The 285,876-nt window shown below is 41.9% G+C and overlaps 1 protein-coding gene across 7 annotated transcripts; it reads right to left on the bottom strand.

Annotated features, from left to right (window-relative positions):
* Positions 1-5,577: 5,577 nt before the first annotated feature.
* RAPGEF6 (Rap guanine nucleotide exchange factor 6) lies at positions 5,578-235,924 on the bottom strand. Of its 7 annotated transcripts, XM_060240482.1 has the most exons (32): positions 235,252-235,924; positions 234,239-234,728; positions 179,733-179,803; positions 178,921-178,977; positions 172,939-173,022; positions 157,671-157,740; positions 141,163-141,306; positions 82,991-83,122; positions 70,948-71,128; positions 69,585-69,721; positions 69,012-69,170; positions 68,407-68,559; positions 67,793-67,957; positions 66,174-66,281; positions 65,672-65,875; positions 64,484-64,592; positions 62,281-62,524; positions 57,069-57,226; positions 53,588-53,602; positions 49,111-49,351; positions 47,845-48,228; positions 46,089-46,300; positions 43,029-43,152; positions 40,707-40,730; positions 34,078-34,298; positions 27,713-27,904; positions 25,433-25,567; positions 24,493-24,606; positions 19,875-20,100; positions 14,440-14,951; positions 8,723-9,034; positions 5,578-6,417 (listed from the first exon to the last, which is right to left on the bottom strand). In XM_060240482.1, the coding sequence occupies exons 2-32, from the start codon at positions 234,305-234,307 to the stop codon at positions 6,392-6,394; spliced, it is 4,983 nt and encodes a 1,660-aa protein (XP_060096465.1). In that variant the 5' UTR covers positions 234,308-234,728; positions 235,252-235,924; the 3' UTR covers positions 5,578-6,391. The 7 variants fall into 7 exon arrangements, with proteins under 7 accessions (XP_060096465.1, XP_060096467.1, XP_060096468.1 ...); XM_060240484.1 differs by lacking the exon at positions 53,588-53,602 and having other exon boundaries at positions 234,239-235,832; XM_060240485.1 differs by lacking the exon at positions 40,707-40,730 and having other exon boundaries at positions 234,239-235,832.
* Between the last annotated feature and the right edge of the window lie 49,952 nt (positions 235,925-285,876).

Genomic DNA, 285,876 nt, shown 5'->3' on the forward strand with positions numbered 1-285,876 from the left:
TTGCTTTCTGTAGCACCTGCATCTGTCCTACAGGGGACCTGGTTTGGACCCTCCCCAAATGTTGTAAGTGATGCCACCACTGTGGCAATCATTTTGTAGTGGCACCTATTTCTGTCTCAAAAATTTCAGAAGTCTCAAAATGATCCTAGCTGTAACCTCTGTATAATGCTGGCTTCATAAAAGTTGCCTTTCTCTCCCAGTCATTTCTATCTGCAAGACTCACCCTTGTTGCACACAATCTTCAGGTGAGGGCTGGAGATTACTCAGAATTACAACTGCTCCCTCTTACCTATTTAAGTGACCTCAGCCAGGGACTTTCAAGGCAAGTGAGAAGCTGACACCATTTTCCTCTGCAGATTCTTCCTTAGTGGTCTCTCTTCCAATTTCCAACACAACTTAGCTGCCAAGATCCTATGAGATCAGGCCCTATCATGCTGCCTCCCCCACCTCCCCTCTTATGAAGCACAAAATTGGCCTTTTATTTTATATTTGATCTTTCATACAAACAATGCTAGAAACACTTGTTACTCCATCTCACTACTGGGTGAGAAAAAGAGAAAACAACATACTTACAAAGTATCACTGAATGCAATGGTAGACTCATCTCGCATTTAAAGTGGCTGGGCTAAAAAATGATACATGAGAAACAAATACCCACTTTTAAAAAGGCACAAATACCCACTAAAAAAAGGCACCACATACAGCAATCTCATGTTAAGTAGGTTGTTTATTGGTTCTGACAACATTAGTAGATTGGATATTAAACGGTACTTTTAAACATTCTCTTAACCAAAAATATAACAAATATTTACACTCACTCAGTAAAAATACAAAAAAGCATACAGAGGCACTGTCTTTCTAAAAGACATAAGTGTAAGAGGTATCAAAAAATAGAAGACAAACATTGCTTGTTACAGAATACTTTACAATCACTGACTTGTGCAGTTACAATTGCTATCGGAATACCATTACAACTGTGCAGTTTTTGCCCATATGCTCACGTATGCAAAATGTCAATATCAAGCTTAACTGCATTCCATGTATATATAAACAAAAATTAGAACAAGACAATGACAAGCACAATGGGGCATGGAGTGGGGAACTGTATTTCCCTCCACTCCATTTTTAAATGGTTTGCATTAACTCAATAGAATATCCCTTTTGTTCTTAATCAATTTTTGAAGGCAGTTGGAAAGCAAATATTTAAGAAAATGCTGATTATGTTACTTGTGGTGTTGCCTACAAATAAATAATTAGAATGAAAAACTGAATAGACTGTTTCTTTGCTTTGAGTTTTACCTTCTCTGAAGAGTTAATGCAGAGATGCTGCCTTTCTGATGCTCCATGCCATTCTCAATCACCAGCTGCACAACAAGATCATGTCCTAAGAAGTGATTTCAAATGACTATGCAACAACCATCTCTATTACGGTCTGTACAAATTCTCCACTAGCACCAGGCTGACACTACAAGTATTCTTCAGGTGGGAACATGATATATTTTGTTATCTTAGATGATAAATGTGTGTCGGGATAAAATGTACACATGAACAAATGCATACCTTCCAGTCACTGCTTTGGAAACATTAGCACACCAAGAGCAACACTTTTTCTATACCAATGTTATGCACATTTTGCAACGTAATTCACTGACATCATAAGTCCAGCATCATCAACCATCTGGCAAGCTTGAGTGATGTACAGGCCACAGTTACATAATAAGAGACAGGGCTTTCTAGTTCATATAACTATATGGAGGCAAAAACTGAATATTAGTTACAGCTTAGTGCACATAAAGATATATCCTGTTTGATCTCCATTACCTCACAATATACTGCAAAAAAGAAGAGTGATGGATAGTTGATATGTACAAAGAGAGGAAGTGGTCATTTCAAATACATGATGGAAATGATATAAATGGGAAACATTGATGCTAATAACCAATTTCATTCGAGAATTAAATGTGCATAGAAGAGGATCAAACAGAATTTTTATATAATTTAGTTTTAAAAAGGGTATTCTGTCTCTTTGTACACACCCAAATCTCACTTCATTCTGGCTAGTGTCCCCTGATCAATGTGATCAGCTGATTTAAAAAGGTAAGCAAACACAGCAAGGTCAGAATAAGGACAGATTGAGGCAATTCACACTGTGCAAATCTGAAGCAGTCAAGAGAGCTCACTTATTTAAAGCACATTTATACTATATGGGCTTTTTATAAAGAAAACACGATTAGCAAGATGGGTGCCAATTTTGGAATCAACATTTTTTTTTAAAAAATGGAGACTTACTAATGCTATTGGTGTGGAAACTGCAAATGTAAGAGAACTGATGTCAAGTGACTGTTTCAATTGAGACTTTTAGATTTTTGGTCAGTGGCCTGAACGTCAAGAGCTCTGGGCTTATACAACAGAAAAAAGATCACTCTCAAGAGAGAAGGCTTTGATCCTTCAGTTTTGTTCCTAAAAGCGGAAATAAATATCTGAGGTCACTGAAATATTATAATACTTGGCCCAAATCAACATATTAGGTTTTCACTTAGTTCTACATCATTTAACCAAACATGCACACAAGAGTATTTGCTGGGAGCTAAGGCTTGGGGTTTACAAACTTGTTTTTTGGCAATTATAGCTACAATCTTAGAAAACCATAGCATATCCTAGGCTAGGGAGATACACATGTTCAATAGAGGTGCTGAATTTATTTGTTGGCTGAACAGGCAATCTGATGTTTTAAATGTGAGTAATTCATTCCATTTAGCTGAATGGTCAGCTGCAGCATGAACTTTCTCTCTACCTGGCTATGCATGTGCTCTCTGCCTCCACTATGGGCATCTAGGGTTGTGGCCAGTGCACACCATCAACCAGGAACTCAGGATACCCCAGCCACACCGAAATAAATGAGAGATGTGCTGTTAACAGAGGCGTCACTAGGGTGGGTTGCACCCTGGGGTGTAACTGATTCAAGTCACCCCCCCCCATTGGGCATCACCCCTTTTGGAGGGCTGCGTCACCCCCTCCGCACACAACCCCGCCCACTTCACATGGCCCCTCCCTCATCCACCCTCTGGTCACATGACCAGCCCCCGTAATCCAAGATACCAGTTTTGCAGCATTTAAGTTTCCCCCACTCACCCACACGCTTTTAGCTGAGCCGGCGGCAGCACGGCCCCAGTTTCAGAATCCCGGCCAGCCCACACACAGCAGCAGCGTTCTAGTCCCAGGGCCAGCCCCTTCCTGTTGGGGGGGGGGGCATGGGTCAGTGCCTGGGGCCAATGAGAATGCTCTGGGGGAGGGCCGATGGCCCCCTTGGCCCCGCCCTAGTGACGCCGCTGGCTGTTATGGAACTCCAATTGATTCCCAATGGGTTTTATGCAGGAAATACACTGCTGTTATATGGATGCCAACTTAACTCAAATGCTAATATTATTTCATTATGGCCCATACAAGATTATTGTTTGCATTAAGGCCTTGAAGAAAAAAGAAAGCAGACATTTGTCTCAGTTACTCATTCCTGAAATTCTTAAGGCTAGTAATGATCATTCATATATGATCAGCCAATGAAACTATGAATTAGGTAGCATCTCCGCTTTGTTTTTTTTCTTCATGGTTTGTGAACTCATGTTACAAGGCATCTAAATAAGGAGTACTCCAAGTGGCACACAGAAGCCCAAAAGGTGAAACAAGTTGATTGAATCATACCCTCTTGGTGAGCTAGCACCAAAGTCAATATGGGAAACAAATAGAAGGCTTTAGGATTTCAGCTTTATTTTTGGTGCTTTTGCTCGGATTCTGCTGGAATATGCTGCATTTATTCTGCTCTCAAAAGAAAACCTGAAACCTCTTTAGAACTCTATATAAAAAGTTACTCAGAGACACCTGTAAAACGGACAAGTGTCTTTCCCTGTCTCAGATTATAAACATTTATGACACTAACATTAAGAAGTTAACTTGAAAGATACACTGACACATTCATGTCCATTTATTATGTATGATTGGGCCACCATTATTTGCTTGAGGGGGGAAATGAAAATATCTCTGGTTTTTCCTCCATGTACTCTGGTTGGCTAAGTAAAGTTGCAACCACAACCCAGACTAAACCCAGAATAAAACATTTTTTTCCCATTTTTTTCCCATTTTCCTTTAGCACTGCAGTATTAATGTGCATGTAAACTTACACTCATATTTTTGGCCAAAGGTCCACAAATGTTGGTGGTTCTTGGTAGACAACCAACATTTGTAGACATTACTAATCCTGCTCCTCTCCCAATATAAGGGAGCTATAATCTTTCATCACTTGTTCTGGGCTCTAAAGGATCTGCAGGGATAAGTCACACCCCATCTTTCTTTTAGATTAGGGACTCATGCCTCCAGACACAAGGGACTTCGGAAGTACTCAAAAAAGCAGTGAGGCTTCTTGCTGCTTTCCAGTGCCCCCCAAACCCACCACAACTGCAGGGATGAGCTTCCTTGCCCATTTCTCACTTGGCAGTCACCACAAATAGGCTTATCATGTCCAATGACAGTGGCAAATGCATTTATGGGTCACTGTGCATAGCAATGCACAGCAGTACTAATTTCACAGGTGCTTTCTACAGCTGGCTTGTTTTAGTGTACAGACTTTATAGTTCAATATGTCCAGGAAAAAAAAAATCTAGAATCATCTAAAGACTGAAATATACATCCTGTAGTAAGAACATGAAAATAACATAAAATACTCTACAGTGCAAATACTCAAGAATACGAATATTCATGAATCTTGTGATGATCTGCAGTTCCTAAAGACTGAAGCCCTGACCCAGATAGCTCAGGCTAGCCAGCTCTTGTCAAATCTCAGAAGCTAAGCAAGTTTGGCCCTGGCTGGTATTTGAATGGGGGACCTCCAAGGAATACCAGGATCATGATGCAGAGGCAGCCAATAGCAAACCACCGCTGAATGTCTGTTGCCTTGAAAACCCTACAGGGTTGCCACAAGTCAGCTGTGACAATGGTAAAAACAACAAAAAAGACTAAAATAATGAACCTCACCTGTTTTAGTCCAAGTCTTACAGTTGCAGAGAAACTTTACAATTTAACAGCAATTAGAGCCAAGTTTCACTGGAATTTAGCCAAAACTTGTTTTCAAATGTAACAATTCCCTTTAGGATTATGTGAATCCATACTAACAGAATATGCGCAGGAGCAGATGCAGAACAAGCCCCTCTACCCAGCAACCACTAGCAGCCTCTACATCTGGATCAGAGGCAAAAGTTTGCAGGTCAGGGCATGTGACTTCCAGACAAACTGCAATTCTGGCAGCTGTCATCAGAAATCAAGCACTACTAATAAATTCTGAATACCTCAAGCTGGGTACACTGACATGACAGGTACTGCTCCAGTACAAGCTTTGGTTAGGTGGCAAGAGATTACAAATTCAGGGCACAATTCATACAGCAGCCATGTTCTCCTTTGTGCTTCTTTCCATTTGTTACCGTGAGACCTGCATGGGAGGGCTTCCCAGTGGATTGTGCTGTAAATACAGACAGACACCATGATTCGCTTTTGCTGGAGGATAAGAACAGGAAATTGGAAAAGAAACACAGGCAATTGGATAGTTAAAAGGATGGTCACGTGTACTTTGCCAGTTTTAAAATACAGGACCAATAGGTGGCAGCATTTCACTACTGTATGTACATCAATACACACTTTAAATATGCACCTCAAGGGGTTGGCATTTCACAAAAGAGGTTTAAGTTGCATTGTGTGTAAACCTCTAGCTGCACTCATGAACATCCAGTTCCTCCTCAGAAGTCAAAAGTGTTTTGCTAGCATAAGACATACTGTTAACACCAAGATAATTTGTTACCTTATTTTCTTTATAAAAGCATTCACATTAGCCAACCAGAGCATTCCAAATACATGTACAAACAAACAAAAACTTTATATAAACTCCAAATTAATAAATTACTCTTCAGATTGTTGCAGAAGTTCCCTTGGTTTTGCTGTAGCTTTGCAGTTTCTTCCATACGCACATAAAATAACATTCATCGACTGAGAGCAGTAATGGTATAGAAAATATCTGAGTGGTCTACCAAAAGATTCTAGGATTTTCTATCGAAGAAAGCTTCCAAGTGGCAGGTGGCCCCAACCATTAAAAGGTCTGTCTGCGATTCTGCTTTCTGCCATTACAGGGTCAGTATTCCTTGGAAATATCTGTCTCTTTTCCCCCGCATAAATAGGTTCTGATACCATAGAGAGGACCACTGTAGACTAAAAAGAGCCCATCATTTGTTTATTATAGAGGCAAATGCAACATTGAAGTCAATAGCAGCAAGCTGTCAGCTACAGCTAACAGGATTGTATGGATCCTTCCTTTTACTGTGACTTGAAGAAATTGTTGCAGGAAGCACAAAGGCTAGACTGCCGATACTTGTTCATCTTCTGTGAAATAAAAAAAGACACAGTAAACTGTCAATACAAAAGAGAAAGCATAAGCACAGTTCTTGTATTTACTAAATGCACGGACTATACCCAACTCTTCCCCTACAGCAATTCCATGTAAACCAAGCATCTCTGCACATGAGCTCTTTTGAACTTAATAAAACAATCAGTAAACATTTTCAGATCTTATATACCACCCCATGTGATTTTGATCATATAGATGGAAAGGCAATTGTCAAAATGAAACAGATCTTGCTTCATCAAAATATTGTGTCCTTTCTGACATGGTACTTTAAAATTGGAAATTGTGCACATGCCAGATCTGTGCCCCTGCCACTGACTATCAGAAACTGTTTTCTTTTGGCAACTTTTGTTCCCAAACCCATAAGCTTATAGTTGCTGTTGTGTTTATATCATCCTTGTATAAAATACCTAAATCTACCTTGAACAATACCTAAGTTTCACTGCTTCGATCTAAAGGCTAGAATTTAAGCTAAAGGGATGGGAAAATACTGACACACTTGATTGCCAAAGAACTGTTTCAATTGTCCATCATAATGAACAATTAATAGCAAAATGCTAATTAAAAGGCATCTGAAACTTTGGTTACTCATAGGCTTGTAATTATGTGCCAGAATTCCAAAAAAAAAAAAAAAATCACACTACTAGATTTGGATTTCTCCCAGTGCAGTCCTAAACAGAGTCATAATCTTCAAAGCCCATTGACCTCCCTGTAGTTACAACAATGTAACTCTTAAACTCTAGACTACCCCATGCCTAACTAAAAGACTTTCGAACTCAGTTTGTGATACTACATGGTGGTTCAAAGGAATGTGAAGCTACTTAAAAGCAGCTCTGTCGATGCCAGCTAGTCCGCCCAATTTAATTTCATATTGACACAGGGTTAAAAGTTTGGTCAGAGAATACATTCTAGTATGTTATTTTTTTGGAGCTTTTTAGCATCTGAGTCAGGAAGAGAGTCTTGCTGGTGGGTACAAAAAATAGCACCTCAGAGGTTTAGTAACCTCACAAAGGCATGCACAATGGGAATCCACTCTTATGCAAGATTAACAAGACAGTCATGCACAACTCTATGCACATCCATCCACACCCTATGATTACAGCACAACTGCAAACAAGGCAAACAAGACCGATGTTTTTAAAAGTCAAGGAAACATGTTACATCAACATTTTTTTCTGAAATAAAATCAGAAAACAAAATAATTGTGCCAAACGACTAAATTAATGGATAACAGAAGGCCAAATATGAAACAAATGAAATACAAAAAAAGGCCAACATTGCTGGAAGACTAGAGAAACAGAAAAATCAAATCTGGCTCTCTATAACCAACTGAGATTTATGCCCAGGAAGGTAAAATGATAAGGCATTAGTTCTGAATATGAATTACGCCTTTTACAACATGACTGGATGACTGGAATGGTGTAAACAGTTCAGAACATGGGTCAAGTAGAAAGTATCAGCACTATGCAATAAATGGGCCTCTGTGGGCTTGCTTCTGTCAGCCAACAAGTTTCATTAGGCTTGCTGCTCTGTTGTAAATAACTGAAGCAGCAACTTAAAACATTTTTATTCTGATGGCACTCTTATCAAAAATCTAAGGGTGGTCACAAGAGGGAAGAGAACATCTGTTTGCACATTCACTCTGATAACTTCAAGGTGATAAAATCAACTTACATGTACCTAGCTCTATTTATTCTGGCTACAAACAAGGTAAAATTTAATCGTTAGCAGCTGTGAGAGAATTTTCTTATGTTTGGGCCTCTGCTTCACACGTTGCAAACAACCACGTTTAGGAGTGAATTGGCCCTTTAACTTACCAGGGAAATTTCTGGTGGGCCAAAGTCTTGGATGCCTGTTGGCGGCAAGAGCAAGGTGAGCCAAACCCCCACACTGCTGGTAGTTCCAGAGGAGGCCTTCAGATCAGAGCTAGCTAGCAGCAAGGATGATGGGAGTCTGCTTAACTGCTAGCTTCCCCCACATTGCTGCAGGTTGGGCCAAAGCCAGGCAGCCTCTATGGATACTGCCAGTGCTGCAGGGCCCACTTGGCTTGACTTCCAGTCCAGCCCTGCCTGCATTGATCATTAACGGCAGGGACACGTTTGCTGATTTTTTAAAAAATCATTGTTCATTTCCACAACAGCATTTAAAAAGTGATGATTTATAAAACACAGACACACACACACAGACTCACATACAAGGTGATTTTTGTGAGATAAAACGGCCCATACATTTCCAATACAGAATTACACAGCAGTTGACTATCAAATTAGATCTTTAACATACCGTCCTCTTCACTATTTGCGTCAGTCATATCAGCTAGCTTAGGATGGGACGGCTGCCGGCTATGCCACTGAGGCATCTTCTTTGGAAAACAGGCCACTGGTTCACTACTCAGAGGAGCAGATGAGAGCCTAGAGAGCTTGCTATGCAGCATCTTTGACCTCTGTACCGCCACGCTATAGTCAGGAGGTTTTAAGTGTGGGTGGTGAGGTGATCCTTCTTTTAAGTCCGCTAAAGAAATGCCCATATATCCTGGCGGGGTGGGCGGTGGCTCCCTATACCTATTGTCCTCCTTAGATGAGGTGACACAGTACACTGGCACAAGAAATAAGCAATGGAAATGTTAATGAAAGAAACAAATGGAGGGGAAAAAGCATTTGGGAAAAAACAAGTGAAATGTTACAAATGGCTAACCAAAAAACTGAAAACAAAAGGTAAACTTAAAATCATTTGTTATAAAAGCTATTGTCAGGTTTTTTTAAATGTTAACGACTGAAAAAAAAATTCACAGTTCAGCAGCCAGATTACTAGATTCATAGAAAATGAAGCGGTGCTTAGCAAGTTCTCACCTCCTAAATGCTTGCAAATTTAAAGAGAGCAACAGGGATTGTTATAAATCTGCACTTCTACAACTCATTCTATGTCAAGGCCATAGGAACCCCTTCCCTCCAATTTTCAAGCAAGAATATTAAATTGTACTAGGAGGAAGAAAAGCTCTATTGTGAAAAAAATGAACAAGTAAAGAAAGAAAAAGAAAGGAAAGAAGGGAAACATAAAAAAAATAGGACTAGCAAATCAAAGAGATACCCAAAATTAGTTTTGCCAATGTGCTTGCTGGAAAACAAATTTGATAGCTACTTGTAGTATCTACATTACATATTTTATTTGGCTACAGGCATCCATATTGGTGCTCTGCTAAAGGTAGGAAGCCCAACCGCATTATGGCTGTCAGTGGAAAAACTGCTAAGAATCCTTTGCCTTCTACTAAGTGTACTTTGGGCTCATTATTTTAACCTCTTTAATATCAGCAATGTTGCTGCTAATTCACATTATTAAATAACCTAATTTAATTGTATCACTTGCCTTATCTAATTTAGCCTGCAATGTTGAAGTTTGATGGATTTCTTTGTTTCCTAAAGCTGCCTCATTTTAACCATCCACTTTATCATATTCCAAAAGTAGCTAAGTTAGCTAGAGAAATCACGTTAATATTGGATGCAGAGTTGGTCCCTAAATCAGATGCAATCCATGCAGAAGGCTATAAATATCAATTTGGTATCCTCTACGTTGGCCTTTAAATATTTATTGTATTTCATTGTGATTATTATGTAATTGCTAACCACCTTAGACACTACATTGGGAAAGCAGGGCAGCAACTTTTTAAAGAAAGGATTAGAATAAAGGGAAAACTAGGGTTCATAGTTTTAAACCAACTAAACTTCCATCAGTTGAGCTAGTGTGCTGATCATGAGTGCATGCCCAAGAAAAAGGTGCACAAAGCAAATAGGAAATTGTAAGAAATAATTAAAAAGGCATAGGAACAATAATATAGGATGTTTTGATGGCACAAGATATGTTGCATTTATACAGAAAGGGTGAGGCTACCCTAGCTCCAAAGCCTTTGAAGAAATTTCTTTTTCCTTAAGAGTAAGGCAGAAAAAGAATGTAAAGAAAGGCCTCCACCCTCTAGGGTGATGTGAGGGCAACAGTCTTCAGCAGCTGCCTTTTGATGAGCAAGTTATGACCCCCAGCAAACTGTTAATTAGCTTTCATTTGCACTGTATCTCCTGGCAGATGTCTTTAAATAAAGTGATCATTTATGAAAATCTTTATTTGTGGACTTTGGAAAATTCCTTCATATTGCAGTATCCTCTAATTATCTAATCTATATATCTAATTCTATATATACTTATTCCCACAAACAGAGGGTACACTCTCCCCAAATAGGTTCTTCTACAGACTCAGGGGACTCCGTGGGTCTGCAGAAAAATCCAAAAAAGTTTTTTTAAAAAAACAAAACAAAAACAAACCAACAAAAAACCTCAAGGAGGGGTGAATTTCTCCCTCCAACACCTTTTGAAATGCCCACCTTAGGAATCTACTCCAGGCCCTGCTGCATGGACAGTGAGAGAGAGACAGGTTGATAATAGCCAAAGAGAGAGAGAAGCAAAAGAAGGACTGGAGCTGGGATTGATGAGGATTCCTCCTGCAGTATGAATAACTAAACAGCAGCAGGATGTTTAAAAAAGATATTTGAGCTTCTTATCCCTACCTCTTTTGCTGTGAATTCCACTGTCCTCTTAAAACTTTCTCGGGTGGGGGGGGGGGGAGAGTGAGAGACTTCTTCCCCTCTACCACCTCAAGAAAGACTGACTTGCTGAGAGTGTGAGAGGGTGACAAAGAGGGAGGGAGGGGAAAGAGAGACAGACAGATAGAAACAGAGAGAGATAATGGGTGGGGGAAGATAGGAAGAAGCAAAAGCAGAACTGGAGCTGGGAATGAGGAAGATTCCTCACTGCCACTTGCCCAGCTCCAATGCTGTTTCTCCAGCAATATGAATGGCTAAATTTCAGGGGGAAGTTTTAAAAGGACTGCAAATGCAAATCCTTGCAAGTGGGAGAGAAGGATCATTTTCAACCCCAGTCTCTGTAGCTGTGGGCTCCACTGTCCTTTAAAAACATTATCTCCAACTTCTAACTGCTTCTACTCCACCCACCAGTTTCTTCCTGCTGCTGCTCTCTTTTGACTGACTAAAAGCCAGAGGGAAGTTCTAAACAGACAGCCAAGGAGTCATTAATGCATGGGTGGGCACATTGATTGAGAGGTGGAGGCAGGTGGAGAGGTGGGATTTCCTCCAACCAGTGTCACTTTGTACACACCAACCTTTTAAAATGTTCCTTAGCAATGTGGATAAAGGTAAGGGCAGTCCCCTGTGAAAGTACCAGTTGTTTCCAACTCTGGGGTGACATAGCATCACGTGGCAGACTTTTTTACAGGGTGGTTTGCCATTGCTTTCCCCAGTCATCAGTGGTGATGTGAAGTGACTTGGAGTTGCAGTGAGCAGGGGTAGAAGAAGGCTTAGAGGGGGAAGGGATCCCCCCTTGCGAGTAGGTACTGACTTTTTATAATCTAAATGGGTCAGCTGGTAACACAATGGTTTCCAGTTTGTGAATACTGACTGGAAAAGCTGCCCAACCCTCCTCTTTAAATATGTTCTGATCAATCAAATAGCTAAGATATGATAATTATTGTTCTTAAAAAGAAATAAGCTTAAAATGTGCTTTGAAGGCCCAACAATAAGAGTGCAAATGCACCTCTTCCTCATCTCTATGTTCACAAACAGGCTCCAGCAGCACAAGGGTGAAATGGTCAAAGGTGAACACCCTCCTCCACATAATCATCATCTTCATTGTAGGGCTTCCTGGAGGGCATTCAGTCACCCCCACAGTGAAAAATCTCAAAGAAAATTCATCCTTCCATATTCTTATATCTTATACCTGACATGGGATATTATTATGAAATCAGAAAAAAAGGACCTGGAAACCCTATTGCCATTGAAATTTGATATAACTAATACAGAACACTTTTAAAAGACTATCAGGATGTTTTTCTTTTTCAATGGTAATTGGGTTTCCAGGGTCGGGTCACCTCCCCCCCCCACCCCGATTTCATAAATTACACTGGAATATATTCTGACCTAGGATATTATTGAGCAGCAGCCCACAGCAGTGCATGGAAAGAGAAGGGGTTTGGTTTTGGCAGAAAGCAAAGCTGTGGGCAAGTAAAAAGACATTGGTTGATCTTCCTGAGAACAGCTGATAGAGGCACTGCTGGAGGGAGAAAATACAAAGCAACAAGTTCATCTGAGCAATTTAAGGCTGAAAAAGAATGATGCAGGTACAGCACCTAGCAGCGGACAGCATCAAGCATTGGGAAGTGCAGGCAGAAAGACAGGAGGCATTTAGGAACCTGGTACATCAATTTCTTTCTCTTCGGTGTTTGGATCAGCTAGCAACCCTGACTGATCACCACAGGAGAAGAATACAGAGGTAATCCTGAGTCTCACCTTTTGACTTTCCAGTACAGAGAATTCCTTCACTGAATCTACCCACACCAATACATCTGGATGATCACAAAAAGTTAGCTTCTCTCTCCCAGAAAGAATTTGGTCTTCTGAGGAAAATGCTATAGCAGCAGCATGGATCCCTGATACAGAGATGTTGCTCCCTTGAACCATCCCCTGGCAGTTTATGAACCAAATATTCAAGTCAGCATATCTAGTTGACCTCAGTTCCTCAACTTGTCATGAGGGTTTGGAGGTCTTGGCCTCAACATGTAGCCTGTCTGTCTCTCCTATACCCAAGGAAAGCTTCTGCAACAGATTTGGAAACGGAGATTAACCAAGCAATGCAGCTACCATAAATTTAACTGTGTTGGAAGTCTGTTCTTGCCCATCACCACCAAGCCATAACTTTCCTTTCCTTCCTCTGTGTCACTATTTAGAAAATATTGGGATATATGAGGGAGGAGATTGGTACAGAAAGCCAGGCAGAGGAAAGAGTTTCCCCTCCTTCTCTTCCTCTCTTCCCCACCTCCAAAGCACAGAGTCACAAGTAAGGTGTATATTCCTATTGCTGAACACATACCTCTTCTACTATTTTGCCTTGTGCGCTTTCAAATTTAGAACAAACATTTTCAAATGTTTTCAATTTGTATGCCTAAGGGGAATGAGGCAGTGGCAGCATATATTCATCACAAGTGACCCTCTGGGAAGTGGGGATTGTTCCAGATTTTTCATGCTGTTATCTCTAGCAGTGTGAACTAGACAATTGTTTGCAGACAGAGGAGTCTGGTGTGTGCACTGAAACATGTCTAACCACAGCAAGTTATTGGAGTGATACGTTTAGTTTGTTCAGAGTATAGAATTTAAAACTAGAATCTCCCCTATTTTGTGGGGGAAATGAATTATAAAAAAACCTCAAAGCACATTTGTGTTATGACTCTTGGAAGATCTTTACGCTACACAATCTTCACTTTGTGGTTCTCATATCAAAGAATAATTTTTACATCAAAAATTGGCATAGTTTACATCTTGTCTTCCATGTACAAGCAGTGCACAATTAAGCCTGCCTTTTCTAGTTTTCCAAATGTGAGTCTATTTTTGCTGTGGAATTTGGATCTTCTTGGCACAGATACCACCAATCTTTTTAGGGCATTCAGCATTTGGATGCCTACAGATTTGCTGGAAGTGCAAAATGACACCAGGAAGACTATTTCCTTTCTGTCTTGGAAACAAGAGAAATGGGCTGGCAGCACTGAACAGCTAAAGAGAATCTCTTTGCCTGGATTCACTCACTAGACACTTTCTGCTTCAGCATGGTGACTGCTCAAGAAACAAGAGCCCAAAGTCTTAATCAGAGGAAGAGCTGTAAGGAATCTGACAGAAAAAAAGTGGTCTGATGGAAGCTAGTTAAAACTAGCTCCCTTCCCTATAAAGCAGTAAGGAAATGTATTGTTCTCTAGTTTTAAATCCCACGTCCTGCACTCCCAAGGAGGTTTGGAAACATATCCTCTGAGGATTTATTTGATTGGAAACATGTGCACAAGCTAGATTTTAACAGGCAGTCCACCCCCTGTTCGGCTGATGTCATTTCTTAACAGCTTAATAACATAATGAGTAACAGATGTGAAAGCTTCCACAAGCCTTTGACTTGGCTTACCTATGAGGCCTCTCTCTGTACTTGAAGTGATAGTTTTGTAAGCCGCATCACTGCCTGATTTGGAGTCCAAAACTTCAGTCTGGTCTGCTGTTGGGCTGTCGAGTCCCCTTCGTTTTATTGTCCCATAGTTTGCTTCATAGGTGTCGGAGAGAGAACTCGAGGAAGCCCAGCTCTGCCGGGATTGGTCAAAGTCCATGCCAGCTTTTGACTGCCTGCTACTATTTGAATGGGCACTGGACTGCAAATGGGCCTCTTCAGGACAGCAGCTTGAAGGCTCTACTTCAGCAATGGCTCTTTCTAAATGAGTGTGACGGTAAGAGTTTAAGAGATCCCATCCCTTCTGGTTCTGGATGGTTTGGAAATTATCATGAGAACTACTGGAGCAAGAAGTCCAGCTTCCACGACCACTGTCTGCTGCTTCTATCATAATGTGCTCATGGGAGATCTCCTCAGTACTCATGGAAGATGAGACAGGCAGTCCTCGGATCACTGGAGGTCTGGACAGTGGCCAGCTGAATTTGAAGATAATGGAAATTAGGAAGAGAACAGTGTTTATTTAGAGAATATGCAAGCATTGCGAATGTCACCATAATCTAATATAAATGTTCACTTGCCTCTTCTCTTCAAGTAACAAGCATTTTAGATCTCAGCAGAACATTATGCAGACTTCTGAGCATGTCTGTGTGTAAATTAAGAGTACAATCCAGCAAGGTGGAAACTGTTTCTACAATTGCGTTTTAACCATTGCTTTCTTCTGAATCATGTCTGCACTAAAACCTTCTCTATTTTTCCATGTCTGTACTGTTGATTTCCGCTGCAAATAGTTGTCTTTTCCCAGACTCCTCCAACAAACTCTCCCAACAAAGACATATCAGTTTCTATCATTCTTCTGTCTCCCCCTCCCCAAATTATCTTGAGTACAGATCATATAATTACACACTCACATGCTATAACTGGACTCTCATAAATAAGATTTTTCAATACTATTTTGTTTTTCTATCTAAATGAAATTTCCTGTCTCAGACAGGCCTCTACTACTTAATTTGCACAAACTCATACACACTTTACTTCTGAACCAGAAGACAAGATAGGAGAAATGGAAAATAAATACTCAAAAGTTTCTCTGAATTAGAAACAATAAAATATCTGATTTGCATGATTAGTTCTTATTACATTTTTCTGTCAGTATTGGTCAACTTTACTGCTCTTGCATTTTAAGCATCTGGTCACTGCTCACAGATTTCCAATGCAGGAAACAAAAGTCAGCACTATCTAAATGCATCTCAAAGACAACACTAAGTAAAATCTCCATGGAGGCCAAACAGCAATGTACTTTGCATTTACATGACCAGCACAAGCTGCTTCTGAACAGTGCAATACTCAAAAACAAAAAGTAAAAAATGCCCCAATATTTTATTTTTACCAATTGATGAGCAAAAGAAGCGCTCATCTTTAACTATTTTTCTTCAAGTAGTCTTCTGAGCATTCATGCTGATACGCCTTGCTTCCACGCAAAACTTTGATTCAGAAGTTTCTAGAGCTATGTTTTAGACACAATAATCCTATACCCCCAAAGGACAATCTCAGTTGTACATGTCCAAGGGTGAGGAGTTGCCTCTTCTCACTCAAAGCAAGTTAAAAGTATCTGTTGCAGAAAAGGTGGGAAGGGCATGTGAATGCACAGATGACCATTCAAAGAACAACCGTTATAAGCAAGCAACTTGTTTTTATTTCTTTATGGTCTCTGTGCATCACATCGCTGGGCTAGCTTATCTACCTGGTAGTATCTCAGCTAGATCTAGAAAGCACTGAGGACAAGTGTTCTAGTTCTGAAGTAAAGGGCTAGTGCTTTGCCAAGGTGGCTCACTGTGGTTGGGTAGCAGCTCTGCAAAGTTCAATAATGGGGATCCTTTTGTTGACAGGAAGACTTGTGGAATAACTTCAGGAAGAGTCTTCTGGAACAGATCATAGCAGAACTTTACAGTAGATATTACCAAGTAACTTCATCTCTGGGGAGACACTCTTACTGGGTCTGGAAAAAACAGGTCAGGATGATTCCTGAAAGGAGCAGGGCTCCTTCTGCCTCTGAGGAAGGTTATTCTTTAAGTGAGGATCAGCAGGTCATAGGTGGTCAAGGACTCAAATGGCTTTTCCATGACCAGAGTGAGGATCAACTGTGACTCCCATCCAGGTTTAGGTGATGTCACTGGAGGATGAAACCTGATGAGGACTCTAATTTCTTAAGAAAGGACTGGACAAAGAGGGAGTGTCCCTATATTACCAGATGTAAACCCAGGATGGGTGTTAGATTGCCCTTGAGAGACAAGTATGTCAGTCCTAGGCAATGGAGGAGAACAAGGCATAGGAGCCAGCCAGGTGGCTCCATCTTATGTTAAGGCCACAAGTATTAAAGCACTTTAACTTATTCTCCACTTCCACAATTACAAGAACTATCTAGTAATTTCTGCCGTTCAGAAAAAGCTCCTTCAGAGTGTCTGAAGGTAGCAGTCCAGAATTATTCTCCAGGCCACTAGCAAGGAGTATTGGTCATGAGGGTTACTTGAGGAGAAGGTCATGTGAAGGGGACCTCTTGGCAGAGGAGTGAGCATTCACTATATAAGGCTTTGGAGCACCAGTGCTTTTAATGTGCATCAATTTATCCTACAAGTCCCCCAACAGTTGGAAGTTGTTATTTGACCAGCACTGCAGAGGTTTCATTCTCAGCCTGACAAACTATACATACTGTAGTAGATTGCTGTCTTGAGGCCCAGCAGTCTCTCAATGTGCTGGGCATTGCAAAGGCTGATAAATGGAGTTCCCATCAGCTAGGTTAGGGTCAGTATCTTCTCTGAAAGAAGAACAGCCTTTTCAAATATGAAATCAAGGGTAAGTCCTAGGATGGGTAACTCTGGAGTCCTTACGAAGTAATGCTCCCATTGCAGCGAGGGGGAATGATTACCATCAAAATTACCAAGGGTAAAAAACGAAGATTACCAAGGGTGCATTGCTGCCCATAGTAGGCCTATTTGTCAAGGAGTTTAAAAGAGAGAGATCTTCTCATTCTACACTGTCATTCTTTTGTTAACCTAAGGGTTTGGTCTGGATAGTATAAGTTGCATGGGGAAACAGCAAAAGGCAATAAACATGTCAGAATTGGAGAATGATGGTGAGAATGGCAGGAAATGTGGTGTCTGTTAATTGCTCTATTTCTCCTCGAGTGTGAGCTATGGCTACCTTTGCAATGTAGAAGCTCCCAGGCTCAGTTGCTGCCACATGCATTTGCCTGGGCTCTGCCCGAGAGGCAGCCCCAGACTGATTGGGGAGGGACGGTGGCTCAGTGGTAGAGCATCTGCTTGGGAAGCAAAAGGTCCCAGGTTCAATCCCTGGCATCTCCAAAAAAGGGTCCAGGCAAATAGGTGTGAGAAACCTCAGCTTGAGACCCTGGAGAGCCGCTGCCAGTCTGAGTAGACAATACTGACTTTGATGGACCAAAGGTCTGATTCACTATAAGGCAGCTTCATAATGATAAGACTTCTCCCCACGGACATGCACGCCTAGGGCAGCCAAGAGATGTAGAACAGTACACATGCACTCCTAAGAAAGTGAGCATGGAACAAACACGTCTTCTGAGTTGTTGAAGTATTGTGAGTAGAAGCTTCTATTGCCTCTTTCTGCGGAAGGTAATCCCTTTTAAGGAAGAGAGTTAAGGCTGGTTGGAGGGAACAAAGTAAACACTATTGAGTAACACAGTTTGATGATGGTGAAAACTGAAGTGTTGATGGTGGTTGCTTCCCACTTGGAAAATATCCCAACTGCCCTTTGTAGAATGACTCAACAAGTTATACATTAGAGATTAGTAGAGAGGATTTTTGGTGTTAGACTATCTTTGTTGATTTTGAGGATTGGCTCTCATGGTCCCACCATAGAGTCCTCCAAAACACAGGGAAAATATTTACCTCAGGAGCTGAGATCAGCAGTGAAGAAGATCTCCATTAACTTTCCCTGGGTTTATGTTTCTTTTTGTATTTTTTCCTTTGACTATGTAAGTAAAAGAACTGGTCTCTTCAGCTCTAGTTTTACTGTCTGCTGATCACTGGATTCTGAAGTGGTCAGTATCCACACAACTTTGAAAGCTTGAGCTGAAACAGCCAAAACCGGAACACACGTTTCTGTGCCATCAGTGCTGACTATCCTGTTGTTGTCTCAGAGGCAGAGAGAATTCTCCCACAGTGTTGCATGTAGAACAGTAGATTTTGTTGTGCCTTGCTTGCTTTGTAAATTTGAGGAAGTGGACACAAGTCTCTACTGTTTACTATTCCCCAAGGCACAGGAGACGCAGGTTGCAGCTAACACCTGAAAGTAGCTTTTCCCTTCACTGTTGACAGAGTTGTCCTCTGCACCATAGAGACAATGAAAGAAATATAGGAAAGTAGAAAAACTGATCAGAAAGAGAGAAAGTAGGAGGTGATGACTAAGTATATATATTTTTTGCTTTGAAGAAAACTAGTCTGCAGAAAAAGGAGCCTCTGAAGACGTATCCAAAACACTGCTCCTGTTACAGCAAAGCGAAAGGAACTGAGCAAGATGAGACTCACCCTTGGATGTGCACTGTCAAGAACGTCCCTCTCTGAAGGGACAGATTTTTTTTTCCTTAAAAGCTTACTCCAAAAGTTTCTGAATGGAAACTCTACACAGGTGTAAATCCCATCAGTGTGATGCATAGAGATCAGAAAGAAGTAGTGACTCATTACAAATCAATCAGTGTGGCTTGCTCAGTTATGTAGCCTAACATGGCTCATACGAAAGTTCGTACAAGCACTTCATGCCATGGAACCTTTAGTCATAACAGTCCTAGTCCAGCTCCTCACTGGCAGCAGCCATTTCGCTATAATAAAAGCAAACAGTTTCTGACAATATTCCTTAAGGCATAAGTAAATTTCCTACTTGCTAGAACAGCCATTAAAATACTATTGTGCTATACATTAAACAGGTAACCATTTAAAAAGTTTTAATGGAGTTTCCCAGGATGACATCTTTGAACATTCAGTACCTAGTGTAATACCAGAGGCAATTTATTCAAATTTCACTGCCTAAGTGGGCTTTTTCTTTCTTTCTTTCTTTCTCTTTCTTTCTTTCTTTCTTTCTTTCTTTCTTTCTTTCTTTCTTTCTTTCTTTCTTTCTTTCTTTCTTTCTTTCTTTCTTTCTCCTTCCTTCTTTTTTGCATTTTCTTTTTTTTATGACTTACAACTACAGGGGAAATTACTGTATGAAATTCCCTAAGCAGAGTGTACACCTCTCTCTTTTTAAGTACTGAATTCTGTTCAGCAGGCTAACATTACACATAAGAATGATTACAACCAAGGAAATAAATGGCATGAATGTAATGTGCCGTCATTAAAATCTTCTTTTATATGTCTCAGCGGAGTATCCCTTACCCAGTGCAAGGCTGGCTATATTCCAAGGAGGGTTGACGATGCTCTTTCCTTTCTGCTGTTCCTCCTAAATCTACCACAATGGCCTGAGGCAAGCATCTCTCATCCTGAAGGGCTGCAGACATCGAGTCAGCTGAACAGTTGCTTACAATGCTGGACCGTGAAGAGATCTCACTGTGACTAGAATCTGAGAAATTCTCAGATTTGGCAGACGGTATGAGGGCATAGCCTAAGTGTGGCAGGAGAAGAGAAGAACATTAAAGAATTCAGACAGATTTACTTATCACCCAGCTTAACACTCTTTCATAGACTAAATTCTTTTAACCAATTCATTCCCCCTCTTCACATGTTCAAGTAATGCTGCTCAAGTCTGTTTGAGAGGGGGAAAAAATCAAAGCAGAACAAAGCTTCATTAATTGCTTTGTGTATTTATGAGAGACAAACAAATAGCATATTTGTGAGATAATATAATTAAACCAGAAAAAAACCCCTTCAGTACAAGGGGTAGAGCTTCTTCAAAAGTCTGTTAGACCACCAAATTTCAAGACTCCTCGTCATTTTCAGAATATGAAGAAAAAGAAATATGGCAGCTATCAACTGAAACGTACGCTAAAATTCACCAATCCCCAATAACACCAAGTTACTGTTACCTCAAATGTGAAAAAGATTTTTACAAGTTAAAAAAAATACACACAGACATAACAAAAAACTATTCAGGAGCAAGCAGAAGGGAATAGGACAGTTTTCTTGTGTCAAACACTGCGAATTCAATGCGTTGTAACCTTCTAAACCAACCAAACCAAACAGCAGAAAATTCAAAAGGTGGGAAATGGATGTGCTAGATTCTCCTGCACCACAAGGTGCCAGTTTTACATTTTGAAAATGTTTATTGAAGTGTATTCCCTTTGCCTTTTTGAAAATAAATGCTTTATAGAATTCAGCATTTCTTTTGATGAGGGAAGGGTTAGCACAGCAACTCTCAGATTCAAGCAGGAAAGGAGCCGTGCAGGCAGTATTGAAAGGAGTTTCTTATGATGTGTCACTGTAAAGAGAATTTAGGCATGTAACCTTGTATTTCCATGCTGGTTGGACTTGCAAATTACTGTGGTTTGTATGACCCATTCTGAAATTCCTTTGGACCTTGTTTTTCTTTTCTGTTATGTCAATAAAGGTTATGTCTGTGTAACTAGGTGCACCAATAAAGACTAAAGACTATCTGAATAGAAATGGATAGGACTGGGAGTAGCGAGGAACAAGAGAAATAAGAAGCAGTAGTGTGCCGTGCAATAGGAATGTCTCTACAGATAGCATGGTTTAGCAAAATATACTTTTTACGCAGTAGTGTTATCTGCAAAAACTTGACTGTGTTAACATGAGATTGTAAAAGGAAGATTTTTCTATAAACTGAAAAAGGACCTGCTTAATCTATCAACTACTATTGTTATTCTAGAAGAAGATATGTCTAGTTCAACTAAAATCTATGCCAGTAATAGTTTTGGATGGAATCAGGAAAAAAAACTTGAACATGTTTAAGTAGAGTCCAATTAGTGGCAAGGCAACTGCTACTACAGGTGTGCATTTGGGTCTTTCTGAGCCTTAAATATACCCAAAAAATACTTTATACACTTTTGGGTATATGTTGCCATCCAAAAAGTATCTGGGATTTTTCAGGAAAATGGGAAAAAATCCTGAATATTTTTGAGAACCAGGAAGATCAGGGAAACAGCTGAGAGGCTAGAAAACTGCTCCCCACCTATCAGCTGTTTTCTCCCTCCTTTTTTTTCCTGTGGTCTACTTAAACTAGGCTGGTTTAAAGGAATTGTAGAAAAGATTGGGGAAACAGCTGACCAGTGGAGAAATCGCTCCCTGCTTATCAGCAGTCCTTTTTCTTTTACAGTCCATTTCAACCAAACTGGTTTAAAGAGACTGCAGAAAAGATCAGGGAGACAGCTGAGAGGCTGGGAAACTGCTTCTTGCCTATCAGCTGTCTCCACTTCCCTTTTACCTTCTGCAGTCCATTCAAACCAGGCTGGTTTAAACAGACTGAAGAAAAGATCAAGGACACAACTGAGCTCTCTTTTGAGCTTTTGCTGCTCCTGGGTTATTTTTGCCCTTCCACTTTTTTCCCCTCTTGGGTCTACTGGACTTGGAAAAAAATCAGGATTTCCAAAAAAAATCCTGGATCTGAATATTTTGCCAGTATCAGGATCCAAACTTTTTTGGAAATCCTCACAAAATTGGGTCCAATAGACTCTCACCAATAGGAAAAAACAACCTTGCATACCCATACTGGCTACATTACTCTGTTCTATATACTACCTTAAGACAGAGTAGTATGTGCTAGGGATCTTGTACTTTTGCTCCATCTTCTGATCTTCCTTTCTTGTTGTTAGTTTGTTTTGAGAGAGAGAGAAAGAGAGAGAGAAACAACAGCTGGCTACTTCCATGTGTGTGTATGTGCATGTGCTTAGTCTGCTTAATTCCACCAACCCACAGATGGAAATTGGTACTGGGGTCCAATGGTATAGTTACAGGGACCTGTGAGAAGATCCCATCGCTCTCATGAGTGGCTGCTTTTTTAATCCCCTCCCTCATGAAAGCACCTTACCCACGCATCACTGGACAGCAAGCTTTGTTACTAGCCAACATGCCAAAATTGCCCCCTCTCTCCCCACATCTCCATCTGCTCCCTAGCAGGGTACTTAGCCTTGTGGTTCCTTATGCTCCAGCCCCCCTTTCCTCTAGGGATGGGGTGGGCGTGCTATCAGCCAAGAGCAGCAGATAGAAGAGATGCTGCCAGACTGCACCTTCATTCTCTGTTTTAGCTGTTTTTCCATTCTCTGTTTTAGCAGTGGGTGCAAATGAAACCCCATCTTTGATATGAGAGAGCTGCTGAATGGCAAGCATCTGCTCCTTTCGATCTGAGCTGTGTCCCAGGACAAGCCTGTGTTCCCCACCCATTCCACAATGGGCCGACTTCTCAGACAGGCCACAGTAGGCTGCTTGAGAGCTGACTGGCTAAAAGCCAGTGCTGGGCTTAAATGCCCCAAACGTCCTTGCTTCCCTCCCACCTTCCATGCTGGCAGAAATGGTCCTCCCAACCCATGCCTAGGAGCCTGTTTTCTCATTTTGCTGATATGTCTGCATGTTAGCTGAGATTTCTAAACAAACTAAAACCAGCATCGTCATTTTATAAATATTTACTTGGAAGAAAGTTGTTCAGGTCTGCTGTGGAACTTCACATGCATAGGATCAGGCTGCATGGCCTAAGTCCTACATGCAAACAGTGCACTTGTTGCTTCTGTTAGACAAGTTGCTATACCAGTTAAGTTTTCTTTCACCCACACCAACACAAACAAAACCAAGGCTCACAGATTGGTCTATACCAGGGGTCCCCAATGTGGTGCCCATGGGTGCAATGGCACCTGCTGACACCTTTCCTGGTGCTCACCAAGTGCTTTTAGAAAGTGGGTGAGGCTAGGTGGAGCTTTTGCCCAGCAGGGCTTCTAATGGGCTGGGTAGATTAAAAGGCATCTGCTTGAAATGTTAAAGCATTTCTATTAGAGTTACATATAACCTCACTCCCTGACATTTTGCAGTCGGTGCTGCCTCCTGTGGCAGCCTTTTTGCAATTGTGATCAACTGCCTATTTAAGAATTCCAATGTTGTCCACAGACTCAAAAGGGTTGGGGACCTCTGGTCTATATGGGTGGCTATAACTGCCAGAATGGCATGAAGAAGTTGTTTTCACACAAGTGGCTCGTGACACTCAGTAATCTTCACCCAGCTGCATTTCAGGCACAAGGCACTTCTTATATAAATGAAGCAGGCACTGCATGCTATGGTGCATTGGCAGTGGAACACGAGAACGTGACGACAAACATATTTCACACCAGAGAAATATGGTGCATCATTAATAAGCAAGTAGTTCATCCACAACACAGAGCTTACGAAGCAGGATCACAGTCATGGAAAGTAGATCAAAATATGCTACTGAAGCTCCACTTCTAGAAAAGAAAAGGAGCAACCAGTCTCAGTTATCACCAGCAGCTGTGCTTGAAAGACTTCTAAGAGGCATCTAAAGTATGTATGACTTCCTATCTTCCAGTTTTAATATGCAAAATTACAAGTAAAATATTATACAAATTATACTATGTCTTTTCACATTTGGAAAAAAAAAATCCAGGTATAGCCACACACACACACACCAAAATACGAATGCACAGTTTAAATACATTTTTGAAGTCCAACATATGATGCACAATGCATCAGATAGTATTCCTTCTTTTGTGCCTCCACTGTGGACACATCCAGAATAGAGAAGTATTGTTTCCATGGCTACTGGCAGAATGTAACACATTACTGTCTGCATCCTTCTGATTTCCACTTCTATCCCTATCTTGCTTGCACTCCAGTTCCTTAACACAGATGACAGCTGGTCTTTCCCTGGAGATACTCCTTTCCCTGAATCTTCCAGAGAGGGACCTTGTTCTTTTCCTGAGCTTGTACATAAGTTCTGTCTTCATTCTAGCATCCTGACTCTCGCTCTTTTCAGTACAGACTGAACTTTCTGCTCTCCTGCTAGTCATCTGCTGGATTTTCTTTTGCAAATAAGCCCCACCTATTCCATAGCTGCGTTGTCCACTGTTCTTGTTGCTGGTTTCACTAGCAAGTGACGAAGAAGAGCCAGAGAGATTAATCTGGTTGCAGTTATCTGATCTCTGGGGGTTACTTGCTACAAAGAAAGAAACACAGAAAGCAAATAACACAGTGACAGCAAAATTAATGCTCCTAACATTGCATGCGGATCTAGTAGAAAAGGCAATATAACCTGCAGTTCAGTAAACCATGGCAAAGATGCGGATGTTTGATTAATCTGAAAACTACACATCTAATTTTAGCTCTGTAATGAGATGTTAACAAAGATAAAATAGGACAGAGGATACTTGTATCAAAATGAAGCTGTCCTTAAAAGGAAAAAAAAAGTCTGAAAGCATGGGAAACAAAATGAAATCAACGAAGACAGACAAACAAGTCTCATGGAATCAAATGAACGTTACAGATCACAGAATTCTGGATAATCACCACAGCAAGAGTATTTTTGGCTGCTACAGTGGAACAAGAATTGTCAAGTACCAAAGGAAGAGAGGAACATTCTTGCTTCTTCATTTATCTATTTAAAACACAGACCCCAACTATTTTAATATCTCAAATATATATCAGATATCTAATATATCAGTACCTCGTCCCCTGACAAGTGCCTTCTATTGAAAGTTTAAAAGTTTCTCCGGTTTGCTGTATCAGGCATCCATTACCACAAATTGCAACCTTTATCAAATCAAATCCAGAAATAAAATGTACATGTGGTGATTGAAAAGCAGCTCATATCAAAATCCTTTTTAAAAATAATTTTCTCCATAATGTTGACATTCCTTGCCCCAATGAACAGAATACATCCCATTATAATATCCAGTCTTTGTATTCTGACCTATGGAATTATCAAGAGCCTAAATGTTGCATTACTGATTAGCATGAAAGGTTTCTCCTAGGCACCCTCCTACCTTTGCGTGGAGAGCCCTGAGGAGAAGCAGGGAGACTGGAATGCAAAGACGACGCCATAGATACATTATCTTCTGCTTGTTTTTTATTGTTTACTTCTTCACATAAACTCATCGACTTCTGAGGAGATCCTGCACCTAAACCAGTAACAGAAAGGTTTTTTTTAAAAAAGTTCATAATGAAAATGCGTAGAATTTCTATCATAGAAACTGCAGTACCAAGGTTGAGTAAATGAAGTTTGCACATTGGAAGGGAACTATGCTATGCAGTGATGCACAGTTTTCCAGTTATTCACTCACACATTCCAAGTTCCCAACCAGATTCAAGTGTAGCTTACAATGAAACACCATAAGGCCACCAAGCATAGTCTGATATGGGTAAGATTGCACACTTCCTTACAGTTTCTCTCTAAAGCACTTTACTTAGGAATAAGCCTTCTCAGAGTAGAACTGACATAGGCTTAGTTGGGAATTGTGCACTCTCTATCCTTCCCCTTTTGGGAAGCCACAATACTCTGCACTACTCCCTCAACTAAACTTCCCCAGAATGGAGCCAGGTGTTGGTCTGATTTACAACTTTCTCCACTGCAGGTCTATGTGACGTAGCCTGTTTGACTTGTAGAAAAGACTAGGAACTTCAAAAGGACATTACAGAGAATGAACTGTATTTTCAATCACACTGGAGAAAGTTTGGTTTCATTAACTTGCTTGCCACTGCAATACAGTGGTACTGTGTAGTGAGCAGATATGATGTGCCAGTACTCAAACCCTATGCAAACTGGATGCCCAGGGAGAGAGGTTAGTCCTGGATTCATTCACAAAGGTTCACATAATTGGCAGACAACCTGACAAGTTTCAGAAGTGAGCTTAGTTTCATTTGACAGTTCGAAAAATAGCAAGATATGACACCATTCATTTACTGTCTCACACTGCTCAAAGATCATGGAAACAAAGTCATTCCCTTGTTTACATTCATTCAACAGTAGATGCAACATATCTAGAAAAAAACCCCAATCACTCTCTCTTGAATGCTGAGAGATGATGCAATCTGTCAAACAGTTAAGAGTTTCCTGTTTATTTTAGTATTTTTACCAAGCAAACAAATATAATTTCAGACAGAAATGCAGATTTCAGTACTGATGAGCAAATGCTGAATTTTTATTAGTCACGTTGCTCATTATAAAAATGCTTTTGATGTCTCTGCTTGAAATAACTGCAGAAAAAGCATAAACTGAAAAAAACAGATCCTGATGCTTTTGTAACTAATTTGGGACAGAAATCAGTAAATTATTGGCTAATGTCAGTTCCACATGATACCTGAGAGTGTCAAGCATGCATATTTCTGTGTACCATGATAGACCATAAGACAAAGAGCAGGACACTTCTCCCCCCCGCCCTTCTTCTTTTACAACCTAGGGCAAGTAATAAATCCGTCTGGCCCAAGGATGTTTAGGTTAGCCTTGCTATGAACGGTAGGATGTGCCTCTTCCCCAGATTCACACAGCCAGGTCTTATCTGCTCTCAGAGAAAGTATGAGAAAGGGAGATGTTCATAACAGCCTCATTCCTAAGTAGTAGAAGAGATACTATGTAGTAACCTTTGAACCCGTGACTCAAATTGCATCTTTATGTTATTCTTTGAAGTTATCCTATGAAGTATCTATGTGTGTCTGTATATGTCATTACTTCCAAGGATTCTGTCCTTCGCAAAGCTATGGAGTTTCTACAATAAAGCAACTTTTGATTGAATAACGAAGACTGATTATTGAGAAATAGCGATGCTTGACAGAGAGGCTTGTGTCCTTGAGATAGGACTGAATGGTTCTTATGAAAATACATAAGTTTTTTGCAAACAGCTTTTTGCAAACAGGCACTTAATGCATATTGGGGAAAGAAAATCATACGTAGTCTACATAGCACTGCATCTGTTAGAGCTGTTCATGGGGCAACTGGTATTCTGCATTGGTGATAAGGGATTTAGTGAATTCCAAGGGTGTTGACATCAGAATTTCTGCAGCAACTACTTTCCTGAAAATATTCCTTCTTCTATGCTGAAACTGTCATGCACAACAGTGTCTCCCAAGTGAAGGATTTTTACTATGAAAAATAAATATTAATTGATAAGATGGAAGTGATATTTTATAACGTAACACAAGAGATTGTTATGATTTTGTATGGCTATATGGCAGAAAGTTTGAGATAGTGGAGAAAACTCAAAATTAATGCTCCTGAAAAATTACTGCCAGTTTTACAGCAATGTGTATCTAAGTAACTAAATACTCACTGAAAGTAACATGATCCTTTGCAGGTCCTTTTTTTCTTATAGGGTACAAATTAACAGCTGGAACTTGAAGAACTTGACTCATTCTATTTTGTTGATGAAGGTGAGTTTTTGCAGTTTGACCAACAGATCTCAATGGTATTGGAGACATTTCTGAAACTTTTGCTCCTCGTCTTTCATTTATATTTTTTGTCACTGAGAAAGTGAAAAGGAGAAATTAAGATTTAATAAATCTAAGAATTTCAACTAACATACAATGACCATTGAGACAGCAGATTGCATACTATTATTAGCACTATTCCAAACACACAACTGGTTGTAATGTGAGGCTAATTTTGAGGAATACTAGATGGTTTCCAGTAGGTGGCATACTTGACACACTTTCACTTTTTTTCATTAAGAAGATGCCCATCCTAATTGAATCCTGAATCTGCTGTTATTCCTACATTCTATTGTTCCGTTGAAAGCAACAAACTTTGCATTCTATAAATAAACAAGCTGCTTACCTGTAACTGATGATCTTCAAGTGGCCATCTGTGCATTCAGACCTATGGGCCATAGTGTGCCTGTGCCAACCCCAGTTGGTACTTAACAAGGATTTTCACACCCAGATTCCAGTGGGCATGCACAGAAACCCCACCAGGCATGCTCCCTGAAATGGGCGCAGACATCCCACCAGTTCCTTCTGACCACTGTGTGACCCTAGATAAAGCCAAAGGTCCGACAGCAGTGGGGAAGGAGGGCGAGTGGTGTAAATGCATAGATGACCTCTTGAAGACCATCAGTTACAGGTAAGCAACCTGTTTCTTCTTCGTGGCCTCTGTGCAACACACCACTGGGAGATTAGGAAGCAAGGATTACATCTGGAGAAGGGTGCTGGAGGTCAACCAGGCACAGTAGATTGCAAGATCATACTTCCCATTTGGGAACACTGGAGTGGAGAAATGCCAAAGGCATAGTGTTAATAACAACATGCTGAGATGATCAGGTCATAGCCCCGCAAAACTCACGTAGTGGAACCCCTTGGAAGGTAGTAGATTTAGCTAAAGTCCTAGCAGAATGGTCTCAAATCAGGCCAGGAAACAGCTCTTTGACTAGGAGAGGGTAGTTAATGGTTTCCATTAGCCATTAGGAGCATCTCTGAAAAGAGATTTCATGGTCTAGCTTCAGAGAAGTGGAGGAGATGTACAGGTCAGGATATTTCCTGTGAGTGCTGACCTCTGGAAGAAAGGAAAAGGGGGAGTGGAGTCTCCCATCATTGTGGACATAGGAAAGAAGGCTATAAGAGAGATGTCTGAGTTAGGATGGAACTTAGACACTACTTCCAAGAGGAAACATATCTCAGAGAGAGCTGGAAAACCCACCAATGTCATGAAGCAAAAGGGCATCATAATATAGAGCCATGAGTTCAACTATCTGCTTGATAGGAGTGATGGCCATCAACAACACTGCTCCACGTGATTAGGAGCAAGGAAGACAGTTGGTGAAAGGTTGCCCCAAGGGATGAGAGCAACAGAGGCAGGCACAAGGTGGAACGGGCAGCACGACTGAAAGATACAGGCAGGAAGAAGTCTCATATGGGCTGCTGAACATCAGGGTGCAACAAGACAGGGTATTCACTGATGGGAGAGCCATGCACCTGGGTGGCCAGGGTAGATCCTAACAGAAGAGTAGTTGAGGCTGGAGCCTATGAGCAATAGTAAAAAGTAAGGGTAATAGTAAGTCCCACCATGGAGGGGTGCCTGGAAGACATTCCTGAAATATAGAAATCTGGGCCCTTTGGAAGTATATGATGTACTAGTGGAAAGTTTTCTACTATCCAGCAACATCTGCTGCACTCTGGTGAAGAAGAGCATGATAAGATCTTTCACATCATCCATATCAAAAGGGGCACCTCGAGGTGCAGTACCTAGCCTCCATGCATTAGGAGAAGATCCGAGACAGGCGAACGAGGTGAAAAGGCTTGTGAGCAGAAGAGGAAACTAGTGTTGACGAGGTCATCATGGTGTTATCAGAAAGCACTGAGGATATTTCCTCAAGAGGTTGTGGATTACCTTAGTGCTCTGAGGTAGACATGGAAACATGTAGAGAGGCTGGCCTCACCCAGAAGCTAGGAAGCTGTCTCTCAGAGAATTAGGCAACCAACAGAGACTTGCGAGAAAATGGAGCAGGGAACAAAGTACAAACCTGATACAAATGTTTATAAATATCCAAAATATAGAAACAAATCATATAAAGTTAAACTAATTATGAAATAGACAAAGACCACGTTCACACTCAAGTCCCTTGATAAGTGAATTAACTCCAAGAAGATGAGAAGAGTAGTCAAGTCATGGCAAAGGTAGGTTCTTCTAGGGAGTCCAGCGCTCCAAGACGTCTTCCTGGATTTTTATGATGAAATAATCCAGTGCAGCAGGGCACAAGCAACAGGGCCGTGCTTGATCCCCTGTTTCACTAACAAGCTTCTACAAGCTTTGGAAAACCATCATACATTTTACAATAGAGCAGAGCTTCAGAAATCTTAACAGTAATGGAAATTGGCATCCACTCCTGCTCTAGGGCAAATATACTGGCATTTCCGATCTTAAGCACTGACAATGGAGTCGACCAGAGAGTGACCCCATAGGTGGAATACAGAGTAGAGGGATGTCCAAATGATCCTCCATTTTAGGCGAGGGGGGATGCCACCACACAGCACAAGGTACCTGCCTGTATGTTTGGGTACTCAGGTGGGTGGCCGTCAGGAAGAATGGAGGTCCAAGCTATCTGCCCATATACCCATTACCAGGGCACAAGTGTCTGGTAACAACTGATGCAGATGCAGGTTGTGGCACTCAACACAAGGAGAGAGACAAATGTCACCGTAAGTGATGCCATAAAGAAGCTGAGAGCCTGTTCTACAAATGCCTAATAAAGGTTTCAGTATAGGCATTCCGCAGAACCCGGGTGGCTGTCCCTGCCTTTTGCTTAATTGGTGGGAGGCAACCATGTAGGGCAGTCTTGCTGAATTTGTGGTAGATGATAAATCCATTCAGTGCCTTGAGGTCCATGATGAAGTGGATGCCCTTGCCTTTTTTCAGTACCAAGAGGTACCAGAAATGGAGACTGGAGCCCCAGAAGGATGCAGGAACTGGATCCGTGACCCATTTGATGAGGGGTGTCTGTACATCTTCCAGAAGGACAGCCAAGGGGGGTGTTCTTATACACCTTACGCAAGTGGCAGTTGAAGAAACTGTAGAAGAAGAATAATTGCGGATTTATACTCCGCCCTTCTCTCTGAATCAGACCCAGAGTGGCTTACAATCTCTATCTTCTCCCTCCACAACAGACACCCTGTGAGGTGGGTGGGGCTGAGAGGGCTCTCACAGCAGCTGCCCTTTCAAGGACAACTCCTGTGATAAGCTATGGCTGACCCAAGGCTATTCCAGCAGCTGCAAGTGGAGGAGTGGGGAATCAAACCTGGTTATTCTAGACAAGAGTCCGCGCACTTAACCACTACACCAAACTGTACTCCTCCTCTATGGTGGGAAGGACCCATCTGTTGGAGGTGATGAGCCTCCAATTTGGTAAGTATGGGTACAGGCAAATGGGTAAATGGATAATAGAGAAAAGAAAGGTGTAATGAAGCCCTAACAACCCTGTTTCAGCGTTCTGGGGCCTTTGGGTTTGACAGCTAAAGAGGAAATGCTGAAATCATCAATTCAATGTAAGAGGGCTTGGTGGACACTGAGGAAGACCAAAGACCCCAGGAGTGTTCAGGTGATTGACACTAGAACTGCCATTTGTTCCAGGGCTTGTCTTAGGCGACACCACACCTGGAGAAAAAAATCCAGATTATGGGATGACTTGATATGTTTATTCAAGTCATGCAGAACAGTATCTGCATTAGAGCTGAAAAGGCTATCACCTTAAATGGGGAAAAAACTCAGTTTATGCTCAGACGCCAGGCTGAAAGACAGAGGAGCAAAGTCATGCATTGCATCCAAGAGTGACATCTGATGTGAGAATTTTGGTGGCAATGTCAACTGGGTGCTTAGATTAATTATTATGGTGTTGAATTCTACTTCATCTATTCCTGCTCTTCTTTTTTGTAATGCGGGGGGGGGGGGGGGATTTGGGTAGCTTTAGGTGAAGAAGAGATGACCTATGGATTTGTTTTTGGGCAAATGAACAGGAGCTCAGCCCCAGGTTTATGAACCCCATACATATGATTCAGTCGACGAGGAGGACTGGAGATAGGAACCGGCTTCGACCAGAAGTCTTTGGTGGCTTGTAGAACCAATGTTGAGAGAAGCAGAAGGGCTACTGCAGATGATGTAGCAGCTGAACAATGTTGATCACCGTGTTGGTGATTGTGGCTGAGGTCAACATGGAGAGTGCCAGGGTATAATCCATTTGTTTTATGAAGTCACCATGTAATTTAAGATCTTCTGATGGTGAAAGTGGAGATTGTGTGTGACACTTGGTTTAAGTGGATCGAAGCCTGCTCCACATCGAAGTGTCGAGGGACAGGGGAAAGTATTGATGCCTGGTGTCGATGGTGAAGCCTCATCAGTCAGCCCAGGAGATTGGTAAGGTCTAGAGTTGGAGCAGGCCTGGATGCTATTGCTTAGGGTTAGTACAGTGGGTGGTAAAGTACCCAAGAGGTTTCAAATTGCAAATCCAGTCAGAAGGACTTCAGAGAAGAAGCCACAGAGAGACTGTTGGATGGGGTGCAGATATTGCCCCTGTAGTTGGTCCCACGTGGAAAATGAAGGAGGCAGGGGTGGTTGGCAAAAAAGGGGGTTTCCATCCTTGCCACTAATAGCTGTCCATTCCTGAAGTCTAGTGCTGTATGGGAGGGTACTTCAGTGCCAGCATCACCGGATTGCAGTTGGGTAAGAAGCCAGCAGCACACAGGGACCATAAACAAGGTTTGGAGGCAACTCTGCGTTTGCACTTTGGCCTGGAGAGTGGAACCACTTAGGTCTCGAGCAGCTCTGGTGTTGGAGGGCTTAGTCGATGGATAGCGATGATAGACATTGAAGCAGTGAGTTGATGAGGATGGCTGTCAACTCCAACTCCTTTCAGAGCAGCAAGTGGCGTATGATGACTGTGGTCATATTTGCCACGCTTGTCCTCCAATCCCTTGCCCTCGCTGCAGTTTTCTGACAAGTATTGAGGACTTCGACTCAGATGCTGAGTTTGCTCATTTGGAAGAGCAATTGACATCAGAATGGGAAAAGAGCCATGAGAGTTTCTCTCACTCTCAGAGGGCTCAGACGCCAATGTCACTGGTTGGGCAAAGCTATGGGGAGCATAGGGAAAAGTCATATCAGCTCTTGGCTGAGAGTTGCAAGAGGGTGGCACCCAGTTCTCTCATGAGGAGCTTTTGTGCTTGCTCCAATTTTGCAGCACTGCCAATCTTCATTACACAACTGCCAGGCCACATAGCCTCCCTTGCCTAAGGGAGACTTGCCTAGTAAGTTCATGTTAGAGATGCATTTTAAGTCAGTTATTCCTTAAATTGTATCTCAGTCTCTTAGCTATCGTATTTTATTTACCCCACAACAATCTGTAATAGAACTGGAACACATTCTTCAAAATAGTCTAAATGCTGCCATCTCATTTGACTAGCCTTCAATTTATAAACAGTTTAATATTTTCTTCAATGTTTTGTTTCTTTGGGATCTAATATTTAGGTATTATTAGTAATATGTTATTCATTTCATTTATTAGCTTTTATGACCAAAGGTCTTAAGCTCACTCAGGATGTAACAATCATCAAAACATGCATTGGTATACAACAGAACTAATTATATTCACAGAATTCAAATGTTACGGTCTTCAAATCGTAAAATCTTCAAAATATTCAAATCTTAAAGTGAATAGTAATATGTAATGTTTGCAGTTCAGAAAATTGACTGAACTAAAATATGACATAGGTGAAAAAGGCCTGCTTTAGCATGGCTTTTGCAACATTGCTTTGAATCATTACACAGTAGAAATATCTGTCACTAATATGAGCAAGCTTCTTCCATCTTTAATGTCTCCACTATAATAATAAAATTCGTTTTTCTGTGCCCTTCTCTTGACCTCTATTCTTTTCATTTTCTTTGTCAGTCCTTAATTCTGTAAAGTGCAGATCCGGCAAAAAAACCAGATCTGATCTACCATAGGATTTTTTTGTCATGTGATTAACAACACTAGGTCAAAATGAGACCTATCATTTAAAGTTTCTGCAAACTCAGCCAAAACCCAAAGTCAAACACAAGGACACCAACTATGCATAATCTCTCTCTCTCTCTCAGAACTGTACAGACATCTTTCCAAGTTAAACAGCCTAAACCAAAGGTTTAGCTATGAAGCTAAAGACTTGTTTTACTTACAAGTGCTATATGCAGGTTCACACTGAAGTGACATTCCTTGGAACTTTTCTTCATCTGTTTCCACTTTCAAATTAGACAGGTATTGTTTAACCTTCCTGGCCATCTGAGCATCCTCATACAGCTTCTTGGCATTTAGAAGAGAGCTGCGCCGGGCACGTTTTTTGTGAGCGCCTCCTTGTACATCCAACATGTTTGAGTTTGTGCTGCCCTGGCTCAATGATCTGCAAAATAACACCGTCAAGCAGTTAAAGTTCACCTTCCCTTTAGCAGCAAGGAAGCAAAGCAGCAAATGTTGAAGGCCAGGTCACAAAAACCTTCTGTTAAAAGCGCATGCTGATGTCAAGTTAAAGAAAGATGAATAGTGGTAAATAACATTTGTCCTAAAAAAAATGGTAACAGGGTAAACAGAAGAAGTTTTAATGGAAGTCTGCAATGATCAAAAATGGGACAAGTTCCCCCTTCGCAATGCTAACTGAGCCCCTCAGGCTTCACTGAAACCCGTATTTCAAATTTGGGTTGGACACAAAAGATGGATTTCCTGGGTGTACTGAATTCAGTTCCATTTAAATAAATCTGTCTCAGAGTATAAAAGACAACTTGTCTTCTGAACTAAGCTCATTTCACTGTGTTGCCAAATGCCTTCTAGAGGGTCAAAAATCGTTGATAAAACAAAACTGTGTATTCTCCATATAAGAAGCATTTCACTGTGTTAATCAGTCCTCTGGGCCCATCTTCTGCATAACCAAAGTATATTTCATTATTTCATACTCATGAATATATCTGGACTAGTGCCACTGGAAAAATACAAACTCTTATCTGTGACAAGACTGCAATGTCTTCTATGAAATACAAAGATTATTTTAAGTCTTCCTGAGAAGCTGTTTTGATTTAACCCTTCCTCTTCTAGTGCAAGCAAGCAAGCTGGCTGTGATCAAGAGATTTGAGTCTGAAAGACCTGTACATGTGACTGAATGGTTTTGTTTACACTTTTACCCCTTCAGGTTAAAAACTGAATATGAATTACAGGTAATTTCATTGAACAGACTACCATAAAGACACTAGAAATCACCCAGCTGCATGCATTGGAGAGGCTTTTTGCACTGTGACCAATACTTGCAGAATGGGAGCATGATATTTGAAAGCTGATATAGAACACTTAACTCTAAAAAAGGCCTTTGGGTTCTAACCACATATAAACACCCTGACAAGACATCTATTACATAAGCATTACCTCTGGACAGAAACAAACTGTGATCTTACTAACATGTAGCTTATTCACTTAACTGGAAGATATCTGTTACCTTAAGACCTAACTAGATGCAAAATTAGGAGATCTCTCAAAAGACTTTTAAAACCTTGTGGTTTTTAAAGGGAAACAACAGCCACACTGGAACCTACTTCAGATCATGGTTTGAACCTTTTCCTCCTCATGATCTCTCCCTCCATAAAACTGCCTGTCCTTTTCTCCTTTCCCACTTGTGTGAATTTTGGGGTAAGATCAGTTTAGAAAAGAAGTCACAAAACCAAGAGTTAAACTCACTGCACCTTGCACTGCTGCAGTTTACCCCCAGGGGACACAAGCAGCTATTCAGTTTAAAAATGCTAGAGAGATCCATTTATACATTTCTAGAGTCATATCTAGTTTTGCTCTTTTACTTGGTCAAGTATCTTTAAAGGATTCATTTTAATAACAAGATAATTTTTAATAATCAGAGGATAATTACTTACAAAAACAAATTATTTAAGTGTTATTGTGAAACAGTGACACTGACATTTTAAAAATATATAATGAATTGGTTTGGTAAAGGTTTTTCTCTTTGGCTTTTATCCTAAGACACCATGATCTGCCACCATTTTAAACATTTTAAATAATAAAACAAATCAACAAAAAATAAAAGATAGCTTTTAAAAGCTAGTTATGATATAGCAGGAGGCAAGGAAGAGAAACTTTACTATTCTACTGCTCTTGATTGCCACTGAAAATACAAGCAGGTCCTGTTATATTTATTTACAGAATTTATATGCGTCATTTATTCCCCATCAGGACCACCAGGGTAGCTATAAATAAAAAAAACCCATTATAAAATTATAATAAACCATTTTGAACCCAAGAATAAAATACATAAATAAAAAACATACACCCAACAATTAAAAACATAGGTCAGGAGGGGGGGGTCATTGAGGGAATGCCAAACAAAATAAAATAAGTCTTCAGCTGCTGTAAAGGACAGAAGAATGTCTGTGGGGAGGGAGTTCCACCATTTTGGCTCTTTAAAGATCTTCTTTGTTTTGCCACCCATCTAACTCCAGAAGGCACAGGCACCCAAAGCAAGGTTTCAGAAGGTGTCTATCGATTCATAGGAGGTTCTTAAGGTATGCTGGTCCCCAACTATTTAGGGCTTTAAAGGTCAATACCAGCACCTAGACCAAAAGTGGAGTGGTATGATCAGCATAACCCACTCCAGCAATCATCCTGGTTGCAGCATTCTATATCAACTGAAGTTTCCAAGCACTTTACAAGGGCAGTCCCATATAAAGTGTATTGTAGTAAATTAATCTATATATTACCAAGGGCGCATCACAGTGGCCAGATCTTTTCTGCCAATGAAAGGCTGCAGCTGCCTAACTAGTGGAAGCTGGTAAAAGGCTTGTTAAGACTTCTTTTGGTCTTAACAAATGATACTGTGAATAAATTAAGGAACTTTCCTTTTATAAGGAAAGCTGCCACATGCACAATAGCAATCTTGCTAAGAGAGAATCCATGCTGGTCAATTTATAGTTGAGTGCTGGGGTTTGTGATCCTCTGGTTCTATCAGGCATCCCTGTGCTGTGCAGCAGGCTACTCTAAAATTCAGAGCAGCTTGACAAATGCTCTTTAATTTAAATCTGCATAAGGAACTATATGGCTGGAAAGATGGGAGATATGGGAGGCCCTAATTGTAGAGAGTGCCTAACACAAAAAATATAAAAGTAAGAGTCTGAAAAATGCACACTGATTTTATGCTACATATTCCATGATAGCCATGGAATGTTATATGCTTGAACCTTGTAGTCATGAAGTGCGGCAACATCAATCTGAAAGCGCTTTTGTCTTAAGATTCAATCCCAATATGATGTACAAACCAGTTTATGCTCTTGATAGGAACAGTCCTGATGACTGTTTCCCTCGTGAAGGGCACCAGTTGTTTTAATCTAATTCCAATTATTTGTGATGTCCCAACCTTGTAATAAAAAGAGGTCACTTTCTGTCCACGTTCTTAACCACAGTTAAAGCCCAATTCAGAATCCCAGTTTTCCCCACCCCCAAGAATTTTATGCATGAACTAAGATCAGTTTACTAAGATGCCTGCATTTGGACATTGCAACTAATTAGAATTAAGTTCTACTTCAATCTATGCGCCCTGCTCATGGAGAGGGAGAAAAGGCAAATGCAATTAACCAAGTTTATGCTGATCACATAACAAACATACACATTTGTTTGTAATGGTGGACAGAGCTGCATGTATAACAGTAAACATGTGGATAAAAGCAAGGGGAGATGACTGAAGAAGGGAGGTTCTGATAAATTTTCAGAGATCCAGATGCAAGAACGAATGGGGTTTCTGTCCCATGATGCAGTTGATATGAAGAGGGACATGGAAGCAACATGACAAATTTCAAAGAACTGAAGTGGGGAGCAGCTTTTTTAAAAGGGAGAGAGATAAGGACAGGGCGAGGCAGAAAAAACTCTCAGGGTGCTGAGTGACAGAAGTTGTGAAAGGCGTAGCTATATCCTAGGCTACACCCAAGATCTGGGAAAGCCCCTGACAAGAAAAGGCCTAGAAAGGAGCCCAGTACTTGCTTTTTCTAAAAGAAAGCAGGTAAAATTTCACATATACTTTAACACTTTGTGTATATTTTTATTGCCAATCATGAGGAATTCTGCAATCATTTGTTTTAAACCTTTGACTTTCTCAGTTTGCATAGAATGACAACACTATTATTTCAATTTATCAGCGAGTATGCAGGCCCCTGTAGAGAGTAAAGAGACTCTTTGCATTGTAATGTAAGAGTATGTGTGTTTATTCTGATGACTTTGCACTACAGCCATTCCATTATGCAAGAAGGTAGTTCTAGAATATTCTCAAAAACGCTGCACGCTTTTTAAAAAGACGGTACACCTACTTTTTATTAAGTTGATTTTCGAATGTAATAGCACGAACGAACCTAGTTCTGCAATCAAAGATCAAACGATATGTACTCTGAAGTACTGACATTTCACAACAAAAGGAGCAAGTTTTCAGAAGGCAGAAACCATACTTATTTGTAATGTGAAAAAGAAGTTTTGAGAGACCAAGGCTCGCATGCAGGTGAATACACAAAGAAGAACAACAGGTTTAGATAACACAGACTCACAACATTATGAAGATTGATTGCTCTGATTTGAGCAACAAGCTCAAGATGTTGCACAATGACAGATTTAACATGGGAAAGTTTCACAGACATAGACATCTATAAACTATACGACGCAAGAATAAACTGTATAACTGATAGCATTCTAGATTATAAAGCTACTAGACTAGTGGTAGCTTCAGCTATCAGATGTCAGAGATATTTTTATTTTTAATGTCTAGCCATCTAAAAACTCTAGGTATCCCTTCATTAAAAGACAGAAAGTTCAAAAACAACTGCTTAATAAACTTTCTTATATTATGGTACCACTTATCCTTTGCTTCGTTAAAAGACAGCATGGTGTAAGTTCAAGTCCCCTTAATTTTAACATTTAAAAAACAAGCTATATGAAAGGATAGCATTCTGAATGCAGGCAGTTTGGGGCAATCTCTGTTATAATATGTTGTTGAAGGCTTTCATGGCCAGAGTCCATTGGCTGTTGCAGATTTTCTGGGCTGTGTGGCCGTGGTCTTGGCACTGTGAGACCTGACGTTTCGCCAGCAACTGTGACCAGCATCCTCGGAGGTGAACTCCAGTTTTCTGGGTTACACCTCCGAGGATGCCAGTCACAGTTGCTGGCGAAACATCAGGTCTCACAATGCCCACAGCCACACAGCCCGGAAAACCTGCAACAGCCAATCTATGTTATTTTTCTTTTCCAATATAGGTATCTGAAATTCAAACTGATTTCTTCTAAAAAGCTGAATATGAAATATTAAGAGGAACAATTTCAAGTTTACTGTTTTGCAGGGTGCATATCTACATAATATGATCTCAGCTTGGTGTTAAGCATTCCTTTCTTTGGTATTGCCTAGGCAATGAAAATTGCTCTAAGCACAGGTATGTGCATCAGAAAACCACACAAACACACAGATGCAGGATTATGGCTGGGTACAACACACAACTCCCATTGTGTGTTGTAGCCATGCCCGTGGATTTTAATATAGGGAGCCTCTCAGCATGTATATTTCTTGTACAAAAATTCCATAATTCTAAAGCAGGTTATGCCAAATTTTGCCTTAATGAGAAGAAAAACACTTAAAAGTCTCCCCACATGTAATTCTGTTTCAGAACTGGAGCTAATGTCAGTAGGAAAGAACTACTGTGCCAAGGAAAATATTATATTAGGGTAACTAAAATACCATCAGATGAAGCTGTTAATGCAGAGACAAAAGTACATTCAGCAATCCATACTGCTGATTGTAATGCAGGAACACATAGGAAGTTAGCTTCTTTACCCTATCCTAGCCCCAAAAAACAGACAGTGGAGAGATCATCTTTCCTTGCAAATGTTTATATAGAGAGGACTCAAGAATCAACTGAGTACCATCAAAGTGAGAAGCAGGTTGCAGATGTTGACTTTCCATACAGATTTAAAGATGTATCTATGTGGTGGTGGGAGGGAATATGTATGTATCACCAAGTCCCCTTCTACTTGCCGACAACAGTTATGCAGGCCCCTAGCTGGGTCTTCATTAACCTCTCTAGTGCTATGGCAGGTATCACCATGCAAGGCTTCTGAATAGACTGTGGCCAGCACAGTAGAGAATGCTTCCTCTGTACTGTCAGACTGTCTTTCTTCAGTTGTGTTCTGTCCTTGTCACACAGGAAGCAGCCGACCCAGAGATGTCTAGGCACTGGCCAATGATACCTATCAGCCAGCAGTCTATTGTTACCTGCAAGAGAACATCAGGCCCTCACTCCTCCTTGTCTAGTTGCATGCAGTTGATTTCAAATAAATCCATTGCTTAGAATAAAATTCCTCTGGGTTTGTGGGAAGAGGAAGAACTTCAGCAGTTACTTGTAAATGTAGCATATCAATTTTTAAAGCAGCAACTGATGCTCAAGAGTTAGCTAACAGACAGACAACATAAAGCATTTAATTTAAATTTAACCCATGTTAATTTCACAATGTTTTTTATATCTTGCACATTATTTTGTTTTGATAAGGGTAATAAAAAAGCTTCTTTCTTAATATGGGCATCCCTCAGATTTGGCATGTTTAAGGTATAAGCATGACTGGAATTCACATTACCATCAAGGGCCGAGTTCCCTTAAATCTGGTTACAGTTAGAGCAATTACTTCAGGGTTAATAAAATGCATGCTTTGTTTCAGGTGCATGCACTAATGAGGATGCAGTAGGTTAAAAATTGCATATGTTTTTAAAAGTCTATGTTGCATTAATCTCTACACTTACCCCAAACTCCTCCACCTCTTCTTCCTGTAAGCAAGAGCCATATACAATGAAGCATGTATTTGAAAGGAAAAGCAAAGGGGGAAAAATCAGTTGAAAGTCAGAAAGAAAGATGCAGATAGGAAAGAAGAGAAATGAAAACTTTAATCTGGCAAAACTACTTCTCAAAACAGTGACACATGACTTTCAATGGAACTCAGACACAGAATTGGTTACAATGCACAGTGAATACACAGAACACACAACAAGAGGATGGGGGATTTTAAAGACCCTGTGTGAAAGGAGGGAACCCACCTTCCAATTAAATCTGTAACTGCTATTTTTTAAAAAATTGCTCTCGTCCTATCTTCAGCTATATGCAGTATTTGTCACAGACAGATATTTGGAATACACTTCAAGAGCAATGGAAATGAATTTATTGGCTATAACTCAACATTGAATTACAGCTGAATGTAAAACAGATAGTTCCATTTTAAATATACAAGTTGATGAATTACATTTTCAGTACCAAATATTAGACAGGCTGGTATAGTCTGTACTAACACCTTTTTGAACTCTCTACATTCACGGTCATACCAGTCATTTTTTGCTGTAGAAAATGTATTCTTGGGCCTATTATCTATAAAATTTGGCCTAAATTGCATGATGATTTCAGCAAAGGTTTTAATAGCGTCAGAGCTTTGCTGTGACAAAGTAATCTCAGAGAAACCATAGCTGGGCTTTTAAGGGTTAGAGATAAAACGTTGTATACATTTACGGACCATCTGAGTCTCCTAAGGCTAGATGCACTGCCTTCTACAGAGTCCTGAGCTGGGGTTAATAGAGCCTTAGGGTTGATGTAAAGTATGAGCAGCTGTGGGCAATGGTCACTTACAGACGAATCAACGACAGGCTGGTATAGTGGCCTGAGTATTAGATGAGGCCTGGGTATAACCAGAGTTCAAATCCCCACTCACCATGAAAATCACGGGATGACCTTGGGCCAGCAATTCTCTCTCAATCTTACTGGGGTGTTCCAATGACAAAAGTGTACAGCCCTGAGGTCCTGAAGGAATGGCAGGATAAAAATGTAAAGGAAAAGTTTTGTTAACTAACATGCATGGATAACTGGAGTTGCTAGTTAACCAAATATGCCAGTTAACAAATCTTTTACCAGCATCTATCTGAGTAAATTGGCCAACAAACCCATCAATTGAACTTTGTGGTGAACCAGGTGTAGGTTAACAAAGCTCTCACTGTAAGTAAATAAATAAATTACTGCTATGCTACTTTCTCTCCAAGATGTAGAATCCTAGTCTAAAGCATTATACATTCAGACATGTGGAATATAAACCTTTTCTTTTTAAAAAAAATACACAGCTGTACAAATTTTAGAAGAGTGTAGGAAGGGCATTCAGGAACATCTTTACAGCAGGTGAATGAGATTTGGACTGAGATTCCATTCTTCCTTTTTTCCAGTTACTTAGGCTAGATATGAATAGAAGGGTGAGAGCTAAAGATTGTAAGTGAGCCAGGCTGGCAGATCCAAGATTGGCCTGGGATGTGGTGTGCTATATTATTATTGTCTTTTTCTTGTTTGATTATTAAATTGTGGTTTTTATGCCTTTTTTTAACCTTTTGTTTTGTTATTAAATTGGATTTTGTAAGCTGAGCTGAGTCCCTTGGAAGTAAAGTGGAATATTAAATACTGAGATAATATTGCAGACAACACTAATAGGACTTCACATTTATTTATTTATTTATAAATTAAACTTTCAGACCACCCTCCCCTGCATGCACAAGGCTCCAGGTGGTGAACACCAATAAAACACATTCATAGCTTAATAAAACAATTCAGAATAGTAAAATAATACACAGTTAAGACATTTCCAGATGGCGCTAAGAACTTCAGATTGCATAACTGCCTTGTGGTGTGTGTGTGAAAAACAGGGCAGGGGAGTGTCAGGTGAGGTGGAACCTATTGCTGTCTTCAACCAAAAGCCTGGCAGAACATCTTTGCTTTGCAAGCCCTATGGAACTGTATTCAGTCACACAGGGCTCAGATATTATTTGGCAGAGAGTTCCACCATGTTAAGGACACCTGGATATCATTCGGGTTGGGGATCACCAGTAGGTTTTTCTCTGCAGAGTGTGGCGCTCTTTGGGGGGGGGGGTAGACCAGAGGAGGCAGTCTTGAAGATATGTGGGCCCCTGACCATTTAGGACCTTAAAGGTCAGTACCAGAACTTTCCCATGATAAATGTTAATGAATAATGAAACTGAAATAAAACATAACCATGTGGATGCACAAATGTTATAATTCATTTTACATTTTCAATACCATACCTTTGCCTGAACATTACAGCTGGATCCATGTTAGCAGAGGTCATTCTGATGACTTGACGAATCTCTTTGGCAATCATTCGGAGTTTCTCAAAATTTACCAAGCCATCCACCTTTGAATCATTTCCTGTACAATTAAAATATGTGCAAAAGAACCTTTAAGCGGTGCTCAATACATTTCTGTGACTGGCAGGAGATTTCTTTATATATCACAACTCTTTGTCAAATGCCAAGGGTCACAAACTCAAGCATCAGTCAAAACCACTAAAAGATGCCAGTAAGAATGCAGATGCAAGTCAAGCACAGTAAAAATGCTAATTCCACTCCTCCTGGAAGGTTATTTTGGTGGCAGCTGTCAGCAGGAGGAAATGTAACAATCTGACTATGTTTGATCTCCCAACAATAAAAGGATCATTAAATGGATAGCAAAAAGATTATCAACTCTGTTAAATAGGCAGTACTGGACCTTTATTATTTGGGGAAAATAGAATTTATTGTCACTGTAATACACTGTAGCAGAAGTCTAATCTTCAACTATTTGGGATCCAGAATTATGAACATGGTTCCTGTTAATCTGGTTCTCCTGAATCCAAATTAACGAAGTCCCTTTTCCATTTCTTACTTTGTACTTGTTTTAGAAGCTACCGCGACCAGATGAAAATGGGGATGGAATTCCTCTATTATAATATTTACATGAAGAGAAAATTTTGGCAGATGCAGCTTATTAATTGTGCAGCACAGGCTGAATCATCACCATAGTTAATTAGTAGCACAGAAGGTCCCCCCTCTTAAATTTAGTTGCTCTGGGCTGGATTACACCATGGTTTGGTGCTATGAAATCAATCCTCGACTTCTACACATGAACCCTCATGTCCATTTTCCTCAAAAGTTAGTTACAAACTACAGTATGCCACTACATACAAACTCCCAAATTATGGTTTGAGCTTGTTATGCAAACTAAATGGAAACAATTCCTTACACACACATTATAGAGAGTTGGGTTTTTAAAAATTGATTCATGTTCTGCTGAAGAGGCCAGAGTATCAAAGAGTGCCCAGATATTGCTGGCCCTTTTGGTACTGGAATATTCTGTATTATTTACCAATGGGAGAAACAAGAAAATAAATAAAAACTGAACATAGTGCCTATTTAACCCATACAAAAGTTGATGTGGTTATGTTGGCTTCCACAGTAAAGGCTGTCAAGGTAGCTGTGCAACTGAATTCAAGAACCAAATCCAAGGACAGTATATCTACTATGCTTTGTTTATTTGCTACATTTAAACAACGTGAAGCAGGAAACGGATTTTAATCAAAATAGAAAAAACCTACTGCATTCTAGAAATCAATTTAATTTGAAAGAGAATAAAGACTAAATATAGATTTTAATACAGCCTCAAAGATTATTAAACTCATCAGATGAAAAATGGAATACAATTAATTCGGCAGCAGGTTATTTTAAACATTTTAATTTCCTTGAGTACAAATACTTACAAAACCCAAGAGAAGCGATTGATCATATACTGTACTAGAAGAGGCATCCCTTACAGAAAAGGGATTTTAAAAATAAAGTATACTTTTGTCTTTCAGAGGTGTATATTTTTCATGCATAAATGCATGTATGTTGACTCAATGAATTAATCAGTTAATCAATCCAGCTGGTTCAAAATGCAGCCGCTCGGCTGTTAACTGCATGGGCAAGCATTTGGCTGCGCTGTACCAATTGCACTGGCTACCAGTTGAGTACCAGATCCACGTCAAGGTTCTGATTTTGACATTTAAAGCCTTACACAGCCTGGGACTGACATACCTATGGGACGGCCTCTCTCCATATGCGCCCCAGAGATCATTACAATCTGCTTCACATCTACTGATTATCCCTGGTCCAAAGGACGTCTGACTTGCCTCAATCAGGGCCAAGGGCCTGGCCTGGTGGAATCAGCTCCCCACAAAGATCCAGGCCCTCTCTGATTTACTACCATTTCACAGACCCTGTAAGACGGAGCTATTCCACCAGGCTTTTGGTTGAGGCAGCAGGCGTCCTATTCCATCTGTTTTAGCCTCCGTTGCTGTGATGCTATCCCATTATCACCATCCTATTGTATCCTTGGTCCATAGCTGTACTAATCTGCAGAATGTGCCCAACTGAAATTGCCATATATGGTGCATATTACTGTTTTGTGGTTTTATTGTATTGCTATATGGTTTTAATTTGTATGTTTTAATTGTGGCCTAATTTATGTTGCTATCCTCCCTGAGCCCACTTGCAGGAAAGGGTGGAATACAAGCCAACTAAAATAAATAAATAGATCAACTAAAAATCATGAGATGATGAATTAGATGTATGGATCACCCAATCCCTGTTCCTGCAGAGCTCTGAGTGATGTACAGTAAAAACTAGGTAATATTACTACCACAAATTTTAAAAAGGTCAGATGGCAAGTTCTGATTATTGCAGTTACAGACTGTTGGCCACTTCATGGGCAGGGAGGGGGAGAAGAGGGGTGAGGTGAATATAGAAAGCAGAAGATAGTAACCATTGCTGTCCTCAACCAAAAGCCTGGCAGAATATCCGCCTTACAGGCCCTATGGAATTGCATAAATTCCTGCAGGGTCCTGATGGTGTTCAGCAGACAGTTCCACCAAACTGGGGCCAGGAACAAAAAGGTCCTGGCCCTGGTCAAGAGCAGCCAGATATCTTTAGGGCTGAGGTCACCAGCAGGTTGCTGCCCATGGAGAATAATGCTCTTCTGGGGACATAATGGAGGACTAACTAACAGCACAACCCTAAACACATTTACTTGGAAGAAAATATTACTGATGTCAATGGGACTTACTTCCTTAGTAAGTGAGCTTATGACTGCAGCCTCAGATTTCTTCAAAGATTTTTTAAAATCTTAAATTTAACTCTTCTGTTACATACACAACACTGCATAATCAGAGGAAGCATGTATACTATTACATAGTATAACAATTGCTCCTTTTTGGCAGCAAATCACAGCATAGTACATACCAGTGAAGTACTAATATGCAGCTCATTAAATTGACTTGGTACTTGAGTTACCTTCATGCAGAAATGTAATATCTTTCTTGACAACAGGGAAGAGTGGAATAATTGGAGGCTGCATGCTCTGACTGCTAAGGATGTTGCGATACTTTGCCATGTTTCTTGAGGGATCAAAAAGATCTTGAAGGTCTCTAAGGTGCTTTTCATATTTGCTTGGTAACTTTTCCCATGTTCCTCTGAGTCGAGCAACTGGTGCCAGATTAAGACCACTGCAAAAGATAATATTCCCATTGTCAGCAATCTTATGGCTACTCTGCTTAATGTGAAACCATTTTTGGAATGGCATAATAGGATTATACTGCTGCATGTGCAGAAGATACTTATGCTTTTATGAAATGTAACATATTTTCCACATAATTAGAAGCAAACAGCCCTTCCCCACACCACAAAGATGATCCCTTGACTTTCTGAAAAACTTCTGCTCTTGCAAGCAAATATTGCTTAACCATGGTTAAGCAAATGTAAGCAGGCTACAACATTGTATGTTTCCTCTGCAACTCCTTTTATTTTGGAGCATAAATTTCCATCACCAACCTTAGCTGTAATTAGAGGTGAAATTAACTGTATTCGGGCACAACCAAAGTTTCCATTTAATTTAGGATACTGGGTTATGAATTATCCCCAAGTAGACTTAACATCATGGAACATTACTAGCAACTGGTATTTATCAGATTAAGGCATATGGTGAGAATTTGTGGTTCACAAAGGAAAGGAAGGTTGTATGGTCCGCTCTTGATTTGCTTAACCGTGTTTATCTATAGCATTATCCTTGCACCACCCACCCATTTATGTATGAACGTCAGCCAAAATGTAAGTTACAACTAATCATCTTGACTACTATTGCACATGTGTGACAAAAGTGTATCTATTGGAAAACGGAAAACAATTTCAATCTGGGCATCAAAATTAACTCCACAACCATGTTGTGTCAGTGATACCATACAAGGATTAATAGTGTGTTAAATATTAATGATGATTGAAAAAAAAAAACCAAAGCAAAATGCTGTAGATTAACAGCACAACCAGTATTTCAAAAGGGCGGAGTTGCAAATAGGAACTGTCCAGTTCATCCTTCTATTTAAGGGAGGTAGAAGTATCGGACTACAATAAATATCCTAACATGGTCTTTATAGCCCATAAGCAAAATACTGTGATCTGTGTGATATGAAAAAAACACTTGCTTAAGTGAATGGTTCAAACCAAACAGGGCAAAATGAAGACATATTGACGTAATACCCCATTACTACAAGTACAGGACTTTGTTTTTCTGTTTGTGTTTTGCAATATAACAAAGCGTATGAAGAGAACCATTGCATTACAAGGTCTATAAATAAAGCCAACATTTCTATCCTTTAATGTCAAAGGGCTGTTTCTATAATGCTTGATTTTTATTAAGTGTATCACAAGTAAACCAACTAACACTCAACTTTTGATAAAGCTACTATTCTCAAGTGACTGAAAATACTCTCATTAACATCATTAGGACCAATTTTGAACTAGACCTTTAATCTTGGTTTAGCCCTGTCACCAAACTGACATTCTACACTAGAATCAGAGAAACCAACTCTATGACTCTATGATTTTAGTGTAGAATGTCAGCTTAGGGTCAGGGCTAAACCAGGATTAAAGGTCTAGTGTGAAACTGGTCTAGAACTTTTCACTTCTCAGTCAATTTCAGAAACAAATTTCACCCAAATGCAAAAAGATCTAGTTGTCTGTTGTTCTATTACCTGTTAAAATGCAAATACTCTACCTTATAACAGCAAACATAGAGTTGAAGTTCTTGCACTCTCGACAATGGAGAGCAATTTTAATGAAATGTTTTACAATCTTCATCCTTTTGAGTTGGTTTGACTCTGATAAAATTTCTGTGGCAACCCAAAATGTCTCTTGATTAATCACATCCTCAAACTGTTTCAGGTTAGCATTTCCTGTTTTAGATTCAAGTTTAAATAGATCATCAATGTATTCAGTAGGCTCAATGTTCCGAAATAATTCAAAATCTCTCATTGATAACTGAGTAGCCACCTCAATGGTACTCAGTTGTAGAAGGGATATCTGGCTTTCTCGAAGCAGTTCTTGAGCATCTTCATCTGAGCACAGAGTCTCTGTCTCCATATTATTTTTCAGATAATATCTAAAAGCACAATTAGAAACAAACATTAAATGCCTTTTAGAATCCTTTCACAGAGGGGAAACTAGCTGGTTAACAGGAAACAGAATTCCGATTCAGCTGTACGTAAGACTAAAGCAGGGTTGTCAAACAGGTGGCCCCTGCAGGATGGATCCGGCCCCCTGCAGGCTCAGATCTGGCCCGCAACCCCCCCCCCCCCCCTGCACCTCTCAGAGTGCTCGAGAGGGATAGGTTCGCTGGGCTTCCTTCCTTCTTCTGCAGCCTGGGCAGACTGCAGAAGGAGGACAATCTCTTCCCCCTTCCCTGCGCCTCTCAGAGCACCAAAGAAGTGTGGGATAGTTTGTTTCGTTCCTCCTTCTGCAGCATACCCAGCTCTAACCACTCCCTGTGCCTCTCACAGTGCCCAAGAGATTCAAGAGGCATGGGCTGGCTGGGCCAGTTTGGTGTCGGAGAGCCAGTTTGGTGTAGTGGTTAAGTGGGTGGACTCTTATCTGGGAGAACCGGGTTTGATTCCCCACTCCTCCACTGGCACCTGCTGGAATGGCCTTGGGTCAGCCATAGCTCTGGCAGAGGTTGTCCTTGAAAGGGCAGCTGCTGTGAGAGCCCTCTCCAGCCCCACCCACCTCACAGGGTGTCTGTTGTGGAGGAGGAAGGTAAAGGAGATTGTGAGCCGCTCTGAGACTCTTCGGAGTGGAGAGCGGGATATAAATCCAATATCATCTTCTTCTTCTCTCCTCCTTCTGCAGCCTGTCAAGTGTTTCAGGTTTTGTGAATTTTAGATACTTTATTGCACTGGATGCAATACTGGTCTTTGTTATCTCATTAGAACCACTTAGCTTTTATTTCATTACTCTTTATTTTAAAATTATAACAAATCATACTTACCTCCCATTGAGTTGAATTCTGTCTGCTAACTTTGAGAACTGATCAGGAAGCCTTCTCTGCTTGATGACTCCTTCAGGACTCACAGAAACTTCACACAGAGAATAGGTGTCCGGCGCTCCTGACAGATTGAATTCCTGCACTGCATGTTTTACAACTTCTTTTGCTGTAGTGTCTTTGCTGATGATAATGTAGCAGCTCTGTTGATCTGCTTTGAAAACTCTTATAACCTGATCCGGAATATCTACATCAGAAAACACATTTTAAATCATAGGTAAAAATAATTGATAAAATCATATCAACTGCTTTGCATTATTAATACATATTGATTTTCTGTTGCTTATAGGCAAACAATTTATCACTATAAAAGAATGTTTCATACAACCTTCTATAATTCTTTGGCTGAAGCAAAGGTACTATATACCATTTCATTGTTTAAAGCATCTCTGACAACTCTCTTTTATATTCTATAGACCTCATTTCTAAAGGTTTTGATGTTTCTTATGCCACTAAGAGGCAACTCTTTGTTCTATACTTTCAATGATATTGTACAAAAAGTTAAGAAATAACTGCACTTGATGATTGATGTGGATGATGACCAAGAAATACATGCTTCATGAACCAATGGAGTTTTCAAGCTTCAAATGTAATTTTTGGCTTCATTTTTTATGAATACATTTTTTTTAGTGGTAATACTACATAGATTTTCCTAGTTTGGAAAATGTAATAGAGAACAGTCCCATACAGTTTAAACGACCATAGGCTTATTTCCTTCTTACAAAGAACCCTCTTCAATACCAACAAAATGAAGCAAAATACCAAAAATATAGAATTGCTTTTTCAGAAATCATGGATCTGTACGTGACTCCATTAGGGGTGTACGAAAAAACCCCTGGTATTTTTAGGGTTCATATATTGAATCCCCCAAATATCAATACTGCCTGATATTCCTGAATCCAAATACTTGGTATGGCATTCAGTTTTGGGAAATATTTGAGAAACCTGATTTTTTTTTTTGCTCCATTATACCCTATGGGGACCACAGAGAATTGAAAAGGCATTTAAAGGAATCACAGTCCTTTAAAATGCCTTTTCAAAGATGCAAGTCTCCACAGCTGGGAGAACTCTGAAGGTGTTTAAAGATCTCACAGTCTCTTTAAACACCTTCCAGGTGAACTCACCACAGCTCAGCTGGGAATGGTTCCTCTTGCAGCTTAATATAAGTGATATATATTGGTGTAAAGTGTAATATATTGGTGTAAACCAAGTTGCAAAAGGAGCCAGCTGAAGATCAGCCAGGTTGGCATGAGCTGAGAGCTCTGAGTCACCCTGGCCAATGCTGGGCTAGCTCCTATGAAGCTTGGTTTATATTGTGCTGCAAGAGGAGCTAGCCCCAGCCAAGCTACAGTGAGTTCACCCAAAGGCATTTAAAGGGACTGCAAGGCCTTTAAATGCCTTTAAGGTCATCTATCTGGTGGTTCCAGAAATCCCAAATATTTTGGGGATTTTCAGGGCTTGGCCATTTCAGATAGATGTCCAATATCCAAAGTGAATCAATAACTGAAAAATACCAATAAGGTATTTTCTGGGTATTTTTTCGGCTTGGATTCAGCCAACCACACACCCCTAGACTCCATGTAAAAAAAGATTTCCAGATACAGTATTCAAACATATAGTCAAAACTCACGGCATTTTCCTTTTCATCTGTTCTATTTAAGACTCATGTGTCTCTTTGATTCAGTAGATTTGCAAGAACAACAGTTCTCTTTACAAGAAAAAACATTGAAACAAGGTAATCCACATTTGCAATCTAAAGTGGCGCAGTCTGGGAACAACCCCGTGCTTTCTCCACATGTCTGAATCAAGTCTGAGTTAAAACAAGATTATTAGTTCTCAACCTCGGCATTCAAATCTAAAAAGAACCAGCCTTACAAATCCATTCTACTACCCCAATGAAGATGGAAGGGAAAAGATCAGCAAGATACTAAAAATTTATATCAGTCAACATATAAGCATTTTTTCTATCCTATTGTAACATAGCAAGTTCAGAAATGTCTCCTACTTAGCACCAAGGCTATGAACAACTAGAAACTTTGATTGTTATAATCTCAACATTCCTACCAGACAAAGAATAATCATGTATATTCTCAGATGGGGAGCCATGCTGGTCTGAAGCAACAGAACAAAATCTGAGTCCAGTGCCACATTTAAGACCGACAAAACTTTATTCTAGATATAACCTTTCATGCGCACACACAAACTTCTTCAGATACACTGAAATGGAAGTTTCCAGTCCACAGACATAGGTAGAAGGTAAACAGCAAATCAGCATACAACATAATGAAGATATTTAACAGATGCAAGGACCAAACAGGAATAATGTTTAATTTATATGGTCACCATTTGTTTGGATTTAATTTTGGGGGGCGGGGGGGGACATAGTGAAGCAAATAAACACATCAACATTGGAGATGGATGTTTAAATGTACCCTTCTTAATTGTGGGATGCTGAGAATAATTAACTGAGACCCTGTTGTTATACTCCATCAATTCCTATTTGGTCCCTTAATCTGTTAAACATCTTCATTATGTTGTATGCTAACTTGCTGTTCACCCTCTACCTATATGTATGAACTGGTAACTTCCATTTCAATCAGGTGGGCAATCATGTTGGTCTGAACCAATAGAACAAAGTCCAGTGGCACCTTTAAGACCAAAAAGTTTTATTCAAGGAATGAGCTTTTGTGTGCACGCACACTTCCTCAAATACATAGAAATGGAAGGTAGCAGTTGTCTTCCATTTCTATGTATCTGAGGAAGTGTGAGTGCAACACATGAAAGCTGATAGCTTGAATAAAACTTTATATATCTTAAAGGTGCCACTGGACTCTAACTTTGTTCTCTTCCATTTCAGTGTATCTGATGAAGTACATGTGCACATGAAAGCTTATACCTTGAATAAAACTTCATTGGTCTTAAAGGTGCCAAGTGGACTCAAATTTTGTTTATGTGTATTCTCATACACAAGAATGAATCCAAGGAGTTTTGAAATATGGCCCACAACCTCCTGTAAAATATATCACCTAGAATGCCAAACCCAACTGATGTGAGCCTCAGCAGCAAGGTAAATATGGCTAGCAATGGAGAACTTCATTAAAGTAAGCAGTCATGATCTTATGTTGTTGAAGGCTTTCAAGGCTGGAGTTCATTGGTTGTTGTAGATTTTCCAGGCTGTATGGCTGTGATCTTGGCATTGTGAGACCTGACATTTCACCAGCAACTGTGACTGGCATCCTCAGAGATATAACCCAGAAAACTGGAGTTCTCTCTGGGTCAAACTGAGAAGAAGATGGTAAGCTGGTAATTTATATCTACTCAGGAAGGTGGGGTAGGACTGAGTTATTATCTTGTAGGAGCTTCCCAGGCTGTGACATGCCAGGCGGGACCACACAATGTAGCATCCAGACAAGAATAAAAGTAAATGAAAGTCACTGCAGACTTGGCCAACCTGAAAAATCAGTAGTGGTTGAACATAGCCTAATTCAAACAGAACACAGTATCTTATTCCAAGATACTGTATTGCTGGACAACACATCCAATTACCATATCATATTACACAGGGAAGCCGTTGAGATTCATAAACATAAACACAGTTTCAACAGGAAGAGAGTTTAAAAATGAATAGGGCATGGTTTCCACTCCTGAAAAACACAAAATGCTTACAACAGCACTACAGATAAGATTAGAATTCCAATAGCCAATCCATAAATAAAAGAACCTCTTCAGGAAAGCTCCTCCAGTAGCATGTCACAGCCTGGAAAGCTCCTACAAGATAATAACTCAGCTCTACCCTACCTTCCTGAGTAGATATAAATTACCTGCCTACCATTTTCTTCTCACTTTGACCCAGAAAGAACTCCAGTTTTCTAGGTTATACCTCTGAGGATGCCAGTCACAACTGCTAGCAAAACGTCAGGTCTCACAATACCAAGACCACGGCCATACAGCCCGGAAAATCTACAATTAGTCATGATCTTTATTCTAACCTATTAGTTTTTCTTGCACACCTCTTTGTTCTATGCTAAATCACGCCCTCTTTGTTATATATGTATTGTAAAAAAGTGACTATAATGACTACTGGGTAAATATTTTATAGGTAAATGTCATTATTCATATTTAGAAATGAAGGAGGCAGTCATCTCTAACCCTCAAAAGAGCAATAATTTATTGAATATGTTAGTTTATACATTAAAAGCAACTAAAGAACTATTATAAAGTCTGACTCATTTAAAGTCTGATTCATTTAAACCAGACATTTGACTGAAAAATACTTTGATAAATGGGATCCATCTATTAAAGATTGAATATGAGGATGACATTAAATGCTTAAAACAGGTTTTTCAATTTTTTTAGTATGTCTGAAAACACAATACATGAAATATAATGAATACCAGGTTACACCAGTGATTGGAATACTTACAGTAAAAACCAACTGCTGCAGGATGACAAAGTGGAGAGGGAAAAAAAAGTCAGGATCCAGATGTTACATAGGCATATAGTAAAAAATTATGAAAAATACCTTTGATTTGTCTCATATTAAAAATAGTAAATAAGAATGCTTATTGCTTCTATTTGAAAGAAAGAAGTCAGTGAAAAGATATCTGAAAAGACATCTAAACTGAAACTGCTAAATAAGCTGTTGCATAAACATAACCTTATACTACAAGGTAGTAAACGAAATGAATAATTAAGCTACAATACAAACAAACCATACAATCACACAAGTCACTTTTATCATGTTTCTGGCCCGTTTGGCTTATTGGAAAGAGGAGAAACAATATGATGACACATTCTGAAAGTGTCAGGGGACTAATATAGTAATAAGGAGGGGTTGTTTAGGTTAAAGGTCACTGAGGATCAAGAACAAATGGCTGGATACAAATTAATCATTAGACAATTTAGATGGTAGTTCAGAAGGAAGTTACAAATATTTAGAAGAACAAAATTATGGAAGAGTTGCAAAAGTAGTCACAATTGCAGAAATCATTGGATATTTGTAAAGTAATTTTGACAGAAATAGTTGATGGGTGCTATTTAGTAGTACCTAACTAGTTTTTACAACAAATTTTCTCTCTATCCATATACCTGGAAAGTGTTATTAGAATAAACAGATCCGCAGATTTGATTTCAATAGGATTCAATACGCTTAGACTGGAGTACCTGCATATGATTGTACTGTAAATCATTTATACAGTACTTATAATACATAAAATAATTTATAATTTATTGCTGGTGGACCTTCCACACAAGGCAGTTAACAATGTGAATGTCTGGGGAGAGACTGCAGAAAGTTCAGTGGGCGGGGTGTCTCTGAAGGTTCTCTCCCTGCCCCATTTTTCTGATGGAAAAAATGGAAATGTTGTAGAACACAGAAGTGGGGGAGGGGGAGAAAGCCTATGAAATATTTTCTAAGATAAGGCTTTACTGACCCAGAATGTATAATGTGAAGATTTTAGTGAGAAAATCTACAGCAGGGGTCCCCAACCTTTTTTTAGCTGGTGGGCATTTTTGGATTTCTGATGCAGTGGCACAGAATGACTGTCATGGGAAGCTGAGCCAACCATAAAATGGCCACCTCAGGTGGTGGAGGGCAAGACTCTCTCTCACACACACACAGTTCAAATTAATGAATAAGAGGAGTAACTTAAAAAAAAAACACTAGACAAGACGCAATAGAATAAAACAATGTTATAGAGGCAGCTGCTGCTAAAACAATATTATTTTAATCTGCAAAGCCAATCAGAAGACCTGCTGAGCAAGAATTCCCACCCAGCCACATCCACTTGCTAAAAATATTTGACATAATTCAGAAAGGTGCTGGTAGGCACCATATTGGGGACTCCTGATCTACTGCCTATCTGGCTCCATTGCATGGATATTCAAATCTGCATGTCAGGGGCCAAGTCCAGCACTAGATATAATTACTGCATATGCTATAGACCTAGAGCTAAACGGACTAAACTGAGGCTGTCATGTTTTGTTCATATTATGAGAACACAAGAGCCACTGGAAAAGACAATAATGCTAGGAAAAGTGAAAACAGAAAAAAAAAGAGAAAGACCCAACACAAGATGAATTTACTCAATGCAAGCCCTCAGTTTGCAAGACTTAACAATAGGATGTTTTGGAAGTCATTAGTTCATAGGGTCACTGTAGGTTGGAAGCAATTTGACGGCACCTAACACACACATGCTCACACAATAGTGCTATAAACAATGGATGTTCTGATGTATTAAATTGTCATCTTAAATTGTCTAGAATGTTAACACTGTAAGATGTGTTAAGTGTTGTATTCAAGGAATAAAGAGGCATATAAATATGCTAAATATACAAATAGAACTGATAATTTGTTTGGGGAGGATTGCTGGTCTATCTAGGTTTTTGACAACAACTCACAAGATGGCTCAATTTATGGCCCACTTTCTCAGATCCAGGTGCTGGACAAAAGAGTCTTGATATTCAGCTTACCATTGAGGCATTGTGCCGATATAGCTGAGGTGTGGTGTTCCACTCAGTAGAATGATAGAGTGGCTTCCTGTTGCCTGTTCATATGGATTTTTGCCTTGGTGTTGTCAATTAGTGAGAAGACATGTCTGCCTTCTAACAGGTGTAAAAAGACAAGATTGGCTAGCTTTATTGCTTTGAGTTTCTGCAGTGTTGTGACTTGGACCTTGACCATTTGACTTGGGCTAGGAAGATGAGCCAAAGCCCTTCTCAACCCACTGGTTTGATATCTGTGATTATTTCAATTGGTTCTGGGCCCTCAATGGTCTGCCCACCAACAGGTTCCAGATTTAGAGCCACCAGTGAGGGGAGTGTCAGGTTTCCTGAAGTGTAGTACTACCTGGTTATACTATCCTGAAACTGAAGTAGGAATCACTGGAGAGCATGGGAGTGGGGGTGGGCCCGCCTATATAAGCAATCATGAGACTTTAGATCTTCACATGTCATCAGGTCTCCTGCATACTTTTTTAATAAATGTGGTTTCCTTGGTGAAAACTTAAAGCTCTTCTACACTAAGACACCATTGATCCATCAAGGTCAGTATTGCCAACTTTGATTGGCAGTACCTCTTCTGGGTCTTAGTTAGAAACCATTTGCATCACCTACTATATAACTGAAGGAAAGGCTGCTCACTGAGATCTCATGTGGTGCCAGATGCCTGCCAGATGGAGAGGCAGCTGTTGTGAATGAGCTAGAGCACCTAACTTGTGTAGTGTGGGCAGCAGAGTTCAGGGGTTGGCAAGAATGAAGACGGTAAATGTAAGCTCCACCTATGAAGGATGCCCCTTTCCTTGCATTCATAGGGCCTGCCCCCTCTGCTGTTTCTTGGGTAAGTCTTTGTGGGCGTCTCCATGATTTTACATCATTAATGGCTGAAAGGAGCCATGTGATGGGTGAAAGAATCTTCTTTTAATAGGCTTTTTTGTTAACATCCTTTTTGTTTTCCAAGTATGCGTTCGAAACGGTGACTGGGCAAATGGAGCTTTGCAAAGTGCTACTTCTGCAGATCAGTCAAGGCATGTACCTAGGATCCACCTTCCACTAGAAACAGAAACAGTCTACAAAGCCTTCCATCACAAATCCTGCCTTTGGAGTGGATGGGAGGACTAACCCACAAAAGGGTAGTCTCTTTCACTGATAAAAAGAAATAAGCTGTTACCTTTACAAGTCGTTAACCGTGCAGGTCACTTTACTGAACTTGTTGGCATGATTAAGTAAACATGCAACCATATTAAATTTCCAAAAGCACGCTGCAAAAGGGCAACGGTTTATACAGTATTTGTTTTATTAAAACAGCAACGACAGAGTCTTCAGAGAAAACAGGACATTTTTAAAGATATGAATTGGAGAAATATATATATGTATATCAAATATATATCAAAATATATATATTTTACCTGATGGATTAGAGAAATCCAACATGCTGGTTGTAGGCTGCAAGAGGTCTGGACTGCTGGATGACAGTGTGCCGGGAATAGGCATAATTGCCACACTGTGTCTGCACTGTCTGGTGCCTACAATACTGTCGTCCTGTGACTGGCTTACATTTCCATCACTGTAAAAGAAATTTCAAAAGTTCCTTGTATTTAGACAGTACAGAAATGCTGCTGCTATATGCACATCAGGGAAGGTAAGTGGCAACATTTACTAACATTAGAAACATTAAAATTTGAATATAGTTTATTTCTTTTCCTTTTGTTGCTTACATGCTGCTACGTCTGTGACCTTTTGGAGTAAAACGGTGCTTTGCTGACAACAGCTCCCTCTGCTTTGCTTTGGATGCTTATTTGATTAGTACACAGGCATTGAAGGTATTTAGAGCACCGTCTAGTTACTACTGTACCGATCAGACCAGTTTGTTTTCCTGAGAAATGTCAACAAAGACTTGAGGAGTGTACGTGCCAGATTCTGCACTTGGGCACTGAGCCCTTTAATTCATACAACTGTCAATACCTCTCTAATGGAAAGGATCTTTCAAAAACTATTGTTAAATACCTATGCAAGGACTCTTAATGAAATCTTTGAGGAGGGTTCTACCAGCATGCTGATACGCTACATTAAGCAGGTTTCTGTTTGTCACTGTCTCCATCATGAACCAGTGAACCAGCATGATGTAACAGTTAGTGTCAGACTAGAATCTAGGAGATTCAGGTTTGAATCCCCACAATGACATGGGAGGTTGTTGGGTAACCTTGGACCAGTCACACACATTCCGCCTAATCTGCCTCACAGGGTAGTTACGAAGATAAAACAGAGACAAGCAGAATGATCAAAGCCATTTTTGGTACCAACTGGAGAGAAAATGAAATGACATTGTGCACTGGTCAAAATGCTTTAGACCAGGGTGTCAAACATGGTCTAGGGGCTGAATCAGGCCCCCAGAGGGCTCCTATCAGGCCCCTGAGCACCTGGCTGTCATCTGATTCCTTCTCCCTTACTATTGCTTTCTTCTACATAATAGCTTCCTTTGCTAGGCTTGCTCAATTGCACCAGAGCTACAGAGCAAAACCTCTATTTTCTCCATTGGCTTAGGCTCCTCCTTTGGGGAGAAAGTGAGGGGCAGAGCTTGCTTTGCCAGGCTCTTTCAATCGCACAGCACAGCTACATCTCTTCCTTCTATTGGCTGAGGCTCCTCTCCCTCCTGGTCCCTTGGGGAAGGAAGGAAAGGGCCAGAGCTTCCTTTGCCCAGTTCCTTGGATCCCATGGGAGAAATACAAAGAAAGCACCTTTAAGACAGAGTGCTAATGTTTTAAGCATGTTTTAAATTTTAAAAAGCACTTTTATTGTGTTTGTGTCCTTTATAAAGTTTATATCTCTGCTACCTAATCTTAAATAGGTACACATATGGCCCAGCCCGACAAGGTCTCATTTATGTCAGATCTGATCCTCGTAACAAATGAGTTTGACACCCCTGCTTTAAAGAAATAAATAGAAACTGAAGTCAGATAAGATAAAGATGATGATGCTTAGAAAGGCTGCTGCATTAAATGGGATTGTCTTTCCTACCATTGATTAAGTTTAACTTCTACTGAAAGACTCTGCTAAGAGCTGACTGGCTGGATCTTGGCCTCCTCTGGCAGCAAAAATGTTTTTGTCAGCCTCATATATGTTACACAGGGGCTGTTCTTATAGATGATCCAGGAATAGGGGCATGCACTCAGTATAAACTGAGCCAAAAAATAACCAATAAATACCTTATCAGTGTTTATCAGGTCTTTTCTTGGCTGGATACCAAGTGGGCTACTGATTCAGCTATCTGAAAATGGTCGCCCTGAAAAATCTTGAAACTATTTGGGATTTTTCGGGACTGCTGGATAGCCACAGTTAAAGGACATTTAAAGGGCTCTCAGTACTGATCATGGGGACCCTGCGTGGTGGCGGCCACAAGTATAGCCACCTTCAAGAGGGGTTTAGATAAAAATATGGAGCACAGATCCATCAGTGGGTATTAGCCACAGTGTATGTGTGTATATAAAAAATTTTTTGCCACTGTGTGACACAGAGTGTTGGACTTGATGGGCCGTTGGCCTGATCCAACATGGCTTCTCTTATGTTCTTATGACATGCACCGCTGCATTCTAGAACATTTGAAGCTTCCTGGTCAGTCTCAAGGGTAGTCTAATTTGGAGGTGACGGTTGCATGGATTACTGACCTGGAGTATCTGGAAAAACACCAGCCTGGTTACATTTGTGATCTGGGCCTCCACTGATAAGGAGGCATCCAGAATCACACCCAGGCTCTTGACAGTGCCAGTGTTAAGGACACACTATCTGCAGCTGGGAGTTGGCACCCCAACCCCAAATCTCCCCGCCCAGCCACCTCCATTTTAGCTGGATTCAGTTTCAACCATCCCACCATGGCCTCCAGTCCCTCAGCCCAAACAGTTGGGGAGGTATCCAGTCGGCCACCCATCAACAGATTTAGCTGGGTGTCATCAGCATCATTTGTTAGAAAATAATGTGTACAAGGCCAGATGCATTTATGCACCACATTTTCAGATATGGTTGCTTAGATTTACTTATTTTAAACAAAATTACTGCAGGATACAGCATGACAAAAACTATGTCCTTCAATAACAGCTCTGGGAAACTACTGATCCCTAAGAAAAGGAGCCAAACCAGGGCTTTTTTTGAGCAGGAACACACAGGAAGGCAATTCCAGCAGGCTTGGTGCCAAGGGGTGTGGCTTAATATGCAAATGAGCTCCTGCTGAGTTTGTTCTACAAAAAAGCCCTGTGTGAAAAATGGTGATGTCAGGGGGTATAGCATAATATGCAAATGAGTTCCTGCTGGGCTTTTTCTTCAAGAAAAGCCCTGAACCAAACTTAGTGTAAATAATATAATGTGCTACGAGGAGAAAATACAAACAGAAAACCAGTTTCCAGTGCAAGATTTCCATGCAGTTTCCTTTCCTCCTTCCCATTCACTTAGCCATAATCCATAAGAAAGCAAAGGAAGCAACTGAAGTCACACAGAAACAACAAAGGCCAATCATTCTCAGACCTATGTGAAATAAGCTATAGGTACTACCATAATGAAAAAATGTAGTCTAAGTGTAGCTTTTGGAGCTGTGTGCACTCTCTCTCCATAATTTCTGCCAGTTGCCTAGTAGTACTTCTGCGCTGAACTGCATTGGTCCTATATAAAATTGAAGCATTTTTCTGTTAACAGGTATCATTATTAACCAGTCCTATATAAAATTGAAGCATTTTTCTGTTAACAGGTATCATTATTAACCAGTAATGATAATAAAGCATGTGACTGATAAAAACCAGATAGGTAAAAAAAACAAAACACTGGCGTAATACTGGTATATTTAATACTAGGCAGGGCTGCTCAGAATGATCATTAGGCAACCAAAATACAGCAAACTCCTCAATGCTACATAATGTGACAAAGTTAGGTCCAGCTATTCCAGGTATTGCTAGATTATTGATAGATTTAGCCGGGCACCATTCAGTCAACAAGAGGAAACATAAGATATGTTAGATATAAACCTTTGGACCTGAGTTAGAGGGAACAAGTAATGAAAATTGTTTGGATTAATGTTGGAAGAAAATGTTGGAAGAAAACAGGGCTAATGACATCCAGATAAATAGAAAGAGACTCTACAATAAACTAAATAAGAGAGTACTGTATATTAAAAAAGAGAAGGAGAACATGAAGATTATTTGGCAATATCAGCAAAAAAGCAATAATTGTTTTAAGGACAACTCCAAAAGTACTCTGATATATGCAAATGTATATTCTAGCTACAGTGCAGAAGAATGGAAAAGGTGTTTGTGGGGCTGTCCTTGAAATGAAAGGAGAAATCCTTTATCCTTCACGGATAAACTCTGGACTCACGGGAAACTCTGGACTGGGCTACATGCATTATGGTTCCAAACTGAATTATGAAGAACAATCCACTTTCATACTTGCAAAGTAAGATCATAAAGGAGAGGGCCAGCTCTTTGTTCTGCTCCAAAGTTCAGAAGGCACATGAGGCAGGGAACCCAGGTTTTGGAACACTGCGCTTCATACAGTGTCTTTCTTCTCAATCTGTATAACACTTTTTAGTCATTTATGCTACTGTTTTGTTTTATGCTGCTGATATTCTTCTTGTTGTGTTGTTTGTGTCTGTTCTTTTGTGTTTTTGTAGAGGGTTTTGTGTTTGTGTTTTTTAAAGTTTTTAAAACTGTGTTGCTATCATTTTAAAAATACAAGTTTATTTGAACATATACACATATGGACATATGGAGCTGCCTTATACTGAATCAGACCCTCGGTCCATCAAAGTCAGTATTGTCTACTCAGAGCGGCAATGGCTCTCCAAGGTCTCAAGCTGAGGTTTTTCACGCCTATTTGCTTGGACTCTCTTTAGTTGGAGATGCCAGGAATTGAACCTGGGACCTTCTGCTTACCAAGCAGATGCTCTACCATGAGCCACCATCCCTTCCCAATTTGGTATTATTATCCTAAATAAAATGTTTTAATAAAAGAACTGAAACACATGCTTCATGCCTTCCATGGTGTGTGAAGGTGCAAAAATTGTTTCGTATCAGACAGATGATTTTTTAATCTAGTTTAGTCTATAAGCTTTTTGAACTTAGTATTACATCATTCTGGAAGCAACCTCATAAATGTCATGATTATCTCAGAAAAATTACAGATAGTTACTCAGTGGAAACTAACAACTATATGATGGTAAGAGCCATGCAGAGATTACACTTAATTATAAATACCATATAAAAAGATTGAAAGGGAAGGGTCTTCCCACAGCAGTCTCATGTGATCTAAAAAAAGGAATTGTCAGAGGTCAAGGGACCGTCATGGACCAAAAGCCATAGAGAGGAATCAGGTGCAATTTGCCTGTCTTTTCCATATCTGTTAACAGGGTTTCTACAGATGGAAAGGCATTTTCACTCAGTTCTCTTCTTCACTGCAGCCTTCCTCGTTTCACATCTTTTTGTCCATGAGGTTCTTTTTGCAATGCTCGCACAAGGGGATGATATTGGAAAGAAGACCCACTTCTGAAAGTAGTCCAGGGTTTCCAACTCAACAAAAGTAGTCTAATACTCTAATTCAGATCTGATAAAAACCATGCAGCAGTCGAATACTACACCTTACCTGAATAATTTTGGAGGTAAGATACTGAATCGTGTCTTATCTAAAATTTTCTTGATTCTGTTTCTCCCACCGGACACAGTATTTGCTTTCATTTTCTTGCTTCCTTTCTCACGTGGAAACATCTGTTCTACATCCCCAGGAATATCTGGGATAGAATAGCGATTATTTTTCTTTTCTGCAATTTTGGGAATATGTGGGACTCCATTCTTCTCCTGGCCAATCCTGCTAAGCAGTTCTTTGAACACTGTAAAAAGAAAATCAGATTACTGAAAGTTCCAAAACTATTTTTAAAACCCTATAAACCTTAAAAGTAAATTTTAAATAAGTAGAATGTTATGACATCTTTGCTTTGAAGGATTTAAATTTGCAGCCAGTATGAAAATGTTTCACACTGTTACTTCAAGAAATGAGATTTTTACAGCAACAAAGGGCAAACAGCTGAGAGTACTAGTTATATTGGTGATGGTTTGGTATATAGGTTTCAGGTTTGGGCTGTCCACTGAGCTTGACTGCTTTGCTGCTCGCCATTGCTTGATCATCCGACTACTTTATAAAGGCAAGGCTGGTTTTGTGTGCACAACAATCTGCACAACCAAGTTCAATTTATTTTAGACACTGTTCAATATAATCTTAATCTAATATCTGTTCAAATCCATCACTTTCAATACTGTCTAGAATCCAAAGACATCTGTACACAAACAGTTGAGAATACTACCTTTCTTCATTCTGGAGACTGTTCCTTGTACCTCATGGACTCTAAAGCATTCTCAAAAAGCATTCTCTAAAGCATTTCGGGGATGGTGCATGGAAGATTACACACAGCCCTTTGGATTCCAACCCCTATGTCCAAATATTGGCTATAGTTGTGTGTAAAACAATAAAAGCAAACTCAGGAAACACTAAGCAACTTCAAACTTTCAAACTTTCCAAGTCTCTACAGCTGTACATATATCTATTTGTACATCTGTACTTGAGAGTCAACATGGTGTAGTGGTTAGAGTGTCAGTCTACGATTTGGGGGACCCAGGTTCAATCCTCAATCCATCATGGAAACTTGCTTGGTGACCTTGACCTAGTCACATATTCTCAACCTAACCTACATCACAGGGTTATTGCAAGGGGAGGGGAGGTGAACAATGTAAGCTGCTTTAGTCTCCACTGGAGAAAAAGATGGAGTCTAAATGAATAAATACATAAATTAAAACAGCATTTTAGTCTTATAATGTGTAAGACTTTGCTTTCCTCCTACTGTAACTACTATAAAAGAAGTGCTAATTACTCATATTTCTATCTCACCAACAAACCGCTCAATCTAGCCGCAAACTGCCAACCAAATTATACTGAATGACATATATGATACTTGCAGCTTTGTATTATATCTCTACATCTGCAAAGGTATTCAAATGAAATTAAAATATGGCTCAAAGGGCTGGATGGCATCTTTGATAATGCATCATAATCATCAGAATTTTTTAAAAATGAGATCAGCAAATAAAGTCCATTTCAAAACCTGGCAGATAAAATAGTTAAACTGTATAAATGGCAGATAAGATAAACACTTGAAGCAACAAAAAACAACCAACAGTGAACAACTTAAAAGTTTATCCACAAAGGTGTGCATATCTTCAAATATAAGCTTAAAGAGAGCCAACAACTGGTATAAGTGCTCTGTGTATCATTCAATGAATACTCAGTTACAATTCCATTTGAATTTTGCCTGTGCAACATTTGTTATGTGATGACATGGGTCTGTGACACTTTTTTGATACAAAAGATCTAAAAAAGCAATAAAAACACTAATATTCATTTCCTACAACAATCATAGCGATAACACCAGGCGCTCCTGCTTCACTGAGACTAGCTAATCTTTTATGTGTACTCATATAGATTTTATAGGTGGCCTACAGAATGAATCTCTAATGCAGTTTACCCTATGGTGTACAGCTTCCAGATAGCCTTATATTAGTCATCATTTAGTGTGCCACACTAAAGTAGACAAACGCCACAATACTGTTTAGATCTCTAGAGAACTGCCTAATTCTAAAGTATCATGTGATTTGTTCCCTGCATCCAAGCAGGGTTGTTTATCAAGTCCCATACCATATATGGCTCACTTTATCAGAAATAAGGGGTATTTAAAAATCAGCTTGTGCTGTGGAGTCTGCCAATTAAAGGATGAAATTAGGTATAGAACTTGGCTTACCAAAAATGTTTGTTTTTACAGTAATAGAAAGATGAGTATTGTTCTTCAGTATTTCCATAGCTTTTGCAAAAGTAATGTTCTCAAAGTTTTGCCCATTGACTTCCATTACCTTTGGGAAAAATAGAAAGAGATAAGCATTACAACAGTCCATTTTGAAATGTTTTGTAAATACCTTAGAAATTATCAAAATGATCTTTTAATGCAGCATCATAAAGCAATTCTTTCTTGCTTTTCTATGTTTGTACCGGACAGCTTTGGGGTTTTTCCTTTTTATGTTCAGTTTTTGACATCCTAATGGTCATCAGCCGTGATGAGCAAATGGAACCTTCTTGTTCATAAACAGCATAATTCTGAATACTAAAGGCTGGAGGGCAACAACCAGAGAGGTTCTGTCCTGCTTGCCAGTTTGCTAATTGACCACTGTAAAACAGAATGCTGACTAGAAGGAACATTGGTCTGATCCAACAGAGTTACTTTGGGCTACTTTTCTTGATAGAAATTTTCTTAAAGTATATGTACCAACTTTTTATCAGTGTTTTCAAACATAGGTCCTGTTCAGACACAGCCCAACTATACAAGAATACTGAGAAATGAGCTACAGGCTTATGTGTTCCTTACTTCTCATGCGTGCACCGATGCTCTCCGACAGTTCATGGCAACCACACTTTACCAGGATATGAAAGATGGGCAAACAATGATTAACAGTTTGCCTTCAAACAAGAATTATTACCAATAATTTGAAATCTGATTCTGATTTATGGTTTGGAAGCAAATTACACTCAAAGATAACTGTACTGACTTATTGAGAAAGCACTGCAAAGCCTTTTCACCACAAATCAGGAAGAAGATAAGGGAATTAAAACCAAGAGAGAGTTCAGCTATTGGCTGTGATATCTGATACAGCAAGTGACTCAAGTCAGTTTCTTCAACAGAATGGATCAGCTCCCATCTAGAAAGTCTTCACATGGAAGGGTGACTCCTCCCCTCACAAGCACCCAAAATGCTCCCTCAAACTGCTACTGGGTGACCAGGGAGCCCTAAGAGTAACATAAGGGTGTGGGCTGTCACAGGAGGGGAAAATTGATTAAATTCATTCCACCCATGGATCTTTTCAACTGGATTCAACTTATTATAGTTTACTTAACTTTGATAACTTTATTTAAGATCACAATTGAGGTTTTATTTTACCTGGTCACCGCGTTTAAGCCCAGCTTCTGCTGCTTTGCTTCCTGATTCCACTGTCTCTACAAAAATGCCAAAACCTTTATCGCTTCCTTCAAGCAGGCTGAAGAAAAGTGGAGAGTCTCTGGAAGGTTTCTGCAATGTAATCTGTCTCCATTTTGCCTTGGCAGCGCAGGCGATGTTTAGTAACCGAAGGTGCCCCTTCATTTTCTATAAATAGACAAACAAATAAAAAACTCCTCTTTAATTAAACGAGAATGTAGGGAAGAAACCATGAAAAGATGACAGTTTCACAGAACCATCTCAGGCCCTTCAAAGCCTTGTTCTTTCACAAAACTATGTCAGGAAACTGAATTATTTGCATCACTTCTGGGATACTTATTTTTGAATGGCATGCAGAAAGTAATATTCAATTATGATTGTTATATTTTAATTTGTGGTTTTAATACATTAAGTCAAAGAAAGGAAATAAAGAATACAGCACAACATCATTTATTGTGGGACTTACTGCATTTTCCAAGTTTTTTTCAAATTCTTCCAAAAAACGTGTCATTGCCGGATCTCCTTCAAAGTCATTAAAATGGTTGTTTACCCATAATAGTACAACTCGAGTAACCTAAGAAGTGGATACATAAAGATAACAAGGTGGCAAGTGATAAGATAACAAGGTGGTAAGAAGAAAATGTCATTTTTAACAAAATATAAGCACTGGAAACTAGCCGAACAACTCAAGTTTTGTTTCCCCTATAGCTAATTTTTCATTTAAAAGAAATGAAATCCACTCTGCTTTCATTAAGTAGAGAAGAGGTGTATTACATGAACTTATTTGGAGTGACAATTTTCTTCATGATCCCCGCAGGTGCTTATGCATCAGTATTTCAAAATTACAATCACAGTGAAAGTTGGTCATTTCACTAAGGGCTGCGATTTATACTTAAAACACAGGAGGAAAGAAATGTCTGTCTTCATTTTTTGACAACGTAGTAAATTGAGTTATAAAATTAGTGCTCTGCTTCACCAGAGGCAGACTCAACAGTCTTAAGAGACTATTCAATCCATATATTTAAAAATTAGTAAAACCTATGCCATTTCCCTATTCATATACAAAAAATGTTTCTTGTTCTGAGTAGCAATTTTTTGTTCTCCTACATCCAAGGAAAAGGTAAAGGTCTCCTGTGCAAGCACCGGTCGTTTCCAACTCTGGGGTGATGTTGCTTTCACAACATTTTCATGGCAGACTTTTTACAGGGTGGTTTACCATTGCCTTCCCCTGTCATCTACACTTTCCCCCCAGCAAGCTGGGTACTCATTTTACCGACCTCGGAAGGATGGAAGGCTGAGTCAACCTCGATCCGGCTACCTGAAAACCCAGCTTCTGCCAGGGATCAAACTCGGGTCGTGAGCAGAGCTTAGGACTGCAGTACTGCAGCTTTAACACTCTGTGCCACGGGGCCTACATCCAAAGTTACTGATATTTACATATTTTGTAAACCTCTGCAGCTGTACTAATAACTGTAGCCACACTTCCTCATTGCATATTTCTCATGCTCACAGTCATTAACATTTTGTTATGAAGGCAACTTTTAAAAGAATAAAATAGTCGAAGTTACCCCAAGCTTACACACACATGCTTCTTATTTCTTAACTGGAAAAAAAACCAGTGAATGGTTCACAAGCTTTAACAAAAGATCTTGTCTTAAAGATGAAAATCAGAGTTAAACAGAAATGCAAATGGGAATATGCAGAATGGAATTCTCTCTGGAGATTTTTTTTCTCAGTGGCTGATGTTGCTAGCTAACAGATGTTCAATAGTGGACTCACCACTATTCTATAGAGATTTTATTTAATTTGATTTTGCCAATGTGAGCTCCAAAGTCTTGGTGAACTCCAGAAAGACGACTTGAAGGAACCAGTTCAACAAAGAATAAAGTCCATGAATAAAATAAGCACAGTCTGCCTACAGATTTCATTTAGACAATATTTTATCAAATGATGTTTAGGCTCAGTATCCCCATTTATCATGTTCTGAGTACGTGTCAGGAAATTTAGATTAACTTCACAAACAAGAGTGATGGTTATTCAAAGCACACAAGAATAAGCAAGACCTACTTTAATTTACAAACCAACCTTGTCCCTGAGATTGTCTACTTGAAACCACTCTAAGAGTTTGCCTCCAACTTCTAGAGAGCTTGATAGAAATGTCCTGTATGTTAAGAGAAAATCTTCGATGTATGTTGGATCCACAATAGAGTGTTCTTCTATTAAATGCATGATGAGCCGTTCAGGTGTTGCCTTAAAAGCAAAACACATTTCAGTGCGTCTCAAAAGATTCAATGCCTCAAAACGATACTTCTTTTTTTGCAATATAATCAGCCAAGATAAAGAAAAATACACCCAGTTTCTTAGTACTTTCTTATTTTTAGAACACCTGAAAAACTGGTTTAGTTTATTATCTTTTAATGCATTAGAATGATCAAGGCTTCAGAAAGCTGAAACATTAAATGACTTCTAATCTCCCACGGACACATTAATTTCAAAGAAAATAATAATTTGAATAATTCAAGAAACTAGCAAAGTAATCCAATGCAGAGTTATTCCAGATAATTCCCTGGAGTAACTCTACATAGGAGTAGCTATAAATAATTTTCATTCAAGTCCCAGCATAAAAACAATTTACAAAAAGTGAATAAATAAGTGATCAATCCTTTGGAACATTTACACAGATATAGATCTAAAGTTACCTTAATGACTATGTGTCCTTTTCTGGTTCCACTACGGTCCAGCTCCCTGTGCTCCTTCACCATAACAATTTCTCCTTCTTCTTCAACTTTGTGCGTATTTTTTTCAACATGGTTTAGAATTCTCCAGTAGTCCTGCTGAGCTATACAGACAAACTGTCCCAGAATATAAAAGGACAATTAATACACTGACAATACTACAAAATCTCATCTGTTGGTTAAGCCTGGGCAGATGTAATTTAAAGCCAGCAAAATATCATTAGAAATAATTTTATTCTTATCTCATTCCAGTCTCTCCAGTTATTGGTCAGAGTTAAGCCCTGTGGACAGCAGTAAAATCTAGATGAAAAATTAAACTAAAGGACTAAAATTGTTCATTTTCTGTTTAACTGTACTGAATTCATTTCAGCCCTCTTTTCTAAACAAAAAAAATCCAATAGTTCCTGTTTCTAGAACAGCTGATATCAGCATAAAAACTACAAGAGCTTACAGTTAACTGAAGAGTCTATTCATTTATCCTATTTCTGAAATGACTATTTAACTAGGAGCAAATCCTACCTTTCATGAGAAGCTTCAAAGCAGAATATATCACTACTAAGTTATCTTACCTGGCAGTCATCTACTTTGGTCCTAACCACGCCATTCATGTATTGCTTTTCCAGTGAGGGGGTAATTCCAAAACTATTTCCCATACAGAGACTTTCTGTTTTTCCATCAGGATGGCTGATCTCCACTGTTCCATTTAAAATTACATACCAAGAATCAAGCTAGAAGAAAACACAAATATATAATTCTTTTCAGGAACTTACTAAAGGTCAAATGAGTCTCCCATTTACCTAGAGATAGGTCAGTATGTTTTTGCAACAATGGTATGTATTCAAAATAACAAATAGATGATTCATTGTATAGTGATAATTCCCCTTCCTCGTTGTGTTTGGCAGAATTAATGAACTGCATAAAAATTGCTTTGCATCATAATTTCTGGATTTTTAAAAAGGGATACAGGCTGTCTCATCACAATTAGAGTAGAAACCATTTAGAAGTTGAATGGAAGAAGATGAATCTGAGGCACAGAACCATGAAATGACTTCTGCTGGGTGAGTTCTATGGATTCATAAAAGGATCCATTGTATTTGTGCAGTCAAAAGTACAAAAAAACAACAGTGCTATCCACTACTTACTTCTTGCCCATCTTCAAGGATGATGGTTCCTGCTTGCTCTACTACTTCAAATATCATCACTGAGCAGAGTTCTCTTCTTACAGACATAGTCATGTTAGCAAATGCTGGAAGCTGATGCATAAATTCCAGTAGTTGTTCTAGCAAAATAAAAAACAAGGTTAGCAACAAAGAAAGAACTATCATGTATGATGCTAGGTATGGTGATTTTTAACAATCCTTATCTGTGAGTTTAGTTTATGCTACGTTCTAAGTGTGGCGAGAGTGTTAACAGTTCCCTATCTAAATATCTAACAGCCAACATGCAACTGCTGTATGGATACTTATTCTTTATCATGTGGAGGGTAAACAGATCTTTCTGCAAACCTGGAAGACTCCCCAGGTTTGCAGAAAAATATGAAACCTTTAAAAAAAATCTTTGTGTGGGGGGAGGGTTAAAATTAAAAAAGTAAATCAAAGTAAAATTTAAAAGTAATAAAAGTAAAAACTTCTGTCTACGCATGCACAGACAGCGGACCTACCTCCTCACGGTGGTCAGCCCCCCCATGGCTTCTGGATGCCTCAGAAGCCACTGCTGCTGGGTCTCTCCCACAGCCTCCAGGACATGCCATCACAACAGCAGTAGCAGCTGGGTCCCTCCTACAGCCAACAGGATACCCCAGAAGCCACCACTGCTGGGTTCCTGCTGTGGCCTCCTTGAGGCCAATAGGACACCCTGGGAGGCACTGCTCCCCTCACCCCCTCTTCCCACTGAAGCCTGCCAGCCTTTGCCTTGCCTAGCAAGGGAAGGGAGGAGACATCTCATCCCATCCCTTCACCTGAGGCAAAGAAGCGGCACTCCTCTGGCTCTCCTTGCTGCCAAGGGCTGAGATGCAGCCCTTGCTATCGCTGCTTGGCCTGGACCTGCTCTTCCAGGCTTTTGCCAGGGAGCAGCCACAGCACTATGACAGCAATGGCAAAGATACGTGTGGACAGGCTGGAAAGAGGGAACAGACGGGAGAGAAAAGGGAGCGATACAGAGCCTGCACAGACTCCTGAGGGGAGGAGGAAGCAAAGGTGGGAGAATGCCCCCTCTCTGCATAGGTCTTGCACTTGTTCCTATCTTAAAGACTCAGGGAGGGAAAAGGGTAAGAAATTATTATGTGCTGCTTCCCCAGCTGCATCACCTAGTTGTATTATTTTCCCAGTTATATAGTGTTCTCACTTTAAATAATTCTATGCAATCCAGAAGAAGGAATTCAAAAGCCATCATATCTAATTAGGTCATTCAATTTCTAACTACTTAACCTGCACAATATTACAGGTAACTTTAGCAGACCCCCTTTAAAACAGACCCATGCACAGAAAAGTCATTTTTACTTCTCACCAATATCATCATCTGTTTTGTCAGCTGGCTCTTTTTCAAGGCACTCCCGTACAACATCTCGACCTAGCAGTGGATCTGAAGTTCTGTCAATGTCTTCATCTTCTTCTTCTTCTTCTTCAGAATCCACTGGTGCCTCTGGGAGCCCAGTTAAGTCTACATCTCCCATTTCACTTTCAGTAGCCTGCAAATAATGTAGTGAGTGGCTTTTATAGTTACTGAAGATTAAGCATGCATTAAAAAGGTAAAGGTGCAAGCCTGTGCAACCCTGTGCAAGCACCAGCCGTTTCCAACTCTGAGGTGACGTCACATCACAATGTTTTCACGGCAGACTTTTTACGGGGTGGTTTGCCATTGCCTTCCCCAGTCATCTACACTTTCCCCCCAGCAAGCTGGATATTCATTTTACTGACCTCAGAAGGATGGAAGGCTGAGTCAACCTTGAGCCAGCTACCTGAACCCAGCTACCGCTGGGATCAAACTCAGGTCATGAACATAGAGCTTGGACTGCAGTACTGCAGCTTTACCACTCTGCACCACAGGGATCCCTTTAAGCATGCATACTAGGACATTATTTTAATTTAATAAAACATTTTTCATTCTGCCTTGTAATTAAAAATGCCCATGGAAGCTGACAAAAACCATTACAACATACATTCTATTAAAATAAAACAATAGCAGTGGTAAATTATAACGGAGCCTGGAAGTATTCAGGAGGAGGCTCAAAAGAGCTACATATTTCTATTTAATGCCTAAACAGAGCAAATTATGCTGTCAAAGGTCCCTCAGTCGGGAGCCTTGCTCTAAAAACATTCACTGCAACAGAAAAAACCTTTCAAGAGAATCAAAGTTCAAGAGCATCAACACAATTACACTCCCTCTGTCTAGGTATCAGAGCAACCAACCAGTTTCAGTGCCATGGCTTTATTATTATTATTATTATTATTATTATTATTATTATTATTATTATTATTATTATTATTCCCCATTCCCCTATGGTGGCTCAGAGCAGAGTACATCAAATATACAATAATAAAACAAACAATCAAAAAGGCTAAAATCATAATAAAATTAGTTACAGCATTGAGCTAAGAATCTAATCAGCACTTTACATACCATATATTATGATGTTACATAACCGACTGGTCCCCATCAGTAACAAACAGTCAGAATAATGATGAAATAACAATGCTATATTAATAGCATAATTTTTTCGACACTGATAATGGTATGACATGATGGTACTGCGGGGAAGCCAACCGATCTAACAAATCGACACCCGCTGCCTCATTCAAAAGCCTGGCGGAACAGCTCTCTTTTTACAGGCCCTACGAAAGACTTATAAGCATCTAAAATTGGACTGAAATGCATATGGATAATGTACTTCATCCAGAAACATCTGCTACTGAGCTGCTACTAACTGTGCAGACACTAACCTAAACAACAAACTGTTGCAACCAGTCAATATTTAGTAGAATTGACATAATTCAGGGAGAACTTTTCAGGTGCATCCTAGTAACTGTTTCCATTGACAAAGCTGGAAATATCTCCTTTCTCAGACACCAACTCCCCCCCCCCCCCCCCGATACATGTTGTTGTTGCTCTTTATTACATTTGATGAATCGCTCTATCCCGGCTAGCGTGCCAGGCTCAGGACAATGTACAACACATTAAAACACACATACACACACATATATAAAATCAGTTACATTAAAAAATTACAAACCCTGATGTAGTCATTACATCATATCAGGGGTGGGGGGATCCCCTCAAGAGAGGGTGGAGATAAAAAAAGGTGCCAGCACGGCAACCTTAGTTTTCCTTATACAAAGGCTTGGTGGAACATCTCTGTCTTACAGGCCCTGCAAAACTGTAAAAGATCCAGCAGGGCCCTGATGTCTTCTGGCAGAGCATTCCACCAAGTCAGGGCCAGGACTGAAAACGCCTTGTTGAGGACAGTCGGGCTTCTTTTGGGCCAGGGATCACCAGCAGATTTCAACCAGTGGAGCACAACGCCTTTCTAGGGACATAGTGGAGGAGGTGGTCCCGTAGATACATTGGTCCCAGACTGCTCAAGGCCTTAAAGGTCATAACCAAAACTTTGAATCTAACCTGGTACTCAACCGGCAACCAGTGTAGCTGGTGCAGAACTGATAGAATATGTGCCAACCATGGTGTTGTTGTCAGGACTCGCGCTGCCACATTCGGAACCCGTTAGAGCTTCCGGATCAGACTCAAGGGTAAACCAGCATAGAGCGAGTTACAGTACTCTAGTCTGGAGGTGACCGTCGCATGGATTACTGTGGCTAGGTCCGAGCGAGATAGGAGGGGAGCTAGCTGCCAGGCTTGATGAAAATGAAAAAACGCCACCTTGGCAATATGTGTGACCTGGGCCTCCATTGAAAGTGAGGTATCCAGTGTCACTCCTAAGCTCTAGGCACTGATGTTAGTAGCGCCCCGTCAAGATTCAACAGTCTACACTCCAGCTCCAACCCCATTCCCCCCAACCACAGAACCTCCGTCTTTGATGGGTTCAGCTTCAACCTGCTCTTCCTTAGCCAGCCTTCCACGGGATACAGTCCAAGAAAGCCAAAAGGTAGCCCTCGCCATCCTCATACCACAGTAGCAGTGAGGGCTCTACCACTTGGTTTAATTGGTTATAGAATGTATCAGGGTGGTGATGGTGCCTGAGAAAGGAGATATTTGTGAGTAGCCTGAGTGTCCAGCACTAAGGTTGACTATATAGAGGGAAGCCATACTCATTATGAAAGGTGTCTACATCTTAGTTCTATCTATATGTTCTATTTACATATAGATACACTTTAAAAACCATGTTCCCAAAGTCAAAAATAACACATAAGTATACAAATTGTCTATATGTAGAACATTACTTATTCTGCACCTCTGAACTAGTATGGAAGAAATTCACTGCTGACTTTGAACATAACAACATAAGAGAAGTCATGTTAGATCAAGCCAATGGCCCATTCAGTCCAACACTCTGTGTCATACAGTGGCCAAAAAACCCAAGTACCATTAGGAGGTCCACCAGTGGGGCCAGGACACTAGAAGCCCTCCCAATGTGCCCCCCAAATACCAAGAATACAGAGCATGATTGCCCCAGAGAGAGTGTTCCAACAATACACTGTGGCTAATAGCCATTGATGGACATCTGCTCCATATGCTTATCCAATCCCCTCTTGAAGCTGTCTATGCTTGTAGCCACCACCACCTCCTGTGGCAGTGAATTCCATGTGTTAGTCACCCTCTGGGTGAAGAAGTACTTCTTTTATCAATTCTAACCCGACTGCTCAGCAATTTCATTTAATGTCCACGAGTTCTCGTATTGTGCGAAAGGGGGAAAAGTACTTCTTTCTCTTTCTCATGCATAATCTTGTAAATCTCTATCATGTCACCCCTCAATTGACGTTTCTCCAAGCTAAAGATCCCTAAGCGTTTTAACCTTTTTTCATAGGGAAAGTGTTCCAAACTTTTAATTATTCTAGTTGCCGTTTTCTGGAATTTTTCCAATGCTATAATATCCTTTTTGAGGTGGGTGACCAGAATTGTACGCAGTATTCCAAATGAGACCACACCATCGATTTATACAGGGGCATTATGATACTGGCTGTTTTGTTTTCAGTTCCCTTCCTAATAATTCCCAGCATGGCGTTGGTCTTTTTTATTGCAATCGCACACTGTCTTGACATTTTTAGTGAATTATCTACCACAACCCCAAGATCTCTCTCTTGGTCAGTCTCTGCCAGTTCACACCCCATCAATTTGTATTTATAGTTAGGATTCTTGGCCCCAATGTGCATTACTTTGCACTAGGCCACAATGAATCTCATTTGCCACATTGACGCCCACTCGCCCAACCTCAACAGATCCTTTGGAGTGCCTCAGAATCCTCTCTGGTTCTCACCACCCTGAACAATTTAGTATCATCCACAAACTTAGCCACTTCACTGCTTACTCCCAACTCCAAATCATTAATTAACAAGTTAAAAAGCATCTGACCCAGTACTGAGCCTTGTGGTACCCCACTGCTTATTATCCTCCACTGTGAAAATTGCCCATTTATACTCACTCTCTGTTTCCTATTAATTAGCCAGTTTTTGATCCACAAGAGGACTTGTCCTTTTACCCCATGGCTCTCGAGCTTACTAAGGAGCCTTTGATGAGGAACTTTATCAAAAGCTTTCTGGAAGTCAAGGTAAACAACATCTATTGAGTCCCCTTTGTCCACATGTTTGTTCACCCTCTCAAAGAACTATAATAGGTTAGTGAGGCAAGATCTTCTCTTACAGAACCCATGCTGAGTATTCCTACTAATTCTCTCTTTGATAACAGTTTCCACCAACTTTCCCAGTATTGAAGTCAGACTGATTGGCCTGTAATTTCTCAGATCTCCTCTGGAACCTTTTTTAAAGATGGGGGTGACATTTATTACTTTCCAGTCCTCAGGAACAGAGGCAGATTTCAATTAAAGATTACATATTTTTGTCAGGAGATCCACAAGTTTACCTTTGAGTTCTTTCAGAACTTTTGGATGTATGCCATCTGGGCCTGGTGACTTATCAGTTTTTAATTTGTTTATCAGTTGTAGAACCTCCTCTCCCGTCACCTCAATCTGACTCAGGTTTTTCAACACCATTCCCCAAATTAGCGGTTCTGGAGTGGGCAAACACTTCTCATCTTCCACAGTGAAGACAGAGGCAAAAAATGCATTCTGCTTCTCAGCCATTTCCCTGTCCTTCTTCAGTAATCCTTTGACCCCTGGTTCATCCAACGGACCCACTGCCTCCCTGGCCTGTTTGCTGCTTCTAATATATTTGAAGAAATGTTTATTGTTGGTTCTTATGGTTTTTTGCAATATGCTCCTCATAGTTCCTTTTTGCCTGCCTGATCACAGTCTTGCATTTGATTTGTCACAGCCTGTGTTCCCTTTTATTAACCTCACTGGAATAGCATTCCACCACTTAAAGGAATCCTTCTTACCCTTTAAAGCTTCCATTACTTTGTTTGTTAACCATGCAGGCTTTTTAAAAATACTTATTTATGCCTTTCCTGATTTGTGGTATATATTTTATCTTCTAGGATTGTAGTTTTAAATAGCCTCCAAGTTTCCCCAAGGGTTTTGACCTTATTTACCTTTTCTTTCAGTTTCCTCTTCACATGCCTCCTCATCTCAGAGAATTTACCCCTTTTAAAGTTAAACATGGTTGTGCTGGTCTTTTGGGGCAACTCCCTATTTATACAAATGGTGAAATCAATAACATTATGGTCATTGCTTCCAAGAAGTGCAATCACTTTTACATCTCTTTTACATCTTTTTTACATCTATCTGAAAGTGTTTGTTCCTGAATAGTATATGAAAGCTCCTTTACAGGGCTGGCTTCAGGGTGCCTGGCATCCAAGGCAAGGCCCCACCCCACCACCTTCACCCTTCCTACCCCCACCCTCAACCCTGGTGAAGGTGAGCGCCATGGTGGTGGCTCGATGTGGCTCCTGCACCTCAGAGTGCGCATGCCACCCAGCCACCACTGCTCAGCCTCCCAGCTGCTTCCAAACCCAGGAGGCTGAATGATGACAGCTGGGCAGCGTGCGCACTCTGAGGCAAGGGTGGGTGGAAGGACCAAATTACCACCCTGGGCTGTGCCCAAGGCAGCCACCTAGGGCTGCCTAATGGACAGGCCAACACTGCTCTTTTAGCTCTATAACTCAAAACAGCTAAATACAGCCCATGTTCAGCAAGTGTGAAAGCACCTTTATCTTAATAAGATTTTTCTTTTCTCGAATAAAACACATTCTAACATGAATTCATCCCTCTAACAGGCAGAAACAAAACTAAACAAAGAAGTTTGATCTATTACTTCCCACGCTTAAGAGGAATAAAGTGGCAGGACAAAACTATGGATGTACGCACACACAAAAATTTTATTTTGGCATTGGTTGTACTGAATTAAAAAAAAACAGATTTCTCAATATTCCCAATCTCCAATATTGATATGATAGGCATACAGACCTGGTGGGACTCTCCTGTCTGGCGGTTTAAACTGCTCGGCAGAAGATGGCCTCAGATTCTGAATGTGGTGGGGAGCTCCCTCCCCACTGTACACAGACCTGGCTTGAGGAACCCACTTGTTGAGGCAGAATGGAGCTCTCTGCTCCTGCCACCTCAGCTGACCCTCTCTTTGGTATAGTTAACCCAATTAAAAGCCATATATATATTTAAAAGGTAAATCAAATGTCTTATCGTTATTTATAGAGTAATCTTAAGAAGAGTGATACCTTTCTCTTAAGTTAATGGGCTCTGAAGGGTGTAAATCAGAGAAAGTTGATACCTAAATATATGGGCAGCAAAGATCAATAAAGTTGTTTCAAAGGCCATCTGTTCTCATATAATTAAATTAGATTTAGAAAACTGGTCACACAGTTGAAGGAAACTTCAAAGTATGAAACAAGGAGTGAAAATAAGACTTTAAAAAACCCTCCTGGAGCTTTCCACTTTCTCCCACAGAAGCCAAGTAGTCAATTTTTCCTGATGTTGGGCTTTTGTCTTTCATCTCTTTAATCATTGAACCACTACAAATTATCCAGCCTTTGTGAATTAAAAATTATATGTGTGTGTGTATGTTTTGAAAAACTAATACATAAGACTCAATTTCCAACAAAATCTACTTTGCCTCTTATTTTAATACATTCTTCTTTGGGGATGGGGAAATGCTGCATTTCTTTTCAATATTTGTACCAGCCTTCCTCCTCTGATCTCAGCTTAGGAACCTTCTCCACCCAGGTTAAACTTAGATGGAACAGCTTCAGCTGCCCTAGCTCATCTTTTTTCTATTAGTCTGCCTGTTCAATATTACTCCACTTATGTACTGTCACAGCTGAGAACACATGTGTAGTTCACTCGATAAAGCCTAGATGAAGGAGGCAAATGCGTAAATAATATAGTTCAAGTTTCAATCCCAAAGCTCCTTGTATGTGAGCGTGTGTGTGTGTATGTGTGTACACACATACACACGCACCTAGCTTCATAAATGAGCAAAAGTTCCTATTGGATTCAGATAAGAGTTCAAAAAAGCATTATAAGAAAGCTTTGCTTTCAATTAGTTCAACAGGACAGACTCCTAAGAAGTTTCATGATTAATTTATACTTCAGCATGGAACTCATTTATGGGTCATATTGCAACATACAGTCCTTTCTGACTTCAGTATCAGTATAAGCTAAGCAAAATAATGTTGTAATTGTCCCACTAGCTCTTAACAGGGTCTGGCTGTCAATCTTTTTTTTAAAAAAAACCACATACCTGTAAGAGTGCCTTAATTGATCTACTGAGACCGACTAAATTTGGAAAGCAGTATTTGTGCCAAAAATCAATGCAATGTGATCCAGTTACATGAATATCAACTTTTGGAGTCAATGGAATGCAATAAAAATTCATTATTTACACACATTGATTCACCACAGGAAAGCTCTTTAAATCACTTAAATAGAACTCAAGAAGGTAATCCATGCTTTCAGGAGCTTGAAATGTCAATGTGTTAGTATTATTGGATTATTCATATGCAGTATTGATAATATTTACTTAAAAAAATGTGACTTTAGGATTTCGCTGATATACTCTCAGACTTAAATCTGGACTGGGATACAAAGTAATCCTAGTGGTAGGAGGAGGAGGAGGAGGAGATTGGATTTTTATCCCACGCTTCACTTGGAGTCACAGAGTGGCTTACAATATCCTTTCTCTTCTCCTCCCCACAACAGACACCCTGTGAGGTAGGTGGAATTGAGAGAGCCCTCTCTAGAACTGCCCTTGAGAGAACAGCTCTGAGAGAACTTGTGACTGGCTCAAGGTCACACCAGCAGGTGAATGTAGAGGAGTGGAGAATCAAACCCAGTTCTCCGAGATTAGAGTCCACACTCCTAACCACTACACCAAATTGGTTCTCATGTATATATACATACAAACATATGCCTATACTGTAATTGTTCTAGGATATGCTTACCTAAAAAATACAACTACATTATAAAATGTGATCGAAGACTTTTGACAAAAAGATGGTTTAGTTCTTCAAAATCTAGAATTCTACAGAATTAGTTATCAGCAGAAGATGAGGGCAATCTCCAGTTCTGAGACTGATTATAAAGAAAAAATGTATTTGTGCTTAGGGAAATGTTACAGTTTTCCACTAGCAGTTGTGCAAGGTGACGGGCCATCTGCTAACACCACAATGAGAAGACATTAACTATATGCATTAATACATCAAATATAAGAGTGTTAGTATTATAGTTTGTGTTCACAGATAAAATGTTTAATTACAAATAGAATTCTCTTAACAGGTTTTACAGATCATTGGATGGAATAAGTCTTTACTATTTTTTTTTTGCTATAAGGAAAGGGAACTTACTGTGCATTCACAGTACAGTAATCGTTCCACAAGATTTTTAGATGCCTTAAAATTGTGAAGTTCTTCCCACCTGTAACCTTCAAATATGTCTATGTGATGAAGTAATACATTTAAAGTATACCCTCCCAACTTGTTGCAACAAATGTAGGATTGCCAGGTCCTTACGAGTTGCCAGTGGGGGTAGGGAGGGAGCCTTTTAGGGGTCAGTGGGGTTCTGCCCCAAAACAGTGACATCACCAACACTATAGCATTTCCTAACCTGGAGCTGGCAACCCTATCTGCTACCCTTAATCTGCTCTTCTGACCATATCTCCTTCCCTTAATCTGCTTTCCATCACCTTTCCCCTCCCTGTAGCTTCTACATAGGAAAAGGACAGTCTTTCTCCACAGTGTGGGCAGGGGGACCAAAGCAGCTTACATCATTCTCCTCTCCCCCATTTCATCTGAATGACAACCCCGAAAGGCAGGTTAGGCTATAAGTCTGTGACTGGTCCAAAATCACCCAGTCAGTTTCCACAGCAAGAACCTGGGTCTGGCAGATCCCACTCTGAAGCCCTAACTCCTTTGCCCTCCTCAAACTCCACCACAGAATCTCCAGAGATTTCCCACTAACATGAAAAGGTATCATTAAAGGCCTCTGGGTAAGTGCCTCCCAACCCTTGCTGTCTTCCCACCCACCAAAGTGAAGGCGTTCATTCCCCTCCCCTCCCCCAACAAGGGGACCTGATCTCTGCCATCTGGACTCCAGACAACAGATCTGTCTCCCCATCCTGGAGAAAATAACTGCTTTGAAGGGTGGACTGTATGGCATTCCCTTCCCCTGAGGCCTCTCCCTTTCCTGAAAAGAGCAGCCTGGATTGTCTAGCAACTGGCTAGCACTTCCCAGGGGGCAGACATGGACTTTAAGGAAACACTTCCAGTGGGGCCTGGCCTCCCTGGCTATTTCTGTGGCCTTTGGAGACTGCATGTTCTAGGAGGTCTTTTGTGAGGCTGCAGCAGTTCTGCAGCCCTTTCTGAGGCTGATGGACAGAGAGGACACAGAGAAGAGTTGGAGATGTGGCTGTCCCTAAGATAAGACTGCTTTGGGCAATGTGTTCAACATTCCTGGGCCTGCAGTAGGCAGGGGAGTCAACCAATGGGAGGGCAGAGATGGTGACCAACATGTGATGGGACAATAGTGTGTTCCCGCAGTAACTGCCAGAACTAAGGTTGGTTGTGTTTTACTGACAGAATCAGCTTTGCTGGCTAGCAATACCCACTTGGGTGGGAGAGAGGAGCAGACCAATGACATGCAAGTACTCTTGATTGATAGTTTGACAGGCCAAAGGCTGATACCCCACAGTCCCAGCCAAACAGGATGGTCATATTTGCCACCACAACAGGAGGATTATTATTATTATTATTATAAAAGATTAGCAGTCCTGAATTGTGATTTTAAACCTTGGTTTTTATGTCTTAATGTGTTTTGTTTTATGGGTTTATCTATGCTATAAACCTCCTTAAGCTCCATAAGGAAGCAAGGTGGCTAATCAGTATTTTAAATAAAATGTATGTATACAAGTATTTGTAGGTAAGTTATAATGCATACAGCTACACTTAGATTTGTTATTCCAAGTTCTATCCTTGGAAAATAGCCTATTTAAATAACACAAGGGATACACATGTAAGAGCTGGCAATGTGTTACATGCCATCTTGAACAATTTGGCTATCTTCCACCCATCGCAGGAAATTAATTATTAAACAACATGAGGCTAAACCCCAGGTAGCTGATTGCTTAGAAATCATGAGGGTCATGTGACTGTCTGTAAAATTGTGTACTGATTTAGGCCTGTGTAAAGTTGTTTGATATATCAGGTGCTTCAGAAGAAGGTCCAAGACAATGGATTAACCATTAGTATTAGGGGAACAAACAGTGGAGTATTGGCTCAGCCTTGAAGACCATTTTGCCATTGAATTTAGCTATAATTGCCAAGCTCTAGATATATGAATAAAATGCCACTTACATGCATTCTGAATGTGCAAATCAAAATAGTTTTTACTGTCTATGACCCTACAACAGAGCTACATAATCACCAGTATCAAATATTATGCTTGCTCCCTACACCAGAAAACAGTTGCAAAGAGTAAATCATTTAATGATTCAATCCTCAATCACCACATTACAACAAATCTGCAAATTATCCCAGTACTGGAATAACACTTTGAGGAAAATGTTAGTTCTGACCATGCATTTGTTGAAAGCAATTTGGATACAGGTGATTCCCACAGCACTATGTTTGCACACTGCTGGTTACTACCCCTTATGAATGATGACTAACAGAGCAAACAGCCCACACTGGTGGTCATTCAATAGCAATGTGTCTCATTATCAATGGAGGCCCAGATAACAGCCACTGCCAAATCAGCCTTCTTCCACCTGAGGCGGGCGAGGCAGCTGGCCCCTTTCCTAGAGCGTCAGGACCTAGCAATGGTGATCCACGCGACGGTCACCTCAAGACTGGACTACTGTAACGCTCTCTACATGGGGCTGCCTCTGTACCGGACCCGGGAGCTGCAGCTAGTGCAGAACGCGGCGGCCAGGCTGTTACTCGGTCTCCCAAGATGGGAGCATATACGGCCGGGGCTGCGCGGACTGCACTGGCTGCCAATCGTATACCGGATCCAGTACAAAGTGCTGGTCATAACCTTTAAAGCCCTATATGGCCAAGGACCGACCTACCTGAGGGACCGTCTCTTCCCATATGAGCCCCAGAGAGCACTGAGGTCAGTGGGGAAAAGCAGACTGAATATCCCTGGGCCAAAAGAAGTTAAACTTCAAAGCACCCGCACTCGGGCCTTTTCCGTTGCGGCCCCACAACTCTGGAACCAACTCCCAGAGGAGGTGCGGGCCCTGCGGAACTTAGACCAGTTCCGCAGGGCCTGCAAGACCGCCCTCTTCAAACAGGCGTTCACCAATAACTGAATTAATGTTTACCGCCAGATTAATAACGTTTACCGCCAGTGTTGATTTAGGAATGTTTTACTTAATTATCGATTATTGACTGATTTTAATGTGAATTTTAATGTGAATTTAATGTTTTTATTACTGTATTGTTTACTTGAAGTGTTGTTAGCCGCCCTGAGCCTGCTTCGGCGGGGGAGGGCGGGATATAAATAAAATTTTACATTACATTTTACATTACATTAGTGATAGAACCAATTTTAATTTCTGCTGCCTCTGACAGATTTTCACCAATAAGGAGCAACATTAGTGCCGCTAATCATTCTCTGAATCCTAACCTATGCCATCAGAGACTGTTAATTATAACCTTAGCCAAAGTTCATAACTGTCTCGTAAAGTGGCATCATATGGAAAGAAGGTGTCTTTCATCCCTCATGGTCACCAGCCACCAAAATAGGTACAAGCACCCCTGCTTCAAGATTTCCTCTTCATGTTCTCTCATCATCTTACAGTCATCAGACTGCTGTTTGATAGGGAGGAACAAAGAATGTCCTTTGCCCACATCCCTTTCTGTTTCTTTCCTGGTCTTCCAGAAGGCCCAGAAACAAAAGTCAATTGTTGTGATTTTATAAATGTAAAGATATCCATTGACTATGAATCACAGATATTTTAATGAAAAACTGTACCTGGTAGATGTCAGATAAACTGCTGCTCCCAGAATCACTGGCAATGCTGCAGCCAGACTGGCTTGAAGGGACATGTGTGACTTGCGCATGTTGACCATCTGCTAGGTGCATTTTGGTAAGGTCTGCTGGAAGCTGGATGGAAAATAATGGAAGATATGGGTGTTAAATATGTTTTCAGCTACAACTGGCATAGAATATACAGTGGAAATCAGTAATATTCAAAAGTAAGCCTAATTAACAATTATGTATCAAACTAGAAGGAATTTGGAAATACGCATTAATCATAAAATTCTGATTAGCATCAGTATGTCACCTTGAATTCCATTGTGTATAAAAGGCAGGAGATAAAAATGATTTTATTTATTTATTTATTTTATATTTATGTGAAAATGGAACCTGAACTCCAAATATTACATACGTATCGGATTTCAATCCTAAACATGTCTTCAAGACTTAAAGATACAAGACAGGGATAAAGCACACTTAGTATTATGTAGAAGCAGACTTATTTGTAGCAATTGAACTAGTTTAATTACAGTAAATACAGGATCCTCTATTACTTTAACCGTCTACTACACTGAGAAAATACTGCCCTGAACCCATTCACATTCACCCCTTTGAATTTCTTACAATAAATTTACCAATAAAATTACCATTAAAATTAATCCATAAATTCCTAGGAAAAAATGACCACTTGTAATTAGCAATGAAGTCAAACAAGCCTGCAAGATTCTCTGCAGCAGGGTGAGTGCTGGGTGGGGAGGGGGGCTACTGACAACAGGTTATATGAAAAAGGAAACAATATAAGCCAGAACATTCTGTGGGGAGAAAGAAATCACTCCCAGCATCCTCAGTGCCTTTCCAACTGCCAAGCGCAGCAGTACTGATATCAGCTGACTCTTCCTCCTGCAGAAGATCCAGTGATGTCAGATCTGCTCTGCTGCATCTTTCTTAAATGAAACTATTTCTCCCAACTTCCTAAGTGAAACTATTTCTCCCAACTTTTTTTTCCTCTAAGGAAGAGAGCAGCTCTAGCCACACCATCTAGAGCAATGGGAAGAAAAACTGCATTCTTCTCCTTAGTGGCCTCTGCAACTGTCTTGCAGAATTGTAGAATTGTTTTTATTGTTTTTAATGATTTTATTGTAATGATTTAATTCCATGTTGTTTTAACTGTTGTGAGCCACCCTGAACCCGTCAGAAGAGGGCAGGATATAAATATAATAAAATAAAATAGTACCACATTGCCATCAACATCTACCCTCCTTACAGGAAGATGAACCCTTCCAGGGGATGGGGATTTGCCATGGGCTCTCTAAAGAAAAAAGCAATGATTCAGCAGCAATACCTGAAGAAAAGGACTGAATTTCACATACCTCTTGTAGTACCAACAACCACAACAATTTTGTGCTATTAATTATATATCATTTAAATTTGTTTTTATTTAAAACTGTATTGAGAACCTATTCTGCTGAAAGATGGTGCATAAATATAGTTGGTTAGTAAATATACTTGGTTAGTAAATATATAAAAGCATACAACTCACAGGATATGAAAAGCCTCCCACACGCTTAACTGTGTGATATTCCAACTCCAACCCCAGTTCTAGTGCTCCGAACCAGTGGAATCTTCTTGTTTCTATTCAAATATGATTTTGTTCATGCTGGAAGGGGACGTGAACAATCTGCCTAGTTTACACAGCTGGAGGCACTGAAGGCACTATGAGAAGGAACTACAGCTCAACATTCTTGTCTCAAGTGTATAGTTCAAAGTTATTTCCTGGCACTTTCGACTGAAAATATATTTGGTAAAAGTGATGAGGAAAATGTCTGCCTAAGGCCTTGTACAATCACTGCCAGTCAGTCTAGAGAATTCTGAGCGAGATGGACCAATGGAATAAGGCACTTCATGTGTTCATTGCCATCGCATCTAGATTTTGTTATTTTAAGTGTTTAAAATGGCAAGTGTGACAGGTCTGCATAAGAACAGGATGCCATTCTATACAGAGAAGGAAAATAGATGCTATTTTTGCTGCCTGAACAAAATTTAGATCAATCCTTCAGATGCCTCACAGAGAGAAAATAACAAAAATATTTCACAAACTACATAACAAAAGATTTCAATGCCTTTCTTTCCAACTGTATTCAATAATATATCTGTTTCCAGTGCTGGATTAAACCCTGTGGAGGCCCCTAGGCAGTTGAAATCTTGGGGGTCTTCCTTGCAAATTATCTCCTAATACATTTTTAATTTTACCAACCAACGATTTTAATAAACCAATGTTATTACACAAAACAAAGATTAACAACCGGGGAAAACTGGGAGGGAGGAGCCAGCCCGGGGCCCCTAAAGGCATGGAGGCCCATAGACCAGTGCCTACTTGGCCTATTTGTTAATCCAGCCCTGTCTGTTTCTAGGACATTATAATGTAATAATTATATTAATAATTTGTTTTGGATAATAAAAAGTCCTTAACACATCAAATTTAAGCGAGGGGGAATCTACTTCAAATGGCTCTCCAAATAAAATATTTATATCAGAAGGATGTCCTGCACTACTGCTATTTAGAGGCTACAGTTTCAGATGTGTCTTAGTGCCTCTGCTCGAAGAGATATATCATACAAGGCCTTCTTTCTTCAGTATAAAGTTTCACAGTATGCCTTGATTTAATTCCATTGTATATAATTTTGTAATAATTTTTATAAATCTGTTAATCTAAAAAAGGAAATTAACATTGTAAACAGAAGCGATGTGCCCATTTAAGAATCTGAATTCAGTATTTTCCTGGAAACTGAAGAGTAGCAGATGCAAATTAGTGAAATCGTTCCAAGGACATCAGGAAGTTTCCAAATTTGGATAGCAGCTTCAAAAGCCAATTTACAGCAGATTGGCCAGACTGTTAAATGGCTTGATTAAAAAAAAAAAAAAACCCAGCTGGAAGTTACGGTACTTTATTTTCTGTCACTACCTTAGATGAGGACCTTTTGTATATTTGTATAATCCCTTACATAACTATAAAGGTAAATCTGACCAGGCAGACTGAATATTGCAGAGTCTTCCATTTAGCGTGCACATGAAAACATCTCACTACTTATATCAGTGATTTGGCAATTTATGTTGGTACATCTGAATCACAAACAACTGCTCATTAGCTAACATCTTGGTAGATCCAACACAGTATTGTATGTCTAAATGAATATGCTACCTTGCAGTGTTAAAGATGGCTAATATAAAACTATAAATGACAATAAAAATACATTACACCACCACTACTGACTGAAAACTATTTACACATAAAACATCAGGTATAGTAATACAAACAGGTGCTGTGCCCCAACCAGTTTAGCTCACAGGCCTTCTGGAATATAATCCACAAATCTTGCAGAGATGACAGCACTCTCATTTCCAGAGGAAGCGAATTCTACAAGGACCTCCAGTTGGTCCTGACCAACCTCTCTTTAGGTAGTTATTCCTATAGGGGAGACTATCTCTGTGTGTCAAAGCTACAGCAGGCTGATAGGGGTGCATGAAATGCTTCAGGTACTCTGGATCTAAGCTGTTCAGGGGTGGGGGCTTCAAGAGCCACACAATATGTGTGAGAGAGTCACATGTGGCTCCTCAGCCACAGTTTAGCCACCCCTACGCCATAGCTTAGATATCTGGTATTTGCATCAAGAAAAAAACGAAGAGAATGCAGATGTATCTATGAATTCCTAGGGTGCAAAAAACAAAACCAGCGGGCAATATAATTGCTGTGTGAGAGGGAAGGAAGAATATACTCCCACAGACTTTCTGGCTGCCAGGTGCAGCATTTTATATTCATCTGAATCCAAATGCATCACAGATTTGTTCTTTTTACAAACCATGCTGGTCCATGTAGCACCGAATATATGCCTGTGTGAGTTTGCTAATGTAAATTTTTATCAGTAAGAAAACAGACTAATAAACATCCAAAGCTGTAAAGAGGAAAAAGCCCATATTTGAGATAAATAACCTCCATCACCAGTCAATTCTAATTTCTCATCCAAACAAATTTCAGCCTTTTCTACATGCCAAATATACTATCCAAACACACTTTTCATAGCTCACCATGCTGAAATATTCCAGTGTGATGGGTAAGTAACATAATGGTAGCAGCGGTAAAAATGAATTAAAGGACAAGGATTGAATCATATTGACCCAGCATAGCACATTTTATTTATTCAACTGTGATTATCTGAGAAGAGATACCGTACAAATCTAAGAGACACCTTCCAGGACCTTGCTAGCCCTCTCCAGGTCAGATCACTACTTGCCTTAAAAACTCTTCTTATAACAATTTCTCCAGCACACTATTACTTGTTCAGCTGCCTAAATAGTCACCGTTAGGCTGCATCTGTATATGTTGTATATGTTCTTTTCTTTGCCTTACTATTGGAAAATTTTGCAAATCCCACCATAGCTGTCCTGCTGTCCCTTGAAAGGTGCAACTGCTGCAGGCTGTGCATTGGTGCCAGGTACACAAAAGGTAAGGAAATAGCCCCTAGCTACAACCACAGGATATGCCTTACATATCTCTCTCCTTGACTATTCTATTTTTCTAGATTCCATTTTGTCCAAATCTACTTTACTTAACAAGTTTTCAAATAGGCTGCATTTTCACTACAACATATGTTGCTTAGACTTCAATTCAAGGAGATATTCTTCCACCTATTCTTATCTCCCTTTTCTGGCCTCAATCAGCATCTTCTTTACAAGAAACAAAGCCATGAAATTACTTAAGTCTGACATGCCCACTCTTACTTCTCTAAATTAGCTCTTCACTAGGCTACCTGCCAGGCAGTTTGGACAACATTCATTTTTGTTTTGTAGGCCTCGCTTTTCTTTAGTGAGGACAATTAAACTTGTCAAGAACATTTATTTTCCAAATCATTTTTATGCATAATCCTCCTAGTAATTGGGGGGTTTATGGGGGCAGTTGCTCGGTGATTATACCAGCTACTCACAACTATATCTGAAAGGGGGCAAAAGCTTCTCTCCTCTTCCACTACTCTCTTTTTCAATAACAGTGCAGCTGGGTAAATAGCACCACACTGAAGTTATAGCACAAGCCTCAACTGAGACATAGACCTACCAGGTAGCTTTTAGCAACATGCTATTGCAGTCCCACCACCTGGAGGAGGGAAGAGGGCAGCAAAGGCAAGGACCCCTTTACAACCGCCCACCAATAACACAATCACACAAATGTTTTGGAATAAAATGTGGAATAACATGGCCACAACTTTTATCGATTGTGGCTGCAATAAGCCTTGGCACAGCATGGATCCACTGCATCCTGGCATTGACTGTCCTGTCTGCCAGTTGACGTACCCTGCCCATCTGCTGGGGTAGGGAGAACCACAGATGACAGGCTACTGGATTCCACAAGGATGACTGCCATTAAGTGGTCTCCCCTTCCACTTGAGTGTGAGGGTAACCCACTGGCAGCCCCCAAACTGGGCATGTCCCTTTAAAGCCCTCACCCAAAAATCCTTTAAGGGGATGTCAATATGCTGAAAAAAACAGGAACACAGAGCAGTTTTCTTAAAACAGAAACTGTCCCAAACTGATACCGCCCTAAGGATGTCACAGATAAATGAAGCAGAAAAACATCGTGAACAGGAATGTAACCTGCACATCCGCATAATGTTAACCGCCCCAATGGGGCTACCCACAAACCTTCTTCCCCTCAAGCACTAACACATAGGGAGGGGTGGGTGGGCAAACAATCCCATCTGGCAGGTGAGCTGGCTAGATGGCATGTCATGCTTAGAATTATAGAATCATAGAGCTGGAAGCGATCTCCAGGGCCATCTAATCCAACTCCCTGCACAATGCAGGAAAATCACAAATACCTCCCACCCGCACTCAGAAGATGGCAAAGAAAAAACAAACCCTCCGGGATCCCTGGCCAAACTGGCAAACAGCATTTCCCTGGGCATGTAAGAAAGGGCCACAAGAACTAAATACTGATGCAACCCCTCCTGCACTCTTTCTCATGATATGCCTAAATTCACGGAATCAGCATTGCTGTGAGATGGTCATCTAGCTTCTGTTTAAAAACCTCCAAATAAGGAGAGCTCACCACATCCTAAGGAAACCTGTTCCACTGAGGAACTGCTCTGTCAGAAAATTCTTCCTAATGTGTAGTTGAAAACACTTCTGATTTAATTTCAACCCATTGGTTCTGGTCCAACCTTCTGGGATCACAGGAACTAACTGCACCATTCTTCTGACAGCCCTTCAAGTACTTAAAGATGGGGATCATATCACCTCTCAGTCCTCTCCTCTCCAGGCTCCTTCAGCTTTTCCTCGTAGGAGGAGGAGGAAGACGACCGTAGATTTATACCCTGCCCTTCTCTCTGAATCAGAGGCTCAGAGCAGCTTACAATCTCCTTTATTTTCTTCCCCCACAACAGACACCCCGTGAGATAGGTGGGGCTGAGAGAGCTCTCACAGAAGCTGCCCTTTCAATGACAACATAAGAGAAGCCATACTGGATCAGGCCAATGGCCCATCTGTGTCACACAGTGGCCAAAAAATCCAGATGCTATCAGGAGGTCCATCAGTGGGGCCAGAACACTAGAAGCTCTCCCACTGTGCCCCCCACAAGCACCAAGAATCACTGCCCCATAGCGAGAGCCATAGCTGACCCAAGGCCATTCCAGCAGCTGCAAATGGAAGAGTGGGGAAACAAACCCGGTTCTCCCAAATAAGATCCCACACACTTAACCACTACACCAAACTGGCTCTCTTGGGTCTCCAGACCCCTTACCATCTTTGTTGCCCTCCTCCGGACATGTTCCAGCTTGTCTATATCCTTTTTAAATTGTGGTGCCCAAAACTGAAGACAATACTGTAGATCAGGTCTAACCAGAGCATAACCTGGACACTACTGTTAATACAGACCAAAACTACATTTGCTTTTTAGCTACCAGATCACATTGCTGACTTGCATTCAATGTATGGTCCACTAAGACCCCTAGATCCTTTTCTCACATACTACTTCCAGGACGAGTCTCCCCCATCCTATAACGATGCAATTGATTTTGCCTACCTAAATGCAGAACTTTTACATTTATCCCCATTAAAATTCATTTTATTTGTTTTAGCCCAGTTTTCCAGCCTTTTCGCCCTGCTGGCTGCTCCCCTTCCCATAGCCCAGTTCAGGTCCCATTATAGGTCCACCTGGGAGGAGAAGGGCCAGGTTTCCTCACCATTGCTGCCACCCAGCCCCCAAGCTGCCCATTTAGCCCATCCTGGCTTGCAGGTTGTGGACAACCATGGCCGCCATTACACTTGCTAGCTCCTCCCATCATGTGGGACCACAAATGGGACCCACAGGTGAGTTGAGGCCCCCACATTTGGTCTTTTCTCTCCATTGCAGAAGGGTAGTATTATTGTTCTTTCTCACAGATTTGCTAAGAAAATGAATTTAATAAGGATTGCCAAGTAACTTTATACTGTAATAGCAATATAAAAAGAGTAAGACTATTACAAGATTCTGTTTCAATTTATAGCAGTAAATGTGCTACTATTGAACTCACCACTGCTTTTCACTTATGTATCCCAATTTATTAGGTATGCAGCTTTGTAGGTAGAATCTATTATGAATGGGAGTTGCTTTTATGCTAAAATATACAGGTTTATTTTCTGGAATGGGTAATCTGATCCCAGATGAGCTAAATGAAGGAAGACTGTCATGTTTAATGTAATGGACAACTTGGAAAAGACCAAAGCAGGTATTGAAACATCAGCCAAACCAAGAGCTTCCAATGTGATAACCTAAGTGGAACATTTATTGAAGTCATCATATGATCCCAGTTCTAATGTATTTTCATAATCCATCACATCATCAAATTTCAGTTAATTGTTAGAAATCATTTATGTTCCTGGCCACATCTTCTCTCACCAGGTCTTTAGGATGAATTGTCATTGTTACTACAAATAGTGCATATTAAAACTGGTTGGGTTTGTAAGAGAAGGGGTTGTCCTAGAGATGTTTTTCCCTTTTTTCTGTTGCATAACTGTTTAGACACCTGCAAAATTACGACGGGCACTGCTGGATGACAGTTCCTTAGCTAGTTCAATATGTATACTCAGTGGTCATTTTGTAGAAAAATAGGTGGTGAAGCTCATTAACATAACTCATTAGCATATGCCCCCCCAGCCAAAAGCAACCCAATGCAAGAAAGGAGAACCCCAGGTGAGCGAAGCCTGCTTGGGCTGGCTAGAAATCCAGCCAGTCCAAGCAGGCCTCACTCACCTGGGGCTCTCCTGGGCCACCCATCCCCTACAGTCAGAAGACCAGAAAGCCACTTGCTGCCCAAAATCACATAAGAAGTGGAGAAAGGGTGGTGTAGGCTTCTCCAGGGGTCAATGAGGGCTACTGGAGGCATGGCAAAGCCCCTGGTGGCTGGCTGGCTCCCCACTCTCGTAATCCAGGGATTGTTATGCAGCTACACCTACTATTCAATGGACAAGGAAGGTGGGGAGGAAGAGCAGGAAACCTCAGAAAGGTTCAGGAGCTGTGCTTGTGTGAGTTCCTGTTGAATCTGAGGCCTGTGTATACTTATTTTGTGTGTACACAAGAAAATATTTCGAACAATATGTTAATTTTAAAAGGAAGAACTTTTGCCTGAAATACTGAAGAGTAACTATTAGAGTTGAGCATAAGTTCACAGGCTAACATTCTGTGGTTGGCTCAACCTCCATGGCAGCCATTTTGTGATTGTTCACACCACCTTGTGTCAGAATTCCAAAGGTGCCTGCAGGCTGAAAAGGATTGAGAACTACTAAGCTAAACTGTCAGCTTCTTCTAATGGAAGATCTAGAGCAGAGGTGTTAAACCTACAGCCTGCAGGCCACACCCAGCCCACCCACAGCTTTAATCCAGCCCACAAGCAGGTAACCAGAGGAACAGAAGTGGAGGGAACAACCCCTTCGACTACCAAGTACTTTGGGGCTCCCTTTTCTCCCCACCTCATGAATGAAGTGGGGCCACTCCTGTCTTTTCCAATGCAAATACCACCCCCTCATTGCTCGGGTCTGCCTCCCCCTCACCTTGATTCCATGGGTGTGGTATGAAGCAAAGATTGAGCCCAGTGGCACAAAGTTTTATCCAAGGTATGAGCTTTCCTGTGCCTTGCTACAGTGTGTGTGTGTGTGTGTGTGTTTTGTTGGGCTCGTTATGCTGCAGCTCTCTTCTGTGCGACTGGGTAGACCCCCCCCTTCTGCCCTTGCCTTGCTACCACGCATCCCTGTGTGTACAAAGCAATGTTTGAGTCCAGTGGCATCTTAAAACCAACAAAGTTTTATTCAAGTTATGAGCTTTCCTGTGCCTTGCTACAGTGTCTGTCTGTCTGTCTGTCTGTGTGTCTGTCTGTCTGTCTGTCTGTCTCTCTCTCTCTCTCTCTCTGTGCTTTGCTGGGCTCATTACACTGTGGCTCTTCCAGGTACAACCGGGTCCAGCACCACCTCCCCTCCTTTTCCCCCTTGCCTTGTTACTGTGCATGCTTGTAGACTGCTAAACTAAGCAAAGGCTAGATCAGCATCTCCTCTCTAACACACACACCCAGCAAGGGTGGCTAGAAACTATTTCTTCTAGTGTTAAATTGGGAAAGCTTCACAACACGGAGTAAGTAGCATAAGTTGTGGCAGTACTTCTCTAGTTCTGATCCAGTTTGCACTGGAAGAGTCTAAACTGGTGGCTGTTTTCCTCAAAAATCCCATCTCTTGGGCAGCTCAGATTCCTAGACAAAGAAGGTAGGTATGAAGAAGTGAGTGGAATGCCTGAGCAGATAAGGCCCATAACAGAACCGACTTCATCAAATACTTGATGTGACCTGAAAGATGGGAGGTATACATTCATGTACTAAAGTACACTGACACAAAAATATGTGAAGTATGGGTTGGATCCAGCTTAAACTGGCAATTTCCAGCAATTCCACCTTCATGATACAGACCCCTCCCCATGTTGCTCCTTCATCCCCTGTGCTACCCAAATTTCACTGAGTCAATCAGATGTATTCAAGGGAGAAAGGAGGGAAATTCCATTTAGCTAGTGGAAAATTTAGTTTGAATCCAACCCTATATATTGAGCCACTGAAAATGCAGATTAGAAGCAGACAAAAAACAGTGGTCAGACAACAGATTTCCCAGACTGATCAAATTATTTCATTTCTATGCCTTATATCAGCATAACTGACTTCTACAGCAAGAGGAAATTAAAATACAAGAGACTATGAAAATGGGCTACTACACATTGTGACTACATGCACTGAGTCAAAAAATTCAGTGTTGCTTCCATAGCCACATCTCAATCTTGATGTAAAAAAAACCTGGCCTCACAAAGAAATAACAGCCTCAACTAAAGAATCTTTCGGTTGCTTTAACATCAGTTAAATTATTTCTTTTTATATTTGCTAAAGAATAACAACAATAAGAAATTCTTAGAAAGTCCTGCTGGCACGAGACCTCTGAATTTTCCACACCGATACAGAATAGAATACCAGCACCCTGAACAGCAGTCTGTCAGCAGTCTGCAAATTTGTTTTTCCGAGGGTAGCACATATGGCCCTTAGGAAAGAAAAGCTGTCATCTTCTCCCCTGCTCCAGGCAGACAGCTGAGCTCGAGGGGGATGAGAACAGCAGAACTTGCAGTACAAGAGGGGGAAAAGTCACATAAAGTGCCGAAACATTATTAATTACCTACAGGCAAGTAAAATTTTATATTATTGGAAACCAACACACACATATATACCTACCGACCATAGGAAAAGGATGACAAGTATTAAACGAATTCAAAACTGGTCATGGTATTGTGCTCATTGTGCCATCCCAAACATGTGAGTTTAAAAGAATAAGGATATGCTTATTCCCTCAAATAATTATCCCTATGCTTCTGGTCATTTATGCCATGTCTGTATTGGGGCATGGAAGGAAGTATGTTATATTCATATTAGCTCTTTAAAAACAAAAACTTTGTGCATTTCTCTCAAATTTTACATGTCTATTACATGAAAACTTACTTGTGACAAGTGCAGGATTCAGTTCTCCAACCATGTCTGCCCCTTGTTCATTTTCTATTTTCTGGCACTGGCAGCTAAAATATGAATTAATCTACAGAGGCTTTCCTCAGTGACTTTTTCATACCTAGCCACTCTACAATATTTATTAGTATAAATGGAGGGAGACAGATAAAGTCAGTGGAAAGATTTAACTGATTTTGAAAAATAATTACATTCCATAGGTCGAATGTACAAACTTTTTCTTCAATATGATACTGGAACTGAACAAGTCAAAATGTGTATGCTGAAATGGACTCAAAATCTTGGGCAAGAAATAACATTTCAACAATGCGAAAACTTAATGGATGATAGGTATAAAATTTTACTGTGAGTCATACACAGTTTGAGTATAGATATTCTTTCAATAGTACATTAACTCCTAAAGATATTAAAAATATGGACAAGGCCTATATTGGGTTTTGCCGGAAGTGTGAAGAGGCAGAAGGCACTTTCTACCATATGTGTTGGACTTGCAGAAAGGTCCAAGAACTACGTGCAGAGATTCATAAAGTTTTAAAAATTAATTTTGAAATGAAACCAGAGACTATGCTGGGAATTTTAGCAGATAAAATTGAAAGAATACTTAATGAATTGTTCAGATATAGGCTGACAGTGGCCAGAATAATATGAGGAACCAAATGGAAAACTGAGGAGTGTCCAAACAATGAAAATTGGAGAGATAAAATGGCAGGATATGCCATTATGGCCAAACTAACCAATTATATAAATAGAAAACCAGTCAAAGAATTTGGGTAATAATGGGGAAATTACCATGCTTACTATAAGATGAAAAATGTATTATTTGCATTGCTTTCTATTATTTCAATGATTATTATAAAGTTAGCATAAGCACTAATATAGGTGTATTAATATAAAAACAAATGGGGAAAGATGGAAACAGCAGAGTAGCCTCAAAATTTGCCAGCAAGTCTCCAGACTGCCTACACTCTCCACCAATTCTGAAAGAACAATCTATATCTGCCTGTTCTACCAAACTACTTGCTTTACGACTCTAAAATTCTCCTACTTACTAGTCATTAGATTTTTATCCAACTCTTTCTCTAAAGGAATACAAAGTGGCAGTATGTGTCATTCCCAGACCTTTTCAACCTAACACCCCAGTGATGCAGAATGGGCAGAAAGATATGTGACAGGCCCGGGCAGGGCATAAGAGGGTAGGGTTGCCATATCCAGGTTGGGAAACTCCTAGAGATTTGGGGATGCAGCCTGGGGAGGACAGGCACCTCACTGGGGTTCAGTGCCAGAGTCTACCCTCCAAAACATCCATTTTCTGCAGGGGAACTGCAATCCCCTGCCAATCCCGTTTGGGGCAGGGGATCCCCTGATTTGGAGGCCCTCCTCTGCTTTAGTGTTTTTAGAAAGCGGGGGGGGGGGGGGAATGTCTGCTAGGAACTCCATTATACCCTATGGAGACCAATTCCCATATGGTATAATGGAGAATTGATCTATGGGTATCTGGGGCCGGGGAGAGGGCTGGTTTTTGAGGTAGAGCACCAAATTTTCAGCATAGCATCTGATGCCTCTTCTCAAAACATCCACCAAGTTTCAAAAAGATTGGACCAGGGGATCCAATTCTATGAGCCCCAAAATAAGGTGCCCCTATCCTTCATTATTTTCAAATGGAGGAAAGGCATTCAAAAGGTGAGCAGTCCCTTTAAATGTGATGGCCAGAACTCCTTTTGGAGTTCAATTGTGCTTGTCACACCCTTGCTCCTGGCTCCACCCCCAAAGTCTCCTGTCTCCACCCCAAAGTCCCCAGATATTTCTTGTATACTTTGTAGTCTGGAGGTGAACTGTAATTCCAGGGGATTCCCAGGTGCCACCTGGAGGTTGGCATCCCTAAGCCCAGGGCTGCCCAGTTTCATGGCAGATTGTAACCCAGATAAATTCAGTCCTAGTCTGATATTCTAATCATACCACACCAGCTAACTAAATTGTACCCAATCCATTGTAAAAACTGCAGATTTTCCTGGGATACTGACCTGTAAAAATTATAATCATTTCACCAGTGTTTACTTTCTAACACTCCTGTGGATTCAGTAAGCAGCACCCAATGGGAGCTCTGTTGCTGGCAGCCCCTCATTCTCCTCATAACTAGCAATACATGAACAAACAAAATACATTCTCTGACTGACTGCATTCACCATAAATCAAATCTGTAAGGTTCTTCACCCAAACTGGATAGAATGGTGATATAAAAATTTATCAAATAAATAAATAAATAGATTACAGAGAGTAGGCCTCCATGAACAGCTGCTAGCTACTAGCAAAACTGATGTTTTGTTGAATTTTGTATTTGCATTTGCTATAAATTGTTGTATTTGCTATAAAGTAAGTCTTCTTTCTGAATTATTCATATCATCATATATTTCTATTCAGCCACAATTGTCAATGGAAAAAGCAAACATTTCTCACTTGTGAATACTTAAAATCCATTTTCAACAACCTAATTTTCTAGCATAATGTTTCAGTTTCCATATTTACAAGCAAACTTGCATGTCCATTAAAGTCTGAAAGAGATTCAAGGCTTCACGTTCATAGAAGCAGAAAGCAGGGTCTCCTCAGTGGTGGCTATAACATTTTCAAAGTCTGGGAATGCCTGCCTGAGATTCAGCCACTTTGCCTTAAAAAGTAATCAAAAGAGTTTTATTTCTCCAAAGCACTTAGTGAGTAATTGCTAACTTTGGGAAGTGAATGAGTCTATGGTTTGTACAATACTTCTCTCATAATGATCGTATTTTTTTCTTAATGTATTATTTGAATGCAGGCTACCTAGAGTGTCTTTTTAATTAGGAGAAATAATAACTGTAAGTATTCCTTAAAATAACTGATTTAGTATGGCAGCCCCACGCCTGCACTCACCTGCTCCAGAAGAAACTTCAGCAGGGAACAGCTTTGCCCGGGCAATCCAACAAGACATTGTGGAGAAAGAAGCAAAGGCAAGGCCATGCCTAGAAATGCTCCGGCAGCAGCCTCAGGTCTCAGACTGCAGACTGCACCTTGGAAGAGGCCAAAGGAGGAAGACAGCAGCAACTGGGGACTATGGGCAGGCACAGCAGCTTCTTGAAACCTCTGAGGAGGGTGGGGAAGGGGAGAGGAAGGCCCAGCAAGGGAAGTCAGTGGCCTAGATTCCCTTCAATCACCATGTGCCCACCCCTGAAGAGAGGGCATTTGGGGGAGTTCAAGGTCAGCCTACATCCACAGATTTCTTTATTAGGCCAGTCCAGGGAAAGTTAAGGGGGAAAGGTTGGACCTGTCCTAAATCAGTCAGGGAAAGGCTGCTAGCCAGAGGGGGCGGGGTCCATGGGTCCTTCTCTCTGACTTCTGAAACCATTCCTGAGGCATTACTGACAGAAAGAAGGACCTGGAGGGTACAGTAGCTCCTGATTCCACCACAGCAAGGAAGAACCAGACAGTATAGTAACTAAGAATATGACTTTCTCACATGTTGATGTTCTAAAATAGCTATTTCTTTTCTTATATCTGAAATGGTCTTATTTTTTTCTTTCTTGCAGGCTGAGGCTAAGAGGGAAGAAGCTGAATGGTGACAGGAGCCACCATAAGCCAGAAAAAAAGCTGAGTGAACAGCAAGTGAGCAGCAGCTGTAAGTAGCAGAGTTACCCTTTTCTTCCTTTTCTAGATGCCACCACTACCAGTGAGAGAAAATGGGCAAGCAGCTGCTGCTGGAAAGAAGCAATGGAGGTGGTGCTCCTGTCTCTTTCTCCTTTCCCAAATTCCAAAAAAAACCCTCCCCCGCAGTAGAGAAGGCTGGCAAGCTGCAGTGGCAGTAGTTGTGAAAAGTAGGATGTATTGCCGCTGAAGTATTGTCTTGTAACCCCGATTTCTTCTTTCTTCCTTGCCATCCACTGCCTAGTCTCTACCACAAGACAGAGATGGAAAAGAGAAAGGGGGAAGGAGGAGGAAGCTTTACCTTCTTTATGAATGGATAACAGAATGGAGATAGCTTCTCCTATCTGGGAGAACCGGGTTTGATTCCCCACTCCTCTACTTAGAGCTGCTGGAATGGCCTTGGGTCAGCCATAGCTATCACAGGAGCTGTCCTTGAAAGGGCAGCTGCTGTAAGAGCTCTCTCAGCCCCACCCACCTCACAGGGGTGTCTGTTGTGGGGGGAGAAGATATAGGAGATTGTAAGCCACTCTGATTCAGAGAGAAGGGCTTTGTCATTGCCGTCTTGTTTTGCATGCCAAATGCCAGGTTTTAAAATAAATCTAGAAAAATATTTCATTTGTGCTGATTATCACTTTAAACGTTTATCTCTATTTTTCACTGAATACATCTTTGAACTATATTGGAGGCCTTATAGTAATTAGCTTTCTGTTCAAGGGCATTGAGCAAATATCTTACTTAGAACATGAATATACTGATTACTAGTTTCCTACTGCGCTTTCAAGGCCTTTTCAAGAATAAGCTCTGCTAAATATGCAAAGGAGAAAGGTGAGGATGCTCTTCAGTAGTTTAAATGCACAGATTCTACTCAAAATGCAGATAGCACAAAATCAATATGCCTTATATAAAAATCATGTGTTCATTCACCTTGAATATGATTTTCAAACGCAAAACAGTTTATCTAGCTTTTATAAAATTCTACTGTTTCAAAGAGCCTGGTGAAAAACTGCTACTAATATATTTAATTTTCAGTTAAGAAGTGCAGTTCTATAATATATATATATATATATATATATATATATATATATATATATATATATATATATATATATATATATATATATATATATATATATATATATATATATATATATATATGTCCAAGGTTAAACAACTTATAATCACCAATGAAGTTACACAACTTTAAGTTCAGTGATGAAGAAACTGAAACTGCTAACAAGATTTCTATTCCTTGGCTCCATCGTTAACCAAAAGGGGGATTGCAACCAAGAAATCAGAAGAGACTGAGACTGGGAAGGGCAGCCAAGGAGGAGCTAGAAAAGATTCTTAAATGCAAGAATGTGTCACTTATTTATTTATTTGATTTATATCCCACCCTCCTCGCCAAAGCAGGCTTAGGGCGGCTCAAAACAATAAAATCACAATAACAAAATTTTATAACATTAATACATCATAATTTAAAATTCAAAAGTCAAAACAATATGGTGTTAAAATAGCTAAAACAACCAAGATCAAGGTTGTTCATGCCATAATATTTCCTGTTACTATGTATGGTTGTGAAAGTTGGACAATGAAGAAAGCTGACAGGAAGAAAGCTTATTCATTGGAAATGTGCTGGAGGGAGAGTTTTACAGAAACCATGGATGGCAAAAAAGACAAATAAGTGGATTCTCGATCAAATCAAGCCTGACCTCTCACAAGAAGTTAAAATGACTAAACTGATGCTATTGTATTTTGGCCATATTATGAGAGAAGACTTGTCCTCAGCTTGAAAGATCTGAGCAAGGCTGTTAACTATAGCATGATTTGGAGGTCATTAGTTCATTGGTTTGCCATTGGCCAGAAGCCACTTGACAGCACTTAACACACATGCATACGATCACCACCAAAAACGAATTCTGCTTCCACAAATTTAACCAACACTCAAGTATATATTATTCATTTAGTTCATTTATATCCCACCTTTCTCCTCAGTGGAGATTCACCAAAACAGCTCACATAGTTCTCTCCTCCACTTTATCCTCATAACAACCCTAAGGGTATGGGACTGGCCCAAAGTCATGCAGCAAGCTTCCGTGACATAATGGGGAACTGAACCTGGATCCCCCAAATCCTAGTCAAGCACTCTAACTTCAATCTTGACATAACTGCTATACCACTCTGGCAGTAATAATAGTGCTGTCCTAGTCACACCATTATATGTCAATGGATTTAGAAGGGTGTAACTTTGGTTGGGATGGCACAGTATGTGTCTGACATAATTTCCCTTTTATTCAAGCGTCTGACTTTAAAGTATCAATCAATATACTTAATTCCATTTGCAGTCAAATCTGTGGATACTTAAATATGAGGACTGCAGCTATCTTTGCAACAACAACAAAAATTAAAACCCTCAAAATGATAATAAAAATAAACCAGTAGGTTAACCTCCAAAAAACAGAGGCAGCACCTATGACTTGAAGAAATGCCCTGTGTGGTCATTGCTAGGCAACCACAATAATACTGACAATGTTCAAGTCTTGATTTTTGTTAGCAGAATGCAGGGAGAGTGAGTTGTTTTGTTCTTTGAGGGAGGATTAGGAATGGGCACAAACCAAAAAAAAAATGATCTACAGTTTGAGCACCAATTGAGCAGGTTCGTGGCTTGTTTCAAACTGGCTTGTTTGGTTGTGTCATGTCCGAACCAGAAAACAAAACACTTTTTTTCAGTGGTGGTTCATTTGGTTCTTTTTTGCGGTTCATTTTTCCAGAAAGCCTGGTGTTGATTCTATCAATTCCAAGGCAACACTGAGGGTAGACTTCTAGGAGCACTAGAAACACCCATAGCAGTTGTCCACAGCTTGATAGGCAGCTCTGGAAGCCAATCACAGAGCTCCCATTCTGCTCTATGGGAGCAAATACCCTGACTCAGCTGCTTTCACTTTGCAGCACAAAGAGAGAATACTTAGTTTTTGTGAGAGCTGAAGAAGCTTTCCTGGGGGCACCTGCTTTGGGGAGCTTATAACTCAGAAATTCCAAATCCAATCTTCACCAAACTTGGAGGGCGGATAGAGGAGAGCCTGCTGAAGACTTCCAGTAAGCTTGGTATCGCTAACTCATGAGGGGGCTGTTCTACACCTCCTGAACCAAATGAACCAAACAAACCACAAACTAGTTCAGGAAATCAAACAAATCACAAACCAACATGAACCACCAGTTTCCCAGTTCATGTCCGTCTCTAGGGAGAATTCATTGAGGACAGGCCTAGCAGCAACCAGAAAACAACTTGATACCATGTAACTTGCATGACTTATCAAGGATTGGCTGCTTGCTAACTTCTCAGAGAAGTTTCTTCTGATACTTTCATTGAAATTCAAATATTAGAGCCATTACATGTAGTTAAGAATCGATGTCCCAAGAACAGGCAAGTTAATTAACTATGTATCCAGCCATACTTGTGATTATAAACATATAAAGTCTAAATCAACAAATTTAATAATTCTATTATTTCATTTTTCAGAATCTCTTTACACAATGAAGCCTTTAAAGATTCAGTTTACACTGAGATTCTCTATACAAGTGCCATAAATGTGTCTGTTTGATAATGATAATATCTGTACATTCATGTTTGAACAACAGGGGAGTTAAAAGCTATAAGAATTGAGCTAACAATTTCTGTAAACCTATGGAATGATGAAATAGGCAAATCAACCAAGTTAACGATATTTTATTATCAAGCCATTAGAGATAAAAATGAAATGTACCATTAAAGATATAAGAGGAGAAAATATCCAAAGAGCATAAAAGCATCTGTGCAGCATTATTTACTAAGAGTTTTTACACCTGTCTTTGATTATTGAAATCTTTCTGTAAGAGCAGCGAAAATTTGTTCCAGTAAGTGGACAAGCACTTTAAACTCACAAAACACTTAAAATAATGCAAAAGTAAGAAAAACAGTGATTTATTTCAAGTCACTAAGCACTCAGTAAGGACTCTACTTCTCCAACTGCTGAGACTTCTAGACTACTGAGCAATGCAGATGGCTGGGTTACATACAGCGTCACTAGATTTTTGGCTGCCATTGTAGAAATACAGAAACATTCCAAAACAACCACATAAACTATTCATATTTTGCTAGGGAGATCCATTAGATTTCCATTCATTGCTTATATATAAACTCTCAGAGGCTGTTCAAGACCACTGGATCAAATGAACAGTATAAGAAAATAAAGATTTGAAAAAAATAAATCAGCTGGACTTGGAAATCTCTATTTATGATTCTCTGGGCATCAGTTGATCTTTTGAGGATTCGACAGTCAGTAGAAGTAAAAAAAAAAGGCAAAAAAGAACCACCTACATGTGTAAGTATCTGCTTCTTCTATCAAAAAACAGTTACTTCTTGAAGCATCCCACTGGGAGCAAAGGAGTGTGTTATTTTATCTAACAGTTGAAAAACCACACAACGGAACCAGCGTGTGTTGGGATATGGGTTTCTGCAAACTTAAGAGAACTGCAGGTTTGCAGTAAAATATGATTTTTTTTTAAAAAAAAATGGAGGATTAAACACTATTGAATCAAAACCAGTATCTGTGAATGTGCAGACATTCTCCTCCCGGCCCCTCAAAAAAAAGTGTAAGCAGCATATTGGGTTGCAGTAGCACTCCAAAATTCCAAGTGTAAACATGATGGCAAAGGTCACAAGGAGCAGGTGAAAAGGGGAAGACGGTACAGTAAGATCCGGTTTACTGCCCCTCACATTCCTTCATGGGCAGGCAGGAGCTAGGGCAGGACGGTGAATACGGAAGCAGAGCGAGAGAAGAAGGGACGAAGAACAGAACCAGGGGCTGACTGGGGGAAATGGGGTTCCCCTCCCCTTGTGAGCCTTGTGGATTTCTTCCTGTTAAATTCTAGTAAGAAAGAGTGAAGTGCTAATTAATGTTCAGATTAGAACAGTAAAGAAAATGTTTAAAAAGAAAAAGGCCGGAAGCCCATAATCATGCATTTCAAAACACGGAATCTTTGTTCAGCACCTTCCTATTGTAGAACATCTATCTAGCTGCCTCACACAGATCAATCACTGGGCAATTCAAAGTATAATACACAAATAGAGAATTGGCTCACTAAATAAAAAAATACTATTGGATGAGTTGTGTAAACCAGTCAAGCAGCAGTACTAATCAATTGCCTCTGCACAAATACCAAAAAGCTGTATTCAGGCACAACAAGCTGCAATTAAGCAGAGACTGTTCATGAACACAGCTTGTAGCCATGCTTTCAAATGCATCTCACTGCCTTCTTGCGTGGATGATGATTAAGGATTGTTAATTTGAAGCAAATTGTGGTTCCCCGCCATGTCCAAATGGAGAAGCCCAGGTGAAGTGAAATATGTTAACTCCCCACAAACTAAGATTTTAAACTTGGCGAAACCATGGTTTAAAAATACAGCTCGTTGTGAGCAAACAAACTCGGATTCATCTGCGTGCACACATTTGTATATAACTGGGATCCCAGCTATCCTTAATCAAAAGCAACCCCATGCCCCAAAAAACCATGCAGTGTTCATGCTCAGATTTCAGCTTAATTAAAACTTGTTGTAACATCTGAGAACAAGCTAAGAGCCTTCATTCTATGGTGTTCAATGCTCAATAGAAACAATACTTAAGCAACAATCTCCCAGTAAGCAGCAGAGAAGGGAAGAGTGCAACTTGCCACTTGACACCAGTTGTAGTTGCTGCAACCTTTCAGGCCCCACTGAAACCAGGTATGCTGACTAATATCCTGTTTGCGCGTAAAGTGCTGTCAAGTCACAGCCACCTTATGGCAACCCCGTAAGGTTTCCAGAGATGTGGAATACAGGGGTGGAAACTAGTTAAAGTAGGCTTCCCAACCCTCCCGCTCTTGCGGGGGACCCCAGGATTTCCACCCTCTTCCCTCGCTCCCCCAAAAAACGGAAGCGGGGGGAGGGGGGAAACAGCGGGCGCCCCTTCCCAGAGCGGCGACGCCGCCACCACGCCGCTGCCCCCCCCCCAGCTGCTCCTCCAGGAGCCCCGGTCTTGGGCTGCAAAAGCTCCCTTGGGAGGAAAGTTGTTCTAGCGGAGCCTCTGCCCGGGGCGCACGCGCTCTCCCTCTCGAGCCTGTGTGAAGCAGCAGCAGCAGCAACTCAGGGAGGGCTCCGTCCGTCGATCCCGGGCGCGATTCTGCTTTTTTTCCTCCCCCCTCTGCCCACCGCCTCCACCCGATTAGCCTCCTGGGGAGAACTAGCGTCGCTCCGCTGGCTGCCCAGTCGCCTGCCAAGCGGCCTCTGCCTGGCACTACTCGCAAACCAGGAGAAAAGAAAAGCAAACTTCTCCGTCGCAGGCCTTTCGCAACTTCCCAGCTAACACCCCCTCCCCCAGATTTTCTCGCAACGCCCCAGACGGGGGGGAGGGGAGGAGTCATGCAGCTCCACGTGACCCCCAATCCCAAAGTGGCGGTCTCGCTGCTTTAGTTCCCAACCGAGCGGACCCGAAGGCGCAAGAGGAGCGGGCGAGCCAATTTACAGCGGCAGCTTTGCGGGTTGACTGCGGGACTTGCGCCTCAGCTGATGCTAACTTGGCTGCTGCCCTTGATTGAAGCGGAGCGGATCGAAGAGAACAGGCGCTCCCAACCCCAAACACGCACAAGTAGGGTTGCCGGGTCTAATTCCAGAAATATCTGGGGACTTTGGGGGTGGAGCCAGGAGGCTTTGGGGGTGGAGCCAGGAGCAAGGTTGTGACTAGCATAATAATCGAACTCCAAAGGGAGTTCTGGCCGTCACATTTAAAGGGACCGCACACCTTTTAAATGCCTTCCCTCCATTGGAAATAATGAAGGGGCACCTTCTTTGAAGGATCATAGAATTAGACCCCCTAGCTCCACCCCAGTGTCTCCTGGCTCCACCCCCAAAGTCTCCTGGCTTCACCCCCAAAGTCCCCAGATATTTTTAAAATGGGACTTGGCAACCCTAAGTTAAAGGGTCAAAACTACTCATTTTAATCACCAAAATTCCAAAAAGAAAAAAAAAACTTGTCCAAAAACTGACAAAATACTGACAAATTACTGAACAATTTAATTTCAGTCCACTGATAAATTAAAGTAAAACTGGGACTTCATTTTTTAAAAAAATATTATTATCTGGCCCCCACCATCCCCATAGCTAGCCATTGTACAACTTTTTATTGGAAGTTTTAGGCTGGGGTGGCTATATCTGTTGATGGGTGGCTAGCCGGATTGGCTGAGGGATTGGAGATCGTGGTGGAAGGATTAAAGCGAAGCCAGCTGAGACTGAATCCTGCTAAAACAGAGGCTCTGTCGCTGTGGAGGAAGGATTCAGGGTTGGGGTGCCAACTCTCATTTCTTGATGGTATGTCCTTAACATCGACACCAACTGTCAAGAGACTGGGTGTGATTCTGGATGCTTCCTTATCAATGGAGGCCCAGATCACAAATGTTGCCACACTGGAGTTTTTCCAGCTACACCAGGTCAGGCAACTGGCCCCCTACCTGTTCCCCCTACCTAGCCATAGTAATACATGCAAAAGTCACTTCCAGATTGGACTACTGTAACTCACTCTACATGGGCCTACCCTTGAAAGTGACCCAGAAACTTAATCTGGTTCAGAATGCAGTGGTGTGGATCCTTATGGAAACCACTCAAACAGCACACATTCTACCTGTGCTGCATGAGCTGAAGTGGTTACCAGGTGAGCACCAGATCAGATTCAAGGTTTTAGTGCTTACCTTTAAGGCCCTTAATTGTTTGGGACCCACATATTTTTGGGACTGCCTCTCCTGGTATAACCCCTAAAGGGCATTACACTGCACCAATAAGAACTTGCTTGTGGTCCCCGCCTGAGAAATATCTAGCTGTCCTCAACCAGGACCAGGGCTTTTAGTGCCCTGGCCACAACCTGGTGGAACTCTCTGCCAAGTAACATCTGTCAAGGAGAGCCAGTTTGGTGTAGTGGTTAAGTGTACGGACTCTTATGTGGGAGAACCGGGTTTGATTCCCCACTCCTCCACTTGCACCTGCTAGCATGGCCTTGGGTCAGCCATAGCTCTGGCAGAGGTTGTCCTTGAAAGGGCATCTGCTGTGAGAGCCCTCTCCAGCCCCACCCACCTCACAGGGTGTCTGTTGTGGGGGAGGAAGGTAAAGGAGATTGTGAGCCGCTCTGAGACTCTTTGGAGTGGAGGGCGGGATATAAACCCAATATTTTCTTCTTCATCATCATCAATGCCCTGCGGGACTTGATACAGTTCCACAGGGCATGTAAGGCATTCAGTTGAGAACAGTGAGGGCACTCGTCTGGCTGACACTCCCCCGCCCCAGATGGTAGCATAATTGGAAATTTAGATTGCCATCTGAGCAAACTTAACTGATATGTTACTGTAATTGTAATGTTTTAACCCATATAATATGTTGTTTTGCTTATTGTTGTACACTGCTCTAAGCCCTGTTTACAGAAAATGGGCAGTATAAAAATCAAATTTAATAAATATTAAAATCATACACAAAATAATAATTATAAGAAGAAAACATAATTATTTTAGGGTAAGACTTGTCTTAGCTTTTACTTTATGTTTTTTTCCCCCTAAAAAAAGCAAAAGCAAAATGAACTCTTTCATTTTTCAACAGTTTTCTGCCCTGACCTGAATAGCCCAGACAAGCCCAACCTCATCAGAGCTCAGAAGCTAAGCTGGGTTGACTCTGGCAAATATTTGGATGGGAGACCTCCTTGGAATACAAGGAGTCGTGAGGCAGATGCAGGCTTTATTCAGACACCTCTCTAAATATCCTCCAGGCCTCAGTAGAGGTTGACGTGACTTCCAGGTACAGACTTCCAGGTACAGACATACACACACAAATACCAAATTACAAAATAACAAAGTTTTCTGCACTGCATCCACAAGCATTTTTCTTGCCCTCTTTTTTCCCAAAAATGAAGCAGTGAAAACAAAACAAAAAAGCCACAAAAAAATCACAAAATGCATTCACAAAAACAAAAAAATACTGACTTTACTGACCAATTTTTCTTTTAAAAACTGACAAATTAATACAATGAAAAAACCTGACTTTTACTGATTTTACCAACTGTTTTCCACCCCTGGGATGGTATAGTATAGCCTGATCTCATCAGAACTTGGAAGCTAAGCAGAGTTGGTACTTGAATGGGAGACCATCAAGGAAAACATTGCGGAGGAAGGAAATAGCAAACCACCTCTACTTAATCAGTTGCTATAGATTGCTTGTGACTTGATGGCACTTTACACACACACACATGGTTTCCAAGGCAAGTGATTAAGCAAAGGTAGTTTGCTATTGCCTTTCTATGCAAAAAATTTTTTGTTCTCTCCCATCAAAATACCAACTCAGGTTATACTATACCATTCCACATCCCACCAGTATCACAGGTTAAAATAATTACCACCATGCAACCTAATGGGATACAATGGCAATGCTTTTTTATTCTAAGCATCACTGACAAATCTAAATAAAGGCCTTAAAGACCACTAGTTATTCTCCATTTTATAAATTCAACCTTTCAGCAAGCTCATTTCACCCACCTTCCAGTGTACATGCCAGTGTCTGTCTTTCAGAGCCTAAGTGTTGCAAAATTTCAAACAGGCAGGACAAGGTAGGAGTGCACGTTTGGTATAAACTGACCCCAAAAAAATACCCAATACATACTAATAAGGTATTTTCTCAGCCAGTTATTGAGTGGGCTGATGATTTGGCTATATGAAAATGGTCGCCTGAAAAATCCTGAAAATAATTAGACTTTTTCAGGGCCACTGAATAGCTGGTGTTTAAAAGAATTGCCTTCCCTTTAAACACCTTCCAAGTGAACTCGCTGCTTCAAAGTTCACTCATGGTGTGGCTTTTTGCAGGCAACACCACAAGTGAAATCCAAGCAGCGAGTTCTCCATTATAACCTATGGTAACCATTATAATCAAAGGTCCCCATAGGCTATAATGGAGAATTGTGCTGGAAGTATTTGGGGCTTGGGGGGGGGGCAGTGTTTGAGGTAGAGGCATCAAATTTGCAGCATAGCTGCTGGTGCATCTCCTCAAAAAAGTTTTTAAAAGATTGGACTGGGGGTCCAATTCTGTGAGCCCCAGAAGGTGCCCCATCCTCCATAGTTTTCAGTGGAGACAAGAAAGGGCATTTAGAGGGAATGTGGTCTTTTTAAATGCTTTCTCCAAGCCGCAAGTGAACTCTGAAGTGGCAGAACAAAGTTTGAGACCAGTTCCACCTTTAAGACCAACAAAGTCATTGATGGCTTGGAGAAGAGCTCTTATGTTCTTATTCAGTTGATGCGACCAGGTCTTAATAGCATGCAGGTCTAAAGGACTTTCTAACTTTTATATGTCCCACAGGATACATATATGAATGAAAAAGACATATGGGACAATATATGGTACAGCAGCCTTGCTGAAGCTAAGAAATTCTGTTCAGCACCTAGATAAATACCACTCTGGAACCCTGTGTAGATGACCTCGTGTTCCATCTTGATCATGCTTCACAAATAGGGCTTGAGAACTGCAAAGCAGTTTGCCAGTTTGTACAAAACAGCAAAATATGTTTTAAAACCAGGAAGCATGGGAGGGTATAACAGTATGCAGGAACCATCACTCATTTTAAAATATTATAAATGTAAACTTTATCATAGTTGCACTAAATTTAGTTTCCTTTTAAAACTAGAGTCTTTAAACAAAATGATATCTCCTTTAATAAACATTTTAAAATCCCACTGGATTCAGGAGGATTATTTTCAAAAGTTTTAAATCTATTTTATCTACTTTGAACACCCCATCTCATAGATGCATTCTTGTAGATGTAGGAATGATGTAGGAACAAATTATTCCATCATAGGACTGAAAGAAACCCAACTACTGCAAAGAGAAGTTTATGTAATGACTTCAATGAAGTTTTATCCTGTACAATCTAAATACAGAATCACAGAACTAAAAAAAGGGGGCTAAAGAGCATCCAGTCCAACCCCTGCACCATGCAGGATGAAAGTATCCCAGTCTCCACTTAAACACCTCAAAGGAGGGAGAACCCACAACATCCCTGGCCAAACAATTCCACCACTGAACTACCCTCATAGTTAAAAAGTTTTTCCTAATATCCCACTGATATCTCCCCACCAATAATCTGAACCCATGAGTCCTGTCTTCAACCACCAATTAAAACACCACCTCCCTCTCCTCTAAATGACAGCCCTTCAAATACTTGGAAAGAGTAATCCCCTCTCCCAACTTCCTTCTCTCCAGACTGAATATCCCCAATTTTTGGGACCTTAAGATTAGTCTCAAACCTCCAATCATCCTCGTTCTCCTCAGCATCCACTCTAAAGTTTCTATGCCCTTCCTATAAAAAGGCTTGCAGACTTGAGTGGTGATGAATATTTAGCAGAGTAAATGAAGTGCAGCAGAACAATGCAGCACAGACACGTCTGTGTTTAACTTCTAAGAAAAGGTTTACTTCAAAATAAGGGAAAGGATTACATGGAAAGAAAACAATTTAACTAACTCATCTTCCCAGTTCTGATCTACTCCATCTTGTTTCTTTGTTTCCTCATAAGAATAAAACCTCCCTCTTTTTTGTGGGAAGCATCTACTCTACACCTAATATGTTCTATGCTAAACTTACTACTATTAGTTTACAGAAACTTCAGCTTAACCCTTTCATGACTGAAGGGATGGTACTGGCAAAACCCAACAAATGGAAACAATACTCCAAATTATGTTGTGACTCACCCTGAAGCCATCTGAGGGAGAGGGCAGGATTTAAATAAATAAGGTCTGACCAATGAAGTATACATGGGTACTACCACATCTTGTGTCCTAGGCACTACGCCTCTGTTAATATACTCTAAGAAGGTTTTGTTTAAGTCTTGTGTCCTCCTTGCCACTAGGTAGATCAGAATTGGGGAGATTTCATAGATGAATACGTCAGGTAAGTATTTATTTAAAATATTCATATCCCACCTTATTTCTTTAGACTCAAGGCAACTAACAAAGTGACAATAACTTGAGAATGCACAAAAACAATGCAACAACCTACAAACAAGATAAAAACCCAACCAGAACAGCCAAAGCCATTTAGGCTTCATCAGATACCCTCTGTATTCAGGAAGGGTTTATTTCAGAGTATCCAGACACTTCTGAATGACTGTTGTACTTATATACACCTACATATCCAAATCTTACACACCACAGGCTTCTATGCTCTTTCTGAGCGAAGACTGAGATAAAACAGTGCCTTTTCACCCAATAGTGGACCTATAATATCCTTCACCTTCTATTTACTCCTCACATAACTGGAAAAAAATTCTATCCAGGCCAATCCTAGCTCATTCTGAGCTTTGGCCTTCCTAGCAAACATCCAACACTGTTTAGCAATGTATAAGATCTGTTCATTGGTAACTCATCCTTTCTTCCATTTCCTAAAAATAATCATTTTTTTCCCAACTCATTGTAGAGCTCTCTATTCATCCACATCACATTCTTGATCTCCTATCATGTTTCCATCTTGCTGGAACAGAAATAACTTGTGTCCAAAACAACTCATATTTTAAAAAAAAAACTATCCTTCACTTGTCCCCTTTCCTTCCAAGACTTTTTCCCATGGAATCTTTCCCATCATCTGTCTAAATTTATCAAAGTCAACTCTAATTAATCCATCCATTAATTTGGGGGTACATAGAGTGGCTCAGTAGTAGAGCATCTGCTTGGTAAGCAGAAGGTCCCAGATTCAATTCCTGTCATCTCCACTAAAAAAGGCAAATAGGTGTGAAAAACCTCAGCTTGAGACACTGGAGAGTCACTGCCAGTCTGAGTAGACAATACTGACTTCGATGGACCAAGGGTCTGATTCAGTATAAGGCAGATCCATATGTTCACCATATGTGTTTGGATTACAAACAATATCCACAAAAGAGAGAATTCTGATAACATAATTGTTTCCCCATAATGTGCCTACCACTCTCATCTCATTTACCAGGTCTTCCCTACGAGTTAAAATAGAATCTGAAATAGTCAATACCCTAGTCAGCTCTGCTACATTTTGAAAGAAGTAGTTATCCTGCAAACAGAAAAACTGCATGACCCTGGGCACTTGGCAGAATAAATCTCCCAACATACATCAGGAAAATTAAAACCGCCCATAGCCACTAGAGCATGCTGTTTGGATACATTTGGCCACTTGTCCTAAAAGAGAGTATCCTCCTCTTCAGCCTGATCAGGTGATCTGTAACAAACTGCAAGCACAATACCATTGGTCCATACATTCCTTATTTTCACTCAGACCCATCCATGGGACCAATATTTCCTTACAATCATACCCTTTCCGTATGTACAAAACCACCCCTTCTCCTTTCTGACTGTTGTGTTTTTTTTTTTTAAAAAAAAACAATTTGTACCCTTCCACTGCTACACTCCCATCACTAGAATAATCCCACCAAGTCTTCATAATGCCTACTAAATCATATACTTCTATCTGAATTAGAAATTCAAGCAACTCCTGCTTATTCCTCATACTTCGACCATTAGTAAACAAACACTGTAAACCATGCAGTCCCAAATCTGGCATGCCCCCATATCTCATTGTTTTGGACTCTCTAAAAAGCATTATTTATTTATTTATTTATTTATTTGGGATTTGTAACCCGCCCTTCCCACAAGTGGCTCAGGGCGGCTTCCAACAACTAGTCAACATAAATTTAACAATTTTAAATATAAAACAATTAAATAATTAACATTTAAACATTAAAACCAGTAACATTAATTATTGGCGCATTAATTACTTCAAATAGACTACTGTTCCTTTAGGTCTTTATAATGCACTAATACCAGTAAAGAGCAGACAGAATTTATGTCAAACAAAATTTCTCTGAAATCAAATTAAAATGAACACCTGTACTCAGAATACTATTATTCTCAGGGCTTTTTTTTGTAGCAGGAACTCCTTTGCATATTAGGCTACACTTCCCTGATGTAGCCAATATTCCAAGAGCTTACAGTATGCCCTCTAAGAAGAGCCCTGTAAGCTCTTGGAGGATTAGTTACATTAGGGGGATATGCAAAGGAGTTCCTGCTACAGAAAAAGCCCTGATTATTCTCATCAACATTTCTCAACATCCAATATCTCTGCCAGTCATATTAACATTAATATTGTATCTCTGTTAGATCTATACAATTCCAAAAAGATTAATCTTCCAAATAAGGAAAATGCCTAAGGAATTGAAATTAGGGATGGGAACGAACCAAACCACAAATCATGATTCATCCTAAAAATGGTCAATTCGTGGTTCATTCCAAACTGGTTTGTCCGATCTTGCCACATCCAAACACAAAATGAACTGGCTTTTTTACTTGGCATGTCGTTTGTTTCATTTTTTTTTTCAGACAGCCTGACACTGGCATGTGCACTTCTGGTCAGTTTCCATTTAAACTGACTAGAAGTGGCAGCTCTGTTCTCCTCAGCAGCCTGCACTTCCAGTCAGTTTTCACTGAAACTGACTAAACACTGCAGCTCTGCTGTCCCCTGCGGCTCTTAGTCAGTTTCACAGGAAACTGAACAGAAGCATAGAGGCTGGGAGAGCAGAGCTGCAGCTTTTAGTCAGTTTCCAAGCTTCCTGAGGGTAAAACCAATTGGAACCTTCAGGGCAGCTTCCCTTTCTTTCCCCAGCTCCTAGGAGGGCACCTGCTTTGGGGGACTGCAGTTCGGCCTCCCCAAAATCCAATTTGCCCCAAACCTGGAAAGCAGGAAGAGGCGAGTCTGCTGAAAAGTTTGCCATAAGTTTGCATCTCTAAAACCACTCAGGGAATATTCTACACCTTCCCAAACTGAATGAACCAACAAACCACAAATTGTTTCAGAAATTGAAACAAAATGAACCACCAATTTGAACAACCCAACGAACCACAAAATGAAACAAACCACCTTCGCATTCCATGCCCATCCCTGATTGACATGTATATATAATAGTAGGATATCAAACTCTGAAATAACACAGATTAGTTGTGTTGGCAGAACCATCTCTCAATCCACAATTCAACCTCAACTTTATTTAAATATTCAAGGGATGGAATTAGAGGGTAGAGCAAGTTATGACTAGGATGGAACATGGATTCTTTTCATTACTTCTATTCAATGATAAAGTGACTATGAAAAGAATACTAGGGCTCTTAACCCAGACATACAGAGTTGGATGACATACAGTATTCCCTAATAAAAACAAACCACAGATTTCCCAGAAAATATTCTGCAGATGGGTCACGCTAGAATACCTTGAAAGAAAAACGTACATTTTGTAGGATCTATATCTACTTCTGGTGCTCTTTCTTAAGATTGTTTATCAAGTAACAGATGGGAAAGGGGGGGTTGTTTGTTAATTTTGTTTTGTTTTTGTGATGGCCCCAGTCCTATGGAATGGCTTACCAGAATCAGCATGAAGGGCCTTTATGCTCTGAAATAAACCCTTCCTGAATACAGAGAATATCTGATGGAGCCTAAATGGCTTTGGCTGTTCTGGGTGGGTTTTTATCTTGTTTATAGGCTGTTATGGTTTTTTTGTGCATTCCCAGGTTATTGTCACTTTGTTAGCTGTCTTGAGTCTAAAGAAATAAGGTGAGATATGAATATTTTAAATAAATACTTACCTGACATATTCATCTATGAAACCTCCCCAATATTGGTCTACTAGTGGCAAGGAGGACACAAGACCTAAACAAAACCTTCCCCCAAAAATGTATCCCATCAATTTTGGTAACAGAGAAGGAAAGGCTTGTAAAATAGGGCAAAAAAGTTCGCCCATCCATTGTGAAACTGCAATGCATTGCCCTCACTTGTAGTTGGGCTCATAACATCATGACATAGCCAAGCATGAGCAGCCGGCATCACCATTATTAAAATGGTCCCAAGCACTGCAAGGGGGACAGTGAACAAGAGTGAACTGATATGGGAAAAAATATGGTTCTGAGGTCTTCACTTCCCAAGCCCACAAAAAGCAAGCATTTCTGCTAAACACAAAAATTAGGCACAACTATTTTTTGCAATAACAAACTAATGCAAACTGAAGATAACACTGTTATAATGCTGTTGGAATACACATGGTAGTGCCATGACAGCAAAACCTGAAACACCATCATCCAGCCTTAAAGGAACAACACTCCTTACATTAAGAATCACAGCAAATAAGGTGGGTGTGAGGGGGTGCATAAGCACAAATATGTACTGCCTTAAGACAGCACTGTTTCACAGGCAGGAATATTAGAAAAGTTGTCATGACATTACTTCATTTTCCTGGACAGGGAAATGCAGCAACACTATGCTGACTGCATGCCTTCTCTCTTCTTTCTGGGCTTAATTCAACATGGAAGGAAAGGGGAACACACACAAGCATGCAGATTAATATTAACAGCTGCCGTAGCACCAGTTTCTTTCCTATTTGAGTGAATGCTAAATTGTGACAACCATGGCAGGGGGGACTCAGCTATAAGGAATATATGATGGGTAATGGTGAGTATAGAGCATCTAGGCTGGTAAATGTACAAGGCAGGGTGGATACATAAATCCCTAAACCACTTAACTGTAAGACTGGTATAACATATAGTTTCAAACTTGTGTATTCAGACATTCAGAATATCTATCAAGATACAGATACTTTCAAATACAGAGGTGCTGATCACCTCAAACAGTTACCAACTTTAAAACACTTGCTGTCCTATTTCTTTCAAAGAGCAAGAATGAAGAGTGATGTCTGCAACCTTGTAGCACACAGAACATGTAAAAACAAGGAGAGAATTAAACAAATTACAAATACTATACAATGTATTTCTGCTTTTTCATCTTCAAGAATTGATACATTTTATGTGATACACATGCACACAAACCTCATTAAAACATCACCCTATATGCAAAAAAAAGGAAAATGCTGGATATGCTTTTTACATCAATCTCTGTACACCTGCTGCAACAACACAGTAGTTACATGTCAACTCTAACAACTGAAAAAGTTCAAGAACACTAATAATTATTAACATAATTAAATATGCATAACTGCAAGGAAAGTGTCAAAATTATGGGAAAAAAATGAATCAAACTTATGTTTCTTTAGGGGCAATTGCTTTGTCTTATAACTGTATTTTCTGCTAGAAGAAAAAGTCATCGACTGTTATTCTTTCCTTTAAAGAGCATCAAAAGGCTATTACTTCAAAAGCATGATCAACTCCAAATTGTATTCAGAATGACAGAAGTATAACTACTATGGCTTCAAATAGTCTTTCTAGTAGGCCAAGACCCTTGCAATATGAATACACAAATCAGATTTATGGATTTTTCTTGCATCAGACTACTAACATCAAACTACCAACAAAGTATAGAAGAGATTCAGCACTAAAAACACAGAAACAGTGAGGAAATTTTGAAAAGTTCCTAAGAAAGAAAGGCTAAGTTTTGTGGGTGGTTTTTTTTTAAAGCTTAAAAAAACCTATAGACAATTTTGTACTTACTTTAGAGGCCCATGGCTGCAGACAATTGGCGTAACAACGAACAAGAAAAGCCATTTCCTGGGTTGAAGGGGAAAGTTTCCACTCACACAAAAAAGCCACAGAAATGAAATTAAGTAAGATTCCCAGAAGATACTCTTTATAAACCATAAACCAAATGCAATGGATCTCGAGGCACAAGATTAGGCAGACTTTGTTTCACAGTGATAAATTATAGCTCCTTCTGCATTTTAGTGGCTTTCGGTGTTGAAATAATTACTGCAAAAATAGTCTAAGGAATGCATAACTGCACAGTGAAAAATTTCCGTGCTGCTTCTTGTTTAAATATGAATATTAGTAGGCTCCCCCAGGCAAAATTGGAGCCTGAAATAGCAGAACTATAGTAAATTCTAGAAAGAGTTATAAGTTAAATACAACAGTCTATGAAAAGAAGAATCCTGAAGTCCTGTAAATATTTTTTCCATTTCAAGGCACAGTCATAGCTGGTTAGTCTTCCGATGCCCTTGTCCACATCTCTACATTTTAAAATGCAAGTATAGTTTTGCAAAGATTCGTAAGTAGATCTTGTGCGACGGAAGAATCCCTCATATCAAAGTTTCTTCTTTATACTCCTGTTCACCATGACTGCCAGACTGTATCCATGCACAGTTGGTATCTTCAGGCTATAGATCTATATTCTAACAGGTTTGCACTACAGAACTGTTCAAAGCCTCTGCAATCAAAACCATTTTCCTCCCCCATCTTCCAATGCAGAATTTAAAATGCTGCAGTATAGCTTAGAATTCTAATGCATGAGCCAAATACGAGGTTAATCCAAACCAGCCTTATCAATTAAAACAAGTCTAATGCAACATCCACAGCAAGACTGAATGCTCGAGTCCTAATTCCTACTATCTTTGCTCGTTTCTCAGCAGCTCCCTCAGGAGAAGCTCTCATCGATTGGATGCTCCGCAGCAAGATGAAATATCTAATAAGGAGGAGAGAGAGTGGGAGGGGAATAGAGCTAAAAGGATGACATCACCTGTATAGAAAGCCTTTAGAAACTGCATTAGATCAATTGGCTACTGTATCTGCAGATGCAGCCAGTGCATCTTTATTGACCTAGTATAAACACACCTCTGTACAACAATTCAGCAAAACATAGTCTGTTACATTTCATATCACTCTGATGATCTGACAGCACACACAATTCCTTTGAGCAGTTTTTTTTAATCACTTAATCTTGAAATGTGTGCATCTGTTTGCATTTCCTTCTAAGCAGTATCAAGGACAAAGCATTTTTTTATCATTGTGTTCAAATTTAACACAAGCTTATCATTCATTATTTAGCTCCTATTCAGTTTTAGCAGACTTTGCATCACCACATGGTCTCATAATAAGGAGACTAACTCCCCCTTCAATACATAATGTGAAAGGAGCACAGAAACATAATTTCGCTCTCAAGGTAAGGAGACTATATTATATTTTTAATAATGTTGAAACAGAGAAAATACATTCTGGGGGAAAGTCTATAAATTACCAAAGCTTTGATGATGGGCAGGGCTTTTTTAATTAAAAAGGCCCAGCAGGAACTCATTTGCATACTAGGCCATGCTCCCTGACATCACCACTGTTTCACACAGGGCTTTTTTGGTAGAAAAAGCCCATAAGGAGTTCGTTTGCATATTAGGCCACACCCCATGACACCAAGCCAGCCAGAACTGCATTTCTGTGCGTTCCTGCTCAAAAAAAGCCCTGATGGTGGGAATATTTTACACTGCTCCCTGTTCTTATGATAGCCAAAGTCTAGAAAGCTGCCCTTTAAAACAAAGGACCCAAGAGAGGTGCTGAAGTCTGAGATCACAGATGTATTGTGGTTACAAAATGGTTATGTACCCCTCATGCAATCCATATTACTATTATTACTTTCAACCATAGCAAAGTTCCCTGTCTTCTTCAAATATAGTTACCTCCTCCATAACCACTAATGGTGACTGCAAATTTGTCATCTATTTGTCACTTACTCAAACACTAAGGTTATCTTTGGAGCCCCTCATTCAGGTGCTTCCATCATCTGAGGTTAGACGGGTGGCAACCTGAGAACACACCTTGTCAGTTATGATGCCAAAATTGTGGACTCCATTTGTTACCTTCTATCACTATTTCTGTTTTGTTGGTGTTTCCTCTGTTACTCTCTTTCCTGTTTATGTGTATGTGACTATGCGCATGTGTACTGGTGAGCTGTTTTCAGAAGTTTTCTATAGATGCATTTTAAATTTATCATAATCCAGAATGAATTTAAATTCCTATGGATTTCACTCTCAAAGCAAAGTGCTACAACTCTGGTCCCACTGCACAGTATTTTGTTTTCATATTCATCTACTTAGGTTTCGCACCACAATCAAGGATGTTTCAAAACAATCCTCAAGTTAAATAAACCACATAAAATCATGAAACAAGGTTGTCCTTTTAATTATAGTCCACATAAACTAGGCCAACACTGCCAAAGCAGGGCACTCATGACTGATCCACAGATTCACTTCCGTCACTGGGTGGAATGTGTCTTCCGAAAACAAATTTGTCATTTTGAAGGGGTAGCTGTGTTAGTCTAGTGCCACTGTAAAGCGTGCTAGAATAAATCTGGTTAGACTTTAAGGTATCAATAGACTTCTTATATATTGGTAAGAAAGAAAAAAAGCCAATGACTCAATTTGGTTAATGATGTCTGTAACTATACTTTTGCATATGATCCATGCTATGGTCACCTCAAGAATAGATCACTGTAACGCTCTCTACATGGGGCTACCCTTGACACTAACCCGGAGACTACAGCTAGTGCAGAACGCTGCGGTGCGGCTGTTAATGAGACTCCCTCGATGGGAGCACATTCAGCCGGTGCTGAAAGAGCTGCATTGGCTTCCTGTTGTGTTCCGAGTCCGTTTCAAGGTGTTGGTGTTGACCTTTAAAGCCCTTTATGGTCAGGGACCTGTCTATCTGCGGGACCGCCTTTCTCCGCATATTCCCCAGAGAGCACTGCGTTCAGGGACGAAAAATCTATTGTCCATCCCTGGACCAAAAGAAGCCAGGTTGCGTACGACACGAGCCAGGGCTTTCTTGGTGGCAGCACCAGAACTCTGGAACGCTCTCCCGGAGGCCATAAGGACCCTGCGGGATTTGTCTACATTCCACAGGGCCTGTAAGACCGAATTGTTCCGACAGGCCTTCGACATTTAACCGAGAGAGAGCTGCCACTGGACATCATATAGAGCACCATGCAGAGTACCGATGGTAACCATCGAACTTTCAGAACCGCTATACTGTATTGTATTAATACAGCACCATGAAATGTTTTAAATAATTTAAATATGTAATTATGTTTTATTGGTTTTTAATGGAAGTAATGTGATGTTGTGAGCCGCCCTGAGTCTGCTTGCGGAGAGGGCGGGATATAAGCTTAACATAATAAATAATAAATAAATATAAATAAACTACTATCAGTGCTTTATTCAAGAGCAAAGGCATCAAATGGAAACAACTTTCAACACACTAGTGTTACAGATAGATTGCTGTTTATATGTAAACAGCATTATTCACAGTATTTCCATTACTATGAGATAAATTTTAAGGCATATTTATCATTGCTTGGTAACACAAAGAGAAACTAATCAGCATTTAAACTAATCTTGTGTTTTTGTTCCAACAAAGGTGGCAGATGAGCAGTCCAATGATGCAGCTGTGCTCCACCTTTTTAAATGATTCATGTGACACTGCTCCAAAGCATGCAAGTACAAACTCCAAGCAGGGGGATTGTATTTCTAAAGGCCTTCTCTTCAATGAAAATCGGGTGATGCATACTTATTTTGAGTGAAGTGACTTGTTTTAATATGGTGCCATTTTTTAAAAAATCAGCAAAATTAGGCTTTTCCCCTTGCCTGCACAAACACAGACTGTTGTTCTGCTAAACTAAAGAGCTATAATCTCACAGCTGCCTTTTAGAATTGCTGCATTGTACGTGACATTATACTCTACACATTTTTTGCACATTTACCATATTTTACAACTACTGTAAACACAAGCTCAGTAATGGGTGGAGGGAATTCAGCTGCTCCTGGTTTTGCCTTTAAGTGAAGATGACATCATCCTTTTTCTTTTCCTACAAATCAGACTGCAGCTCCAGCAACACCCTGGGGAATGTATCCAAGACCTTCAATGCAAGCAGGCAAGCATGCCAGCCTACATGCAGGAGAAAAGACTGACCTGATTTCAAACTGGCACCCATTCAGAAAATAACTTAATGTGACGCAAGTTCCTTAAAAAATTATCTGCTGAAGACAAGGCTCAAAATACTGCTAGAACAGAGGGAAATACATTTGACAGTTATCGCCATCAAAGTTTGATTATAAGGCTAACACAATCAAGCTGATCAAAAGATACATTTCATTTTTAAAGACTATAAATGACAGCATATGTTTTGTTTGCATTAAATATCACATTCAATAATCTAAAGAGAAGAGGAGGGAAAAACAGGGTTTGGTGGATTGGGTGAAAGAAATGGAATTTCAACAAGACTAAGCTGGTATCTTTTAAAATGAAGACTTGTGCTATTTTGTTAAGGGAGTTATTTTATATGAAGAATTATACCAATACATGTGATTGTTGCCACTGAAGAACTCCTAGCTCATTCCAAGGGCAGCCCCGGAAATGCCATTTGCCCCAATTCTTCAGTAACACATTGAAGACAACCATTTGATCAAGTGTTCCGATGTCCTCTACTTGGAAAATGAAGGAAGTGGGAAGAAAAATGCCAATATAATAACTAGCAAGTTGCTTCTGCTTCTATAAACCTCTGCACTCAGGAATGTGTTCAAGAAACCGAAAATACCTGGTGACTGGAAAGCAATACGCCATTCCAAAAGTGATGTAAAAATTATTTATATCCTTAAAAGTATAGTCTACTATCATTTAAGTGGGAAAGGGCATGAAGAGGTTAATACAACACACACAAGTGCTTGAAATGAATTCCAAAACAAAAAGGATTAATGATGAAGATTATTGGCAAATGAAGCAGAATCTGACAGTATCTCCATGTTGCACTAGCAAGCCTTATTTGATTTAGTGGGGAGAGAGAGGGGGGGGGGAGAGAGAAACCTTATTAAAATTAAATATAGTCCATGAATTATTGTATTTTCAATTACATTCATCATACTTTCGGTTCTAAATTTCTGTTCTGAGCATTTTTGCTACTACAGAGACAAAAGTATTGGGGGAAATCCCTATTAACTGTTTTCATTTCCTCCTTCATGGTTACATTATGTTTTAACACAGGCTGTTTAATGTATACTAGTTTCCAATGCATCTAAAACCATGCTATCATGCTATAGAAAAATTCTAAGGCCCCCCCCTCCCCAAAAGAAGAACACAAAGATTCTACAGCAATATGAAAATGTGAGCCATCCTAAGGGAGAAAGGAAAGGGGGGGAGAGAAAGAGAGAGAGAGAGGGAGGAGGGAAGGAAGGAGGGGAAGTGTAAGAGAGAGGCTGTCACTAGAACTAAAATGATGTAAGCTTCTAAAATTAGAATCAGCTATACAGAGGGAACAATAAAAAGGCACCACAGATTCAATTTCCTTTATAGCTGTTGTAGCCACTTTTTTCTCAGATAATATGCTATATATGAAAGGTCATCTGCCATTTAAAACATTTGACATTTCTAATTTGAAATGTATATTAACTGTTTCATTAATTACAGATCCATGGCTATTTCATGTGTTAACTGGATCCATGCATAGCATGCTCAGAGCAAAAACCATCTCTCACTCTGCAACAACAGAACATATATTGATATCCTGGCTTTCAATGAAAGTCACACTTCCTTTAATTCATAGGCATATCAAAATTAAAAATTATTCAGACCTAATTTGGAATATCCTCCTTAACAGAAAGAGAAATATTGCATATGACAGTGTTAGTAAAAATATGCATGTTATTCAGGAGGGGTAGACAAGGAGAGGTTTCTACATGCACCTGCCATCACATTTCATAATAGTTTCTTTGGATAGAGCACACAGGCTTAAAACACTCATAAATTCACTTCCAACACACTCAACTTTTTTGCCTCGGTTTAGACACTGGAGCTCAAGTGAGTCCAAGGACTAATGCACACATTACTTTTCTCATACATAGGCAACCACTGCCTCCTCAAAGTGTCTGCAATAATGCATTTATCACTGTACCCCCATGTTTGGTATAGACAGTTTGTGCTGTGCTACTGCTCCATTTCTGGAGGTTCCAACCAATGCGGAAGATAGCCACATGATGCATGTTACTCTGCTAGAATGGAGAACACACCATGCTTTTAGAAATCCTTGGAATTTCTGCAGGTAAGGCAGCCAAATGGCAATCATTGAGAGCAATCCAAATAGTACTGAGTCATATTGATGCAGTTTTTCATGAAATGTATACAGGAATCTCAACATAATCACAGAATTCTGTGACAGCAAATATTTTCTTTCATACAAATGCAGTGGATGGTGATGGCCCTCTTCATCTGGTGTTCCATGTACCAATTAGAGTCACAGAGAGACAAGAACTGAAGGACATGCCCATTAGATACAAGTTGCCATATAACACTGGATCGGTGCAGCCCTACACAAAAGTTATACCTTTCTTTTTCCATTGAATGGGCTTAGAGAAGGTAGGGTTGTCAGCTCTGGGTTGGGAAATATCTGAGGGTAGAGCCTGAGAAGGACAGGGACCTCAGCAGGACATAATGCCATAGAAACCATCCTCCAAAGCATCCATTTTCTCCAAAGAAACTGATCTTGGTCAACTGTAATAGCAGGAGATCTCCCAGAGATTGGCAACCATATCAGAAGGGTATAATTCTACTTGAGATTGCACTTAAATTAAAAGTCTGCATTAAATCTTTTGATCATGTGGAGCAGTGTGCAACCTATCATTCTTGAAGTGAATCTGCTGTCAAAACAGGACTTCCCACCATCCCACTCCTACTGCAGCCTATCAAGTCCCATCAAATTCTGCTCCTGAAGGGTAAACAAACCCTCTAAAAGTTTAGGGAGGACTGAGGAGAGTAAAGATCTAAAGTGGGAGGAGAAATCACCAGAAACTGCTCTTACCTCTTCTGCCAACAACAGTTTTATTTTGTCAATTGTAATTGCATATGTGATGGATTAGGTTTTATCTGTACCTAAAGACTGACCAATTAGTGAAAAGCCTCTCAAAAAACTGCAGTTAAGGAGAGTCAAAGACTTCAGTTAGGGAGTAGAGGATGAGTCTGGCTGAGTGAGTTGTGAGGAAGATCAGCTTAAAGCTGACTGAAAAAGAGAAACGGTTCCATTGATGAAAAACTTTGTAAATTCTACCTGACTTTCTTCAGTGTTAAATTCAAACCATAAATAAAAGTTAACTCCTTGTTTTTTAATCCTGCGGGTTCTTCTCTTTTTACCACAAACAGAATTCAAAAGTAAAAGATCAACAATTAAACACTAAGTCCTCACACTGAATATGTCAAAGGAGCATGTATTTTAGTTGAAGTAAACATGAGTCTTAGGGTAATTAATTTTCTAACACAGAGAAGGAAACAGCCATGTACTTCTGGAAGATTTAAAAGAAAGTTTTCCAGGAATTTAGCACATGGGGTTATAAATCAACAAATGTGTTGAAGTAGTTCATCCACTTAAATGTACAATTTTAGTTTCATCAGTGGAAATATAAGGAAAAAACAACTGAAAAAACAACTTCCAAAATACAAACAACTCAATATTTTATTCCTGTGTAACAATTGAGGGAAACAGCAAGCACAATCCTAAACATTGCTACTAAGAAAGAACATAAGAAGAATCCTACTGGATCAGATCAGAAGTCCATCTAGTCCAGCAACCTGTCTCACATATTGGTCAATCAGTTATCCTGGAAGACCATCAGTATTGGACCAATCAGAGTCTTCTCCTGATGTTGTCTCATAGCACTGGCATTCAGAAGTTGACCACCTATGAATGGGGAGGTTTTCTTTAATCCCCAATTTAAAACTCTTTATGCTTGTGGCCATCACTACATCCTCTGGCAGCAAATTTCCCATTTTAATCACTCCTGATTAAAATGTGAAAACTGCTGCCAGAGGATGTAGTGGTGGCTACAAGCATAAATAGTTTTAAAAGGGGATCAGACAGATTCACATAAAGAAGTATTTCCTTTAGTCCATCCTGAATCTACTGCTAATCACCTTCACCGGATGCCCTTAAGCATTTTGGGAGAGGGGAAAAAAGCTCTCTGTCCACTCGCTCTGTTCCATCCATAATTTTATAAACCTCTATGTCCCCATCCTCCTCATCATCTCTTTTCTAAACCAAAAAGCTCCAGACTCCTCAGCCTTTGCTCATAGGAAAGATGCTCCAACCCCCTAATAATTTTGGTTGCACTTTTTTGTACTGCTAGTCAATAATTCGTGACTTTTACCAAGCAGGACCAGAGCCCCATAGAGTAGTTCCAACAGAAACGGCAAACAGTGTTCCAAAATGAAACTCCCTGTACTAAGTATTGGTTCTGTGAAATTATGAAAGTTATGACTACACTAAGAAATAGTTAAGATGAATAACAGCATGAAATATCAACAATAAAAGGTTATACTCTGAATGCCATGGAAGAACAGTTACTTGGGAAGATGTTAAGGAAATGATTTGTAAACGGAGAGCCAATCAGCATTAGCTGCCCACTGCTGACAGTGCTGAATCTACTCTGTGCTGATTTCAAAGATGACTTACAGGGCATGAACTGGAGACCTCATACATGCTAAGCCAGACACTCAGTATGTTACTTCTCAGTATGTTACAGTCTTCCCTGCTCTGGTATACTGGGCTGGTTTCCACATCAGGTCCAGTGATGGATTCCAGAAGTCTAATGATATTTCAAAAGAGAGCCAGTTTGGTGTAGTGGTTAAGTGTGCGGACTCTTATCTGGGAGAACCAGGTTTGATTCCCCACTCCTCCACTTGCACCTGCTGGAATGGCCTTGGGTCAGCCATAGCTCTGGCAGAGGTTGTCCTTGAAAGGGCAGCTGCTGTGAGAGCCCTCTCCAGCCCCACCCACCTCACAGGGTGTCTGTTGTGGGGGAGGAAGGTAAAGGAGATTGTGAGCCGCTCTGAGACTCTTCGGAGTGGAGGGCGGGATATAAATCCAATATCTTCATCTTCTTCTTCTTCTTCAAAAGCCTCACGTGCTCCTCTGGGGATGTGCTTAGAGAAATGCCTTCTAGTATGAAGCGCAAGTTCTTTTCTTGCCTTTTCCTTGCTCCTAATAGTCTAATGCATTGTCTTATTCCCATCTTCTCCTTGGGCAGGATTTAAATCTAACCTGTCCAGTTTTTGGTTTTTTGTGCTTTCCCCCACTAGGCTATTGGGAAGATGGCAGGACTTCCTTCTAAGATCTCCTTTGCATGCTCTCATACTGTTCTAATGCATGCATTCCGCCTTGCCTTGTAAAAGGCACATACTAGGAAATCTGATGTGGAAGAGGCTGTGGCCTTTCCCTTATATTGGGGATCCCCAACATGGCAGCCACAGACTCCATGACACCCATAGGTGCTTCCCCAGGCATCCACCAAGAAAGTAGGTGTGGCTATTTTGGATGAATCAGCTGTCTTCATACAAATATAAGGACTTTTCACTAGGATCCTCCTGTCTGCTCTGAAGGAATCAGGATCCTTTAAAAGGAGTCGATCAATTGTGAGGTGATGAGGGCTAGGGATAACCAGAGCAGTGGAGCACCCCTAGTTGCCTTCTGTGTTTTATCCTCCCTTTCCCTGTTGGACATCTTCTGTATGTGATACCTGCCTTCAGGTTTCTTCCGTGTGTGTATTTCCCAACCCCCTTTCTCTTGTTTGTATATAGGTATGCCTGGCTTTGTTTTGTAGTAGTGCCCACAACCCTGCCTCAAAATTCCAAGCTCAAGAAGGTGGGGGATGTCTGTCTTATGTGCAAGAGGTTTCCCCAACCAAGTGAGCTGTGGAGGTGCCTGGGTGAAACAGGCTATGACTACTTCCTTGTGTGCCAGCTTATCAGTAGGAAATATAATTGCAGAGGGGATTTGAACCTGTGAAGCTTCCAGGAGTGTGGTAGGAGTATACACCAGACATGCCATAGTCCATCCCACAATGGAAGATAGTGCTTTATGTGTTTCTTCCCTTGCTGTGCTCCATTTGTGGCATTAAGAGGACATTACTTGCCTTTGTTGGGTTTTTTAGAGGGCTTGTTTACTTTGTTTGTTGTTGTTTTTCTATATTGGCTGACATTAGCGTGTCATCAACATGCTGCTCCATGATTGGTAGTATTAGCAAAAGACACTGATGGATGTGGACATTTTCTTCATTCTCCTTCCCCAAGCAGTTCTTTCTGATCCTAGTCATGTTGATTTCCAGAGCTATATGACCCATGTGGGCACACACAGGAGCATATTAAGCTGCCTTACAATGACTCCGTTCATTACTCATTTGACCAAGGTCAATATTGCTTTGTCTGACTGGCAGGAGCGCTCCACAGTTTCCAGCAGAGGCCCTTCACGTAACCAATTACTTTTAACTGGTGATGCCAAAACTGAATCTGGAATCTTCTATATGCAAAACAGAGGATCTATCACTGTGCCATACCCCTCCCTGAGAGACTATGGACCAAAGGGCCATACTAAGGAGAAAGAAGCAGGTGATTTCATTCACACCCTTCCATAATGCAGCCTCCCAAGCCACAAAGGCCTTACAACCCCAATAATCCAGTTTCCCAAGGACTGGTGGTGGTAGGGGAAGATCCACAAATTACTGGATCCAAGTCTTTGCATGTATGTCGTTTGTTTTAAATTAAAGGGCCCCTTAATATTGCATTTGCATTACTTAAAACTCTTATGGTACTTTAGTTTTTGGAAACTGTTCTATAAATGTACATTTACAGTATGCACACTCTACTATGCCATTACTATTTCAGGCTTTTAATTTGTACTTGAGCTATATACTGCACATGGGATATAAATCTTTAGAACAAACTAATATCCACTGAGATTACCTTGATAGATATCTCAAATCTTTTAAGATCTAGAAATTTGCTTTTGATGTAAAAGTAAAGCAGAAGGTTTCAAAAGTCTGTTGGGTGGCCAGGATACTGCAAGATAGCCATACAATAAATATTTAGTCCCTACCAATCACAAAAGCTAAACATGTGGGGGGAGGGTAATTATTTAAATTTCAAAGGATAGCCATGTTAGTCTGCAGTACAACAGCTAGATTTGAGTCCAGTAGCATCCTAGAGACCAACACAATTTTCAGAACATAAGCTTTCAAAAATCAACGCTCCCTTAGTCAGTATCTCCCTTCATCAGAGGCCCTAAAGAGGTCTGGCTAATTTCAACGAGGTCCAGGACTTTTTCAGTCCTGGACCTGACTTGGTGGAACACTCTGCCAGAAGGCCTCAGGGCCTTGCGGGATCTTTTACAGTTCCGCAGAGCCTGTAAAGCAGAGATATTCCACCAAGCCTTTGCTTAAGGACAGCGACGGTTGCCATGCTGGCACCTTCTTCTTCCCACCTCCGCTGGGGGGGAATCCCCCCACCTCCAATGTAATCTCTGGGAACTGAATAACAGCACTTTAAATGAAACACAATCAGGGTTTATAATTTCTTTTTAATGTAACAGGTTTTACTGATTTAAACGTATGTATTCTACATACATCGCCCAAAGCCTGGATGGGGCGATTGGGTGGTATCACTCAGGTATTCTGCAAGGAAGTTCCAGACATAACAGGGATAAGCCTACCTTGGCCTGGACTCAAGGGGCCTCATGCACACACTTCCAGACCCTCATAGTAACCAATCCTCTTGGCCACGGACCAATGTTCCCTCTAAGCTGCAGAGTCTTGTGAGCAAAAACTCTACTTTGTGAGCTACTGGCATTAAAGTTGTGAGCTACTGCATAAATTATTGCACTCTGGGGTCATTTTTCCTGAGCTAAGACAAAAATGTGCTAGCTGGAGGCTAAAAATATGTGAGCTAGCTCATGCTAACTCAGCTTAGAGGGAACACTGCCAGGGACCCTCTACGATAGTGTGTGATAGTGAATGATAATACACACCTTCAATAATTGGAAGCATTTTTCTCTCTTAGGCAACTTTGGATTTTAGTTCATATAGACAAGGATGTCAGAGGTAAATCAGACATTTCTCAAATATCAAAGCTGACAATACAGCTTATAATATATTTTAATACATAACAAAAATCTACAGGCATGACAGTGATTGTGAAGTCACTCAGGGGAGTTATTTTAAAAAGAAGCAATAAAGTTGCTAACCCTTTTTGTATTAAGAATACATAAACATTAAATCTAAGCAAATCTGGCCACATTCCAGGTTTAATACATAGTTTGGCCTAAGTCAAATAAATCTTCTGATTCAATTAGCTATAGAGTATTCTACTATCGCTGTGCAGTCATGGTATGGTTGCTGTTAAGTATCAGAATGATTTAGAAGTATTGATCACATTCTGGGAGTAGGCAATCACAGAATGGCACTTCCATCTCCCTTCCCATCATGAGTAAGATAGGCAGCTGGAGTCAATGTACTTCTAAAAGTAACTAACCACAACAATGCTATAAATCGAGAGTGCATAGCTTTGGAAGATTCTATTTAATTTTTTAAAATCAAAATAGAATTTGCTTAAATTCCATGATAAAGTTCCCAACAGCAAATGAATCTTGTTTTTCTGAATTCAGTTCTCGCTTAAATTTATGCCCAGGTGAATAAACATAAATAGAAAATGGTCTTCTATAAGATCAGAAAATCCTGGAAAATCCGGAAGATCATTAGCCCTAGAAGTCAAAGAAGTCTTTAATGATTAAATGTATTGCTTGTCTCTTCTGTTACACAAAGAAGGACTACCCAGGGCCAAGGTATATGTAGTCAAAAAATATTTAAAGTTTTAAAAATAAGTTTTTGGGTTAAATGCTCCCCCCCCCCCAAAAAAAAAAAAAAAGAATCTGCAGTATCTCCTTGTGTACAGATATTGCAAAGAGAAAAGAAAGCAGGTGGAGGGATAGGAAATTGGCCAAAGAAAGAAAGGAAATAGGAAAGGACATGGAAAAGGGAAAACAGAAAAGTTGCTTACCAAGCCAAAATGATGTCCATCTTTGGGAGCAACGTGAGTTGGGAAGACAAGACGGGGTATACGGAGAGTGTCCGTGAAAGCTGCAAGAAAGCAGAAAAACCAGGGGGCCTACAAGGGTGGCGATAATAGGGAAAGAGGCCAAAAGAAATTAGTTTGAAAGGAAAGCAAGACCAAAGGCAGGGCAGGGAAAGAGAAACTATAGCAATGTGGGGGAATGGTTGGGCTCATTACTGGAAAAGGAGATAGGGAGGCAGAAAGACCAAGAAGGTGAAAGACAGTGAAGGAAGGGGAAAATGTCAGGGGAGCAGAGTAAATGCACAATGAAGAGAAGGAGGGAATGGTCAATGGTGTGGGGGAATGGGATTTCAATTAAACAATGAATTAAAAAATATACGGCCTCAACAATAATATTTTAGAACAGAATTTCAGGTAGATAGCCATGCCAGTAAGGGAACAAAACTGAAATCCTGTGGCATCTAAAAGATCAGCCAGTCTTCCCAAGTATAAGCTTTCATGCATCAAAAGTCACTTTGTCGGATTAAAAAAAATTGTATCTGATGAAGTGAGCTTTGACTCACAAAAGCTTATGCCTTGGAAAAGTTTTGTTGGTCTTTTAGGTGCTACTGGACTCAAATTTTGTTCTAGAACTAAATGTCATGTTTAGCAATAGTGATGGGCACAAAAATGAACCACAGTTCAAGCACAAACTTGGCCAGTTTGCGGTTTGTTTTGAACTGGTTTGGACTTTAGTGGTTTGTTTGGTTCCCTTTTGTGGTTCATTTTTCCTGACAGCCTGGCGTAAATTCAATCAATTACTAGGCAATGCTGGGGGTGAACTTCTGGGAGCACTAAAATACCCACAGCCGTTGCCCATAGCTTGATTGACAGCTCTGGGAGCTAATCACGGAGCTCCCATTTTGCTCTATGGGAAAAGACACCCTGACTCAGCTGCTTTCACTTCACAGCAGGAAGAGAGAAGAGTTAGTTGTCATGGGAGCGGAAGCAGAGCTTTCCTGGGGGCACCTGCTTTGGGTGGGGCTATAACTTGGACATTCCAAATCCAATCTTCTCCGAACTTTGAGGGTGGGTGGAAGAGAGCCTGCTGAAGACTCCTGGTGAGTTTGGCATCTCTAACTTGCAAAGGGGCTGTTTTACACCTCCCAAACCAAATGAACCACAAACCAATTAGAGCAATCAAATGAACCACAAACCAGCATGAACCACCATTTTCCCAGTCCATGCCCATCTCTATTTAGCAATAAAAAGGAGAGGATGTTCAAAGGCTTTTCACTGACAGATTTATTATGACATAATACTCGCTTAAAAAAAAAAGCTAATCACAAGAGTACTTCATCAACATTAATTTGGTTATATTCACTTCCTTAAGAATAAACTAGGACCAGAAATGAGGAAAAACACTTCCCTAGAATCACAGAATTATAGAGTTGGAAGGGACCTCTAGGGACATCTAGTCCAACTCCCTGCACAATGCAGGAAATTCACAAACACTTCCCCCTAAATTCACAGGATCTTCATTGCTGTCAGATGGCCATCTAGCCTCTGTTTAAAAACCTCCAAGGAAGGAGAACCCACCACCTCCTGAGGAAGCCTGTTCCACTGAGGAATCGCTCTAACGATCAGGAAGTTCTTCCTAATGTTGAGCCGGAAACTCTTTTGATTTAATTTCAACCCACTGGTTCTGGTCCTACCTTCCGGGGCCACAGAAAACAATTCCACACCAACCTCTATATGACAGCCCTTCAAGTACTTGAAGATGGTGATCATATCTCCTCTCAGCCACCTCCTCTCCAGGCTAAACATCCCCAGCTCCTTCAACCTTTCCTCATAGTACTTGGTCTCCAGACCCCTCACCATCTTTGTCACCCTCCTCTGGACCCGTTCCAGCTTGTCTATATCCTTCTTAAAATGTGGTGCCCAAAACTGAACACAATACTCCAGGTGAGGTCTTACCAGAGCAAAGTAAAGCGATACCATCATATCACATGATCTGGACACTATACTTCTGTTGATACAGCCCAAAATTGAATTCGCCTTTTTAGCCACCGCATCACACTGACTCATGTTCAGCATATGATCCACTAAAACCCCTAGATCCTTTTCACACATACTACTGCTAAGACAAGTCTCCCCCATCCTATAACCATGCATTGGATTTTTCCTACCTAAATGCAGAACTTTACATTTATCCCCATTAAAATTCATTTTATTGGTTTTAATCCAGTTTTCCAGCCTGTCAAGGTCATCCTGTATCCTGTTTCTGTCTTCTTCTGTGTTTGCAATCCCTCCCCATTTAGTATCTTCTGCAAATTGAATAAGCATTCCCTCTATTCCTTCATCCAAATCATTGATAAAGATGTTGAACAAAACAGATTCCAGGATAGATCCTTGAAGTACTCCACTTGTCACTCTTCTCCAAGAGGATGAGGAACCATTCACAAGCACTCTTGGAGTGCGATCTGTCATCCAGTTACAGATCCGCCTAACAGTAACGGGATACAAACCACATTTTACCAACTTGTCAACAAGTATGTGGAACTTTATCAAAAGCCTTACTGAAATCAAGATAAACTATGTCTACAGCATTCCCCTGATCCAGCAAGGTAGTCACTTTCTCAAAAAAAGAGATCAGGTTAGTCTGACATGACTTGTTCTTGAGAAACCCATGTTGGCTCTTAGTAATCACATCCATTTTTTCTAAATGTTCCAGGACCGACTGTTTGATGATTTGTTCTAAAGCTTTTCCAGGTATAGACGTCAAGCTGACAGGTCGGTAGTTACCCGGATCATCTTTTTTCCCCTTCTTGAAGATGGGGACAACATTTGCCCACCTCCAATCTTCCGGCACCTCTCCTGTTCTCCAAGAATTCTCAAAAATAATAGCCAGAGGCTCAGAAATTACATCCGCAAGCTCTTTTAGAACCCTTGGATGCAATTCATCCGGCCCAGAGGACTTGTTTTCATTTAAAGAAACTAGGTGTTTATGTACTACCCCTATGCTGATCCTAGGTTGGAACTTCATACTCTCCTTATATGTTCTGTTTTTGCCATGTTGAGCACCATTTCCCTTAGAAGAGAAGACTGAGGAAAAGTAGGAATTGAGCAGTTCCACCCTCTCTTCATTACCTGTTACAGTTTCACTTTCTTGCCCTCGCAATGGGCCTACCGTGTCCTTGCTCTTTTTCTTACTCTGAACATAAGAAAAGAACCCTTTTTGTTGTTTTTAGCATCTTTGGCCAGCTTCATACTGAGCTTTAGCTTTTCTAACTTGTTCTCTACAAGCACTGGTGATTTGTTTCTATTCATCCTTGGTTATAAGGCCCTCCTTCCAATTCCTAAAATAGTCTTTTTTATTTCTCAAGTCTTTAGAGAGCTGTTTATGGAGCCACTTCGGCTTCTTTAGGCTTTTCCCATTTTTAATTCTTATAGGAATCGTCTATGATTGCACTTTCAGTATTTTGCTTTTAAGAAACTCCCACCCCTCCTGAGCCCCCTTCCTCCTAAGTATTTCTGACCATGGGGTTTTACCCAGCATTGTTCTAAGTTTGCCTTTCTGAAGTCCAACCTATAATAACTACATATACCGTTTCCCTTCCCTATGACTGTAAATTTTAAAATCACATGGTCACTACTGCCCAGGGTAACCACTATTTCTACTTCTTCAATCAATTCTTAATAATAATAATAATAATAATAATAAACTTTAATAATAAACTTTTATTTATATCCCGCCCTCCCCGCTGAGGCAGGCTCAGGGTGGCTCACAAAACATGGTGTTCCTTGTTGGTGAGAATCAAATCCAAATCCTGCCAACTTGCCAATGATCTTAAGCCTGCCTGGTTCTTCATGCTATTCTCTGGATGCCATTTTAAGCTGGTTTTGCTCCCTTTGAGTCAGCAACCTGGCAGTCAGCCAGAAAAGCAGCTTCCTGTAACAGTTGACAACATCAGTTAACAGCACTCTAGGACAGATATGACTATCACTCATCCATATATCTTCTAAGCCAGACTGCAACCCCCCAACATTTCTGGTAAGCAAAAGTTCAAGGGTTTTTTCAAAAGTTTATTCTGCCATAGAAGTTGCCACGGTCCTCTAAAATACACTGCCACTCTCCATATAATCCACAAACAAACATTTTCTTCCTCCAAACACTGAGCTAGCAAATGAAGCAGTAAACGAGGGGTTCTGAGACACCATGCAAAAGTAGCTTACCACTTCTAGACTACAGGAAATTAATTCACCGCAGTCATGGCTTCTTTCTGCTAACAAGGTTACAAATCATCTGACTGCTGCATGAATACAAACCACAAATAAAATATACTCAACAAATGAAACTCTTATTTGCTTAGTTTCATCACCAAAAAAAACAAAAGCTACGTCATCAAACTAAACAGTCTCCACTGAAATCTTTTCAGTTTGTGTTGACCCAGGTGAGTTTTTCAGCAAAAAGCATCAGAATAAAGAGAATAAGATGGATGAGAAGGCCTTTGAAGGGTAACAACGACATAAGAACTAGAGTTTTACTTATAAGTTTTCATTATTTGCAGATGCTAAGATACCTGCTCTATGCAGGAGGGGAAATGAAAACTATGAAAGATTGCTAAAAATAATTAGGAAGCTATCACTGGGTTACTAACAGTTGAAAGGCAAAGAAGAAACAAAAATGAAGATTTCGGAACTTTTACAAAGTGACAATGTTCTAATAAACATTAATGACTGGTCTAAACTGCTTTGGTGCTGTTAACAGCAAAACTCTCCTGCAGCATTTTCAGGAGAACACTTTGCAATAGAAGGGCTTGTGGTGGATTCTGATGGCAAATTCATACTGCATCAGTTAAAGTAGTAAGATCTGTTCTGATTACAGTTCCCACTAAACTGCACTAGGGTTGCTCACAGATTTCTGCTTCTACCCACAGATACTGCTTCAGCACATTGAAAGCAAAAGCGGACGGAGGCACATCCTTCTGGGGCCCACAAAATTGGATCTCCTATCCAGTCTCTTTGATCTGTTCTCCAGAGGACAGTTCAACCAATATAGTGGATAGGGATGGGTGAGATTTGACCTGATTCTGTTTTCTTTTATGTTTAAATTATTCTTAAAATAGACTTTAAATATAATTTAAAAGAATTTATTCTGAAATTTTTATAAGGTTATGAAACTAATCTAAAAAAACTAATTTATGTGATAATCAAATGTAGACTGGCTCACAACTTTAATGCTACTAGCTTTTTTCACTCATGAGATAGAATTTCTGCTCACAACACTGTGGGGCTTATAAGGAACATTGCTCCTGATCCCACACAAAATTTGAGCAAAAATATTTCCTTGGTCAGGAAGTCCACACTCCGTTAATTGTGTATAAGATGTCTGCACAATTGAGAGTTATTCTTCAGGTGGGCAGAAGCCTTTTTTCTACTACCACTGGAGTTCAAGCATCCCCATACAAAAGTGGAATAAAGCCATCTGGATTCTGTACAAAACTGCAAGGTTCCCCCACACATGCAAGGGAGCAGAATGAGGCCCATCAATACAAAAAGAGAACCACAGCTTTGATTACAACAATTAGCAGACTGATATCAAGAGCCAGTGTATAATAGCTGGATTGTTAGACGTGAGTAGGGACACCCAAATTCAAATTCCCTTTCAGCTATTAAAGTTCCTTCAGTAACATTAGCAAGGCACTATCAGAGTACCTGACTAATTTCACAGACCTGTTACAATAATCAAATTGAACAAACTGTCCTGTGCTCCTTTAAAGAAGGGCATGACACAAATTAAAGTATAGCCATGGGAAGCAATGTGATGCAGCTATTCCTAAATGTGTCGAGCTGTGAGAATGCAATCTATCATGAGTATTAGAGGATTTAAAAGGTAAAAGGCAGTCCCCTGTGCAAACAGCAGTTGCTTCTGACTCTGGGGTGACGTTGCTTTCACAACGTTTTCATGGGAGACTTTTTATTGGGTGGTTTGCCAGGATTACATTAGATAAATTATCAGACAATAAGAAAGTAATCACTCAACATGTGTAGTGAATTTCTTAAAGGAGTCTCTGACTTTCACAATGATCCTTGAAAGTAATGTAAGGATAGTAAAACTATCCCCAACACATATTAAGATTCCATGGTCTTAATCCCACCACCTGGGTACAAGTCAACATTAAGAGCTATTCACAATACATTTAATTTTAAGATATATATTTCTGGTTTTTCTTGTTGATACAGAAATGTTTTATATATTCAACTTTATTGTTGAATTACAATCTTTTGTATTATTATTCTTCATTATTATTATTCAGTATTATTCATTATGCTCATCTATTTTATGAATTACATTTTAAAATACTAGATTACTTTGGTGCTACCAAAGTAGCAACAAATTTTGTACAACAATTCATTAAGCTGTAAGTGGAATTGCTTATTGTAATTATTTCACCATTAACTTCAAACTATAGACTTCTAGAAACCACAGTCCGGAGCCTAAATTAATCATGTTTAATTGTAGCAAAATAAGCTAAAGGTAGGATTAGAATATAAAATACATGCTGCTTGATTAAAGAACTGACCTAACATGTTCAGTAATAATAAAACCAGAAAAAACGGAATTTCCTTAATGTATGTATGTATGTATGTATGTATGTATGTATGTATTTATTTATATATTTAGGCTTATATCCCGCCCTTCCCACCAAAGTGGCTCAGGGCGGCTTACAACATTTTAATTCACATAATTCAGCTTAAAAACATTTACATAACAAAGTACAAAATGTACTTAATGTACAAAACCATATCTGGGGAGAAAGTTTGCACCAGCTTTGACAGCTATTATTTTGAAGGCCTTAGTAAACAGTTCACTAAAACAAAAGATGCAGCAGATCCAAAGCAACATTTCTGCTACTTTTCTAGCACATATTTCCCTTTGATTACATTCTAATTTATTTACTTAATTTATGGCCTATTGAGACTCAAAGCAGACTCCATAACAAGAAAACAATGCAATAAACCAGTATAATACATACAATGAATGGAACAAAAACATTGTAGTAGTATATCTCATAAATAATGCAATACTTTAAAAAATCACAGAGAGTGGAACTAAAACCCTATTTCCTTTCTAAAAAAAATGCATGAAAGGATATACCATGGGTGTGCATAGACTTGTACCAACACTGAATGACTGCAACATAAATCAGATCTATAAGAATGTGTTATACTGGGTAGCAGCAATTAATATTTTCTCCATGGTTAAGTCTGCAAAATGCAGCCACAGACCTATTCCAGGTGTTGTACATGTGAGGACAATACATGTCTGTTGCAGCCATATCTATCCTGGCTAGTGAAAACCAAATGGGAATAGCTGGCTAGGTTTCCAGCTGGCCACAAATTATTTGAGGCATTAGATCCACCACCCCCAACTCAGCTATGGACCTACTGCTGCCCTGTCTTCAAACATCTCTTTATAAGAAAGGAAAATGAGTAAGTGGTTGCCCATATGCTTTCAAATACTTTCTTTTGTCTGACTTGAATATACTGCCAGCCAGTTTCACAGAATAACCCCAAGTTCTCGCATTATGGGAGAGAGAGAAACTTCTCTCTATCCACTTTCTCTGGATCAGGCTTAATTTTGTAGACCTCTATCATGTTACACTTTTCAGTTATATTTTTTTCTACATTTCAGAAGCCCCAGATGCTTTAGCTTTTCCTCACAGCCAATGTGTTTCAACACCATGAACATTTTAGTTGCCCTTTTCTACACTTTTTTCCCAGTTCTTCGGTACCTTTTTTGAAATGCTGTGATGAGAACTATATATAGTTTTCCAGATTTGGCAGCACCAGGTACTCGTAGAAGGGAAGCATCATAGTTGCAGTTTTATTCTCAATTCCTATTGTCATTATTGCTGCTGCTGCTGCCACAACTACTACTACTACTACTTGGCCACTCCTTCCTAAGAATAGGGCTCAAGGCAGCTTAGATCAGGGACATACACAATAAATAATAAGATTAAAACAACATTAAAATATTGAAAACATCAACAATAGGCCAATATAATATCCAGATGACAGAAGGGATTTCAGTATCCACCAGCCCCCTAGGTGATAGGAATGTAGAAGAATGGGGGGGGGGGGGAGGTATGAGCGTTTTAGACCATCGCTGTCCTCAACCAAATGCCCAGCGGAACATCTCCGCCTTGCAAGTCCTACAGAAAGGTATTAAATCCTGAAGGGCGCAGATGTTCTCAGGCAGAGAATTCCACCAGGCGGGGGTCAGGGCTGAAAAGGCCCTAGCCTGAGTTCTGAACAACTAGATCTCTCTTGGGCCAGGGACCACCAGAAGATTAGGATTGCTAGATTGTAACGCTCTTCCAGGGGCATACTGAGAGAGGCAGTGCTGAAGGTATGTGAGTCACTGCTAAGGGCCTTAAAGGTTAAAACCAAAACCCTGAACCAGATTTGGTACTCCTCTGGAAGCCGGTGCAGCTCATACAGCACAGGATGAATATGTGCAGTCTAAGGTTTCCCCATAAGGACCCGTGCAGCTGCATTCCGGATCAATTGGAGCTACTGTGTAAGGAAAAGCCCCCTACTTTTCATACACATGGACATCGTGATCACCAGTATGGTTGCCAGGGTGCCTGGAGTTTTGACCCGCACACATCTACTCTAAGAAGTGAACTTTGCCCATGGTTTCCAAGGCTTATGTGGATACTATCAGCCTCAGCTTTGCAGCAGCATTCTACATCTCTGGATGGGTGTTAGCCAGAACTACAGACGAGCTTTCAGCTGCTCCTTGTGTGCCCAGTCTTGGCCGCTGCAGTGGAAGTAGCCACACCACCATGAACTGTACAGGCAAACAGTTTCCAGCCTGTTTCCATGAACCAAAGGCTAACACCATCAGAATCCATCTTGTTTTCCTGACTCCATATCCAACAGCTGCTTCAACTTCTGCATAAGGCAATCAAGCATATCTTAGGCGTGGATCCTGCCAGACCACTCAAGCCTTTGTCCAACAGAACTCAGGACAAAGACTGGTGCCAGGAAGAAGACTAAAGAGGAAGACTATCTTCAGCCAGAGCCACGTTCCTTTGTACAAACTGGGTGTTACCTAGGCCACAATTTGACTCTCTATTGTCACCCTTTCAGATAAGTTCCCTAATCTTAAGTGTTCCCCACCCAGGAGTCACTTCTATTCTTCTTTCCAACTGTCACTTTGGAACCTCCCCTGGTCCGTTTCAACCTGAAAGTTCACTCAGGTATCCAGGATCCAGGCACGTCCATTGGTCAAGAGCAAGCACCCAATCAGGTGCCACCAAAGAACTTTCTATTGGTTGTCGCAGTAGTCCAGCCCTTATAGTCACTGCGAAACCTCCCCTTTTCATGAGGTCACGTACCAGCTGACCACCTGTCATCCACCCCTGTGTCTCCCATCCCCTAAGGGCTCAAGGTAGTCTTTATAACCTGTGACACAGCTCCCCACAGGTGTGCATCTAGCAGTACCCCAGTTCCGCTGTCTAGATCCATTCCCGATTCTGGCCACAGTTTTGGGTCCATTTCCCCCATCCTCTTACATCGCCATTGGAGCCTTCTTGAAGACTACGATAGGTAAATATCACCCTGTTTGTCTACCCATGTGTTCCCCTATCTCTCTATGTTTCCTAGGACTGAATCTGTGTTTTGATGAGTATTTTATCTTGTATGGAAGCCTATATTTTTCTTAATAAATTTTAATTGTTTTTACTTAATTAGAGTCCCAATATTCTTACGCATTACCTTTCTGGACGGTTAATCTTGTATACATAGGTAAAAGATCCCTAGTGAGCCAGGTACCCACCTGACAATTCCCCAACCTCGTTTTGAGGGCATTTTGGCTTACAACTGGGTCAGGCACAAGAGTAGGCCGGCATAGAGCAAATTACTGTGGTCTATCCTGGAGATGATCATTGTGTGGATTACCGTGGCTAGGTCAGGGTGAGACAGGTAGTGGGCCTGTTGCCTAACCTGGAGCAGTTGGGAGAAATGTCAGTTTGGAAACTTTCACGACCTGGGCCTCCATAAACAAAATGGCATCCAGGGTCATGCCTAGGCTCTTGACAGTAGGAGCTGGTGACAGGCACCATCAAGAGCTGGGAGTGGGCAGCTTAACCTCAATTCCCCCATTCACCCAGCCAGAGAACCTCCATCTTACCATCATTCAGTTTAAGCTGACTCTGCTTTAACCAAGGCTTTTTTTGAGCAGGAACACAGTTCCAGCTGGCTTGGCATCAGAGAATGTGGAATAATATGCAAATGAGTTCCCGCTGGGCTTTTCTGAAGTGTGAAACAATGGTGATGTCAGGGGTGTATGGCCTAATCTGCAAATAAGTTCCTGTTGGGCTTTTTCTACAAAAAAACACCCTGGCTTTAACTACCCAGCCATGGCTTCCAAACCCCTGGCTAAATTCCTGGGAATGGCATCCAGTCAGCCGTCCATCAATAGAAATAGCTGGGTGTCATTGGCATATTGATGACACCCTAGTCTGAAATTCCACACTAGCTGCGTGAGGGGGAGCATGTAGATGTTAAAAAAAATATCAGGGAGAGAAGTGATGATCTCTAGCAGGGCATTTGCTTTTTATTACTGCCACACAGTCATTTTCAAAAGCCATCCATCACAACCTCAAAACCCTTTTTCCACATGCCTGGCACAAGCCATTTAGATCCTATCAAAGTAAGTCCTATCAAAGAGTAAGGAATTTTTTTTGCCCTCAGTTACACTCAATTTCATCTGATGTTTCATTGTCCATTTACTCAGTTTCAGATGTCCTCACAACCTATTTGCATTTTTATCATCTTAAATAATCTTACACTATCCTTACACTAAGGAGCCCCTTGGCGCAGAGTAGTAAGCTGCAGTACTGCAGTCCAAGCTCTGCTCATGACCTGAGTCCGATCCCGGCAGAAGCTGGGTTCAGGTAGCCGGCTCAAGGCTGACTCAGCCTTCCATCCTTCTGAGGTTGGTAAAATGAGTATCCAGCTTGCTGGGAGTAAAGTGTAGATGACTGGGGAAGGCAATGGCAAACCACCCCATAAGTAGTCTGCCAAGAAAATGTCATGATGTGACGTCACTCCATGGGTTGGTAACGACTTGGTGCTTGCACAGAAGACTACCTTTACCTTAGCCTTATACTATCCTTATCTCATTGCTCCTCCTGCTTCAGATAGTTTATAGGTAAATTAACAGAACAGGTCCCAACAGATTCATGCAGAACCCTGCTTCTCACCAACTTCCACTGAGAAAATTATGAATTAATTCTTGTTCTTTGCTTCTTCTTTCATAACCAGCTACCAACCCATAAAGGAATCTCTTCTTGCCTCACGGATATTAAGTTTACTCAAAAGCCTCCATCCAGCAAGGCAACTTGTTGAACATTCCATGAAAGTCCAAATATTCAATATCCACTAAGTTCACTTACATTCTCAGTGAATTCTAAGAGTTTAGTGTGGGTGATGTTTTCTAAATTCATATTTAAAACTACAGTTTTCATCTCTGAGAAATGGAGACTAGCAACAAAAAAAATGGAGGAGAAAGAGTTTTTAAAACCTGCATAATATCAGGGAGGGAAAAAATGAAATACTGCACTTTGAAATCTCAACAAACTTTTTTTTAAGAGACTTGCTAAAGCTTAAATCAGAAAATTTTGCAGTATTCTAAAAACTTCCTCTTTGGGCAGCCTTTCAGTGTTCCGAGTTAAGGCAGGGGCACATAAAATTAAATTACACTTTATTTTCTGATCTTTCCTAGTATTTTGGAATGTGCAGGCCTATAAATCTAAAAATAAAGTAGGGTTACTTGTAGCTGAACAGGCGGGTTCATCATCCTGAACATCTGCTTTCTCACTGTTAGCTAGACTTCCATAAAATCCATCAGAAAATGGTTGAAATCACAGCTGTGATATCCCACATGTGAAACAACCTCCCCACAGCCATCTGCTTGGCAACTAATCTTTTGTAGTTTTGATAGCAGCTTTGAATGCCCAGGCATTTTGTAAACGATATTTTTCTATTTGCTGTGAACCACTATTTATTATCTACTGAAGAACATTTCTACCTTGCTGAGTTTCTCACAAAGCTGCATTATTATTATTATTCCTGAAGTTTTAATGCTGTGGTTAGCTGTTTATAATACTTGTGCTTTTCTTTTACTAAATTTATTTATTCTGTGCTTTTTTTTCCCCAAATGTCACATAGTTTCTATATTTTTATTAATTTAATAATGTTGCGTGAATTTATTGTAACAGTTTTTATCTTACAAGAGATGGCTCGAGCAGATACCTGAAGTGGCGTATACATTTCTTAAATAAACAGATCTGATTTTAAAAAGTCTCACTCTAGCTAAAAATGGTCTCAAAATGCTCTGGACAGGACAAGCCTCCACTAATCCATGCTCCTTGAAGTACATTAGCATAATTCTTTGAAAGTTACAGGCTTTAAGGTGCTATGCCTAAACAGCCATCTACTACTTCAAGTCTCACAAATTCAAATTTCAAAGTTCATCTTCAAACTTCTGTACAAACACTCACTGGGACTGTGCATAAGCGGGTCTGCCATGGAGAGATTTTTTTTCTAGCTTAAAACTCCACTAGGGAGGTTGTAAGTGTAACAACAGTTACAGACTAGTGCAACCCTGTTTTTTGTCCATCATTTCATCCAAGAACATACACACATGCAAAGCAGCAAAAGAGAAGGCAAACAGATCAGCTTATGGGAAGCACACTTACTGACAGGTAGCTGCTAACATCCACATTGTCTGTGATGGTCTGCCGTTCTCCCTTCAGGTTAATTTTCCTAAATCTCCGCCGAGATTGTCGGCGGGGCCCTTCCCGTTGCAAGATATTGTCCTCATTTTCTTTCGCATTCTCCACCTGGAACACATGGTCAGAGTCCTGGTTATACATCCAATTCTTCCATATCATCGAAAGTCTATGTAATCTTACTAGGTTCATGAGGACATAAGTTAGAAATGTCTGTGAGACTTTCAACATAAGTTAGAAATGTCTGTGAGACTTTGTTAGAAGACGTCTATGCAAGTTTCTTAAAATTGAGCTATACTTCTTCAGTTCTATTATTACAGTGAGTTGGGAGGCCACAATTTCCTTCCTGGAAACGGTGTTTAAGAAAAAAAAAAGAAAAAGAAAAGAAAAACAACCCGAACGAGGTCACCTAACTAACAATAAGAAGTGCTCATTCAATTTACACTCTGCATAAAAAAATAAAATCATTACACCCTCACAAGGTGCAGAGAGCCTGACGTGCACATTTGTATTTATCTCAGTTACAAAGCACTATATTCTCAAAGGCTGCTACTTCTGTGTTGTCATGCTAAAATTTAAGCAGGACCTACCAGACAAACTCCATTTAAAAGACTATTAGTAGATGTTAAGACTAACAATGTTTCTTAACCATGTCTAATACCCCAATTTATCAGGTTGCTGCCATTCATCTTGAGCTAATGGGTAACGCTAGTACTTTACAATGTTAAGCATATTTTAAAAGAAAAAGTTCCAGACTCAATCAAACTCCTAAAACTTTCGCTGTACCCAAGTTTGGAAGGTTATATTTTAGAAGGTTGAGTTGAGGGAGAAATGTATTACCCTCTTGTGTCCATTTATGCTATAAAAAGAGAGTCCTGTCTCCCCATTTCCTTTTGAAATCTCAGCAGGAAACAGCACAGACAGACTCATATATACAAACCACCAAGGAAAGAAACATCACATCCTCTATGTACTAATTAACTGAGTATGTTACACAAAAGCAAAAAGTTGCACCAAGGAAGACATTTCATTTCTTTAACTATATAAGAAGATAGGCAGATCAGCTAACACATCCTCAAGCAAAAGGTCTCACTAGCCTATGCTGTAGGAGGATAGCCAATACACAGTTTTCCTTTTTTTTTTTTGCAGTCACCATAGCAAATTAGTATTAAAACTATTAAAGCGAAAGTTTTTTTCATCAGAATGCTCAGTAAATCAGCACTGCCCAGAGGGGAAGCTACGTCCCTCAGCCACCATATCCCTGCATCTTGAGGCACCTGCACACACCATTCTCCCCCTCTCCAGCAGCCATCTCGATGCCTCTGACCATTGCTGGGCTTCTCACAGCCAGCGCTGACAACTGATGTCACTCTTGGGTCCCTCCTTCCCCCTCAGCCCACCTCAAGCTGTTGAAAACATGTTCTCCCAAAGCACTACCGGGCAGCTGGCCTACTTGCTTGCTTGCCTGCCAGCTGCACAGGATAGCTTCTTGTCTCTGACAAAGCAGCAACCAAACCCCCTCCTGTTGGGTATGCCTTGGGTGGGGAGAAGGACAGGGCAGCAAGACTGAATATTCAGCACATTCGACGAACCAACAGCCTCCATTCCCCGAAGTGCCAGATAACAAAAATGTTACTGTTTTCGGTCATTCACAAGGAGCAGTCCAGACTAGATTAACCTTCACATCCTACTGACTTCACAGGTCAAGTTAAACAAAATCATGAATATGTCCCATTGAAATAATATGGAATTAACATTGTTAAATTTTGGCTGGGTTATGTCTGAAACATGTTACGACAGCTACATAAGAAGCAAGAGGGAAAAACAGGTTTCCTACCTGTAACTGATGATCTTCGAGTGGTCATCTGTGCAGTCACACTGATGGGAGTAGGCGCCAGCGCCGATCTCAATCGGTAAACTTCAAAAGCTGCGGATTTCCGCGCCGACGTCCCAGTGCGCATGCCCGGAGCCCCCCCCCCCCCGCGCATGCTCACTGGGACAGGAGCGGACATCCCGCCAGTTCCTTCTGACCGCCACGTCAGCCCCTCAGGAGGGACCATCAGCAGCGGGGAAGGCCGGGCGGGTAGTGTGACTGCACAGATGACCACTCAAAGATCATCAGTTACAGGTAGGAAACCTGTTTATCTTCTTCGTGGTCTCTGTGCATCACACTGATGGGAGACTAGCAAGCTCAAGCCTACCTGGAGGCGGGTGCGACGGTCCATCACGAGGAGACGGACTGCAAGACAGCGTGGCCCACGGAGGAAGCTCGTCTCCGTCCCAGGTCCAACGCGTAGTGGGACACGAAGGTGTGAGCTGATGCCCAAGTGGCAGCCTTACAGATGTCCTGCAGGGGCACTCCCTTCATGAAGGCAGCCGAGGTTGCCATCGCTCGCGTGGAATGAACCCGCAGAGGGCCGGGCAGCGGCCTCTTGTGGAGCATGTAGCACAGGCGGATCGTCCCCGTGATCCATTTGGACAAACGTTGCGAGGAGATCCACAGGCCCATGGAGGGGCCAGCGTACGACACAAACAGTCTGGGGTCTCTCCGCGACTGACTTGTGCGGTGAAGATAGAAAGATAGCGCCCGCTTCACGTCCAGGGCATGAAGGCGCCGTTCTGAGTCATTAGCCGGTGACGGGAAATAAACCGGCAGAAAAATTTCTGAATTCAGGTGGAACGATGATACCACCTTTGGTAGAAACTTAATATCGGGGCGGAGCATCACCCCATCCGCTGAGAAATTGAGGTAAGGGGCATCACAGCGCAGCGCCGCCAGTTCCCCCACCCTCCTCGCCGAAGTGATGGCCACCAAGAAAGCTGTTTTCCAGGCCAACAAGTGAGGAGAGCAGGAGGCCATGGGCTCGAAGGGTCTCCCTGTTAGGGCCCTCAGGACCAGGGACAAGTCCCAGGCTGGGGCAGGGCTCCTGATTGCCGGGTACAGTCTCGCCATGCCCTTGAGGAACCGCTTTGTGTCCAGGTGCGTGAAGACCGACCGGCCCTCTATACGCTCATGCTGAGCCGAAATGGCCGCCAGGTAGACCTGCACGGACAATTGAGCGAGGCCCTTATCCAGCAACACAATCAGGAAGTCAAAAATCACGGGCAGCCCCGCTCTAGCGGAAGCCACAGAGCGACTGGCCGCGAACTCCGCGAACTTCGCCCACTTAGTTGCGTATGACTTCCTCGTGGACGACTTCCTCGAGTTCAGCATGACAAACTGCGCCCTGTCCGAGATCATAGGCGCCATGCCGTCAGCCGGAGATGCGGCACATCGTGATGGAGGATCCTGCCCTGATAGGAGAGGAGAAGGTCCGGGGCCTGGGGGAATCGGCGGTACCTCCCCTCGGCCAGTCGCAGGACCAGGGGGAACCAATGCTGCCTCGGCCACCATGGCGTCACCAGGATCCCCTGCGGGCACTCCCGCAGATGCTTCTGCACGACCTTGGTCAGCAACGGGATGGGCGGAAACAGGTACACCGTATGATGAGTCCAGGGGATTAGGAGACCGTCCCCCAGAGCCAGGGGGTCCACTCCCCCCCTGCAGCAGAACAGGTCGCACTTCGCATTGTGCCTTGTAGCAAACACATCCAGCTCCGGTGTCCCCCAGCTGTGGAAGACCGGATCCAGGAACTCTGAGTTCAGCTCCCACTCGTGAGACAGAGCTCCTCCGCGGCTGAGGAAATCTGCCTGCACATTCTTCACCCCTGGCAGGTGGGCTGCTTGCAGGGAAACCCCCAGTGATCTGCACAGCTCCCACAGCGAGATGGCCAGGTGGCAGAGGTTTCGGGATACCGTCCCCCCCTGCCTGTTGACGTACGCCACCGCCGTGGTGTTGTCGGTCATCACCGCTACTGCTTTTCCTTTCAGAAGGTTCTGGAAGGAGAAAATGGCGTGAAAGATGGCCAGGAGCTCCAGCAGGTTGATGTGCTGCTGACTGTATCGACTCGGCCACCTGTCCCCCACGCATATATCCCCCATGTGGGCACCCCAGCCCCACAGGGAGGCGTCCGTCGTGATCGTTAGTACTGGTACTGGTTTGTGGAAGGGGGCCCCTTCCACCAGGCACTGTTTCTGACCCCACCACCGCAGGGATTCCAGAACGTCCGGTGGCACCGTCAGGAGGCGGGAGTACGGTTCTAGGTTGCACTTGAAACTCCGCAAGAACCAGAGCTGCAGAGTCCGCATCCTCAGCCTCGCGAAAGGAAGCGCCGCCGTGGTGGCTGCCATGAGTCCTAATAGTCTCTGGACTTTCCGTGCTGAGACCACCGGATTCCGCCAGAACGCCTCTACCACTCGCACAATGGCGTCCGCGCGGTCTGGAGGAAGAAATGCCTTGCACTCCTGCGTAACCAGTATCGCCCCTATGAACTGTACGCGTTGTGCAGGCTGAAGATGGGACTTCTTCTGGTTTATCTGAAGTCCCAGTTCCTCCACCAGGGCAAGGGTGACTTCTATGTGCCTCAACAACGACTCCCTGGACTCCGCCACCAGGAGCCAGTCGTCGATGTACGGGAAGAGTGTTACCCCTTGCTGTCTCAGGTGAGCGGCAATCACCACCATCGCCTTGGTGAACACTCGCGGGGCCGTGCATAGTCCAAAGGGAAGAGCCCTGTATTGGAAGTGCTCCTCTCCCACCGTGAAGCGGAGAAACTGTCTGTGGAAGGGATGAATTGATATGTGAAAATATGCATCCTTTAGGTCGAGCGTGGCCATCCAATCCCCCTGTCCCAGCAACGGGAGGATGTACTGCAGGGTCGTCATCCTGAACTTGTCGCATCTCACGAACACGTTCAAGGCTCGTAGGTCCATAATTGGCCGAAGACCCCCGTCCCGTTTCGGGACTGCAAAGTATCGGGAGTAGAAGCCACGCCAGAGCTGGTGCGTAGGGACCCTTTCGATCGCGGCCTTGTCGAGGAGGGAACGTACCTCTTCCCGGAGGGTCTGCGAAGGAGGGGTGTAAACGAAGGTCGGGGTGGGTGGAGGGTTGGAGAACTCTATCCTGTAGCCCTGTTGAATAATTGACATCACCCAGCGATCCGACGTAATACGGGTCCAGGCAGGGAGGAAACGTGCCAACCGGATATTGTGCAAGTCCACAGGGCCATTCAAAGGTGGGGGGCAGTCAAAGGCCCTGCTTCTGTTTGGAGCCCTTCTACCTGGGAGCCTGAGTAGAGGGTGGCGAGTACTTGGGCTTCTGTTGGTACTGGGGCCGCGGAAAAGCTGGTTGCTTGGAGCGCCATTGCCGCTCTGGCGACTTCGAGTATGGCTTCTTGTGCCACGTCTTTGGCCACTGTCTCTTAGCTGGGGTGCGGGGACTTGTTACCCCCAGGTTCCGGGACGTCTTTATACTTTTGTCTAGCTCTTGTAGAACCGAGTCCGTGTTTGAGCTAAACAATCCCGAACCATCGAACGGTAAGTCCTCCACGTAGGCCTGCGTGTCGTGTTGCAGTGCCGTGGAACGGAGCCAAGAGTGTCTGCGGAGGGAGATGGCCGTGGTCAATGTTTTGGAACACGTGTCTCCCGAGTGCTTTGCTGAGTTCAGCTGTTGTTTTGCGAGGGCCATGCCCTCCTTTTGCAGCTTCCTCAGGGAGGTCTTAGCCTGTTCCGGGATGGACCCGAGAATGGTGGAGACTTGGTGCCATAGGGCATATTGATATCTGCCCATACAGGCCGCATAGTTTGCTATTTTGACTCCCAAGGAGCCTGAGGTATAAAGCTTCCTTCCTATTGCATCTAGTTTCCTACCCTCCTTATCAGGGGGCGTGGAGTGAGTCTTCTTCGCCTTCGACGAAGAGGACACTACCACAGAGTTCGGTCTCGGGTGCACATACAGGAACTCTGCTGATGACTCCTGAATCCTGTACATATGATCCAGCCTGCGGGAGGACACAGGCGTGGACGCCGGCTTGTCCCATGAGGACTTGGCAGTCTGCAACATAACGTTGGTCAGGGGCAGTGCCACAGCAGTGGAAGTGTCCTGTTGCACGATGTCGAAAACCGTATCGGTAACGACTGGTTGCGGCTGGACCGTCGGGAGCGAGAGGGTTTGAGCCATCCTCTTGACTAAGTCGCCATAGGACTTGAGGTCTTCCGACGGCGAGATTGGCTGCTCATCTGAAGTCTTTCCCGGTGGCGATGGTTCGTCCGGCGACGACGGTCCTCCGTCAGGAGACGAGCCTCCCGGCGACCTGGGAGACTCGTCCGGGGAGTCAGAGAAGTCCGACGGCTGTCTCGGTTTCGGGGATGCTGGGGCTGTCGGGGTCGACTTCGGCTTCACCGGTGGGGCGACCTCGTGCTCCTTCGTGCGTAAGTCTGGGGGTTTCGACACCGACGCCGACGGGGCCGTCTTCACTGTGCGGAACGACGTTCGGGACCGATAAGATGTTTCCGAAGCTTGGTCCCATTCGGGTTGTCGCGGCGGCAGCCATTGAAAATGTGGTTGGACTGGATAGGCCCCATATAGGTACTGCCATTGTCTCTGGTCCCACGGGACGTGGGACGGGGCTCCGCGAGACAATCGGCCGTCATCCTTACCGAGAGGAGATCGTGACCTGCTGGCTGAACGGTCTCGGGGCCGATCACTCGGTTTGGCCAGTGGGCTTCGCTGTCGAGGGGTGCTTCGGCCGAGGGGGCTGCGGTCGGCACCGATCCTCTGGCCCGGTTCTATGTCCGAATCAGAATCTGAAATGACCAACTGCGTCGACCTCGACTCCAAGGGGGTGCCCGAATGACGTATCGGGGACGCGAAGAGCTTAAGTGGAGGGACGATCGGAGCCGCAGGGTCCACAGGAGACACCGGTGCAGAGAGCGGCGCCGATTTGTGTCTCTGTTTCTTGTCCTTCTTCCCCTTTGCAGCCGATGCCCCTTTTTCCTCCTTGCGCCGTTTTGCTGGCGTCGAGGATTCCGGAGTTACCGCCGAGCCCGACTTTTTTCTAGGGCGATCGGCGTCGGAAGGGGTCTGGTCGGTATCGATCGACTTCGGTGCCGACTGGTCGGAGTGACCGGAGGGCTGTTCCGCCTGCTCCGCCTGCTGGCGACGGGGGGAAAGAGCCTGCTCCATCAGCGCCGCTGCGAGTCGGGCTGCCCTGTTTTTCCTCGTTTGGCGCGAAAACTTGGCGCAGTGAGGACAGGCGTCCGGACGGTGCCTCTCGCCCAGGCACAGCAAACACAGTTCGTGCCCGTCCGGAGGGGCGATTTTATTCCCGCACGAGGAGCAGCGGCGAAAAAACCCCCACCGTCTTTCCATACGAGGGAAAGCGAACGGCGGGAAACCGAAAATAGGGAGAGGGGGCCCCGAGGGGCGGGAAAAAATTACCCCACTCTCCCGCAGCTACTGCTAACTGTCTACAACTATACTAAAACTATAACTATAACTACAACTATCTAACTAGTGATAACAGAAGAAAAAATTTTATCCAAAGGTAAGTTCACCGACCGTAGCAAGGAAGATCGACTGATCAGCGCGGCGGTCAGAAGAGAACTGGCGGGATGTCCGCTCCTGTCCCAGTGAGCATGCGCGGGGGGGGGGGCCTCCGGGCATGCGCACTGGGACGTCGGCGCGGAAATCCGCAGCTTTTGAAGTTTACCGATCGAGATCGGCGCTGGCGCCTACTCCCATCAGTGTGATGCACAGAGACCACGAAGAAGATATGTACATATATTTGTCCATTATTAAAAGAAAATATTTTGTAATAAAGTACTGCCCGTATGAAATAAAAGATTATGGCAGCCTCATGTAAATCGCTACCATTTGGAGTGATTCCGATTCCTGTGTGTATGTTAAGTGCCACCAAGTCACTTTCGACCTCTGGCAACTCTATGAGTTAATGATGTCTAAAATGCCCTATCGTTAACAGGTCTTGCAAACTGAGGGCCTGACTTCCTTGATTCAGTCTGTCAATCTCATCAATGTACCCACACAGCCTTCTTAAATTATATTTCTCCATGATCAGGGAGAAAGGGTGCAGGGGGAGGATGTGTCCATTAGGTGCCCCTTATTATGAAGGGTGTCTCGTGCGGTACGCCTCTCCCTGATGTTAACATCTACATGCATCCCTTCACTCATCAGGCAAGGAATTTTGGACTTGGGTATCATCAATATGCATATGACACCCAGCTGTATCTGTTGTTAGGCAACCGGTCAGGCACCATCCCACAAAATCTGGTCAAGGGATTGGAGACCATGGTGGGATGGCTAAGGAAGAGCAGGTTGAAGCTGAATCTGCTGAAGAAGGAGGTTCTGTGGCTAGAGGGGCGGGACTGGGATTGGAGTGCAGGCTCCTGGCTCTTGACAAAGCACCATTGATACCAAAGTTTTTGGTCCTGGCCCCAACCTGGTAGAATTCTCTGCCAGATGATATTAGGGCCCTGTGGGACGTTATGCAATTCCACAGGACCTGTAAGGCAGAGATGTTCTGCCAGGCTTTTAGCTGAAAACAGCAACAGTTTATTATTCAGCAAGCACTTCCCTTTTTCCAATCCCCACCCCCAGACACTTTGTAAGTCCCCCCCGCCAAAAAAAAAATGACGCTCTGGCTGTCCAGAATGTAGGCAAAAATTCATAGGGCACCACCTGGGTCTTCATATTTTTTAAAATTTATTGTGCTGGCTTTTAACTTGTATATTGTTTTATGGTATATGTTGTACATTACCCAGAGCCCGGCGTAAAGAGGGATAGAGGCGATTAATCAAATTAAAATGATAATGATGATGTACCAGTATAACTGCTTTTTCTTCAGCCTAGCTACTTCATGTGATGACCAGTGTGGCCAAGCTATCTACTGTTGTCATCACAGCATGCAAAAGGTCACTGTGGTTGTGTGTAAGTGTTCAAAAGGAAGCTGTAAGGTATTACAAATAGCAAGTTTTATCATGAACTATCTCATAATAGCTTTGGTAGTGGTGGCAAAAAGTGCCATCACGTCACAGCTGATGACTTAGTGACCCAACAGGGTTTTTCAAGGCCTCCACATCATTACCCTAGTATTACTTGATAGCCCCCCATCCAAATATTAGTGAAGGGCAACTCTGCTTAGCTTCTGAAATCTGAAGACATCAGGCTAGCCTGGGCTGGCCAGGTCAGGACTAGAATAGCTTAGGGTGAAAGATCTCTGACAGGCAATTAGTGAAATTCTCTCCTGTCTCCTCATGCCTACAGAAAGCTAGCATAGCCATTTTAGGGATCCAAAATTTTCACTTGGTGTTGTCAGATAGTTTTAGGATCAATTTCTACATTGTTTGTTACCAGAAAAGCAAACACAATGAACTGTTAGTGAGAATTACCATAACTATACCTGCCTGTTTCCTTCAGATACTGCCATTAGTATGGAACAGAAAATATAATCAGCAGAAAACTCCAACAGAACCATATTTAATTGGCCCGCTTGTCTTGAATTCTGTACTATTACCATTTCTAGGAGCTTTTTCTATGCTTACAGTTCAATGAAGAATGTTGGTACTTGTCTAAAAAAGACCCCTAAAACAAAAGTTCTAACACGGAGAATCTTATAACACTGTTGTCTAGACTCCAGCTAGCTAACATATATTATTCAAATATAATCATTTGTTCTTTGTTACAATTTCATTTTTAACAGTTTTAACATATAAACCAGGGGTGTCAAACTCATTTGTTACGAGGGCCAGATCTGACACGAATGGGACTTTGTGGGGCCAGGCCATGTGTGTCATAGAATGTAATGTCAGGTAGCAGAGATATAAACTTTATAAAGGATACAGACAAACACAATTAAAGATTTAAAAAAAAAACCTTAAAATAAAACATGCTTAAAACATTAGCACTCAGTGGTCTTAACAGTGCTTTTTTTGTATCTCTCCCATGGGATCCAGGGAACTGGGCCAAGGAAGCTCTGGCTCTTTCCTTCCTTCTCCAGGGGACCACGAGGGGGAGGAGCCTCAACCAATAGAATGGAGAAAGGCTTGGCTTAGTAGCTCTGCTGTGCGATTGAGAGAGCTTGGCTAAGCAAGCTCTCCCTCCCCAAAGGAGGAACCTCAGCCAATGGAGAAAATAGAGGTTTTGCTCTGTAGCTCCTGTGCAATTGAGCAAGCCTGGCAAAGCAAGCCGTGAAGCAGAAAGAAGCCAGAGAGGGAGAAGGAAACAGATGACAGCCAGTTGCTCGGAGGCCTGAGGCCAGGCTGCATGTTTGATACCCCTTACAGTTTGAATTCTATAGGTCTTCAATATACACCTCTGAAGTAAGCCACAATAAGAGCAATTCTAAACAATTCTACTCAAAAATCTCATTTTACTCAATGTGGCTTACTTCCAGGAAAGTGCTCTTAGTCTGGCAGCCTCTGCTTTTTTTGTCCATTGGCCTGTATGTGCATGTATGTGTACCTGTGCCTGAAAGCCATTGTGATCTCTGGTGACTCCTGCTGGAGCATGGAGGACATTCAGAGAAGTGGCTTGATAGCCTGCCTCTGCCTCCTGACTCTGGTATTCTCTGGAGATCTCCCATCCAAATCTTTGCCAGGGTTGACCCTGATTAGCTTCCAGGATCTGATGAGCTCAGGCTTGCCTGGGCTACTCAGGTCAGGACTGGCAGTCTATGCTTCTTAACTGCTTTACAGATAGCTAGAGAGAGAAGACTCCCAACAGCATGCCAGATGTTCTAGGTCCACATATAACAACTATATGTTTAACCAATACTATTGGTGTTTGCCACAAATACTTGAAAAACATCCAATTATACTAAATTATACAAAACATCCAATTCCGTGAGAATCAAGGACGTTTAAGATTAAGCACACATATTTGGTTAACTTACAAAAATGCATTACTGTTTTCATAAAACTGTAGACCAAACTGCTTTCTAGCAGAAGGAAGCTTAGTTTTTAAAAATGCCCAGTATTGACAGGCTGGCTGTGCATTATAAAAGTAAAAGGTTAAGAATGTTTGTTACCAGAAAAGCAAACACAATGAACTGTTCATGAGAATTACAGTAACTACGCCCACCTGCTTCCTTCAGATATTGCCATTATTATGGAACTGAAAATATAATCAGTTGCAAAACTCCAATACAAACATATTTCAGTGGTCCATTTGTCTCACATTCTGTACTATTACTGTGCTTAGGAACCTTTTCTATGCTTACTCATAGAGTAGCAGCTACAGCTACAGCAGTGGTTCCCTCTCTTATAAGAGCACATCAGGCTTTCAGTGAAATCCTCTGTAGTAGTACTCTCGTCTACTCCAATTGAAATCGGTGGATTTCAAGTAAATCTGAATAGGACTGCACTGAGTGATGGTGCTTTCATTCTACTTCAGCAGACGTGTGTGTGTGAGAGAGAGAGAGACAGAGACAGACATCCTGGCAACCCTATGAATTTATGACCACCAAAACGTCTTAGCGTTAACAGCTTTGCTCAGGTTTTGCAAACTGAGAGCCATAGCTTTCTTGACTGAGTCACTCCATCTCACGTTAGGTCTTCTTTTTATGCTGACTCCAACAGTTCCTAGCTTTAGTGTCTTTTCCGGTTATTCTTGACTTCTCATAATGTGAGCAAAGTAAGATAGCCTCAGTTTAGTTATTTTAGGTTCTAGGGAGAAGTCAAGCTTCATTAGATCTAAAACCCACTTATTTGTCTTTTTCGCAATCCACAATATCCATAAAACTCACATCCAACATCACATTTCAAATGAACCAACTTTCTTCCTGTCAGCTTTCTTCATTAGCCAGCTTTCACACCCATACATAGTAATGGGAAATACTACAGGATGAATTACCTTAGTCTTGGTCTCCTGCAACACATTCCTAAACTTAAGAATCTTTCTAAGTTCCATTATGGCTGCCCTTTCCAGTTTCAATCTCCTTCTGATTTCTTGGTTGCAGTCTCCCTTTTGGTTTATTATTGAACCAAAGAATACAAGATCTTGAACAATTTTAATTTTTTTAATTCTCAATTCCCACTAGTCGTTATTAGACATGGGCATGAAACACATCGCGAGTCGCGACTCATGCTCAAAATGGGTCTATTCATGGTTTGTTCAAAGCTGGTTCGTTTCATTGCATTGTACACAAACTAGAAAATGAACCAGCTGTTCTCCTAAGTCAGGAGTGGGGAATGTCAGGCCCGAGGGCCATTTACAGCCCATGAGATCACTTGATCTGGCCCTCCAGGATTGCTGGGCCGAGCCTCTCCCCTCCCTCTCATCGGCATTGTGAAGGACTGCTGCTGGGGTATGTGGGTGCCTTTAAAGGTCTGCTGGGAGCAGCTGAAGGGAGGGAGGGAGGGCTGCCAGGGGTGGAGAGTGAAAGCCAGCTATCACCAGTTCAATTTGCATGTGATTATCCTAGATGGTGTGGCCTAATATGCTAATATTAGAGGTTGTGGTCTAATATGCTTGGACCTAGGCATTTGCCTGGGACAGCAGGCCGGGAGTGTATGTGTGCTGAATTAGGCTCTCCCCACATGACTTCAAATAGAAAAACAATTATTTGCATTAATTTTGCTGGCCTGAATTGTTCTCCCTCAGCAGAGCACTGTTTTTTAAGTTAATCATTCTGTATGACCCACGAATGATGTTATAAATATCCAAATGGCCCTTGGCAGAAAAACAGTTCCCCACCTTTGTCTAGGTGTTTGGGTCATTATTGGTTTGTTTTTCCAGATAGCTGGCACCAAGGGACGGGACGGTGGCTCAGTGGTAGAGCATCTGCTTGGGAGGCAGAAGGTCCCAGATTCAATCCCCGGCATCTCCAAAAAAGGGTCCAGGCAAATAGGTGTGGAAAAACCTCAGCTTGAGACCCTGGAGAGCCACTGCCAGTCTGAGAAGACAATACTGACTTTGATGGACCGAGGGTCTGATTCAGTATAAGGCAGCTTCGTATGTTCAATGCAATCAATTTCTAGACAGCGTTGCAGGTGCACTTCTGGGAGCCCTAGAAACATCCACAGCAGTTGTCCGTAGCTTGAGTGGCAGCTCTGAGAGCCCATCATGGTGCTTCTATTCTTCTTCATGGAAGCAGATGGCATTTATTGCCACACACCCAGAATCAGCTGCTTTCACGCAGAGTCAGCAGCTTCTGAATGAGTTAATTACATTGTGTGATTGTTGATTTGGCTGTTGCTGCATGCTAGAGTTTAGGGACATTGTGGGACAAGTTTAAACACCTCTTCCAGCTGGGTAGGTGTTGGCAATTGCTCCTCTGCAGTTTAAGGGACCTTAGCCCCAAGGCAAAGCCATTTCTGTTGGGTTTGGGCTTTTTGCTTATTTCCCCAAAACTTATTTGTTACTGCTGGGGTTTGCTTATTCACAGAACACACTTGCTTGTGCCCTATTGGTTTCAAGGACATTCCTCTATGTTTTCTATAATTTTATTTCAAATATTAATTTGATATTTTGGTAGGCTTTGACTTCTTTTAATCACAGAAAACAAACCAACTTCCTTGTGACTCTCTGGTGTTCAGGGATCTAAGTGACAGAGGCTCATGTTTAATGCCTTGCTTTATCTTTCATTTTTAAAAATCCGCAGGGGGTTGTTATTCTGCTCATGCCAGTGTGGCTGTTTCATTTTTTTGCTTTCAAATCCAACTTGCTGAGCCAGTGTGGTGTAGTGGTTAAGTGCGCAGACTCTTATCTGGGAGAATCAGGTTTGATTCCCCACTCCTCCACTTGCAGCTGCTGGAATGGCCTTGGGTCAACTCGTAGAGTTGTCTTTGAAAGGACAGCTTCTGTGAGAGCTCTCTCAGCCCCACCCACCTCACAGGGTGACTGTTGTGGAGAAGGAAGATAAAGGAGATTGTAAGTCGCTCTGAGACTCTGAGTTTCAGAGTGGAGGGCAGTATATAAATCCATCATCATCATCATTCTGGGAAATGTTTTCCTTGACTGAACTACATCACCTTCATAACTAAATCATAAGCTTTTATTTTAATGTTTGATTTCTATTAGTTCTATTAGTTGATTATAATGTTTGATTTCTATTAGTTTACCAAAACCAACTAGCTCAGAAGTCATTGCAAACCTCTGTCAGGGCCAGACGTGATACCTCTGCTCTGGGGGGGAGGGGGGTTCTATTGCCAATGGTTTCACTCCACTCCACCTGCTTTCCTGGGCAAGACCACTTTTCCACAGAGGCTTTATATGGATGGTTTCAGCTTGCAGCAGGGGTATTCAACCTGCAAGTAGCCTCTTGTCCTGAATATCGGTTGTGCATCAAAACAATCAGATGTTGTGCACACTCATTTCTTTTAAATGGGTGTGCACAGCAAAAAAAAAGCTAGTTGATTCTTTCAAAAATATCTTACGTGACCTATCTTGAACCGGCTGACAAGTCACCAGAGAGGATAGAACATTAATAGGCCACAGGAACACATCAAAGCAGCAGCCCTGGACAGTAAGCAGTTAACACACACTTGAATGAATTGCTTAAGCCATATTTTAGATTCTAATTTTTTTAATTAAACATTCAACAAGTTAGATTTTTCGTAAAGCCTCCCCACCTCTTACTAAAACTGAAGTGGAAAAGAAGGTATTTTATTTGCAAACTGTACTTATAGTATAATCTTTTTTTTTACCATTCGCATTTAAACTTCCAACCCCAACCCTCATCAAATCAGTTGTAGAATTCTATGAAAAATATTTGGGGAAAGGTCATCTTGTATCTTCACAATTTACTTTTCTTCACAGTTGCTGTTTTTTAAGACTTTTTCAAGGCAAGGCTTTGAGGACCTGAACAGCTGTCTGTTCCTATTATGTAAAACAGGAGAAACGATACCAATTTCTTCCGTTCACGTGAAATATGAATGCGGGGTTCGTGGTAATGCAAGGGGTAAAGATTCTTAATTATTTCAGAGCATCTTACAAGTTTGGCTTGTATAGTGTACTGGCAGAGTGCGGAAAATGATAAACATCACAAAAGATACAGTAAAATTAGAGAACATTGTGAGTATAAAAACAGTCATTATCACTGACCCTTAACAAACTTAATTATTAGTGTATTAAAATTCTGGAATATTCTCCCTTGAACACCTGCCAGAATAAAGTACAACTAGAAATTCTGATATTTATCAAAGGAATTTTAAGTCTTTGTAGAAAGATACTTTTTAATTGGAAATGGCAGTTCAGAGAACAGAACAAAAAATATGAAAAGGCAAAAAGAACACTGAAGCCTGTTACAAAGGGTTGGACCCTACAAACTGATGCATGCACGCACCAGGTGATATATGAGGGAGAAGGGACCACTTTTGACTGCTAAAATGGCTATGCTAGGTTTTGTGAAACTCAAATCAACAAATGTCATGCTAAGGTAAAAGGTTACGTAGGCATGCTAGCAATGTTGCTAAGGAGAGATGTGCAAGATCACCCTGCTCTCCCTTATATTAGCAGAATAGCTGAAAGTATCCAATCTAAACATCTGTATATTCACTGGAATCAGAAAGTCTTCTAAAAGACCGGTAAGCAGTGGGGTGCCACAGGGCTCAGTACTGGGTCCCAAGCTCTTTAACTTGTTCATTAATGATCTGGAGTTGGGAGTAAGCAGTGAAGTGGCCAGGTTTGCAGATGACACTAAGTTGTTCAGGGTGGTGAGAACCAGAGAGGATTGTGAGGCACTCCAAAGGGATCTGTTGAGACTGGGTGAGTGGGCGTCAACGTGGCAGATGAGGTTCAATGTGGACAAGTGCAAAATAATGCACATTTGGTCCAAGAATCCCAGCTACAAATACAAGTTGATGGGGTGTGAACTGGCAGAGACTGACCAAGAGAGAGATCTTGGGGTCGTGGTAGATAACTCACTGAAAATGTCAAGACAGTGTGCGATTGCAATAAAAAAGGCCAACGCCATGCTGGGAATTATTAGGAAGTGAATTGAAAACAAATCAGCCAGTATTATAATGCCCCTGTACAAATCGATGGTGCAATCTCATTTCGAATACTGTGTATAATTCTGGTCACCGCACCTCAAAAAGGATATTATAGCATTGGAAAAAGTACAGAAAAGGGCAACTAGAATGATTAAAGGTTTGGAACACTTTCCCTATGTAGAAAGGTTAAAACGCTTGGGGCTCTTTAGCTTGGAGAAATGTCGACTGCGGGGTGACATGATAGAGGTTTACAAGATTATGCATGGGATGGAGAAAGTAGAGAAAGAAGTACTTTTCTCCCTTTCTCACAATACAAGAACTCATGGGCATTCAATGAAATTGCTGAGCAGTCAGGTTAAAACGGATAAAAGGAAGTACTTCTTCACCCAAAGTGTGATTAACATGTGGAATTCACATATGTTTGTGTTTGTGTATGTATGTGTGTGTTGGTCTGGATAGGCCATTGGCCTGATCCAACATGGCTTCTCTTATGTTCTTACAATACAAATCAGGGAACAGCACAGGTGTGTGGTATGCTTCTGCAAAGCAATATATAGAGTTAACATGACAAGGTCTAACCATAGCAATTGACAACAGGTTCTCATTTACAATGTGAGAGAACTGACTTTCTAAAAGCCTATCCTTACCACAATCATTTCAGAAGGCTCCAGTACAATACACTCGCAACCTCGTTTTCCTCCAGATTGCTTGCCAAAACTGAGGAGAAAAAAACCAGAAAACATTAGCTTACATTAAAGCAGACGTTAACAGATAATAAAAAATACAGCAGAATGTTAAATGAATGTGACGGAACACAGTTGATCACATCTCACATGACGATTTAAGGGACTGTATAAACTACTCCTCCAGCATTCTGGAAATATGTTTCAGACATCATTATAGCTCAGAGGCAGGACAGGATCTACACATTTTTGAGGGGGGGGGGGCAATTAAAAAATGGCACCCTCTTACGGGCCCATTCTACCTTATGGGCCCATAGAATAGAATGGACTCCATACCTAATTTGGTGCCCCCCCTCCCACTGCGCCTGGGGCAAGCACCCTCCTCTGCCCCCCCCCCCAGATCCGGCCCTGCTCAAAGGCGGCCACACTGTGGCTCTTTTACACATACTGTGTGGCTCTCGAAGCCCTCACTACCCCATCAGCAAGCTTCTCCAAGCCAAGCCCACCAGCCGTTTGGAGAACGCATTTAAAGTTGTTTTCTTTCTACCCCTCCCTCCCTCCTTGAGGCCCCCATCTATTTGCTTTCCTTCTTCCTTCTTTCCTTGCAGTTCTCAAACATCTGATGTTTATTCTATGTGGCTCTTACATTAAGCAAGTTTGGTCACCCCTGGATAGCTGGTCTCAAGGGCTATTATTATAGACACACACATGAATGACAAGGTCATACAGAGCAAAAATGCCAAAACACATGGAAAGAGGGGGAAAATCCATTCTTAAACCCATCCCAAAAAATTGGTTACTGTTTTCCTCATATTGTTAGCATTGATTGACCAAAATGGCTCCCAATAGACTAGGACCGACATCTTGCTCTTGGATTTACATAGGTCCCATAATTCATCACATATGATGGAAGGGGGAAAGTACTAATATCTCATCATATTGTCAAAGAATGAAAAATGCAGGAAAGAACATGAGAACCAAACCTGACTATATGGTTTTAAATATTTTGATTAGTATGTACCTGTCTTGGATTTTCAAGATTTAATTACTTTAAAATATGCAATTAATTCTTTAAATTTATAACATCAAAACTGTAGGATATATCGCAAGAACAATTTTATGACTGTTATACATATTGCAGTATCCTGTGTGCCAGGAAGTCTATTAATAGTCTGTAGAAATTTCAGTTTTATCTAGAGTTCTTCTGTATTCTGCAAGCAAGGCCAGTCAGATATCCTCAAGTGGTAGTGACTTCAGGCTTGAATAGCGAGGCTTGAGCACCAACAGGAGCTGGAAGCAAGGAACTGGAGGCAAGGAGCTGGAACTGGAACTGGGACCCAAGTGACTCAGACAGAGTCGATTAAAATTGAACCCTATGAAGACAGAGATCTTAAACAGGCTGAGAGGCTAAGCACCTCCAACTGCTCTGGAAGCAGCACCTGGGATTCATCTATCCAGGCTTAACCGGGGCCAGAACGCTGCAACATCCCATCATGCTTAGACCCAGGAGGCAGAGCATGGAGCAGTTCCTGCTCAAAGTAGAATTCGCAAATGGGCCTTTCTTGCCAGACAGAAAAAACTAAGTTGCATGTGCTAAGATAGCATAGGGTGCATCAGACTGCATTTTCTCTCAGGTACTGGGAATATTTACAGTATTGCTTGTACAAAACTTTCACAAGCATTTTATAATTCCATAAATAGATTAAAAACATGACTTATTTTGATGCAGTAATAAGGAAAAAAGTGATCTATGTATCTGAAAATCCTAAAATGTATTGATTACCAGATACACAGATGTGATTCAAGAGAACAGAAGCTTCGTGAAACTGTTCTAAGAATGCCCAAAACCTTTCAAAGTGATGATTAGTTTGAATACTAAGAAGAATTATAATCAGTAGGAGGCAAGAGCATCATGATTAGAACTGTCAAATTCTCATTTTAATAATATATCACAGAAACATCCTTAAGTGTAGCAGCTTTCATGTATTCATGCACAAGACTAAATTTCTCTCTTTTTGATAGAGGTATCAGTTCCCTGCATTTCACTGCAGTTGTGTTTTGGAGGAAGAACAGAACTAGAATAGTTCTGGAGGGCAGGCAACTAACTGCATGGACAAAATGTATGTTTCCCAACCCTGAGGTTGCCAGTTAGTAAATGAATACAGGATGGGAGGGGAAGGGTACTTAAGCTTTCCCACATCAACTGATTTCATTTGTAAATTCCCCTCCGCCATTTCACCAGCCATTTTCTTCAGACATCTTGCTAACCTGCAGTCCAACTGAGAGAAATATGAAAGGGGAAGATGGGTAAACCCTTACCCACATCCAACTCAAGCTGCAACTGTGTTACCATTAGATATGTGAAGGCCCAGAATAACACCCCCCCCTTTTTTTCCAACAGAAAAGAAATTTGGGGAGTACTGAAAAACATCCCTATGAAATAAATTTACTTTTAGAATAAATGAAATACTTTTAAAGACAAGATGGGCATACTGTAGACATATACAGTTCTTCAAGGTGCATTTCTGCACCTAGAAGGATGTCTAATCTTCATGAGAAGAACCTGAGGGTCTTTTCTTGCTTCTCAACAGCTACATGCCTTCTGTTATCCTTTTGACCTGACATGATTGAACTTTTGACCACTGTGACTAGGGTTGCCAGGTCTAATTCAAGAAATATCTGGAGACTTCGGGGGTGGAGCTAGGAGCAAGGTTGTAACAAGCATAATTGAACTCCAAAGGGTGTTCTGGCAATCACATTTAAAGGGACTGCATACCTGGTAGCCCTGTGGCACAGAGTGGTAAAGCTGCAGTACTGCAGTCCTAAGCTCTGCTCACGACCTGAGTTCGATCCCAGTGGAAGCTGGGTTCAGGTAGCCAGCTCCAGGTTGACTCAGCCTCCCATCCTTCTGAGGTCGGTAAAATGAGTACCCAGCTTGCTGCGGGGAAAGTGTAGATGACTGGGGAAGGCAATGGCAAACCACCCCGTAAAAAGTCTGCCATGAAAACTTTGTGAAAGCAACATCACTCCAGAGTCGGAAACGACTGGTGCTTGCACAGGGGACTACCTTTACCTTTTATACCTTTTAAATGCCTTCCCTCCATTTGGAAATAATGAAGGATAGGGGCACCTTCTTTTGGGGCTCATAGAATTGGACCACCAGGTCCAATCCTTTTGAAACTTGCAGGGTGCCTCAAACCTCAAAAACCAGGGGTCCACCAGAGCCCCAGATACCAGAATATAAATTCTCCATTATAACCTATGGGAATCAGTCTCCATAGGGAATCATGGAGTGCCCAGCAGACATTCCCCCCCATACACACTTTCTGATGACCCTGAAGCGGGGGTGGGCCTCCAAACTGGGGGATCCCCTGACCCCACCTGGGGATTGGCAACCCTATCTGTGACACATTTACCCACAAACTAAATAAAAAGGAGCTTATTCTGTACCTTGCTGGAGGGAGAAAAAAAATCAGAAGGTGGGGGGGACAGAAACTGCACCAAAGTCCTAGAGGAAAACTGGAAGTTCCACTGAGAATTTAGCTCTCTTGCCAGACAGAAAAAAAACCTAAGGTACATGTGCTAAAATAGCATAGGGTGCATGAGACTGCATTTTCCTCAAGTACTGGGAATATTTGCAATCTTGCTTGTACACAACTAAGGCATTTTACAATTCCATACATATATGTCAAATATTGCAATTGTATATGCTATGCTATAAATTATGGATCTGATGTTGTTAATGCAGTAAAATTGGTTCACGTTTGAGGGCGTATATTCCAATTTTTTTCCAAAATTTCCGATTTTCCCCAGAAATAAATTTCCAGAGATTTTAGTGCTCTAGTTACCACTGCAATATAATGACTAATAACAGTCCCTTTTATCAAAGGTTCTCAGTCCCCAACTTTTATTACCTGCTTATTTCCTTGAATTTTTAAGCTTATATTGAGCCAAGTTGTTGGCAGTGCTTTTCATATTTACTCAGAACTGAATGCTTTCTCTTTACTGAGGTTAATAGCAGCTGTAGAGGGAAGGTTTGCTTATCTGTATTGGGAAGACAGCAGATGCTTTGACATAGAATTTGATCCTCATTGCTCTCTCAGAGAGATCTCAAATGCTTCCTAATCACTGATCATTTGTCATCTCATCTGGTTTGCTACTGCCTGTCATTCTATGAGAAATATTTTCCCCTCCCCAGTCTACTCTGTAGCAACCTTACAGAAGCTACAATCAACAAGTTTGCCTCTGCCTCTATCGTTCCTAACACCAGCCTTCCAGAAAATGCCACCTGAACAGCTGGTTCTTATCTCTGCAGCACTCAGCTATAGAAGGCAAAGGCCTTTAACAATAAAATTTCATCTTAGAAATAGCTAAAATGCTTTTCTTCTTATCTAAAATATTAGAGTTCAGACATTTCTTACTAAAAGCAGTTAAGCCAAATGATCATCATAAACTGCCTGGTTCCCTTCAAAAAAACTATTACACTATTTTATCAATACATTCCAAGCTTCATAGAGCCCTTTCCAAGTCAATAAAGATCACATCTATTGCATCAATGCATGATTGTGATTTGCCTCACTTACATTTTAACCTTTTGTCTGCCTTTAAGAAGCACTCACATGTATACATGTGGATAAAACAATTATTTCATGCATATGCACACACCAAACAGTATGTATTTGTCAGGCTTGGAAATTTCACTTCTTACCTTTCCCTCACCCTTCAAAGTTAAAGTTGTTTTTGCTGTGCTTGAAAAATATGTGTATTCGCCATCCTTTAAAAAAATCATTTATCAAGATTAAGTTGCCAAAAGATTTGATGCCTTTTAATATCAAAGACAGAATAGAATTTTCATTTCCCTTACAGAATATTTACTTCAAGAGCTTTTACTATTTCCTCAAGAATTAAAAAGACTGAAAACTCCACACTCAGATATTCTTACTTTCAGACTTTCCCAAAAGCTTAGGCTTCACATCAATGACAGCCACCACAGAAATTCAATCAGTGCTTATGTGAAAGCTCAACTGAAATGAAAGTTAAACAGAATCAGTATTTAGTAGACTGTACCCCATACTTTTACTTACAAGTTCCAATTATTTTGATGTATTTTCAAAGACTGTTATATTTCTTGTCATAGCTTCCACAGAAGAAATCCATAGGCTGCTTAGAATCTGCCAGGGACTTACGGTCAAAGATGTAGCAGGGAGATTCAAATCAATATATATGATCCAGCCTCCAGAATTGCTTTTTAAGCTGGAGTTCAGGGCGTTGCCTTAAAGTGGTTCTCCTCCTTTCTCCATGGTCAGGGACAAAGGATGGCACTCAGCGAGCAGATTCCATGTGGTGATCGCTGGAATGCAGCGTACCTCAGGGAGCTATTCTCTTGCCAATGATGTTTAACATCTATATGCGCCCCCTTGCCAAGATTGCCCGAGGTTTTGGGCTGGGTTGTCATCAATATGCAGATGACACCCAGCTCTCTCTGTTGATGGACGGCCACCCTGGGTCATCTGACCTTGGCTTTAGAAGCTGTGGTGGGATGGTTGAGGCAAAGTTGATTGAAGCTTAATCCAGCTAAGGCAGAGGTCCTGTACCTGGGCCAGTGTCACATTCACAGGGCGCAGGCAGGCGGGAGTCCAAAGCCAGTCCAAGGTCAAAGTCCATGAGGTCAAGCAGGAGTCAAGTCACCAAAGCAAAATCACAAACTGGAATCCAAAGTCAGTGTCCAAAAGCCAAAGGGTCAGGGTGCCAAGGAATTCAAACAGGTCAGGATCTGGAATCAGGAAGCAACATGGATGCAAGCCAGAGAATCAACTTGTTGCTTCAACGAGGTTTCCAGGTCCTAGGTGTGAGTTATAGGGGAGCCTTAATCAGCCTACTCCCTGGGTGGCCATGACTCTGCTAGAATTCAGGGCTGAGAGATCTGAAGCATCAGTGTGCCTCATGTCTCCGCTCCGAACTCCTGAGATGGGAGGGAGAGCTTAGAGGAGATTGATTGTCAACAGCCGTTCAGCTGAGGCAACTCCTCCAGGTCTGTTAACCTTTCCAGCTCCCCTTCATCAGGGTTCATGACAGCCGGGGGAGGGGGTTAGGTTCCCCAACTCCCAACCCTAGACGATGCATCTCTTGTGCTAGCTCAGAAGGTGAAGAGTCTGGGAGTGACACTGGATGCTTCACTTTCAATGGAGGCACAGGTCACAGTGGTTGCTCGATCTGCCTTTTATCATCTTCGGCAAGCCAGACAACTAGCGCCCTACCTATCCCCCCCAGGACTTAGCTACAGTGATCCATGCAAAGGTCACTTCCAGGTTGGATTACTGTAACTCGTGCTACATAGGCTTACCCTTGAGACTGATCTGGAAACTTCAGCTGGTGCAAAATGCAGCAGCACAGTTGTTGATAACAGTGCCTAGCCAGGCACACACCCAGCCAGCGCTGCATCAACTGCACTGGTTACCAGTTGAGTACCGGATCTGTTTCAAGGTTTTAGTACTGACTTTTAAAGCCTTACATGGCCTGGGACCGACATACCTACAGGACCGCATCTCCTCATATATGCCCAGAGATCACTATGATCTGGCACACATCATCTGCTGACCGTCCCTGGTCCGAAGGACATCCATCTTGCCTCAACTAGGGCCAGGGCCTTTTCAGCCTTGGCCCCAGTCTGGTGGAATCAGCTTCCCTTGGAGATCCGGGCCCTCAGTGAAGTATTAACTTTTTGTAGGGCCTGTAAAACAAAACTATTCCACCAGGCCTTTAGTTGAGACAGCGGACGTCCTACTCTATCGGGCATTCCTTCCATCGGTCGGCCCTATGCTGCGGTACCATCTCTGCTGTAATATTAAATTACCTTTTTTGTGCCCGATTCTTAATCTATATAACGTGTCCAATTGAGCCACCACCTGTAACGGTTTATGATCAAAATGTATTGTTTTATTTGATATGATATGTTTTAATTGTTATTTATACTGTTTTTATAATGATGTGGGGGGGGCGGGGGGGCTCCCTCTGGGTATCCTACCCCCCCCCAGGGAAAGTGTATGCGCAATACATAGCCTCTCCTCTCCTGGTGTAGTGAACGCCGCGTGGTCACTGTCTGGCTATGCCTGGCAGATGGTCACTGCAATGGCCTCTCTTGCATTACTGCATCCGTAGCAACACCTTCTCGCTGGTCCCCCCCCGTTTTCCACAGAGTTTGCCACGTCATGGTGCGACCGAATTGTCCGGCGGTATAACCGGATGGGCAGGCTGGGCCCACCAACCTCGCCAGCCTAAGAGAAGGAAAACTCTAACATCAAACCCGGGCAGATAGAGCTCGTTAATGTAACACCTACCACCTGGAGGACTCGCTGCCGGCGTCCCGGCTTACTGGGCCATGGCAGATGACCCCCAGGTGAAAGGGTGGAGCCAGTACTGCGCACACTGCGCTTCACCTAAAAAATTCCTCTGCGCAGGCCTGAAGGGCATATCCACATACACAACCCACAACGCATCAAGTCCTGCAGTGATGGGCAAGGGGCGAAACGGCAGGTGGAAGGTGCCACTGGAAGCCACAGTCCCGATCCTGCATGTAGGCGGTTCAGGGTATTGGTCGCCTGATGCTAACCCGGAGACGAAAGCATTTTTCGGCAGCACCCTGAACGACCAAGCAGCCTTATCTAGGGACAGCACTGCTTGCTCCACACGGAGAGGGGCCTAGAAAAGGTGGTCTAAACAAAGCTCGTCTCCTCCCCCCCAGTTGGCTAGCCGCGGTCAACGGGCATCCTTACTTGCGGTCAAAAAATAACAAAGAAAAGGCATGCACCTGCCTCACAAAGTGTGCAAAGACTAAAGCTTGCGTGTTGGAACATCAGAACCATGCTTGACACAGTAGACAGTGGTCACCCTGAACGACGCTCTGCTCTAGTTGCCCACGAACTTCTCAGGTTGAATATCGACATAGCAGCTCTCAGTGAGGTCCGTTTCCCTGAGGAAGGTAGTCTTCAAGAACACGGTGCTGGCTATACCCTCTACTGGTCAGGTAAGTCAAAGGCTGAGAGCCGCCTTTCTGGCGTTGGCTTCATGGTCAGGAACTCCATTGCCTCCAAACTCGAAAACCTGCCAACAGGTCACTCAGATCGCATCATGTCCATGCGCCTCCCACTTCAAAACAAGCAGCATGCAACACTCTTCAGTGTGTATGCCCCAACCCTTCAAGCAGATCCTGCAGAAAAGAACAAGTTCTATGCTCATCTACACAACCTCGTACGGAAGACGCCTACAGAGGACAAGGTGATCATCCTTGGCGACTTCAATGCCAGAGTAAGTAAAGACTCGGAAGCCTGGAAAGGAGTACTTGGCAAACACGGCATTGGCAACTGCAATGACAACGGGTGCCTCCTGCTAGAATTCTGCATGGAGCACCAGCTCACCATCACCAACACTATCTTCCAGCAGAAGAACAGTCTGAAGACAACCTGGATGCACCCACGGTCCAAGCACTGGCACCTTATCAACTACATTCTGGTGCGCCAGAGAGACCTTCGAGATGTCTTACACACCCGAGTAATGCCCAGTGCAGAATGTCATACGGATCATCGTCTTGTACGCTGCAATCTCCGTCTTCACTTTAAACCCACACCCAGGAGAGGAGGTATCCCTCGGAGGAAGTTTCAGGTTGGCAGTCTCCAGTCAGCTGAAGTTAAAGCTGCCTTCCAGGCAAAACTCCAGTCAAGAATTGAGGACCCCAGTTGCCCCACAGACCCTTCTCCAGAAGCACTCTGGGAACACCTAAAAACTACCGTCCTGCAGATCTCTGAAGAAGTCCTCGGGTTCTCCACAAGGAAGAACAAGGACTGGTTTGATGAGAACAATCAAGAGATCCAAGATTTACTGGCGAAAAAGAGATCTGCCTACCAAGCACATCTTGCTCAGCCCTCCTGTCCTGGGAAAAAAGCAACCTTTCGCGCTGCATGTAGCAACCTCCAGCGCAAGCTTCGAGATATTCAGAACGATTGGTGGACCAAGCTTGCAGAGAGAACCCAGGTGTGTGCAGACACTGGTGATTTAAGAGGGTTCTACGAAGCCCTGAAGGCAGTATATGGTCCATCATATCAGGCTCAAAGTCCCTTGTGTAGTGCAGACGGCCAAGTGCTCCTCACAGACAAGGCATCCATACTGAACCGGTGGTCAGAGTATTTTCAGGTTCTCTTCAGTGCCAACCGCGTAGTTCAAGATTCAGCAATCCACCTCACCCCACTTCAACCAGTGAAAACAGAGTTGGATGAGATCCCCACCCTAGAAGAGACTGTTAAAGCCATCAAGCAACTGAAAAGTGGCAAGGCAGCAGGAGTTGATGGAATTCCACCAGAGATCTGGAAGCATGGGGGCACAGTAATACATAGCTCACTTCACAAGGTACTTGTCACCTGCTGGGAACAAGGCAAATTACCACAGGACTTTCGCGATGCAATCATCATCACCCTATACAAGAACAAAGGGGAAAAGTCAGACTGCTCCAACTACCAGGGGATAACCCTGCTCTCCATCGCAGGCAAAATCCTTGCCAGAATACTCCTGAACAGACTGTTGCCCACCATTGCAGAAGAACTCCTCCCAGAGAGCCAGTGCGGCTTCAGAGCTAACAGGAGCACCACCGACATGGTATTTGTTCTCAGGCAGCTCCAAGAGAAATGCAGGGAACAGAACAAGGCTCTGTATGTGACTTTTGTCGACCTTACCAAAGCTTTCGATACCGTTAGCAGGAAAGGCCTGTGGCAAATCTTGGAACGTTTAGGATGTCCCCCAAGGTTCCTCAGCATGATCATCCAGCTACACGAAGACCAGTGAGGCCAAGTCAGACACTGCAACGACCTCTAGGAGCCCTTCCCAATAGGCATAGGTGTAAAGCAAGGCTGTGTTCTTGCGCCAACTCTCTTTACGATCTTCTTTAGCATGATGCTTCAAAGAGCCGCAGTAGATCTAGATGATGACGATGGTGTCTACATCCGCTATCGCACCGATGGCAGCCTGTTCAACCTGAGGCGACTAAAGGCCCACTCCAAGACAATGGAAAAACTCATCCGAGAGCTACTGTTTGCTGATGATGCTGCACTCGTCTCCCACTCGGTATCAGCTCTTCAGGATATGACGTCCTGCTTTGCAGAGGCTGCCAAGCTATTCGGCCTAGAAGTTAGTCTGAAGAAGACAGAAGTTCTCCACCAGCCTACACCCCAGGAAGATTATCACCCTCCCTGCATCACTGTGGGTGAATCAGTTCTGAAGACAGTCCAGCAGTTTAGCTACCTGGGGTGCATCATCTCCTCAGATGCCAAGATTGACAAGGAGATTGACAACAGGCTGGCAAAGGCAAACCGTGCATTTGGCCGACTGCACAAAAGAGTGTGGAGCAACAAGCATCTGAAAAAAGGCACAAAGATCAATGTTTACAAAGCGGTTGTGATGACAACCCTCATCTACGGCTCCGAATCATGGGTTTTATACCGTCATCACCTGCGACTCCTCGAGCGCTTTCATCAGCGCTGCCTTCGCACCATCCTCAACATCCACTGGAGTGACTTTGTGACCAACACTGAAGTCCTCAAGCGGGCGGAGGTTACCAGCATCGAGGCACTGCTGCTGAAGACGCAGCTGCGCTGGGCAGGGCATATTTCTAGGATGGAAAACCACCACCTTCCCAAGATTGCCCTGTATGGTGAACTCTCCACTGCCCATCGAAATAGAGGGGCACCAAAGAAGAGGTACAAGGACTCCTTGAAGAAATCCCTTGGCACCTGTCGCATCAACCATCACCAGTGGTCTGACCTAGCCTCAGATCGCAAAGCATGGAGGCACACCATCCACCAGGCTGTCTCTTCCTTTGAGAACGCACGCATAGCTGGTCTTGAGGACAAAAGGAGATTGAGGAAGAATCGCACTGCTACAGCACCAACCCTAAATCAGACTTTTCCCTGCAGCCACTGTGGCCGGACCTGCCTGTCCCGCATTGGTCTTGTCAGCCACCAGCGAGCCTGCAGCAGACGTGGACTATTGCACCCTTCTTAAATCTTCATTCGCGAAGCCAAGCCGAGAGAGAGAGAGATAATGATGTTATCTGCCCTGAGCCCTTTCTGGAATAGGGCGGAATATAAATAAAGAAATAAAAGGAAATGCATGCAGTTTGCCATTCCCAAACTAGTTTTTAAACTCAAGGAATATTTAGATCAATTTGGGAGTTCTCTGGGAATAACTATGAAGAGGTAAACTCATATAAATGAGCAGATATACTAGAAGATCTGATAAGAAATTAGAATGTTGGACTAGGAATCGTCCAAAACAGTTACCAGATGTATGGCCCAGTCTATTAACTAAACAAGTCAAAAAGTTGTGTTTGAGTTTATTCAAGTATTCTAGTTCATGTATCTTTTAAAACTGGCTAATAATTTATTCTGTTGTATATTGGAATTGAGGAATGTATTGGAAAACGATGCGGGTTTATTAATTTATATAGCTTCTATGTGCAATTCTACAAAGTTGTATCTTTTTGACATGAATAGGTTTGTTCTAGGACCACAAGTTATAGCTGCAACTGCTGTTGCATAATATTGTTACAGAAGCTGGAGCTGTAGTGAGAAGGTGGATACTCTCTGTTAATAATAAACATTTTGTGAATTCTTTCTGGATGATCTACTACAGGAGTGTCGAACTCATTTGTTATGAGGGCCAGATCTGACATAAATGAGACCTTGAGGGGCCGGGCCATATCGGGTTGGGCCGAGACATGTCGAGTCGAGTCGTATGTGTACCTATTTAAGATTAGGTAGCAGATATATAAATTTTATAACGAACACAGACAAACACAATTATATTTTCTTAAAAACTTAAAACATGATTAAAACATTAGCACTCATCGGTTTTAAGGATGCTTTCTTTGTATTTCTTCCATGGGATCCAGGGAACTGGACAAAGGAAACTCTGGCTCTTTCCTTCCTTCCCCAGGGAACTGGAGGGGAGGAGCCTCAGCTAATGGAGAAAATAGAGGTTTTGCTCTGTAGCTCCTGATCCATTAAGCAAGCCTTGCAAAGCAAGCTGTGATGCAGAAGGAAGCAAGATATTGGGAGAAGGCAGCAGATGACAGCCAGTTGCTTGGGGGCCTGGCCGGAGCCCTCCAGGGGCCTGATTCAGCTCCTGAACTGCATGTTTGACACCCCTGATCTACCGCATGTCAGATTTAATTGTCCTATGGTGCTTTCTTTCAGCTGTTTTAACTATTGCCTAGGACAACTTCCGTGTTTATTTAATGGAAGCATTAGAATTAGAAATTGGAAGCATTTTTCATTCTGGGCTAGTCTTTAACAATAAACCACTCAGAACTCCCCCCCCCCAAAAAAAAATTCCTCCAGGAATATGCCATTTTCCCACACTTTAACCTGCCTCATTAACAGGATTCTGCTAAGTGTAGCATCTTAAGTAAGGTTGATGAACACCATAACACTCTTACTTTTTGTAAGAGTTGTCCTTGAAAGGGCAGCTTCTGGGAGATCTCTCTCAGCCCCACCCGCCTCACAGGGTGTCTGTTGTGGGGGGGGCGGAAAGGTAAAGGAGATTGTGATCATTCTGAGACTCTGAGATTCAGAGTATAGGGCAGGATATAAATGTAATATCTTCTTCTCTCTGCGTACACATGTGCAAAGTGCCATTTACAATAGCACAATACTGTCCCAAACTAAATGAGCAGCGTCCTAATCTCAATAGTTTAGCACTATAGCAAAATTGTCCTAGCTGCTCAGGGTCACCAGGAGCTGTGGTGTAACTCAGAACTCTTAATCTCTACCTCAGGTGCTGTAGCGTGAGGTGCAACTTCGCAGTATGCAACCTCACAATCCTAATTCATTCAGTCTTAAAGTGCTATCACCTATTGGAGGCCTGGGTCAAAGAGTCCCAAGTTAGGTGAAGGAACACAATTAATTACCTTTCTTCTCCTGCTAGGTCCTCCTTTAGTTTTGGCGACAGCCATTAAATGTTTATAGAATGCAGGGGAGGGGGAGAGTTAGAGATACATATCCCAGCATTCAGTTTCTCAAACCTAATCTCTCCTTCAGAATATTTTAAACTGCTAGGGGTGAAGGCTAATTGCCCATCCTATAGTTTTGTACTCAGACTGCCAGTGCCTTTTCAGCCTCTCTGGCAGAGATCTTTCACACCACTTATCCTTTAACAGGAGATGCTGGGATTGAACCTGGAACCTTCTGCATGCCATTCTAATACTCTGTTAACGAGCCACAGTCCCTCCCCAAACAAATCCAGGGCAATAAAAGATCCAAGAATCAATGAAAAGCCTATTCATTTATTCAACATAACACAGCCATTAAATAACCATAATATGCTCATTATAGTAAAACACAAAAACAACGATGTTACATGGGACAGAAACTGGCATTTACTAAGAATACTGTTCGAACACCTTCCAGAATAAAATTATTTTTGATTCCCTGTTGAAAGCCTGGAAAGATACATATGTGTATCTGTGTAGAGCTACACTATTGCAGAACACCTTTGTCAACAATGACACTGAAGCTGCATTTGAGCCACCCCCAATATATAAAGCATACACCAAATTGTTATCCTGCTATTCTAAAACCATCCCTTAAAGTCCTCCTTTGGTGCCTTCAAACAATTAGCTCTAGTCTAAAACATATTACTAAAAGTATTAAGGTATGCAATATATGCTGCTTTTCTGAGCAACAGCTGAAGACGGCAGCAAGATGAAGCTGTGGCTACAACAGGGACAGAGCTTGACCTCTTACTATAAGAGGCTGGAAACCCTGAAAGAGTGTGTACAACTTTGCTAAGTTCTCCAATGAGGAAAGCTCCAGCTACCTACACCAAGTAATACAGGATGGGGTTAGCAAAAAGAGAAGGACCCAAGAGGTGGTTATACCTCACCTGAGGCTATGGTGGAGAGTAAAACCAAGAGCAAGATGCCACCAGATGACCAAGGGGAAAATACAAACCTTTACACAAACTCATCTTCCTAATCTGAATTATCAAGACCTAACTTTGTTTATAAATGAAGTCATTTATTTGCATTTTTGCTTCACATTTTAAAGGCTGGCTGCTCTCTTTTTGATAATGGCAACTACTGAGTATACTGGTTTTGCTGACTGAAGGAAGTTTTACACATGAACTGAATAGGAGACAGTTTCATGAAACAAATTTCTGCTGTAACATATAATACATCTAAATTGTATTATAAGTTACAGCATCTTGCAATCTCTAATCTTATCAACGGATTTGATAAAAAGGATCATATGTGAAATGCTGGCAAAACTGTGATTCACGCTCTTCAGACAACTAATACTGTTTCTCCTCAATAATAATCAAATCCACTCTATTTATTAAGCCACTTACGGTACCTCCTGTAATGATAGAACTTATTTTAAAAAACCCTATATCAATTATTAGGAGAAAAGAATATTCACCCACCTGTTAGGCTTGCAGGGAAAAAAAGACTATATGGCAAGCATCTACCTAGCCACGCACCTGGAAAAGGAAAGGTCCCCTGTGCAAGCACCAGTCGTTTCCAACTCTGGGGTGATGTTGCTCTCACAACATTTTCACAGCAGACTTTTTTACGGAGTGGTTTGCCATTGCCTTTCCCAGTCATCTACACTTTCCTCCCAGCAAGCTGGGTATTCATTTTACCAAACTCGGAAGGATGGAAGCCTGATTCAACCTCAAGCTACCTGAAAACCTAGCTTCCGCCGGGGATCGAACTCAGGTCGTGAGCAGAGCTTAGGACTGCAGTACTGCAGCTTTAACACTCTGCGCCACGGGGCACACCTGGAGCAAGGGACAAACTCTGCATTTTTCAAGACAGTAAGTCATTACAGAACTACTGTCCTGTCAGGGAAAATACATGATTTATTACCTCTCTTTAAGGTAAAAAAGGCAGGCAAAAGCTTTTCAGAAACCAATCCCCCTTCCTTTTCTAGTTTACCTCATACCTAGCTTTAAATTCAAAAGGGGAGTATGCAATGAGACTCCTTCCATGAATCCATTCATGGTGGAGAACATTTAAAGACAGATGTCCCAGGCAAGCAGAGAATTTGAAGGGAAATTAAGCGTTTTAGCAGGTATTACCCGAAGGGTGAACTTCCAGAGCTATATATATTTCACATGACTTTTTAAATCTTTTCTCTACCTTTTATAACTCATCACTACACTGAAAGGACGCTGATTTGTTACATACCTGCAAGGTGGCAAAAACATAGAGTCCTTCATAAGCACAGATCCAGAAAGAAGAATATACCAGCATCTTGCAATAGTGTCCGAACTAATACAAAGGGACAAAGATAAACACAGCATCAATGTGAAATACTATACATCAAAGACTCCTAATGACAATTTTGAAAGCACAAATTGGATGCATGCAACAGAGAAACATTTTTTCCCAAGCTCCCAAACTTGCTGATTGGAGAATGTACAAGATGTAGTTACAGAATTTCCATTCCTCAGAATAAGCCTGTTTTATGTATTCAGAGGATGTATATGACTGTCAGTTCCACTTTTAAAGAAATTGGTGCATTCATATGCATGAAGGCTGGAGGTGGCAACAAAGCTCTACTGAGTTTTGGGGTCATAACATGTTTACGCTTATGTGTAACTGTTGTTACACATGTCTTCTGTGCAGGCAGGCATTGGGATGTCTTCTGTGCAGGCCAGCTGTGGGAAAAAATATTCCTGAGCTTAAAAGTCCTCTAGAGGGCACTCCTCTTCCTCCTCACCATTGAGACAAGTCCTTTTCCTACCCAAATGACAGTTACATGGTCCAAGGGAGAGGGCATCCACTCCCTCAGTTCTGCCCAAGCCACCACAAGTACCAGAAGAAACACTGTCCTCTGACAACCCACAGTAATGCAGGTGGAAAGGGGGAGAATACATGCCTGCACAGAAGACACTCAATGAACAATACTTATAGGTAAGAACAACCCTGTTTTCATCTTCAGTCTTCTGTACAGTCCCCCACTGAGATGCTACCAAGCTACCAACCTAGGAGGGTGAGGGCAAGGTTCTCACCTGAATGTCATGTGGAACAGAAAATGTAGGACAGCCTTGCCAACCTCCACTTCACATCTTACCTGCAAATCCAGAGCATAAGGTTTTGCAAACTTCTCCAAAGACAACCAAGAAGCTGGTAGACAGACCTCTAGCAACAAGCATCATGGCCAAAGATGATGCTTGTTGCATCATGGCCAAAGATGCCTGGACCTTGGTAGAGTGGGCTCAAACATGTAAAGGGGAAGGTAACTCTACCTGTCTGTAACATTTCTGAATGGCCAAAACGCTGCACATGGACAGTGTTTGAGATGTCACTGGTCTGCCCTTGTTGCACTCTGTATATGAAATGAACAGACTAACACACTTCCTGAATGGTTTGGTTCTTTCAAGGTAGAAAAGTAGACCTCTCCTAACATCTAGAGTGCAAAGTGCTCTTTCAGCATCTGACAATGGTTTAGGAAAGAAAGCAGGTAACTCAATGTCCATTAACATATGGAATGTAGAAAGTACCTTGGATAAGAATTCACAACTAAGTCTAAGGACTACTCACTCAGCAAAATACTTCAAAATGGTGGATCAATGCGCAATGCAGCTAGCTTACTGGACAAAGGTTATAGCCATCAAAAAACACACCTTAATAAAAAGTAGATTTAAAGGACAGGTAGCCAGTGGTTCAAAAGTTTCCAGTATTAATTGTGAAAGTACCAATAAGAGGGACAATTACAATATAAAAGCAGGACATTGGGGATGCATATTTAACAATCCCTTCAAAAACTTTTTAAGATAGATGATGCGAAAAGACAGTTTGGCCTCTGACAAGGGAATGGAAGGCCAATATAGCTGATGTGCGCCTTGACATGAGTATGCAAAACCCTGGACTTTAAGGGTGAACAAATATTGCAGCACCACTGAAATAGAGGAGGTGGTAGGAGAATGTGCCCATGGCTCCAAATGACTCCATTCACCCCATAGTGTCTTCTGGTTGAAGCCTTATGTAAACTGAGAAAAATGTTAACGTGTTGAGGTAAGATCATCATCTCATCAGTCTCCAGGCTGTAAGGCAGAGGAGGGGAATGCTGTGATGAAGCAACTGGCCCATCTTGAGTAAGTCTGGGGCAACAGGTAGACTTGGATCCTTGGATCCCCTTGGATCCTTGGGGTAAAACCATGCCTGGTGTGGCCAAAAGGGTGCTATGAGGATAGTCCCTGTGTGGTCCTTGAGCAACTTTGCTACCACTCTCATGAGGAGTGAGAAAAGGGGGAAAAGGTAAGAGGTTACCTGTCCAAGTGAATTGGAAAGCACCAACAGTAGATAGGGGGTTGGTGCCCACCATGGGTAAAACTGCAATGGTTGCTGCCATCAGTAACAGGAGTATGAAAAGTGGCTAACCAAGGCCTTGATAGTTGAGTCCCTGGAAGAAGGTAGATAGGCCCCAGCAGACAAGGAATCTAGTGAAGTCCCAATGAGCTGACCCATTTGAGCAGGAGCCAATTTAGATTTCTTTCAGTTAACACAGAGGCCTACATCTTGGCAAGCCCTGACCGTCATGGCCATATTGTCTGCTAATGCCTCCCTGGAGTCAACAACCAGCAATCAGTCTTCTAGATAGGGAAATAAATTACAACCCCTAAGCTGAGGGAGGCAACAACAGGGGCCATAACATTGTGTGAAAACTTGGGAGCGCAGTAACCAACATAAGAATCCAACATCAGTGGTTTTGGAGTGGGTTCTCATCTTCCACAGTGAAGACAGAGCAAAAAAATGCATACAGCTTCTCAGCCATTTCCTTATCCTCCTTCAGTAATCCTTTAACCCCATGATCATTCAAGGGTCCCACTGCCTCCCTGGCTGGTTCCCTGCTGTATTTGAAGAAATTTTTATTGTTGGTCTTTATGTTTTTTGCAATATGCTCATAATTCCTTTTTGCCTGACTGATCACAACGCAAATGGTAAAACACAATACTGATATATCCTTCCCCTGAACTTGAAACAGAGGGAGTGTCTGTGGTCCTCATGAATTGCCATGTGAAAGTAAGCATCCTGCAAGTCAATGACTGCAAACCAGGAAGAAGGTTTCAACAATTGTAAGACAGAAGTGACAGCAGCCATTTTAAATTTTGTCAACCGTAAAAACTTAAGTCATCTCAAATCTAGGATTGGTCAAAATCCATCATTTTTTTCTCAATGAAAAAGTAGTTGAAATAAAACCAGGAGAAGAGTTGGAATCCATTTCCTCTTAAACCACCTGTTTCTCCAGCCGTTTAGCAAGCTGTGATTCTAACTCAGGCAGCACATTATCAGCTGCCTCAGAAACTCCCTGAGCAGGGGGTAGTGTGCTAAACTAAATTACAACCTTGTGGAAAAATATAAAGAACCCATTTATCTTCAGTAATCTCAGCCCAATGAGGCAAGAAGCTTACCCTAAAAACTGAGGTCCAGTTCAGGACCTTGAGCTAGTCAAAAAAATGGCTTTGTCAGATGACCCTGGAAGTCTCCTGAAGCATACTCTGGCTGGCCAGGCTTCAACTTAGTCCCATTCCTTCTCCTGGAAGAGGGTGGGTAGGAGGAAGACGACCTCCAATATAGGGAACACAACAGAACTGGGAGTCTCAGAATACAGCTAAGGACCTTGTCCTTGAGTTTCTGTTCCAATGTGGTGATATCAATCTCCAAGACTTCAGCCTTTCCGGACATCTGTTCAGCATAAAGCCCGAGGTTTTCATTAAGTGAAACAGGAATAGAGTCACCAGCCTGTTCATTCAGAGATGGATCCAATGAAATCTCTGAATTATGATCTGAATCCAGCCTTTCATCATCAGCTGAGGTATGAATTGTAAGACAGAAGTGACAGCTGAGGTATGACCCACAGGAAGCTCTGCATCTGACATGAATTGGATTGGTGAAGTAAAGCTTGCTGAAGGGGCTTCTGGAGGAGTGCAGGATTTAATAGGCTGGACAGTTGCAGAGTCCAACTTGGGCAGTCCCTGGATTCAGGACAGACTTAAATCTGTCATGTTTTGACTTAGGTTGGCTCTTCTTGGTCAGAGGTTCTGAGACATTTCTTTGATCTGATGGAACTGGAGACAGCAAGCAACACTGAGTCAGTTCAGAGTGGGAACTGATGGAACTGAGGTTGCAGTGAATTGGGAGGTGCTCGGCAGAGCTGCCTCAGGAAGCTTATCGGTGGAGGTCGGTGCCTTTTCCTGAAGGGCTGCCTTTAAACAAAAAGCCCTGTCGCTTCATGCTTTGGGGATAAAATTGCTGGCAAATGCAGCAGGTCCCCGCATTTATCCTTCTCCAAGACAGAGAAGGCAAAGATTGTGCTCATCTGAGTGTAACATTTTAGTACCATGTTTAGAGCATTTCTTGAATTAGACCTTTTGAGCCATCGCAGGGGGCTAGAAGTAATGACCACAGAAAGGAGGTTGGGAGCTAAAGACACCCAGAACCCCAGGAAAGAGCAGCATGAGGCAAAGGAGAGTGCAGCCTTCTTGTCTGCCTGGCATGCAGTAAGGCAATGGGTTTTAAGAGAATATTACCCGATACAAACAGGCCTATCCTCTTTCCTTTTCTTCTAGATCTTTCTTCAAAGGAGCAATTTTTCTCAACAGCAGCAAAAAAGGAACTGAAATAGTGGGTGCCCCCTCCATTGGACCACGTGACTGTCCTTTGCACAGGAAAAGAAGGAGAGACTGGATTCATACTCCACCCTTCACTTGGAATCTCTAAGCAGCTTACAATCTTCTTTCCCTTCCCCTCCCCACAACAGACACCCTGTGAGGTAGGTGGGGCTGAGGGAGAGCTCTCCAAGAACTGCTCTTGGGCAGCTCAGAGAGAGTTATGACTGATCCAAGGTCATTCCAACAGATGCATGTGGAGGAGTGAAGAATCAAACCTGGTTCTCCCAGATAAGAGTCCGTGCACTTAACCACTACACCAAGCTCATAATGGATGTCTCACAATGATGAGAGGGGGGAGGACTACCCTCTAGAGCAGGGGTGACCAACGGTAGCTCTCCAGATATTTTTTTGCCTACAACTCCCATCAGCCCCAGCCATTGGCCATGCTGGCTGGGGCTGATGGGAGTAGTAGGCAAAAAACATCTGGAGAGCTACCGTTGGCTACCCCTGCTCTAGAGGATTTTTTAGCTCAGAAGCAGTCCCAATGGGAGACTGCACAGAAGACTGATGATGAACTTCTACATTCAAGCACTGCAGTGTTTTTTTTAAAAACATGCACTGGTATATATATTTACAATATTATTTAATGAGCATTTTCTGACCTGTTATTTGTTTACATAGATATTATGTGGCTATTGCTAGTGGCAGCAATTACTACCCAGAGAGAAGTTTAATAACTCCCAGAAGTAAGGAGAAGAGTTGCCATGCTGGGCAGAAGCTGGCAGCGTATTACATAGACTGTGGTTTGGATTTTAATTTTGGACCAGTATTGCTTGAAACAACTTGTGACTCATTTTTGAGGCAACAAAAATCAAAAACATAAGAGCTCTGCATGTTAATTTCAGGTATCATATATCAGCCTTTGTAACTAAGCAACACATTTCTCATCTTGAAACACCAAGCAATGCTGTTTTCTGAACCTGTACTAATATGCTACTAGGACTGACTTTGTTTAAAATCAGTAGATCCGTATGCAAAAAACAAAAGGGGGGGGGGAGAGCTATACTAGGGGAGAAAAATGACTTAGATTTAACACTAGCTGTTAGAAAAGAATATACCTTTAGAAGCTGGTAGGAAGAGACAAAAAAAATCAAACCCATTTATCTGTCCCCATCCAATCCTTTCTTATTATTAAACAACTCCATTCAAAACACAATAAAACTGTACTGCCCTACATGCCTTTATTTAACCCTCTAGTGAGACAAAAAAAACTCATTTGTTTACTACTAATCCCAGTAATACTGTGACATTTTAGTAGTGTATTAGTGGCACATCCCAAATAAGATGGTAAGAACAGCTTTAACAATATTCCCACATGCCACTGCTTGCCTCTAACATTTACTGTCCTCTGACCTTCAGCAAGCAGCTTACTTTTCAGCATGAGTGGGGTTTTGGATAACATATGTTATATTAAGACTAAAGAACGTCAGTTTGTACTTAGTACTATAGGTTCTTACATTTTTAGATAATATAACAGTTTATGTGAACTTACCAGAACAGAACCTGATTTCCTTCGTACCTTTTGTAACGTGCATTTGAAGTCATAATTCTGAGAAGAAAAGTTTCATATCATTATGTCTGTTCCACTGTGGATGATGGGGCACAATTAATTATAATTATTCTCTTTCATCATTGCAAGTAAAGTTACTTGGCAGTATTCTTATTTTATACAGGGAGAACCAGGATTGAAAATATTAAGAGATCCAAACCATCACCAAAGCTGATACTTTGAACAGCTGGATAACTTAGAACTATCACTTTCATATACCACCTTATAAGCTTTCAGTTCATCCATAAGTTACACTCAGATGAGGTGATCAATCCAGCTGCACTAAGGAAAGGGGTTTTTACTGAATTATCCACAGTGGCATTCACCACCAAGCATAGAGCACCACCAAACATACTGTCAAGACTGCTGAAGTCTCACTAATTTCAGGGTTATTTACTGCTTTATATTTGCACACTGTCAAATTGTACAAAATCACAGACGTAAGTAACATTTTCTACACATAATGTACACACATTCTGTTTTTTTGTGAGCTTTTATACTTCTGGTTGCATTAGAAGTTTGTAAATTTTAAAGACTTTATGTTTTATGATTTTAACTTTTTTGTTGTGAGCAACCTAAAGGAGGTTTCTGAAGAGGCAGAATGTAAGCATTTTAATAAACAAAACAAATACATAAATGTTGCTTATATTTCTTCTATCCACTGAGCATTTAAAAGACAAAGCATGCCACAAAGGCTCATCTTAACCTCTCAAACTTTCAGCCTACCAAATTTGTAAGAGATCAGATATTCTTACCTTAACTGATGTTCTCTGAGATTTGACAGTATGTCCATTCCATGAAGATAGTAATATATAATATTTAATTCCTGAAAATAAAAACAAAAGACAATTTTAAACAATACAATTGTGGTGTAGACAATGACAGAGAAAACTGGGTTTAAATCTTCAATTAACCATGAATTTTAATATGACCTTGAAGCTGAACTAACTAATGTCTCTTACAGGATTGTTACAAAAATCTTTAAAAGTATGGAGAAACCAGGAATGTCAAGAACCCCTTTGAAGAAGTGGGAAATTAAAAAAACAGACTATATTTAGAAAAATTTTTCAAAATACTTTATTTCAAAATACAAGCAATCTAAGTAGGAACATAAGGTAGAGTGACCACTGGATACTTGACATAAGAACATAAGAGAAGCCAAGTTGAATCAGGCCAATGGCCCATCCTGTCCAACACTCTGTGTCACACAGTGGCCAATATATGTGTGTGTGTGTGTGTGTGTGTGTATACACACACACATATATATATATACTGTGGCTAATAGTCACTGATGGACCTCTGCTTCATATTTTTTATCCAATCCCCTCTTAAAGCTGGCTATGCTTGTAGTCGCCACCACCTCCTGTGGCAGTGAATTCCACATGTTAATCGCCCTTTGGGTGAAGAAGTACTTCCTTTTATCCGTTTTAACCTGACTGCTCAGCAATTTCATTGAATGCCCACGAGTTCTTGTATTGTGAGAAAGGGAAAAAAGTACTTCTCTCTCTACTTTCTCCATCCCATGCATAATCTTGTAAACCTCTATCATGTCACCCCACAGTCAACATTTCTCCACGTTAAAGAGCCCCAAGCATTTTAACCTTTCTTCATAGGGAAAGTGTTCCGAACCTTTAATCATTCTAGTTGCCCTTTTCTGCACTTTTTCCAATGCTGTAATAACCTTTATGAGGTGCGGTGACCAGAATTGTACACAGTATACTTATTGTGAGGGGTCCTTCTCCTCTGAGGTCAAGAGGCCATCTTGTGGGTGATTCCCAACCCAATTGTAGGGAGGCAGGACTAACTTCAAACTTCCTCTTCTTGTTGGGACTCACCCAAAGTCAGCTCGGTATTCCTAACAGCAGTAGAACCATAACTAAAACAAGTTATAAGAACATGAAAACTTTCAACATAAAAAAACCAGAAGAATAACAATCGTTCCAACTGGACAAAGAATAAGATACACAGAGAAAAGGTAAGAATACTTCTGTGCTTGTTTGATTTTTTTTTTTTGTACAGCGCATTTTGGAGAAAACAATGATGACGACTGGGCAGGATCAAGATGGCCTCTTGACCTCAGAGGAGAAGGACCCCTCATGGTAAGTATCCAATAGTCATTCTCCCTCTGAGGCAGAGGCCATCTTGTGGGACATATAAGAGCAGTGTCCCTAGATTGTGGGAGGGTGTCCATCATCATCTTCCTCCAAAATGTGTTGAAGCACCTTATGACCAAAAGCCGCATCTGCTGAATCATACATGTTGATTTTGTAATGCCTAATGAATGTGGAAATTGACGACCATGTGGCCGCTTTACAGACTTCTTCCACCGAAGCTCTGTGCATGAAAGCCGCATTGGTGGCTGTGTTGTATACTGAATGTGCCGTCAGGCCAGAAGGAACCGGAATCTTTTGAACTTTGTAAGCTTCTGTGATGCATTGTTTGAGAACCTTGCTGATAGCTGCATTTGACATTTTTTTACCCATATGAGGGGGCAAAAGGTTGACAAACAAGGAGTCTGTTCTACGAATGCTCTGTGTCCTCTGAATATAGCATTTCAAGGCCCGTCGTACATCTAGGGTTTGCCAGATTCTCTCCTTAGGATGAACGGAATTTGGACAAAACGAGGACAGATTGATCTCCTGGGATCTGTGGAAGTGTTGACCTTAGGACAAAAGGTCGGACCGGTCCTCAAGAAACTTTCTCCTTGTGAAAGATACAAATTTGCTTCTGTACTGACAAGGCACCCATTTCCGAAACTCGTCTCGCCTAAGTTACTGCAAGTAGAAAAACTGTTTTCATGTGAAGGAAGACCATGGAGATAGACTGAATGGGTCCAAATGGATGTTTGGTCAGGGCCGTGAGAACAGTGTTCAGCCTCCATGTTGAAAAATGATGGATCTGAGGGGGAAGTGATAGGGCCGCTCCTCTGATAAAACAGGAAATGTGAGGATGAGACGACAAACTGGAATGGTGATCTCGGGAAAGGACCGAAGAAAGGGCTGCCACCTGGTGCCTTAGGGTCGCTGCCTTAAGGCCTGAATCGAGACCATCCTGGAGGAACTGTAAGATGGACCTAATCTCTGGACAAAGAGAATCCACTTACTTTCTCCTACACCAGTGGACGAAGGCTTTCCAGATTGTGTTGTAAATTCTCACTGTGGAAGGTCTCCTTGAGGCAAGAATGGTATTGACTACCTGAAGAGAGTACCCTGACCAAAGCAATTTTGACCTTTCAGTTACCACGCGGTACCCCAGAGCAGGTTTTAATCCCACCTGCCCTGACCACTTTCTCCACAGAAACTGGACTGCTTTTATCCCAGAGCCACAGAACATTTCAAGCTACCAGACTAGAGATGTAGCATTTCCAAAAATACTGAAGCTATGGGAAGATAGTTGTGGGTTTTTTAAAATATAGAAATGAAAATTTGAGAGAAAATCAAAATACATTCAATAATTACTTTTTAATAAAGTCAAAATTTATTCCACTGTTTTAAACCATAACATGCATCACCACTTAGCATCTACAGTTGTGCTCACTGGCATACTTAACAAAATAAAAAGTATAAATGTCTTATTTTACTACAAACAGAATTGCATTTATATCCAATACTAAAAACAGAGAACTGCAAACTGCTATTATCTTAGCACGCATATCTTAGTTCTTCTATCTGAATAGGGTTGCCAGTCAAGCACTGGTAATCTGGTAATCAGCAGAAGTATTTGGTGGGCAGTGATGTTATATAAAGGGAGAATGAAGCAGATGACAGCCAGTTGCTCAGGGGCCTGATAGGAGCCCTCCATGGGCCTGATTCAGCCCCCAGGCTGCATGTTTGACGCCCCTGCTCTAGACTGTCATGGCCTCCCTTCCAAGTACAAAACAGAACCAATGCTGTGACATCACTCTCCAGTCCCGTATATTCCTCCCACTGGAGTGAAGAGCCCCAGCAGAGCCAGAGGTCCAGGGGCAGAACCTTGCCTTTTGCCTGGGCAAATTTCAAGTTACTTCTGAGACATAAGAATAAAAGTTGAAAACTAGAAACACACATTTTGTTTGGGGGGGGGGGGGGAGAGTTAGTTGGACAGAAATGAACTCAGAAAGTCAGAAGATCCTGCCTCAAACACCCAGAACACCTTGATCTGGATGGCCAGGCTATCCCAGTTTTGTCAGATATCAGAAGATAAACCAGGTTATTGTATGACATTCCAACTTGGATTAGTGCCTTTGAGTCTGATATCCAAAGAGTTCAGTCCAAATTTGCTAGGAAAATCATGGGCCTATCATGCTGTGACTCATATGCTACTCTGTCTAGAAACAGGCCTCAATATGTTAGAAACTAGAGCATGGCTTATATCAATTAAATATTGGTGTGTGCACTATTCCGCCAACTGTGGAAGTTATTCATATCAAATGCTGTCTGAATCCTCCTCATCCAAACGGATTTCCTGCATAGAGAGGAAAATAATCACCTTAGGTTTGTCTTTACATGCTTCCTCTTACAAATGCATACTATGTAATTAAATGCAGAATTTTAGAAAATGAATTACAAAAACTAATTAGTGCTGCATGTCACGGGCTGGGGCCGGGTCAGGCAAAGTCCAGGGGCAGTCCAAGGTCTGTAGCTGGTGAGCAAAGAGGGTCCAAGGCGCCAAAACTGAATCGCAGTCCAGGTATTGCAGGTCAGAGGTTCAGAAGCCGAAGACAGGGGGTCCAGAAGTCAAAGCCAAAGTCAGGGGGTCCAGAAGCCAAAGTCAAAAGCCAAAGTGGATGCTAGAATGTCAGGTAAGTGACTAGTTGCTTCCACAAAGCCTCCTCCCAAAGCCCACAGCTATATAGCCCTCTGCTGTCTGTTGCCCATTTGGGCTAATTGCTGGCTCAGAGAGGCAGCCAGGATCCTGTTGATACTCAAGCATCCTCACTCCTAGAAGGGCCAGAATCCTTTCAAAACTCAGGGCTCAGGGAGCGTCTTGCTCGTGAGCGTGCCGCCCTCCTCCGATCCCTGAGGTCCTGACGAAGGCGGTCACGCACACGAGCCACCCGAGAGGGCGAGGCAGGGGGGCTTGGATCTTCTCCAGCAGGAGGCAGGGGCACTGGTGCAGGTGGCAGGGGCACAGTTTCTTCTGCAGGCTCAGCTTCTTCTGCAGGGTCCCCAGTACCCATGACACTGCGAACAAATCTTGCTCCCCTCTGAATTTTGGAATTTCCCCAACTACTGGTCATCTGCCTTCTTATTTATCAACTCTCCATGTTCCAAAATTGCATAGAGCATTTACCCTTGCTAGATGCAATACAATCCCATCAGCAGTTACTTATGGTAGATATAAAAAAAATCCCACTTTCATTAAGACTATGCATATGTAATTTAAAAGTTGACTCATTGTCCCATATTCTTATTGTCCCCTATATGATACTCTACGCCTTAGGTTTCTAGATCCAATTCTGTTCAATATGACAGGCTGCTCAGACGTTGTAAAGGTTTGCCGTCTTCTGAATGATTTGTCGTCTGAAATAACTGAAAGTGTTGCTTTATTCTTGAGTCTGGTAATCAAGGATCAATTGTCCAATGTATAGCTGCATATGACTGTTTTATTATTTCTGTAGCTGTTTATTTGTTTGTTTATAATCTGATATATGCCAATAAAGGCTTTTGATTGATTGATTGATTGATTGATTGATTGATAAACCAGGTTGCGTAGAGGGATGTAATATTGCAGAATGTCTTGCATATAAATATCCATACTAAACACAAAGTGAATGAAACCTTGTCTTAAAAATTTTACTAATTCCTAAGTATTTCATAGGTTTCTTCAGTGCTCCTCAAAATTTCATTTTTCTCCCCCACTGAACACGATCAAGTTGTTCCTAGCATCTGAGGGTCTTCTGGCTTCTTGAGACCACTAACTCAAATAACTCATTTTCAGCAAAACCTGTGCTCCGGTTTTCAACTTTTATTTGTTCCTACATCTCAGATGTAGACTTGAAATTTGCCCAGGAGGGCCAGGATGATGAAAGACTTACCTGCTCTGAAACATTCCCGAGTAAATCCAGACACCGCATTCTGGAATGAGACTGTGTGATCATATCTTTCCGGACATATTTTTAATATGGATTTATTATTGAGCTTATTGCGTATGATTTACATGATTATTTCAGACATTTTTTAGAGATGTTATAAAAAAAATGCCAAAACAGAGACTTAATATATTTTTATTGTTTACTTGTGCTTCTTGCACTCCTTATCACACTTTCTTGTTCTTTGTGATTTGCTTTATGGGCTGTGATTCCTCTTTTTCTTTTGTCTGATAACACAACTATTTTGCAGGACGTTGCTCAAACACTGGTAAAGTTAGTAGAGTAAATGGACTGGCAAGGGTCACATGCAGCTTTTCATGAACCTCCTGTGACCCCCACCACCAGGAATAGACATCAACCATGGTTACCAGTTGAGTTTTGATCATCCAACACCTCAAGGGAAGCTACTGCAGAGAGCCCTCCTCACATCAAAAAGAACCAGGCTTAAGGGCAGAGGACTTGGAAGTCAAGACCATCCCAGGATGCATACAACAGCAGTGCCTCTTTAGGTGAGTCATCCTCGGATGAGGATTCCACACATATTGTCACATTCTCATGGTGCAGGAAGGCAGGAGTCCAAAGTCAGTCCAAGGTCAAAGTCCAGGAAGTCAAGCAGGAGCCAAGTCATCAATGCACAATCACAAACCGGAATCAGAAGTTAATGTCCAAAAGCCACAAGGTCAGGGTGCCAAGGAAATCAAGCAGGTCAGGATCAGGAAGGAGCGTGGATGCAAACCAGAGAATAGACTTGTTGCTTCCACCAGGTTACCAAGTCCTGGGTGGGAGCTATATGGGATTCTCAATCAGCCCGCTCCCTGGATGGCAGTGACTCTGCTAGAACTCAGGGCTGAGAGATCTGAAGCATCGGCGTGCCTCATGTCTTCGCTCTGAAAGTTCATTCTGGAGCCTGCTTCGAACTCTTGAGATGGGAGGAGAGCTCGGAGATTGATCATCAACAGCTGACACTGGTGCCTAGAGAGTGATTGATGGGCCAGGTGCTGTTTGTTCAGCTGAGGAACTGGCTGGGAACTCTTCCAGGTCTGTTAACCCTTCCAGCTCCTCCTCGTCAGGGTTCATGACACATATTATTGGAGGATGGGGGCATGCATCTCATTCATCTCCCAGCTTGGGTGGGGGTGAACCAGTCCCAGTAGTTATTGCTTTTGCATGGTCATGCTACTCAGATCAAAGGTTTGCTCAATTTGTTCATTTTACTATTCTGTCATTGAATCTTAAATTTGTACCATTTTGCATTCTAAACCACTCCCTACCAGATAATTTTACTATACTGTCATTGGATCTTAAATTTGTACCAGTTTGCATTCTAAACCACTCCCTACCAGATAATTTTACTATACTGTCATTGGATCTTAAATTTGTACCAGTTTGCATTCTGAGTCACTGACTACCAGCTATGTGCAGCTTTGTTCACTGTACCAGATTCCTCATCTGATGTGTGCTTAGAGAGCACAAGAAAGTTTACGTTCTGAATAAAACTAAGTTGGTCTTAAAGGTGCACTTGACTCCTATTTTGTTCTACTACTTCAGACCAACACAGCTGACTACTTGGATCAGTCCCAGTAGTGTGCGAGAAACCAAGCTGCCCCCCTCAGTACAATGACTTTGAGAACCCTCCAGGTAGCCATTTGCAATGCAAATGATGGCTACATAATATGTAATAAGAGGCTTTTGGTGTGTGGGGGGGGGGGGCGGGGTTATTAAGCATCTGGATATCACATTTAGGCAAGTTCTCTTTTTTAAGGCTGATATCATGCACTTCTCAAAATGGGGCATAAATATATGGTAGGGATGAGCACGAATTGTGAAAATGGTGGTTCATGTTGGTTCATTTGATTGCCCAAACCAGGAACTTGCACAAACTTTTCCATTTCCCAAACCGGTTTGTGGTTAGTTTGGTTTGGGAGGTGACAAGACGCCAAACTCACAGGGAGTCTTCAGCAGGCTCTCTTCACCATCCCCCTCTCCAAGTCTTGAAAATGTCTGATTTTGAATATCTAAGTTATAGCCACACAAAGCAGGTGCCCCATGAAAGTTCAGCTATAGCCTCAAGTTCAGTCCCTAAAACCACAGCAAGGAACACCTTCCCAGCCAGAAGTGGTGTTTAAAAAATTGTCCCACTGTGAGATGGGGAAGGAGCCCCTCAAAGAGTCCCCTAAATCAGCCTCCCCTAAATCTCTCTTCATGCTGCAAAGTGAAAGCAGGGTGTGGTATTATACTGATATATCATCTGCTCCCATAGAGCAGAATGGGAACTCCGTGGTTGGCTCCCAAAGCTGCTAATCAACAACCGCTTTTGGTGTTTCTAGGGCTTTCCAGAAGTCCATCCCCAGCACTGCCAAGAAACTGAATTGGTGCCAGACTGTCTGGAGAACAAACTGCAAAAACTAACTACCCAAACCTCCACGGAAAAAAATGGTTCATTTTTGGGCTCTGAATAACACAACAAAACAAACCAGTTTGAAATGAACTGTCAACCGGCCCCATTTGTGCTTGAACAGTGACTCATTTTTCAGTTTGTGCCCATACCTAATATCTGGTTACTTGGTACCCATGATGGTCTGCTGGAATGGCTGCAGGCATAGGAGCATTAACAGAAGCAGAGTTTGGTGTCACCACACTCTATTGCAGTTTTGGGAATTGGGATGGATCCTTTGAGGGGGAGGCCATGACTGTGTGCCAGCCTACCCCAGTTTTGAGAACTACCTGTCTTGGAGGTGAAGCCACTCAGCCACATGCCCAGGTGGGCGCTGCCAGCTGGCTTCCACCTCCAAGTGGCAAGTGGACCATGAAGGAGCCAGCACCCATATGGATCTCAGGTCTTGCCACTCTGCAGTCTTATCCCCTAGCAGGCAGGCTGGGGGTGTAGATTATTGGGCAGTGAATGGGTTGCCCAACATTGGAACCATCCCCATCCTGCACCAATGCTCCTTTGGTTGTATTCAATAAAAAGTGGTAGTCATGTTTTCACCAAAATAAAGTCTCAGTGTGTTTTTCCTTCCACTGCTTCACCTTCCTGAGCCCAGCAATGAGTAGCATTCACATCACTGAATGCATGGTGCACACTAATCTTAAACATTTGTGGAACACCTTTCTCACTATGATATTTATTGTGTTAAGTTTCAGGTAAAATATTTTTATATTTGCAGGTTTTAATGGATTCATTTTGTATGGTTGAGATGGATTCTTCTTACGTCAGCTACCTGAGTTTATTGGAGCCAAATGAAATTTAAATATCATACGTATATAAATCCAGCCACTTTATTTGCTGTATTTTTTAAAAAAAAATTCTATATGCTCTATTTTTTTCACTAATTTGATTTTTTTAAACTGCTATTACGTTATTATTTTGGTGTTCTGGTCCTGGTTTTATTGGATCTTACTGATCTTGGTGCTTGATTGTTTCCGCTACTGTCCAGCACCTTGTGAGCCTTCTGGTTTTGAAGCACTGGATGATTTATATAAATATACTGATTTCTTATATACTGATATAACTTTTGAAATTAAAGGGACCAAATCATACTGTATTTACAAGCGCAAGAGTTATTTTATATGTGCTCTCTTTCAAAATCATAACACATATAAATTTGAATAGCTATATAATGTGTTCATTTATTATCTTAACATTATAAAGCAATGTTATAGCTACAGCTGAAAGTCTGCCACAATCTTCCCAAGACTGCTTTAAAAATCTGCATTGTAAAAGTTATCACACGTCTTTAAGATTTCAGTGCCAGCTTTTGTGGCCACCTAGTGGGAAGACACAGTAACCATATTTCATATTTCAATAAAAGCGTGATTGACTTGAATTAGAACCTAAAGAGCTAAAAATCACAAATAAGGTTGCATAACTGTGGGCCCCATGTTGCAATCTGGAATTAAACAAAGGTGCAGGATTGGATGAGGTTGAAGACTACCACTCCAGCTGCTAAAGATCTATTTTCACAGTTACCAGCATACAGTACTAGAATTTTGTAGCAAAGCTGCATACAGTACTAGAATTTTGCAGCACAACTGCTCCAGCTGTTGCTTGTCAGGTATCTATTTAGAAATAAAGAATTAACACTGTATCAGTATTTCAGGGTATTTTGTTTTGTCTTCCTCCAGGATAATGGAAAGTCAGATTGGTATCCCAACCACATTGGTATTGTCCCCCTCCAGATATTACAGAAGTGCTACAATGCCTCGGGCAGGTTCCCTGGGGAAGCAGCAAAAATATGTTCTAAACGAACAAAAATACATAGAAGTTTGCCACAGTATGAATGTTGGCAAATAAACCACCATTTCACAGTGTAATTTTCTTGCCCCCAAAGACAAAAAAACTGACTTGCCCCACACATTTATTTTTATTTTATTGGCACTAAGCTTTAGCTTGGTCTCCATGCATCTTGCCAATAAAAATCTTATCTGTTACAGTGTTCTCCAAAGCATCCATTTGTTATCTCACCAATAATGGTTTCGACTAGGGATGGGCACAAAATGAAACACAAATCATGATTTGTGCTTAAAATGGCCAATTCATGGTTCATTCCAAAATGGCTCATCTGATCCCACTGCACCCAAACCAGCCTTTTTTCTTGGCAAGCTGTTTGGTTTGTGTTTGTTTTTCCAGATAGCTTGGCACCAGCATGATTCCCCAGCCCCTGTGCTTCTGATCAGTTTCCAGTGAAACTGACTAGATGCTGCAACTCCACTCTCCCCCAGCCCCTGCGCTTCTAGTCAGTGACACTTACTAGATGCCAGCTCCCTCTCCCCCGCCTCCTGCAGCTTCTAGTCAGTTTCACTGAAAACTGAACATAAGTGCAGGAGGATGGGGAGAGTGAAGCTGCCACTTCTAGTCAGTTTCCAGCTTCCAGGTGAAGCCAACCAGAAGCTGCAGGACAGCTTCCCTTTCTTTCCCCAGCGTAACATACTAGGAGAGCAGTTTATTGGGTACACCTGCTTTGGGGAGCTGTAACTTGGCCCCCAAAAATCCAACTTGCACCAACCTTGGAGAGCTGGTAGAGGAGTCGGCTGAAGAGTTTGCCGCAAGTCTGACACTCTGGAGCCATTCTACACCTTCCTGAACCAAACAAACTAACAAACCAACAATTATTCAGAAAACTGAAAAAAACATGAAATGAACTACTGATTCGGGCAACCCAACAAACAACAAACCAAACTGAACCAACATTTCTGCATTCCATGCCCATTCCTAGTTTCAATATCATTCAGCCATTTGAAGATTTTTTTTAAAAAAGTAATAGATGTCCTTTGCAATGCAGATGACACATGAAAAGACATTTTTGAAGCACTAGCTTTTCATATGATATGACACTGATGAATTAAGGTAGCTGGAGGTTTCCCACTATTAAAGCTGATCTTCAGGTGACAGGGATCCATTCACCTGGAGAAAATGGCCAGTAAAGAAAGTAAAGTCTATGCCATTATATCCCACTGCAGTCACTCCCCTCCCCCAAACCATGCCCTCCTTCCCCCAAAAAATCTCCAGGTAATTCCCAATTCAGAGCTGGCAACTGTATCTCACATCCAGATTTTTTGCCAGTATTCTAATTCAAATAAGTTGAATACATTTTCTACATCCAGTCTATCAGTCATGGAAATGATAATATTCTCACATTATTGTCCTATCAAGTTGTATACTGCACCTGCGGTTCACTTTTCTACTAAACTCACCAAGCTAAATTCTGGGGGTTCTTTAACCTCCTCAATTATACTTAGCTATTTTACACCTTGAAGTTCCTTCTTTACTTTTTGCTCAATGGTAATTATTATCATGCATTTCTTTACTAACTTGATGTTGCAATTCACTAGGGTTCCCAGGTCCCAGGCTCTCACTGGCAGAGGTTGGGAGGGAGCTTTCTGGAAGTGGGGGGAATGAGGCAATGTCCTCAACCTGATGATATCATGTGGAAGTGACATCATCATGCTGGGGGATGTCATATGTGGGGATGTTCTAGTATTTGGGGCAAAACTCTATGACTTCCATAGAGTTTTGCCCAAAATACCAAAAAAATCATCATGTGACATCCCTGGCATGATGACATCACTTCCATGTGATATAATCACGTTGGGGGTGCCGTGCCTGGTCGCAAAATCAGGGGATCCCCCGCTCAATGCTCCCTCTAAGCTGTGGAGTCTTGTGAGCAAAAATTCTACGTTGTGAGCTACTGGCATTAAAGTTGAGAGCAGGTAATTTGGCTACTGCATAAATTAGTTTGCTCTGGGGCCGTTTTTCCTGAGCTAAGACAAAAATGTGTGAGGCGGAGGCTAAAAAACTGTAAGCCAGAGACTAAAAAACTCACACTAACTCAGCTTAGAGGGAAAACTGCCCCCACTCCCACCTGGGAGCTGGCAACCCTATCCTAAGCTCTCAAACAAGTGATCCTACACCTTCCTAATACACAATATCTATATCCTGCTAGTCCTATTCCTGTATTCAGATCTGAGTTCTGTCTTGTCTCTCATGCACGTTCCTTTGTGGATGGCATCATAAATTTGCTGCTTTCCTTTTATTTCAGTTACATCATAATCATGGAATGTGGAACTTTTCTTTGTGCAGCTGCTAATCAGGTCCTTTGTGCATAAAAATGGCCTGTTCAGGAAAGCGACGGGCTTTGGAGAGATCTCTGCATATTTTTCCTAGTACTGGTTGGACACACATCTCCCTTTGAATGATGCAATGCACATCTGCAAGCCTACCAGATTTATATCCTGGCTGTGTACTTATCTGCTAACATTGTCTCAGTGTGTTGTTCTGCAACTTATCTCATCACTCTGTTGTGCTATATTCATATTCTGATTGCTGTTGAAAACATTTTCATTTGTTGTTTAGATGCCTCCTATGCTCTGGTGAGTTCAGTGGATTTTCGAGTGTTGAGAACTCTTTCTCTTTTATACGGTCCTCTATAAGCAGTTCTTGTGTTTCTTTTTTCAGCATATTATTCCAATCAGGTATTAACCGTAGCTATATTACTCTTGAGTTGGGTCCTAGTTTTTTCTGTCATAAAAATATTCCTCTTATTTCTTGTGCAAGACTCCAAAAAATAAAACTGCTACTACAGTGCTGAACCCTGTAGATATCCTAGCAGCTTCTTCAACTGCATACCACCGATTTGCCCATGTCCCTGCAGAAATCAACTTCATGAACTTCTCACAGAGCACTTCCCTGCTGTGTATACAGTATCAAAGTCCAAGGCTAGTATATTTCATATATTTCTGTGTGAAGTTCAGGCTCTGTCAAATCCTGACATCATGGGTTGTCTGCTAAGCCTCAAAAATAATTCAGACTACACTTGAGCACATTAAACTGAACTGGTTTGTTAACTGGATGCTACATAGCTCCCTCACTACACCACATCGAAGAAGTGGGGCAAAACCTTGAGCGTGAATTGCTCTTAAAGGCACAGGACACCATAAATTGAGCATGTATTCGAGTACCATATGGACTCAGCCATAAATCTCCCCATTATACCGTTCATTTTAAAAAAAGTAGTTCTAGAAGTGCCAACATCCATAACTAGATTTTAATGATCATGAGAAAGACAGAGAACTATGTTCGATTCTACCTATAATTTCAGCAAGGCCAGTCAGAACTCTACAGCACCCAGATTTGCTTCTTTAAAAAAAAAACTCGGTAAAATACTGAACATCTACAAATATTGTAAAACAGCAGCAGCAGTCTTACACATGCTTACTGAAATGCAGTTTAGCCCTTGGCACCTCCCATTAAGCAGGTTTTACAGATACTGATAATTACATGTTGCCACTATTGTATATCAGATGTAAGCAACACCAGACATGTAGATCACATCCAGTCCAACTCTTTGCCTTTGTCCCTCAAAACCTTGCACTGCTGCACAACAATTTACAAGTACCACTCCTTGGGGGAGGGGGGTCTCCACTTGGGAGTACTGAATATGACTTGCCAGCTTTGCATTGCTTATCCCTATCACTCACATCCCTTGCATTCTCAGTGCCCCCCTTTAGTGGCCTTTAGCACTGAATATAAATTCCCCAAAACAGATGCTCTAGGAAAGCTGAGAAATTAATATAGCCTCCTATGGGATACCATTATCAAAATGCTCCTGGACAGTGAACATTAGAAAGAGACGCAAAATCCCTAAGGCATTCTACTTTATTTGGAAGGTACAGTCCATTTAAGCACCTTCCTACCAATCCAATACAAGAGACTAATCTCTACCCTACTCTCTTCATCTGCAAAAAACATACAGATGTGGAAAATTTATAGCAGAAGAGTACACGCTTACTACTTCAGCAAAAGTGATTTTCAATGCAATCTTCTAACTATTATCAATCTAAATGAACACTGAAATTCTAGAATACTCACCCAAACAAGCTCACAGTTCAGAAATGCTGTTTTAGAAGTGTTGCGGAAAATGGGAATCACTAATCAATGAAAGCAAAACTTACTCCCACTGGACTCAAACTTTGTTCTCTCATCTGTTGTTCACTCTTTTCTGTATGCTAATTTGCAGCTATTCGCAGACTTTACCAACTGCACCGTTCCAATTTTAGCTGTACTTAAGCATCTTGACTCTAATTAGCCCTTCCTGGCAACTAACCCCCTCTTCCTATATGTAGGGCTTTAGGGAAACTGTTTCAATGTATCTGATGAAGCGTGCATACACAGGAAAGCTTATACCCAGAATTAAACTTTGTTGGTCTTAAAGGTACACTGAACAAACTTTGTTCCCTCTCTTTAATTCAAAAACTTTGGAATCAATCCAATTTGCTTTACTTTCTGCTGAGGCCCACTTGTAAAAATAGAGTCTAATAAACCTTTTGTTGCAAATGTAGCAGCCACAAAGATATGACAATAAAGGTACATTGCTATTTTAGGACACTAACACAAACGACTCCAGGTGGCAAGCTTCTCATAGACCTCTACATGTTCCTGTTCATTTTCTCAGAGTCAAAGACTGAACCTTAAGTATCTTGAATTTATAAAATATTTAATAACTATTGATTCCTCAAACGAAAGACAACCAAAATAGCCCTAAAAAGTATTAGGAATCTGATCTAAGCAAGATAGTTATGAAGGACGAGCAAGGCTAAAGCCCGGCATCCACGATAAAACCAGGTTTCACAGCAGCAGTTCAGTTTCATTTATTACAGCCAAAGACCAGCAGAATCAGTTATACAAAATCAAACAACTACACATATCGACAAGAAATACTGACAAAAAGTCTTTAAAGTACACACACACAATGAATACAATAAAAATGCAAAAATGTAAATATGGTGCACTAAACAAGCACTGTACCTCAGTAGATTCTGGTGGCTGCACAGAATCTTGTAACTGTGTCCGAGGCTACAGGCTAAAGGTCAACTAGAAGAAAGGAAGTGTACCATTCCTCCAATCTTTCTGGAATTTTATGGAGGACTAGGAATAAGGCCCATGGTGAGGGAAAATACCCTTGCTGTCTTCCTACCCACCCATGTGAAGGCATTCACTCCCCCCCACCCAACCTTGATGTCTTCCAACCGACCCAAACCATCTCTTCTTCTTAACTACCCTGCACCCTTGGCACTTCACTACTCCCCTCACCCGTGACATTCAATCACCCTTCACCCTTGTTGTCTTCTCCCCCACTCACCAACCCTTGACCTTCACTCACCCCCCACCCTTGCAGTCTTCCCACCCACCCCCAACTCTTGGCATTCACTCATCCCTCTACCCCTGCTGTCTTCCACCCACCCCGCAGCTGAAACAAATGCTGGTCTCCCCCCCCCCCCCGCCATGTGTGTGTGTCCCCATGTCTGTGATGGTTCAAAGCCCTGAAACAGGCTCAGAATGGAGGAAAAAAAGAATAATTATGGGAGGTGCAAGGGGGCAAGACAACAATCACACAGACACTGAAGCTCAGCATTCCTTTTGTTTGCAGTGCATTGTTGCCACCTTGCAGCGTTTAGCATCAGTTTGAGCTTGTGGCATTATCTGGGGTTTTTGGCCTGGTGTGGTTGTGTTATGGTATACCATAGAGTATGTGCCTCAAGGCAGCCATTTTCTGTAGGGGAACTGATCTGACTTCAGCTTTCCATCTCCTCCCCCAACCCTGCAGCCTCTACCTAGGAAAAAGGACAGTCTTTCTTCACAGTGGGAACCAAAGCAGGAAGGAAGCAACCTTAGCAGGGTATAATGACAAAGTTCACCCTGCAAAGCAGCCATTTTTTCCAGGAGAGCCAATCTCTGCCATTTGGAGAGCAACTGTAATTCTGAGTGATCTCCAGCCCTCATCTGGAGATTGGCAACAACGGTTTCCCAGGAGAAAATGGCTGGTTTGGAGGGTGGCGTCTATGTTATTGAACTGTTTGAGGTCCCACCCCTCCTCAAACCCCACCCTCTCCAGGCTCCACCCCTCAAATCTCCATGAATTTCCCAACCTGGAGTTAGTAACCCTAGTCAGGACTCCCCCCACACAACATCTTTTACTGACAGAACCAAGCTTGGTTGCCCAGCAACAGCGCCTGCCTAGCAGATTCTCCAGTGGCTCAATCTTTGTCTGTCCTGGGGCTGGAGAGTGGGGTTGCTCTTTGAGCAACACACAGCTCAGCCAAAGATAGAGTAGGTGAGATGTCCCCAATACGGTTAGGCTTTTATACATATAGGATAGGCTAAATAAAGTATATCTGAGGTGATTGTAAAATTGGCAGTACAGCAATACATGTCCAACTGCTTCAACTTCCTCAGTAGCACAGGGGAATAAACACTTGCAAAACAGAATATTATGGTACCTTCCTTCTAATAAGGCAAAAGGGAGAGCAATACAACAGGCCAATAAAGCTATTCTATGTTTGGGAATCAATAGATTCATCAAATAATTTGACAGCTCCAATTTCTTGTTCCTAAGGTGATGATAATTTGCAGTGGAATGTAAGTGATGTTGGCGTTCGATATCCCAGATCTTTTTCTTAATTTTTGATTTAGTTTTTGAGTACCCCATGGTTCTCCCAACTCCTGGGAGAATATCCAAAGGATTGTAATTTCTCTGAGGCAAACCTTTTCCGTTTTGACTGAAAGGTGTCTGTTAATCTTAGAGGTGCCAGGCCTACAGGAGAAAGAATAACCTTTAACCAGTAATCAATGCTATGCATTCATGTACAAGCTTCCAGAGTGATTAAACCCAGCAAGGGACTGATAGTAGGGCTCTCAGGAACTTAGTCTGCATGATTTCAAGAGCACTGAAATAGGGAGTTGTCCAAAAAGACCACCACAACCACGTTTAACTTTAAAAGGGGTAAATACACTGAGATGAGGAGGCATGTGAGGAAGAAACTGAAAGGAAAGGTACATACGGTCAAAACCCTTGGGGAAGCTTGGACGCTATTTAAAACTATAATCCTAGAAGCTCAGATAAAATACATACCACAAGTTAGGAAAGGCACAAACAGGCATAAGAAAAGGCCTGCGTGGTTAACAAACAAAGTAATGGAAGCTGTAAAAGGTAAGAAGGACTCCTTTAAGCGGTGGAAAACCAGTCCAAGTGAGATTAGTAAAAGTGAACACAGGCTGTGGCAAATCAAATGCAAGACTGTGATCAGGCAGGCAAAAAGGGACTATGAGGAGCATATTGCAAAAAACATAAAGACCAACAATAAAACTTTCTTCAAATATATTAGAAGTAGGAAACCAGCCAGGGAGGCAGTGGGGCCCTTGGATGACCATGGGGTAAAAGGATTACTGAAGGAGGAGAGGGAAATGGCTGAGAAGCTAAATGAATTTTTTGCCTCCGTCTTCACTGTAGAAGACGAGAACTTTTTGCCTGCCCCAGAACCACTAATTTTGGAAGGGGTGTTGAAAGACCTGAGTCAGATTGAGGTGACAAATGAGGAGGTCCTACAACTGATAGACAAATTAAAAACTAATAAGTCACCGGGTCCGGATGGCATACATCCGAGAGTTCTGAAGGAACTCAAAGTTGAACTTGTGGATCTTCTAACAAAAATCTGTAATCTTTCATTGAAACCTGCCTCCATTCCTGAGGACTGGAAGGTAGCAAATGTCACCCCCATCTTTAAAAAAGGTTCCAGAGGAGATCCGGGAAATTACAGGCCAGTCAGTCTGACTTCAATACCGGGAAAGTTGGTAGAAACCATTATCAAGGACAGAATGAGTAGGCACATTGATGAACACGGGTTATTGAGGAAGACTCAGCATGGGTTCTGCAAGGGAAGATCTTGCCTCATTAACCTGTTGCATTTCTTTGAGGGGGTGAACAAACATGTGGACAAAGGAGACCCGATAGATGTTGTTTACCTTGACTTCCAGAAAGCTTTTGATAAAGTTCCTCATCAAAGGCTCCTTAGAAAGCTTGAGAATCATGGAGTAAAAGGACAGGTCCTCTTGTGGATCAAAAACTGGCTGAGTAATAGGAAGCAGAGAGTGAGTATAAATGGGCAGTCTTCGCAGTGGAGGACGGTAAGCAGTGGGGTGCCACAGGGCTCGGTACTGGGTCCCATGCTCTTTAACTTGTTCATAAATGATTTAGAGTTGGGAGTGAGCAGTGAAGTGGCCAAGTTTGCGGATGACACTAAATTGTTCAGGGTGGTGAGAACCAGAGAGGATTGTGAGGAACTCCAAAGGGATCTGTTGAGGCTGGGTGAGTGGGCGTCAACGTGGCAGATGCGGTTCAATGTGGCCAAGTGCAAAGTAATGCACATTGGGGCTAAGAATCCCAGCTACAAATACAAGTTGATGGGGTGTGAACTGGCAGAGACTGATCAAGAGAGAGATCTTGGGGTCATGATAGATAACTCACTGAAAGTGTCAAGACAGTGTGCGTTTGCAATAAAAAAGGCCAATGCCATGCTGGGAATTATTAGGAAGGGAATTGAAAACAAATCAGCCAGTATCATAATGCCCCTGTATAAATCGATGGTGCGGTCTCATTTGGAGTACTGTGTGCAGTTCTGGTCGCCGCACCTCAAAAAGGATATTATAGCTTTAGAGAAGGTGCAGAGAAGGGCAACTAGAATGATTAAAGGGCTGGAGCACTTTCCCTATGAAGAAAGGTTGAAACGCTTGGGACTCTTTAGGTTGGAGAAACGTCGACTGCGGGGTGACATGATAGAGGTTTACAAGATAATGCATGGAATGGAGAAAGTAGAGAAAGAAGTACTTTTCTCCCTTTCTCACAATACAAGAACTCGTGGGCATTCGATGAAATTGCTGAGCAGACAGGTTAAAACGGATAAAAGGAAGTACTTCTTCACCCAAAGGGCGATTAACATGTGGAATTCACTGCCACAGGAGGTGGTGGCGGCCACAAGTATAGCCACCTTCAAGAGGGGTTTAGATAAAAATATGGAGCACAGGTCCATCAGTGGCTATTAGCCACAGTGTATGTGTGTATATAACATTTTTTGCCACTGTGTGACACAGAGTGTTGGACTTGATGGGCCGTTGGCCTGATCCAACATGGCTTCTCTTATGTTCTTATGTTCACTGTAATGAGCATACATAACAGCCATACAACTGAGATATAACCTTGGCCAAAAGGAACATGCTGGCCACCTCTAGTATGTGTGTGTGTGTGTGTGTGTGTGTATATATATATATATATATATTTTTTTTTTCAGAGCAGAGACACTTCTCTGTGTATTCGCAACTACATTCTTGATTTGAGTGTGTCAAGACCCCAAAGAATGAAAAATTACACCTAAATATTTAAAACGTTGCCTAGTCAGTAACATTCCCATTGATCAACCACTTATGCTTCAATCTCTATTACACAATTATTTTGGATTTACTATAATTAACTGTTAGATGTTCATTATTACAATATGCTGCAAGGGTTCTTAACATACACTTTAAACCTATACAGGTACAAAACAGCAGGACTGTAGTATCAGCATAAATTAAAACTGAAAATGATCTAGAGGCCAGTGAAGGGGGATAAAAACTAGGATCAAACAAACTGTTAACCAATTAATTGATACAGATGTTGAACAAAGTGGGTGCCAATACACAGCCCTGCTTAACACCATTGTAGGTAGGAACAGGAGCAACATCCATCTATTCAGGAGGCAAACTACTTGCCCTTCTCACATTTTAGGAATGCCCCACCCAAGGCAACTTATGTAACTTTTATACTGTGTCAAGTGATCAAAATTCGCCACTGCTTACAAGGCAAGAATTTCTTGATAGGACAATCAACTGTAAATGGATCATGCCACTGACACCCTCATATAAGCCAGTTTGGTGTAGTGGTTAAGTGTGCGAACTCTTAACTGAGAGAACCGGGTTTGATTCCCCACTCCTCCACTTGCACCTGCTGGAATGGCCTTGGGTCAGCCATAGCTCTGGCAGAGGTTGTCCTTGAAAGGGCAGCTGCTGTGAGAGCCCTCTCCAGCCCCACCCACCTCACAGGGTGTCTGTTGTGGGGGAGGAAGGTAAAGGAGATTGTGAGTCGCTCTGAGACTCTTCGGAGTGGAGGGCGGGATATAAATCCAATATCTTCTATATCTTCTTCTATCTTCTATATAAGCCAATGAATGCTGGGATAAAGATCTGTGTAATATGAAACTACTTATATTAAAAGAAAACATGAGTCGCATATTCATTAAAAATTACAGAGATCATGACTAGAAAGTTCTGTTATGGGGGCACTAAAGAGAGACAATGGTTCATGCACAGCAATAGGTAGCTGCAGAATCTCTGTGCATCTACTCCAGGGCTGTCCTTTATAGCAATGAATTTGCAATGCCAAGTTTGCAATTCTGTATGCATATGCACACACGCACGCACACACACACATATACCGTAAGAGTTCTGTAAGACGTGTTTTAAAATCTAGAAATCACCCAGTTTCATCATACTTTTAAAAAGGGAAAAAATGTTCATTGTCACAAGCTAGTATCTTATTTTTTCAGAAACAAAACTAGATGCCATAATCAAGTGTCATCACAAACAAGCAAAATGCCAATCAAATTTGACAGGCAGCTGGGAGGGAGAGTATGAATGCCTCAACCAGATCTTCATTGGTGTCTTTTAAAAAATCTGTTTCTATAAGGGTGGGAATGTTCACTTAAAATGATAGCCTAATTACAGTATGTCATGAATATTTAGCATTTAGCTATGGTGTAAAGCCTATTGCAATTGCTCATTCTCAATCTATATATCCTGATTACATTCCAAGGGAAATTTTTCAAAATTCAACAAGACAGGGAGAGGAGGAATAATCAACTATGCTGTGCAAATTTTTTTTTTTTTAAAAACTATTGTTGTGGGTCAAGCCTGCCAATACCTTCTCAGATGAGGATAAGATGGAGGATCACCATTATGCATCTCTCTTTGCCTTGACACCAAGGTTAGTCAATACAGTTCCTATAAGAGCTATGAAACTAAGAGGGAACCCTGCGCCACCTGTTTTAATTCCATCCCTCCTTCCAATAGCTACCTTGGCTCTAGCGCTCTCTTTCCTCACTCTAGGTCTCTGGGCGACCTCTGTGGTGGAGGAGAAGCGCTTGCAAGCCTGCCAATTTTCCCCTCCTTCCCTGCTTCACACACAGCAGAAACAGCTGTCTACATATGGGTCAGTGCTCAGAGGCTGACTGAAGTCCCAATGCTTGAGAGTAAGCCTGCATTATGTTCCTCCTCAACGTCTAGGAGCTGCACAATATGTGTTAAAGAGCCACATGTGGCTTCTGAGCCACAGTTTGGTCACCCCTGCCCTACGTGCCTACGTGAACAACAACTACTATTGTGTGCAAGCAGCCACAGAAGGAAATATACCTAACAAATTAATCAGCTCCTAAATTCAAAGTAACATCTGAAGGTAAACCCCTAAGTGTCTTAAATCAGTGGAAGGTACTTCACTAGCTTAGGTTTTTCAGTGGGTTTAACAGATAAAAGCATTCCTTATTTCAGTGGTGCAAAAATACTGAAGAACACAGCTGAATAAAGTATGATAAGGTAACTAAATAAGAGCTGGAAGTAAACGGCAGCACTCAAGAATTTTGCTACTATACGACTGTTAAGAGGATTTGCATCTCCAATAGACAGAGGATGAAAACATAATAAGCATGTAAATCAACACCAAAAAAAGTTAAGCAAGTTCAAATATTGGAAGCTAAGTATTCGGATGGGAAGACCTCCTTAGAATACCAGAAGTTGGAGGACAGGGCAGGCTTTATTCAGCCACCTCTCTGAATATCCTCCAGGCCCCTAGTATGGGTCAGGCACCAGAGGTTGCCATGACTCCCAGGTGCACGCACACACACATACACTCGTGCACACACACAAAAATACAAAAACAAAAAGTTAAGCAAGCTTTTTCTCATCAATACCAAGTCCCAATGATAATACTGGGACATGTCCCCAAGCAGGTGTGTATAGAAATGAACTCAAAATCTTTATTTAAAAGACACTGCTGCATCAACTAACATGCAAACAACTAAGAACCATCTGAATTTGAAGTTTATTATTCACCAACAGAAACAATGGTTATGATAAAATAGTACTATGCATCTTTATTTGGGCAATTATATTATATTAGCCATGATGTTTAGCCAACTATATTAGATATTATTCAGCTAACAATATGTTATTCAGCTAACAATAAATATTATTTCTGATTCCTCACATAAATTTTAAGACGCCACAGAGGAACTTAACCACTTTAAAAAGCCACTAACTGTGGGCATACCAGGAACAGCTATACTTTCAGAGACTTGTCAATAACTATGGCCACTCTCACACTTCCTGACCATTATCAATCACATATTTTACCAAAAACAGCCTTGAAACGGCTTTTGTTCCCATGGTGTGCTTTCATTTTCTGTTTGACTAGAGCTACTAACTGGAAAGCTGCACATGGGAATGTGCACATGGTTTGCAAACCCCCCGTGGACATGAATTACCGTTTTATAAATCCCAAGAACTAGGTGACCCTTTATGCCAAATGGCAGGAAATATAAAAGAGGTAACATCAAAGCATATATTCAGTAACAAAGAGGAACACCATATTACATCACATTTTTAGGAAGGAATATTAGTGATATTGTGGCAAAAAAAAAAAAGGCACTGGGGTATTGTCTAAAAGGAGCAAAGCAAAATCTAGTTGTAAGTGTAAAATGTGCCCTTAAAATGTATGGTATACTTTGTGGACATTTCCAGACAGAATATGAGGGCAAGTGTCCAGCTGCTCTGAACAGTTCCAAAGCAATATTCTTTCCAGTCTAAAACACAAATATACTCTTATACAAAAGATTTTTTTTAGCCTTTCACTGTATTTTATCTTCATGAAGTTCTATACAGTTATCAAAACTGTATTTCCATAACAAAATTAACTAGCATTACTCAAGAACAGTGAGCAGCACTGCCCAGATGACAATTAAGCATCAGCATTCATGTACTACACTGAGCCAGCATCCAGAAAACAGAATATCACTTCAAGAAAGAACATCCACTGGATAAACTGCCTTTATGATGCGGGTACTGAGAACATGCAGATGTATCATTTGGAAACGACACTAACATTTAAAGTATGGTTCTGGTAGAAGTATTGTGAATTTCTACTGCGTGTTCCTGAGCCTCAAAAGTTCAGAACAAGCTGCCCTATATACTAATTATATGTTAAATACTACAGAAGTTCCCGAGTGTTTGTATATTTTAAGCATGTTTAGGGCTTTAATATGAACACTTTAATAGGAAAGAAAGCATCCTGAAAACAAAGTATTTAAGACAAAAGCATCACACGTTTCTGCTAGAAGTCCAACACTGCAGTCATGATATAGTTTATTCTTTAGGCAGAGTTTTAACGGTTCTGTCATTCTTGTTCTCAGTGGCACATTAAGGGCAGGAAAACACAATCACCTGCTGTTTCTTCCCTTTCTGCCCAGCCTCACCATAAACTGCCATTAGTCCTTTACTTGCCCTCTTTTGTAGACAACAAAAAGAGTACTGTCCCTGTAATATGAGTCTGCAATTCCTTCCCTAGGTTTGGAGCCTCCCTTCTGGCCCCACGTCACCCCAGGATAGGGTTGCCAAGTCCGCTGCGCTCTGCAGCGGGGGACTTTTGTGCGCGCATGAAGCGTGCAAAAGACGCAATGATGTCACCCAGAAGTGACATCATCATGCTGGCAATGGTCCGCACGGCCACTCTAGGCGTTTCTGGGGAAATTCTATGGTTTTCTAGGATGCTCTAGTCATTTGGGAGGGAAAACTCTATGGCACAACAGGCATCATAGAGTTTTCCCCTCCCAAATGGCTAGAGCATATGGGAAAACCATATAGTTTTTCCGGAAACGCCTAGAGCGGCTGCGCGGGGACATCGCTGATGCAATGACATCACTTCCGAGTGATGTCATCACACCGGCAATGTAGGGGGAGGTTCCCCCCACCGTCCCAATGTGGGCCGGCAGGTTGGTATCCTCCCCGGCAGGGGAACCCCCACTCAGAACAAGGGCTTGGCAGCCCTAGGTCATGTGCAGCTTTGCCTGATTCTGCATTCTGCTACCTCATTCTCTTTACCTCCAGTCCCAGAGCCTTTTCCTTCCTTGGGACTGGAGCTATCTCTGCTCCTTCCTCAAGTAAGCCACTTGCAGGTAAGTTGTCCCTTAGTGACTTCCTTTCTGTGAAGCCCTTCTTTCCCTCTTCTAGCTAGGCCCACCTTTTAAATCAGATTCCAGCTGGGAAAGGGGAAGCTGCCCTTCCCTTGTTGCTTTTAAACTCAGCAGGGCTGGCAGGGTGCAGGGCCCATGCATGGCTCTCATTCCTCATTAGTTCCTTCCTAGGAAGATGGCGGCAGCAGATGGCTGGTGAGCATTCTCTTGCAGCACCTCCTCCAGATATTGTCCTCTTTTACTATTTCTTTTGAGCATACCAGATATTATATCTGCTGGGCTTGCCTCCTGTTTACTAGTTCCTTCCTATAATCAACTACTATTAATTTCACATTAAGAAAGTAATTAGCAGTAAATGAACTGACACGATTCCACCAAATCTCAAAAACACTTGTCTAGTCATTGCTATGTCTATGGCTGGTGGTAGACCCAGCTTCCCTAACAACAACCAAAAAAAGCCTAAATTCAAATAAGTGGCAAAAGTTTTAAATTAATTAGGACAGACACAAAAGTTCTACTGAAATAAATGGAGGAGGATCCTAAGATCATTTTCCTGCTATGATGAAAACATGCCTATCATACTTGCAGATACAGATATATAGGCATTTAAATATTCTAACTCCTGGAGCCTTTCAGAAAAAGCGATCAGTGTCTGGCCATAAGGATAAATGCCCTAAATGGAGTACTGATGTCTGTTTTTCACCATATTAAAGAAAAAAGATCATTTGCTAACACTCCTAAGTATCTAAACCAATGTTTATGAACAGTCATTTTGGTCACACCATGTCTACATCCTTTTTTTTTTTTTTAAGGCAAAGCCCTTTTAGTGTCATTGCAGTTTATTTAACCAATCATATTTGGAACAAAGCTTATTGTTTCCTGGAGGTAACTACTGATTTCTGGAAGTCAGAGGTAAATAACATCTATTGGGTCCCCCTTGTCCACATGGTTGTTCACCCCCTCAAAGAACACTAACACGTTAGTGAGACAAGATCTTCCCTTACAGAACTCATGCTGAGCCTTCCTCAATAACTTTTGTTCATCAATGTGCCTACTAATTCTCTCTTTGATAACAGTTTCCACCAACGTTCCCGGTATTGAAGTCAGACTGACTGGCCTGTAATTTCCTGGATCTCCCCTGGAACCTTTTTTAAAGATGGGGGTGACATTTGCTACCTTCCAGTCCTCAGGAACGGAGGCAGATTTCAATGAAAGATTACATATTTTTGTCAGGAGATTCACAAATTCACATTTGAGTTCTTTCAGAACTCTTGGATTTATCATTTTTTAAATTGTCTATCAGTGAAAAGTGAAAGTTCTAAAGCAGCTTATCAGGAATGATAAACAGTGATGGCAAAGTACAGCAAATAAGAATGATATGTGAATATCAGGAAGTGATTTTTTACTGTAAGACTTGAGCTACAGAACTTGATGGTAGGAGAAGTAAGCAGAATCTGTTACTCTAGAGATACAGAACATTAGAGGTGACTTACATCTTGAGAATACTGAAAACAAGGGTTAATTTAAATTATCTTCAAACTACTACTCAAATGTAGGATGCACCTCATTTTGGTACTGTCACTTTGCCAAGATTGACAAGAACATGTTTTTAGAAAGGAAAACGACATATGAAATCAACATATGAAGCGCTCATATTAGGCTAATGCTGACAGGATGTATTGTAAATCTCAAAGACTGCCCAGATATGTGGAAATAATGTCATCCTCGTAAAAATCTGACATTTTAATACAGTTGGTTGGCCAGTTTCTATACCCTTAGATTTCTAAGTCCCTGTCCTCAAAAGAAACACTGGGTTTGCCTAACTGACAACTCCATGCCACACAATAATCTGTATGTGAACAGAAACGGGATAAAGGAAGGTCGGATAACACCTTTACACTGAAGCCTCCTGCAGGTGCAAGCTGAATTGTTTTCAAATGTATTTCAAAAAATGTTTTTCCAAAACGAGAGCTATAAACAGTCTAACAGTTTCTTCTGCACAGAAATATTCTCTCTCATGTTGCAAATAGTGATATCACTCTGTATCCAATTAAACTCTACTATAGTGTCAGTGTCTGACTTCCTACCTTTGGCTAGCCTATTGAACAACTAATTATATAAACTAAATTATATATTATATAATTATATAATAAACGGTTCCAGATGGCTCTTCGGGACCCCTGGCCCTCTGGCGATTCCCTCGATGGCCTGATTGAGACCTGGAATAGCCGGCTCTCTAGGGCCATTGAGGAGATCGCACCTTGGCGCCCTCTGCGACCTCGGACTAAGCTGGCTCCATGGTATACCCCGGAATTACGCCAGCTGAAACAAGGCCTTAGACGGCTAGAGAGGCAATGGCGGCGTACTCGTGACGAAGCGACTAGAACATCTTATAGGAAGTTTATGAAGTCCTATGAGATGGCAATCAAGACCGCAAAGAAAACATACTTTGCGGCTAAGATTGCATCTGCAAATTCGCGCCCGGCCCAATTATTTAGAATAATTCGGAACCTTACTACGTTGCCACAGGGCGACTCAAAAGCTAAGGAATTGGAGATTGGCTGCAAGGCTTTTGCGAAATTTTTTGCTGATAAGGTCCAATCGCTCCGCCATGACTGCCCTGCCAATTTAGATGCAGTAAGTGAACCCGAGGCCCAATGCGTGTCTTCTGATTTAACCCTGGACTGCTTCGACCCGCTCAGCTTGGAGGAGGTCGACAGAATTCTTGGCACTGCACGATCCACAACTTGTGATCTGGACCCATGCCCCTCCTGGCTAATTAAGGCCTGCCAGGAGGAATTACGATATCCTATACGGGATATTATAAATCGATCCCTTTCAGAGGGCACCTTTCCAACACCCCTGAAAGAGGCACTGGTCCACCCTCTCCTGAAAAAAGCTTCATCAGACCCGGCCGAATTGGCACACTATCGACCGGTCTCAAATTTGCCCTTTTTGGGCAAAATTATTGAGAGGGCTGTGGCGTTGCAGTTACAGGACTTTTTGGAGGACGCTTCCACCTTAGACCCATGCCAGTCCGGCTTCCGCCCGGGCCATGGGACGGAGACAGTCTTGGTCGCCCTCATGGATGACCTCCGACGACAACTGGATCGAGGCGGCTCGGCAGTATTGCTGCTGCTAGACCTATCGGCTGCGTTCGATATGGTCGACCATCGGCTGCTGACCCGCCGCCTCGCCAACGCAGGAATTCGGGGGCTAGCCCTACAATGGCTCTCCTCCTTCCTGGAAGGTCGGGGACAAAGGGTGGCAATTGGGGGGGAACTGTCTCAGAGACACCCACTTCATTGTGGGGTGCCTCAGGGAGCAGTTCTAGCCCCTATGTTGTTTAACATCTTTATGCGCCCCCTTGCCCAGATTGTACGGAGGTATAGGCTGGGTTGCCATCAGTATGCAGATGACACCCAGCTCTATCTATTGATGGACGGCCGGGCTGGCGATGTCCCAATAAACCTGGACCGGGCGTTGCAAGCCGTGGCTGACTGGCTCAGGCTGAGCGGGCTGAAGTTGAATCCAGCGAAGACTGAGGTCCTTTGCGTGGGCCGCGGCGGACCGGGAGGGGAGATTACGCTACCGGCTTTTGACGGTGCGCCACTGATACCAGTGCGCAAAGTCAAGAGCCTGGGAGTGCTACTGGAATCCTCCTTGTCAATGGAGGCCCAGATAGCTGCCACTGCTAGATCCGCCTTCTTTCACCTCAAGAGGGCGAGGCAGTTGGCTCCCTTCTTGGAGCGCAGCGACCTAGCAAGTGTGATCCACGCAACGGTCACCTCGAGACTAGACTACTGCAATGCCCTCTACATGGGGCTGCCCTTATACCGAACATGGAAACTCCAGGTAGTCCAGAACGCGGCGGCCAGGCTGCTATTGGGACTACCACAGTGGGAACATGTGCGGCCTGGGCTGCGGGATCTGCATTGGCTGCCGGTTGTGTACCGTGTTCGCTATAAAGTGCTGGTCATTACCTTTAAAGCCCTATATGGCCGAGGACCTGCCTACCTAAGGGACTGCCTCTCCCCATATGTTCCCCAGAGAGCACTGAGATCTAGCTCTCAAAATCTTTTAATAATCCCTGGGCCAAGAGAGGCTCGATTGAAGACAACCAGGGAGCAAGCCTTCTCAGCAATGGCCCCTCGATGGTGGAATCATCTACCAGAGATGGTACGAGCCCTGCGGGACTTGAATCAATTCCGCAGGGCTTGCAAAACATTTCTTTTCCAGCTTGCCTTCGAAACAGAACCTGGCTAAACTGATGTGTAGCCACCCAGCCATCTTGTGGATATTATGACCCATAGTAATTTAGCACCTATTTTATCTATTTTAACTAACTTATTTATTATGTAATTGATTATTTAAAATTGTTGTTGTATTGTATTGTTTTATTGAACCATGGAATTCCATGCCTGTGAGCCGCCCTGAGCCCGCCTTTGGCGGGGGAGGGCGGGATATAAGAATAAATTTATTATTATTATTATTATATATTAATTATATAAACTAAACAATACCCAACTGATCAGTCAACATTCTTCTTAATCTATACAACATAAAATAATTTATTTTTATTCACTAGTTTATAATCAGTTTTCACTTCGGCAGGCAAATGTTGAAGCATCTCGAGTATTTAAAACTGTATATAAAATATGGAGAGGTAAGAAAATTTTAAAATATGTTACAGTCATAGCAACTACACATGAAAAGGAGTTTCAAAATCCTGCATCATGACTTCAAAGGTTCCGCTTTCAGGTAAGCCCCAAAGATGTTACATCTATTCCATTTATAGAGATGCCTAAAGTCAAGCAGAACAATATGAACATCCCTTGTGTAGCAATGCAAAGGAAATTCTTCCAAGGCTTGTGTCCTACAATTCAGGACATCCTGATTCACAGATCTGGTTTGCCAATTGACTTTTCATGATATCTAAAATGGAGGCAACAAGACAGTGTTTAGCTCAAACAAAATAGGATATAAGGGATAGCGTATGCAAGCATCCTTACCTGACATTTGGACAAGTTTTCATTTTACATTAAATACAAGTCAAAACTCAACTACACATACTGTCATCTTAATTTTGAACCTCATATTTGTAATTCCGTGAAATCACCTGGAGAGACAATTTATTAACATAACCTTTTGCAATAAGGGTACTATAAATTAAAAGTTTTTAAATTATTATATAGTAAACAAATACGCCATAAAGAAAATAAATAGCAAAGACGTAGTACAAATAGGAAATTTTTGCACCCACACATTGCACCTAAGAGATTTAAGAAAATTATAAAAAAACATGAAAAAACTCTACTTCAAAATTCCAGTTATTTCTGGAAACAAGATGCAGATGTTTCCTCTTTTTGGCTCAGCTGTGCAACAGCACAACAAGCCCTTTGTTATGCTGTCAACAGGAATTCTATTATAGCCATTTTTACAGTGTCCATCACTAGAGGAATGTGAGTACATGGTACACAGTTATATATTAAAGGAGACTTCATAATAAAGGCATAAGCAGGGGGGAATGCAACCTGAAAAGTATTTCACAGGTATTTATCCACTATTTTAAAGCAAAGGAAATATTCAACCCTTCCAACAATAATTTAAAAATGGAACAGAAAGAAGATACTTTAAACAGGATGTGACAAAATAAAAGGACACACCTTTTTTAAAAAAAACAACAACCCTAGGACATTCAGTGTGCCTTTTTGCACAACCTATGCATATACTGGAGACATCCATAATGGATTGTGCCCAGCTATGTTGTTTAATCCACAGCTGATAGCCTGACATGTATTAACATTCTCTTTGGTATAGCCTTCAAAAATACTCTTGCATAATTCTGCAGAAAAGGTGTCAAACTAAAGATAAAAATGCTATGTGATAAGTTTTTATGTTCTGAGGGCAAACTATGACCACTACAAATGAAAGAAACAGTAGGCATGAGATTGGCCATTGGAAACTTACCATGAAGGGCCCTTCTACTCTAAGGACAGCAGGACATCTTGCTGGCTGATTCCCTCCATCCAGTCAGGGAAGTAGGAACAAGTTCTTCTCATTTCCTGTCTCCTGTGTGGCAATCACCCTTCCCCTCAGTTCTCCAAAAGCAGTAGAATTCAACCTTAAATAGCATACTACTTGAATGGTAACAAGGAAGAAAAAGATAAACAAGTAAGTACAGAAAAGGTAATGCAGACAGGAAGTGATCCTACCAGACAGTCCAGGAATGACAACTTTGGAAGGGCCAAGATGTTCTCCTGTCCTCAGAGGAGAAGAGCTCTTTGCAGTAACTGTCCAGTGGCTATTCTCCCTCTCAGGTGGAGGACATCTTGCTGGGACCTTTCAGAGCAGTGTCCCTAATTTTTTGGTAGAAAGTTATCATCCATATCTAGAATGCACTGAAGTTCCCTTCTGCCGAATGATGTTTCTATTTTGTGATGTCTGATAAATGTTGAGATGGAAGACCATGTGGCAGTTCTGAAAACATCTTCAACAGAGGCATTTTTTGCAAATGCCGCATTAGTCACAGCACTTCTAACAGAGTGGGCTGTAATCCCAGCTGGGACAGCTAACTTGTTGGCTTCATAAGTTTTTATGATGCAAGCCTTAATGTGGCAACTTACAGCTGATCTGGACATTTTCCTCCCTGCATTCAGAGGGGAGATGTTATAATGAACAGATGGTCTGTATTCCTTATATTCTCAGTTCTGAGCAAACAGGTTTTGAGAGCTCTCCTAATGCCCAACATATGCCAAACTTTTTATTTGGGATGAACAGGATTGGGGCAGAATGAGGTGAGACTGATTTCTTGAGATCCATGGAAGGTTGAAGAAATCTTTGTTATAAACGTTGGATCAGTTCCCAAGACTACCTTATGTCTTTGTGAAGTGCACAGCTCGGGTTTCATTGATAAGGCTCCTAGCTATGATACCCTCCTAGCTGAAGTGATGGCAGTAAAAAATAAAGTTTTCATTCTTAACCACTTTAAGGGTATGCCCTTGATAAGCTCAAATGGGTTTTAGTGAGTGCAGAGAGTGCAGTATTGAGTCTCCATGTGGGAAATCTGAAACCAATTGAGGTCTTTTAGTCACACCCCTGAGAAAATACTTGATGTTTAGATGTTTGGAAAGTTCCAGACCATGAAGATTGGGTAGGATTATAGATAAAGCCTCAATCTATCATCTGAGCGTAGGTACCTTTTAGTCATTAAGACTCAATTAATTCAAGTTTTTAATGGATCCACCACTTTCCTCCTATTCCATCTGATGAAGACTTTCCAGGTGGAATTATAAATTCTGATGGTTGATTGTCTTGCAGAGACTAGCAGCATGTTCATAACCTCGACAGAATAGCCTAGATGTAGAAATAGAGTGACCTAGTTGTAGAAATTTGTTCCTTTCCAATTTCCAGATGTAACCACTCTGAATGAGGGTGCCCAGTGGTTCTTTGAAGTAACAAGTCTGGAGACAGAGGAAGGCTCAGAACTATGGGCACTTCTCACAGGTCTAAAAACCACAGACAATGGGGCCAAAATGGGGCCACCGGTATTGACTTCCACCTCTAGCTTCCTGACTTTCTGCAAATGGGAAATTATGGAAAATGAAGGAAAGGCATGCATCAGACCTTGAGGCCAAGGAGTTGTCACGACATTAGTCACTTCTGCTTTGTGGTGGAAAAAAAAGGTGAAAAACCTTCTCAGTTCATCAGAGAAGCAAACAGATCAACTAGGAGTCTGTCGAAGACTGTCATAATCAGATGGAAGAGTTCCTGTTTGAGAGATCATTCTCCCTTTTGATGACTTGTCTGCTCAATTAATCAACCTGGATGTTGGCAGATTCTTTTATGTGTTCTCCTCCTATGGCAGCAACATTTTTCTCTGCCCATCTTAGTATCTGGGATGCCTCCTTATGCAGGGCTGACAACTGCCCCCGCCCCCACTTGTTCAGGTAAGTCTTGGCTGTTATGCTGACAGTTCAGATGCGGATGTAACGCACAGCTATCTGAGGGCTGAAATGAGACAGGGCTAGCTGTATGGCACACAGTTCAAGTAGGCTGATTGGCAGCTGAGTCTCCGCTGCAGACCACTGGTTCTGTACTGGCTTCCCATCTAAAGTGGCTCCTCAGCCTGACAGGCTGGCATCCATGAAAATCTGTCATTCTTCTGACATCCAGTAATTCTTCTATCATTGAAGGTTGGTCATGTTTGTCCACAACAATAGACCACTTTTCACCTTGAGAGGAACATGGATCAGAAGGTAAATTTTCCAAGCTATCTGTGGCTGAAAAGGTCTGAAGAGCTATTGAGAGTGACCATTGGATACTCACCGTGAAGGGTCCTTCTCCTCTGAGGACAGGAGGACATCTTGTGGGTGATTTCCCATTCTACTTGTAGGGAGGCAGGAACAATTTTTCAGCTTCCTGTTCCTGCTGGGAGTCACCCATTTTCCTCAATTCAGTAACTCCGTAAGCAGTGAACAATAAAACAGCTAGAAAACATACTGAGAGGACACACAAACGATAATAACAGTAACTGGCAACAGTTAACAGTTCGACAGGGTAAGGTAAAAACATTGAAGAATGCACCGCCACAACTACCCTAAGAAATCAGTGTAAGAAAAAAATTTTGTTCTGAAGTGGCAGTCATTTATGAGGAACCCCTGAGGATCACTGACAGCAACTCGAGGGGGCTAAGATGTCCTCCTGTCCTCAGAGGAGAAGGACCCTTCATGGTGAGTATTCAGTGGTCGTCCTCCCTCTGAGGCAGTCGGACATCTTGTGGGACATCCTAAAGCAGTGTCCCTAATGTGAGGGAAGGAAAGAGCTGTTGGTGCCCCCCCCCAGAACGTTCTGTAGTACTTTGCAACCAAATGCTGCATCCGCAGAGGCATAGGAGTTTATCTTGTAGTGTCTGATAAACGTTGATATTGATGACCATGTTGCCGCTTTGCATATGCTCTATATGCAGCGGCTGCACTGGTGGCTGCACTCCTCACCAAATGTGCTGTTATGCTTGCCGGTACTGGAATTCTCTGTGCCTTATATGCCTCTGTTATGCATAAATGAATGGTATTACTAATGGCTGTTGGACATTTTTTTCCTAAAGTGAGGAGAAATGTTTATAAATAATGAATCTGCTTTCCTTATCAGTTCTGTCTTGTGTATGAAGACTTTTAATGCTCTACGCACGTCCAGATTGTGCCACAGAACTTCCTTAGAGTGTTTAGGGTTAAAACAGAATGAAGGTAAACTAATTTCCTGCACCCAGTGGAATTTGGAAACTATCTTTGGTTGAAACATGGGATCTGGATATAGGACGACCTTGTCCTTGTGGAATATGCAAAGGTTGGAGTTAACTGACACTCTTCTAGCAGATGTTATCGCTACAAGAAATATGACCTTCATCCTCAGCAACGCTAGGGGGATGTCCTTAATAGGTTCGAATGGTGCTTTGGTCAGGGCTTATAGCACGGTGTTTAGTTTCCAGGTAGGGAATCTGTGCACTTGTGATGGAAGTGAGAGGGTAGCACCCCTCAGGAAGCATTTAATATGAGGGTGTCTTGATATTGGTTCCCCATTTCAGTTTGGTAGGACCGTTGATATCGCTGCAATCTGCCTCCGCAGAGTCGCTGCCTTGAGACCCATGGATAAGCCGTTTTGCATAAATGACAAAATATCACCAATCTTTGGTTTTAGTGGGTCGAGACGTTTTCTGTGGCACCATCTAACAAAGGCTTTCCATGCGACATTATACATTCTTTGTGTAGATTGTTTTCTGGATGCTAACAAAGTTGATGTGACTTGGTTAGAATACCCTAGTCGTAGGAGTTTTGACCTCTCAATTTTCATTCGGTCAAGTGCAGCCACTCTGGTTGTGGATGTAGTATCGGTCCTTTACTTAGCATGTCTGGTTGAACCTCAAGAGTCAACGGCTGCTGGATCGATAACTCCTGAAGGTCCACAAACCAGGGTCTCCTCGGCCAATAAGGAGCTACTACCACTATCTCTGCCTGTTGTGCTCTTATCCTCCTGTTGAGCTTGGGAAGCAGTAGAAGCAGGGGGGAAGCGAATAACAGCTCTTTTAGCCATGGTGTCAATACTGCATCCGTGGCTTCTGCCTTTGAGTGAAAATAGCAAGAGTAGAATCGCTTCAGTTTGCTGTTGAGTGGGGATGCAAAGAGATCTATTGTTGGTACTCTGAAGTGTGCAACGATGTCCTGGAAAACTCTCTGGCTCAGAGCCCATTCCCCTTGGTCGATCCTCTGGCGACTCAACCAATCTGCTTGGGTGTTCGATGCTCTGATTGTTCCGCTCTGATTGATGCTATGTGAAATTGTGCCCACTTGAAGAGTTGACAGGCTTCCTTGTGTAGCGTTCTGGACTTTGACCCCCCCCCCCCTTGTTTGTTGGCATATGTCTTTGCTGATACATTGTCTGTTCGAATGAGGATATGACAGTTTTTCAACTGATGAGCAAAGTGGAGAAGAGCCAGTCTGATTGCTTTCAGTTCCAACACGTTTATTGGGAGCTTCACCTCCTGTGCAGACCACTGACCCTGCACCGGTGAGTTCTGGAGTGTCGCTCCCCACCCTGACAGGCTGGCATCTGTGAATAGTTGGAATGTGCCGTTCACCCAGAACAACTTCCCCTGAAGTAGATTCTGAAGCTTGGTCCACCACCGTAGGCTCATCTTCACCTGCAGTGAGATCTTGATGGTAAGATTGGACTTCTTGGATATATGACTCTGATAAGGTCAAAGAAGTGCTTGTAGTTGCCTGATGTGAAATCTCCCCCACTGGATGGTATCTATGGAGGAGACCATCAGACCCTGCCAGTGACATAAGCGAAGACTGTTTGGCTCGAATAGCTGCTTCTGCTGACCCCTTTATCTTGAGAGCCTTTCGCATCGGTAGATACAGACAGTTTGAAATAGTATCTATGACTACCCCAAGGTGCTCCATGCCATGTGATGGCTATAGGGACCTCTTCTGTGAGTTCACTAGAAAGCCAAAGTCCTGCAAGTAGGCATTTGATTGTTGCTGATGTAGGGTTTAGGTCTGGAGACATGCTTGGCCAGTCCATCACCTTTACCCTCAGCTTCTTTAGCAAGGCAGTGGTCATTTTGGAGGTGTGTTTGGGGTCGTTATCATGTTGGAATACTGCCCTGCAGCCCAGTCTCTGAAGGGAGGGGATCATGCTCTGCTTCAGTATGTCACAGTACATGTTGGCATTCATGGTTCCCTCAATGAACTGTAGCTCCCCAGTGCCAGCAGCACTCATGCAGCCCTAGTCTGTGACATTGCTACAGACGTTGAAGGGATGGGGGATCAGCCTGTCAGTGCTCAGACCATACACTGCACACTGCATCAAATTGGTCTGCAGGGCTGTCGCCCCAGAAGGAAGCCTCTTCTAAAGATGATGCACAAGAAAGTCCGCAAACAGTTTGCTGCAGACAAGCAGACTAAGGACATGGATTTCTGGAACCATGTCCTGTGGTCTGATGAGAGCAAGATAAACTTATTTGGTTCAGATGGTGTCAAGCGTGTGTGGCAGCAACCAGGTGAGGAGTACAAAAACAAGTTTGTCTTGCCTACAGTCAAGCACGGTGGTGGGAATGTCATGGTCAGGGTCTAGGTCACTGTCAGAGTAATTTCCCCCCAGCAGAATCACAGAATTGGAAGGGACCTCCAGGGTCATCTAGTCCAACCCCCTGCAAAACTATCTCCCCCCCCCACACCCCCAGTGATCTCTACTCCATACCCAGAAGATGGCAAAAAAACACAACCCAGACTTCAGGATCCCTGGACAGACTTCAAGAAAATTGCTTCCTGACACCAAAGTGGTCAATAGAATTTCCCTGGGTATGTAAGAAAGGGCCATGAGAACTAAGCACTGATGCAACCTTTCCTGCCCTCCTCATGATATGCCTAAATTCACAGAATCAGCATTCCTGTCAGATGGCCATCTAGCCTCTGTTTAAAAACCTCCAAGAAAGGAGAGCCCACCACCTCCCAAGGAAGTCTGTTCCACTGTCAGAAAGTTCTTCCTAAGGTTTAGCTGAAAACTCTTTTGATCTAATTTCAAACTGCTGGTTCTGGTCTGACATTCTGGGGCCACAGAAAACAACTCTGCACCATCCTGTATATCAGGGGTGGCCAATGGTAGCTCTCCAGATGTTTTTTGCCTACAACTCCCATGCTGGCTGGGGCTGATGGGAGTTGTAGGCAAAAAAAAAACCTCTGGAGAGCTACCGTTGGCCACCCCTGCTGTATATGACAGCCCTTCAAGTACATGAAGATGTGATCAGGCTAAACATACCCAGCTCCTTCAACCTTCCCTCATAGGAACTAGTCTCCAGACCCCCCACCATCTTTGTTGACCTCCTCTGGATATGATGCAGCTTGTCTATAGCCATCTTGAATTGTTATGCCCAAAACTGAATACTCTAGGTGAGGTCTAACAAGAGCAGACTAAAACAATACCATCAGTTCACATGATCTGGACACTATCCTTCTGTTGATACAGCCCAAAACTGTAGTATACTCCCCCTCTCTTCTTCCTAATCGTCCCTTTTTGGGCCTCTTTGGTGGGCCATTGGGATCTACCTCTAGCTAGCAGTGTTTTTTTCAACCTCTCTCTTGGGGGAGGAGTCCACCACATTTGTGTGTTTTAAACCTCCCTGCTGACAAAAGTTATGTATTTCATCTCTCATAGATTGCTTAATAAAAGCAAAAAAGTCGGGTGGTTCACTGAAGGACCTAGGTTCACTTATGTTACTGGGCTGTTGGTAGAAGATGGTGTCATGAGCAGATTCCTCTGGCTTCTTATCTTTCTGAGCATCACTGCTAGTCTCCGCAGCCTCTGGAGGGCCTATGGAGGAAGAATGATTTGCCCTGCAGCCACCAGGTGGCACAGAGGAAGCACCATCAGTGAAGCTGGGGCTGTTGCAGCCTGTTGCTGTAAGCATGGTTTGTTCATACACTTTCTCATCTTGTAGCACTGAGGCAACCTTGTTGGGGATGCCAGAGCAAGGGTCTTCTCAGCTCCACTAAAATCTCTGTGGTCTCCAGCAGCAAGAAGAGAATCAAGCAGACAGAAAACCATTACTATCCATCTGATGGCTCAACATGTTATAAGTGGACAGAGTCTCGTTAATAAAGCCACCACTAAGGGAACTGAAGAGGCTTTTCAAAACTCCCAGGAGACTGAAAGGTAGTGGTTGAAGCAGATAATGTAAATTAGAACAGATTAGATTGCAGGTGGTGGATTTGAGAACAGAAGCTAGAAAAATAAATAAGCAACAGAATTAGATATTAGATGCAGACAACACCTAAACTACATTGCTCTACCTGTAAGGCAGGAAAAGAACTGAGAAGAAGGGTGACTCCCACACAGGAGACAGGAAATCAGAAGAACTTGTTCCTGCCTCCCTGATTGGATGGTAGGAATCCCCTAGCAAGATGGTCACTGCCTCAGAGGAACAGAAAGTTCTAAAGTTAATGCTAGATCTGCATGCATTCCTGGGGTCTTCCATTAATTTTCACCAAAGAAACCTATGAACTGCATACCCACCTCTAACTTTCCCTGAAGTAGTAGGATTTATCTTGTTTAAGGAGACAGATGGTATGCTATTAGAACAAAAAAAATTAAAAAGAGGCTCTAGTCATTTCCCTCAATCGAGTGATTACTGTGAGCAATGAGAGTAGAAATGGCTTCCCTTTTTGAGGTACACATTAGTATGAAGAAATGTAATTACTGTGCTTTTAGGAATTTAAAATTTGTTCTGTTGGCATGACATAACTGGTTCTGTTTTCCTTTCAAATCCCCTTTGGGTATTATAAAATATATTTTAAGCAGTGCAGTAAAGACACTGGCAATCACACTATTAAGCTGGGCCTTACTTTATTGACTACCAAAAGCTGAGACAAAGAACACAATACTCAATGATTCTCTCACTTTAGTCTTGTTCTCTTCTTTTAGTGAAACAGCTCCAAGTTTCAAGTAACTGCAGATCTGTTTCCCCATTTTTGCCAATGCACATTATGAATAAATACATTAAAAGGTTTTCCACAAACTCACTTTGGGCTTATTACCCTGCTTCCTAGAATGTCCCCATGATATCTTGACATTATGGAACAAAAAGCCCAAAGTATTTCAAGAGCTTAACTGGAGCACCATTACCAAAAAAGTCAAGCGTTATATTTGTTGAGATGGCTATCACTCCAGATGTTAATTTAACATACATACATGAAGTATTCTATCTATTTAAACAAGAGCCTACATGTTAGTTTATAAGTTTTGCATATTACACAATTAAGCACTGGAATGTTACCAGGGAAATAGTAACATGTTCCTGCAGAAAAATTTAATAATCTGTACTATCAAGAATTTAAAACTTGAATTTTAGTTTAGCATGCTTGAACACACAGTAGTATACCTATTATGATATCTACTATGCTAAAAATGATTAAAGAATAATTTATAAACCATAATGTTAATGCAATTCTAACAGAACTGAATATCTCGGGACCAATGCTCCCTCTCTAAGCTGTGGAGTCTTGTGAGCAAAAATTCTCTTCTCTCTTCTCGGCTTGGCTTCGCGAACGAAGATTTAAGAAGGGTGCAATAGTCCACGTTTGCTGCAGGCTCGCTGGTGGCTGACAAGACCAATGTGGGACAGGAAGGTCCGGCCACAGCGGCGCTGTGAGCTACTACATAAATTAGTTTGCTCTGGAGGCATTTGTCCTGAGCTAAGACAAAAATGTGTGAGCTGGAGACTAAAAAACTGTGAACTAGCGCACACTAATTCAGCTTAGAGGGAACACTGCTCAGGACTAATTAGATCTTAATTTGCAGCAAAGGCCTGTACATGTAATTTGACATACAAATGAATTTATTTACCTGATACATTTTCCTGGACAGTTTTTTACAAATTAAATTAATAATTAAAATTGTGATGTGTCACAGTCATTATTTACTTTAAAAACAATAGCCACTATTTGCTAAAAATACATCAGTGGCTTTTTCCATTAACTGAGCAGTTGGTACACTGCATCATCTCCCATATATCTGACCATCTGCTGATGTTCCAAGGCTATTATATTTACAGATTCATTTAACTAGAATACAGCTTTTCAAGTAATCAGAAGAGAGAAGCCTTTGATACAAATAATAATCTATTCTATACCACTTGATCAACTGCTGGATTTTATATTTTCAGAGTGCAGAAACCATGTTTTGCTATCCCATCCCAGTATTTTACTTAATTCAAATTATTTGCTCCCTACACTCTCAGCCAATGCTTACAAATGTGGGATACAAATGCCACTATAGCCTCTAGTAAATCTTGAAATCTGTTTTATACCCAGAACAATTTAATACAAGCCAGCAACACCTACTATTCTCCATTTCAAGCTGGTTATAAACTGGGCTGTTGCATCATACCCCGAAACTGCTCTCCTGCTACACATACATATGAACCACCTTTTTTTCCCTACTGAACATTCAGCATGATATAAACAGTTCTGAGGTAGTGAAATCTTCCTAAATGCTATGAAAAAGTATTGTTAAAAAGGTAAAGGTAGTCCCCTGTGCAAGCACCAGTCATTTCCAACTCTGGGGTGATGTTGCTTTCACAACGTTTTCACAGCTGACTTTTTACGGGGTGGTTTGCCATTGCCTTCCCCAGCCATCTACACTTAACCCCAAGCAAGCTGGGTACTCATTTTACCAATCTCAGAAGAATGGAAGGCTGAGTCAACCCTGAGCCAGCTACCTGAACCCAGCTTCACCTGGGATTGAACTCAGGTCGTGAGCAGAGCTTGGACTGCAGTGCTGCAGCTTACCACTTTGCACCACAGGGCTTCCTTAAAAGTATCATTAGTCCCTTATAAAAAGCTATCACACTGCACTTGTGGGGGGTTTTAAAAAATGCTTCTAATATTTTCCTACAAATCTATAGTATATCATTTCCCATATAAACTAAGCAAGTTGTCATGAGTGTTCTTCATCGTGCCATGAGATTACATTTTTTGAATAATCTTTCTGGAGGTAAACACCACAGTAGTACATTAACTCATATTAACATGATCATATAACTAAGACAAGGAAAAATCCTAGATTATATATAGAATTTGGCATGTGACCAGAGTGAGGTCTCTTTAAGACGGGGGCAAGCTAAGCAAGGTGTTCTGAGGGCACTGATGTGGAAAGGTGTTCTGAGTTCCCTGATGGAGTGATTAGGGAAAGAAAGGCTGGCAACAGATATAAAGGAAGTTTTGGGAAGGGAGGCAGTCCACAGAGGAGGCTGAAAGCTGATGTGGGCCAAGGGAGCCTGCTACCAGAAATCCCACCAACACATGTCAGGATTCCCAGGACTAGACTGAGCATGAAGGAGGAGGAAGATGAATGGTGAGCGAAGGAACCAGTGATTGGCTCAGGAAAGAAATGGGCTGTAGCTGGGGTTTGTCTCTGTTTACTCGCCTGTTAAGTACACTGGGGAAGGCAATGGCAAACCACCCCATAAAAAGTCTGCTATGAAAACGTTGTGAAAGCAACTTCACCCCGGAGTCGGAAACAACTGGTGCTTGCACAGGGGACTACCTTTACCTTTAAAGTACACTCCAACTGATGAGAAATAAACGGATACAAGCATATTAACTAGCATTGGTCATAGTTGTAGCTGTAACACAGTACAAATAAGATGTCATACTTGGTGTAAAAAGGCAACTAAAGCAACTATCATGGGCAAAGCCACTACGTCATAATAACACACAATGATAAGCAGTATCAATAAACATACAATAATTTCATATTATGAACAGTATTAGTATTCAACAATCAAGCAACAACCGAATTTTACAAGGAGCTGACAAAGGTAATTCTTTAAAACATTGCTTATCATCCCTGATCAGAATACTGATTATTACAAAACAACCTTAAATCCTTTATGCCTCCTCCTCAAAGATCCAGCCAAGGAGGACCACATTATTCAGCCTCAGTTGATAGTTAACCTTATTATTGATGAGTGACCCTACAAAATATTCTGCCTGAAAAGAGCATACAATAAAAAAGCAAAGACAATCTATTAAATGTGGTGTTTGGCCTGACCTGCCCCCACAGATTCCTTAAAGATAGTCAAACTGTTATCACTCTGCTCTTGGACTAAGAAAAAAACAACTGAACTTGTTAACAGTTGGACCCTGTTTGGAAGCTAAAACATTATTTTCGGTGACAGTAGGCAGGGGGAGAAAGAGTGATAGGGGCAGGTATATTTTTCCATTTTTGTCCTAAAGTAAATGTTGCAAACAAAAAAAGATTCAGGGTGCATACAATGTTTTCTTTCTCACTATTATATATTACTAGTAATAAGGCCCGTTGAGAAGAAAATACAACAGACTCTAGAAAGAGGCTCTGGGTGAGTACCCCCCACCCTTTCTGTTTTCTCACCCACTGACCCATGTCAAGGCATTCACTCCCTGCCACCACTGCTGTCTCCCCACCCCCAACTTCCCACCCCCCACCCCTCATCCTAATACTACCCCCCACTCCCTAACCACCTCTTCCTCTCAACTATCACTGCACCCTTAGCACACCACTATCCCTTCCATCCATGACATTCAGTAATCCACACCCTTGCTGTCTTCCCACCCACCCCCAATCCTTGGCATTCACTCACCCCCCTTGCTATTTTGCACCCACCCCACAGCTGAAACAGAAGCTGGCTTCCCCACCTCTGCATGTGTTTGTGTGTGTCTGAGTGTGTATCCCTGTGTCTGTGGTAACTCAAAGCCCCAAAAGAGGCCCAGAATGGAGATAAGGAAGAATAATTATGGAGGGTGTGGGAGGGGGCATGACAACAGTCACATGGACTCTGAAGCTCAGCATTCCTTTTGTTTGCAGTGAATTTTGCCACATTTTCCTGTCATATTCAGCCTTGAGGCATTTAGCATCAGTGTGAGCTTGTGGCATGATCTGGAGCTTTTTGCATGGCATGACTGTGTTATGGTATATCATAGAATATGCACCTCAAGGTGGCTGTTTTCTGTAGGAGAACTGATCTGACTTCAATTTTCCATCCCCTCCCTGCAGCCTCTACATAAGAAAAGGACAATCCTTCACCACAGTGGAGACCAAAGCAGGAGGAAAGTGGCCTCAGCAGGTTATGACACAGAGTCCACCCTGCAACGCAGCCATTTTCTCCAGGGAAGCTGATCTCTGCCATCTGTAGAGCAGTTGTAATTCTGAGTGATCTTCAGCTCTCACCTGGAAGGTTGGCAACAATGGCTCCCCAGGAGGAAATGGCTGGTTTGGAGGGTAGCATTGTACCTGTCTGAGGCTCCAACCTTCTTCAAACCCCACCCTCTCCAGGCTTCACCCTTCAAATTTCTAGGAATTTCCCAACCTGGAGCTGGTCACCCTCTCTCCTCAGCCAATCATCCTGGGATGAGGCTGAGGGGAGGAGGGAGAGGGGGAGTGACAAGAAAGAGGCAGGAAAGACAGGAAAGGTGGGACAGCTCCCTGGCTATTTTGGTGGCCTCTGGAGGCAGCCTATGCAGGGCAATTGATAGAGCGGGCAGAGGTCTGCTGCCGGTGGCAACCACAATGCCTTTCGTGAGGCCACAGTAGAGCAGCACTCCTTTCTGAGGCCAACTGACAGAGGACACAGAGAAGCATCAGATATGTGTGTCTCTCTGAGGTAACACTGGTTTGGCAACTTATTTAACATTCCTGGGCCTTAGTAGGCAGGGGAGTCAGCCAATGGGAGACCAGAGACTTTGACTGAGCCATGATGGGCCAATTATTTGTTTTGTGTAGGTATTAGCCAATGGCCACACTTGATTTGGCCACCACAAGAGAATTATGATATATGATTATATACTATTGGAAAAAAAGTTTTGTCCAAAATGGTATTTGAATACAAACGAATAGCTTCTTAAAATGGATTCCATAACTTTTAAAACACACCACTGATTACATTCCAAATGTCACATACAAAGAGAACTACTTGCCAGTGACACATAAATACAGCTGAAATCTTTGAGAAGGTATTGGATTCAAGCCAGGTTTGTGCCTGTCACAAGCCAACATCTGTTTCTTCATGACCAGCATAAACCTGGTTTGTTGCCACATTTGCATTTATTATTTATTTATGTAACAATATTTATATCCTGCCCATCTGCCCTCACAAGGACCACCAAGGGCAGCTAACAAATTAAACATGTATAATAAAATCACATTGAAAATAACTGTCCCCCCCCCAAAAAAAAAAACCCCACATCCCATTAAAACTATTGAAAAAAATTTAAAATGCATACAAACACAGTTTAAAACATTGGTGAAGGAGGGATCACTTGAAGAAATGCCAAATCAAACAAAAAGGGCCTCACCCATTGGCAATAGAAAAGAACAAATAAATATCCCTGTGGAGAGAGATGTAAAATTTCCAGAAATTTTAAAGTCACAGGGAGGAATGGATTTTTTAAACATTTTTTTAAAGAACAGAAATTTGGGGGAAATTACTGTCCTATCAAACCTAAATTAATTTTACAGCTTTAACATTAATGCATAAATTATAACCCACTAAGCATATAAAATTGCAATAACTGATATTATTTATAGCATCTAAAAGTTATAAATGCCTTAGTTTTGTGTGAGCAAAACTGCACATATACCCAATACTTCAGAGAAAACTGCAAACTGATGCCCCCTATGCTATTTTAGCAGATGTATCTTAGTTTCTGCTATTTGGTAACAGAGAGCTCTCTGTGAAACTTCCATATTTCTTCTGAAACATCAGTACTTTTTCTACCCCACCTACTTCTGATCTTTTTTCTCCCTCCAGCAAGTTAGGACAATAAGTTACTTTTTCTGTAGATAAATATGTCATAATGGTTTGAGTGAAAAGTGAAAAGGTCAACCATGTCAGACCAAAAGGACAACAGAAGGCATGCAACTGTTGGAAAGCAATGAAAGCCCTACATGATCTCCCCATGAAGATTAGGCATCAGATTTAAGAGCTGTATATGTTGGAAGAATAGCTATCTTGTCTTCAAAAGCATTTCACTCATTCTAAAAGAGAAAATATTTCATAAGCAATTTTTCCCCAAAATTTCCAACTTTCCATCAGAAAAAATGAAAAAAGGCCTCTAAAAATATGAAGATTCCCCCCCCCCCCTAATTTTTGCCTTTTTTTCTGGGCCTTCACACATTCCTAGGGAGAAAGTTCCAGACCTTTGATGCCACAAACAAGAACACTCTCTCCTGGGTTGCCACATGCTTACTCTCAGAAGGCAGGATCTCCTGAAGTAGGCCCTCCAAAATTACAGCTTGGCTGGGTTCATAACAGAGTAAGCAGCCTGTCACAACTACCCTCGTTTAATTTGTGGGTAAATATGATGTGTCAAACAAACAGACACATATGATGTGTCAAGAGTCATACAAGCAGACAGTCAGCTTCGAACTTCCAAACAATCCACATCCTCAGACTGAATAAACTGAAAAGTATGTTGCCTCTGTCTCCTTTTCTCTCTGTAGTTTGTTAGGATGGAAGCAAGCTTCAATTTCCTAGATGCCTGCATTAAGACAGCACATTGAACTGGACCAGGAAACCATCAGTCACTCTCCACAAAGAGGTGGGAGAGTGTAGAAGCACAGCAAATGTTCATGGCCCTCATGAAGAGCTAGAGATGCACCTGTCATAAGCAGGGGACCAGGGAGGTCCTTCTACTGGCTGCCACCATTCTGGTAAGGGTCTGTCTGGGAGAACCCAGAGCACTCACCCGACCGCTGTCTTCCTTCTTAACAAAACCTTCTATCTGTAACCAAAAAGACGCAAGGACCCAGGCAGTATAACAACAATAATTTTATTGTAAGTGGTAAAGAATAAATAAATGTTTTAATTATTAGTGCAACCGTGAAAGGTAGAAACAGCAAAGATGATGCAAACAAAATAGCAGCCCTGACGCAACTAACTAAACATTCACTTTCTCTAATGCGAACAGACTCACCACCCCTTGGGTGAGGAACACTTCTGCTGCAGCCTTTACAGAAAGAACACTCCTGACTGCAGCCTCTCCAGAGAGAACACCCTCCCCCTATAGCCAGGCCTATTTATTCTTTCTTCCCAGGTCCCAACCCTTTGTTCTTCACTGGGCAAGTTTTCCCTCCTAAACTTCTGCCCACCCAGTCAGACGGACAGTAGGGATCCTGGGAAAGTAGGTACTCTAACCTGTAGCTACTCTAATACATGCTTCCCTGGAACCTGTAGGCCTCACTAGGCCTAGGATCATGACAGTACCTCAACATCTTAATGCAGCCACAGTAAATATGAATCATGAAGTGCTGTATACTGAATTAGACCATTGGTCCATCCATGTCAGAATTGCCTATTCTGAGTGTCAGCAGCTCTCCATTGTCTCACACTGAAAATGTCTTAGGTCCAAGAACAAAAGGACTCTTAGGACTTCATGCTGGACAAGTCCTTAAGTGTTGCAAGACACAATGAAGTGTTTGGGACAGCAGTACACTCTGGAGACTACCAAGCTCACTGCTCCTGCAAGATTAAAGCATACTCGAACAAACTAACATGTAGAAGAGTAGACACTTTTCTTTCTAAACCTTCAAAACCAGAGTAAAAATGCAGAATCAGATGCTGGTTCTGGATAAAGAAATAAGCCTGAGTTATCCCCAGTATTTTTAAGTTTTCTACTGGGACCGTGTGACATAAACTAATGAAATACAGATTCAAGATACTTAATTTTTTTCTAGTTAGAGACAGTACAATCCTACCCATGTTTATTGAAAAACATATCTCACATAGTTCCAGGTATGGATGCACAGGAGTTCAAACTGCAAATGAAGTATGAAGGACTATGGGCTGGTCTTTGAAGTAAAAACTCACAGTGACCTATAGCTGGCCAGGGAGGCTCGCTATGACCAGAAAACCTTCAGATATATAAGGAGCAAACATAAGATAATGGGCCCACCATTGGGTGAAAATGGAGAAACTCTAACAGAGGACAGAGAAAAAGCAGAACGGCTTAATGCCTGTTTTGCCTCAATTTTTTCCCTGAAGAGTACAGGCTCATCTAGAGATGGTAATAAGCAAGGCACAGCATCTGGACTGCTGACTGACATGGACATAGATGCAGCTGAGAAGCACCTGGCTGCACTGAATGAGTACATAACCCCTGAGAGTGCTCATTGAATTTTCTAGACATTGTGCAGAGCCTTTGTCCATCATCTTCAAGACCTCTCGGAGGACGAGAGATGTGCTGCCAGACTGAAGGAGGGTGAATATTATCCCAGGCTTCAAAAGAAGAGAGGAAAGATGACCCAGGAAACTACAGGCCAGTCAGTCTGACCTCTGTCCCAGGGAAGATACTGGAACAGACTTTAAAGGGATCAATATGCAAGCATCTTAAAGGACAACTTGGTGATCCAGGGAAGTCAGCACAGATTTGTCCTCAACAGGTCCTACCAGACAAACTTCATTTCCTTCTCTGATTGAGTGATGACCTTACTGGATTGAGGGAATGCTGCTGATGTTGTTTACCTGGATTTCAGTAAAGCTTTTGACAGGGTTCCCCATGATGTTAACTAGAGGACTGTGGATTGGACTCTAGGATAGTTAGATGGATAGGGAACTAGTTGGAAAACTGCCCTCAAAGAGGATGTTGTACATCACCCTGATAGCCAGCCTGACTCGATGAACAACCAGCATGATAACAAATGACCTCCAGAGAGAAGGAGGAAAACCCAGCTGAGATAGAGCCCATCAGTTCCTCCATTTAGGGGAGGGACGGTGGTTCAGTGGTAGAGCATCTGCTTGGTAAGCAGAAGGTCCCAGGTTCAATCCCCGGCATCTCCAACTAAAAAGGGTCCAGGCAAATAGGCATGAAAAACCTCAGCTTGGGACCCTGGAGAGCCGCTGCCAGTCTGAGTAGACAATACTGACTCTGATGGACCGAGGGTCTGATTCAGTATAAGGCAGCTTCATGTTCATCAATCTTCAAGGACAGGAAATTCAGGCTCTTGACAAGCCAGCTGTAGCCAATCTGCCCTCTCCTCCAGCTGCAAGTAATTTACCAGGATCCAGACCACAGGAGGAAGAGGAGGCCAGGCCCAGTATTCCTTCAATACCCCTTGAGCACCATCACCGTCAGTGGAGAGCCCATTGCAGTGAGCATCTGATGAATTGCAGACACCTGTCACCCAATGAAGCAGAAGATGTGCGCCACAATTAGCAGTGGCTAAACAGCCCATGAAAAGTCAGCTATAAATCCAGGCAAGAGAGAGCTGCTAATTGCGGATGCAACTTGTACCACTGCTGCATAACCCCCGACCCTGTATCTTGACCCTCTGACTGGAACCTCTGCTGTTCTGAACCTGGACTAGACCCTTGGACAACCTGACTTCTGGACTGCCTGACGACTCCTTTTTGGACTCCTGAACCTTGGACTGTCTCTTGACCACTCTCCTGCCTGAACCGTTGCTGTGAGTGACTGCATGGTGCCCTCTGCCTGCTTGCCCCATGGAACTTCTGCCTGCTGCCAGCACTGGACCCACTTGGGCCAATACACAGCAGTTGTCAATGGCATTTCATCTGAATGGAGGGGGATGTCCAATGGAGTGCCACAGGGCTTGGTTCTGGGCTTGGTACTTTTCAATATTTTTATCAGTGATTTGGATGAGGGTGTGAGGGACTACTAATTAAATCTGCAGATGACAACAGAAGTTAGGGATAGAATTCAATGTGATCTGAACATGCTGGAAATATGGGCAGATGGGAACAAGATGCAGTTTAACAGGATAAGTGCTGAGTCCTACATCTGAGTAACAAAAATGAGGAACACTCATACTGGATGGGAAATACATTTCTGGGTAGCAACGTGTATGAACAAGATCTTGGGGTAGAGGTGGACCATGAGTCAAATATGAGCTGCCAGTGTGATCCAGTGACAAAAAATACTAATGCCATCTAGGGGTGTATCGACAGAGGCATAGCATACAAATCTCAAGATGTCATAGTCCCATTGTACACTGCACCTGGAGTATTGTGTGCAGTTCTGAGGAACTCACTTCAAAAAGAATGTGGATGGAATGCAGTGGGTGCAGAGGAGAGCAACAAGGATGATCATGGACCTGGAGACCAAGGAGGAAAGTCTGAGGGACTTGGGAACATTCAGTCTGGAGAAGATGAGGGTGGGGGGGGGGACATTATTGCTCTCTTTTAAGGGCTATCACTTAGAGGAGGTTAGGGAGCTGTTCCTGTTGGCAGAAGGAGAGGACTCAAATAATGGGTTTAAATTAAGGGCAGGAAGGTACCTGGCTGGATATTAGGAAAAACTTAAAAAAAAAAAACAGTACAAGTTGTTCAACAGTGGAATCAGCTATTGAGGGAGGTGGTGAGCTCTCCGTCGCTGGAAGTCTTTATGCAGTAGCTGGACGAACACTTGTCAGGGATGCTCCGGCTGATCCCATACTGAGCAGGAGACTGTATGGTCCCTTCCAACTCTATTATTCTATGCCTGCAGCCTGTGAAGCAGGAGGAAGGTGATGGTATAAAGGAGTTCTGTATTGTCAGAAATGTTCAGCTTTATATCTGCATGTTCTTTCTTTTATCATAGGGTTTTCTAAAAATATGCTCCTGCACTGTAACAGAGAACTAGGTGCTAGACAGAGAGAGCCAGTTTGGTGTAGTGGTTAAGTGTGCGGACTCTTATCTGGGAGAACCGGGTTTGATTCCCCACTCCTCCACTTGCACCTGCTAGCATGGCCTTGGGTCAGCCATAGCCCTTGCAGAGGTTGTCCTTGAAAGGGCAGCTGCTGGGAGAGCCCTCTCCAGCCCCACCCACCTCACAGGGTGTCTGTTGTGGGAAAGGAAGGTAAAGGAGATTGTGAGCCGCTCTGGGAATCTTCGGAGTGGAGGGCGGGATATAAATCCAATATCTTCAATATCTTCTTCTTCTGGACACAATCAAAACATCTTCTGAATATGTGCTCAATAGCTTGCCTCTTGGGATCTTCCCCAACCCCTTGAAAAGCAGACTCATATGCTTTCAAAACTCTCATCAGTTGCAAAAGAGGATTGCCATAAGGAGAAAAAAAAAAGTGTTCAAGAAACACAATCCCAAAGCCTCTGAGGCATGTAGTACTACTTGGGCGAGTCCTTGGGATCCAGGCCATTGGTTTTTTTTTTGTTTTTTTTAAAGCAGAAAGGAAAACTTTCCATTTTGTTTACTAATATGTTGATGGTTTCTGTTTTCAGCTTTTATTCTTATTTTCAAAAGTGGCAAAAAATAAGATGTATATAGATGTGCATATATACACAATTAATTTCAAAATGCCAAACAGTACAGTTTTATGAGCAAATTTATATACTATATGGTATGCTATTGAAATAGTAAATCTTGAAAATAAATATTCCATGTATTTCATTTTCCCCCAGTATGTCCAGTTAAAAATATTCTATTCCCATCTTTCTGGTTAGGGCTTCAAATTTTTCCATTAGTTTTACATTTCTAGTAATAGAATCCTTCTTAGCTAACAAGTACGTGATATACTGTACTAGTATCCTTCCTTGCTAACTAATGAGTGATATACTGTACAGGCTATGAACAGATGAATTGCATATGTAAAACTGATTTACACAACTTGCTTTGCCATCACCTAACTATTTAGAATACATCACAGCAGCTTCACCAACACAACTTCACAAAACATGATCTTATGCAATGCTGCAGCAATATTATGAAAATGTTATAGCAGGTGTACTGGCAAATATTTTGAAACATAAATGCGTGTGTGTGTGTGTGTGTGTGTATATATATATTCTCAATGAATCCTAGTCATCTGCGAGATTCCTAATTTCCTCTTACTGCACATCATTTAATCAATTGCCTCTGTTGGAAAAAAAAAAAAAAGGATGGCAAAAACTATCCTAAACCATTAACCAACTGAATTGGGAACAGTCATACCAGCTCAGTTTAGAAGCAGAGGGAAAAAGCCAGGTGGGTTTGATTTTTGTGTGCTTCATAACAGAAGAGTTCTATAACGGAAAAATTATTTAAATCACAACTTCACATTTCTACTTCAACAGGAATTTAGTATACTGTTATCCAGCTGTATACATGAACTTGAAGGGATGCTGTTCATTTAAAGAGACCACTGTAGCTTAAGAATAGTTGGCCAAGAGTTTTGATACTTTCTTATTCCTTCATATGCATAAAGTTAAAGTCATTATTCTGCGCTGGAATGACTGACCAGCCATTGAGCCATTATTTCCACATAAACCTTCTATAGCATTTATTCTAACCCCAGCTCTGCACAAAGCTGAATGCTACTTTATTCCCAGTTACATTTGGGCACCCTGGTTCCTTATATTTCTTCCTGTTTTGAATCACCCTTCCGCTAAACATAAAGTTTCTCTAACCTAAATTGCAATTTCAAAGTGCACTTGACCTAAAGGCACATAAAACGACTACCCAACAGGACTTAGTGACCTCAGGCTGAAAAACATTCCCCTCATTGCTATTTAAAAATTGTTCATCCTCTGATTTGCACAAAAGCATGTGTTTGTTTGTAAATGCCCTCAGTCAACTTATGGCAACACCATAGTGTTTTCAAGGCAAGAGACTAACAGAGATGGATTGGTATTACCTTCCTCTGCATAGTAACCCTACAATTCCTTGATGGTCTCCCATCCAAATACAAACCAGGGCCAACCCTTCTTAGTTTTCGAGATCAGGCTAGCTGCGCCACCCACCGACCCAACTTCACAAAACATGAACTTCCACATTATTTCCACATAAACCTTCTCTAGCATTTATTCTAACCCCAGCTCTGCACAAAGCTGAATGCTACTTTATTCCCAGTCAGAGTGTATACAAGGGATATATTGCTATTTAAATTCCAGTCAATACTCTCCAATAGATTGGAACTATTATATATTGTTGAAATCTCTGAGTTTTCTATTATAGAAGTTAAATGCTTTCAATTTAAAAAAAAAATTGATAGAACTCTGTATTTTAACAAGGCAAGAATCCAGTCAAGTAGCCCCCCCCTAAAGACAAGATATCCAATTCAGGGTAAAGGCCTCGAGAGACAAGCTTCCTTTGTCAGACACATCCCTGAGCCCTTATATCCCAGTCAGAAGGAGGGCGGGGTCTTGCAAAGAAGTTAGGATGCAAAGGTATAATGCGGAATGTAATCAGTTTGATTAGACTAGAAGAGAAATTATTAGGGGGGGAAATTAGCACCTGAAGTGAAATAAGACACCTGTGTCCCTATTCAGTCTGAGAGGTCCATTGTTCTAAATTTGTGAATGAACTTAAGGTGCTTTTGGACTCGAATCTTGCTGTTTTACTTCAGACCAACACAGACACCCACCAGAAATTGTCTTTTGACAGGACATTCATATATCTAGCATAAAGCAACCAAGTACTAAAAGTCAGAAGCACTGATGCAACAAACTCATTTATATATGCTGTTTTTATACAAATATGGAACCTTCAGTTTTCACACCACTTTCAAATGGTCAGACAAAAGCTTCAAGAATATAATAATTCAAGGGAGAAATGCAATAAAACAAATACATATCACTCCACACCTTCATAACACTAGTTCGGGGGTGCCCAACTTTTTTGAGCCATGGACCTCTGGCACCAACAGAAATTGGTGGAAAGAACTGCAAAATGGCTGCCACAGAAGGCAGAGCCAATAACAAAAAGTCAGAAAATGAGATTATACATTGCGACGATACTAGCTGTTGAACATCTCAGGCAGAATATCTGTTTAACAGGATAACATATAAAATTTGCAATATTTAAAAAAAATCTCTTGCCTAAGCACAAATAAGTACACATACTGAGACAGCTAAGAAATGTTTATCTGACAGTATGTGTCTTTTTGCAGCAGTACTGCAGTACTGTGGTCTGAACTCTCTGCTCACGACCTGAGTTCGATTCCGGCAGAAGCTGGATTTAGGTAGCCGGCCCAAGGTGGACTCAGCCTTCCATCCTTCCGAGGTCGGTAAAATGAGTACCCAGCTTGCTGGGGGGAAATTGTAAAAGACTGGAGAAGGCAATGGCAAACCACTCCGTAAAAAGTCTGCCGTGAAAACGTCAAAGCAATGTCACCCCAGAGTTGGAAATGACTGGAGCTTGCAGGGGGGACCTTTCCTTTCAATACATCTATGCAAAGGGGGGGAGATTATGTTCCTGGCTATCTCCTTTACTTGAGCCCTTCTCTCTCATTAATCCAGACATTTTTAATCTGCACTATTACTTGTAACCAGTGTTCCCTCTAAAATGAGTTAGCATGAGCTTGCTCACAGATTTATAGCCTCCAGCTCATGCATTTTTGTCTTAGCTCAGGAAGGATGACCCCAGAGCACACTAATTTATTCAGTAGCTCACAACTTTAATGCCAGTAGCTCACAAAATAGAATTGTTGCTCACAAGACTCTGCAGCTTAGAGGGAACATTGCTTGCAACCAGGGCTTTTTTAAAGCAGGAATGCATAGGAACTCAGTTCCGGCTTGCTTGATGTCAGGGGGTGTGGCCTAATAAGAAAATGAGCTCCTGCTGGCTATTTCTACCAAAAAAGCCCTGTGTGAAACAATGGTGGTGTGTGGGGGGGGGGGTGTTCTAATATGCAAATTAGTTCCCACTGGGCTTTTTCTGCAAAAAAGCCCTGCTTGTAATAATGTCAGCTGGTGCTAAATGACTGATGAGAGCTCCTTGCACATGTGTTCAGTAAGAGAGACTCTGGAAATATTTTGATAGGAACCCAAGTTATTTTTGGAAAGTGACAAAAATTTGATATGATGTTAATATCAACTTCCACATGAACTAATATCAACTAATAACTTCCACTCTGGGAGATTTGAAGACTTCAATAAAAGGTCCAGTTAAATAAGTTAAGCATTTCAGCCATATCACGTTTAGTCAGAAGCAAGTTGCACTATGTTTGTAGACTATCATCCTGCTAGTCACACAGGCAAAGTATTTACGTAAAGCCACAGTCAGTATTATACCATAAACATCAAAAGCCCCACCTGGCCCTACTCATTCTTTAAAAAAACACTTGGTGGTCACCACGTTGGGGACCACTGGCCTAGCTGATTATAAAACTCAACATAAGTTTTAAAAATAAACACAGTTGCTAGCAATAAATTCAATACCTTGCATCCAAATATATACATTAAGAACTAGGGGAGGTCAATGTTTGACCCTGTTAGGGGAGGGCGGGATATAAATATGATAAAATAAATTTTAAAAAGTTAGAGAACACACCAAAAAAATGCAATGCCTCATACAAGTACTGTCTGCAAAACAAAAATAAAGCCCGTTCAGTCAACGGGAAATATTTTTAAATGATGCTAATAGTGCCATCCTAAGCAGAGTTACACGTTTCTTAATTCTTTGACTTCACTGTTAGTCTCCAAGATCAGAAAATTTAAAAACTGTAAGCGTAATGTCAGTGAGAAAAGCACATAAGATTGTTTAAAATCAACTAACCATAACTTTGTTCTATGCATTCAAAGTAAGGCATAGAATAACCTATGGTGAGTAACTTTCACAGATTTTGTAAAAGTCCTTATTCCTAGAATCTTTACTAACTTGAACATCAACAGAGAACACTTGTTCACTGTCTTATACACAGTCAACTCAAAATGGTTATCCCCCAATACTTTCTCTTTCTCTTCAAATGCAATCATAACTTGAAACACAAATATGGTTCAAGAGACTCAAACCTATCCATAACAAAAAAAATTCAGTCAGTGAATTTAAAAAAACACACCCATTAACACTGGTCTTATGTAAGCTACGCATCACAAAGTAATCATAGTTCCCAGCTAATCCTTTTTTAACCCAAACTTGAAGAATGATAATACAATTCTATGCAGTTACTTCTAAATCCATGGGCTTGGATAGAAAAATTCTGCACAGGATTGCACTGTAAATTTAGCAATTTAACAAATGTCAGCTCACCGGATCAGTAAGAAATATTATACTAAGCATGCTCCATGTGTTTAAACCATTGGTTTTTATCTTGTGCTCAAATAACTGGTTTTTCCATCACCATTATTTACGAATGAAACAAGCATATATATAAATACATCTGCCCAATGTGACAAGCATGCTAAAGGTTCTTCTAAATGTTTCATGCCCCTGGAAACTATCCTTGTGTTAAATTCACAGAAGGCCACTGAGCTTGCAAGTCATTTAGTAAGAAACAAAAGACAAACAAAATTCAATCTTTGTACCATGACATTTGCACTAGAACAAAATTGGGCTGTTAAATAAATCTGGAAAAGAGCTAGAAGAAAGTTCACTGCATGATAGCCCTTTTGGAAGAAAAAGCTCAGGGACACAGGAGGGTACACACATTTGACTTCCACATGCCTGCCACAGAAGCTTCTACCAGCAGTCTGGGAACAGAGTATAAGCAAAGCAAAACTGAAATGTGATTGTGTGGTGTCACAAATAGGTTCCATGCAACCTCCTATGTGGAAGTAATAGCTATGTTTAAAAGTGCTAATAAGAAACGAACACTTAAATAAGCAAGAAGATGAGATACCTCTTGAGTTCTTTCTGATGGTTTTTTCCGTAATGCTTGTTTAATCCTGGGGTCCACACGTGATGTCATCCTATAACGCTATTTCTCCACTTGTAGAAATCCGCAGGGAAAGGGAAGGAGAAATCGTTCTAGAACTATTTATTTCAGCTTGTCATGAATCTTCATAAATCCACTCAAAACCCGAGTTCCGGTATCAACTGCTCTGAATACTTCTCTCTTTCGACTTTTTAATAATTCAAATAATTTGGCATTCTCACAAAAAGGAAAGGTTTTACCAAGATCTCCACTCATCCGGTACGTTCCCCGTTTCCTCAGGCAGGTCCAAAAGAAAGAAAAACATCCCAAGCTTCATTTAATTCCAAATAAAAAAAACCCCCAAAACTTTACAAGACGACCAAGAAACGAAAAGCAGCAGCCACAGCTGCCTCTTCTTGTTCCAGCAGGAAACTTGGGAGAGTAATCCAAGAAAAGACCTCATAACGCAGCAAGGCTGAAAGGACAAAAATATTTTGGAAAGGGGAACTTGCGCCTTCTGGAAGGAGAGAGTGTTTGGGGTGGTCAATTATTCCCCCCACCCCACCCCACCCCCGGAAGCGCCAGTGAGAGTTGGCAGAGAGATTGTCGGATTAAGCACATGGAGTCCTGGGGAAAGGCGGGGTGAGGGGTAACGAGGGCCGGAGGCACCACCGAATCAAAGTCCGGGGTTCAGCCATTGCGAAGAAAGATTGGGAGTCAAAAGGAGTCCAGGAATATGGAAAATGCAACGGGGCGGAGAGAGAGAGAGAAAGGATATTAAGTGCGATGCAATTCGAGGACGGGGCGGAGAGCGAGGGAAGAGGAGCGCTGCGTGCAGCTCCGCTTGTAAACGGAAGCTTTTGAAATTGTGCCCGGGGGGGGGGGTCGGTTGGGAGCTGAGGGGAAGGGGCGTGAGGCAAGATACACCCTTGTCCGCGAGGCAACAAGGAGAGGGTCACTTCCCAGCAAAGCGAACGAACAGGGGCGGGGGAAAGGACCTGAAAGACGGGCAGGCAGGAGAGTCAGTCAGTCAGTCGTGTCGAGCGGGCTCCCTCCTACTCGCCCCCTTCTTCTTCTTCTTCTCCTTTCTCTCGGTGGCTCAGCCCCTCATCAGCGACGCGACTTCCACGCGGGGCTCCTCCAGGCTCGTCCCGCGGCTCTATCAACGCGCGGGGCAGGCGGCGGACTCATTCTCAAGCGAAGCGCAAAAAATTGTCCCCCTTCCCCTTCCTTCCCTCGTTCTTTTTTGCTTCTCTTTCGGAGACCAGCGGGCTAAATAGTTGGAAGTTACCGGCCAGTCTCTCTAGACTTTCGTCGGCCCGCCCGCTCTAGGGAGCACGTCTGGCTTTCCGGTTCTCGTGTTTCCTTAAACTTGAAGCAAGGGAGAGCGGGCGAGAAATTGGTTTTCAAGCGCCAGGAGAAAGCAATCCTTAAATCTCCTCTGCTCTCCAGAGAAAACAGTGTTTGTTTTCCTTTCCTTGGCCCGAAATTCTGTAGATGCCTGCGGCTTTTCTCTCCGCGCTACTTTTTGTGTTTCTTTCAAAGATAAGCGAGGGTGGGCTTCTTACACAAAGTATCAGTTGGCAAGAACCAAGGGAGGAGAGCGACTTTCGGCTTGTCTAGGCGGGACATCGTCAGACTCCACCCACCCGCCTTGCTCCGTCGTGGAACGAAAAACCATAGAGATTGAGACTAGAGAGAGAGGGGTCCCTTAGCTTCCGGTCTGGTGAAAGATTGGGTCGGTCTCTGTCAAAGTGTCAGGAGCTCAGACGGCCTGCATGGAAGTGAGCGGAGCGTGACATGGCTCAGCTTTCTGCCTTTGAGGGGAAGCGATTTCACTAGTTTCATCTTTTCTGCAACTTGAGGTGTATTTTATAGCTGAGGGCTAAATCCAACCTGATGGTGTTGGTTATTTGAAACTCATGAAGCTGGTGAACTCATTTCACTTGAAATTCCTCTTTATAGGATAGTTGTTGCTCTGTCCGTCAGTCTTTATTTTAATAATATATATGTATTGTGTAGTAATTGCAGCGGGAACTTGGATCTGTAGCATTGTATTTCACCAACAAAAGATCAAATAAAGCCTTATATCAAATTCAGCAAGTTCCCGCTGCAATGCAAAACATGTGAAAGTCACACAGCTCTGATGTTCGGGCAGTCAGTCTTCTGCTTTCTTATATCTGTGTTATATTCAGAGTTCCAGTTCAGTAATATAACAACAAAGTTCTTTTGCAGGACTTCAGATAGGAATTAAGGGATGCGGAATAAAGTTAATGTGTGACATAAGACTGTTGCATTATGGGAACGTAGCCTGTATAATTTATCACCAAAAAAACTGTGAACTTTAAAAAGTAGTATAAATAGTTCAAGAAAAAATAGGCAGCATCCAGTAAATTGGGCAGTGTCCAGTAAGTTATATATATTTAATCAATATTTCTCATGTTCAGGATATCCCTCTTACTGTAGTGAATAACAGGAGGTGGATGAATCACCCTGCTTCCACCAAGTTTCCTCTGAGTCATCCATTAATAATTGTTAAAAGGGGGATATATGTAAAACAATAGGATGATCTTGGGTATTATGAAAGAAATTATGATCTATACTAAAAGGCCTTGGGGATCTGTCATAAGCACAAAAAGCTAGGATATTTGCATTGATATATTCTGATGTATGCATTACCTTATATCTGAGTCAACAGGTCCATCTTATACTATCCTGATCCTGCAAGTTCTAAAGGCTAGAGAAAAAGAGTTGGTTTTTATATCCCACTTTTCTCTACCTTAAGGAGTCTCAAAGCAGCTTATAAACACCTTCCCTTCCTCTCCCCATAACAGTCACCTAGTGAGCTAGGTGGGGCTGAGAGAGTTCTGAGAGAACTGTGACTGGTCCAAGGTCACCCAGCAGGCTTCATGTGGAAGAGTTGGAAATCAGAACCCTGTGATCCAGATTAGAGTCTGCTGCTTTTAAACCACTACAACCATGTAGGATTGCCAGGTCCCAGTGGGAGATCCCCCAGTTTGGGGGGCTTCTCTCTGCCATGGAATAGCTTGCTGATGGGGGAAACTCCTCCCCTAAACAGGGACATTGCATAGGGGATGCTCTGGTTTTTGGGCAAACTCTATGGTTTAAGCCCAATCTAACCATAGAGTTTGCCCAAAACCCAAAGCATCCCCCAACATGATGATGTCATTTCCAGATGACATCATTGTTTCGGGAATGTCACAGTGTCTTTGCCCATCCACCAAACTGCCCCCAAATGACCTGGCAAGCCGCCCCTGAGCCTGCCTCGGTGCGGTAGGGCAGGATATAAATCGAATAAAATAAATAAATAAACCCATGCTGACTCTCTCTGTGATGTTACTGGATCTAGAACTCAGCTGTAGTCTACACACATATGCAGGGGTCATTTTGTAAAAAAATAGGTGGTGGAGCTCATTAGCATATGCCGCCGCCCCTCACCAGCCAAAAGCAACCCAATGCAAGAACCCCAGGTGAGCTAAGACTGCTTGGGCTGGCTAGAGATCCACCCAGCCAAGCAGGCCTCGCTCACCTGGGGCTTTTCTTGGCCACACAACCCCCACAGTCAAAAGGCCAGCAAGCCACCCACAACCCAAAATCACATAAGAAGTGGAGAAAAGATGGTGCGGGCTTCATTCTTTCATTCTAACCTGTGTCTTGGGGTTGTTAAGAGAATAGAATATAACTAAGTACACTATCCTTATTCCCTTTGGATACAAAGGTGAGTATTCTGTTATGTTTCTGGCCATTGTACAATTGGCATTTCCTTCCATGGTGGGGTTGGGTTTTCTTTTCATAGTTAGTCCTTGTTCTTGGCTTTTTCATACAAGAGACTCTGTACCAATGATTCTTAGTTACTACTACTTAGTATTCCCATCATTCTTTTTTTAAAATTACATTTTAAAAAAAAATCTAAGAAGTTTGACATTATCTCACTCAAGAGCCTGGTAGCAAATCTTAAGCTGAGATGGTGTATATGGTCAAAACATTAGCCATTCTTAAGTGAATGGAGTATTCTGCGCCATAGTGGTATTAGGCTAAGATATCTAAAAAATCCAATTGACAGTGAGTGGTGTGAGCTGGAGAAAGATGCTGCAAATTACTGTTTTTTCTTTTGGATATCAGCTCTAAATTCAGCCCCATGCAGGAAGCCACCAATGTCATACCCTCAGTTTGCAAATGACCAAGTGAGAAACCTATGGCAGTCATACAATAATGTGCAGAACTTTCTTCCTTCTTAAAACATATGTAGCAAAGGAGAATGAACAGCAGCAATGATGAATAAGAATGAAAGAAGACTGATGGCACAGGAATGGGAGGCCAAATTGTGAACTCAGCTTCCTCGTGCAGAGTTGCTTTAAATTTCTACTTCTAAAATGTCTAGGTGGTGAAAAGATAGCATGGGATAATTCCTGTGCATTCCTGTCTTCACACATCTATTTACAGACATACAACAGCTGAATCAACTGGTTTCTCCTTTGTTTGTCATTGTTGGTGATCAGATGTTGCATTCTCTCAACAGCTCTAGAATATTCACCAAACTGTAAGTGAACAGAGTTGCATTCAATAGCAGAATAGCATTACATGGCAGTTGAGAGTATCCATGGAAATCCTGACATGTTTGCATTTTTTGCTTGAAGAATTTTGGTTACAGGGATGTTGCTTCCCAGGTGAGTGTTTGAGTAGATTCATTCACAATATCACATAATTTAAGTTTGAATGACCTAATGAATTCTGTCACACAATACTACGTTGTGTAGGCCAGATGTGAAGACAAGATTAACAGCCTGACCCTGTCTAGTATCATATCTGTTTGTCTATTATATGTATAGGCCACCTTTCTTGAGTTATAGAACTCAAGGCAATATACATAGGAAAGGAAAGGTCCCCTGTGCAAGCACCAGTTGTTTCTGACTCTGGGGTGATGTTGCTTTCCAAACGTTTTCACAGCAAACTTTTTACGGGGTGGTTTGCCATTGCCTTCCCCAGTCATCTGCACTTTCACCCCAGCAAGCTGGGTACTCATTTTACCAACCTCGGAAGGATGGAAGGCTGAGTCATCATGGAGCCAGCTACCTGAAAACCCAGCTTCCACCGGGGATCAAACTCAGATTGTGAGCAGAGTTTAGGATTGCAGTACTGCAGCTTTAACACTCTGCGCCATGTAATATAAGAGTCCTAAAAATTCTCCCATCCAAGCACTGGCCAGAGCCAGACCTTCTTAGTTTTCACAAGAGTACTGGATTGCATGCTTTTTTACTATACCCTGGAATCAATGTATCTTTGAACCAGTTTTGACAAAGCACAAAATAAACATAATGGCTTGGATCCAAAGATTCCCTTTGGCTAAAGGAGGAATCTGCTTCTGACAAAAAACCTTCCTCCAATGGAGGAAGCCATGTCAGTCAAAGCCTTTCTCCACTGCAGGAAGACTTTGTACTTAGCAAAAGGTTATTATAGGATCCATTCCACAATGGTGCAGTGCCAACAAGAAACAAACAATAGCATACAAGAATATGGTAGGGCAGAAAGGAAACAGGTAGTGATAAAAGAAATAAAAGGGCTCCACTGGGCACAAATAAAAGCACAACTGGGCACTTCTGCAATCTGCAGACACCAAACGTACAACAAATCAGCAGACAAGAATAATAGATCATAATAAGTGCAAGCTCAGGAAAGCTTTTCACATTGTAGTTTTACAAAGCTCTAATTTGAAAAACCCAGACACAGGCATACCAGTTGTACATATGAGCAATATGCGCATCTGAAATGCCATTATGACTCTGAGGGGAAATAATATGCATGCAGCAATGACTGACACAAGATGGAACACTTGCCGTATTTGTACCAGCTGCTTCATGCTAACAATTGTGGTTGATATACAGTTGGTTATCCCATTTAGTCTTCACACTAACACTAGTGTAAGAGGTGTCCAAAAGAGCCCCGTGGCACAGAGTGGTAAAGCTGCAGTACTACAGTGGGAGCCCTCTGCACATGACCTGAGTTTGATCCCAGCAGAAGCTGGGTTTTCAGGTAGCCAGCTCCAGGTTGACTCAGCCTTCCATCCTTCCGAGGTTGGTAAAATGAATACCCAGCTTGCTGAGGTGAAAGTGTAGATGACTGGGGAACGCAATGGCAAACCACCCCGAAAAAAGTCTGCTGTGAAAACGTTGCGAAAGCAACGTCACCGAGTCGGAAACGACTGGTGCTTGCCTTTATGAAGTGTCCAAAGCTGTCCAGAGGGCTTTATAGCTCCAGAGGGATTTGAATCCTGTACAAGTCTGACATTGCACAGAATGAAATATGGAAAGATGTGTGGTAGGTTAGTAAAAGGGGGTGGTGTAGCGGCCACCTCAAACAGCCCGTCAACCCCATTGCTGCTATCCCAATCTGCTCTGTGTCATATTTGGTGAATGGAGTGACTATCTTAGGTTTTTTTCCCCTTCTCAGATACGATATAGGGTCAACACTGTGTTTTCTCAACAAAACTGTAATGATGAATACAAGACCTATGCACAGCTGAGAAGCCTATTTTAAAGTAGCACCGTAGCAACCAATAAGATTTTGGAGGTATAAGCGTTTGAGAGCATTGACTGAAAATCTTGGTCTCTACTGGACTCAAATCCAGGTATTTTAAAATACGTTTTCATTGAAATAACTCCACAAAACTGAATTACATGGAAGAGAGACTATATTAAAAGAAAGAAAAATCAAACAAGTAGTATGTTGAAGTTTCTCATGCTGAAAAAGAGGTATGCATTTATCTATTACAATTTCATAATAAATAGTCACAAAGAATAACTAGGTTTCCGACTAAAACCAGAATTTAAAATATATACAGGACAATGAAATGTGACAGTATTTATCATCTTTGTTAAAACAAGCTGTTTAGTCTACAAAAACAATTCCCAAGCTTTTTTATCTTCTGCTGCTGAGAGTTTCAAACAGCTAGTCACAACAGGTCTGTCACAAACAAAACAAAACCAGTGCAGCTACTTGCAACATCACTTTTAAAAACTGGGAGGAAAACTCCACTGATGTTTACAATACTGAATCATCTTAATGATGCATTCTTATTATCTAGCCTGTGGTGAATAACAAACCTATCCTATATACAATAAGGAAGCCCTCTATGTTTGTTTTAATATTACACGGCATAACAAGAATTTATAATTTACCCTAACTGCAGTTTTGGTATTGATGTTTTGAATGGTCTTTAATACACTGGTATCTAGTGTAACTATCTAATGAATACAGTGAGTGTTAAGATTATTCACATGAAAAAAAAGTGGAAGCTGCATCCTGCAGCTGCTCACTTATAGAATGAATGAACTATTACACTGCGAAGAGGAGAGCATCAGATCTATGTGTTCCGTGACGTCTACATAGATTACTCACACTGGATAATGAGCTGAGGCCATGTGAACGTAGCTAGCTACAGTCAAGTTCAAAACCACATGTGCCGCCTTAAAGCATATTTTAAAAATTTGTCACACAAAAGAGCAGAACAAAAACAAAGATCATTATTGTGTACAGGTAATGCACTTTACATGTCATCTCATCACTCCAACTAGTACAAGAGGAAATAGACCCTTCTGGCCCATTACAAAACATGCTGCTAAGGATGGACTAGTCAGTAGCTTTCACCCTTTTCCCTGGTACCATCCAAACTGCAATGAACCAGGTACATTTGAGAGAGGGTTGTCAGTTTCATGGATGCCTTCTCAACTCTTTTCCCAGTGATTTTGAAGCTGGCAAGGCTTCTCTAGATTTGGGTGGGGTTGGACAATAGTAAAAGGAATCTGTAAAAGGAAACATTGGAAAAGGAAACCACAGTATTGTACAGGGAAAACAGGTTAAACTATAAAACAAGGAGATAACTAATACAGAAAAAATACCGATAAGACACAAATCAATAAAAAAGATGACACAGAAGTAGTGATGGGTAAACCCACTCTTTTGGAATCTAAGTTTAATCATAAATGACAACACAAAAAATACAAACACAAAAAATAGATTGCCTTTTTAAAAAAGATGCATTATTTGGTTGGCTCCATCACACCGGGGTGGAAATTTGCTTGGCCACACAGTACCACCCATTTCATTTGCCTGACTACCAAAGCCAAGCATGTTTGTAGTAATCAAATTTTTCAACTGGATTGCAGATAATTCACAAATGGTCACATTTCTACCTGGAAATGATAGTTTTATCCAGTACTAGTTATGTACTAACATGATAAATGCCACTGACTGCACAGGTGCAAAACCAGCATGTACTCTTGTGTATATAAACTAAAGCTATGTAGTATAAATGGTGTTCCTACCTGGCTCATTGGAGCCTTTAGGACTGAGCTTGGGGATTTGGGAACAAATCCCTGCTGCCCTGCTCCAATCACGGGTCCCCTGCTGGTTTGAATGATCCAATGGCGCCCTTGTGTGGGAACCTTGATGTGTATATCATTGGCCCAGCTGAACAGTCTTCTAGTTCAACCGTTACCATGCAGTGACTAATAAAGAGAGCTATGGTCACTGCAACCCCGTCTCCTCCTTGCATTGAACCCACTATATTATAACTCTCAAAATGTAATTCATTTGAAATGATGCATTACATGTCTGTGATGACCCAGGTGAATATGTAATCCGAGCAAGATAGCAAACTGTGAGCATAAACAAACAGCTACCTGACAAGCTGCAAATCTGAATGCTACCAACTAATCAGATGTAAAACTTCCAGAGGAGGACTGGCTGAGTGGATAAGGGGAATGGTAAGTATTTACTTGAGAATGTTGTTAGGGTTGCCAGTCTCCAGGTGAGGCCTGGAGTTCTCCCACTTTTACAACTGATCTCCAGCCGGCAGAGGTCAGCTCCTCTGGAGAAAATGGCTACTTTGAAGAGTGGACTCTATGGCACTGTGCCATGCTGAGACCCCTCCCCAAAGCCCACCCTCTCCCAGATCCACACCAAAAGTCTCCAGGCATTTTCCAACACAGACCTGGCAATCCTAGAAGTTGTGCTGCCTGTGCTCAAGGAGGCAGTCATTAGACCCTTTTTCGGGGGGGGGGGGGGTTGTCCCTGAGCCCATGGCTGATTCTACACTGGGCAGAAGGTTCTCAGTGTGCATTTAAAAGGGTCCATCTACATTTCGTACCACCGTCACTTCGGTCTTGCTTTACATTTTCCAAAGTCGTTTCCATTCATTTTCTTGAATTGGCACCAAAAGCCGTTTCACCCCAGAGTTGCTCCTCACTTTACAAGAGTACTTTTGAACAAGGGTTTTCCTGAACATCTGGATCTAAGTTAGTAATTGTAGAACTTTCCCACCAAGTTTTCAAACTCCTCGCAAAGCCCTGTACATCATTCGCTTGTGAGAGGAATTCCCTAGGTGCATTGCTCAGAGGCGCACTCTCCTCGGGATTCCCTTGCAAGAGAGGTCAGACTTGGAGGAGAATTCACCCCACCCCCAGCTGCTCTTGCCTTCAAGGCAAAAGCAACCAGGCAGGGCATTGGCACAGCTTCTCTAAGTGCAACTTGGAGGAGAACACCTCCACGGTGCACTCTTGGAGGTGCGCCACACCTCTGAGTGTACACTGCATAGGCCTGACTCAGCTGGAGCCCAACCAGCCCTACTTTCATGTCGCAGGCAGGAGTGTTGTGGCAGGGCAGGTGCAGGTGGGGGAGCACGGGGCAGCTGCTGGCCTGGGGTGACGGAGACCCTAACCCTGGGTCTACCTGGCTCCCAGACAGGCAAAAGAGGAGGCAGCGACATGCACACTGCTCAGAGGCTGCCTTTCTTTGCAACACAAGGGCGCAAAGGGCGTTGAGGTGCGATCTCATCAATGACTCTGGAGAGCCAGCCATGCCAGGACTCAATCAAATCATCAAGAGAGTTGCCAGGGGTCCCATAGAGCCATTTGGAACCACTCAGAGTCCATCAGACTCTGCGGGTGAGCCAAAATAAACTCGCCTTCCAAACGGGCTTGGGGTGGAACATCCATACGAGCCTTGAGGGCAAAATGGTCCAACCATGGCACCGCCTTCGCAGTAATATCATCCACCAAAACCCTGGCCACAAAGATCAAATCCAACATGTGCCCCGCCTGTTGAATGGGGGATGTAACTAATTGGGAGAGTCCCAGTATCGCCATGGATGACACTAGGTCCATCGCCTGACTAGAGGCCACATCGTCAGCATGGACATTGAAGTTGCCCAGGATCAAAAGCCTTGGGTACTCCAATGCCCAGCCTGTTATGGCCTCGATCAGGGCTGGTAAAGCGCTGGCTGGTGCGTTAGGCGGACGGTACACCAGCCAAATTGCCAACCTCTCCCCAACGTCCCACGCCAGTCTGGCACATTCAATACTGTTGATCTCTGGGGCCGGGAGAGCCCTAAAAGAGTAAGCCTCTCATATGACTAGAGCCACCCCTCCCCCCGCCTGCCAGTCCATGATTGTTGAAAGACTGAGTAACCCGGAGGAACCATTTGGGAGAGGGTCACAGTGTCTCCCTCTCGCACCCAGGTCTCAGTCACACAAGCCAGGTCCACGTCCTGCTCAAGCAGAAACTCTTGGAGGACCGAAGTCTTATTATTTATGGACCTGGCATTGCATAACACCAATGACGGAGGTGAGTAATTCAACCTGGCCCCACTACCTGTCACTGTCGGGATGGGACACAGACTGGAAGGTGGCCGAGCACCACCTTATATTGATGTCTGTTCCCACCGTCATACCTTCCCCTCCCCAGGAGTACTGGAATCCCCAGGCCCGTCATCTCCCACTGGTCTCTATTTCAGCCTCAACCAATGTAGAAAGCACAACTCACACTCTGCAATTAATTAATTCCCCAATCAGTTCCCTTAATTTACCAACCTGCCAATTCTAAAAGTTAACCAACCAATTAAGCAAAACCCACAATCTCCCTTTAGGGCTGCATCTTGATTGCTTTAGCTTGTATTACTGGCAGCCCTAATTGGAGTTTTAAAAATGTGACTATTGTGGGTTTTATAATTTTATTGAATTTTTAAAATAAAGTTTTATTTATGTCATAAGCCGTATTGGTTTCCACAAGGAAGCAAGGTCTTAATAGGAATTTTAAATAAATAAATTCAATTTTGAATGTCTCATTTATGAAAAATTGAATAATCTCTTAATTTAAAATATCTACAATCTGACTGTAAATTCTCCTTCCTGCATGACCATCAATCAAATTAATAACATGATGGAAACATCTTTGAAATACGTTTTTGTCTTTAACAAATGCATACCAACAATAGGAGTTAGACTCCAAAGATGTTAAATAGGTTTAGGTTGCCAATGACAAAACATCTGTTCAAAAGCCCAGGGAAACCTGAATCCAGTCTCCACTTCTCTGCCCTGCCCAAGAATAGATAATCATGCTATCACTTAGCATCTCTTACAAAGCTCTCATGTTTGGTGACTGATGACATAAGGGCTTTGAAGCAGCGAGTATTTTTGTGCTTTCCATACTCACACCATGTCATTTTCTTCTCATGACCAGGATATGCCTTCAAAAGTGGCTGCAGCCTTCCCCTCTGTGTTGCTTTCTCCTTATAGAGCCCCTATTGACTCTTACCAGTTTTGCACTAGGGCTTGTTCTGGGTGGAGAGCCCTTTTGCCCCCGGCGCTTCTCTCCATTTTTGCACAAGCTGCCGCAGAGCCGCGAGAGGACTCTCCACCTGGAACAAGCCTAGCGCCAAATCAGTCTCTGTTTGCAATATCTTGTTATTTATGCAAGGGCATGTAAGTTTTGAAATGCTGATGATAGTCAGTGAGCATAGAAGTGAGTGACTCTGCTTAAGGTTGCCCTGACAGCCAATAATCTGATAGGAACAACTTCCAGCCAGAAAAGTTGGCAGATGTTTTAGCTTAAAAGGATAGGCTGGTAGGTATTCTATCCACCATGTTTCCCCTTTCTTCCAGTCATTGCCCCCCAGTGGCTTAAGGAGAGCTTTTTAGTGCATAAGCAGTGAAATCCTGTTTACATTTCCATTCATTGTTCTGCTCTGCTGTTATGCCTACTGCCAGGGGCAAATATTTTGCTTGGCTTGTTCTAAAGGCTGTAGTGTGGTGGGATGTCAGAAGTTACATCCTGTTTTCTGTCTCTCTCCACCACCACCACCACCATCACCACCCCCACACACGCACATGATAAACATAACAGTAGCATGCCTGCAGGGGTCAACGCTAAACAAGATAGAGACAGAAGTCTTGCTTTGCACTTCTTGGAAGACAGACTGCTGGAGGAGGGTGATAAATACAAATGTTTCTATGCTCCCTCCACCTCATGAAAGACAAAGATGAACCAAATGAACCATAAGAGAGAGCTGATGAAGAAGGATCTGAGATGTCTATCTCTGTGTATATGCATGAGCTAACTCGTTGCCCTAACTTGTATTCAGGCAAAAGCAAACAGCCATCAGTCAAATGAAAACCGATCTGTGTGTTACTATAAGCCCTCATAGGCAATAATGTATTGGAATATTCATGCTTGTGTTGCATTGCCCTTGTGTCTTTGTTTTTTATTAAAAGTATATTTAGCATATATTTGCATATGTGCAGAATAAGCACATTGTTTAACTACATAGAGGTGTTTGGTAATATAGTCAACTGAGTTCCAGGCAGGGAGCCAAGTTCTGCATATTCCATAGACTGTAATAGGTTCCAGATATTTGTCATTTAAAAAGCCAGATGCTCTCTAGCTCCATCCAGGCATGACTAACCCCCTTCTATGTTCTTAAGCATTGTTCAAGTTTTTTTTTTTTTTTAACAATCTTACCCTACACTTTCTTCCACTCTCATTATAATAGATGGTAGTGTCCACATCTGTATTTTACTCCATAAAGCTGTTACAGGAATAAAGCAATTAATTGGACAGTTCCTCTACTCAAACACTAGCATCAGCAAGTGGATAAGAACAGGAAGAGTAAAACTATTAAAATCTCAACCCCAGGGAATTTCCAAAGGTTCCTGTTTTTGTGAACCTGATTTTCAGTCCTGAGGTGCCAAAACATGGCAGATAATTATATGATGGCTGTAGCATGACAAATCCAATTACTTTCCAGCCATGTAAATGGAATATTATATAGAGCATTATTACTTTCAGTTTTTAAAAAAATATACATAAAGCTGACTGCTCATGTTATGCTATGTTTGTGACCACACAGTTGTGTTATCTTACAGTAGGTATTAGAGTATAGCCCTGAAATCAAGGCAAAAAACTGTGTTCATACATATATACATTTTGTCTGTGTCTTCCTTTATACACATATGTCTAAACCATGTTAAATATTAACATTCACAAGCAAATTTTTATCATTCTAGAATAATATTATGAATGTCAAAGCCATGACAAATAGGGATGGGCATGAAACAACTCACAAACTAAAGCTTGCCATGATTTTATGCTGGTTCATGGTTTACGAAGTGAAGTTTGTTGCAAGGTGACCAGCATGCAACTTTGATGCTGTTCATGGCAGTTTGTGAATTGATACATTTCCAGATTGACTATCTCCACTTATTTAAAACATTTGCAACACTTCAAAGCAACGGAGGGGAGATTCTTCCACTTCACCAATAGCCCCCCTTCAAAGCTTAACAGGCATTGCTGGCTACCAATAACAGAGTTCCCGTTCCGCTTTATGGGATCAGAATGCTATATATACCCTCAGCTCAGTTCCACAGCCTGTCCTCTATCGGAAGTTAGACAGAGAGGCAAGGAACTTGTTAAAATCAGAGCACATTCATTTATTCCTGATTGTGAATGTAAACACTTCACCCCTGCTGGGGTTTGGATGTTAATGAGTCAGAGCTCTGAGCCACCCCACCTTGCTTCTCATGCCAAGCAGTGGGGCTTAGCTACAGGGTGCCTCAACTGAGGACACACACTTTATACCTTCCTGGTTGTGAACTCCTATCCCCTGCTGGGGTTTGAGTATTAGGTGTACTCAGGACTCAGTCATTGTAAACACTCTTGAGCGGAAATTTAAAGCAGAAATGTACAATGTGCATTGAAGGCAAAAGGGCATTCAGGCTGCCAGTGGAAGGAAGGAAGTGGGCAGGATGACAAATATGTGCTTTTACTATCATTGTGCTAAAGCAACCCTAGAGCAGACAAGGCTCAATTGTCCCAAACACTGTCGCAAGTCCATGAGTCAAAATTCATTGCTAGCACCACTGATGCAATGTTTGAGGCAATGAAGGGTTACTGCATCTGAAATACATGTAATTTTCTGGAAGCAAATGCAATGCAGTATTACCATGGAAAAAATGATGAATCCGTATACAGAGCTGTGTATAAGAACAGGAATAATTTTGGAAGAAAGAAGCCTCCTTTACTGTGCCTCATGCATTAGATTGAACCAAGATGGACAATCTGGCTAAAAGGTTATGCTAGAGCCACAGAACAAAGAAGCTTGGGGATGTAATGATGATGACTGAGTTGTTAACAGTACTGAAATGGAGCCTTCAGTTTGATTGTGTGTCAGACCCAATCCTTTATTTGCAACAGGAACTGCCTCAAGGGCCAGCATAACCAGGCACCTGCTGAATACACACCCTGGCAGTGGCCCCACCGTTGATATTTGGCCCTATGGCAGGAGCTTCTGAAAGCAGAGGTGAAATAGGGAGCAAGAGAGACAGTCCTCCCAGTGGGAAATTGCCTCACTGGTGGATCAGTATTAGTGAGTGGGGTAAGGAAGGAAGCCATAATATGGGTGTTTGAAATGTTAATGGGAGGTAAAAGAGAAAATGAATCAAAAGGGGGGAATCGATGGCCATCCTGGAGCCCCAGATATCTGGTGCTGTCCTTTTCTGGTGATGAACAAGATTCACAGATACCAAGTATTCTTCTTAGAAGAGCATTTTCTAATATTTCCACAAGATGGTTCTGATACAGAATACATAAATCAAAATATATAGAACGTGGGCTGGCAAAATGAAATGCCTTTGCCGAGTCTTTTTAATGGTCTGCTTGAGAAGCCACTATTAAAATATACCTGTTGGTTCAGAAGCAAATCATATTGTCATTTAACTGTGCATAGGATTGCATCAGTGATGTGCTAACAATATGATCCAGCTCCTCAATGTAGCTCCTAGATTAAATTTGTGTGGCATCCAGGGCTCTTTCTATATAAAAAGTCCAACAGGGATTCATTTTCGTATTAGGCCACACGCTCTGACATGAAGCTGCCCGGAACTGCATCCCTGTGCATTCCTGCTTTTTTCTTTTTAAAAAAAAAGCCCTGGAGGCATCTATGAAATGCTATGAAAATTCTTGACAGGGTCATTTCCACAGTGAACGCAAAAGGAAGAAACAAAAAAAAGGGGGGGGGGGGAGGAAGACATCATATGACTGAGTGATTCATGGCCTGATGCAAGCTATCAAAGACAGTGTTCTTTGTACCTCCCATCCAAACCATAGCCAAATGAAGTCCACATATCTATTCATATACAGTAATTCATTCTAATAATAACAAATTGTGCTTCAGGCAAAACTCGCTGCTTGAGTTTCTGGTTCTGTTTGTTCTGATTTCTCTTCCCATCAAAACTTTTCTCACTTTATATATTAGAATATGGATTCTGAATGGTGGTTCTAGTATATGACTGTAAACAGATTCTATCCCAGGGCTTTTTTTTTTTTTGGGGGGGGGGGGTCCCCAGAATATGGCCATTCTGTGATGTCAGAACTGTCTGGATCTGTTTTCTCCCAGTGAGAGGAAAGCAATAGGGAGGGTGACAGTTATGAGCAGAAAACCAGCAGGAAGGGAAAGGTTTAATTAATCCGTCCTCCTTTGCTGATCTTCCAAATAAGATTGCATCCTCAAACACACATGCAACAATATGCCATGTGTAGTTTTTACTTGAATGTTTCCCACGTTCATGTTAATTCAACAATATCTTGTTTTATTTAGAAAGGACAAGTCTACTGAAAACTGGATAAGGACTTGTGTCCCTTCTAGGAAATTCTACTAGTACTTACTATTCTTTTAATAATAAGGTAAACTTTTTTCAAGGAAAGTCTGGGAATTTGTTGTTACCCATCAGCTGTCTAATTACAGGCCAGTCAGTCTGACTTCAATACTGGGAAAATTGGTAGAAACCATTATCAAGGACAGAATGAGTAGTCACATTGATGAACACAAGTTATTGAGGAAGACTCAGCATGGGTTCTGTAAGGGAAGATCTTGCCTCGCTAACCTGTTACATTTCTTTGAGAGGGTGAACAAACATGTGGACAGAGGGGACCCAATAGATGTTATTTACCTTGACTTCCAGAAAGCTTTTGATAAAGTTCCTCATCAAAGGCTCCTTAGTAAACTCGAGAGTCATGGAGTAAAAGGACAGGTCTTCTTGTGGATCAAAAACTGGCTAATTGATAGGAAGCAGAGAGTGAGTATAAATGGGCAATCTTTGCAGTGAAAGACAGTAAGCATTGGGGTGCCGCAGGGCTCAGTACTGGGTCCCATGCTCTTTAACTTGTTCATTAATGATTTGGAGTTGGGAGTAAGCAGTGAAGTGGCCAAGTTTGCAGATGACACTAAATTTTTCAGAGTGATGAGAACCAGAGAGCATTGTGAGGCACTCCAAAGGGATCTGTTGAGGCTGGATGAGTGGGCGTCAACGTGGCAGATGAGGTTCAATATGGCCAAGTGCAAAGTAATGCACATTGGGGCCAAAACTCCCAGCTACAAATACAAATTGTTGGGATATGAACTGGCAGAGACTGACCAAGAGAGAGATCTTGGGGTCGTGGTAGATAACTCTCTGAAAATGTCAAGACATTGCGTGATTGAAATAAAAAAGGCCAACGCCATGCTGGGGATTATTAGGAAGAGAATAGAAAACAAATCAGCCAGTATCATAATGCCCCTGTATAAATCAATGGTACTGTCTCATTTGGAATGCTGTGTACAATTCTGGTCACTGCACCTTAAAAAGGATATTATAGCATTGGAAAAAAGTCCAGAAAAGGGCAACTAGAATGATTAAAGAGTTGGAACATTTTCCCTATGAAGAAAGGTTAAAACGCTTGAGGCTCTTTAGCTTGGAGAAATGTCGACTGCGGGGTGACATGATAGAGGTTTACAAGATTATGCATGGGATGGAGAAAGTAGAGAAAGAAGTACTTTTCTCCCTTTCTCACAATACAAGAACTCATGGACATTCAATGAAATTGCTGAGCAGTCGGGTTAGAACGGATAAAAGGAAGTACTTCTTCACCCAAAGGGTGATTAACATGTGAAATTCACTGCCACAGGAGATGGTGGTGGCTACAAGCATAGCCAGCTTCAAGAGGGGACTGGATAAAAATATGGAGCAGAGGTCCATCAGTGGCTATTAGCCATAGCATATTATTGGAACTGTCTGGGGCAGTGATGCTCTGTATTCTTGGTGCTTGGGGGGGGGGCAAAGTGGAAGGGCTTCTAGCCCCACTTGTGTACCTCCTGATGGCACTTGAGGGGTTTTTTAGCCACTGTGTGACACAGAGTGTTGAACTGGATGGGTCATTGGCCTGATCCAACATGACTTCTCTTATGTTCTTATGTTCTTAATGCTAGTATTTCATTGGTAGCATTGTGACATGTGATCATGGCATGGTACATTTTTCAGTGAAATATGCTAACAAATGATAAGGGGAAGGGGCCATGGCTCAGTGGTACAGCATCTGATAGGCATGCAGAAGGTCCCTAGTTTATTTCCTTTAGGATTAACTTCAAAAACATCTATTCTTCTGCGCTCGGCCTTCCTTATGGTCCAACTCTCACAGTCATACATTACTACTGGGAGTACCATTGCTTTGACTATATGGACTTTTGTTGACAGTGTGCTGTCTCTACTTTTTATTATGCTGCCTAGGTTTGCCATAGCTGTCCTCCTCCCATGGAGCATGCATCTTTTAATTTCATGGCTGCAGTCACCAAATACAGTGGTCTTGGATCCCAATAATGTGGTCTGTCATGCCTAGGGTGGCCAGACCGTCCCGGTCTCCTGGGACATTCCCGGTTCTGGCCACCCAATCCCGGCTCCCGGGCTGCCTATACCGGGACCATTAAAGGTCCCGGTTTAGCCAGCCCCGGAGGCGGTGGGCCGCGGGCGCCGGCGGGGAAGGCGGCGAGTGAGGGAGGGAGCGTCCCTGTGCCTGCGCAGGGCCCCTGCGCACGCGCAGGGACGCTCCCTCCCTCACTCGCCGCCTTCCCCGCCCGCGCGCGCGGCCGGCAGCGGTGGCGGAGGCCTCTCCGCGGCCTCCGCTGGTCTCTGGAGGCCCTCCAGAGTCTCTGGAGGGCCTCCAGGGACCAGCGGAGGCCGCGGAGCACCCGGCGCTGGTCCCGGAAGGCCTTCCAGAGCCTCTGGAAGGCCTTCCGGGACCAGCGCCGACCAGCGAAGGCCTCCCCGTCTCTGGAGGGCCTCCAGGGACCAGCGGAGGCCGCGGGGACGCCGCGGAGCACCCGGCGCTGGTCCCGGAAGTGACCTGTCCTGCATCTCGACCAGCCTGTCGGTCACTTCCGGGTTCCTGTCCTGCATCTCGACCTGTGTTATTAGTGACAGGCTGCTTCGGCGTGCCGCTGCGCCGGCCCCCTGGGCCCCACAACGATGGGACCGATGCCACAGGGACGGGCTCGAAACACTCTATAACCCCTCAAAAGAACAGCAGTCTAGCTCGCTTCCCCCGAGCCCTGCCGCCATAAGCCTCAAGGGGGCTCATTTTGCGGCATCTCCCGGCGGGAGGGTGGCACCCGCACGGGACACATATCAAATGAAAGAGGGGGCACAGGGCTATCAGAAACAGCCGGTGGAGGGAGTCGGGAGAGCACCCCACTGGGGGATCCACACCCCGAAAGTGATGAAGGTGGCGCAGATAGAGCCAACAGAGCAAACAGGACAAAATAAATAGGCTGCATTATGCAGCACAGTTGAGAAAGTGCCTTATCCCATATACTGATGAAGTATATACAGGATTTCAGAACAAAATTGTTTCCGGCGGTGATATTTGGGGGATTTTTGGGGATGTCACAGGAAGTGCTGTGAAGTCACTTCCTGTTTCCGGCAGTGGCATTTGGGGGAAATGATGTCATTTGGGGGAAATGATGTCACAGGAAGTGATGTCACTTCCCATTTCCGGCAGGTGACGCGGGGAAATGATGTCACAGGAAGTGATGTCACTTCCTGTTTCCTGTGGTGGCATGACGTCACCGGAAGTGACGTCACTTCCTGTTTCCGGCGGCGCACGCGCTTCGCGCGCGCACACCCCGACCTTCCCCCCCCGCAACGTGTCCCTGGCTGGCCTTCAGACATTATGGTCACCCTAGTCATGCCTTAAGTGCACTTTACTAACCAGAAAAAAGTCTGAAGTGATAACAGCTATGAATGTGTACTTGGATCTTAGATTATTTGCTACGAGAAGCACTGAGTTAAGGAGCTTGCACTCTCTCAGTTCAGCAGCCTCTGCCCCTAAATCCATTGTGTCAGTGTAATACATCTGAATAGGGTGTCAGCAGGGCTCCATTGGCATTGCTTTTCTTCCACAGGGATGCACAGGACAAGCTTGCAGAGTTGTAGAGGCAAAGAGGGCAAAAGGAGCCTGTTAAAAGGGGGCACAGAGCTGAGGCAGGGAAAGGTTTGCCAACAGCAAGAGTGTTTCTGTTTTTGAACCACTCTTGCTAGGCAGGGAGAAATGTTCATCTGGTTAATAAAACTTTCAGATTAGGGTTGCCAATCCGCAATTGCGGGCAGGGGATCCCCCAGTCTGGAGGCCTCCCTTTGCTTCAGGGTTAACAGAAAGTGGGGGGAGGGGTGGTGTTTGAATGTCTGCTGGGCTCCCCATTATACCCTATGGAAACTTGTCCCCATGGGGTATAATGGAGAATTGATCTGTGGGTATTGGGGCTTGGGAGGGCTGTTTTTTGAGGTAGAAGCAGCAAATTTTCAGCATAGCATCTAGTGCCTCTCCTCAAAACAACCCTAATTTTCAAAAAGATTGGACCAGGGGTTCCAATACTATGAGCTGCCAAAGAAGATGCCCCTATCCTCCATTATTTCCAATGGAGGAAAGGCATTTAAAAGGTGTAGGTCCCTTTAAATATGATGGACAGAACTCCCTTTGAAGTTCAGTTGTGCTTGTCACAACCTTGCTCTTGGCTGCACCCCCAAAGTCCCCAGATATTTCTTGAGTCAGACCTGGCAACCCTATTTCAGATCCTGGTTTGAGGTACCCGAACTACCCAAAGTTGGTGTGGTTGGATGATCAGTTAACTATGGTTGTTGAGTTAAATAATGGGTTTGTGTTGTGCCTAAACCAACCTGATGACCGGTCTAAGATCTCCCAGTGAGTGTCAGGGTAAGTGGAGATGTGACCCTGGATCTTCCAAAGCCTTGTCCAACAACTACCACAACCATCTATTGTAACATAAGCTACCACTTGGAGCGGGGGGGGGGGGAGTGGAAAAGAAATGTTTTAAATTAACACATTCTTACCACTGAAATCTGCATTACGTTTATTGCTTTTCACTGATCTTCATTATTTTCCTATGGAAATCTAATTTCACAGCAAGAAATAGAATTCAGCTGCTCTGGTTGCCATTTTGTTAAATATCAGTTAAGCCCCTCTCTATGATAGTATGCTGAATATTGTAAATATGGGGCCCCCTGGCAGATATTACCAACCTGCCCCTTAGTTTAGGGGTCTATTTGGTGGGATTAAAGGAGGCTGTAGTAATACCACTCCTAATCCCACCAATCCTTCCAATTACTGCCCGATCTCGGATCTCTCATTTCTGGGTATGGTAATTGAGAGAGCAATGGCAGAGCAACTCCAAAATTTCTTGGAGGAATATATCAGCTCGACCCGTTCCAGTCTAGTTCTGCCCAGGCCATGGGACAGAGACCTTGCTTGTCACCCTCACGGATGACCTCCACAGACAATTGGACTGAGGCAGGTCAGCACTGCTGTTATTGCTTGACTTGACCGTGGCATTCAACATGGTCGATCATGATCAGTTGACTCACTTCTTCAGTGGCATAGGAATCCATGGGATAGCCATGAAATGGCTTACCTAATTTTTCCAAGGTTGGGGACAAAGGAAAAAGGGTGTCACCTAGATACCCCCCAGTGTTTAGGGTTCCTCAAAGGGTAATCCTCTCACCAATGTTGTTTAACAACTACATGCACCCCCTCACCCAGCTGATGCAGACTTTTGTGCTGGGATGCCATGCTGATGACACTCAGCTGTATCTGTTGATGGATGAACAGATGGATGGCTGCCGCCCCAGCTAATTTGGCTGAGGGCCTGGAAGCTATGGTAGAATGGCTGAAACAGCTGGCTAAGACTGAATCCATCCAGTCTTAGCCAACTCTGTTTCAGCCATTTCTGAGGTTGGGTAGGAGGGACCCAGGACTGGGGTATCAACTCCTGGCCCTTGATGGTGTGCTTTTAACACTGGTGCTGACCATCAAGAGCCAGGGTATGTTTCTGGATGCTTCCTTATCGATGGAGGCCCAGATCACAGATGTTGCCAGACTGTGGTTTTTTCCAGCCAAGCCAGGTCCAGCAACTGGCCCCCTTGTCTCATAAATCACACAGTAATCTACACAATGGTCACTTCCAGGCTACTGTAACTCACTCTACACAGGGCTACCCTTGAGACTGACACAGAAATTACAACTGGTCCAGAATGCAGTAGCATGCCTTCTGACTGGAGCCCCATGGATAGTGCAAATTCAACCAGTGCTCTGCCAGGTTGAATACTGGATCAGGTTCAAGGTTTTGGTATTAACCTTTAAAACCCTAAATCAAGGGTGTCTAACTCATTTGTTATGAAGGCCGAATCTGATATAAATGATACCTTGTTGGGCCAGGCCATGTTGGGCTGGGCCATATGTGTACCTATTTAAAATTAGATTTAAAAAAATCTTAAAACATGATTAAAACATTAGCACTCATTGGACAAATGAATTTCTGGCTCTTTCCTTCCTTCCCCAGGGGAACCAGGAGGGGGAGGAGCCTCAGCCAATAGAAGGAAGAGAGGTTTGGCTCAGTAGCTCTGCTGTGCAATTGAAAGAACCCGGCAAAGCAAGCTCTCCCTCCCCCCGCTTCTTCCCAAAGGAGGAACCTCAGCCAATGGAGAAAATAGAGGTTTTGCTCTGTAGCTCCTGTGCAATTGAACAAGCCTTGCAAAGCAAGCTGTTATGCAGAAGGAAGCAGATGACAGCCAGTTCGGGAGCCTGATAGGAGCCCTCCGGGAGCCTGATTTGGTCCCTGGGCTGCATGTTTGACGCCCCTGCTCTAAATGGTCTGGGGCCAACATATCTGCAGGACCATCTCTCCTGGTATACCCCCTAAAGAGCATTATGCTCTGGGGAGAACTTACTGGTGATCTCTGGCTTGTAAAATATCCAGCTGTCATCAACCAGAGCCCTTTTCCAGCCGTGGCTCCAACCTGGTGGAACACTCTGCCAAGTGACATCTGTGCCCTGGCCCTGGCTCTAATGCAGTTTCACAGGACTGGTTAGGCAGAGTTGTCCCACCAGGTTTATGGTTGAGGACAGCAACAGTTTCCATTTTGCCTAACCTCTACTTTCTCTCCTCCCCGCCATGGGATAGTGATAATGTGGTCTACTTAAGACCCATTCTGAAATTGTTGTATTGTCTACTGTTTTTAATTTGACTGAATGTATTTTACTGTAACTGTTGTTCACCACCCTGAGCCTCATACAAAAGGGAGAGCAGTCTATAAATTGAATTTATAAATAAATAAGGGAAGGAAGGAAGGAAGCACCGAGGGAAATAGGTAACCATTTCTGATTTGTCATTGAAGAACATGATGAGCATGCATAACAGTGTTGTGGACACAGTGAGAGTTCCATAGGGTCCAGGTAAGATTATTAAACAAGGAAGAATTAAGAGGACAAGACTCAAGTGATGGTTCTGAACATAGTTTGCCACTATATAAATAGCCTTAAAAGCACTTTTGTCTTGTCAGGAACATAGAGCTAATTCTGATTTCATGGCAAACCACTATTTTGCAGTTATGGCCAAACTGGCAAACTATAGCTTGTTTGTTTTGTAGACTATAATGGTTTATACAAGTCAAATGCAAAACATAGCTTGCTACTTTGCATGCAACAGAATAGTGTGGCTTGTCACAAAAGTAGAATTAGCTTTCAACACACAAGGGTAAGAGAAGAAGTAGCAGAGACTGTTGCCTACTGTATAACACATATTTTGTTTCCATGAGGTTCCATGTTACATTTTGTGGGGAACTAAAGGAGTACAGTTGGCAGTTTGTGTAGAATCGAAAGGGCAAGAAAGAGGAGCCTCCAAAATCCAGTTACAGCCAAAGATAAAGGCCCTCAGCAGTAAACTAAAGTAGCCAGTGCTTACAGCCACAAAACTACACATTGTCATTATTCAACAACATAAAATGGAAGTGTTGGATTAAAATTTGTCCAAGAGTCAGATTCCAGGGCTTTTTTGGTAGAAAAAGCCAGCAAGAACTCCTTTGCATATTAGGTCACACCAGGGCTTTTTTGTAGCAGGAACTTCTTTGCATATTAGGCCACACCCCTCCAATGTAGCCAGTCCTCCAAGATCTTACAGTAGGCCCTGTAAGAATAGCCCTGTAAACTCTGGGAGGATTGGCTGCATCAGGGGGGTGTAGTCTAATATGCAAAGGAATTCCTGCTACAAAAAAAGCTCTGCGTCACACCCCCTGATGCCAAGCCAGCCAGAACTGCGTTCCTGTGTGTTCCTGCTCAAAAAAAGCCCTGTCAGATTCCAGCAATATACTCCTCGGTCAGACCAATTGTGTCACAGATTAAAGGAGACAGTCAGTTTAACAAATCTAGGATTTGTGTTATTCAAACTACTAATTTTGTGTACCTTTGAAGTTTGGACTAAAATATCACAGGCTGTGCCTCTTGAACTTCAACACTTTGTTTACCATCTCCCTCTCTCTGTAGTATTTTCCAGTCCATGAAAGTTTATGCCACCGTAAATCTGTTTGTAGGGTGCCACAAGACTCCTGTTTGTTCTGCTGTAATGGTGTAGTCAGGGGGGTTTTTGTAGAAAAAGCCCAGAAGGAAGTCATTTACATATTAGACCACACCCCCTGATGCCATCATTGTTTCACACGGGGCTTTTTTTGTAGAAAAAGCCCAGCAGGGGCTAATCTGCATATTGGGCCACACACCTCTGATGACAAGCCATCCGGAACTATGTTCCTGTGTATTCCTGCTCAAAAAAAGCCCTGGGCATAGTGGATTAACATGGTTACTTGCCCCCCCCCCGCCCCGTTCACCAACCTATCATTTCAGGACTAATTAACAGATTTATATTTCATTCTCAAAATATAGTTTACCTGCGGGCAGATGACTTTCTACAGAATATTAACTTGCAAAGCAATGTAATTGAAAACGACAAAGATTAAGACCTCCACTGAAACCTTTTGGGCTTTTTTAGGAAAATGGAGCCTGGACATGAAGTGAATAGAGTCATTAATTATTGCAGCATAAATGACACAGCTGTAATTACCATGCTCTCTCGAAATGCTGCCTTTAAAATTCATCAGTCATGTGACTAACGTATGCAGTGGAAGAAGCATTTACTTCTTGACTGTGCTCATCTGCAAGAGATCAACGTTATACAAGATTTACAGCTTCAGCTGCTGTTAATAACCCTGCTGCTTAAGGAGGTGCTTGTTCATTTTGCAAGATGCAGTGAATTTTGTACATGTCAAGAAGGCAGCTGTGCCTCAGTGAATGAGATTTTGAGAATATTTTTTAAGAACCTGAGTGCATTTTTATGAAAAAAGGAATATACTCTCACCAAAAGAATCCTTTGTGCCACCTTTAGATGATTTTGGTACTTCTTTTAGTAGAAACAACTAGAGATGTATACAAAAATGAATTTGATTAATTTTCAGTTTAAAGTAATTCATTGATTTTTAAAAAGCTCAAATTATATGATTTTATTTTCCTAAGAGCATTGAGACTTCTCAGTTGGTATTGTACTATAGATACACGCTTCAAATGGCACGTAGTACTTGCAGTATGAATAGTTTATACTGTATCTGAATGTTAAATCCTGCGTTTAAATTGGCATTGCCTCATAAACCGCAATCTGATGAGGGCTCCTTATGCAAGGATTGATTCTTTTCAGCTTTGAGAAATGCTCCATTAATAAAAGCTGGATTCTTCATCCCAGGCATGAAGCAGTTTGTGGCTTTCAGAGGAAAATGGTAGTTCCATTATATGGAACCCTTGGCCACTTTTACACAGGTTATAAGCCTGGGTTCAATGCTTTTGGAAAACTTCGTTTTTCTTGCTTCTCCACAGCATCACCATGTTCTCATACAGCTCTGATGGTTTCCCTAGCTTTTCTCTGATCTTTTCCAAATCTGGTTCGTTCTGAAATTTTAGGGCAAATCACAGTACAGCCTGGGTGGGTACTGCATGGTTGGAAAAATTCATATATTATCGCCTCCATGTCAGCCATTTTTCTGAACCCTACCCTTTACATTGCTGTTTTCTCTCCCTGCCTCTGGAAGGCTGGTTTTTTTTTAAAGGCAATAGAATATCATTAGAGTCCAGTGGCACGTTTAAGATCAACAAAGTTTAATTCAAGGTGTTGAGCTTTTGTGTGCATGCACACTTCATCAGACTTGATGACTTAACAGTCCCACACAGGGGTTTTTTGGTAGAAAAAGTCCAGCAGGAACTCATTTGCATATTAGACCACACCCCCTGATGTCAAGCCAGTCAAAACTGTGTTCCTGTGCATTCCTGCTAAATTAAAGCCCTGGTGCTACATATAGAGGGTGGGCAGTAAATTAGCATGCCCAGATTAACAGATTAAAAGAATAACAAGATTGGTTTCTGGTTATCATCCATTTGGGTTCAACAAGAGTGAGGAAGAGCAAAGGTAATAAATGGCAGAATTGGAGACTGATGTACCCTAAATAATGAGAATCTGTCATTGGATACCATCCATCTTCTCTCTAGCACAGAGGCAAACAATACCTGATCCCCTCATCTGATGAAGTGTGCTTAGAGAGCACACAAAAGCTTACGTTCTGAATAAAACTTGTTTGGTCTTAAAGGTGCTACTTGACTCCTGCTTTGTTCAACTACTTCAGACCAACACGGCTGCCCACTTGGATCTATTTACAGCATCGTGTTATTTGATTGGCTACAATCTGTCAATCAATATCTTCTGATCATCTGTGGCCCAAGGGATGTCTGTCTTGCCTTGACTAGGGCCAGGGCCTTTTCGGCCCTGGCCCCATCCTGGTGGAATCAGCTCCCAGTGGAGATATATACCCTACCGGATTTGTTACCTTTCCGGAGGGCCTGTAAGATGGAGCTGTTCCGCCAGGCGTTCGGCTGAGGCAGACGGACGCCCCTGTGTTACTGCTTATACCATTGGCCATCCTCCCCCACAGTGATCTGAACTGCATATCAGGGCCACTAATTTATCCCAGTCTGTATTATTAGTCTGCCGCTTTGTTTTACTATACTGTATTGTGTGCTATGTTAATTGTATTTATTGGCTTTTATTGGTTTTATTGCATTGCAGTTATTGCATTATGTGTTGATTTCATATGTATGTGATTCGCCCTGAGCCCGCTTGCGATAGGGCAGAATATAAATGAACCAAATAAATAAATTTGAAGTGCGACACTGGCTGTGTAGGGCATTTTTCTCGTCATCGGAACAGAGCATTAAATTTAAATCTAAATTGAAGTTGAAATCTGAATTACATTACATACTCAATAACATCCTTAATCGTTAAGAGTAGTAAGCTGAGATTCTGTTGTTATGCAACTTTTTGCTTTTCTTAAACTAACAGGATCCCTTTCTTGGGGTGCAGCATTACGTCAGAGCCTCCTTCAGGTAGTGAAGAGAAGGGTAGGAGCAGCAATCTGTCACCAGAAGGCACAGACAGTCACACGTCTCCCTCTGCCCAGCAGCAGCCAGTTCCAACCATGGTGAAGTTGATTCACAGGTTCACAGCATGGATTAACAGCCCATACAGATCTGCAACATCCCTTCCCTCAGAAACCTTTTCTGAGCCTTGAAAAGTTGATTCCTAGGACCATGGGGCATTGCATGAGGTCAGTGGGTTACAGGGAAGAAAGAGAACGTGGACAAGTCACTCCTTGCTTTCCATCAGTGGAGCTCTAATGATAGAAGAAGCTGGCATGCTGGTGGAATATGCAGCAAGAGCAATTTCACCTCCTTCCTCCCTGTAACCTGCAAGCCTGTTTGGCTACTAATGAACATGAACATATGAAGCTGCCTTATACTGAATCAGACCCTTGGTCCATCAAAGTCAATATTGTCTTCTCAGACTGGCAGCGGCTCTCCAGGGTCTCAAGCTGAGGTTTTTCACACCTGTTTGCCTGGACCCTTTTTTGGAGATGCCAGGGATTGAACCTGGGACCTTCTGCCTCCCAAGCAGATGCTCTACCACTGAGCCACCGTCCCTCCCCAATCCATGCTGTGACCCTGTGAATCAACTTTCTCATGGTTGAAAACGGCTGCTGCGGGACAGAGAGAGACCTCTATTGACAGATTGCTGGACTCAGTCTTTTATGCAGGATGAGTTTCGGTGCAATCTGTAAAATTTGCTCCCAAATAACATGTTAAGCATTATGCCAGAAGTGTCCCAATAATGTATCATTATTGTGCAAATGAAGACAAAGAGTGACACCAAAGAGTTCAAGTGAAGGTAAGTCTGTGAAAAGGAATGAAATGTGAAAACGAATAATGAATAAACCAAAGCCTAGCCTCAGCACTGCGTTATAGAAAGCAAGAGATCTCATTTGCCTGTATCCAGCTCTTCTGATTCTCTGCCTCCTACTACAGACCCCTGCTGTGCCCCCTGTGCTGTTACTGGTGCTCTGCTGACCTTCACCAGCATGGGAGGGGGGGCTAGTTGATTGCAACAGGAGGGAAACTCCCACTCAGCAAAGTCTGTGGGTGGTTGCATACACACCTCAACATCCACATTACTCTATGGCCCTGTTCACACAGCGTGTTGAGTCCGTGTTAAACTGACCCGGTTCTGTTCCGAATATCTTTGTTCCAAATACTATCGATCAGACTGCCATACTGCAATTCGAATCACTCCATGGTGAAACTGTCTTCTGCCATCCACACGACGGCACCATGCAGGGGTTTTTTTTCCTCCATTTTTATGCTCATAGGTTAAAACATTATGTGGCTATGCGCATATCACTAAGTAGTAAAAAAAAAATGGTGACTGTAAACCGGATGTCTGAGGCTCCTTTTGCTCCGGGACAGCCTTTAGACATCCGGAAGTTGGTCGAGAACTATCCAGATGGGGAAACTACGAGGTGAAACTGGAGAACTGAGAAAACACCGCAAAGGAGCAGGTAACAAAATACTCCGGTTCCGAGAAGGATGGGGGTGGGGGCTACTATGAGTTAATACCGGGAGGAAGATGTTGCTGTCTGATCAGCCACTTTTAATCCAGTATGAAACAGCAGCGACAACTGATTATACTGTGCGTCTGAACAGCTCCTCAATGTGTTCCCCCCCCTTAATCCAGTCAGAAACAGGAACAAATTAAATACTGTAAAAAGAATCTGCTTCGCTAACCCTGAGAGCAGAACTGAAAATTTGCAAAACAGATGTTCCTGAATGGCAAACATCATCATTGTGGGAGTACAGAACTGATCCCTTTGCTCAGCTGTGGCTCTTCATGCATAAAAGAAGCTACAGAGTTAATAGAACAGAAAAGCAGGCATGCTCACAATATGCATTTCTTCTGGCATCATGAGTTCAATCTGGAAGGGTTGGTAAAGAATGGGCAAACAGTTATCAAAAGTTCTTTATTTACTGTGGTTTAGGAATAACAGGGAAAAAGCCTAAATGCTTGTCTATCACCTTGTCTGTCAGTTTACAAAGATTGGAGGTGGGGGGAGGGAACAGATTGCGTAAACCATTGAAGGAGAGCACAGTTACTAATTATAAATGCAGCTTCTGACCCCTAGTGGCTGCTATTCATTTGTCCATGCAATTAATAACACAGAAGTGGCCATTCCAGGAAAGGAGTACAGAAAATATCAGAGGGAAGTGCTAAGAACAGTTAAAATGGGATTTTGTTGTTTGTATTTAGAATGGAATATGAAGGAAGAAAGAATAATCTGCTCCACCTTGTTATTGTCTTTAACTAATCAGATTTAGAGAGAGAGCTTCCCCAGTGGGAAAGATTGTTTCTTGAAGCTGTCCTTTAGTAAAATGGGAAAACTGTATGTTTGTGTGGGTGTGTGAATGCAGGGCTTTTTTGATAGGAAAAAGTCCAGCAGGAACTTATTTGCATATTAGGCCAGACCCCCTGAGGTCACCATTCTTTCACACAGGGCTTTTTTCTAGAAAATCCCCAGCAGGGACTCATTTGCATATTATGCCACACCCCATGACACCAAGCCAGCCGGAACTGTGTTCCTGTGCATTCCTGCTCAAAAAAAGCTATGTATGTATGTATGTAGTGCTTTTGTTTTAAGAAAAAGCCCAGCAGGAGCTAATTTGCATATTAGACCACACCTGGCCTGGGAGCAGATGGCTGCCACATGATGGGTCAGGCCAGCCAGAGCCCTAGCCAGCCCAGGTGGAGCTCCACTCCTGTGGCCTCCAGCAGAAAAAAAGCCATGTATATATGTGTACATGTCACTTACTCCTTTAGTCCCCATCTCTTTCTGAGACCATAACTTGCATTTTTCAAAATGCAATATCATTTGCTTCCATTAAATGAAAATTTGCAACTTGCAGATTTTCAGTATTGATAGGGAATAAATAGTTATCTTGCATTCATTTGCTGCTCCCTACTCTCACATGACAGTCACCCAAACAGGATTTTTAAAAAATTGTTTTAAAAATTTAAATCTTTCCTACTTCTTTCAGAGCATTTTTAAAAGTATGTCTTTCAGTATCTGAGCAAAACCAATAGCCAGCATCAGTTGAATTTCAGATTGTAAACTCAATCAGGGAGGAGTTATATTTTATGGGATGAGGATGTAAATTGTCACTTCCCTTGGTCATCATGTTCAAGGTCATTGTTGAGACAAATAAACAAATGAGGGCAGATGCAAAGAACAGAATAAGCTTTAAAAGGCTGTTTACTGAGTTTCCGGTAATGGCACAGTGCTAACAGACGTGTTTGTCGGAGCTCCAGCTCTGCAGCGTCTGTGCTGGTCTTTTTTGGGGGGTTCTTCAGCTGGTAAGAACTCAGTGGTGCCCCTGTTGGAGGGGCACTCGTGCGGAGGAGTGCTGGGTGCTCTGTGCCGGTTTTTCTGAGCATAGAGCCCGTTCAACATATTACTTCAAGCCCGGATAGACCAGACGCCTTAATGGCGAATTAGCTGTGACCACTGGAGAAGGGGAGTAGGTGAAGCGGCATTTGGGGGACAGAATAAATGGCAAAGAAGGGGGGGGAAAGTATATCTGACCCTAAACTGGAGACATAAACGAAGGAAAGAACTTACTAAGTGCGTTGTTCTGCCCCTACTTTCGAGTGGAATCCGAAGCTGGGGGGAAAGAGACCTGGTTTGGCGAACGCACAAAGGTAGAAAGCGGAGGAGTGGTGGAGGACTACCTTGGCAGCAACGGCAGAGGTTGGGAGTCGTAGACTGGCTATGACTGTAAAAGTTTGTGAAGAGCACTGAGACAGAGGAGGTGAAGAAGGGGGGGAAAGAGGAAAGAAGCAGGAGATTTCTGACGATTTAAGGGGAGCATTCATGAACTTCTTTTCCTCTCTCTTTTCCCATATGCTTGTGCATGGCGATTTTCTTAAAGAGACAGAGAGCTAAATAAAGGCTCTACGGTGGTTATAATATACAGGGTGGAAAGAAAGTCACCGGACCTTTGAAATGAGTTGAATCTGAAGATGGGAGACTTTTGATGTTGGTATAAAGTTTCCAGGAACGCAAGGGCGGAGGTGAGGTGGAGAGGCTGGAATTCCGTTGGCAGAGATGTGGAAGAACAGGAATGGATTTACTGAACTGGCTTTTTGAACTGGTAGCAGAAGAGAGGCGCAGAGATTGAGATTAAGAAGAGGAAGAAAAAGGAGAAGAAGAAGATGAAGACAGAAGGATAAGCGGTTGGGAAACATTAAGGATTCAAAAGAGACAGTTAACAAATAATTAATGGATTGAATAATTAAGTATTGTTAATTTGATTACTGCTTATTTTCTGTATGATTTTCTATATGTAATGAGTTAATGTGAATGTTCAGGTGAAGGGTGTTTGGTGGTAAAGAATAGTAATTTAAGGATCTAAAAACCAACTGGTATGTGAGAGTGTTAAAGGAAGGTGATATATGAATTTTGAGTGAAGTAAGGCGAAGTAGTAGTATATGAATTGGAATTGGGGTGTCAGTAAGACCTTGGATAATAGAAAAATGAGTGTGACATAGAAGTAAGACAAAATAGATAGGTTAGTCCCACTATTGGCAACTTTAAAACTGATGGAGATAATGTCCTCACAGGAAGTTATAGAGGAATTGCAGAATTCTATGCAATTGTATTTTATGAATGCATTGAGTCAGGTGCAGGCAAATCTGACAGAACAATTAGATGGAGTAAATAAGAAATTAGATGGCCTGCAAAAGCAATTGACGGAAGTAAAGGAAGAGATTCATGGCTTGACACAATGTGCAAAATATGTGGAAGGAAAGTTGGAAGTGGTGAATGAAAAGTCTGAGGAGATTGAAAAAGTTCAAAAATATGAAGGGGACAGATTAGTGAGAATAGAAACGGTGCAGGTAGTGCATATTTCAGGAATGCAGAATATTCCAGAGGATAGGTATGACCATATAAAGGAGGTGATAGTAGAGATCTTGACACCAGTTCTTGGTATGAAGAAAAAGGAATTGGAGAAAGATATAGAAAATGGCTACAGAGCTTGCCTTATTTATTTCAAGGAACACCGCCTGCTGAGAGAGGTTTATATAAGGTGTATTAGGAGGAAAATGAAGGAATTGGTCTGCCAGACGATGAGAGACAAATCATTAAAGTTATATCGTTGGCATATTACAGCAATAAAACTGAAGAAAGTGTATTTCGAAATTGCTGGGTGCTTTGTTGCAGGGAAACAAATTGATACCATGCAATTCACAAACAAAGTAAGATGATTTGAAATGCCAATGTTTTTTTTTTCTTCTTTTTTGGACCACAGTGTAGAAGAAAGAAAGTTTTCTTTTTTGTTAGTTCTAGACTTAGCTGAGGTAGATACTCTGATGGAGATACTAAGAGAAGAAATTAACAAATAGATAGAAGGAAAACGGAACTTATTGTAAGAAAGTGTATTCCAAACTTGCTGGTTTTTTTGTTGTTGTTGTTGTTGCAGGGAATTAAATTGATACTGTGTAATTTACAAATAAAGTAAGATGACTTGAAATGCCAAATGTTCTTTTGGATCACAGTGTAGAAGAAAGAAAGTATTTTTGGTTGGTTCTAGACTGAGCTGAGGTAGATACTCTGATGGAGATATTAAGAGAAGAAATTAACAAATAGACAAATAGAAGGGAAATGGAACTTATTGTATGAATGGTTATGGGGGAAAGATAATAAGAATATAGTGTAAAAAGGGGTTAACTGTAGAATGTATGATTTGGTTTAGGTTAGAACAAAGGATTTGTATTCTAATGATATAAGTATATAATGCATCCCGTGGTCTACATCCCTAAGCTTATGTTTTGTGTGTATATATATATATTCTTATTATTGTTGTTAAATGTAATAAAAAGTTAAAAAACTAAAAAAAAGGCTGTTTACTAACACAGACCAAACCCTCACCATTCACAAGGCAATGTAAAATGGGATGTTAAAAGTAGCCTGTAGACTTTTGCTGCCCACTTAGAAGATGGCACTTTTTGAAGTGCTCATACATCAAATCATCCCAAAGGAATACAGAGTAGTTGCCAAGTATTTATCAAACAGCCATGTGAAAGCGGAGGATGAGGGAGTTATATTGCACCAGGTGTTCCCTTTAAGCTGAATTAGTGTGAGCTAGCTCATTGTTTTTTAGCCTCCAGCTCACACATTTTTGTCTTAGCTCAGAAAGGATGGCCCCAGAACAAACTAATTTATGCATTAGCCAAATTGTTAGCTCACAACTTTAGTGCCAGTAGCTTACAAAGTAGGATTTTTGCTCACAATACCCCGCAGCTTAGAGCATTGATTGCAGCTGCACTATTAGGCTTGCCATTCTCCAGGTCCCAGTGGGGGGATCTCCAAGATTTGAAGGTTCCTCCCCACCGCAGGGGAAACCCATCCCCAACAGCCACCATGTGCTTTCCACATTTGAAGGCTAGAAGCAGCTTGGGAACTGCTTGCTTTTTGAAGGTGTATGTATGACTTTAAATTTCTGTAAGAGCCAGGCTGAATGAGGGAGGGGCAAGCCAGCAGAACAACATGGCTGTTCCCAATGAGCTGTGAAGTTGTGAGAAAGGAAGGGAAACCAACCTTTCATTTAGTGGATGTGAAGCTGCTAGGGGTTAAGGAAATGGACTGTATTCAGGGGAACTGCAGTGCTGCATTTTTAAAGTTTATTTATTTATTTTAGGAAATGGGAAAGTCTCCTGACTCCATCCCCAAAGTCTCCAGATATTATCTAAGTTAGACCCCACTTATAAATATATGAAGAAAAACATGTTTTATTTATCTGTGAATCCAGCATCCTAAATTACTTTGCACAACAACTGGTGTTTTAGTGTTCCCTGAACATACTTCTGGGGTCTCTAGAGAATTGTCCCCTTGTAATCAGGAAGCTTGGTTTGTTTGGGGCATTTCTTATCCATGATGGTGGAATCACTATAAACCCTTCTATTTTTCCTTGCTTTCTTTCTAGAATGTAATTATAGGTCTTCTGAGCAGAATTGATATGAGAGTTTCCCACAAAGCATCTGCTGAAACAGTACTGGGGATAAGCCTCAACATACATGAAAAAAAATAAATGGTTGGGATTAGTTTGGTCCAAGTAGAAAACCAGAAGAAGTTAAAGCAAGCTATATACTATTGAACCAATTTTTCTTGGTATGAATTTGCAAGCTTTTGTTATCGCTTTTTATACTAATAACATTGACAAGAAAAATCCAGGTAACAAAGGGAGATGGTCAAGATTTCAATCACCAACATGATTCTTTTGCATGCTGAAGTACTGGAGAAAAACATTTATTATTTGTTTCAGGCTGAAATATAAGATGGCTGACAAGATTATGAAATGCCTTGAGCAATCTCCATTTGGCCTATTGAATATTTCCCATACAGCACACAAAGAATTTACTAGTCTTTCTTTTTGACTAGCTAGTCCTTCTTTTGCTAGTCCATCTTTATAGAAAGCACCTGAATTGATAATTGTCTTATAATACTGGGAAAGAGAGCTTAGATTACATATCTTCATAAATATACTATTGCCTATGCTATAGTTTCTCTATATACAGAGCATAACTTTTCTATAGAAGGCCCATATACTAGATTTGTAAATTTACAGGTACAAACAAAGTCCTATCCAACAGGATTTCATTGCAAAACAAGTCTGAATTAAAATCTACTTTAGTTTTGAGATATTTATCTTTCATCTTCCTAGCGATAATGTAAAAGCTTCTTCTCACCTAGCAGCTAACTGGGACAATTTGTTGATAACTCTCCGTGGTAGTGTTAGGATTTCACAGTCACAGATGGGTTTCAACTCACCTTGTCATTCAGGTTTAGAGTCATAGCCAGCTAAATGTATGCACAGCTGAGAAATGGGTTCAGTGGTAGTGGTAATGTTCCAAATTTGATCCCTCAGAGCTTCTGCTGAATGATCTCTGATGTGAGTGTTGGGCAATCCTGAGACTCTGGACAATTGTTGCCTGTCAGAATAGACAACACTGATTAAGACAAACCAATATTGATCAAGATGAATGCTATAAGGCAGCTTCGTATATTCCTAAAGGACACTGAGGAAGCCAGGTTGTGGCCAGTGGCCAAAGTATATGTCTTTTTAATCAAATCACATCCTAGAGGTGCTTTACAAGAGGCTGCATTCAAAGACTGTTTAGCCATAGTACAGAATGAATATTTCTCCATCAAAAGAGAGTGAACTTCCAGGAACCTCCTAAATTGGCAGTACAAACTCTGATCTTTACTGTAGCAAAGTGGTAACACCAATCTGTTATAATTCTTGAGCTTTGCACATGTTTTCTGCCACATTTAGAATGTGTTGTTTTGGAAGTCAAGCAATCTGTCATGAGCTCATTGTAAAGAATACAACATCTGCCAAAATGGTATCCTGACTTTCCCTGTAAGCACATTGAAAATAAAGGTTCTGGTTCTATTTGCAGTGATTTCTTACCATCTTTTCCCCCAGTAAGAACAGCAAGACTGTCCCAATTGTGAAGTGAATTATGGTTTACCCTACATGGATAAAGATGCCCAATGCAGGCTGGCTGGGATCAGCCACCACTCTTTACCAACTGTAAGTAAACAAACAGGTCTGAGACTATTCAAAATAAGGGTGTGCACTTATTTAAATTCATACCCTGGTCAACCCACACTACCCACTCATGTAAGCACATCCTTTTTGTAAATCCTCTCAGGAAAAGAGAGTTCATAAGTCCCAAGAACTGCGTCTAATAGATTTAAGGTGAACAAATTATCTTCAGATAAATAACAATTGGGCAGCTTGCAATATTAGACTAATCTTTCTTCTAACCTATTATTGTGAATGCCGCTGAGCTATATGGGGTTACTCAGAGCTATGTTCAAGAGCTATGAACGTAAGAACATAAGCAGAATTATCTCAAAACTTCATAAAGACAATCCTGAATAACCAGCTAATAAATTCAGCAATTGTAAATGCCATTGAGCTATATGGGATAATTTAGTAAAATTAGATCCTAATACAGAAATGTGATAATATGTGAATATTAGTTTATGATGTCCAGCACAGTTGATGATGTGAACAGATGTTCCACACAAACATATACACATAAAATAGTGATATTCACAATTGTTGTTTTCAAATATCAAACAAATACCATTATTGTGATCTGTGTTTTTGCTTTCTTTTTTAAGCTAGCAGAATTTGAAATATATTCTTATCTGTGTCATTGGTAGAAGCCAAGGAAGGAAGGAAGGAAGGAAATGCAGCCTGCTAGCAGCCACTGCTAGCACATAATGATGGAAATTGTTTTTCTTAACCCATTGTTTTAGTACAGGAGGCTGTAAAATTATAATGACAGTTTCCATAAGTCCCTGTGCGTTGAAGGGGAAGAATGGGAGCCAGTAAGTTGGTGGTGGCCAACTTATGACAACCATGTAAAAAGTTTTCAAGGCAAGAGACATGGAGGAGTGGTTTGCCATTATCTGCCTCCATGTAACAACCCTGGATTTCATTGGGTGGACCCTGCTTAGCTTCCAAGATCTGATGAGATCACATTAGTGTAGGCCAGGGGTGGCCAAACTTGCTTAACATAAGAGCCACATAGAATAAATGTCAGATGTCTGAGAGCCATAAGACATGAACATCAGATGGAGAGCCGCAAGGAAGGAAGGAAGGAAGGAAGGAAGGAAGGAAGGAAGGAAGGAAGGAAGGAAGGAAGGAAGGAAGGAAGGAAGGAAGGAAGGAGAGGAGGGAGGGAGGGAGGGAGGGAGGGAGGGAGGAAATAGATGAGGAGGTAGAAAGTAAGCGGGTTTAAATGCATTTCCCAAGCTGCCAGCTGGCTTGGCTTGGAGAAGTGATTTAAAGATACAGATGCCTTCTCTAAGCCAGGCAGTGGGGCTTCAAGAGCCACACAATATATATGAAAGAACCACATGTGACTCCTGAGCCACAGTTTGGCCACTCCTGGTGTAGGCCATAAATCTTGAGTAGGCCTTTGTTGTGTGTAAAGAGCCACCCCTCCACAGTAGGTTAGTGGTCCCATTTGGAAGGTAAGATTTGTGCCTCACTGAAGAGGGAAATTAATGGAGGGAAAGAACTGTCAACAAAGGGTGAACCTCTGTTGAACACCTGCATATACCCATGAACATTTATTGAGCATTCAACAGCAATGCCTGCAGAATATGTGAATAGTTTCAGGCTGAGCACAGGATTTCTTTCCATCTCTAAGCTTGGAAAAATGCTTCCAAGTAAGTGCTGCATGTTCAAAATTTTAGTACGCTGATGGACAAAGATCAGAAAAGTGAGAATCTTATCACACTTCCTGAAATGATATGGTTTCTCAGGTATCCATTCACATGCTTCTTCTTCCCCTGTTAAAAGGGAGGCAGAAATCAATGAAATAATGCTGTGCACTGACCCCATTTATATGATTTTCTTTGTGTATACACAGAGCAGGAATAGTGCCAGCTGCATTGCTCTTCTGCATATCAGAAATGGAGGATTCAAGGCCGCAGGGCTCCCCTGCCTTTCTGGGCAAGAGAAGAAGACTTCCTAGCAGGATCTCCACACTTTATTCCCACTTGTCTGAAAGTCACAATTTACCATTTCTGAAAGCTGCATCTATAAAACAACCAGGAAGAAGATAATTATTCCTTGCTCATTGTTGACTAGTTCGTAACTTGGGATTCTCACAGACTGAAGTCACATCTTACTGGTAACCCAGTAGAGGCCCTGGGCCAAGTCTAGCCCCACCAGAGACTAATTAGATGACTTTATCCAGCTAGGGTTGCCAATCCCCAGAGGGACAGGTGATCCCCTGGTTTGAAGGCCCTACCCCCATTCCAGGGTCATCAGAAAGTGGAGGGGGGGAGGGAAATGTCTGCTGGGCACTCCATTGTTCCGATTCCCATAGGGTATAATGGAGAATTGATCTGGGATGCTGGGAAGGCTGTTTTATTAGGTAGATACACCAAATTTTCAGCATATAAACCGGTTCCTCTCCCCAAAGTACCTTCCAAGTTTCAAAAGGATTGCACCAGGGGGTCCAATTCTATGAGCTCCCAAAGAAGGCACCCCTATCCATTATTTCCAATAGAAGGAAGGTTAAAAGGTGTGCGGTCCCTTTAAATGTGATGGTCAGCACTCCTTTTGGAGTTCAATTATGCTTGTCACAACCTTGCTCCTGGCTCCACCCACAAAGTCTCTTGGTTCCACCCCCAAAGTCCCCAGATATTTCTTGAATTAGGCTTTGACAACCCTATATCCAGCCACTTTTTTCATTTTCAGCTCCACAGCATAGTGTTTTATGCTGCTTGTAAAGATGAGTAAGATAATACCGTTTTAGCACACAGCTTACCTCACAGTCACAATCCTGCTCCAACTACCGGGGGATAACCCTACTCTCCATCGCAGGCAAAATCCTTGCCAGAATACTCCTGAACAGACTGGTGCCCACCATTGCAGAAGAACTCCTCCCAGAGAGCCAATGCGGCTTCAGAGCTAACAGGAGCACCACCGACATGGTATTTGTTCTCAGGCAGCTCCAAGAGAAATGCAGGGAACAGAACAAGGGTCTATATGTGACTTTTGTCGACCTTACCAAAGCTTTCGATACCGTTAGCAGGAAAGGCCTGTGGCAAATCTTGGAACGTTTAGGATGTCCCCCAAGGTTCCTCAGCATGATCATCCAGCTACACGAAGACCAGCGAGGCCAAGTCAGACACTGCAACGACCTCTCGGAGACCTTCCCAATAGGCACAGGTGTAAAGCAAGGCTGCGTTCTCGCGCCAACTCTCTTTACGATCTTCTTTAGCATGATGCTTCAAAGAGCCGCAGTAGATCTAGATGGTGTCTACATCCGCTATCGCACTGATGGCAGCCTGTTCAACCTGAGGCGACTAAAGGCTCACTCCAAGACAATGGAAAAACTCATCCGAGAGCTACTATTTGCTGATGATGCTGCACTCGTCTCCACTCGGTATCAGCTCTGCAGCATATGACGTCCTGCTTTGCAGAGGCTGCCAAGCTATTCGGCCTAGAAGTTAGTCTGAAGAAGACAGACGTTCTCCACCAGCCTGCACCCCAGGAAGATTATCACCCTCCCTGCATCGCTGTGGGTGAATCAGTTCTGAAGACAGTCCAGCAGTTCAGCTACCTAGGGTGCATCATCTCCTCAGATGCCAAGATCGACAAGGAGATTGACAACAGGCTGGCAAAGGCAAATCGTGCATTTGGCCGACTGCACAAAAGAGTGTGGAGCAACAAGCATCTGAAGAAAGGCACAAAGATCAATGTTTACAAAGCGGTTGTGATGACAACCCTCATCTACGGCTCCGAATCGTGGGTTTTATACCGTCATCACCTGCGACTCCTTGAGCGCTTTCATCAGCGCTGCCTTCGCACCATCCTCAACATCCACTGGAGTGACTTTGTGACCAACACTGAAGTCCTCAAGAGGGCAGAGGTTACAAGCATCGAAGCACTGCTGTTGAAGACGCAGCTGCGCTGGGCAGGGCATATTTCTAGGATGGAAAACCACCGCCTTCCCAAGATTGCTCTGTATGGTGAACTTTCCATCGGCCGACGAAATAGAGGGGCACCAAAGAAGAGGTACAAGGACTCCTTGAAGAAATCCCTTGGCACCTGTCGCATCAACCATCACCAGTGGTCTGACCTAGCCTCAGATTGCAAAGCATGGAGGCACACCATCCACCAGGCTGTCTCTTCCTTTGAGAACGCACGCATAGCTGGTCTTGAGGACAAAAGGAGATTGAGGAAGAATCGCACTGCTACAGCACCAACCCCAAATCAGACTTTTCCCTGCAGCCACCGTGGCCGGATCTGCCTGTCCCGCATTGGTCTTGTCAGCCACCAGCGAGCCTGCAGCAGACGTGGACTACTGCACCCTTCTTAAATCTTCATTCGCGAAGTCAAGCCGAGAGAGACCTCACAGTCACAATCCTGTTCCCTCCGCAGCGTCTGGTCAGATTTCCCACCATCTGCGCCGAAGTTACAGGAAGTGCCGCAGCTTTTGCGCAGGAAACATAAACTGCTAAAACCCAGTTTACGTTTGCTATGCAAAAGCCGCGGCACTTCCTGTAACTCCGGCGCAGATGGTGGGAAATCTGACAGACGCTGCGGAGGAAACAGGATTGTGACTGCGAGGTAAGCTGTGTGCGAAAACAGTAAATGTGTGTGAACAGATCTGAAACCCCTCCCCCCCCTCCCCAAAGAAGGGCCATATGAATGCTAAGTGTGATAAGTCAGTTTCCATTATCCTGTGTTCAGCATAAGGAAGTCAAAGGGTGAGGGAGGGGTAATGAAAGCTGTGACTTAACATAGTAAACAGAGGTGTGGAATGAAGTGCTGATAAGAAGTGCACGTGCTTTTCTGCTGTTTCCTTCCAGCACAACAAAGCTCTTGCCACATACCCACAGAGAGCTACTGCCACCAGTCATTGGCTAAGCACTTCACTGCAATGTCAGAAGAAGAACTCGTGATCATATGTTCCAGTAACAAACTACCTATTCAGCTGAAGAAGCCGTTTTACTTGCTAAGCAAGTTTGGACAACTGATAAATAATTTGAACTGGGCTGATACTCCTCTGATGACACAGACTGATAGAAATGCCAAGGAGATCCTCCTGGCCTATTGCACTCCCAGCACTTCTATAAGTAGTCGGAAGCTCACTGAAAGGATTTGTATCACTTATGAGCCATGGCTAATCTGCAGTTTACATCAAATCAAATCTCCCTGTGACAGATTTATTACAGAGGCTGGTCGTCTTTCATTCAAGTTGTACTACTTGCCCAAATCTTTGAGCAAACAGTAAATATCACCCAAACCAGATAAGTTCTCCCTGAAATTGCATTAGTTATTTCCCTAGCTATATGAGATACTGAGCTATTTGTTCTATATGTTTTTTGCTGCTCTGGAAAATGAATTTGAAAAAGGGGAAAGTAACAGCCACAGGTATTAAAGACAGCCAAAATTAAAGACCCAATAAATTAGTGGTCTTGATTATGCTTATGTCCTGTTCATGTTTCCACATGCCAAACCATCCTTAATTGCAAAAGGTATGATCCATGTTTATATGGCATGCCTATTAACATCTGACATTGCTATGATAAGGATTGCTAAACTATTTAAAACATGTTTTCCCGCTTGGGATAATTTTTAATTTCTCATCTCTGCTGTTTTGACTCAACCTCCGTTCCAATTTCACTTCTGCCTTGCACAAATAGAACCCATGATTCTTCATTGTTATGCCCCATTGTTTCTGCACACAGAATTTAATTTTTAACAATTACTATTTCAATGTTATTCTTGCACAATTAATAAGCATTATAAGTAACTTACATTCTATGTATAAATCCCATATGAATTGCATATAAAATCATACAGTGTACATACACAATACAAAACCAAGAGAGAAAAGGGGAGAACTAAGACTGTTAATGAAAATATAAATATATAACAAGAAGCCTATGGAATATTTGTTGCTATTTTTCACTTAAATGTTTTGGCTTTACTTGTGAATTCTCTTTGTCCATAACAATTTGAACTTGTAGTTAACAGATATTTTCTGATTAGTTTGTACAGTATTCATATTATTGTTAGAGAATGGTGTTGTTAAAGTCATTCAGAGCCCTTTCACTTTTTTTCCTACCAATTCTTGGAAGATGCACTGTTTTTATAGATCCTGCACCTCTTCTGAAAAGTGATCCACACAGAACTACCTGTAAATGTTCACCCCTACCTATTAAGGGATGTTAATAAAAAAGGATGACAAATATTGTGATCCTGTTACTCCCTTCTGAACTCTGTTTAAGATGGCAGGAACTAGCGGCAATTGTTGCCAGGGCTCTGCCGCTAGGCAAACTAGGTGATTGCTTAGGGTGCTGGTCTTCTGGGGGTGCCCCCATGTGACTCAGTGATGTTATCAGTGCAGGGTGTGTGTGCCAGGAGTTAGCTTTGCCTAAGGTGCCAAAAAGTCTAGGGACAGCCCTGATTGTTGCTGAGATTAAGAGAGCAATTCTAATTAGGTTTGCTCAGTAGAGTTTACTTCATAAGAACATAAAAGGAACTTTGCTGATCAGACCAGTGGTCCATTGCATGCTGCGAGGCGGTGCATGTGAGTGACAGCTAATGAAACTCACTCTGATTGGTGAACTGCTCCTAACTGTCAAAAGAGGTTGGCAGTTAGATAGTTGAAGAAGGCAATTACTGAGTAGGAGCAGTTGCAGAGTGACTGGAAAAGAGAGTGGTGGTCTTTGTGATGCTCTCTAGTGTGACAAGAGACATAAAGCAGAGTCTTATTCAGAGCCCATGTGGGGTGTTTTGACTATTAGAGACTCTGGTAGAAGGCTGTTCCCAGGAGTTAAGAACAGTCTCTGTATGTGTAAAACACAGAATCACATCTTGAGAAGGAAAACAGTTTCCTGTATTAAGCTTAGTGTCCAAGTGGGGAAAGATTGGAAGTCTAGTAGATCAGGCTTTGGCAAAAGGTTTTGAGGTCCTGTGAAAGGCCCTCAAAGGGTGTCAAAGGCGCAGGTTACCAGTATATATCTTCAAGGGAAGATAGTAATGATGTTGCCAGAGGAAGAGGTCTAGTTAGGGTTGCCAAATCCAATTCAAGAAATATCTGGGGACTTTGGGGGCGGAGTCTGGAGTCTTTGGGGGTGGAGCCAGGAGACATTGGGGTGGAGCCAGGAACAAGGGTGTGACAAGCATAATTGAACTCCAAGGGAGTTCTGGCCATCACATTTAAAGGGACAGCACACCTTCCATAGGAAATAATGAAGGATAGGGGCACCATCTTTTGGGGCTCATAGAATTGGACCCCCTGGTCCAATTGTTTTGAAACTTGGGCGGTATTTTGGGGAGAGGCACTAAATGCTATACTAACAATTTGGTGCCTCTACCTCAAAACATAGCCCCCCCCAGAGCCCCCAATACCCGCAGATTAATTCCCCATTATTCCCTATGGGAATTGTTCTCCATAGGGAATAATAGAGTGCCCAGTAGACATTTCCCTCCCCCCACCATGCTTTCTAAAGCGGGGGGAGGGCCTCCAAATCAGGGAATCCCCTGCCCCCTTTCTCTCTCACACACACAAATATTTACTGGGTCTTGTCCCTGCAGAACTTTTCTTGATCTGAAAACGAAAGCAAAACAAAGGGAGGGGCCGTTCTCCGAAGCCCTTCCTGTTTCCTGCTTCAGCCTTAAAGGCACATATTTTAAAAATGGACCTGCAGGAGCTCTAAAACTACATGGTGATTGTGGGGGGCGGGGCTTCCCCTGCCGGCCAGCTGGCTGGGGGAGGGGGGAAGCCTGTAAAAACGGGGGATCCCTCGCTGGGACCTGGGGATTGGGAAGCCTAGGTCTAGTGAAGAGACCTTCATCTTATAACCAGGGCCAGGGGTTTTGGTGCAGACCTAGGTAGACAAGAGCAGCTGGGCATTGTGGGTGCCGCTTGGATTCGGGATGGCAGGTTCTGAGCGGCACACACATTGCTGCCCTGCTGCTTTCACTTGCCTGGGTCTGCACAGGCCCGAGCAGGCAAGAGCACTGGATGCCGCATGCACTTGGAGGCTGGTGCTGTGGTCCAGCGTGGCCCACCCCTTTTTTTATTTATTTATTTATAATTTATATCCCACCCTTCCCACGGGTGGCTTCCTAAATGGCCTACTGGGACTCACCAGTCATGCTTATAACCCAAGGGACACACAGGATACACTCAAGATTGTGTGATTATAAAGTGGGAAAGTTACCCTGAAATCTGGAACAGTTATAAAGAGATAAACTTTTAACATAGAAGATACCTCTAGTGAAAATTAAACCAACTGAAGGGTAACACTGTATCTTGTGAAGTCAGTAACCTCAGACATGGTTCAGTGTTCAGTTTTAACTGTCTGCCTATATCTACTAAATCCCCCAAACCTATGTAGATATCCCATCCCTTCCCTGCCAGTCTGTTTAAATAAACCAAAACTTGTTTTAAATTGCTACCTGAACCTACTGTGCCATTTTCTGCAAGGTAAATTTTGACATCTGAAGCAACGACAGGATAGTTCTAGAGGAGTGCTTAGTAGGGGTCTCCCTGTCATATCCATCTAGTCCAAGCACACAGTGCTATCTCACACAGCGGCAAACCAGTTCCTCTGGAGGGCCATCAACAGGGCATAGATGCCAAGGCCTTCTTCTGATGTTGCCTCCTGCTACAGGCTTCAGAGATTGACTGCCTCTGAATGTGAAGGTTCCTTGTAGTCACCATGGCTAGTAGCCATTGATTGACCTAGACTCCATGTCTATATCTAATCCCCTATTAAAGCTGTCTATGCCTGTGGCCATCACTACATCCTTTGGCAACAAATTCTACATTTTAGTATATAGTATTTAATTTTGCCTGTCCTAAAACTACTGCCAATCAGCTTCATGGGATGCCCTAGAACAGGGGTGGCCAACAGTAGCTCTTCAGATGTTTTTTGCCTACAACTCCCATCAGCTCCAGCCAGCATGGCCAATGGCTGGGGCTGATGGGAGTTGTGGGCAAAAAAACATCTGGAGAGCTACCGTTGGCCACCCCTGCCCTAGAGGGACAAAAAGTTGGGAGAGGAACAAAAAGTTGTCTCTGTCAACTCTCTCTACCCTGTGCATAGTTTTATAAATGTCTATCATGTTCTTTCTTAGTAGTAGTCTCTTTTCTAAACTGAAATTCCAGGTTCTTCAGCCTTTTCTCAAAAGGAAGGTGCTCCAAGCCTCTATCAACCTTGCCATCTTCTGTAGTTTTTCCAGTCCTGTGATGTCCTTTTTGAGATACAATAACCAGGACTGCATTCTGAACGAAGCCACATCATAGCTCTATACGGAGTCATTATAATATAGGCTGTTTCATTCTCAATCTCTTTCTTAATTATCCCCAACACAGAGTTTGCCTTTTTCACTGCTGTAGCACGTTATATTGACACTTTCATTGAGCTATCTACTACGACACCAAGATCTTTTCCCATCTCAATAGCTTATACTTGAAGTCAGGATGTTTTGTCTCAATGTGCATCGCCTGACATTTACCAATGGTCAGCTTCATTTGCAACGTTGTTGCCCACTCACCCAGTTTGTGGCGATCCTCTTGGAGCTCTTCACAGTCAGCCTTGGCTTCCACCATCCTGAATAATTGTGTGTCACCTGCAACTCACTACACAACTCGCCCCTAGTTCCAGATCATTTAGGAACAAATTAAACAGTACTGCCCTCCAATACTTGTGGGACTTCACTGCTTATTCCTTTCTTCATTGTTAGTATTGTCCTTTTAATCCTACTCTTTGCTTACTGTCATTCAGGGCTTTTTTTTTTTTAGCAGGAACACACAGGAATGTAGTTCCAGCAGGCTTGGCATCAGGGGGTGTGACCTAATATGCAAATGAGCTTCTGCTGGGCTTTTTCTACAAAAAAGGCCCTGCTGTCATTGAATCAGTTTTTGATCTTCGAGAGAGATTATCCCATGACTGTTAAATTTACTCAGGAGTCTCTGGTAAAGACACCAGGAAGGTGCTGTTAAGTTTGCATTGTAAGTCTTTTATTGGTCTGTGGAGAGAGATGAGTCCATCTTGAGGGTCTTCATACTCATGAAGAAGTGGAACAACTGATATGAATGTCTCAAGAAATGCAGGAATGGGCAATTTCAAGAAACTTGCGCAATGTAGAAATAAAGCAACAGAATATTTTAGGGCTACATGCAAGACGATTACAATAGAGCAGGAAGAAGACATTCTGCTATCCCAAGACAATCTGGTTCAGGCATGGTTCAAATAGTTTACAATGATAATTGCTCCCTAGAATTTGCATTGTTGTCAATTCTACTGTAAGTAGATGATTTAAGGTAATCATCAAGGAACTGAACATAGTGGACAAGGGAATACAAATTGGAAGAATATTAGAAACTGCTTTAAAAAGGACCTCTTCATGCACAGAGAAAGATACAGCAATGAAATTTTGTATTCCTGCTGAAGATTAAATCAAATTGTTTAAAAAGTACCGTGGGGGAAAAGATGTCTTGCTTAAACAATTAAAAAATTAACTTCCTTGATGGCATGAGCAAGTGAGATTCCTCAGCATTGCTGTTCTGAGACACTCCTACGTTCTTCAAAGAAAGATACAAACAAAAATCAGCAAGGTGTCTTAGTTCTAGTTCATCATGCTATACAAACATCCATACCATGGAATGAATTTAGCTTCCTTAGGATACATCGTTTTCTCAGTTTGAAGCTAAAATCCACAGGATCACATCAAAAAGAAGCTGCCAGCTGAATCACCCATGTAATGTTGCATAGGCAAATAGCTGTGCAGAGCCCTCCCTTCTAGATTGATGGATTTTTTTTTTTAAAGCAGTTCATATGCTGTCAAACTTGCCTTGCCTGCACAAAATTTGGTGCACTCTGAAGGCACCTGTCACGGACACCCCCCCCCCCAGCTAAACCTTAGCTTCTCTAAAATGGAACATGTTCTGTCAACATTCAACAGCTTGATCTGTTCCCAGCTGCTGCAACAATATGCTCTCAGGAATAATCTCCAGATGCATTGGCTATTAAATAGCAAAAGGAAAAAAACAGCAGAACAGGCACAATACACAACAATACACCAAGTGGTTGGACTGCTTGCTAGAGAAGTAACCTTTCCTCCTGAAATCTGTGGACTGTTCACACATTTGTGGTTCATGTCAAGTGCTAGAGAGCAAATATTTATCAAAATGCCATCTGATATGTATGTGATAGCTGGTGATTCAGTTGCCTGCACAAAAGCCTAATTTAGATGCATTAGATCTAGCTACTGGAAAGGGGGGGGGGAGGAGAAAAGCTTTATCTCAGAGGAAGGTCATGGTGTCCTGACCTCAGTGTAAAAGTGGGGCAGGAAATGCAAAAACAAGTTGTGGATTGGCTAAGAAAACAGGGCTGCAATCAAGCTGTTCAGCATGTTGGGGGAATTGGCTCTAAGGAGACTGAATGGTAGCCTCTGTACTGAGGCTGTTTTCCTTAGGGTTTGTAGGAGAGTTTATGCTATAGAGAGCCCAATAATATTTATATTTATTTAAAAATGTGTGTCCTAGCTTTCTGCCCTTACGAGAGCTGCCAAGGCAGCTAACAATTCAATACATTAAAAGATAAATTATAAAACCATTAAAATAATCCCCCTTCCAAACATACTGCACTAAAGCAACTTTAAAAAGGTAAAGGTAGTCCCCTGTGCAAGCACCAGTCGTTTTCGACTCTGGGGTGACGTTGCTTTCACGTTTTCACGGCAGACTTTTTACGGGGTGGTTTGCCATTGCCTTCCCCAGTCACCTACACTTTCCCCCCAGCAAGCTGGGTACTCATTTTACCGACCTTGGAAGGATGGAAGGCTGAGTCAACCTGAGCCAGCTACCTGAACAAGCTTCTGTTGGGATCGAACTCAAGTCGTGAGCAGAGGGGCTCTGACTCCAGAGGGGCTCTGACTCCAGTTCTGCAGCTTTACCACTTAGCGCCACAGGGCTCTTTAAATCAACTTTGAATAACTTTAATAATAAGTTTGAAAACTATGTCTGCATCATACAGACACTTAAAGATTGTAGCTATGCAGTATAATTTGAAATGGTAAATGCATACAAGTGAGAACACTGAATCCCACATCAAGAATTTCAAGAACCACATCTCATTCTGCATTCTCTCCTTATGGTTGGGTTATAAGCAATTACACAGCTAGTAATAAATTAATGATCTATATATTCATATTAATATTGGGATATGCTTAGGGATTTGGTGATGGTGAAACGTCTAGTGCTTTTTGGCTGAACTTCTCTGGAAAGATCACAAAATGTGGAGATGCAAAGGAAATAAGAACCACATTACACTAGCACTAAAAAAGAACCACATTACGTTAACAGAATGTTTGTAAGGATAAACAAATCAAAAGGCTCTTCTTGTTCCTGCAGTTTGGGAAAACTGTTGCACATGACATGGAGCTGGAACGGCTGGATGGCAGATCATTGGGATAGCCCAAATGCCACATAGCACCTCAACTATTTGTCTAACAACAGATATCTGCTGAGCAGGGTGAACACTGAGAGCAGGTGTCTGACTTTCAGAATTACAAGTGAAGACCGTGGGCACTATGGCTACGATCATAACATCTGTTGATATCTCCATGTGAAAATGAGAACTTGTTGCTTATGTTTCTCAAAGAACAGCCATCCCACTGCATAGCATCTCACTTTTGAGAATTATGGTTTTCAATGAGATCTGCTTTTCTAAGGGACAACCCTACAGTAATGCACAGAAAACCCAGAGGCCCTTGGGTGTGCCTGGAATGGCTCCTTAGATAGCGCAAGGATGCTTTGTAAGTGAACAAATAATCCGCCACCCTTTGTAAACGAGTCAAAGATAAACAAGCCCTTAAGTGGACAATATTGTATTTATTGCACAAAGTTCCCCTAAAACTGGGAATGGTTATTATAGTACAAGTGCACATCTTGGGAAATGTATATATACAAAAAGAAGAAAAAGAAAACAAGTATGTACATTTTGCCCAGCATATTACACATACCACTATCTAAATAATTTAGGGGACAGCAAAGATAAAAACAGGGTTTTAAAAGGCAAGATTTAAAATCCTGCTGGTGAGATTCCCCCTAATTTCTCTGTGTGTGTGTGTTTTTTTTTCTTTTTGGCAGCTTTGCATTCGCAGTCGCCAGCTGCAGTGGGACAGAATTTGCTAGTATGTATGCGTAATACATTTAAATAGTTTCAGCCTTAAAATTAAGACATATTAATGGACATTAGGAATATTGCAAAAACAAAAACAAAAAGTAGTTCTGTACATACATTATTGTGAAAAGCATGAAACATTAAGAGGTAAAACACTAAAAGTGCTGTTATAGTTCCCTTAAAAATTAAAAATCCAAACAATCAGGTGTCTGTACCACAAAACTGCATGTACCATAAACAAGTATCAGTCACAGGAAAGCGTGCCATCATGCTACAGTGAGTTTAGAACACGGACCATTCCAGCAATACCGTATTAGGACTATCAAAAGAATTTACTCCCCCCTTTCTTTTAAATAAACCCAATGCTCAGACACTTGCATGGTGATGAATGAGTGATTATCTAATGCCCTTTGGAGGCAACTCTGTGGAAAGTTTCCCATCGCACAAGCGTTCTTGTGCATACAGCCACACACACACAAAAAGACTGTAGCCGCTATTTGCACCAAGTTAAACTTCATTGTATCCCCACTTATATTTCCACACGCACACAATCTTGTGCAATCAATTCCTTGGTACTATAATGAACAGGGAGCAAAAGTCTCAGTATTGCACAATATTGTGCCCAAGCAAAATTGCATTGTCCATTTACAGTTGTGTATCACTGGTTCCAAGCCAATGTCTTGATATAACTGATCAGATCAAATTGCCCTGCTGATCCTATGCCACTGCCCTGTAGCGAATAAGTAAGTGGGGTAGGGCAATGGGAACTGCTGCACTGGAACGTTGATCCATGTTGTGGCATTCATCGGATGGAGCATGCAGACCCAGAAAGCAGCACTGGCTCAGCAGCCTCAGTTGACACTACTGCAACTGTAATGGCTACCATTCCTTGAGACAGCATAACAGCGATGCACAAAGCTGTTACAGAGCACCAAATAAATGAGATGGGTAGGAGACAACTCCTTGAAATGCCTTCATAAACATAAGAAGGATAAGTAATATCATTGTGATGCCTGAAACTATTTAATAAGCAATATTAAACTGAGAAGGATCACAGTGCAGTGGTAAATCTGATTCCACACAAAATCAGTTTTAGAGATCCAACCCTACTATGCACATTTGGGAATACTGAAGCCTTCTATTACTGAAACCTTTGCCCTGGAAGAAAAAGGTATTTAAAACAATGATTATTTGTAGGACTCAGTGCTTCTGAAAGACAAGCTAACGATCCCTATTTTAGGTTTATATAAGAGCCAGCATGCACGTATGAATCTTTTTGGGAAAATAAAATATACAACAACGCAAACCAGGTACCTTCAGATAATAGAAAAAAACTTTTTCTCTGCAGCAGTCAGTGTTGATCTGAGCCTGCTTCGGCGGGGAGGGCGGGATATAAATTAAAAATTATTATTATTATTATTTACTGATGAGTCATCCAACTACATTGTCCATATTTAAGTCAGCTGAAAATTTACCTTCTGCCATCTGAGAATAGCCACATGGCTATTTTCATGTTTTTGGTTGTTGTTGTTGTTGTTTTTTAAATCAAAATAAGGTTCTAAGTTCAAGATATGACAGGGCTGAGTGTAGAAGAGCCCTATGTGCTCAGAGGGCTCAACACGTTATAGTGGCAGTGGAGTCCCATGCACATATGAAGCTCTTAGGGGCAGCAATTTGCTGCAGTTTCATGCACAATATCCCATTGCAGCAAACTCTTTCACTGCAAAATGTTTAGCAGCTGCTAGAAAAATTTATGCACAGTGAATTCAACCAGTGCTCTTGTATCCAATCTAGTGTTTTAACATTTGTTTACCAGATAAGTGGCCTGATTTGCAAAGATATAGCATGAGGAATTTGAAAGCTGTAAGCATTTTCAACAATGAAAGTGACATCAGGACAAGTACTAAATTGCTGAGGGAAAACAACAACAGAGGTTCCTTCCAAGGTGGAAAACATACACCATAAAACAGACAATTTCATGACGTGATGGAATACTACTACAGAATACAGGATAGCCTTGTTCAAGTGATGCACATTAAAAAAAACCCACAAGACTACGGAACATTAAGAAAACAAGGCTACACAAGTACTCATGCAGCAGAGAAACTTTGGAAGTACCAATAAATATATAAATAATGGCAATTAAACTAAAAAAAAACAACCCAAAATGCACGGGTTAAGGGAAGATCATGATGCAATGAGTGTGACAGCTGCCCACATGAGTTCAGTGGCAATGGTGTTGCGATCAGGACGTATGAATTACTTTCACCTTTTAGCAAGTATCAAATTCCCAGCACAACCTGTAGAGAAAACAACTGTAGCCCTCCAGAACTAAAGAGGTCCAAATATGCTGTCATCCCAGTCTCCCTCCATGTTAATAATTATGAAATGTTGTATGATCCCTAATCAATGTACAGCATAGTTGGCATTATCCTACTAAATTAAGAAATATATGCCTTTTTTCCCATTGTGCGTCAATCTATGAAATTCAGGCACTAAATATTAAAGAAATGACAAACATAATGATGTTTTGCTAGATGCTGGGGAAAAACAAGAAAAGCTCTCTAATGCTTTGTGCTCTCTAATGCTGTGTCCCATTATATAAACTGGGGTAGTAAACCTTGTTCGGAACATAATCTTTCCATCCGCTGCACATATTTCTTATAACTGATAGGTCCCACATCAGCAATCTGACAACACCAAGACTGGTGCATGGGGGGGAAATACAGAACATTGGAACAGTTTTTTTTTAAAAGCCTATTCTTCAGAAACAGGTCAGGAGGGGAAAGCTAGCATCACATGGGTAGTATGTCTAAAAAGATGTTGATGCAGCTGTTATAATGGTGTGAAAGCAGAGCTAGCTTCAAATTCTCTAGATACAAAGACCTTTTTTTCAAAAGAAAACACCCCCTCCCTCCCAATTACCTGAGTAATCAAGGACAATATTTTTTCAAACCCTCC

The sequence above is a fragment of the Heteronotia binoei genome, chromosome 5 (genome assembly GCF_032191835.1).
Source record: "Heteronotia binoei isolate CCM8104 ecotype False Entrance Well chromosome 5, APGP_CSIRO_Hbin_v1, whole genome shotgun sequence".
NCBI classification, from domain to species: Eukaryota; Metazoa; Chordata; class Lepidosauria; order Squamata; family Gekkonidae; genus Heteronotia; species Heteronotia binoei.

Bases quoted from the DNA above. Each gene is read 5' to 3' on its own strand.
- RAPGEF6 (XM_060240482.1), bottom strand. From the start codon at position 234,307: ATGACATCACGTGTGGACCCCAGGATTAAACAAGCATTACGGAAAAAA. The intron at 157,741-172,938 runs GTATGTAACAAA...TTTTCTCCTCAG, and splicing joins ATGTTTTTGCCACCTTGCAG to TTTTGGCAAGCAATCTGGAG. The intron at 66,282-67,792 runs GTTGGTTTGTAA...TCCACTTCTTAG, and splicing joins TAGACAATCTCAGGGACAAG to GTTACTCGAGTTGTACTATT.